Below are 288,358 nucleotides of genomic sequence, written 5' to 3'. Positions count from 1 at the left end.
CTACACAACAAGGCGTTTTGTCCTGTGATGTGTGGAATGTGCTGGTTTCAACCTATGGAGTTGCTGTGTTGCAGGTAAAGAGTCAAGAAAGCTGGATGAGTAAAGCTGCATGTGAAAATTCTGCTGCTGTGGATTGCAGAGATTTAAAGAGCCAAGAGACCAAAAGATGCAGTGCCTTTTTAATAAGAGACTGTCTGAGCTGTGGATAATAGACGGTCGCTGCTGAGTAGTTGTCATGGACAAACTCCTCAGGCAGATGGTGCACATGAATGCTGTGCAATAATAAGCCAATGCCAAGCAGAGAGAATCACTGATTTGGCAAAAAGAGGAAGACGAAAATTTCCTTTCGGAGTTGAAAGCTAACCAGGAGGTAAGTGAAAAGCTCCTGGTGCTGTTGAAAGCTGACTGGAAGGCTTTAAGGGCACAACAGGAGGTGTCCTTGCCAATGATCTGTGTTATTAAAGTACAAGATGCTGTTCCGTCTGGAGGACAAAAGGAACAGAATGCTGTTGCTAACAGAGACAAGTGACAGGAGCCATGTCAGGGCTCTTTGCAAAAAGACTAGTGTTTATATGATTGTCCCGTTGCAAGTTGTTCTCACAGGAGTGAGGGTCCAAAAAGCCAAGGAGGTTGAAATGGACTGTTGCAGTTGCTAAGAGTAGGCAAGGCCGACAGAAGGAGGCTGTCGCAACCAATTGCAGACACTACTGTTGGAGTTGCAAGAGAAGTGATGAATGGGCACTTGAGTGTCCAATGGTCAAGAGACCAAGGAGAATCTCTGAACAGATGGTGGTTGGAGTTTTGTGGTCTAGTAATGTGAAAATTATTAATTATTGCAAAAGTGTGTTCTGGAAATGACAAAAAAAAGAAAAGGTGATAATGTTAGTGCAAAGTCATGTGAAGTTCATAACATGTTTTCTTTGCAGGATGGTGCAGTGGAATATGCAATGTGTGAATTGGCTTCTGAGGAAAGTAAAGCCAGGTTAAATGTGGGGAGTAGCTCAAATGCAACCCCCGAGGTCGTGTTAACTAGCAACAATGGGAGTGTGCCATGTGTTACTGAGAAAAACCCAATGAATGCTGCTGCAATGTGTGCGAGATGAAACAATCTCTGCTGACAAAGTTAACCCTGAAGGTGGCTGAAGTATGTGAGACACTGTTGCTAGCTGAGCTAAACTGCCACATGGAAAAGAGTTTGGATATTGAAGACAGTGTTAAGTTAGGTCACTCTGTCTGCACACTATCTTCAATGAAGGCCAGAACTGTTAGCATGCAAGTAATCTTCTCTTCCATCCTCCCAGGGGATGGTCATGGAATAAGCCAGTTGTTCACATATAGAAGCCTGTTCCATCTCCAATGTCAATGGTGCCATCAGTAAAGATTTGGATTCCTAGACCATGGAGTGAATTACCTATATGATTGACTGCTAGCTAGAGACGGGTTGCACCTTACAAAGACAGGTAAGCATATATTTGTTGGGCGCCTTGCTTCACTCATTAGGAAAGTTTTAAATTAGAACAATATGGGAGGGAAAGTGAGAGGCCAGGCAAAAATATACAGCTAATGAATACAATTGAGAATATTAGCAGTAGAAAAAAAGTACATAGAAAAACAATTCAGAAGGAAAGTAGAGGAACAAGAGACACCGATTACAAACTAAAATGTTTCTACACAATTGCACAGAGCATGGGTAACAAAGAAGGAGAATTGGAGCTCCTAACACAGGAAGAGAAATATGATGTCATAGGCATCACGGAAACTTGGTGGAATGATACACATAATTGGAATGCAAAGCTTGAAGGATGCAACTTATTTATTAGAACCAGACCTAATACAAGGGGAGGAGGTGTTGCATTGTATGTTAGGAAAACATACATCTCCACAGAGATTCAAGCTTTAGAGAATGGTAGTTCTGTAGAAACTGTTCGGGTAAGAATACAAAGAGAGGTAGTGTGGCCTTCCTAGCAGGAAATCTGAGGGGATGTGTGCTCACTAGGTTCCTGATCAAATTAATATTATCCTGCATTATCCTGACCTGCCTTCACACTCTGTGCTTTTTAGGTATACTTACACTGCCCCCCCGGTCCAGATTCTGAAGGCATGAAGCAGCTCCAGTGCAATTTGGGAGCGCAGCCTACACTGTACACCTGTGACAGGATCTAAAGTGTCTGCTCCTGTAGAGGCAGCGTGACGGGGCGGACTTACAAACATGACATATGCCCCAATGGATAGGTCACCAAGGCCTCCATACCTCCTTCTCTACTTGAGCTCTGGTGAATGTAGGTAGAAGAGGCACCTCTGAAGCCCGTGGAGCAGCGTACTGCAGGAAGCAGTATTTCCATCGAAGAGAAGGACTTCTGCATTGAGAGTTCAGTGCTTGGGATGTGATGGAGGCAGAAGTCGCCAGACCCTGCTGCTGTCATTTATGTGGCTGCCCTCTCTGCTCTGCAGAAAACGGGAGAAAGAGAGCGAGAGTCAGGGTGGCCACTTTACAGAGACATAACTGCAGTCTCCCCCTCTTGTTGCACAGCGACTACCTGAACACTGATAATTGTCCTGCCCCACCAGCACAATTAGGCAAGAAGGACCCGGAGTTACGGGCGCTCCTTTAGTATTAATCTGCTGAGGTCTGTCCTTCCCTACTTTGGACAGCTTTGTCAAAGATACACAATAGCCACTGAAAAACGTGTCCTGGACCCCATAACCAGAATGGTGGAGAGTGTGCGCAGTCTTTACTGTCTCACTGCAGTTGGTTCTCACGCTGTGGTTATCATCACACTAGATTTTTTTGCCCTCTCCCTTCTCTACTCTACTGTTGTTTTTAAAATTCCTCACAACAGATGAACTTGGAAGGGGAGACCCCAGGGAATGTCATGAGCCCCCCAAAAGTCATGCCCACAGCAGAAAGGTTAAAAGGCTTTACCTTGAATAAAGGACGGGTGAATCAAGGGAAAATTTCAGTACCCCTTATCTCCAGCCACAAGTCGAGAGGACCATTCTGAATCAGATGGAGACCCTGAATTAACCCCTTTAAAAAAAATTTCAGACCAACGTCTTGCTGCTATAACAACCTGTCATACCTCCCTGATAGAGAAACTAGAGGAGGTCCGCATCAATGTTGGTCTCCTGCATCAGGACTTTCAAAGCTTGCGCTCAAGAGTCTTAGCAGTGGAGGAGTAATTGTCCGCTATTGAGCATTACACTACACTATGAAATTTAGATCAGAAGGCAGATATTTGTAAACAGAAGACCGATGATCTTGAAAACCGCCTCTGGCATAATAATCTGTGCACCATTGGCTTACCAGAAAGACCAGAAGGACAACGGCCTGACAGTTTGATTGAAAAATGGCTAAAAGAACTTTTCTTAGAAGCTCCATTTTTACCTGCCTATGCAATTAAGAGGGCACATCGGATGCATGCTCGAACTCCACCCCCAAAAGCCCCACGAGGCCTCTCCTTTCTAGGCTGCTGAACTACAAGAACATGGATTTGATACCCCAACCAGTCCATAAATCTGGAGAACGCAGAATCGAAAATGCACTGATCTCATTTTAACCTGATTTCTCCCCTGAATTGCAGAAGTAACAGGCTTTCTTCACCATGGTCATGAAACAGCATCGAGAGCTACAGGTCCTCTATGGCTTACCCCGTCCATCTGAGGGTTGGCAATGGTGAGAAAGCAAACGCCTAGCTGAATGCCATTTGGGAGAGACAGTGACTTTGAAAACATCTCTCTATAGTTGTCCTGAGACTTTAACCTTTCCACTTTTTCATCCTTTCCTTGCTGGATGACCATACTCAATTAGAATATTATAAAATGATTGACCAGAAGGTATAAAGTCTTCCCCTCTGCTGTTGCCCACTTTCCTCCTAGTTACTCCTTTACCTACCCTCACTAAATCCCCCCCCCCCCCCATTTATTTTTTTATTCTCTCTTCCCCCACCCCACCTGTTTTTTTTCCCTCTTTGTAATTCTCTGCTGAGATATTTAGGGCCTCGGTTACCCTTTTGATCTGGGCCCATATTGATTGTGTGGCTGATATTGCAGTTTTTCTTTTTCTGCTCTTCAGTTACATGATCTACTCCTAGTTACTTAGAACACTACGATTCGGTACCCTCGCTGTCATCACAGCGTGGTTGCATCTATATGATAACTCATTATAGAGTTTTTTAATGATGTTCGCTTTTGATCTAATTAGTTGTTCAGAATCCATATCTACTATGGAAGCAGTCTTGGCGCTCCACATAATGCTGTCCACTGTGTCAGGAATCATATGCTAGATCTATGACAATGGCTAAGTTAAAATTGCTGATCTGGAACGTGAGGAGTCTAAGATCCTTATGCAAAAGGTCAATGATATTCTACTATATTCGTCAAGACAACCCTCATTTGGTATGTCTCCTTGAGACTCATGCTATGGCCAAATCTGTAAGGGTCTTTCATAAGCCATGGGTCCAGTGGAGTGAACACTCTTCTCATACTTCCTATTCCAGGGGTGTATCAATCCTTGTACATAAATCCATTTGCTGGGAAGTCCTACAGGATCAGTCAGATGCTGAGGGCAGATATGTTTGGGTAGCAGCCAATATTAATAGTGCATGATATGTTATCGTGGGTATATATATTATCCCCCTGCAGCCTCCACAGGGATATTACAAGAAGCCGCAGTCTTTGCAGCCTGTTTCCCTATAGCTAGATTAAATGTCTGGGTGAGGGCTCCCACCTACTTGTGTTTTTTTAACATGATGTCAATGGGACTTTCTAATGTTAAAAATGAATCACAAGTTTGTGCTTCTGCGATTTTTGAAAGTCCCATTGACAATCGCGTAAAAAAACCGCTGCGATATCACAGCGTTAAAAAAATGCAAGTGGGTGGGAGCCCTGACATTAACATGCTGATGGATCCTTCAATGGATAAATTCTTCCCCTAGGCCCTAGATATCCCACATCTGACCCTTTCAAAACTAGTCTCAGAATGAGGTTGGATTGATCTGTGGAGGGTCATGCCCCTGGACACTTGTATGTACTCCTGCTTTACTCCTCACTGTCCTGGGTAGATTATATATTGGGGAATGCTAGGATGCACAGGATAATGGAATCAGTGGACTTGTAGGGCTTTCAGGCACTAGGGTGGAGCCTCAGGTGTAGTAGCCGCAGGTGTGGAGAGTAGTCGAGTGGAAGCCGGAGGTCATCAAAAGGGAGTCACGGTTTGCAGTACCTCTTGACTATATTTTATGTGATTTCTTCCCACTCTCCCTCCAATTATTTACTTCCTTTTCATTGTATTAATACTTTTATCTTATATGTTCTTCTATGTACTACTGTAGCATGTTATGCCCCAGTATTTTCTGAAGAAGAGGTCTACCCTTGAAATGCGTTTTCTGTTGGTTATACTCCCCATTTAATTAAAAAAAAATCATATTGTACTATCATCACCATTTTTTGGAGTCATCGCACCTTGAGCCATTGTCCTTCTTCTTTCATTTTCACCGTGTACTCCTTGACCTGTCTTATACAGGTATACGTCTGGCCGGCAGCACCTCCCACGTACACTTGTACCACTATTCACCAACAAACATTGTACATCCACCCATGGAGTAGCTCCACCACTCTTTTTTCACACTGGTGTGATGGTCTGGGGCGCCATCGCATACGGCAGTCGGTTACCCCCAATAGTGGTACGAGGGACAATGACAGCTCAGCGATATGTACAGGACTTCCTGCAGCCACATGTGTTCCTCTCATGGCAGCTTCCAGCAGGATAATGCTCGGCCGCACACACAAGGGGGTCACAGGAATGTCCCCACAACATTGTCATACTTTTGTGTCCTACCAGATTTATCACTAATAGAACATGTATGGGACCACCGGAGAAGCCAACTTCTGACAGCCTACGAGTTTGCATGATCTAGAGGCTCAGTTGCAGCAAATGTGGGTTTATATGCTGCAACTGAGGTTCTGTATGGCAGTTGGCGCAGCAGATATTTGAAGAACATGGATATTTGGTGGACTTAACTATATTTTATCCTGAGCACAAATAACCTGGATCAATAATAAAGAAAGATCCCCTGTGAGGGAGAAGTAGCCATAGAAATGGTCTCTGCAGTTACGGGAATCAAAGCTCCCTCTCCTGAAACGGTCGAGTACTGCCCCCTGCTGGAGACTCGTGAACGGACGCTTCTGAAACGTCGGAAAAGTTCCCGCAGTAAAGATGGCTTCCGGCCACGTAGATGAAATAAGCACGTGACCTGACGCTAACCAACCAGAGCAGGAGAGGCCGGTCTCCATGCCAACGTATCCGCCCCCGGTCTGAGGCTCTTCCGGCCCCGGGCTCCTCAACATGGTGAGTGCTGTGCGGTGCTGCCGTGTCTCCTTCATGGAGAGACCGGTGGTAGATGGAGGAGACTCCTTGCCATGCTGCTCGAACTGAGCTGTAAACGTACTGGAGGGGCTTTCATTTCTGTAGGGTCTACATAATATATAAGTAGTTCTGGCAGCGGACATTGGGGGGCAGTGGTGTCCTCTGCAGTGCATATGCTCCCTCTTCCAATGTTTGTTTACATCCCTCTTGCAGTGCTGCTTCCACTCCTGGGTCAGGGGCCTGTTTTCCTGCGCCGTTTTGAACGGGTCTGAATCCAGGCAGCAGCAGCGGTGTCCGCACGTACCTGCTTTCTTTTTCTCTGTACTGTGGATGGCCCGCACGGCGAGCGGTCGGACATGCGCAGCACAGGTTTTTTTAAACCCCTGCTCTTGTGGCCTTTTTATTAATGTCTACGGATCGACGGGTACCATTGAGTTCAACGGAAGCCGCCTGTGCAGAGCCCGCACAAAAATAGGGCATGCTGCGTTTTGTCGTCCCCCCCCCCCCCCCCCCCCCTCCGCTGCGAGCAGAAAATTGTAATTGATTTCCTCTTGTGGGAGAAAAGGTGCTTTTCTATCGCATACTATGGCAGGAATGTGGTGTGGCACCCTGAGAAGGACGCCCGCTCCAGATTCCATAATGCAAATGTGGCCGTGTGCTGGCGGCCTAAACGCTCACTCACCCCCCCCCCCCCGCCCTCTTGCAGTGTTTGGTGACGTACCCCCGCCCCCTTGCAGTGTTTGGTGACGTACCCCCGCCCCCTTGCAGTGTTTGGTGACGTACCCCCCCCGCCCCCCTTGCAGTGTCTGTTGACGTACCCCCCGCCCCCCTTGCAGTGTCTGTTGACGTACCCCCCGCCCCCCTTGCAGTGTTTGTTGACGTACCCCCCCCACCCCCCCTTGCAGTGTTTGTTGACGTACTCCCCCCCCCGCCCCCCTTGCAGTGTTTGTTGACGTACTCCCCCCCCCTTGCAGTGTTTGTTGACGTACTCCCCCCCCCCGCCCCTTGCAGTGTTTGTTGACGTACTCCCCCCCGCCCCCTTGCAGTGTTTGTTGACGTACCCCCCCCCCCGCCCCCCTTGCAGTGTTTGTTGACGTACCCCCCCCCCGCCCCCCTTGCAGTGTTTGTTGACGTACCCCCCCCCCCCGCCCCCCTTGCAGTGTTTGTTGACGTACCCCCCCCCCCCCGCCCCCCTTGCAGTGTTTGTTGACGTACTCCCCCCGACCCCTTGCAGTGTTTGTTGACGTACTCCCCCCGACCCCTTGCAGTGTTTGTTGACGTACTCCCCCCGACCCCTTGCAGTGTTTGTTGACGTACTCCCCCCCCCGCCCCCCTTGCAGAGTCTGTTGACGTACCCCCCCCCGCCCCTTGCAGTTCTTGTTGACGTACCCCCCGCCCCTTGCAGTGTTTGTTGACGTACTCCCGCCCCCCCTTGCAGTGTTTGTTGACGTACTCCCGCCCCCTTGCAGTGTTTGTTGACGTACACCCCCCCCCCCCCGCCCCCTTGCAGTGTTTGTTGACGTACCCCTTCGCCCCCTTGCAGTGTTTGTTGAAGTACTCCCCCCCGCCCCCTTGCAGTGTTTGTTGACGTACCCCTTCGCCCCCTTGCAGTGTTTGTTGAAGTACTCCCCCCCCCGCCCCCTTGCAGTGTTTGTTGAGGTACTCCCCCCGCCCTCCTTGCAGTGTTTGTTGAGGTACTCCCCCCGCCCTCCTTGCAGTGTTTGTTGAGGTACCCCCCCCGCCCCCCTTTGCAGTGTTTGTTGAGGTACCCCCCGCCCCCCTTTGCAGTATTTGTTGACGTAGTCCCCCCCGCCCCCCTTTGCAGTGTTTGTTGACGTAGTCCCCCCCGCCCCCCTTTGCAGTGTTTGTTGACGTAGTCCCCCCCCCCCCCCGCCCCCCTTGCAGTGTTTGTTGACGTAGTCCCCCCCCCCCGCCCCCCTTGCAGTGTTTGTTGACGTAGTCCCCCCCCGCCCCCCTTGCAGTGTTTGTTGACGTAGTCCCCCCCGCCCCCCTTGCAGTGTTTGTTGACGTAGTCCCCCCCGCCCCCCTTGCAGTGTTTGTTGACGTAGTCCCCCCCGCCCCCCTTGCAGTGTTTGTTGACGTAGTCCCCCCCGCCCCCCTTGCAGTGTTTGTTGACGTAGCCCCCCCGCCCCCTTGCAGTGTCTGTTGACGTAGCCCCCCGCCCCCTTGCAGTGTCTGTTGACGTCTCCTCCCCGCCCCCCAACCCCCTTTGCAGTGTAGTGTTTATTGGCATACTCCCTTCCCCCCTCTCTTGTGCAGTGTGTGTTTTGATATACTCTCCCTTGCAGTGTTTGTTGAAGTACTTCCTTACCCCCATTCTGTGTTTGTTGACGTACTTTCCCCCACACCTGCAGTGTTTGTTGACATACTTCATCCCGGTGCAATTGTTTGTTGACATACTTCATCCCCTTGCTGTTTTGTTGACATACCCCCCCCCCCCTTTGCAGTGTTTGTTAACATACTCCCCCCCCCCCTCCCCTTTGCAGTGTTTGTTAACATACTCCTTCCCCCCTCCCCTTTGCAGTGTTTGTTAACATACTCCTTCCCCCCTCCCCTTTGCAGTGTTTGTTAACATACTCCTTCCCCCCTCCCCTTTGCAGTGTTTAACATACTCCCCCCTCCCCTTTGCAGTGTTTGTTAACATACTCCCCCCTCCCCTTTGCAGTGTTTGTTAACATACTCCCCCCCTCCCCTTTGAAGTGTTTGTTAACATACTCCCCCTCCCCTTTGCAGTGTTTGTTAACATACTCCCCCCTCCCCTTTGCAGTGTTGTCAACATACCCCCCCTTTGCAGTGTTTGATGTACTTCCCCGTCCCCCGTGCAGTGTTTGTTGAGGTACTCTCCTCCCCCTGCCTTTGCAGTGTTTGTTGACATACTCCCCTCCTTTGCAGTGTGTTTGACATACTCCCCCTTGCAGCTTCTGTTGAAGTACTTCCCCACCCCCCTTCTGTGTTTGTTGACGTACTCCCCCCCCCCCCCCCACACACACCTGCAGAGCTTGTTGACATACTTCATCCCCTTGCAGTGTTTGTTGACATACCACCCACCCTGCAGTGTTTGTTGACACACTACCCCCTGCAGTGTTTGTTGACATACCTCCAGCCCCCCCTTGCAGTGCTTGTTGATGTACTCCCCCCCCCGCCCCCTTGCAGTGTTTGTTGACATACTACCCCCCCTGCCCCCCTTGCAGTTTGTTGACGTACTTCCCCTGCCCCCCTTGCAGTGTTTGTTGACGTACTTCCCCTGCCCCCCTTGCAGTGTTTGTTGACGTACTTCCCCTGCCCCCCTTGCAGTGTTTGTTGACGTACTCCCCCCGCCACCTTTGCAGTGTTTGTTAACATACTCCCCCCTCCCCTTTGCAGTGTTTGTTAACATACTCCCCCTCCCCTTTGCAGTGTTTGTTAACATACTCCCCCCTCCCCTTTGAAGTGTTTGTTAACATACTCCCCCTCCCCTTTGCAGTGTTTGTTAACATACTCCCCCCTCCCCTTTGCAGTGTTGTCAACATACCCCCCCTTTGCAGTGTTTGATGTACTTCCCCGTCCCCCGTGCAGTGTTTGTTGAGGTACTCTCCTCCCCCTGCCTTTGCAGTGTTTGTTGACATACTCCCCTCCTTTGCAGTGTGTTTGACATACTCCCCCTTGCAGCTTCTGTTGAAGTACTTCCCCACCCCCCTTCTGTGTTTGTTGACGTACTCCCCCCCCCCCCCCCACACACCTGCAGAGCTTGTTGACATACTTCATCCCCTTGCAGTGTTTGTTGACATACCACCCACCCTGCAGTGTTTGTTGACACACTACCCCCTGCAGTGTTTGTTGACATACCTCCAGCCCCCCCTTGCAGTGCTTGTTGATGTACTCCCCCCCCCGCCCCCTTGCAGTGTTTGTTGACATACTACCCCCCCTGCCCCCCTTGCAGTTTGTTGACGTACTTCCCCTGCCCCCCTTGCAGTGTTTGTTGACGTACTTCCCCTGCCCCCCTTGCAGTGTTTGTTGACGTACTCCCCCCGCCACCCTTGCAGTGTTTGTTGACTTACTCCCCCCGCCCCCTTGCAGTGTTTGTTGACTTACTCCCCCGCCCCCTTGCAGTGTTTGTTTGACTTACTCCCCCCGCCCCCCTTGCAGTGTTTGTTGACGTACTCCCCCCGCCCCCTTGCAGTGTTTGTTGACGTACTCCCCCCGCCCCCCTTGCAGTGTTTGTTGACGTACTCCCCCCACCCCCCTTGCAGTGTTTGTTGACGTACTCCCCCCGCCCCCTTGCAGTGTTTGTTGAGGTACCCCCCCGCCCCCCTTTGCAGTGTTTGTTGAGGTACCCCCCCGCCCCCCTTTGCAGTGTTTGTTGACGTAGTCCCCCCCGCCCCCCTTTGCAGTGTTTGTTGACGTAGTCCCCCCGCCCCCCTTTGCAGTGTTTGTTGACGTAGTCCCCCCCGCCCCCCTTTGCAGTGTTTGTTGACGTAGTCCCCCCCCGCCCCCCTTGCAGTGTTTGTTGACGTACTCCCCCCCGCCCCCCTTGCAGTGTTTGTTGACGTACTCCCCCCCCGCCCCCCTTGCAGTGTTTGTTGACGTACCCCCCCCCGCCCCCCTTGCAGTGTTTGTTGACGTACCCCTTCGCCCCCTTGCAGTGTTTGTTGAAGTACTCCCCCCCCCCCGCCCCCTTGCAGTGTTTGTTGAGGTACTCCCCCCGCCCTCCTTGCAGTGTTTGTTGAGGTACTCCCCCCGCCCTCCTTGCAGTGTTTGTTGAGGTACCCCCCCCCGCCCCCCTTTGCAGTGTTTGTTGAGGTACCCCCCGCCCCCCTTTGCAGTATTTGTTGACGTAGTCCCCCCCGCCCCCCTTTGCAGTGTTTGTTGACGTAGTCCCCCCCGCCCCCCTTTGCAGTGTTTGTTGACGTAGTCCCCCCCCCCCCCGCCCCCCTTGCAGTGTTTGTTGACGTAGTCCCCCCCCCCCCGCCCCCCTTGCAGTGTTTGTTGACGTAGTCCCCCCCCGCCCCCCTTGCAGTGTTTGTTGACGTAGTCCCCCCCGCCCCCCTTGCAGTGTTTGTTGACGTAGTCCCCCCCGCCCCCCTTGCAGTGTTTGTTGACGTAGTCCCCCCCGCCCCCCTTGCAGTGTTTGTTGACGTAGCCCCCCCGCCCCCCTTGCAGTGTCTGTTGACGTAGCCCCCCGCCCCCTTGCAGTGTCTGTTGACGTCTCCTCCCCGCCCCCCAACCCCCTTTGCAGTGTAGTGTTTATTGGCATACTCCCTTCCCCCCTCTCTTGTGCAGTGTGTGTTTTGATATACTCTCCCTTGCAGTGTTTGTTGAAGTACTTCCTTACCCCCATTCTGTGTTTGTTGACGTACTTTCCCCCACACCTGCAGTGTTTGTTGACATACTTCATCCCGGTGCAATTGTTTGTTGACATACTTCATCCCCTTGCTGTTTTGTTGACATACCCCCCCCCCTTTGCAGTGTTTGTTAACATACTCCCCCCCCCCCTCCCCTTTGCAGTGTTTGTTAACATACTCCTTCCCCCCTCCCCTTTGCAGTGTTTGTTAACATACTCCTTCCCCCCTCCCCTTTGCAGTGTTTGTTAACATACTCCTTCCCCCCTCCCCTTTGCAGTGTTTAACATACTCCCCCCCTCCCCTTTGCAGTGTTTGTTAACATACTCCCCCCTCCCCTTTGCAGTGTTTGTTAACATACTCCCCCCCTCCCCTTTGAAGTGTTTGTTAACATACTCCCCCTCCCCTTTGCAGTGTTTGTTAACATACTCCCCCCTCCCCTTTGCAGTGTTGTCAACATACCCCCCCTTTGCAGTGTTTGATGTACTTCCCCGTCCCCCGTGCAGTGTTTGTTGAGGTACTCTCCTCCCCCTGCCTTTGCAGTGTTTGTTGACATACTCCCCTCCTTTGCAGTGTGTTTGACATACTCCCCCTTGCAGCTTCTGTTGAAGTACTTCCCCACCCCCCTTCTGTGTTTGTTGACGTACTCCCCCCCCCCCCCCCCACACACACACCTGCAGAGCTTGTTGACATACTTCATCCCCTTGCAGTGTTTGTTGACATACCACCCACCCTGCAGTGTTTGTTGACACACTACCCCCTGCAGTGTTTGTTGACATACCTCCAGCCCCCCCCTTGCAGTGCTTGTTGATGTACTCCCCCCCCCGCCCCCTTGCAGTGTTTGTTGACATACTACCCCCCCTGCCCCCCTTGCAGTTTGTTGACGTACTTCCCCTGCCCCCCTTGCAGTGTTTGTTGACGTACTTCCCCTGCCCCCCTTGCAGTGTTTGTTGACGTACTTCCCCTGCCCCCCTTGCAGTGTTTGTTGACGTACTCCCCCCGCCACCTTTGCAGTGTTTGTTAACATACTCCCCCCTCCCCTTTGCAGTGTTTGTTAACATACTCCCCCTCCCCTTTGCAGTGTTTGTTAACATACTCCCCCCCTCCCCTTTGAAGTGTTTGTTAACATACTCCCCCTCCCCTTTGCAGTGTTTGTTAACATACTCCCCCCTCCCCTTTGCAGTGTTGTCAACATACCCCCCCTTTGCAGTGTTTGATGTACTTCCCCGTCCCCCGTGCAGTGTTTGTTGAGGTACTCTCCTCCCCCTGCCTTTGCAGTGTTTGTTGACATACTCCCCTCCTTTGCAGTGTGTTTGACATACTCCCCCTTGCAGCTTCTGTTGAAGTACTTCCCCACCCCCCTTCTGTGTTTGTTGACGTACTCCCCCCCCCCCCCCCCACACACCTGCAGAGCTTGTTGACATACTTCATCCCCTTGCAGTGTTTGTTGACATACCACCCACCCTGCAGTGTTTGTTGACACACTACCCCCTGCAGTGTTTGTTGACATACCTCCAGCCCCCCCTTGCAGTGCTTGTTGATGTACTCCCCCCCCGCCCCCTTGCAGTGTTTGTTGACATACTACCCCCCCTGCCCCCCTTGCAGTTTGTTGACGTACTTCCCCTGCCCCCCTTGCAGTGTTTGTTGACGTACTTCCCCTGCCCCCCTTGCAGTGTTTGTTGACGTACTCCCCCCGCCACCCTTGCAGTGTTTGTTGACTTACTCCCCCCGCCCCCTTGCAGTGTTTGTTGACTTACTCCCCCGCCCCCTTGCAGTGTTTGTTTGACTTACTCCCCCCGCCCCCCTTGCAGTGTTTGTTGACGTACTCCCCCCGCCCCCTTGCAGTGTTTGTTGACGTACTCCCCCCGCCCCCCTTGCAGTGTTTGTTGACGTACTCCCCCCACCCCCCTTGCAGTGTTTGTTGACGTACTCCCCCCGCCCCCTTGCAGTGTTTGTTGAGGTACCCCCCCGCCCCCCTTTGCAGTGTTTGTTGAGGTACCCCCCCGCCCCCCTTTGCAGTGTTTGTTGACGTAGTCCCCCCCGCCCCCCTTTGCAGTGTTTGTTGACGTAGTCCCCCCCGCCCCCCTTTGCAGTGTTTGTTGACGTAGTCCCCCCCGCCCCCCTTTGCAGTGTTTGTTGACGTAGTCCCCCCCCGCCCCCCTTGCAGTGTTTGTTGACGTACTCCCCCCCGCCCCCCTTGCAGTGTTTGTTGACGTACTCCCCCCCGCCCCCCTTGCAGTGTTTGTTGACGTACCCCCCCCCGCCCCCCTTGCAGTGTTTGTTGACGTACTCCCCCCCGCCCCCCTTGCAGTGTTTGTTGACGTACTCCCCCCCGCCCCCCTGCAGTGTTTGTTGACGTACCCCCCCCCCCGCCCCCTTGCAGTGTTTGTTGACGTACCCCCCCCCCCCCCGCCCCCTTGCAGTGTTTGTTGACGTACCCCCCCCGCCCCCTTGCAGTGTTTGTTGACGTACCCCCCCCGCCCCCTTGCAGTGTTTGTTGACGTACCCCCCCGCCCCCTTGCAGTGTTTGTTGACGTACTCCCCCCGACCCCTTGCAGTGTTTGTTGACGTACTCCCCCCCCCCCCCGCCCCCCTTGCAGAGTCTGTTGACGTACTCCCCCCCCCCCTCGCCCCCCTTGCAGTGTTTGTTGACGTACCCCCCCTCGCCCCCTTGCAGTGTTTGTTGACGTACCCCCCCTCGCCCCCTTGCAGTGTTTGTTGACGTACCCCCCTCGCCCCCTTGCAGTGTTTGTTGACGTACCCCCCCGCCCCCTTGCAGTGTTTGTTGACGTACTCCCCCCCCCCCTTGCAGTGTTTGTTGACGTACTCCCCCCCCCCGCCCCCCTTGCAGTGTTTGTTGACGTACTCCCCCCCCCGCCCCCCTTGCAGTGTTTGTTGACGTACCCCCCCCCTCGCCCCCCTTGCAGTGTTTGTTGAGGTACTCCGCCGCCCCCCTTGCAGTGTTTGTTGATGTACTCCCCCCCCCCCCCCGCCCCCCTTGCAGTGTTTGTTGACGTACTGCCCCCCCGCCCCCCTTGCAGTGTTTGTTGACGTACTCCCCCCCGCCCCCCTTGCAGTGTTTGTTGACGTACTCCCCCCCGCCCCCCTTGCAGTGTTTGTTGACGTACTCCCCCCGCCCCCCTTGCAGTGTTTGTTGACGTACTACCCCCCCCCCGCCCCCTTGCAGTGTTTGTTGACGTACTACCCCCCCCCCGCCCCCTTGCAGTGTTTGTTGACGTACTCCCCCCCCCCCCGCCTCCCTTGCAGTGTTTGTTAACGTACCTCCCCCGCCCCCTTGCAGTGTTTGTTAACGTACCCCCCCACCCCCTTGCAGTGTTTGTTGACGTACTCCCCTCCCCCGCCCCCTTGCAGTGTTTGTTGACGTACTCCCCCCCCCGCCCCCCTTGCAGTGTTTGTTGACGTACTCCCCCCCCCTTGCAGTGTTTGTTGACGTACTCCCCCCCTTGCAGTGTTTGTTGACGTACTCCCCCCCTTGCAGTGTTTGTTGACGTACCCCCCCTTGCAGTGTTTGTTGACGTACCCCCCCGCCCCCTTGCAGTGTTTGTTGACGTACCCCCCCCCCCCGCCCCCTTGCAGTGTTTGTTGACGTACTCCCCACCGCCCCCCTTGCACTGTTTGTTGACGTACTCCCCCCCCCCCCGCCCCCTTTGCAGTGTTTGTTGACGTACTCCCCCCCCCCCCCCCCCCTTGCAGTGTTTGTTGACATACTCCCCCCCCCCCCTTGGAGTGTTTGTTGACGTACTCCCCCCCGCCCCCCTTGGAGTGTTTGTTGACGTACTCCCCCCGCCCCCTTGCAGTGTTTGTTGACGTACTCCCCCCGCCCCCTTGCAGTGTTTGTTGACGTACTCCCCCCCCCCGCCCCCCTTGCAGTGTTTGTTGACTACTCCCCCCCCTGCCCCCTTGCAGTGTTTGTTGACGTACTCCCCCCGCCCCCCTTGCAGTGTTTGTTGACGTACTCCCCCCCCCCCCCCCGCCCCCCTTGCAGTGTTTGTTGACGTACTCCCCCCCGCCCCCTTGCAGTTTGTTGACGTACCCCCCCTCGCCCCCCTTGCAGTGTTTGTTGACGTACCCCCCCCCTCGCCCCCCTTGCAGTGTTTGTTGAGGTACTCCCCCCCCCCCCCCGCCCCCTTGCAGTGTTTGTTGACTTACTCCCCCCGCCCCCTTGCAGTGTTTGTTGACTTACTCCCCCCGCCCCCCTTGCAGTGTTTGTTGACGTACCCCCCCACCCCCTTGCAGTGTTTGTTGACGTACTCCCCTCCCCCGCCCCCTTGCAGTGTTTGTTGACGTACTCCCCCCCCGCCCCCCTTGCAGTGTTTATTGACGTACTCCCCCCCCTTGCAGTATTTGTTGACGTACTCCCCCCCTTGCAGTGTTTGTTGACGTACTCCCCCCCCCTTGCAGTGTTTGTTGACGTACTCCCCCCCCCCCTTGCAGTGTTTGTTGACGTACTCCCCCCCTTGCAGTGTTTGTTGACGTACTCCCCCCCTTGCAGTGTTTGTTGACGTACTCCCCCTTGCAGTGTTTGTTGACGTACCCCCCCGCCCCCTTGCAGTGTTTGTTGACGTACTCCCACCCCCCCGCCCCCTTGCAGTGTTTGTTGACGTACTCCCCACCGCCCCCCTTGCACTGTTTGTTGACGTACTCCCCCCCCCCCCTTGCAGTGTTTGTTGACATACTCCCCCCCCCCCCTTGGAGTGTTTGTTGACGTACTCCCCCCCGCCCCCCTTGGAGTGTTTGTTGACGTACTCCCCCCGCCCCCTTGCAGTGTTTGTTGACGTACTCCCCCCGCCCCCTTGCAGTGTTTGTTGACGTACTCCCCCCGCCCCCTTGCAGTGTTTGTTGACGTACTCCCCCCGCCCCCTTGCAGTGTTTGTTGACGTACTCCCCCCCCCCCCGCCCCCCTTGCAGTGTTTGTTGACGTACTCCCCACCCCCTGCCCCCTTGCAGTGTTTGTTGACGTACTCCCCCCGCCCCCCTTGCAGTGTTTGTTGACGTACTCCCCCCCGCCCCCTTGCAGTTTGTTGACGTACCCCCCCTCGCCCCCCTTGCAGTGTTTGTTGACGTACCCCCCCCCCCTCGCCCCCCTTGCAGTGTTTGTTGAGGTACTCCCCCCCCCCCCCGCCCCCTTGCAGTGTTTGTTGACTTACTCCCCCCGCCCCCTTGCAGTGTTTGTTGACTTACTCCCCCCGCCCCTCTTGCAGTGTTTGTTGACATACCCCCCTCCTTTGCAGTGTGTGTTGACGTACTTCCCCACCCCCCTTCTGTGTTTGTTGACGTACTTCCCCCCCCACACCTGCAGAGCTTGTTGACATACTTCATCCCCTTGCAGTGTTTGTTGACATACCACCCCCCCTGCAGTGTTTGTCGACATACCACCCCCCCCCCCTGCAGTGTTTGTTGACATACCCCCCCCCCTTGCAGTGTTTGTTGAACAATGGGCTCTATCCTGCATAATACGCGACTGCATTTATTTTTACGCGCGTACTATACACAATGAAAAAGCACTAGTGTGAGCGGGACAGCAAAAATTAAGGTATTTGATGAGAACGATGTACCGCGCATTATACGTGCGTTGAAAGACGATGAGTGACGACATAACGAAAACTGCACGATGTCAGTACAGTTACACACAACGATTATCTTTTGAGCGATAATCGTTGTCTAAATGGGCCTTTACTGACCTCACTAATAGGCTTTTAATCTGCACATACATCTTTTTAAGGGGGTGGCTTAGCCGACTTCTTACAGCCAGGCTCCTGCTCAAACTGTCCAATGATGTGAAACCTCAGGTCCTGCTGGTTTAACCCGTTACATGCCACAATCCATAGCAGCTGCAACATTTAAGCCGATGACCAGAGGAATGGCATCCATTGGCACCCAATCATAGGATTACAAGATGCCAATGGGTTCCTATGACATCCAGAAACCTGACAAAGCCCTCCATGTCTGCCAGGTAACTCAGCCTATTAGACTCCACCTCTGGCAGAGTCTAACAGGCTGCTGTCACCGGCTTAGTAGGATGCACTACAGAAGTAATGCAGTGTACTATTCTAGTGATCAAACTATCACATTATCAGTTCTCCTTCAGGGACTAAAAAATAGTGTCAAAAATAGTTCAATGAAGTTTAAATTAGGCCAAGCTCACATGAGCGTATGCGTAACACGCTGCGTGTAGAACGCTGTGTGAGCTGGCGGCGAGCAGGCTATCGCTGCGTATGATGACAGTTTTGCATTGTGGCTGACAGCCTATCTCACACACTCTGACATGCGCAATCTTCCGTGTTTCTCTTTTTTCTTTTTTTTTATATTTCTCACTTCTGTCTCTCAGCGCCATTGCGTATAAATGCAGCACATACACAATGTAATTGAGTATGTACAGCATTTATAACATGCCCATAGAGAACAATAGGGCTATATTGTTGGAGTGTAGAGATGAGCGAGTATATTCGCTAAGGCACATTACTCGAGCGAGTAGTGTCTTAGCTGAGTATCTCCCCGCTCGTCTCTAAAGATTCGGGGGTCGCGCCGGTGACAGGTGAGTTGCGGCGGGGAGCAGGGGGGAGAGATCTCCCTGCCCCCCGAATCTTTGGAGACGAGCGGGGAGATACTCGGCTAAGGCACTACTCGCTCGAGTAATGTGCCTTAGCAAGTATACTCGCTCATCTCTATTGGAGTGGGTCAACAGAAATCAATGTAGTTTCATTGACTTCATTCACCTCGTGATACGTGTGTGTACATTGCGTGTGTAATACACGGTGAAATAACGCTTGTGTGAGCCTGCTTTTAACGAAAAGAATATCCAGTTTAAAAAAAAAACAAAACGCATTTTTTTCTCAGAAAACCCCTTTTAATTGGATAAAATACCAAAGAAAAATTTAAAGCCGCACGGAATACCAAATAATATAAGTTACACAACACATTATATGTACCCCACAGTGGGGCTATTAAAAAATACAACTGGTCCCCCCCCCAAAAACCCCAAATGGGCCCTCATACAGCCATGTCAACGAGGTATGGCTCTTGCAGTGCGACCATGACAATCGCTTAATTAGTTAAGCAAAAAATAACCTGGTCACTTAGGGGTTAATATTTCTCTATGTAGTATTATATTTAAAAACTTCAGCAAGTTAGTGCATGAGGATAAATGCTTGCATCTTGGAGAGTTCTTACGGAATAGCTGTGATGTGCTGTAGCCTGGAGAGACGGCTTGTGAATGGCAGGAGTTCATAGGATGTTTCCAAATGTTTGGCCTTTATACCGAATATTGGTATTGAATGCTAATGATAGCCTGAAGAATGAACTCCACCTGGCCTGATATGTCTTTCAACTACGTTACCAGAAAATAGTCTATCCAAGTCACAAAGGGGTGTTTTTGTGTGTCTTAGCCAATTTAATATAAACGTATATGCTTTTCCTTTCTACAGGGGACCATTCATCTTTTCCGGAAGACGCAGCGTTCACTTTTGGGTAAATTTACACAAGAGTTCAGACTAGTGACATCTGATCGGAGGGTAAGTACTTGCCAACACAGAAACCAGGTCAGCTGTATCCATGCAGAATCACAGGAAAATGAAAAATCCCCCCCCCCCCCCTCCCCACTACTACCAAAAAAAAAAAAATTGTTGCATTCTTATAGCCAAAGTAAGCAGAGACGTTAATGAGCTAAAGAAACAAGTTTAAGACATGCTTCTAGAACTGCTTCTATGGGCAAAAGAGGTTATCTGGTCACAAGAAGCCCTGTTCATGTATCTTATCTTCACCTTCAATTGATAGGATGAAATCTGTCGCAGGTCTGCATCAAAATTCGCTCCACGTGGTGTGGATTTTTATGCAAATTTGCTGAGGATTTTTCCAGCTTTGGAAAATCCATTGCAAATCAGCTGCGTGTGGATGTGCCCACAGTGCCAGAGTACCATGAGCTTCACCATTGAAGGCAACAGAGAGACAAACTGTATACTGACCTATTAAAAGTATGCCAAAAGGGCACACACAGCCATCATTTGGGCCTATTACACATTTTGAGCACCCTTCTGTATATGTTGGTGGGAAGAACATAGCCTAACTCGTTTACTTAGTAATAGATTTAGTTTGTTGTCTTTCCATTTTAAAACTGCATATTGCAGTTGTCACATTGTCCATTAGATGGCACAACAGGCTACATTATATACCAGTGTGAAAAGACTGGAAAATAAAAACTATAGTTAAACTGAGTATTAACATTAGTAGTTGAAGGGAATTACAGAAAGAATGACTGGTTTATTGTAATTCTTTAACCCTTTCCAGTGTCGGACTTCGTCTGGCATTGAGATTTCCCTGCGCAGCTCCCATGTCAGAGAGGGCCGACACAAGTTTCTAACACTATGCAGAGGAGAGGCCCAAAACCCGAGTTCTCTTTTGCATATGTATATTGCATTATACAGGAGAGCGGACCGATGTCGAAACTCTCACCTGCATGGTGTAATATATACAAATACACAATAAATGTGTTTGTGTGTGTGTGTAACACACACACACATATATATATAATATAATATAAATTATTATTTTTTTTTTTACATAATATACATAAAAATTGCATAAAATCATCATGTCAGGTGATTGTTATGTTTCCATTGTGGATTCCTTGGAATTACTCAATGCGTTTTCCCGCCAAAAATAAATAAGATCTGGGGACTGTGCGGGTGGTTGGGAAATTGGATTGGAAAGGGTTAATACAGTATTGTTGAATAGATTGAAAACTCCCTATAAAAGTAACAGATGTGGTTTGGAACACTAGGGAATTGTCAGTAAAGGGAAACAATAGTTGTTGTTTTTATATTATTTGAATGATTTTATGCTTTGTTTGTTTCAGTCATGGAAGATCTTGCTGTTTGGTGCCATAAATGTGGTTTGCACTGGATTTTTGCTCACATGGTGCAGCTCTACAAACAGTATGGGTATGTAATAACATGGAAACCATTATGTCATAGTGTGTTCTCCCACTACATGCCATCCTTTACCCAATAACCAAAGAGCCATTACCCCAGATCATATAGTGTGCTACCACTATGTAGATAGTCATGTTTAGGGTATGCTCACATGTAGCAGCAATGCTTAAGATTTTCCATAGCAGAGTTGGTTGAAGAAAATCTACAGCATTTTATAATACAAACAATGTAGATGAGGATTTGTGAAATGTCATCCACTCACTCAGAAAAACATCCGCAGTGTAAATTGACATGCTGGCTTATACGCAGTAATAAAATCGTCAGCATGTCAATTTATACTTCGGATTAAAGAGAGGGTTAAATCTGCACCAAAACCCACTCCGTGTGAACATAGCTGTAAGAAGCATTTGGCACTTTTCACATTCACTTGTTTATTAACATTTTTCAGAATGCAAAAATAAGCAGGCCATGAAAGGCCAAAGAATACATGGGGGGAGGAAGGTATGAGAATTAAAATGGGTTAAAGGGGAGGAAGGAGATACTATAGTTACATAAGTACAATGTAAATGGACCAGAGGAAGATTGATGCCTTCGAACTTTGGTCCGCCAAGATCACAAACAAAACAGTCCAAGACCATTTAAAACCACAGTTTTCATTGGAGGGTAAAATTAGGAAACTGGAGACCACCTAATGCAGGCTAATTCATTAGAAACATTGATAATGCTTGGAGTGGTTAGCAGTAAAAGAAGACCCGGCCGTCAAAGAACATGCCGGCTTGTTACTATCAAACCCGACAGCAACATGCAAATGATCCAACTGAAAGAAGCGGTAGAAAACAGAACCGCATGGAGACGGCTGATCCATAAAATGTCCAAAAGTCACCGGCCCTGACTAAACATATAAAGATAGATCGTAAGAATGTAGCATAGTTGACACAATATTACGGAGAAAAAAAAATGCTGAAAAAGTATAAAAAGAAAAAGTCAGGTACATATTCTTCCATATTTGTGACTGTCATTCCAATTCCGTGGGAGTATAAGCCTGATGAGCAGGCCTGTATTGTGTAATCTCCATGAAGGTAGAGAAACGGGAAGTTAACAACTGGGTGAACCAGCTCAATAAAGACAGAAGACAGATTTATCGTACCCGAAAATCTTACTGATATTCGGTATTCCAAGTGCTCAGGTCATCACAGTAATTACAAGAAGAGAGAGGAGAGTTAAACCAAACTCTCATAAGGACATGAGAAACCCTCTTTCCATGCAACATCGTCTCATATTAAATTAACATTCCATAATCTGGGGTGGAGACAAAACCAGTCCAAGGCCTCTCAAGTAGCCAGGCAGCCAATATGTGTCCGATAAGCGTTATATTACAACGTATTATCATGGGACGATACAATTAAGTTGTGATTTTGTGCTTTTGTAGGGCCACACTGAACTGTTTGTTTTTTTTTCCCAGGAAGTTTTACTGCACATTAAACCAGCAGATTCTGATATACTGTATTTCTTTTTCAGCTTTAACAGCTTACACCTACCTTACAATTTTTGACCTTTTCAGGTGAGCCTTTTATCAACCATTAATTTTACATTTATTAGGTAATTTGACTTATTACTGTAAAATTCTTGTTCAAGTCTTTTCCCTGGTGTATTGGAGTCTCTGTACCAATTGTCACTTCCCATTCTTTATTGTTTATCTAATCTAATCTTATCATGCATTTTTTATAACTACTAGAGTTGAGCGAACATCCTCTGCCGAGCTTGATACTCGTTCGAGTATTAGCGTACTCGATGGTGCTCGTTACTCGAACGAGCATCAAATCGTGCTCGACCCCGCCCCAGCGTCTCCCATTGTAGTCAATGGGGTTCGTTACTCGAGTAGAGCTCTCGAATTTTACGACCAGCTCGGCTCGAATAACGCGGACCCGAGCATTTGGGTGCTCGCTCATCTCTAATAACTACTCCTGTCACTCCCTTTAACATAGTATGTAAGGCCGAAAAAAAGACTTGTGTCCATCCAGTTCAGCCTATTACCCCCCAATGTTGATCCAGAGGAAGGCAAAGAAAAAAACAATGAGGTAGAACCCCCATTTAATGGGGGAAAAAATCCTTTCCGACTCCAATCTGGCAATCGGAATAATCCCCGGATCACTGACCCTTCTGAAGTAATTAGGGACTATAACATGTAATATTACATTGCTCAAGAAAGGTGTCCAGGCTCAGATCTTTTTCAGCTCTCCCTTTATTAGGGCCCTTTTACACGGAACGATTATCGCCCTGCTCCGCCCGATCCAGCGATAAACTGAATGATTATGGTTCAGTGTCAACATTGCCAGCGACTGAACGACAAATACATTTGTTTGCTCATTGTTCAGCTCATGCAGGCATGAACATCAAACTACAATTGGTGTATGAATGGGCAATCGTTCATCTAAAAAGTCCTTCAGACGCACACGTAATGGGGTCCATATTATAGAAAATCATTGAAATTTGAGTAATATTTGGAATATGAAACCTGGGCCACCATGTGTGCAACACAAGCAAGCAAAACAACTCCTTGCAGAACCACTGCTTTGACTCAACTTTACCTTCTCCCATATCTGTCCAAACTATGTACCTTCTCTGTTGGAGACCCGCGGACAGCTGGGTGACCAGCACTAAGGTAACTGTAGTAGTAGAAGAAAACTCAAGGCTTTTATTGAATTGGTCTTTAGGATTTCTAATCATATCTTTATCACAGAGAGCGACCTGCGCTTCTGAATTCTGCTGTGCTCTATACATGATACTGAATGCAGAATATACAATATCATCCTCATGTTCTGTTGCTGTCCTACAATATCATTATTTTTCTGTGTTGTTTGTGTACTGATTACCATTAATGTTACAACAATACATCTTTATTTGCAGTTTAATAACATGTTGGATAAGCTGTTGGGTAATGATGAAGAAACAAAGTCCAACATATTCTTTTGGGTACGTACTCACTGCTTGCTATTTACATATTTGTTCTAATGGACATAGACAGGAAGGCTGCCACAAAAGTACTCCTCGTAAGTAGTTGCATCTTCTGCCTCAGCGTCTTTAAGGAATATTCCCGTGGTATGACTTATCACTAGGATATGCCATCACATTCTGATTAGTGCAGGTCTGACCTCTGGCAACCCGAATGGAGAGATTTGGCAGTGCTCCTTAATTATTGCTCATTCTGAGGATCCTTGAGGGTCCTAGCAGATGAAAATTCACATGCTTGAAAATGATATGCCATTACTTTATACCGTGGGAAAAACTCCTTTAAGGTTCCCATATGGTAGTCACTGTAGACGGTTGCAGTAGCTGAATTAGAACATTCTCCACCGACTGTCATTGTCAGTGGAAGTCTTTGGCAGTACTGAATGATAAGCAGGCCAACTTGGGAGGCATATCTGGGCGCAGAATTTGACAATTTTGTCCAAAGCGACAACTTTTTCAAACCTGCTATGAACAGCAAGTCTAAATTCACTAGTATACGGCCACCATAGGTGCTAGAGCACTCACAAGCTACATCATGGAAGTGATGTCTCATTAGCCAGCTGTTATACATGTTCTCCATCATGTAGTAGAGGAACCTTGAAGAGCCGCCATTCCTGTGGTGTAAAGTTCCCCAACAAGTGGTTCCTACTTAGTGTTGTGTCGTGGCTCCAGAGCTCCTACATGGACTTCAATATATTCTTTGCTCTGGTCTTTCTTTCGGAGCTACTATTGTAAAAAAAAATTCATCAGACTTCCCAAGGTGCAGTTTGAATGCATTTGTCGTCTATATGCAAGTGGGGCATGTTCAGATCAATGCCTCAATGGCTTTCACTGTCCCTAGAGTGCATGGTAATGACAAGTGGTTGGTGGGGAGCAGGAACGTGACCCTGTGTGCTAGTGATGGCAGCAATCTAGTGGCCCTTTTTAGAATGAAAATCTTGCGATTCTCGTTTGCCCGGGTGAACAAAGCTAGTGGCGTCATCACTAGCTCATTCACGCTTGGGCAACTCGTCTAGACTGCACGATTCTCAATAATTCCTACGTGAAACACTAAATGATCAGTGTCTAAACCGCCTGACAAGTGAACTAATTGGCATAAATTTTTTTCTGCTGGCTTAAACTGAACGACGATTGAGAACCTCACGATTCTCTTTCCTCATTCAGTCATTGGCTTCTATTTAAACTGAACGATTATCATTCACTTTCATTCATTCTATCTAAACGTACCAGAACACTTATCGCCTATCCTGCTGAGTTTTTATAATGGCTAGTAAACTAAAATGTTTTCTAATGTTTTTATGGTGTCTCACGTTTATTTTTCCCAGATTTGAAAGGTTTGAAGTATTAGCGGTTTTCGCATCCACAGTTTTGGCCCAATTGGGAGCGCTCTTTATTCTTAAAGAAAGGTACATGCCCTAAATGTTGTGATGAAGATATTTTTGACCTCAGGAGCGTGACGTTTGCCAGCACAAGATGTTAGCTGATCTACCGGGGTGTTTGCGGTTTATGGTACAAAGAAAAATTGCTGTTTCCTATAAAAGTCGGGTCATATTTTTGCATTCATTTTTCTAGAGCGTTTTAACAAAAAGGAACAAAGTCTGGTGTCCCGTGGCTAAGGGCTGTGTCACACAAGCGTGTTGGTATTCCGCGCGGAATATGCTGTACCCAACTCCCATAAGCGGCCATGTTGCTGCACGCAGGAAAAATCGTAACGCTTATTATGCGGACGTACACACCAAGGTAGTGGATGGCAGTTGGCGGCATGCAGCAATTCCGCAATGTCATTGTATACTGACTGCATGCCGCACCCGTATCTCCTGGCCATCTGAGCCCGGTCTTAGTTTTCAGAACTTAAAAAGAGTTCTGGTTTCAAAACACCTTTTTGTACAGTATAATGAAAACATAAACGATTTGCCAATAGATTTCCTGGCAGTCTCATAGACGTTGGTGTAGTTGAATTGGATTTCATGCAATCTGTAGGTGCTGTTGCTTGGAAGTTGCAACACAACTGCGTTGACTTCTGTGAGATTGCAAGCTTTGGTTGTGCAGTTCCTGTCTCAGCCAAACTCTCAGTGTAGCTCTCGCCATATAGGCTCGATAATAACATTATTGTTTGAATGTATAGTTTGAACTATCAAGGTTATTTATATATCACATATCAGTATTGTCTTCAGTGTCAGGTAATTTTAGTGCAAATGTAGAGAGAGAAAAGAGTCAGCTCACCTAGGGTGCACAGGTTTGCGGTTGTACTCCGAAAGTCGTATGAGCGATCCAAAGTAAAGTAGCGATGAATACGGAGCAGCCAGAGTTCCCCTATTGCTGCTTGTATGTTTTCAATCCCTGAGTAAAGATGTAACATTGAAGAAGAATCTGAATGCCAGGCATATTAGCACATGAAACAAAACTCATTCACAGTTAGTTAACACATGTAGTAATTTTTTTTCAGTGTTGAAAGATTTTTGGAGCCACCGGAGATTCACACGTAAGTGATTTTTATTCTAGGCGTACTCGTGTTTGCTATTCCTATATAGAATGGCTTCTGCCATATTATTGTCTGTCTTCTTTCTTTCCCCCAGGGGTCGTCTACTTGTGGGAACCTTTGTGGCCTTGTTTTTCAACTTGTTCACTATGCTTTCAGTTAGAAATAAACCTTTTGCTTATGTTTCGGAAGGTAAGTGTAATTTCTATTGACACTTCTATATACACTCTTCATCAGTGGCTCTGAACATCTGGAGTCAGAGAATGAGACAATGGCTGTAAGGATGAAGCCCTGGTGTTGACTCTAATGAAAGTGCCGTATTTTTCACTTTATAAAAAGTTTTAGATGACAAAAAATATCTTGAACTTGACCAGACAGTGAGGGAGATATTACAGGAGGAATAAAGAGCAGTAGTACCACCTCGGAATGACGTATATACCACTAGGGCAACCTGCCATTCAGGATCTAGGGACAGCCGATTGTAAATCTAATGGTGATCTTATTACCCAGCTTTCTAGGGGCCCGGATGCCATGTTTGACTAGTTATAGCAGTGTATGTGGTATGAATGCTTGCATAGCTCTGCAGTTGGTATTCAGGATCCTGGAAGAGCTGAGTGACAATGTAATGATGATTCCATTAGTTGTCACCCAATTTTTCAGGAACACTTCATAAATCGTCTCATTATGGTGAGGTATGGGGTATACATTTCAGCACAGCTAGGCAAATCTGCTATTAAAGGTTTCAAGATCCTGGGAGAGGTGACTGACAACTTAATGGTGGTCCTATTGGTTATTACCCTGTTTTCCAGCCGATTGGTGAGCGCCAGTGAGAACTGCTGCTGCTCCCCCACCTCCACCAATCAGCTGTACCTATGGGCGGCTCTTCTTCCCTGCTATGAAGCCGGCAGCTGTGTGATAAGGATCCCACGTCCCCTCCATAGCGTCCCCTCCATAGCGAACTGCTGCTGCTCTCCCGCCTCCACCAATCAGCTGTATGTACGGGCGGCTCTCCTTTTATGCTAAGGAGCCAGCAGCTGTGTAATAAGGAGGGGAGGAAAGCCATGCATACTTAAAACTGATTGGTGAGCGCCGCTGGGAACTGCTGCTGCTCCCTCGCCCCACCAATCAGCTGTAGGTATGGTTCAAAAAGTATTTTGTTAGCTGGAACGGATAGTACAATAAAGTATAAAGTATCATTGCAGGGTTTGTTGTTCATCAATCAAAACCTAACCACAGTTTCTACTCCCTGCTAATTCCACCGGCACCCATTGTACCAGCCATTTTTATTTATTAATGAAAGATAAAACTATGATATAACACAACGGAATGGCAACAGTCCCCTGTTGTAAGTTGCTATATGTCTGTGGGACTGGAGGGGTATAGGGGTCTCCAGGGCCCTGTAGCAAGACCGGGAGAACCCTGGAGGGGAAGGGAGCAAAGTGGAGTCTAAAGGGTTAGGGAGTTTGGAGAAATATGAGAGGGGGAGAGTAGAAGAAGAGAGATAAAGAAAAGAGGAGAGAAAGGGAAAAGAGAGAATAGGATGAAGATGAAGATGCCTGTCCGGTCAATAACCACCTATGTATAGATTCGTCAACAATGCAAGGTTCGTCGTTTACGCTTTAGGCTGTTCTGAAGCGTTAGAGAGTGGCAACGCCACCACACAACCACGTGTCCAGTCTAGGTGAGGCCCGAAACTGTAACCATACTGCCCAGGTGTTGTAAAATTTAGCGTACCTCAGTTCGTCTTTGGCACAGAGTTCCTCCATTTGCTTCAGATTATCCATAGCTTCCAGCCACATCAATCGTGATGGGGGGGTTGCTGATTTCCACCTCCTGGGAATGATCTGTCTCATTGCCAGTAGAAAAAAACGCAGCAAGGAACTCTTTGCTCGTGACACTGACCCCGGGATCATGGATAAGAGTGCCATCTCAGGGGTGAGGTTAAGTGGCCCTCTGCAAACAACTGTGTATAGGGCTTCCACCTCACGCCACAGTGGTTGGATCTGTGCGCATGACCACCATAGGTGGACAAAGGTCCCCCGTTCGCTGAGACACCTCCAACAGAGATCCGAGTACTGGGGGTATATTCTGGCCAGTCCCGCCGGGGTCCTGTACCATCGGGTCCAGCTGTAGGTATGAGTGCCTTTCCTCCCCTGCTATAGATGCAGTCCCGGCCGGCAGCTGTGTGATAAGGACGTGCAATGCTTTTCACACAGCTCTGGCCAGGTCTAAATTTTGACACGTTCGTTTTATAGCATACAATGTCTCTCTTTAATGATAAATTCCACGCCGCAGCTCCGTTTCTGCACTGACTTAGTGTGGATTTTTTTCTACAGCATGTGGATGAGATTTTAAAAATCTCATTCACGTTGCTACTATAAGTGCTGTGGTTTTTACCTGTAAAAAAAAAAATTCCCTGTAAGAATTGCTTCTAGGAGAGAATACCTCCGTTATCGGCATCCAATAGGATATGGCAGGTGTTGTTTTTTGTTTTTTTTTTGTTACGCTTATGGATGCTCTGTTATGACCCCAAAAATCTCAGATGAACATAATGCCTAAGGCCTCATGTCCACGGGGAAAATCGGGCCCGCTACGGATTCTCCATGTAGAATCTGCAGCGGGTCCCTCCTGCCCCGCGGACATGAGCGCTGAAAATAAGAATAAATGAGAATAAACTCACCTCCCATCCGCTCCGTTTCTTCTCTGCGTCGCGGCCGGATCTTCTTTCTTCGGCCGGCGGATGAATTCGTCATGCCGGCGGCACGTCGCCGGCATGTCGTCGACGTGCCGCGCGCATGCGCCGGGCACATCCGCCGAGCCGAAGCAAGGGAGATGCGGCCGTGAGGAAGAGAAGACCTTCCCGGCCCGCTGCGGGTGAGTAAATGCTTTTAAAGGGGTTGTCCCGCGCCGAAACGGGTTTTTTTTTTTTTCAACCCCCCCCCCGTTCGGCGCGAGACAACCCCGATGCAGGGAGGTAAAGAAAGCTCACCGGAGCGCTTACCTTAATCCCCGCGCTCCGGTGACTTCTCTACTCACCGCTGAAGATGGCCTCTTCCTCCGTGGACCGCAGCTCTTCTGTGCGGTCCACTGCCGATTCCAGCCTCCTGATTGGCTGGAATCGGCACGTGACGGGGCGGAGCTACACGGAGCTACACGGAGCCCCATAGAAGACTGCAGAAGACCCGGACTGCGCAAGCGCGGCTAATTTGGCCATCGGAGGCCAAAAATTAGTCGGCTCCATGGAGACGAGGACGCTAGCAACGGAGCAGGTAAGTATAAAACTTTTTATAACTTCTGTATGGCTCATAATTAATGCACAATGTACATTACAAAGTGCATTATTATGGCCATACAGAAGTGTATAGACCCACTTGCTTTCATGGGACATCTCCTTTAAATTCCTATTTTAGGTCTCCCGCAGATCCGGACGGCTTCCATAGGCTTCAATAGAAGCCCGCGGGAGCCGTCCCCGCGGGAGACCCGCATGAAAATGGAGCATGGTCCAGATTTTTTCATGCTCCATTTTTAAAAAAATCACTTTTATTGACGATCCGCGGGTATTTATCTACCCGTGGGTGGTCAATGCATCCCTATGGGGTGCAGATCCGCGCGCGGGAGAAGAGTTAAAATCCGCTGCGGATTTTAATTCTCATTTTGCCCGTGGACATGAGCCCTTAGAGAGTGAGAATTTTCGCTCCATTTTGTACATATTTATTATTTGCATACTTCCTGTTAATTGAAATACACATGAATACATTGTATTATAGACAGACTAGGGGCAGTAAAAAGTCATAATTTTCAGAATTTTCTGGAAAAAGAAACACATATGAAGTCTCTTAGGGCCTAATTTTTTTTCTATTTTGGACACAATTTAGGATTCTCTCCAACCTTCTATTCTTTTTACTATTTCAACTTTTTTTTGTATAAAGTTGGGATGTTTCATATCTGGACATGTGTACCTTGTCAGTATTTATGTATAGTACTACACATTTATCTACTTGGTTATTGTTATAAAATAATACTCCTGTAAATGTTCCTATTATACGTTATGCGTATTTTTCTTTCTTATCCTGCAGCTGCTAGTACGAGCTGGCTCCAAGAGCACGTAGCAGACCTGAGCCGAAGGTGCGTAATTCTTAAAATTCTGCAGTTTTGCTATGTTGAGCAGTGGCGCATATTGTCAGTTGGGCACAAATACTCTTGAGGCCCTTAAAGGTGAAAAACTATTGGTGACTTATCCTCAGGATAGCTCACTAATAGCAGATCTGTGGGGGTTGCTGCTGTTTGATTTCTGTAGGTCATGAGAATGGTGCACCCTAAAGATCCCTTAGTAAATGGAGCAGCTATGCCCATGCCGTTAGCTATCTCCATATACAGTCTATGACTTGGTGCTCACACATGTGCACCACTGCCCCATTGACTAAGGGAGACTGTGGGTGCAGTGTTTCATGACCTATGGGGTTCCAGCAGTCGGACCACCTCTTATGGATAGGTGATAAATGATTTTGGTAGGATATCCCCTTTGAGGGTAATAATGCACCCAGCAGAAACGCACAAAGAATAAAAATAAAGTAATGCTTTTTAAAAGGCCTATTTACAATGCCCTTTAGGGAATAGTCATTTTTCAGGCTTTCGTTTTTTCTTCTCCCCCTTTCAAGAACCATATCTTTTTTTTTTTTTAAGTTTTATTTATGACAGACATAATATTATTTATCCTTTGTATATTACCCTTCTATTTTATATATTTTTTTGTGTAAACACTGCTACCATTTAGAATAAAGTCTTAAATCTTCACATTCGTGTGGCTCTTCAGACAATCCATAGACCCCTATAAGTGTAATCATTTTGGCTGCAGGAGAGCTGGAAGAGTCCATATCCAGTCAGTGAGCAGAACCTAGGTGGCTGATCTTCCTGGCAATAAAATGGTCAGTAGTGTCAGTAAAGTTTTTTGGGGGCGTGCAAGACCGTGTCTGGGTGTGAGTCAGGCTCCATCTTGCACTAGTGCAGGAATTGGGAATAAGTCAACCCTGTGATCTGCCCCTGAGCTCCTGGGGTATCAGCGACAAATACGAGGTCTTGTTTTTTGTTTGTCTAGTTGTTTGTTAATGATACTATTTAATGTAATGTTCTCAAAAAGTTGAGGTGAAATAGGTTTTGTGATGTGTACAGTGTGGTAAAATTGTCATGTTCGCTTTATTCTGCAGATCAGTATGGTTACAGCAAAACCAAATTTGTGTAGAGTTTTTTTTTTTAATGTTTTACTACCTAAAAAAAACAAACCTTTTAAAATTCCCGTCCTTCACCCGGTGCAAACACAGTTAATTTTTAAGTGTCCCTTTAAAACATTGTCATTCATTAACCAACTTCGCAAAATAAAGACATCTATTTTTAGTTTTCCAACATGTATATTAAATGGCAGAAATTAACCACTTTAGTTCTCTTTTTCTATAGTTTATGCGGAATTATCCCAGGGCTGAGCAGTGTCTTCTTACCGCGGATGAACCCTTTTATTCTGATTGACATTGCTGGAGCATTAGCACTTTGCATTACTTACATGCTAATTGAAATTAAGTAAGTATGCTACTATTGTCACGTATACATTTTATTGCAAGTGCCAAATGTGGTGGTAGGCTATACTGTTCACTACCCTAACAATGGAGACGTGTCAAGTGCATGCTTATAATACACAAAGATATATTAGACAGGCGGAACATTGTGACAACATGGCCGTGTAGCCAAGCTGCATGGTGGTTGTTGGGTCACTCGTCTGCATGGAGTGATTCTGATCACTATAATTTATTGAAGTAATGCTAATCATGCGATCTCTTAATATAATGTTTAACTCTCTACATTAACCTTTTCTAATCCACTGTCTGATGTCTTTCAACATTCTGATTGAAGCATGTGCAGCTCTAAAGTCGGAAGATATCCGGCAGGGTATTCTTACTGTATATTGCCGGCCGCTCTGTTGTTGGGGGCTTCTACGGCATGTCATATACTGCAGTACTGGTTCTAGCCAGCAGATGGCGCCATTGTATAATGGTAGAAAGAGAGAGCTCCCTAGGAAACCCTGAATCCAAAATTGGATTACTAAGGGTTAATGCTTTATTTTCAATCCTGAGGCTTGTTATGAGATAAAAGAAGCAATTAGGACCTGGGAAATATGGTTATCAACTGTGGTTTTCACATGCAGTTGTTACTAGACTCTCTTAATGCATTGAAATGTTGCATGAGCCTTTTTATTACAGATTTTCCTTTTTCTTTTCTTCTCTTTCATGCTAATTGACATGGTTCATAATCTGACTTTTTGTAATGGATAAGCTGTCTAAGGGTGCTTTCAGACTTGCGCTGGGGATTCCGTTTTCCTGCTCCGTTGGGGGGGCCGTAAAAAGGAAAACCCCGTGACCGAACGGCTGTGAGTGAACCTCACTGACTATAATGGGGTCCGCCTGCTTTCCGACCACCTGCCCGACTTTTGGACAGAAGAAAAAGCGCTGCATGCAGCACTTTTTCTTCCGGTATTTTCAGCCGGATCTACCACAGAACCTACGACCGGAGGTACAGACGCAGATGTGAAACCACCCCAAATTTGGTCATCCTTTTAAATTCTTTCTTCTAACTAAAATAGATGTTCATTATCATAGATGAACTGGATTTCATTACATAGTGTTATTACTCCTCTTTTATTTTCAGTAACTACTTTGCCGTGGACACTGCATCAGCTGTCGCTATTGCCCTCATGACGTTTGGTACCATGTATCCAATGAGTGTTTACAGTGGCAAAGTTCTGCTCCAAGTAAGTTTTATTTTGTTACAAATGTTATAACAACCTGTATATTATTTGCTTCTTTTGTGTCTTTATATTTTTTTGTGTTTAAAAGCTATATCTAGTTTCACATAGGGCCGCCTGCAGGGACCAGCGCGGCACTCACCTTTCCCGTGGCTCCGGCTCTTTGATGTGCTGGCTGCCGGCCAGCCGTCGCATGCGCAGAGCGGAGCCCCGCACAGAAATAGAGCATGTTGCGATTTGTTTGCCACACGTGATTTCACGCGGAAAAATCGCGGCCGTCTGCCTAGGATTGCGTTTTCTAATGCAATCCTATGGCAGCTTCCACGGGCGGAAATTCCGCCTGTGTGCAGGGGGCCTAACTCTCTATAAATTATATTACCCCTAACTTCAGCGATGTGTAGGACTTAAGGCCTTTTCACATTACTTTTTTGTTTTCTGTTTAGCTGTTCCATTGTGGGAACAGAAAAACAGAGAGAAAAGATTTCAGTTTTCCAACCCGTAGAAATATATTGAACTGAAGACCTCCCGTTTCAATTTGCTTCTGTATTTTTCAATCTCCATTCTGTTTTCACACTGGAACAAAAGCATAGACTGCTGCGTTTTTGTTTCCAATTCCAAAAACCATAACCAAAACTGATTGCAATGGATCCGTTTTTTAACATCGCTGTTAATGGAAAATGAAAGCAAACAGAAAGCTATCCGTTTGCTTCCATTTTTCATTTCCGTCTAGCTGCTCCGACAATGGAACAAAAAGGGCTATATGAACAAAGCCTCGTGTTTGGAGCCATTTGGCACCTACCTCCACCATGAGCCAAAGCAGTTCTCTCTCTTGAGAACCCTGCAAAACCGATCGGGGATTTAAATGCCACTGTCAGAACTGACAGTCACTTACAGGGTTAACAGCCACAATCGGCGTTAATGCTAATCGTGGCTTTGAGAAACATCCACATTGTATGGAGCGGTATCGACTCCAGATCCCCCTCCATGCAATCCCCAAATGCCCAAAACATAAATTTACATCCTATGCTATCAAGGGGTTTAAAATGCAATAATCACTGAGTTCAGTTTATTTTCCTTCTGCGGTAAGGTTCCCCAGTGACAGCTGCAGGCATCTAGAATATTGTGAACCTTTAGCTGTGTGAAGGGAAGTTGGGAATCTGAAACTCGGATTCCGTAAAGATATTATGAAATGAATCGGCACAGAACTTTGGAGCTGTTTGGAATACAAATAATAAAGTGACCAATGCACTCTAAGACATTTTTCAGTTTCCTGCAACAAAATTCTTAAAATTGCTGTCTTGTGTGCACAAATCTTTCCCACATTATCTTATCACTGGGGAACCTATTATCAGATGGTATACCTGGGGGAAGCCATGGACAAGCTGGGTCACCCAGAGGGAGAGTCACTGCTATAGCTGGTTTGTGCTCTAGCTAATGAAAAGGGATCCCTAACAGGAGGCTTGCTTCTACTGCCTCCAAAAGAGGGAATGTGAGTAAAGGGTGTTGGGTGTCGCAAAACTTCTTCAATTTGAGATAAATAAAGTTGAACAGCAGCACTCACCACTACCAGTTCGGGGGGGAAAAAAAATCCTAAGCTGTATCCTTCAGCCTTGTCTGCACGCCCAGACCGGGAACGAGTCCAGATTCCCAAAGATATGCATATAGTAAGAAAGACGTCAGGCAGCAGATTTGGTGCGATTGTATTTTATGCATTCATAAGAATACACAGATAGTAATGCCTCCTCAACACACAAGATGGCGACGTTTCGACTCTAAAGAATGAGTCTTTGTCGAGTCGAAACGTCGCCATCTTGTGTGTTGAGGAGGCATTACTATCTGTGTATTCTTATGAATGCATAAAATACAATCGCACCAAATCTGCTGCCTGACGTCTTTCTTACTATATGCAAAACTTCTTCAAAACAGGAAAAAAATGACAACTATGCCCTCAGATTATTATGCAGAATTTTAAAGAATGTGAACATTCCTTGGTTTAAGATATAAATGTATGTATGTGGATAGACTGGTCGGATAGGAAGCACATTCTTGCATTCCACTTTCCTTGGTTTAACTGCATTTTGCAATAGAGAAAGGGGTCACATCCAGGGCCAAACATATTATACCTGCAGGAAAATGGCTAATTTAGTATAGGCCTATAATGCTTTAAGGCTTCCCAATGGTATGCTGTGTTATCAGAGGGGTAGAAATGATGTTATGCTGGTGGAATGAACATGTTCTGTTAAGTTTTTTTCATGTCAAATGCTTATTAGCTGCTACAGTAATTACAACGCTCGAATCTTCTGTTAAGATTGCTGTCTTATGATTAATGGCTTGAGGACATGGCAGCTGCAGCTATTGTCATAGTCACTATATAAAAACCTCGTCAATTTGTGTTGTCAAGAAGAATAAATCTTTTCTTTTTCTGATGTGAGAAATCACTTGATATGCTGCAGCGTTGGGACAAACAAGCTCCCCTAATATCCCCAAAAGGCAAGAATTCAGTATCCTGGGTGGCACTGGCTATGTCAACTGGTGGCACAACTGTGGAACATAAGGCTCATGCCATCTTTAGTGGTTTTCAGGTTGCATCAGTTGGTCACTCAATGCCTGGTAGGACAACATGTATTAAAACCATCTTGTTTAACATTAAATGGAACAAGGGTAACACAGGCCGCCTGGGGACAGTTTTTAGAGCCCATACTCCAATCCCGCATGCGATATCAAGTACTGACACCAATTACTTTTCATTTGTTTAAGAAAATTAATTGAAAAACTTGCATGGCAACATTATAATATTTCCCCCAAGTGATAAAAGCCCTTTTTGACAAGCATTTCAGAGGCAGACTAATGGGATTAAACTGCACGCCGCTACCAAACACAGCAAGGTTTTGGGAACACCTTGCCCTTCAGGCATGTGCTTGAAGACAGTCGGGCACCCCAGAGGCAATCAAACAAACTATTTTGCTTTTCGTTCTAGCTATTACTTGCAGATACAGGGCCGCTCTGCGGGGTCCCCCACGGCTCCAAGTTTAGCTAACATCTTCATACATGGGTTTGAAGGTAAACATGTGGTCAAGTCTCAATTCAAGGTTTCTATAAAAATGTGGGTTCGTCTTGTGGACCGGCTAGATCAGTTTGTGAAGCATCTTCACAACTGTCGTAGACTGAGTTAATTTCCTTTGGAAAAGAACATCCACTTTTGAATATTGGGAGTTCTAGGAATTCGGTAGACCAGGTTTCAACTTCATTATATAAGAAAAAACTGACAAAAATAATTATTCGAGATATGAGAGTCATCAGGCTTCTTTTTTTTTTAATTAAAGTGTTTTTTATTAAACTTTTTTCACCTTTTACATATTATTAAAACATTTCTTACATAACTTTGGTTTCCCCCCCTTCCCTCCCCCCTCCCCCTCTCCCTCCCCCCCTAAGATCTCTCTCTCAGTGTTCAGTTCTTTGGGTAAAACTGTCTCTAATTAAACAATGTGCTTTATCGTAGCCAATAGTAACAGTTCTTGTATTGCTTGTTTGTTTTCTTCTTTGGTCTTTTTGTTGCTTGTCCTCTTGCTGTTTTCTTTTACTGGTTCAGGGTTTTTTGTTTTTTTTGTTACATACACGGGGCGGCGCCATATCCTTTGCCCCTTGTCTGGTCTCTCTCTCTCCCATCCCTCCCTTCCCATCCTATCTCGTTGATCCTTACCGCTTTATTTTATTATGTAGCGAGTCTGTAAGTTATTCTACATTTCCTAATAAACTCTGTATATATCAATTACATGCTTTGTTATGTCCTATTAGATCCTCGGTTTACTGGTGCTTCCCCACACGGCTCACCACTCCACTTATGCATTTGGTCCAGCACTGTTACTCTGGGCGTGTATCCATCTCAGCCATATGTCCTGATATTTTTGACTGGTCTTACGCTTAGTGTAAATACTCCTTTCCCACGGTAAAATTTGGTTGACCTTGTTTTTGAATTCTCCCAGCGTGGGTGGTTCTTCATCCAACCAACGTTGGGCTATTGTTTTTCTGGCTATATACAGTAGTCTAGCTACCGCTAGCTTTTCATGATCATCCAACGCTAGGTCTTGTATGTATCCCAGGATGCACACGTATGGTGTAAAGTCTATACGTATGCCAAATGCTGCGTTTATTGCATTTCTTATCCCCACCCAATATCTATGCAATTTCGGACAACGCCATAGCATGTGGATTAGGTCCGCCGTGTGGGTTTTGCACCTTACACATATCGGGGAGGTTCTCATTCCTATATTGTGTAAGAAGGCCGGGGTGCGGTACACTCTGTGTATTAGGAATATTTGTGAGACTCTGTGTGACTCACTCAGAGATAACTGGGGTGTCATTTGCAGTATTTCCTCCCAGTGCGACTCCTCAATGGGTCCTAAGTCTGCTTCCCATTTTGCTTTTGTTAGTATCGGGTTTCGTGCATTAACCGTGTCCTGTATGTGGGAATATAGTACAGATATTTTCCCTGTTGTGGTGGTGGCTTTTCCTATTATGTCCGCTACTATATTAGTTGTCACTGCTATTTCTGTCGAGTTTTTTTCCGCTTGTATAGCGTGTCTAAGCTGCAAATATTTGTAAAAGTCACTATTGGGGATGCTGTAATTTTGTCTTATCTGCTCGAGGGTTTTTAGTTCCCCCCCCCCCCCTCCAGTATCTGATCCATTCTCCTGACTCCCCTGTCTTTCCACCCTTGGAAGCCTCTTAGCTTGTTGATTTCTGGCAGGTGTGGGTTATTCCATATGGGGGTATGCTGGGTGCAGCTTTTTATATTGAACATATTTCTGGTCTTCCACCATATTTTATGTGTCATTGTTAGTGTGGGGGCGTTTTGACCGTTTTTTTTAAACGCTCCACGTTCCAGGGTTTCGAGCAGGTGTGACCCCCCCCTGAAAAAATTTTTAAGAATTCTAAAACTAGCATCTTGTGTCTCTTCTGTCTCCCATCCCCTGAGATGCTGCAGCTGTGAGGCCACGAAATACGAGAACGGGTTGGGCAAAGCTAGTCCTCCCTTTTCTTTTGAGTTGCATAATAGTTCCAATTTTATCCTAGGTGTCTTCCCTCCCCATATGAGCTCTCTAAATAATCCCTTGACCTTGTGGAAGAATTTGTGTTATCCAGTGTTGGGAATTGTGTATTAGATATAGCAGTTGGGGCATCCATATCATTTTTATTAGATTCACTCTTCCTATGATTGACATGGGTAGTTTCCGCCATATGTGAAGTTTTTGTTTCCATTTTTCCATAAGTGGTTCTAGGTTTATTTTCCCGTATTCGCTGACGTTTTTCGTAATTTTAACTCCCAGGTATTTAATTATTGGGGTGCATTTCAGGGTTAGTTCTCTATTAGCAATTTGCATACCTGGGGTATCTACCGGTAGTATTTCGGATTTCGTTCAATTGATGGTGAGTCCTGAGAAGGCTCCGAATTCTTTTATTGCTAGCATCGCGGTTTCCAAGGATTTTTCCCCATCCCCTAAGAATAATAACATGTCGTCCGCGTATAGAGCGATTTTTTTTCCTCTATATTTCCTCTTCTGAATCCCACTATTTCCTGATGTGCTCGAATTTTGCATGCCAGGGGCTCTATTGCAAGCGCAAACAGCAGTGGCGATAGTGGGCACCCTTGTCTTGTCCCTCTATGTAGTGGGAAGGCTTCTGAGGACCCCCCGTTAATGGTCACATCCGCCTCCGCTCCAGCATATAGAAGTTTTACCCGTTGCACAAATATTGGGCCAAAGCCCATTTTGTCTAATACCTTCCACAAGTATTGCCACTCGACGCTATCGAACGCCTTGGCCGCGTCTAATGAGCATATGGTTCTATCTCCGGTGTTATCTACGGGTATTTGTAGGTTTAGAAATACCCTACGGATATTCGTTGCCGTTGATCTTGCTGGTATAAATCCACTCTGGTCTGGGTGCACCAGGGTGGATGCCACTTGTGTTAGCCGCTTTGCCAGAACTTTTGCTATAATTTTGACGTCCGCGTTTAACAGCGATATTGGTCTATACGAATCCATCGACAGGGGGTCTTTTTCTGGTTTTAGCAGAATTATTATTTTTGCTTTTCGCATTGTTTGTGGCAGTTCCCCTTCCTTCTCCGCCCCCACCCATGTCTCTAGAAGTTGTGGTAGTAAGGTGTCTGCGTGTTGTTTATAAAATTCTATTGGGAAACCATCCTCCCCTGGGGCCTTGTTATTTTGCATGTCTTTTACCGCCTCCTGCATCTCCTCCAAGTCTATTGGTGCATCAAGGAACTCTCTCTGTTCCTCCGTCAATTTACGTGTTCCTATATCCGCTAAGTATTCCTCGATTTGTTCCCCCGTTTTTTCCAGTTTCGAGGAGTACAAAGAGGAGTAGAATTCACGTGCAGTCTCTCTTATGGCTGTTGTATCCCTGACAATCTCGCCTTGTGTGTCTTTTAATTCAATGATATACGTGGGGCTGGTTTGTGCTCGGGCAATAACTGCCAGCATATGTCCCGTTTTTTCTCCCTCCTCGTAATATGTCTGTTTTCGGAACCCGTTTTTAATTGCCGCCGTGTCTAGTACGTAATTATTAAGGGCCTCTTGAGCTTGTTTCCATAGGTTGAGTGCTGTTATTGTTTTCTCTTTTATATAGTTTTCTTCCGATTCTTTTAGTTTGTCACGTATTTTTTGTCCTCTATCTCTATGCCCCTTTTTCGCCTGCGTGATTTGTTGTATGTATACCCCCCTCATATATGCCTTCATGGCCTCCCAGCAGACCGTCATACTTGTGGTACCCTTGTTTAGTGTAAAATATTCCTCTAGTGTCGTTTTCACTATTTCCTTGTTTAATATATTTAGCCAGTGCGAGTTCAGATTCCATCTCTTTTGGGGGTGACTATCGGTGTTGCTATGTTGTATGTCCAGGCGTAGTATGGAATGATCCGATACCATTCTTGGCAGATATTCTATCCGGGTTATATCTCTATATATCTGGATATTCCCTACCGCTAGGTCTATTCTAGATAAACATTGGTGTGTGGATGAGTAGCAGGAATATTGTTTGTGTGTGGGGTGCCGTGTTCTCCATATATCTATTAATGATATTTCTTTTATTAGTTTACCTAATGGTGTTAGGTTCCTTTCTTCGTTTACGCTTCCTGCCCTTAGTCTGTCCTGTGTAGGGTTAATGACCGAATTAAAGTCACCTATGATAAGGACTGGGATGTCCGGTTTGTCTGCTATGAATCCTATAACTTGCCGCATTGTCGTGTTATTATATGGTGGCGGGATATATACTGAAGCTATAATGCATGTATAATTGTATATTCTGCAGTGTAGGCATATGAAGCGGCCTTCCGGATCAATTTTTCGTGATAGGCATTTAAACGGTATATTTCTGTGAACCACTATGCTAACCCCCCTGGAGTACCTCGTGTGTGTGGAGTGGAAGCTCTGTCCCATCCCTCCTATTTTGAGTGTGTCTGTATTTTCTTTTGATAGGTGCGTCTCCTGCATACATATAATAGCCGGGCCTTGTTCCTTAATGACTTTCAGTATTGCTGATCGTTTTGTCTGGTCGCTCATACCTCTCACGTTCCACGATACGACCCTGATCTTACTACTCATTTTTTGGGTTTTTTGTTTTTCGCAGGATTATTTTCTGTGTGTTACCACCCCTTTTTGTTTTTGTGAGTGAGTCGCACTGGGAGGACCCCCGTCTCAATATTTGTGTCTCCCCCATGTCTCCCCGTATATGTGTATGTGTACTACTATTTGTTCTCCGCAATGGGCCTCTCCAGCAACATTTTGGTTTGGCCCCCCACATCCGCCAATACATACATTTATTCACCTTTGCAATGCAGATTTTCGTTATTTGCAGTATACTATTCAACCGTACAATTACATTAACATTTCTTCCCCTTATCCCTCCCTGAACCATTTTTCTATTGTTTAACCTTATCCCTTTTAACTGTATACTATCTAGTATTTCCCAACTATGCGAGAGAGAGACCAAACAACAAACATCCCCAACACATAACTCACTGATCCGTTGTCTCATCGGATCGGGGTACCAGTCCTCCATTCTCCTACGCGATGCATCCTGTCGTCCCAGGAGCTCCTTTCAAAAAATTTTCGGTTCCCTTTGTGTGAACATTTCTTTGGGTGCAGCCTCTTCATGGTGACTTGCGCGGCGATCTTCCCCTCCGGATCTGTTCTTCATTTTGATCTATCCAGTGACCTGCGTCTTTTGGGTTTTCGAAGAATTGTGTCGTACCCAGCGCCGCCACTCTCAGTTTAGCCGGGTACAGCATCCCATAGGGCACTTGTAGGTTTCGCAGCCGTCTTTTTATTTCTATAAATGTTGCTCGCTTCTTTTGTATTTCCGTGGAGAAGTCTGGATAAAAGGAGATTTTCGCGCCGTTGTATTGAACTTCACCCTTTTCGCGGGCCTTTTGAAGTATGGTGTCACGGTCTCTATAGTGCAGCACTTTTATGAGTATCGGTCTGGCGGGAGCCCCCGGGGGGAGGGGTCGTGTCGGCACGCGGTGGGCTCTTTCGACTGCAAACATCGCAGTTAGGGTGTTTCTTCCGAACAATTCGGGCAGCCATGTTTCGAAGAATTCTGCTGCGTTTCTTCCTTCCGTCTTTTCTGGGAGGCCCACAATTCTCACGTTGTTCCTTCTTGACCTATTTTCTAGGTCATCTACCTTGTTCTGTAGGTATTGTATGTCGTGCAGGTTTTTTCCACGTCTCGCTGCATCGGCTGTATTGCGTCTTCTACGTCGCTTATACGTTGTTCAGTTTCTGTCAGACGCTCTGATATTTTCCTCATATCTTGCCGTAGCAGGTTTACATTACTTTGCATCGCCCCCATCTGCATGTTAAGGTTGTTCAGTGACGCATTGCCTTTAGTAATTTCGCTGAAGATTTCTTTCAGCGTAGGTTCTCTGGCGCATCTATCGCCCTCCTGTCTTTGGTCTTTTTTGGCAGCATCTTCTGTACTTTGATAGGTGTCTCGTGTAGGGCTGTCTGACGTGTTTGCATATTTTGCGCTGTGCATGCAGATGTCTGGGCTGCTTGTACTGTTCATGCTGTCTCTTGCATGATGTTTTTCTGTGTTGGCACTGTTTGCATCATTATTATTGTGGTTGGTGTTGTGGGCATGATTTATGGCTTCTTGCCTGTTTCCAGCAGAGTCTTGTACAGCATGTGGACTGCTTTGTTTGACTTTATCTTTTCTGTGTTTAACAGGCTCCGTTAGTGTATTTACTTTGTCTGCCCTCTCCTTGTCTCTCTCACTTTCTGTGTATGCTGTGTCGGTGACTTCCTCCTCCCCTCCTGCCCCCACCATCTCCGTGTTTCTCTGCAAACTCTCCTGCTCCCCTGTGTCTCCCTTTTGTTGCTTGGGGCTTATGGGGACTTCTTTACTGCCTCCCTCTTCCCTGGCATACCTTGCCAGTTTGCGTGCAGTGTCTGCACTATTCACACTGAGCCGCGGTATGAGCGTTCTCGGCTCCCTCCCGCTGGCGCCATCTTGCCTCTGCCGGCCGCAGGCTTCTTCTGCTTTTCCCCGCTCCTTGCCTCGCACCATTATTGCTGCTGTCACTCGTTATTGCTGCTGTCACCTCCGGAGCTTGCTGCTGTGCCTCCGCTGCTGTCTGGCTGCTTTTCGCTGTCTCTGGGTCCCGTTTTCAGGATGGGATTGTCGGGTCTTTCAGGAGCTACACTGAGGTGCGACTTTCTACATCTCCGGCCAGGCTCCGCCCCCACCATCAGGCTTCTTAGATGTTTAGGGCTCATGTCCACAGGCGGGTCGGATTCTGCAAGCGGGAGCCCACAACGGAATCCGACCCTGCGTACCTGTCCGGGTCTTCTTTTTTCTGTACTGCGGATGAGTGCGGAAGTGCCATCTGGCGCACATGCGCAGTACTGTTGTTCTTTTTGAAACTCCTGCTTTCCTGAGGAATCTGTGGCTTGTTCGCAATGTTAACTATGGACCGGCGACGGATCTGACAGCTTCCACTGACTTCAATGGAAGCCATCCACACAGAATACACACTAATATGGAGCATGGTGCGATTTGTTTTCCACATGCGGAATCCAGAAAACAAATCTGTATGTGTAAATTGAAGTTCGGACGCCTGTGCTTCCCTATGGGCGGCATGAACTGCGGATCTTCCGTGCAGGTGCCCCACAAATCAAATACGTGCGTGGATATTGGGGCTAATAGGTATAGATAAAGGATAATTTAAGAGGTTGAGGCTTATTTGTAGTGATAATGATGCATATAGTGCTCCAATGGAGGAAATGGTGCAGAAGTTTGTGACCCATGGATACAAGGAAAATTTGGTTAGAAAGTGGAGCAGAGGTTTGTGATATTCGGAGATCATTTATTATTGGGTAGGAACCCCCCCAAAATGGGGCATTTCCCAGCCTATCCTATCAGAATTGTTCTTGTATTTCAAGGGGTGTAATACTGTACGATACCCAACAAGGGAGTAGAAAATTAATATCCAAGGATATTTTACATGTGATAGCCAGTATATAGCGTACATATGCTTTGTAGCCCATGTGGGACGAATGTCTAGGTCTGAAATATATATAGACTGAATGAACCCAGGTCCGCAATCAGATCGTTTGCACAGAGGGGGCTGAGGCAGGAGGAACTAGGAGAGAAACACAATAAACAGTTTGGTGAGACGAATGTAGCACGTCGTTTCTATGAAATGGGTCACAAAGTGTACAGTTTTTAAATCAGCCATTTTGAACTAAAAAAGAGGCTGCTTTACAGAGAAGCTTTCTCGATTTGTAGATACAATTATCCATAGAAGTGCAAGTGAAGTGTCTAATTTGGAAATTTTGAGAGACGGGATTTGCTGTGTATTAGCTAAAGGGATATTTGTGTTTTGAACAGGCAATCTTTCTTGTATATGAGGAGAATTATATCTACAGTTTGGTTTTTAATTGTTTTTAACAGATGATAATGGTAGAGAGCACACATGTCTGAAGAAGGGGAAAGAGCCCTCGAAACATCACTGTGTTTGGTAGCGGCATGTGGCTTCACCCTGCTATTCTGCCTCTGAAATGTTTTTAGTCTTGCCATAAAGGATGTTTTTGCCCTTGGGTGAAATACTATGATGACGTTATGCAAGTTTTCCAATTTAGACCACCTCGACCCCCTGCTGTACAGGGGGCCAATCATTCCCTTTCCTGTGAGACGGATTGCATGATGGTAAACTGGAAATTTCCCACAAAAAACCCTCTGTGCAGCTTCAGGTACAGAATGAATTATTGGCTCACAGCACTGACGTCCTGGTTTCAGTCTGACACAGTAGCCTTTTGCATGGAGTTTGCTTGGTTGTTTGGGTTTCCTACATGTATTTCGATTTCCCCCCACTCTAACAAGAAAAGTCTGAAAGTCCTCACCGTCCTATGTAGGTGGCAGTAGTGTGTATGTACATGTCTGTGTGAGATATGGAAACTAGTGAGATCCAGTAGGGACGGGAACTGATGTGAGTGACTACTGTCTGTGTATAGCTCTACAGAAAGTGGCTTCACGCCATAATAACTCCCCAATTAACACACCCATTTGACATGTTTCTATATTTAAACAATATTAAAAACGATACATATGGTACCAATGAAAAGTTTGGACATACCTGACTATTGGGTTTCCTTGAAAAAATGTACCTCTCCTGTGGGCACTCTGCTTTCTTGTATGCGCTGCATATGTGCCTTCACATACACAGCAAGCAATGGCAGTTTAACTGTGCATGCTCGCCCTATTGCAGTGATACTTGTAATAGCAGTTATGTGCATGCGCTGCTTCACTGTACAAAGGGACGGGGAGACCTGCTATGCACACCCAGCAAAGACCATCCGTGCATGCTGGTCTTGTAGGAGGATATTGCCACAGACAGGGATAGAAAAACGCAACACGAGGATGTGCATTTTAAAAAATAATTCTTTTTTTTTTAACGTTATCCTAACAAAACTTGAACATTATTCATACACCATTTACAGCATTTGTATAAAATTAATTTCAAGCTTTTAAAAGGTTTGTACCAAGATCACAACCAAAGGCCAAAGCTTTGTGAGGGTAATTTAAACATTTTTTTTTATTTAAAAGGGTTGTCCACTTGTAAACAATTAACCCCTTAGTGACCGGGCTTTTTTGCTTTTTTCCATTTTTGTTTTTTCCTACTCCCTTTTAAAAAATCGTAGCTCCTTTATTTATCCATCGCCGTCGCTGTATGAGGGCTTGTTTTTTGTGGGATGAGTTGTATTTTTTAATGGCACTATTTATTGTACCATATAATGTACTGAAAAACTTTTTAAAAATTCTTAGCGGAGAGAAATGGAAAAAAAAACGACATTCCACCATCTTTCGGTGCGTCCTGTTTCTGCGACGCACAAACTGCAACAAAAACGACCTGATATTTTTATTCTATGGGTCAGTACGATTACTACGATACCAAACTTATATAGTATTGTTTTTGCTGTAGTACTTGTATATTTTTTTTAAGATATTAAATTTTTTTCAATTATTTTCTGCGGTCATTTTGTGCGCGCGATAACGTTTTTATTTTTCCGTCGATGTAGTTGAGCAAGGGCTCAATTTTTGCGGGATGTCCTGTAGTTTCCGATAGTATCAATTTGGAATACATACGACTTTTTGATCGCTTTTTATTGCGTTTTTTCTGGGAGACAGGGTAACTAAAAAAATGCATTTCTGGCGTTCTTTATTTTTTTTTTCGGACGACGTTCACCGTGCAGAAAAAATAATGCACTACTTTGATAGATTGGACTTTTACGGACGCGGCGATATCAAATACATATTTTTATTTTATGATTTAGATTTTTTAATAATAGATATGGCAAAATGGGGGTGATTTAAACTTTTATAACTTGCAGTATGACGTAATGCTATAGCATTACGTCATACTGCTTTTTTACAGGCAGTCTTTCAAGCCACCCTGTGTGGATGGCTTGATAGGCAGCCCTGGGGCCATTCATTAGGCCCCCAGCTGCCATGACACCTACACGGATCCCCCGATCTCACCGCGGGGGGCCGTGCGGGACCCCCAAACAGCGTTCGGGGGATTTAAATGCCGCTGTCAGAATTGACAGCGGCATTTAAAGGGTTAATAGCCGCGAACGGCCGAGCGCGGCTATTGCCCGCGGGTGTCAGCTGTAATAAACAGCTGATGCCCGCGCTGTATGGAGGGAGATAGCGGCGCTACCTCCCTCCATACATGTCCTGCAGCTGCAGGAAGTAAAAACACTATGGCCCGGTCGTTACGGGGTTAATGGCCCAGTTGTTTCCCATTCTTGGGATAGGCAATCAGTAGTAAATTTGCAGGGGTTTGCCACCAGTGACTCTGGCTGGTGCGCTTATGCACTGAGCTGATTTCTGCTGGAAGCCGACAGCTCCATTCTCACTGCAGTGGCCAGGCTTGGTATTGCAGGAAAAGTTTGTATTCACTTCAATGCCTGTAAATATTAAGCCTGGCCATTGCAGTGGGAACAGAGCTGTCTGCAGACATAAGCGAAGCATGCCGAATCAGTGAATAGTTCATTGGCAGGGGTTCTGGGCTGTAGACCACCACTGATCTTCTATTTATTACACATTCTGCAGGTAAGGCTATCAGTAGCTTGCTACTGAGCAATCCCTTTAAATGTGCATATTTCATTTTGAACTTGAAGGCCATTTAGAAAATGAACCCTCATTATTCAGTCATCCTATTTAATTCTGACATAATAAGTGCATGCATAATAGGTGTACTTTACATACATAAGTGTCTGTATAATGAGCCTAATAAGGGAGTCAATTTAAACATTAATTTCCTCTTTCATGGCTAATGTCAGTCAGCAGTGCCAACTACATAGGGTGGGTCTTAAATAGCTCTTTTTTTGTAGCAGCCCAAAATAAGGGTAATCAACTAAACAAAGAAAGAAAGAAGACCAGCCATGATGACTGTAAAAAATACGGGTCAGTAAATATGGAAAATTGCAAGAACTTTCAAAGAATTTTCAAGTGCAATAGCGCTATGTCGCAAAAGGTTCTAATGGGAATTGCTACTTGCAAAGTAGACCAAGAGTTGCAAGTATATTTGAGTCACCAACCTTAGGCCGGCTTCACATGGGCATATTTACGCAATACACAGAGAATAGAACCCACGGATTTCAATGGGTTTAGTCACATTTCGTTCATACGAGAAAAAAAAATACAACATGTTGAATTTTTCTGCGTATGTGTGTACAATACGCAAGGAGATACGTGGAACACTACGTAATTCTGCTAGAAAAAGGACACATCTGGAACTAGCCATTTCAATTGGTACTTTTGTTTGCCGCATGTAAATGAACATATCCTGTGGGCAGAAAAAGTATAGTACAATACCCCAATATGTGCATAAAAAAGCCTCGTTCAATGCACTAATACGTTGCGCTGAGGCAAGCACAAATTGAGCTTACGCTTATGTGAATTCAGCTTCAAAAATCATAAGTTATCAATCGCTCAGATAAGAGTCCAGTTAAATGATTCAATGAGCTCAAGCAGCAGACCACGTTCAGCATCAAATGTTCAGAGGAGACTGTGAGGCAGACTTCGATTGTAAAAATGTGTCAAACCCCCGAGGAAGAGACTTGCTTGGGCCAAGAAACACAGGCAGTGGAAATCTGATAGGTCCAAATTTGATCCCTGACCAACCTCGATTTATATTTCTTTTGTCTGTATTAGACGCGATGAAGGTGAACGGATGATGCTTGGATGTGTGGCTTCCATTGTGAAGGGATAGGGCGTGCTGATATAGGATTGCTTTGCTGGTGACATTGTGGGCAGTTTATACAGAACTGAAGGCACACGTATCCAGCACGGCTACTACAGCATTGTGCAGGGAATATCCTCCTATCTGCTTTGTGCTTAGTCGGGTCATCAATTGTTCACTATAGGAACAGTGACCCAAAAGGCACCTTCCAGGTTGTGTAGGAGCTAGGGTGACGGAGGGCTGTGTCAGCTCATCTGGCCTCTATAGTCTCCTGACCTGAAGTTAATAAATGGAGAATCAAGAAAAAGCAGACAAGAAGTGCTCATATATGTGAACACCTTAAGGACTGCTTGCAAAGCATCCTTGGTGGCTCTCTTGTAGATAGTGGTTATCAAGACAAAGACTGGGTACTTTGAAGAACCTAAAATAGGAACTGTATCACCGTGGAGTTCTGTTTACTTCTAGGTTTTTACTATTATTCTAAAATATGTGAAATAAAGATTTAAAAAACCCCCTTCTGTGGGGCAGGTGTGCCCAAACCTTTCACTGGTACTGAGTGGCTGGTAACCTCACAGGTGAGCTATAATCTCTCAGGAACAAGGTGTGAACTCTTGGAAATCACATCTGTTCCCAACCACCTCTCTGATATCACGTGTACCTGCATCTGTGTGTGTAACTTGTGGGTGGTGTTTCAGTAGCAAGAAGAGAAATGTCTGACAAACACTTATCATGTGAAACAGAGCCAAATGCAACACAAGAACAAACGGCCCTGTATTTTCTATAAACAGATGTACTTCCGATATGTATCACGTTTACACTACTGTAGGTTGTTATGGCCTCTGATTATTGAGGATTATGTAATTACGGCTGTCACTGTCCATCTTTTAATCTTATAGTCAACAGGACATGATGGGGAGATTGTAAATGCATTATAACACATGGCCTGTTTGGTTGTTTTTCTCCTCTTTTAGACTACACCACCGCATGTCATTGGTCAACTGGATAAACTGCTTCGGGAGGTAAGCAAAGCAAAACCAAGGCAGAAAAATTATAGCTTTTATACCTCTTTTGATGCACACCATGATCCTATTTGCTTTGGCTGCAGCTGCCTGACACTATATGTTAAAATATGGATACTGCTGTTCTCTAATAGTGTAGCACTACTGAGGAGTTTTCCTGACATGTTATTTTTGTATTTTTATTACTTAGGTGTCTACATTAGATGGTGTTCTTGAAGTTCGCAATGAGCATTTTTGGACTCTGGGCTTTGGGACTATGGTAAGCGGGAAGGATACATGTTTTATATTCAGCAGTTGTATACATAAAATATTTTAGTTACTTTTTTGTAAGGGGCTTTCCGATTTAGGACAAACTCCTTACTTATGTCCTAAAAGTTTACGTTTACCTTCTATTATCCGAGAGCTATTTGGTTGGGCATAGATGTGGGATAAGTACTGGCCTCTCCACTCAAGTACAACAATCAGGATCAGAGTACACCCAGTGATTGTAGCCTGTAACCAGGAATAAAGAAAATAAGTTGCAAAAGTATACATAGCTACTAAATGGAACCTGGCATCTCCTATAAGCACCGTAAACTAAAAGTTACAGTGCTTATAGGATAGGTCTTGCTGAGCCTGGGGGTGTAATTTTTATATTTACTAGGATGCCCGTGCTGTCGCCTCAGGAGTTCGGCGATTCATCTATCAGTCTGACACTTTTCACTCAGTCCGTGTGCATGCACTGCCATAGAGAACAGTGGAGTGCGTGCGCACAGAATAAATCGAAAGTTATACAGATATACAGAACGCTGACTTTCCAGGGGGACGGCGTGGGAACGGAGAGCCCGCTAAGTATAAAAATCACCCCCTTGGACTCAGTGGGACGTATCCTATATAAGCTCCATAATTGAGGGGGTGATGGGCTCCTTTACGCCTTTGCAGTAGCTCTTCTATCACATTCTTTGCAAGGGCACAGCAAGGAAGACATTGACCATTGCAGGTCTGCAGGTCTGATCAGTTTACTGGATAAGTGGACCTATTGCATTTTTCTGAATTAAATGTCTTTTTCATCAAATTCTACCAGCACTACCATTTAGTTCCTCTATTTTATTGCTTTTACTAACCTATTATATAACATTGTGTAAAATATTAGAAGGAGACATAACAGGAGCAGGGATAAAAACTGAGAGCTACAGGGACAGATTTTGACTTATTTAATATGGACAGAGCTATGAGGGTCTATGAATCGGAGTAGTATTTATCATCACATTTTACAATTATGTTTAGTAGTCTTCCGGCTAAATTGCAGTTTTCGTTTCTTTTTACACTTTTCAGGCTGGATCAGTTCATGTCCGAATTAGAAGGGACGCTAATGAACAGTTGGTGCTGGCGCATGTTACAAACCGACTCAATACATTGGTCTCTACTCTAACGGTTCAGATCTTCAAGGACGAATGGGCCAGGCCGGTCTTGTCTTCTGGTCCCATGCCACCCAACATGCTGAGCATTTCAGACCATCATATAATTCAGATGCCATCTCTGAAAACTCCAACAGATGAATTAAGTCCTTTGACTTCAACTCCCTCAAAGCCCAGCAGCCCACCTCCTGAGTTTGCCTTCAATACCCCAGGCAAAAATGTCAATCCTGTCATTCTTTCAAATGCACAAGCAAGGCCATATGGCCTAGGACTTCATTATGGTTCTGCACCGTATGGGGCTACGTTTAGCCAAGGACTTGGAGTGCCTAGCATTGGCAGCACACAGGGTTTGAGGACTGGCTTTACAAATGTTGCTAACAGATATGGAACATACACTCCAGGACAATTCACACAATTCAAGCAATGACTTTATTTTTGTATGGTGGTTTTGCTGTCATTTTGGAAAGTTTTTGTTTGTTTGAAGGCAAAAACTTTGAGATATCAGAACATTCGGACCTATCACCGTTTTAAACCTCATGCTTTTGAATGTTATGGATATGTTTCACTTTTTTTAAATATTTTTTTTCTTTTTCCTCTCTTAAAAGTCCTGCAAATGTTTGCAGCGTAAAGCAACAAATGTATTTTAATAAATGACCACCACCTTATTTTACCTGCGTTTTCCCACATTCACATTGGGATTTGGAAAACATTGCTATGACCTATGTTAATTGACACATGTGTCTACACTCCCTATTGATCAATGAAGAAATTATACAAGGGTGGAGAAGACTGATCCTATCTTAACGAGGAATTATGTAAACACATTGCAGATCACATTGCACACACCTATACAGGTAGCAGCTTATAAACCTGAAACTTCTAGAAACTCATGTGAATATCATTTACACACATTTGTTTCATGTTGACCGTAGATTCAGCAGTGCTATACAGAAATTCTAGTCTCCTGCCTCTAATGCAGCTTGAACCAATGATTAGACGGGGGATGTCCCAGACTACTTGGGATTAGGAAAATGCAAAAGAAATTAAACATGTACACTCCAAAATAATGTTTGAAAAAACTTTATATAGGATAATACTATTAAAAACACTAAAATCCAAAGGAGAAAGGCAGACACCAGCCAATAGAGGCAAAAGATAATTATGCACAAGGCACCAATTTCATGTTAAAGTATAAACCCCTTAAAGGTGATTATTTATATATATATATATATATATATATATATATATATATATATATATATATATATATATATATATATATATATATATATATATATATATATATATATATATATATAGTGTGTGTATATGTATATATATATGCACTATGCCCACAATGAATAAAGTACAATTCTTTACAAGTTACATACCAGTCAAAAACATGCACTGAAAACAATCCAAAAAGTGTCCAGTGACATTCAGGTAATCCAATTAAAAACGCTGCCTAATAGTAACCTAAACATGGGCACAAGATGCATAAACTAAGGTAAAGCCATTGCCTATCGCTGCTTTGTGTGGAACCCCAAGCATATTGCTGATGGCAGCGGCTTAATCCCCTGATGCTTTTTCTTGCATTTCCCCTTGTTGTCCTGACCCCAGTGATGCATCTCCTATTCCATCCTGAGCGGTGCCCCTTTTTTTTTCTCTTTTCACAGACTACTTCAGATTAGGCACTGCAGCTAAACTAGAGTTGCAGATCACAACTCTGTCCTAATAGAGCTGAGCTAAAAGGCAGCCAGGTAATGATAATAAATAAATAGCAGGTAAGGATCCCTCCGAAAGTGCTGACTTGCATATCAATTTTGGGCTTCTGACTGGAGGGGCACTTTAGGAATTCTTTTGGGCTATGTGTGATATCTGTTAAACTACTGTTTATTTTAAAGTGTATTTGCCTTTTTGTGAAGTATTACCGCTATGTGAACCATGATTAGGTCAGATTCAGTAAACTTTACAATGTAAAACATTTTTTGTTTTTTTTTGTAAAATGTCCGGTACTACGGCTCAATGTTTTTTAACTCCAAATCTCTTCAAAAATAAACTCCTGAAAAATATTCATACAGTAAAGGGCCAATAATTCTGCTTAACTGGGATTGACAAAATGCTGGATTATTAAATGGTCACTAACTTTTCAAGCAACGTGTGCTTATATGACAGCCTATGTGATAACTAGCAAAACTACTGTTTGGCTAAATGGACAGTGTTGTGCTTAAAATCACTTTAAAGTGGTGGTGACTAGGGGCTCTTCTTCCTAGCTTGGTATCCACTGCCTGTTGTCATCTCTGTGACTGGAGACAGCCTAACAGGAAGTGGAAGATGGAAATGAGTCATCCTGCTCATTAAGCTCTGACAGCAGAGAGGAGGGAAAGGAACTCAACTCATAATTGGCTCCTACAACATGTTTGTGTGTATCTGCTGCTGCATCACATCTCCACTGCTCAGTAATGCTGTACACTGTCCTAAGGTACCTTTACACAGGACAACTGTCACTCCTGTGCTTTTACACAGTAATGATAACTATGTAGTGAATGGAGGTGGAGCACACCGGAGATCTCTTCCAACCGCCTAGCTCTGTTCCCTGCAAACGGGCAGACGTTCAAAGATTGAATGACTCATTTTTACATGGGCCAATAGTCTCTTGGTTTTTAGGTGAGCCAAAGACCAAGCAACTCCACCCAGTGAGCGACTTTCTCCTTCAGTACCTTGTCAGTGAATGTGTATACACGGGGCGACTATCAATGAAAATCATTGTTTCAAGAAACTATTCTGGCAATAATTGCCCCATGTAAAGGTACCTCTACATGAGGATTTGTGAATCTATGTGTTACAGACAGTCATAGACGAAGATCAGCAGTTCTATGTGAACAGTCAATAGAACATATAACAGCAGCAGGATCTGCCTATCACTCCTGAGAATTAGAAAATGACATATGCAAGCTGGAGAGGGGGAAAAATTGGGGAAAATACAAGATACAAGTTATATACTGGCCTGAAAAAGCGTTATTCATCATGTATACACAGCAGATTCTGAAAAGTTAGGAACTAGAGATGAGCGAACCTACTCGGCCACACCCCTTTTTCACGCGAGTACCACGATTTTCGAGTACTTCTATACTCGGGCAAGAAAGATTCAGGGGGCGCCGTGGATGAGTGGGGGGGTTGCAGCGGGGAGTGGGGGGGGAGAGAGAGAGGGCTCCCCCCTGTTCCCCGCTGCTACCCCCGCGCTGCCACGCCGCCCCCCGAATCTTTTCACCCGAGTACTGAAGTACTCGAAAGATCGCGGTGCTCGATCGAGTAATTACTCGAAACGAGTACGTTCGCTCATCTCTATTAGGAACCCTTTAAATATGACAAACATTGTATAGCAATATTTATTTTCATACTGTATATACATTTATGGGCACTTAATTTATCTGTTGAGAAGCTGTTGTAAAGAAGTTAAGTCCCTGGTAGAGATGAGCGAGCATACTCGCTAAGGACAAATACTCAAGCGAGTATTGTCCTTTTCGAGTACCTGCCCGCTCCTGAGAAAAGATTTAAGGGCGGCGGGGGTGAGCAATGTGTTGTGCGGGAGTGAGCAGGAGGGAGCAGGGAGGGGGGGGAGGAGAGATCTCCCCCCGTTCACCTCCGCTCTCCCCCGCCGGCACCAGAATCTTTTCTCACGAGCGGGTAGGTACTCGGAAAGGACAATACTCACTCAAGTGTTTGTCCTTAGCGAGTATGCTCGCTCATCTCTAGTCCCTGGTGCTCCAGGGTCAGGTCTAGGCTAAACCCTGATGCATTGACTACTTATAATAAATCATATCGACTGCAACTATAGTGGCTTACACTACCAGAGTACTAACACAGGATGTTAGGCTGAAAAAAGGCATATGTCCCTCTAGTACAGCTTATTACCCCTCACCCACCCACAATGTTGATCCAGAGGAAGGCAAAAACACTCAATGAGGTAGCTAATATTTCCTCATTTAAGGCAAAATGTTGATGTGGTGAACGTAATAGTTGGGTTACAATAAGCGTTCACACTACTGTCATGGCTACCATTTCTAACGCAACTGTATGGTATCCTTATTTGAAAGAACCCTAAAAGATCCTGTTGATGTATAATACTCCGTCAGGTTTTGGTAGTTTTGGAATTTTTCATGGTAAATACGGTTGCGCTATTCTTACTGCTAAAAATATCACAGGTCCTTGAAAAGTAAAAATGCTAATGCAAAGCCTATGACAATTATTGCTTCAACTTTTCTACCATGTCTTGTGTGTATTTTCAGTTTGTTAATAAAATTGTTAGCAAATGTAATACTGGAAAAAGGATTCTATGTATAAAACATGTGAAAGGTAAAATCTCATACAATGAGGGTGCTTTCACACGGGCGAAAAAATTGTGCGATTTTTATTTTTTATTTATTTTTTCCATGTTTCCCTATGGAGCCGCCTCTTTTATTGCATCACAATTGCAACAATGTGATTTTAACATTAGAAAGTTCTATTGACTTTTACAATAAAAAAAAATCATGCTTTTTTTATTGTGCAATTTTATCACGGATGGCAGCAATGCGATGCGAGATTATTGTAAAAAAAAACAAAAAACATTGCTGATGGCCAAAAATCGCGGGAACAAAGACTCAATTTTTGCCACGATTTTCTTACAGCGAAATCACTAACGCCCATGTGAAACTAGCCTAAGGGCGCCTTCACACTGGCGATCACGATATTGCCAAAATTTTGACTTTTTTCCTGCGATTTTTGAGCATCGGAGATGCTTTTTCTCCCCAAAACATTGCTGCCACTTGTGTTTCTCACGCACAAATATGAAACCCATTCTTTTGAATGGGTTCATTCACATTAGCGATCTTTTCCTGCATGGCACCACGATATGATGCTATTCGGGAAACGAATCGCAGCATGTCCTAACTTTCTGCAATATTGCCCATTGCTATCAATGTGGTCAGTGGCACCAGCGCCCGCCCCATTGAAAACAATGGGAGAACTCCGCCATTCTCTACTGCGGTGACGGGGGATTCCTTCATCCCTGCAGTGATATGAGGCTGTTTTCACATGGATGGAGAGGGTAATATCAGGCTCTGAACCCTGCCCCGATATCACCCTCACCAGTGTGAAGGAGCCCTCATTCAGTTATATAATAAAAATTATATATACTTGCACCATAGAAGTAATTTGAGATATTTTATGTTTTATTGTTCTGACAGTCCTGAAAAGATGAGATGTATTAGTTGTTTTTGTTTTGAAAGCCTGTGATCATGATTTCTCCCACCCACATGTCTAAAAAAACTAGGTGAGTTTCTCCTTGTTGAGAAACGCCTAGTAGGTGTGAGGAGTGCCAGCTATGAGAAAGGGCTCTTTCACACGGGCATGAAGATTTTCAGCCGGATGTGTCACGGCCACAGCACGGCCGAAAATTGCGTGAACAAAAGGCAGCCAGTGACCAAGTCATGGCTGCAACTCCTGTTTAAATGCCTATACAGACGGCTGAGGCTGCGGTGCATATACGCTGCATTCTTGGAATACACCCACTCTCCTCCCCTTACTGGCTTACAACAAGGGGAGAGGGTAGGAGCTTAGTAGTGCTAGTCGCTCTCTGCTTCAGCCTATGTGAGCTGCCAGCAAGGGGATGGGGGCGAGACTTCTGCACACTAGCTTCCGCTCCGTCCCATCCCTGACAGCCGGGAAGGGAGAGGGAGTTTAGCTGCTAAACTCCCTCCCACCTCCCTTCTTTGGCAGATGTCGTAGGCTCCCATAGAAGTCTATGACAGCGGCTGTATTCCGTCCGGAAAAGATAGTTCCAGAACTATCTTTTCTGGTCGGCGGTAAAGCGCCCGGACGGAATGCACACCGTATGCGTTATCTTGGCCGGCTGGGTGCTTTTACACAGCAGAAAATCACCCATCTAAACACATGCATTGGAAACCGATGCATCAGATGCGTGGTGTATATCGGCCGTGTGAATGAAGCCTGAGTAGGTTGGAAAGCTTGCTGTAACATCATGTATTTTTGTTAGCCATTAAAAGGTATGATATCTACAAGATGACTTGGTTTCTCTTACTGAGAACAATCACATTTATTGGCTACTGGCTAAGACCATGCCAAACTTTTTTCATCTTGGCTATGAGAAGGTGACATTCCTACAAGTCAATGATCGACCTTCTAACAGGCATTGTAAGTGGCAATATAAGCCAAAGCCAGAGTCATCCAATGTGATCTCTTCCTCCTCGAGAAGACTCTGGCTTTGGCTTATATTGCCTGTCATGTTAAAATGCCTGTTAGCGGTTTGGACATTGACTTGTAGGAATGTTACCTTCTAATAGGTTGCGCTGCAGATGCATTGCACCATCTCCAATTTACATATCCTAAAAAGCATAACTGTTCCATACAGAAAATGAATTAAGGATGCAGTCTATTGGAAACCCAGTACTAAAAGAGAAGGCTTCCTGACCTACACCCCAAGCCATCCTACCAGTAGGCCCAGTCGCAGATCAGATAAACCCATCAGTCATCTAGTGTTTCTTTGAGCCACTGCCTAAGCATCCCATAGAGCCCAAATTCTAGCCTCGCAAGGGGTTGCAACCAGATATCCAGAACAGATTTTATACCTGTAATTGTATGTGACTGGTCTGCATAAGATTCAGAAATTACACAATGGGCTGCTATTCCCTAATTTTTGTGTGGATTAATTAATTTTAATCCAGATTTGGGATTGAATATGTATTTTGTATCTGCTGTGTTATAACTTGAGCATGAAATGCATTGTATAGTGGTTTAGGTAATCGTCCCTTTTGTTACTTCAGTATTCTCATACAGATAATACTTTTTAATTATAGTTGACTGATAAGTAGAAATTTAATCATTTATAAGGTATTTCAACATCTTAAACCAGCTTGTCCGTCCTCTTTTAATACATTCCATTAATATCCATATTGTGAAGTTGAGGTGTATAATGTCATCTATTTTGTAGCTAGAATCTCATATATAATTTCTAGAAATTATGAGGGGAGTATATTTACTTATAGGCATTTATATGGGATTTTTATCCAACTGTATTTGTGATCTGTTCTCTCTCTTTGCATATAATTTGCCAAAAACAAAACATATGAATGAAGACTTGCACTCTGAAATGGATCCCCCGGCTTGTCCTGTGTTCAGAAACATACCTATTGTAGCCCCGATCTGCTTACTGGACACATGGCTAGGCCTGTAATGGAGGGAACGCCTATTGGATTTGTTTCAAGCAAGGAAAACTGGGGAGACACACCCTGAATTTTATAGCACTACTTCTTCTGTGTTCAGCAATAACCCCATTGTAGCCCCAAACTACGTATAGGACACATGGCTAGGCCTGTAATGGAGAGACATCCATTGGATGTGAGGGCACAACTGAATGAATTCCATGCCCCACTGCAAACTTGTGCAGAAAAAATTGACTACCTAAAAAATTTTCACCCCCTCCCCCTTTTGGCACTCCCTAAATCTTAGATAAAAGTAATAATGTAAAATACCTGTGTGATATGTCTCAAGACAGGTAATTAGAGAGGCTGGTTGGGATGGGCATATGGGGCAATAAAATCGGGTATCCCTCCTCCTCCTATGGTTGCTGTAGACACTTTTTTGGGAGGGTATTTCTTTACCTCAGTGGCAGGGATGGGGTGTAAAAAGTTGCACTCTGTGAGTCTTCGTAAACTTGCTGAGGTGCGGCGGTCTCACACAGAAGGCGCTCAACAAGCTGCTCCTGGAAATGCAGGAAGGCGAGCGTTCCTGTGGACGACTTGTAAATTACGCATTACAGGTAGCGATCTGAATAAGGTTGGGCTCTCATGGCTGTATGTGGAATCCACTTGCGGAGGCCCGCAGTGGATCCCAGCTGCGAGCCTGGCTGCGATCCTGCATACGGCCAAGTAATGTAGTGCGCATAGCTGCATACTCACACAGGCGGTCATGCGCAGTACACCTTTTGTTTGTTTATATTTTCCATGATGATGCAGGCACCCGCAGCTAATACGCAATGTATGGGCTATGAGTGTATCTATGACCACAATGGGCTCTATGTTGCGGATATCCACAGTAAAATAGAACATGCTGTGTTCTTTTGTCTTGTGAGTGGATTACGTAATTCCAATCCGGTAATGTGAGTGGAATTGTGTAATCCAATGCATTTTATTAATCTGCGTGTTACCGTGGACCAAATGCTTGCAGAATCCCCAATTCCTATCTGGTCATGTGAGACCAGCCTAAGATAGAGCGCTACCTTTTTATACCATTAGATAAGAGAGATTATATGACCGGGCACCGCTCAACAAGGCCTCCGTTCACTGCTCTAGGCTCTCCATTGGATAACGATGATCATGTGACTAGGGACCACAGCAACCCCCATGAAATCTCCAGGCTCCTCGCTACCTTTGGTCACCAGGAGCAGGGAGATTTTAAATTTCCAGGGATACAATCCGTGAGGGGAGATGAAACTAACTTTTTATACTTTTTTTAAAACCTTTTTTTAACTTTACATGATTACCGTTGTCCAATGGATAATTGCGATCATGTGACCAGTGACCACATATGGTGGCCCCCGTTGACATCTCCTTGTTTTCGGCTACCTATGATAGTCAGGAGCAGGGAGATTTTAAATTTCCTGGGCTCACTGGTCTTCTGTGCATGCGCCCGACATTTAGCTGGTGACGCACATGCGCAAGAGCCAGCAGCAGGTCCGTGCAGGACCAGATCACTGCGGGTCATCGCGGAGGCAAGAGCTAAGTAGTTTCATCTCACTGGTCCGATCTGTGAGAGATGAAACTTTTAACTTTTTAAAATTTTTATGGAATCGTGTGACTTGGGGTTGCACACCGTTGCCCTCCATGGTAGCTTGGGGCAGGGAGCTGTCACACTCGCAGACCTTGGGCTTTAGTCTACAGGGCCAGCATATTTTTACGGCCCTGTAGATTAAAGCCCAGACACCCAGGACGTGAAAACACTAATGGGTTAAAAATCCCTGTGCAGTTGTGCATACAAGTCATATAGATGGATGTCTATAGTTGGCTCTGGCTGAATATGATGTGTGACCCTCTGATGTTAAATTTAAAACTTGCGTAATGTTATATTAACCACACCTTGTTGAATATAAAAATTAATCTATTGTTTACTGATCTCAGCAGAAATACCTCTCCTGCTTGGGGCACCAAAAGTGCAGCAGAGAGATCTCTCCTTGATTTAGCACAAGTTCTAGTAAAGTGTCGTCTCCCATCTGAAGCAGCACAACTCTTAGGCCGACTTCACACTGGTTTATTTTGATTATGCACCAAAAGTTCCCCATAGAAGTCAATGGGAATGCATTAAACGTTGTGTAATTGTACAGCAAAAGGAACACGTCTTGAACTCATTATACTAATTAGCCATTTCAAGGGCTAGGAGCAGCGGTGTATTTTTTTTTTGTGCGCAATTGTGCATGACTTGCACGTGCAAAAGGTACAGTAAAACACACCGATGTGTGCGCAAAAAAAGCAACACTCGTTCTAAAATGCGCTCATGTGAGGCCATCCTAAGTAGAACAACCTGCTCTGACTAAGGCCATTAACGTATTTAGTAGAATAATCCGTTCCGTCTGGACAAGCAATTTCTCCTTGGGTCAGCACAAATTCTAGCAGGGTCTCTCTCCCTGCAGTCTGACCTATACGTCCGGGACACTACTAGTATCTGTGGAATAACCTGTCTTGATTAAAAAAATTATTCACTATTAGTTTCCATCCTGTCTAGGGCACTATTAGTCACAGCAAAATAACCTGCCATGTCCAAGATATTAAGATTCAGCAACATGACCTCTCCTGCTTGCGACACCAAAAGTCAGCACACTAGTCTGTTGTATGGATCGGAAAACCGGGTGCCAGCACAGGTGTATTAAACTTTAATTTGACTGTGATAACCACTTTCGACAATTTCTCTTAAGCCATTGAAAAACTATTGCTATCTTAACACAGCAAAGTTATTGGAGATCAATTGAAAGAGTTAAACTGTGGCACGGAACATTATCTTAACATATTGAGTCCAGATAAACTTTGCTGAATCTGTAGCTGGAGGCTTAGGCATACCGCTAGGGGCCTCCAGGGTTGCTGATGGGGCACAGAGACAAGCGGTCTGGGGTGGCGAATCTAGGGCACGCGCACGACGGCTGTTCACTACGCTATTGATTACCGGATGGAGTGCTGCAGCTCCCGACCAGTAATCACTCAGTGGCGCAGATCCCTAGCACACACTCTGACATCAGTGTGTGCACCCAGGATTCTCCTCCTCTGAGTCCTCTCCTGCTTAGTTGCACAGGAGAGGAGAAGAGAGGAAGCATTCAGGGCGCACACACTGCTGTCAGTGTCGACCCGGGATCAGTGCCAAGAAATTACAGAGCGGATTTATGCACCCGTTCACATAATTTTCAGTCCTGCTGTGGCAGTGACATGGCCCACCAAAAAACGCTACACCTATGTGAATGAGCCCTGAAACCCTCCCCCCCCCCCCCCCCCCAAAGATGGCATAATTGCGGGGAGGTTTCCATTTGACTCCACCTAGAATTTTTTATGCGGCTAGGGCAGGCAACTCTGATGCTTCTTGTTTCCGAGCAAGCAAATTAAAGTGACCATAAAGAACTCAACCTGTCTAATCAACTTTTTTTCAGTTTCAGGGCTCTTTCACACAGGTGTAGGCATTTTTTTATGCATCCACCAGCATTCAGACGGTCGGGCCTGGCGCATATACGCTGAGCCCGAGATACTGTTAGGTGGGGGGAGAGAGTTTAGCTCTGCTAAACTGCCTTCCCCCTTTCCGCCCCCTCGCCGGCTATCGGCCCCTCTCCAAAAATAGGGCGGGCGGGACCGGGCGGGAGCTTAGCAACTAGCTCCTACTCCCTCCTTTTGCGAACAGCTGGCAAGAGGCGGAGAGGAAGAGAAAAGGGAGAGGGAGTTCCGGCAGCTAGCATAGGCTTCCATAGAAGTCTATGCAGCGGCTGCCGTATACCAGCCAGAAAGATAGTTCCAGGACTATCTTTCCTGGCCAGACGAAATGCACTATTTTGGCCGTCTAGGTTCTTTTACGTGGTGGAAAATCGCCTGCCTGATCTGATGCATTGGAATCCAATGCATCAGATGGTAGCGTATATTGGCCAGCCGTGAAAACGGCGACCAATATACGCTCGTGTGGAAGAGCCCTCGACAGTGAAATTGTTTGAACTTATAGAATATTTTCCTTGTACGTAACAGGCTACCTACATAATAGTTACGTTTATCTTCCCATAGGGAAACCTTAGCGAGACGGCCATTTATTTCTTACAGAGTCCTCCACCAATGCGGTGAGTGATGCCATATCACAACAAATGATCAGCAATCTTGTCAACTCATAGTTATCTTACGAGTGAAATGCTTATGCAGCAGAATAAACACTGCTGCGAATAAAATATACAAAACTTTTCCTATTTGTTATATAATATATTGCTTAGTGTTTATGTCTACAATGATGTCAATGTATATTTGTCTTCAATTTTGACATAATAGTTTCTATGAAACTAGAAAGTATGTAGGAACACCCACAGTGAGTGTCAGTAATCTGGTTAGACTTGTCTATAAATATGTTTAGAGAGAACATTTCAACTCCCTTTATCATTGACATGCAGAATGTTTTACATTGCATTTTGAACTGCCCAGTTTCCAAATATCCTACATTCAAAATGCGCACCTCTCCCATGAAGTCAGAGACAAGTTCCTATCCAGGACCTGCTCATTTGTTATATCAGTCAGGATTCCAACTCATTCCTATCAATCTGATATAACTGATCTGTGAAGAACATAGAACTCCCAGTCTCCCCTGTAGCAAAAGTTAGCAGTTTTTAGGCCTATTTAATGACCATAATCGTATTGAAAGAACCATCATTTTCTTTTTTATCAGCATAGCCACATGAGGGCTTGCAGGACAACTAGTAATTTTTAATGGCATCATTTTGAGATACATATAACATTAATTTTTAATTTTTTAGGAAAGGGGCGGGCGGAATTCCAGCATTTGCTTTTTGAATTACAATTTTACAGGGTCTACATGAGCGTATGTGTTTTTGTGCGCACATTACCATAGCATTTTTGCTGAATAAACAATGCGTTTTTTGTGCAAGCATCAGTGTATTTTAGTGCACTTTTTCAGCTTGCGTGTTTATTTGCGTGCGGGGAAAAAATACACTGATTGAAATGGTTAATTAGTCAAATGAGTTCCAGATGTGGTATTTTTCCTGCACAGTTACTCAGTGTTTCATGCATCTCCTAGCGAATTTTGCGTGCATTTGAGCGTTCGCATTGACTTTTATGGGGACTTTTGGTATGCAATTCCACAGAAAAATAGAGCATCATGCGGGTTTTTTGCATGACCAAAATGCGCAGGAAATGAGTATGTGAACAAACCCATTGAAATGAATGGGTTCTATTCTCTGCGTGTTGCGCAATCAAATTTTGTCAGTGTGAATCCAGCCTAAGGGCTTATTCACACGAGCATATATTGGTCGGCGTTTTCACAGCCGGCTGATATACACTACCATATGATGCACAGGCTCGGGGTATATGTTGTCGGGAGGAGCATGCACCCTCCGGCTGTTTGCAATGGGAAGGGGCAGGGGCGGAGCTAAGCTCCTGCACACTCCCTGCCCATTGTCCAGGCCAGAGCTTAGCCCTCTCCCATTGCAAACAGCGGCAAGAGGTGGAGAGAAGAGAAGGAGGGGGGGGGGGGGGGAGTTTAGCAGTCACGTTGCTAAACTCCCTTTCACCTCCCTTCTCTGGCTGTTGTCAGTGGCTCCCATAGGAGTCTATGGCAGCGGTCATAGTCAGGCTAGGAAGATAATTCCAGGACTATACTTACTGCCCGGCATAAAAGCGCCCGGCCAGGTGCTTTTACGCCACGTGAATACACCTGTGTGATCTGATGCATTAGAATCCAATGCATCATATGGTTGCGTATATCGGCCGACCGTGAAAGCACCTGCCGATTTACGCTCGTGTGAATAAGCTCTAAATGTGATAACATTATTCTCTAGCCAAGCACGATTCCGGGGATTCCAAGTTTATACAGTTTTTTTTAGGTTTTCCTATTCTTGTACACGAAAAGCACTTTTTTTTTTAAAGTTTAAAGATTTGTCGCATTTCAAGAGCCATGCCTTTTTTATTTTTGCACCGACGGAGCACTGTGAGAGCTTGCTTTTTGTGGGGTTAGCTCTAGTCTTCATTTATCCTATTTTTAGGAACGGAACATTTTGATCACTTTTTATTCCAATTTTTCAAGAGGCAAGATTAACTAAATCTGCAATTCTGGTATATTTTTCATTATTGATCTTTTTAATGGCGTTCACTATGTGGTATAAATAATATGTTAAATTAATTTGATTACATCAATATCAAACTTAGAGCTTTTACCCACTAGCTTTTTTTTAATGCTGCGATATCGCTGCATTTTTTTTTACTGCAAATATCAATCGGACTTTCTAATGTTAAAATCGCAGAAGCTCAAACTTGCGATTTTTGTGTAATGTGATTTTAACATTAGAAAGTCTCATTGACATTTGCAGTAAAAAAATGCAGCGATATTGCAGTGTTAAAAAAACGCTAGTGGGTAAAAGCCCTTACGGCTAACTTTACACTGTCGAGTGCGATATGCGGCTGTGAATCACGGCCCCATATCGCACTGACCACCATGTGAATTCCCCGTGGATGCGAAGCATTTTTATGTTAAAACAGTTTGGGGAAGAAGCAATCCTGTGCTGCGGCTGTCATTCGCGGCAGAAGATTGCAGAGTTTCTCTCTTTGTTTTCAATGGTCAGTAAAGGTAGCGCTCCAGAGATAGGGTAAGATAAGAGATAGCTAATTAATATGTAGATCAGGATATAGGTGAGAAAACATACATGTGTTAACTCACCTTGACGTAACCGGGTCCCCCTTTTTTTGGGAGGAAACTCTGGTACCTACAAAATCCTGGTAGGCACAAATGTAGGTTTACAGACACTGGTCTTCAGGACATCCAGCAATGGAGAGCATCAATGGGGGTCCGAAAATATATACATATAATCGGAAAGAACAAATAGAAGGAGTTGGTCAAGCCAAAAAATCCCAGTGCTCCAGGTACCATAGTAAACCAAATATTCTAAGTAAAGCACTTACTCCACAGGGGTGACTCCACAGAGTACACCCCGAATCCAGAAAGGCAGTCAAATCCTAAGGAAGCGCTCCCATCCAATAGATATATCGGTTCCAAACCTCAGTGATAGGCTGGATTCACACGAACGTACATACACAGCTATTCACCTGCGTGTATACACTGGGCCATGTGAATAAATGCATTGGCTTCAATGAATTCTATCAGATGGCTGGCATATATACGCAGGTGAATAGCTGCGTATGTACTGTCGTGTGAATCCAGACATTAGATGCAAAAGTTTTATTCATAGGGTAACAGCAACGCGTTTCGGCTCATTAACATTTATGAGCTGAAATGTGTTGCTGTTACCCTATGAATAAAACTTTTGCATGTAATCACTGAGACTTGGAACCAATATATCTATTGGATGGGAGCCCTTCCTTGGGGTGTACTGTAATAGAATATTTGGTTTACTACCAGGAGCGCTGGGATTTTTTGGCTTGACCAACTTCTATTTGTTTTCAGTGGGAGATCTCATGATGCTGCCGCCAGCCCCATTGAAAACAATAGGCGCTGTGATGTGAGAGTTTTTTATTTTGCGGACTAGTTGTCTTTTTTAATGATACCATATGACTTTTTGATTGCTTTCTATTCAGTTTTTGTGAGCAAGATATACAAAATAAGCTATTTTCACCAAAATTTTTATTTTTTTCATGGCTTGGTCCATACAGGTTAAATAATGTAATACGTGTACACTTATACTGTATAATCATTATTTATTTTACAATTTGTAATTTAAAGTCTATTTAATTTTACTAGGGTAAATAATAGCATTCTTTGGATTCTCTCATGCGTACCTCAGAGTTCCCTGATACTTATTTTAACACTTTTATGGCTTGATGAGTAATCAATTGACTATGTACATTCAGTGGTTGTTACACAACTTTATAGCAGTAGATGTAGCACAATGTCAGTGTAAAAAAACACACAGAAAGGGCGGTTTCACATCTGTGTTGCAACCGGCAGTTGGAGGTTCCCGACGCAGATCAGGCTCAAAATACCAGAAAAAAAAGCCAGGTAGTTGAGCGGAAATTGAACACAGCCCATTACAATCAATGGGGTCCGTTCGGCACTGCTCGGTCCCGTCCTGAGATGGAGCTGTTTGGCTGTGAGGATTCCCCTTTTCTGCTTCCCGAACGCAGCAGAAAAGCAGAACCTTGGGTGCAGGTGTGAAACCACCCTAAAGCCGTATTCACACTGTTTAATAAACTCAGATCCTTGCTATATTTTATCAATGTGAATCTCACATTTATTTTGTGTTAAAAGTCAGAGGCTGAGCCTCAATGTTCTGCTGAGAACTTGCAAGCAGATCCTCATGCAGATTTAGCCCCAGCCAATGTAGCAAATGCAAGTGTGGCCACCCAAATTGGTTGGTGACCCCGTGTACCTGTCTTTTCGTACTCTCTTCTGTACTGCGAATAGTCCGCATGGCTTGCCGTCAGACATGCACAGTACAGATTTTTTTTTTAAACTCCTGCCTTTCCTGCGTTATCGCCTAGCAATGACGCGGAATCCACGACCTTTACGTAATGTCAATTGCGAAAGGCCAACAGGTTGGACATCTTCCATTGACTTCAATGGAAGCCGTCTGCCCAAAAACAGACCATGCTGTGATTTTGTTTTGCCGCGAGCGGAAAATTGCAGCTGCTGTCTGCTTTCTGTGAGTGGACATGTAGATGCTCCATTGGTTTGAATTGATGTGGAATGCTGCAGATGGTCCACTCTGGAGACAATATAGATCCTGCGTCAAAATTGACATGTCACTTTTTTTCTACTACGCAGTGCCCTTTAGGGTCCCAGTAACGATACTAGTATACCTCTAACTACTAGTCAGATATCAACTCTACAGAACGATAGTGCTCATACTGCAGTTATCTCAAGTAATCACAGAACCCGTCTGCTCTCATTAGTGTCATCAGTTTTTCTTTCCTATCTGGGCCCAGACACTATCAATATTTCTTCCAGCCATGAATCATCAATGCATCCCCACACCCACATCCTGCTGCTACTCCTAATGACCCTCTGCAACACCCTCACCATACTCATAGTGCTCCTTCTGTGATCCCATAAAGTAATACGGGATCACTAGAAGTATCCACTGGAGGTCTCTCATGCCTCCTAATTTTCTATCCTCTGACAATTGTCAGGTATTGTTATCTCTGTTAATTCAGGTGGTAGGACTGAGAACAGGAAGTATATGCAAGTAACAACAAAATAGGTCCGCGCTCCGGGAATATGGCACTTCAATACTTTAATCTCCACAACGCGTTTCATCCCTCTACAGGGACTTTATCAAGTGTGGCAATATATTACATACACAACATTTATAGTAAAATTTACATACCTCCATTGCATGCGGTCCGCTCCGTCCTCCATCCCCCTCAGCGTCCAGCGGCGCCACGCCTCCTCCGCAAGTGTCAGCTGACTAGATCACGTGGGGCCGTGACGTCACCTCGTCCGGCGCTGCTTCTTGTGTGAAAGCGGGAATGTGGACGGGCTCGCTCGCACTCCTGGATATATTAATCATGAGGATGTTACTGGCCAACACCTCCAATATTTCTTAATAAAACCTATATAATACCAAACATTATATTGTTGTTATTTAAACTATGCAATCAAATAGGTAAACTACAATCAAATATATGTGTTATTTAAATGAACATCAATCTCTATTTCATTGTATATTCTTCTCATTTAACTATATGTCTCAATAACCATAGATATAAATATTTGATATGAATATTAAATACATAAAAATATTAAAAAATGTTAAAAATATCTCCTTATTATTATTCTGTATATAAAAAGTATTGAATTAATAGTTTTATGGGAAAATTCAATGGAATATAATAAATATAATAAATAGATAGATATAATGAAATCAAACAAGGCTATGTGTTTGTGTTATGGGTTTATATGTGTTTTTTATGTTTATAATTTCTCTACCACTTCGTTCAAGCCTCTAGGGACTAGGGTGTTCATACGGAATATCCAATACATTTCTCTAGATCTTAGCTTTTCTACTGATCTCTCCCTAATATTTTCTATAGGGATAACTCTCAACAGGGAAAAATCTTTGGCATGATGGGTATTGAAATGCCGTGATATGCTGTGTTTGTCGAATCCTTTCTTAATATTGCTACGGTGCTTGTTAAGTCTTCCTCTTAGCATATTGATAGTTCTTCCTATATATCTTAGCCCGCACGGGCATTCCAGCATATAAATGACTTTTGTCACGTCACAGGTCATTCTTTGCTTTATAATGTAATCTTCCCCATCAGGAAGTGGTATTTTCCTAGTACCATGTTGAATATTCGTACAACATATACATCTTTTTTTCCTACACTTATAGGCTCCTCCTGTTTCTCCATCGTTATCTCCTCTATACTTCCTTTTTCTTCCATTTTTGGGGCATGACGGAGCAATAAGGTTTTTCAATGTTGCATTCTTCCGAAATATGCACAATGGTTTTGTGGTTAGTTGTTTTTCTAAAAATGGATCTTCTTTTAGGATTGTCCAATTCTTCCTTAATATACCATTTATCACCCCTGCATGGGCATTGTACTTTGTGGTGAAAGCTGCTTCATATCTCTCCTTCTCTTTTCTGGGATTTTTTACTTGTTTCGTTCTTTCTGTTGTCAAATTTCCCAAATTTAACGCTTTTTTATATGCTGCCTTCACTAAAGTTTCCGGATACCCCTTCTCTTTAAATCTTTTTTCTACTATTTTTGCTTGCTCTCTATAATCTTCTATTTTTGTGCAGTTTTTTCTAATTCTCTGAAATTGGCCATAAGGGACATTTTTCTTCCATTTTTTATGGTGGCAGCTGTTAAAATTCAAGTAGCTATTAGCATCCACTCTCTTGAGAACAGGAAGTGTAAGAGGTGTATGAATCAACCTACTCATTGAAGTCTATGAGAGCAGAGGGGAGAAGGTGGAGAAACACATAGATGCATAGAGCTAATGTATTTTGACCATGTTATGCGAGCAGCGTCACTAGAAAAAAATCTATATTGCTTGGACAGATCATTAGCAAGGAAGATCGGGCGGCAAAAGAACACGATGGCTTGATACTGATAAAGCTGATACTGGTATGGATATCAGACAACTGAAAGAAGCAGTGCAAAACCGAAAAACATGTTGGGAGCTTGCCTTTAGGGTCGCCAAGGGTCGTGAACGACTAAACGGCTAATAACAATGTTGAGTTATTATTGTTTTTCACATCTCTACTGTTCGGTACTGCTGTTTTACATGATCAGTTTATGTCTGTCTTTGTGTTACACAGACAGCCAGGAAGCTGAATCTATGCATACTGTATAGAAGGCAGCATGAGTGGTAAGGCTACTTATACCAATTCTGAGAGAACTGAAAATCAGAGATACAGCCTGCAGAGGGAAAAAAACAGTGATAAATGCCAAATACAAGTCATATAATGGTTAGAAATAGTGTTATTCCTTATGTACACACATTTAGCAGGTTATTCTGAAAAGTTACGTATGCTGTAAGGGCTTGATCTATTCCATATACAAGAGCAAGTGCAGTTTGGATGATAATTATAATTAATATTTTGTAGAGTTGAGATATACATTAAAGGTGACCAAGATTTGCCCTGTGCCAAGTCACTTGGTACAAATTATACCCATAAAAAGACAGCATGCTAACCTCTAGAAGAATGTCTTTATAGATCCCAGTTATGACAAATGTAGGTTAATGATGTTTTTACTGCAATAAATGAGCATGAACAAGATGTATAATCTTCTCCTCAAACATCCTCTCCAGACGAATATCTGGTGCTTTCATTCCAGTACTTTGGTCAACCATGGAAATTCCAAATCTTCAAGGTTGCAATTTAAAATTGCGTTTGGGACTATATTTTGAGCATAACATTTCTAGAGCATTGGATGTGTAATAGACTAAAATACTTTTACTGCATGCACCATAAAAAGTGATCCTGAATGGATGTCACAGGCATTACCAGTACACGCTAAACTTCACCCTTCACCATGCCAAACAATCCTATCTCACTACTCCCATCTCCTTACTATCCAATTATCCAAAACAACTCTTTGATACTCTTCACTTCCCCCTTAGCTCTAAAATGCAGCCGCCTATGACAGATCTCAGTGTGTTACCATGCAGGGAGGCGCTGGGTCCCGCGGCCGGCGCGCGCCGCTTCGAGCTCAGCTTCGGCGCCCCGGAGCTGTGCTGTCAGGGATCTCCCGGCGGCGTGGAGCAGCCAGCGTGCAGCAGCGTGGAGCAGCCAGCGTGCTGCGGCGTGGGCGTGTCCGCCCGTAGGGTGCCGCCCGCTCTCATCCACCTCCCTTATGCAACAGGGGGAGAGTCGGCTCCTCCCACTCTCCGCCCCGGGGCGGAGGCTTTTAGTTAAAAGGCTGGCAGTGACCTGAACTCACTGCCAGTTATTGGTTCTGCTAGCCTCTAGTCAGGTCTATTCTAGTCTGTCCTAGTTGCTTGTCAGTTTCCTTTCGTTTGCCTGTGAGCTCCACCTCCAGCCTTGTTTCACCTCGTAGTTTTGTTGGTCTGTTTCACCTGCCTCTTCTGTCGGCACTCTGTCCCCTGTTAGTTGTTCCATCAGGTAGTCGCCAGGTCCCTAGCCAGTGCAGGGACTGCCGCCCAGTTGTCCGCCTGGGGTTAGCCAGGGCCGAGGCAAGTAGGCAGGGACAGTGGGGTGCAGGAGATCAGGGCACCCCAACTGGCGCTCGGGGGGCAGAGTGCCGTAACATAATAACTGGCCCTTTAAAACCGTTTTTGTCATGGAGGCGATCAGTTCCCTCACAAACCAGCTGCAGGCCCTGGTGCCTGTGATCCAGGATTTATCCGCCCGCATGGTGGCCCAGGAGCAGCGGGGGGTGTCGCAGGGGTCGGACGCCTCAACCAGCCCCGAACCCAAGTGCCCTCTTCCCGAGGTGTTTTCTGGGGAGAGGAACAAGTTTTTTGTTTTCCGACAGGCGTGTCGCCTGTTTTTTCGCATGCGTCCCCGTTCTTCCGGGTCGGAGGCTCAGAGGGTCGGGCTGATAATGTCCCTGCTGCGGGGCTCGGCACAGACATGGGCTTTCTCCATCCCCGAGGGTTCCTCCTGCCTGCAGTCCGTGGACTCCTTTTTTCAGGAACTCGGGGGTATCTTCGACGAACCGGACCGAGCGGGGTTGGCGGTTTCACAGTTGTTGGCGCTGCGGCAGGGGTTGTCGTGTGTGGAGGATTATTGCTCCAACTTCAGACGCTATGCGGGGGATACGACATGGAACGATAGCGCGCTGAAGGACATTTTTCTGCAGAGCCTCTCGGACGCAGTTAAAGACCTGTTAATTTCCCATCCCGTTCCTGGGTCCTTAAGGGAGGCTATGGAGCTAGCGGTGAGAGCAGATAGGAGGCTCAGGTCTAGGAAGCAGGACAGGCAGACCCGTAGAGTCAGGGAGGTCAGTGGCCCTGGTCCCTCCTCCTCCTTACCAGTCTCTGCGCCCGAGCCGATGGAGGTGGACCCGCTGGACCCCAAAGAGCGACGCCGGATCCGTTTGTTGCATCGTCTCTGCCTCTACTGCGGGAAAGCTGGACATCGGGTGATAACCTGCCCACTGAGGTCTCAAACGCCCGCAGCCGGAACCGGCGGAAAACTCCGAGTCCTAGGCGATTGCAGGGAGGATCGCCTAGGACTTCAGGTACTTCCTAAACTTTTGGTACCGTGTCATGTTAGATTCGGGGATTTTTCCCGATCAGGGCGGGCGTTTATTGATTCCGGAGCAGCCGCTAACTTGATAAGTCTGGGTTTTGTCCGTTCTCTGATGGCGGAATTTGTGGCGTTGAAGACGCCAATTCATTTTACCAGCATTGATGCTACCCCTCTCTCTACAGGCTTGGTACGATGGAGGACCCCAAGATTACAGTTCACGGTGGGGGTCCTCCACTCGGAAGAACTGTCTTTCTTGGTTATGGAAAAGATGTCGGTTGATGTGGTGCTTGGTATGCCCTGGTTGGCACTGCACAACCCCCAATTTGATTGGTCCACCCGGGAATTGACTCATTGGGGGTCATCGTGTCACAATCACCTGTCTACTATAGCTGTGTGCTCCGCAGATACGGTGCTCATTCCGGAGTATTTGTCAGACTTTCAGGAGGTATTCTCCAAACGACTGTCTAAGGCTCTGCCCCCCCATAGGGAGTGGGACTGTGGTATCGACCTGATTCCCGACGGTCCCATCCCTAAGGGAGCCATATTCAATCTGTCAGGTCGTGAGCATGAAGCCCTCAAGTCCTATGTCTCGGAAGCTCTGGCCAACCGACATATCCGGCCGTCCAGGTCCCCGGCCGGGGCAGGTCTCTTCTTTGTAGAGAAAAAGGACGGGACACTAAGGCCTTGTGTGGATTATCGGGCCTTGAATAAAATCACTGTGAAGAACCAGTGCTCCTTGCCCCTAATTCCTGACTTGTTGAATCAGGTGGTAGGGGCTCACTGGTTCTCCAAACTGGACTTAAGGGGGGCTTACAATTTAATTCGCATCAGAGAGGGAGATGAATGGAAGACAGCGTTCAACACCCCGTTAGGACATTTTGAATGTCTGGTCATGCCTTTTGGACTCTGTAATGCCCCCGCTGTGTTTCAGGGTTTTATGAACGCAGTCTTCCACGACTTCCTGGGGGTATTTCTGGTCATTTATCTGGACGACATCCTGGTGTACTCACCTGACTGGGATTCACATGTGCGGCACCTGAGGTTGGTCCTGACCCGTTTGCGCGAGTATCAACTTTTTGTCAAATTAGAGAAATGTACATTTGGCTCTAAACAAGTATCCTTCCTTGGTTATGTAATTTCCCCCACAGAGATTCAGATGGAGTCTGATAAAGTAGCAGCAATCTCCCAATGGGTCAGACCCGACAACCTCAAGGCTCTCCAGCGGTTCTTAGGTTTTGCAAATTTCTACCGCAAATTCATTAGAAATTACTCAGTTATTGCTCAACCTCTGACCGACCTGACTAAGAAGGGGGCTGACTTGGGTAAGTGGTCGCCTGCAGCCCTTGAGGCCTTTAGCCGTCTAAAAAAGGCATTCACGACTGCCCCGGTGCTAATACAGCCGGACGCACTACTACCCTTTTTTATTGAGGTAGACGCGTCGGAAGTGGGGACAGGAGCAGTATTGTCGCAGGAAGTCAGTGGGAGGTCTGGCTATAGCCCATGTGCGTTCTTTTCGCGAAAGTTCAATTCAGCAGAGCGCAACTACGACGTGGGTAACCGGGAATTGTTGGCTATCAAATGGGCTCTGGAAGAGTGGCGACACCATCTTGAGGGTGCTAGACACCCAATTACCGTATATACTGATCACAAGAATCTGGTATATCTCGCCAATGCGAAAAGACTCACTGCTCGTCAAGCCAGGTGGGCGTTGTTCTTCGCCAGGTTTAACTTTGTCGTGACATATATCCCCGGAGAGAAGAACGTGAAGGCGGATGCTCTGTCACGGAGTTTCGGGGTACCCGACAGTGGGACCATGACTCCCGAGAATATCTTAGCCCCCGGCGTGGTGGTGGCAGTGTTAGAGTCTAACTTCGTCCCTCAACTACAGGATGCCCAGCAGGACGCTCCGTCAGGGGTGCCGGAGGGCAGATGGTTTGTGCCAGAGACCCTACGCCCTAGAGTCATGGATGAGTCCCACTCGTCGGCTCTCGCCGGGCATCCAGGGTTCCAGGGGACCCTGGAGCTTTGCTCCCGATACTTCTGGTGGCCAGGCATGTCTCAGGAGATCCGCAACTTTGTGAGGGGTTGCTCGGTCTGTGCTCGCAATAAGAGTCGGCGGCGTCCTCCGGAGGGTCCTCTGAGACCACTACCGGTTCCTTCCAGTCCCTGGTCTCACTTATCAGTAGATTTCATCACTGACCTACCAGAATCCCAGAAATGCACCACTATCTTAGTGGTGGTCGACCGGTTCTCAAAGATGGCACATTTTGTGGCGTTAAAAAAGCTACCCTCGGCAAAAGAATTTGCCACGATTTTTGTAAAGGAAATAATTCGCCTACATGGGGTTCCCCAAAATATTGTATCGGATCGCGGGGTTCAGTTTGTGTCGCAGTTTTGGCGTGCCTTCTGCAGAAACCTGGGAACGTCGCTTTCCTTCTCGTCAGCGTTCCACCCGCAGACTAATGGTCAGACTGAGCGGAAGAACCAAGACTTAGTGCAATATTTACGGTTGTTTGCCAGCGAAAAGGCTTACCAGTGGGCAGAGTTCCTGCCGTTGGCAGAGTTTGCACTAAACAACCGCCTTTGTTCTTCTACTGGGGTGTCTCCATTTTTTAGTGTATACGGTCAGCATCCTCGCTTCCTTACAGCAATCCCTACTCCGTCGCTCTGTCCGGCAGCGGATGACGCCACAGATACGCTTCGGGGAGTATGGAAAGAGGTGCAGAGAAACTTGGAGGCAGCGGGGGCCCGTATGCAGTTGCGCAGTGGGAAGAGTCTGTCTGTGTCTGAACCTTACAGGGTGGGACAGAAGGTATACCTGTCTTCTAAAAATCTCAAATTGCGGGTCCCGTCCTTGAAGCTGGCGCCACGTTACGTGGGGCCGTTTGCCATCACACGTGTGGTGAACCCACTCGCCTACGAGCTGGGGTTGCCAACCACATGGAGGGTTCACAGGGTATTCCATAAGTCGCTGCTGAAACCTTTTGTCCCTTCGGTGATACCCACCTCCGGTCCCCCTCCGCCCACCCTGGTCCGGGATGAAGTCGAATACGAGGTCCAGGAGATACTGGACTCTCGTCGGTGTCGAGGAATCCTACAATACTTGGTGGCCTGGAAGGGTTTTCCACCAGAAGATCATTCCTGGGTGGCCGCATGTGATGTTCATGCTCCCGTGTTGGTACGGCGGTTCCACCGTCGTTTTCCAGATAAGCCTGGTCGAGTTTCCGGGGGCCCGGAGGTCCCCCGTCAGAGGGGGGGTAATGTTACCATGCAGGGAGGCGCTGGGTCCCGCGGCCGGCGCGCGCCGCTTCGAGCTCAGCTTCGGCGCCCCGGAGCTGTGCTGTCAGGGATCTCCCGGCGGCGTGGAGCAGCCAGCGTGCAGCAGCGTGGAGCAGCCAGCGTGCTGCGGCGTGGGCGTGTCCGCCCGTAGGGTGCCGCCCGCTCTCATCCACCTCCCTTATGCAACAGGGGGAGAGTCGGCTCCTCCCACTCTCCGCCCCGGGGCGGAGGCTTTTAGTTAAAAGGCTGGCAGTGACCTGAACTCACTGCCAGTTATTGGTTCTGCTAGCCTCTAGTCAGGTCTATTCTAGTCTGTCCTAGTTGCTTGTCAGTTTCCTTTCGTTTGCCTGTGAGCTCCACCTCCAGCCTTGTTTCACCTCGTAGTTTTGTTGGTCTGTTTCACCTGCCTCTTCTGTCGGCACTCTGTCCCCTGTTAGTTGTTCCATCAGGTAGTCGCCAGGTCCCTAGCCAGTGCAGGGACTGCCGCCCAGTTGTCCGCCTGGGGTTAGCCAGGGCCGAGGCAAGTAGGCAGGGACAGTGGGGTGCAGGAGATCAGGGCACCCCAACTGGCGCTCGGGGGGCAGAGTGCCGTAACACAGTGCTAAGAACCTGGCCACTTAATTCAAACAGAGAATTGACAATATCCAGCAGGAAAAAATCTCCCAAACCCCAAGTACCTTTGATAATAACGTAGTTTGTAAGGCCGAAAAAAATATATCCATCCAATTCAATTTATTATTCTGCAATGTTGATCCAGATGAAGGCAAAAAAAAAACAATGACGTACCATAGAGGCAAATTTTTCTCATTAAAGCGGAAAAAATTTTCTCCTGACTGACTCAAAATCTGGCAGTCAGAATAAATCCCCAGACTTTTTTTTTCAGTTTTTTAGTTTTATTGGGGGTAAAAAGCTAAAAAATGTAATTGTTTTAAACATTTATACTTTTTTTTTTTTCAAATTAGTACATTTATGCTAAAATAAAGTATGGGAACGGGTTCCTCATTTTGTTTCGGACGTTTTGATATATAATATGTATGGCGATGGTTTTGGTTGGCGTCAGGTTTTATTGTTATTTTCTTTTTTATGTATTTTTATTTTATTCTGTTATTATGTTTTACTTATTTAAGTAATTATTTGTTTTACTATCTATGTCCCCAATGACATCATGCAAGACCTCTGGGGAACATTCACATGTTTTTTTTTTTAATTTTACACTTTCCCACTGTAGCTGAGGCATCCATAGGAGCCCCAGTTACAGGAGAAAACATCCCCTGTAGTGACAATAGTCACTGGCAGAGCTGATCAGTGTTTGCTGGGACCCTGCAGTTCTGCTGTAGCAGGGAATGCCGACGGTCATTGAGCGCTGTGTACTAAAGAAAGGAGGAGGCAAAAAGGGTTAAAAACCACTCTTGCCTTCTTCCCTGGGTTATCAAGGAAAACAGATATAGCTAAAACATATCAGCACTTTTGACTTGGTATAAAATGCAAATAAAAAAAACTCAGTAATGCATACAGGTATTTGCTACAAATACATCCCCACTTAATCTCAACTCGCACATTTAAGGGCTAATGCTCACGGACGGATTTCTGCTGTGTTTTACGAAATCTGCGGCATTCTCCCGCACCTATTAAGTTCTATTGAACCTAATAGGTGAATGTTGACACTGCAGAATTCCGCAGCATGAAAGAAACCACAACATGCTCTATTTGCCGTGGAAAAATGCACGGCCGGCTTCCATTGTAATCAATGTAAGCCGACCCTCACGCTATACTTCCGCTGTGATTACGCGTCTCCGCCCACCGCCGGCCGCATCATCGGCCACTGCCAGCACGTCATGCTCTGTAGTTTGCATGCACGCCAGCCCGGCAGACGGAATTCATGTGGCGGATCCGAGAGGTGAGTACGGGGTCCTTTGCTGGCGCCGTGAAGGACTACTCTGCGATATTCCGCTGGCGAAGTCCGTCACGGCCATAGGCATGAGGCCTAAGACAAAGCATAATTTACATCAAAACGCACATTTGCTTCTTCTGTTAGCTTAGAAGACTCTTAGACCACCTTCTCACATGGCGAAATAACTGCAGGGATTCCACCATAGAATCCCCCTGGCAATTTCGCAAGAATTCCACAGTGTACAAATCTGCACCTAAATAGTGCGGATTTAGCTGTGTTTTTACTGGAAGATTGAACCCTTGCATCTTGAAGCCTCCTTCACACGACCATAGGCGTTTTTACGTTCGTCCGTAAGCACTGTATAATCGCATGAATGAAGATTTGCTACAATCGAGTTGCAATCTTAATTAGTGTTTTTCATGCCATTCACATGGGGAGCTGCTACGTATAGGCAAAAAAATATGCGAAGCGTTGAAAACCAGCGATCGGCAGAGGTCCTTGGAATCACTAGTTCTTAAATAGGGCCAGCTGTCTTCTTTTCAGTGTTGTATACAGGTTGACTCCATCCCTCTCCCTTTTTTCCAGCTTCCATAGAAGTATATGGGAGCTTCCTGTGTATTTTGGCAAAAAATATGGCAAGACGACTTCTCTTTTGGCACTGTGTATAAAATCAGTGACCCAAAACAGTCGCTTATGTGCTACTTTTTTCTTGGCGTGATTTTTTTTACACAGCCAACAATTGGACATCTGAACACATACACTGGTATCCAATGCGTCGCATGGTCGCGTTTTTTTTGGGGGGGGGGGGTTGCGTGGCTAAATACCTGCGTCAATACGGTCGTGTGAATAAGCCCTCAGTGTTGAATTTCACACCATTTTACAAAACTGCTGCAGATTTTTCCCAGAAAAGATCCACGCCATGTGGATTTAACGATTGCATTGCAAAGGATGAAATCTGTGCTCCATTCTTTAGCAAAGAATTAACATTGGATGAGACTTTTTAAATCTCATCCACATGGCTTCTACCATAAACGCTGTGGATTTTCCATGTGTGACCAAATCCTTCGGCCTTATTCACATAGGTGTCAATTTGACACTGCGATTGCCGCGATTTTTCACGGCTATTAGGGTGTTAAATGGGATGAACGAAGAATGGCCGTGAACACGTCGTGGATATTTTTCGCAATTTTATCCGGCTGGCTGCGGCGCCTTGCAGTACACTGACACCGCACCCACAAAATCCCTCGGCCGCCAGAACAATGAAGGGAGTCCTCGTGGGATGGAGGCAGGGATGATTAACAAAACTGCATGAAAATGTACAGTAGGGTTTTTCCAAAAACTTCTGTGAATGAAACCGCAGTTTAGGCTTCCTTCAGCCAATCTTTTTGCAAGTGTTTTTCTGTTTAAAAAAATGGCAAAAGATTTGCATAGGATTTTCTTGACGTCTGCATTTTTACCAGCATTTTTTAGGCTTTTTTGGTCACAATTGTCTTAAAAAATGCCAGAGCATGCTGCGATTTTCAAAAAACCCTATGGACTCACCAAAGGTGAGAAAACATGCCAACAAAGACACATTGTGTATACAGTACTTCATATGCAGCCTCGGGCCACTCTCACATACATCATCTGTAAAACAACGCATTTCAGGCACAGCGTTTTACTACAATTTTTAACACATTCTACAGCATTTGACCTCATTTTTTAACGCACCCCAACATTTGTAATGGGTGACAGTGCGTTAAAAAGCACAAAAATAGAGCAGACAGCTTTTGAAAATCATGGCATTTCTAATGTGTTTGGACGCTAGTCATCGAACCCTCATTAAAATCAATGAATGAGTCTTACAGTGATTACCGCCGCGGTAAACACTGTAAAAAGTGTTGTATGTGAGAGTGGCCTTAATTAGTACCCAGTGTGTTTGTTTTCCCCACAAAATTGTGCAGTTCATTGTCCGGGGACTGAGTGCGCATTTGCACACCTCCATAGACTCTTATGGTGCCTTTGGTGTGCAAATGCGCACTAAAATAGAGCATGTTGTGGCCTTTTTTGTGAGTGCGAAACTGGTGTGAAACTGCAAATAACCCCATTGAGAACAATGGTTCTATTCTCTGCGCTTTGTGCTCGTGTGTAGCTGCCGTAATACTGGGACTCCGCAGGATAGATATTTGTACTGCTAATATTTAACTAACATGGGATTGCCTAGACTGGCAATAATGTAGAAAGCTCTCAGGACATATTTTAGGACTCTGGATGCAAACCTGAAGGTTTCCATTCCCTCACTGCAAGCAGTGTTCTTGATAACTGTGCCGTATTGAAAGACAGAGTATATTAGAAAGTTGAAGAACTTTGTGCACATTTTTCTATCCTGTAACATGGTACACAGATATCTCAGAAGATGGCATTGGTGGGGCCTTAGTTTTTGCCCCCCACAGATTGTTAGAAATCTTTAAGCAGTTTGGTATTCTAGAATAAGAACTATTTTTGTTCTAAGACATGCAAAAAATGTTCCCAAGTGCACAGATTTGCATTTGGTTGTTCTCATCATTCCAACATTATGTATACTATAGAGGAGCTAGAACTCACATTCATGCACTTCAAGCTCCTTATATGGAAGCAATGCATATGAATGAGTGCTCCCCAAATCCAAAAATATTCCGGAAGGCCAATTATTAGCTTGGTAACTAGATTATGAGTCAGCTCCACTGATCCTCTAACAATGCTAAATCTATTAATAGGCTGATCACATCCAGCTGACACATTACACCCATCTCAGAAATGAATAAGGTGTGAATACCTGCAGTATTGTAATAGGGCTGCATATAGACCTGATTTCCTTGTGACTATGGGACCTTTATGTGTTTCTCCCCATGCTTGGGTAATTTTTTATGTGAATTGTTATACGATATGGTTGGTCTACAGTGCCGTAGGTTAGATGGCACCCTGTGCATAAATTTTTGGTCCCCCACCCCCACCCCAAACTGAAGATTTCAGTGAATAAATACAGCACCAGAACCAAGCTTATTGCATAAATACAGGACCAGAATCAAATGCCTGACTTTTACACAGTATGAACCAACCTCAGTACATAAATAAAATACCAGAATGGGGACACCTATAAACTTATAGTCGGGCCTTAGAACACCAGAGAGGAGGAGAAAGAGCCAGCAGAAGGATGATTCACGTAACTGTACAAGACGCTGCCGCACAGAGGAAAGAGATCATTTAGCCAGGTGGACCTAAGGAGGGCAATTCGCCCCTAGTCTACATTCCACTGGTGCTCACTCCTCCACAAGCTGGTAGCCGTGCCCTTTGTACCCACATAGGTAGCACATAGCTAATATACCGGTATGAAGCCCATTGTGTAAAATGGTAACGGAGTTCATTGTAAAATACACCACAGTTGATGTGACTTACAACTTGACTAGACAGTATTGTAGTTTCTAATCGTAACTAAGTGACAGGTAATCAGGTCTGCAGCATTTTGTATACTTTTGTATAATGTTATTGTCATATCAAGGAGCTTGGCCCTTAAGGGGTTAAATTGAACAATTATTGAACGAGCTAGCGAGGATTTTCATTTTTGCATGAAATGATCGATGAATGCTAAGCAAAAGAATCATCGTTCATCCATCGCTGACACTTTACACTGAATGATTATCGGTCAAATTTGACCGATCTAGCGGGTTGTTTTTTTTTGAACATTTGTTCCGTCCATACGCACCTTAACATAATAAACAGTCATGACTTTGCAAACTACAGCCACACTTTACCTTCCTGATTTCTTGAAAAGTTGACTTGTGGAGTATGGGATATTTGGTTTAAAGAGGTCATCCCATCTGTATGTCCTGTTAGCTTCTGATCTCCCTCTAAGGCCTCGTTCACATGAGCGCTGTTTTCGTGCATTAGAGGAGCGTGAAAAGAGCGCTTTTATAAGAACCAATGGTTTCCTATAGAAGCGTTCACATGAAGGAATTTTAGACATGATAAATACTCACACCAATCAAAGATAGCGCATACATGGCTACAATACTCGCATTTAAGGCTTCTTTCACACGAGTGGATATCGGCCGGCCGTGAAAACGGTCAGCCGATATACGCTACGTTAGGGGCGAAAAAACTGGTGAATGGGCGCACAAATCAAGCGTTTGTGCGCCCGTTCATATGGCCTGGTGAGGCCAGGGCAAATGCGCCAACCTCACCAGGCCATTTCCCCTCCCCTTCCCTGTGCAGGCTCACCTCTCTTCCTCCTTGCTCGTTCTATGCAATGGGAGAGGGCAGGCGCTAAGTTCCGCCCACATCCCACCCCTTGTCCATAGCCATCAATGGGAGGAGGCGGGGCGGATCAGAGCTTAGCTCTGCCCCGTCCCACCTCCCATTGCACAGAACAAGCAGGGAGGAAGACAGGCAAGCCTGCACGGGGAAGGGGAGGAGAACAGAGGGAATGAGTTTAGCAGCCACGCTGCTAAACTCCCCCCCACCTACGGCCGCTGCCATAGGCTCCCATAGGAGCCCATGCAGCGGTTGATGTATTCCAGCCCAAAACATAGTTCCAGGACTATGTTTTGGGTCCGACGTAAAAAAGCCCAGCGCTATATTGGCTTGGCCGGGCGTTTTTACGTCTCACAAATATGCTCATGTGATCTGATGCATAGGAATCCAATGCATTAGATCACAGTGCATATCAGCCGGCCGTGAAATGGCCGACTGATATGCGCTCATGTGAAAGAAGCCTTAGGTCAGTGCTGCAGAAAAAGATAGGACCTGTCCTATTTTTGGTGCGCTGCGCAGGAGTCTCCATTGACTCCTATGGCAGCTGGAGTTTATGGAAACTTCTGTGCAGGAAAAGAAGATTTCTACCAATCGAGGGAATACCCTGCTGCTTACAACAGGACATTTAAAACGTACTGCCCAGAAGCACACTTTTAATGTTCCGCTGTAAACTTCTGTTATTCCCTGCGGGGATGAGGGGACTCCCTGAGGGTTACCTTAATCCCTGCAGGGACTAACAGGAATTTACAAAGGAATATTTAAAATGTCCTCCTGGGCAGCACATTTTAAATGTCCTTCTGTAAGCATCGGATTGTTGCTACAGCCCTGCTACTGGGTAAATTCCCGAGCAGTGGGGGGCAGTAGCAGACTCCCTCCACCTCTCTCCCTAAGAAATTTCCCTATAGCAGAAAGAGAGAGGGGGAAGGGTTACAGGGCTTCCCTGAGAATGTGGGAGGAGAGGGTGGGGCTAGAGGTATTTGCCCTCTAGCCCCTGCCCCCTCTATATTTGCTATGGGGAATCCATGTGAGAAGCCTTATAGCCCTGCCTCCTCTCTCTAGCTCTGCCCACTCTTTCTGTGCTATAGGGATATCCCTCGGGGATCCCCAGAGCAGGGGGAGAGATAGCGTGGCTATGGGTTAATTCCCCATAGCAGGGAGAGAGAGCAGAGCTATGGGGGATTAACCCATAGCAGAAAGAGAGAGGGAGCAGGGCTGTGGGGGATTAACCCATAGCAGGGGGAGACAGAGCGGGGCTATAGGTTAATCCCCCATAGCCCTGCTCTCTATCTCCCTGCTATGGGTAAATCCCGAAGCCTTGCGGGGCTTCTTCTCTCTCTCCTGGGGTAGCTGTGCTTTTTTAAGCGCAACTGCTTGTTCATGTGATTTTTAGTGCAGTATAGGCGTATTTTTTTCCGCGTACCCATACTGCAAACAGCACTCATGTGAACAAGGCCTAAAAGTCAGAGAAGATGATCCATTGTAAAAACCAGCTCCAACTCTTTCAGACTCAATGAGACCATGTATGACATGGCTGCCCATTTATTTCTATATGTTAAAGAATTTGTTTAACCTGTACAAGCTATGGAGCAAAAATCAGATTGCAAAATGATGGTAAATCATGGGAAAATACATGGGGTTTTGGCTATGCGACAAAAAGACAGTTTCTTTGGTGAAAGTACCCATAGGACAAGTTCACATGTTGGCTTTAGGCACCGACCCTCACCAAAATCTATACCATTTAATGTGGTTTTTGACGCGGACCTGCAGCAGATTTCACCCTTTCAATTGAAGGGGTAAAGTCTACTACGGTTTTACAACAATTTTCGCACCAATGGTGTGGATTTTAATACAGTTTTTAATGTGGATTATTCACTACATAAAATCTGCACCTTTTCTACTTTTCTCTTCACTATATGAAGTGTTGGTGAGACCCCCTATATCAAGAATGCAAAGTGGACTGCAGTGATATAAACCAACTAGATAAAGAGCCCCATACCACCCTGGTTAAAGGTATGACATTAATCCACTAGCAAATCCAGTCCTAAATTAAGAATTGTTCAAAAGGTAATTTCATAGGCTGATCAGTACAGAATAAGGGAGAGGTGCATCTCATTGGTGACTCCTTTGTAGTTTCGCTGTGTACATCTCTGCATTTGCATGTGTTACTGATGTAATTTACTGGGGACCTGCTTCAGATTTTCCTGGCCCATCCCTTTGTGTCACAAAGTTTTTACCGCCCTGCATATTTCAGCTTGCAGTACCTGTTTGGCTCCTTCAAAGTATAGTACCAATTGTGACAAAGTGACAAGTGCTCATTTCTCTTGTGCCAGGATCACCAGAGACTTCAAGCTTGGATGTACTAAGGTAAGTATCCATAATGTATTTTCGTACTGTGTAGGTTAAAGTATTTCATTTTAATTCATCTTTATTATATGGGAGTTAGCAAAGAAAAGAATTGTATCTGTATTTGGATTTCTAAATTCATATCATGTACAAAAAGTTCTTGACTGTCTACCACCATCCAAACTGCTTGTGACATTTTTAATGCATTTTTGGGGAGCTTAAAAAGAAAAACAAAAAAAATCTATATTTCCCCAAATTTTACATAGCACTGCAAAATACTTAACAGGAACAAGTGTGTTTGCTGCACCTCTGAACCATCCAGTATTAGCAAATGAGGTTAAAGCAATATATGTAGATATATTGTATAAGTGTAGACCAATGAACTAGTAGGGTTGACTGTGCTGTAGTTTACCCATTGACTTAAATGTACCAATTTACCCCAAAAAGAAGTCTGTATCTTTAGAATACCACTTGGTCAATTTAGGAATAAGACAATATGTGCAATAAGACGTACCTGCCCTTGTGAAAGCAATTCAACTAACCAGATTATTCTGGAGGATGTAAGGGAGATGCTCTAGATGATGAGACCTGTCTTCCTCTATTTTCATAGATAAGAATAGGTTGGTGTTCTTCACTTGCTGGAAACATTTATATCATTTTGCTGTCAGAGCATTTCGGTCACGCCAAAAAAGCTGCAGCATGCTCTATTTTCCTGCTTATTTGCGCACCAAATTTCCAAATAGAAGACAATGGGGATGCGGACATGCAAGAATTGTGCAGGAAAAAGAACACAAGAATATCCGAGGGGAGAGTATACAAGGCTAGAAGTATACTCTATGTCACACCTCCCTCTATCACTTGCTACTGTGGCACTATTAGCATTTAATTTTATTCATATGTTGCAGAAGGTCCGAAATTACACAATGGTTTATTTCATAATATAGCTTTATTGTGGCCAATGAGGACGACTTGTTTGATGCAGATGCCCAACAGGTTGTCCCAGCAATAATCGTTCCTGTGCTTTTTACACAGGAACGATCATCGCTCAGTGTATGGATGCAGAGCGGGTCGGGGATCGTTCCGTCCGCCTGCCTCTATTCACAGTAAACAGGCAGTCAGTTATAAGTGAATAACTCCCTGTTTACAAGGCTGATCTGTTGTTCAGTTTTGCTCATCATTCCGTCTGAGAATGCATTTACACTGAATGACGGCATAAGTTGTACAAAGCAGTAATTTTGTGCACATGCAAGTATATAGGTACCATACCTCCGTATGTCTTTCATTACCTTTGGAGGCATACAGAAAAAAATTGGGGCAAACTCCATACGACTCTGTATGTATGAAGGTATTGCTTCTAAAATAAAATATTTCCACATATATAACAGTCTGTGCAGCTGCATTGTAGGGAGCAATACAGGTTGCAGTAAGTGCCCATGCACATGAGAGTAAGCCCTTCTAGTGATTGGGATATGGAGGGACATTCACCTGCCTCTATTTCGCCATACCTAAGCAGATGGGAAAAGCACTTTAAAAGACTCCTCCTAGGTGTAGTCATAATACAACAACTGAAGCAATAGATGTGAAATGCTTAAAAATCTGATTAATCTAGGCTGAGCTAGGGAATAATATGACTCGATTAGTTGGTGACACTGCCAAGTAACCATAGTCCTTTAATAGACTTGTCAGGTGCTATGTCCCTACAACTAGTCTTTCTAACGATACGTAGGTGTTCAACTCAGAATTACCACTAATCTGAGGTCTTATTCACACGACCATGTTTACGCTGGTATTTAGCGGCTTAAAAAAAATTGCCAAAAAAACATGACCATCTAAGCATTGGATTCCAATGTTTTCATTCCGATGAACGCTTTTTGACCGCATAAAAAAAAACTCGCCAGAAAAATAGCCCACAAGCGACTGTTTTGGGTCACCGATTTATACGCCGCATCAAAAGATAGGTCTTGCCCTATCTTTTGGCTGAGATATACAGGAAGGAAGCTCCAATAGACTTCAATGGAAGCTGGAAAAAAGGGGGGGTGAGGGAGTTACCCTGCATACAACACTGGGAAAAGAACACACCTGGCCCGATTTAAGTCATTTCAAGCATTTTTCAGCAATCCATGGTAATTTTTCACCAATATGAAACAGCGGCATGTTTGAAGATACACGGCTAAAGTTTGGGGCTTGCAGTTATTCATTCATGCTATTTTACGCCGCATACGGATGAACGTAAAAATGCATACTGACAAGTAAAAGAGTCCTGAGGGTGTGAAAAGAAAAAAATACCATGGTAAAAGGGCCAAAATGTCAACCTCAGCTCCAATTTGAATTCGATTGAAAAGGTGAAATCAGCTGCAGATCTGCATGAAAATCTGTGACATAATCTGCAGCAAATTAGTGACGTGTGACCGCACCCTAAGGGCTTATTCACTGCTTATTACACACGCAAAATTTGCATGCGCAAATGCAATGAATAGAACCCATTGATTTCAATGAGTTCAGTCACACGTGTGTCTTTTGTGCAGGCATTTCAGCCACGGCAAAATGCAGCATGTCCTATTTTGGTGGTATTATGCAGCAATCTTAAACATAATTGGCCATTGAATGCAAAGGGAGCATGCGTGCGTGTTTTCTTGCACAAATAAAGGGCATGTGTGCGTAAAAAATACAGTAAAATATGCACAGACTCTCACAAAAACGCTACGCCTATCGCGCAAATTAATATATGCTTACGCCCATATGAAGCCGGTCTCAGGCACACTACCTACACTCCTTGTAGAGTTTGTCGACAGAGTCACTATAGGTACCTGACAAACTTCCTGTATGACATAACCGTTGCTACCATGATTCATTGACTTTTCATGCCCCCCCAGTGTATGTATAAATGAGCTTGATTGATCCAGTTTGTCCTCCTTAACCAAGTGTATCTGCAGAATGAGGGCTAGGTTTTAGCAATGTGAAGTATTCCATGTCAGGTGTGACAGATGTAAGTATTCCTGATATGTCCTGGATGACTATGTTCTAGGTGAAATATGTGTCAGGATGTGGTCAGGACTGAGCAAGTAGTGTTGGTTAGACCTAAAGTATGTGATCAATGCAGGGGCAGGGGGGTGAAAAGTGAGAATGCATGGGTGTCACTAGAGAGCCATTGCAGAGATGGATTTATGAAGTGAGATAAAGGTCAGGAATGTAGTCTGGCAAGTCCTTAGCAAAACATCCATGTAGACATAGTGCCTGAGTGCAATAAAGAGTTAAAGGACTGCAGTGTGAACTAATATATTGCAAGTCAATGTTGTGTTTTTTTTTAAGACACCATTCGTATCTACCATGCACCGGATCCACTGACTATGGTAGTAGACTGCATCCATGAATTTTAAAGAGATTCTATCACCTACTTTTATCACTGTAAGCTAAGCCTACGGGCTGAGAGTAGTTGCCCCGCTGAGGCGGAAGATGTAAGAGTTATACTTTTCTCCCCCCGTCATTTCCAAAGTGTCAGTGCTGAAACCCATTGCTCAGTGCATTGAGTAACACTGCTAAGTAGTACGTCCATTATAAAATTAGAATGGGCTAACTAGTTACAGTACCGCTCAATGCATTGAGTGGCGGCTTCTAGAGTTGACACAAGGGGAACAACTGGGGAAATAAGTATAACACTTACAACCCCGGACTCGACGGGTCTCCAGCTTAGCTCATAGGACTAAAGGAAGGTGACAGATTCCCTTTAATGACTACAGACATTACCATAATCCCAAATTGGGCATATATAATATACATAATTGGGCACATGATGAATCTACATTCCTGAAGGTTGCCCATGACCCAATATATTATCCATACATAAATAGCTAATAGCTCTCAGTCCACTGTCCATTGGGTTCTGGGCGACTCATCTACATCACCATATTTTGAATGAAACTGTAAAGCTGAAACATATTTAGCTGCTTGGCAAATAACTGGGATTATGTCAAGTTATGTGTAATTGTGAGTCACTACATGCTTCATATATGCTAGGTGCAGACATTTCTTCGGTCATAGACTAGGTATGTCTGTTATGAGACTTCCTAACATGCAGACAACAGTCCCAATTGTATTAATTTTCACTTTGCCCTGTATATTATGTACCCGTTATTCTGTGTTCTACCAACAAATTATCTTGGTATGTGGAACATTTGACTTCATTTTTAGTTAAAGAGTCAGCCTTGTTTGACTACATTTCAGGTAGGGTGTGTCTATAATTTCATGGACTGATGTCTTTCCCTAGATGTGTATTTCCTATAAATTGTACAAGAAATTTCCAAGTTTGCTTGCATTGACTCACTCGGTGGTCCAAAACAATCTTTGCCACATAGAGCTCTCTTCTGACTATTGCCCACACTGGTGTTTGTTTTTTTGCTCTGCGCTGTAGGCTATATTTTTACTGGAATAGCTTTTATAACAGTGTAATAATAATCTTGGATCAAGGGGGTTATCCGACTTCTGAAAGAAAAAGGTTACAAAATAAAAAAACAGGAATAATTTTTTCAAAATGAGACAAAACTCATGAAGACCAGAAATTTCTAAAATTTTTCTTTTCATTTTTCATCCCCATTTTTCAAGAACCATAACCTTTTTTTCCCCTGTTAACATGGCTGTATGCGGGCTTGTTTTTTCCGTGACATGCTGTGTTTTTTAATAGTACTATATGCTACTTATGACTGCTCACTATATATTTATGGCAGGTGGTCCTTAAGGGGTTTAGTACTGAATAATCAATTTTAATTTTTAAAAATTACACGTCTCCTGTGGCCTGACAAATAGGAAGTAGTGGGGTCACCATTTTTGGCAATACATGTACAGTCAGTAACGCGACGTGGCATTGGTTTAATGAGTCCCCATATACTGTCTTGGCTTAGTGTTGACCATGTGGTATTGACCATAGTCCACATTTCATCTTCATTTCAAGACTTTGGGAGAACATTCATTCGACGTTTAATCATGTCCTTCAAATTCTGGATTGGAGAGAGATCTGGGGTTAATGCTGGCCAAGGAATCACCTGGACACCTTTCAAAGCATGGCTGCTTATGTTTGCTGTGTAAGGCTGCACATTATCCTGATGGAAAATGTGTTTGAGTACTTCCTGAAGATATGGTAGTGAGACACACTGCAGCACCTCTTAAACACAGGTGCGTGTTATTAATGTGCTGATGGGATCTCAAACCATTACTCCACGTGGATGAGCTATGTGGTGCTGCAAAATGGCTGAAGGATTAACTTGACTACCACATTACGTGCAGACCCTCAATTTTATTGAAACAAGACTCTTGATTAGTCAATAAAAACCACACTGAGCTATTCGTCATTTTAGGTAGCTCTGAAGCAACACCACTGCAAGCGTTCATGATGATGGTGCTTTTAGAGTGGCAGCCTTCAAAATGGACAGCTTGACCACAAACCTGCCTCAGCCAAGTTATGCAAAAGTGTTTGATATTGGAGCATTTGAAACTGTCCGTACACTCTGAAGAATGTCATCAGCTGTGAAATATGGAGCCCCTACTATAGGATTCCGGATCAATCTATACATTGTGATGTTTGTCTCAGTGTTCCAGTCCCACTTCAATAATACAAATTTCATTCTATCGCCTACAGTCTCCAAATTCTACCTATGGTTGTTGTATCCCATCGAGTTTCTGCTGCATAATGGTGCAGATAGCAACCAGCTGTATGTAGCTCTGTGGTGAAACCTATTTTATTTTCTGACAGTAAGGGTGATCAATGAGTGGAACAGGTTGCCACAGGAGGTGGTGAGCTCTCCTTCAATGGAAGTGTTCAAACAGAGGCTGGATAGACATCTCTCTGGGAGGATTTAGGGAATCTTGCATTGAGCAGGGGGTTGGACCCGATGACCCTGGAGTCCCTTCCAACTCTACTATTCTATGATTCTATGACCACCACCTAAGCCAGAAACCGACTGCACACTGGTGAGGGGCAAAGATCTGTATTAAAGGTCTGACATTGATTTGAAGGAATACTATCATCCAATAGGTGGCACTGCAGAGATATTGTTCCATCTTTCTTATTTGCATAAATTACCCAGAGGAGCATGCATGGCCGTATAAGTCTCCTCCCTCACTTTTCAGGTGTCTTTTCACACCCCTTCTAGGTGCTCTCCTTGGGGAGAGATGATGCCATTACCCGACCCACTCACCCCCTAGGTGTCTCCATACACTTTTTGGGTGCTCTCCTTAAGGAGAGACGACACCCCTTTTGACCCATGACCTTTAGAAGAAATGGCTCTTGATGGTGACTGTCAGACATCTTCACTTCTTAATGCACATACAAAAAACATCAACACAAAGCAATTTTTCGTGGGCATGATAACATCACCAAAGTAATTTCATGGACTGCTTTTCACTTTTAGCACACTCCTAGATCACGTGATTGTGCCAAAAGTGCATCAATTAGCATAATTTGTCTGAATATACCCTGAAACTCCAACAGTACGTGTTTGGATTTGTAGTTTTACAATAGCTGAAGAACTACTCTGTGACCAAGGTGACTGGGAGTATGGAAACCGCTAAGTGGAATACGTTGCTTCCATCACTCTGACAGAAGTGAATAGGCGTTACGGACACAGTGTTGCACAGCCTGCTTAGGAAATTTGAGAAACAGTGTAGCTTGCTGTGCTAGTCTGTTGCCATACCTCTCATTGACTGCTATGGGAGTTACGAAAAGAGCATGTGACAGCTCATTTGGCTGCTTCTGTAATTCCCAACTACTCCAGACTTTATATATAGCTGGTCCAGCGGTGGTCAGGTGTGGGTCCTAAAAGTAGGACCTGCATTTATCAGATTTTTATGACATATTCTGTGAATCTGCTGTAAATGTCTGAGATGGGTATTTTCCTGTTAAGTGCTACTTTTGAATACGTTAATAAAAATGTTTATGGTTAAAAGTTTTGAAAAATTACATTTTAATATGTCTTCCAAAAAAGCACAATTTTTTTGGGCTCATGTAAATTTGAAACCTACTCCGAGATATATTTATGCAGGCAGATTATTCAAGAGTACATGTGGCGTAATTATTACATAGTGTTCCATTTTTCCAATGTCGTCATTTTTAGATACTGTATACTTAGTGACTGGCTTTAATTAGAAGTATATAGGTTGCAATGTTAAGCATCAGTTAAACTGTAACTCCATGCTTGTTACAAATTGCACATATACAAACATAGCTGAGAGGCCTACAAAGGTAAATTCTTCAATTGGCGCTGAAATCCTATTGTGTTGTCAGTGGATTATCTATATTATATGATTGCAAGTTAATACTATGTAAAACAAACAGCTTGGAAAACCAATTTATCTATACATTATTTATAACTCGATACATCCGATCTGGGAATAGATAGGGCTTCCTGATTCAGGATACTCATGGTGAGCAACTGTCACTTGGAGTTCCTGATCAGTCAATGCATTACACAGACGACCCATTGATGATATCAAAGGGATTTTGCATGTAGAGCCTGCTAGTATACACTAGAGGCAGAGCGGAAGTGCTGCTCCGACCCCTATGTAGTAGCCAGACTCGTAATTGCAGGAGCAGCTTTAATTAAAATCAATGGAAGCTGTGCTTGTATTTGCAGGCTGGGGTTCCATTGCTCTCCAATGAGAGCTGTGCCTGCAATTACTAACACCGGCCACTACACAGGGGTCGGAGCAGTACTTCCGCACTAACCCCAGTATATTCCGACAGGCGCTGCCTTGAAAACCCCTTTAAAGGGAAACTGTCATCACCTACAAGAACTATAAACTAAGTTTATGGGCTTATAGGACAGGGGCCTAGGCGTCCGTGTGCAGACGCACTGACTGCAGAGATCAGTTAGATGCATGGACTCAGCACTGCTTTCCAGGGCTAACAGTAAGGGAACGGGAAGCAACATAAGTATTTAAAAAAAAACATCGCCAAACTTCTCATCCCCTGTCCTGTAAACCCATAAACTTAGTTTATGTTGCTTATAGGTGATAACAGGTTTCTTTCAATATCTTTAGTGGGTTGTCTGTGTAAAGTTTTCCTCTGTGGCAGCGCTGCTAGGGAATTGAACTTTGCTGCTGGGTTCCCCCATAGATTGCAGCTGATTGCTGGGGTATTGTTCTATCAACTAATTGTCTTCTAACAAAAAGGGATTATCCACCCTGACTATAAACTGGTCTGTATACAGCCGCCTACACAGTTGTTTGGTGTTGCGGGTGTAAATGCAGGGAGTCCGTGCCAAAGATTTCTTTATAGCTTGAATATAGAGCATGCTCAGATCACTTGGATTCCACCGAACTTTACAAACACATGCTATGTACAGTTTTCTAAAACTTTGTAAATATCACACTTATCTTAATCTGAATTAGGGCTTGTAAAAAACGGAAAGCAAACAGAAAGCTTTTAGTTTGCTGTCATTCGATTTAGTGTTGTTCTTTGAACAGAACAAATACTGTTGCAGAATGTTGTTGGTTCTATTAAAAAAAACCAAACAGAAGCAAACTGACAGCTTTCCGCTTTTTAAAATCCCATTGAAATTAATGGGGAAAACCGGTGAGTTTAATTCAGTCTGTCTAATCCAAAAACGGAAGAGATGAAACAGATGGAAAACGCCGATGTGAATGAGCCTTTATTATTATCCTTCAGCACCAACCACTTATGTACTTGGCCTTCAGCTGTAGTTTATACATGACATAATGAGCAACAGCTTCCTGCAGTTAGGGATGTATCTTTCAGTACAGATTTAAAGGATTCTCTGTGACTCTAAGGTCAGTTTCACACGGCTAAGAAAATCGCACAAGATTTGTGCATTGCAAGATGTGCGAATATGAACACCGTTCTTTTGAATGGAGTCATATACACGAGCGATGTTCATCTGTTCCGCATCGCGGTGCATGAGAATATCGTGTCATGCTCTGACTTTTCGCGTTCCTTGGAATGCATCACCCATTGATTTTAATGGGACATTTAATGCCTCAAATGACTCTTGCATGCTGTGCAATATGCATGCAAGGTTTCATATTGAAATCAATGGGAAACACTTCTGATCCTCTAGTGTGTGTGAAACCCCCTGGCTAGGGAGCGAGGCTTCTAATCATGTATGACTTCACCTCTGATATTCTGAGCACCCAGCGGCCTCTAGTGAGCGCAGTGCCGCTGACCACTTCTGCATCACTTGACCAGCGCCGCTACACTTGCTATAGGGTGCCCGGTGAAGGAGGTGCTGAGACTACAAAGACTTCAGAGATGATAGGGGCACGGTATGTTCTGAAATCAGGTGATGTAGAGCTAAAATCCACACCGATGATATGTATTTTTTCTCTGCCTTTTTTGTGGAAATGCTGCTGATAAAATTGGCATGCTGCAGAATTAAATTCCGCACTGCATGTCAATTTCTGCATGGGTTTTGTCCATTTTTTTCCCGCTGCTTGTGGACAAGATTTTCAAAATCTCATCCACTTTGCTGCTACTGCAAATGCTGCGGAATTTCCATGCAGAGGGTCCGCACAGAAATTCCAGGAGTTTTCCAGGCAACACCTGCTGGGATACACCGGGGTTGGAGTGGAAGCACTGCTCCGAGCCTGTGTAGTGGCTAGTGCTTGTAATTGCAGGCGCAGATGTGACTTCAATCAGTGGAAGCTGTGCTTGTAATTGCAGGCTGGGTTCCCGACAGGCGGTACACAGGATTCCCAAGTCTTTTTCATTGATTTCAATGAGAGCTGCATCTACAATTACAAGCGGCAGCCACTACACAGGGGTCAGAGCAGAGCTTCTATTCCGACCCTGGTGTATCCAGTCGGCCACTGCCTGAAAAAACCCATTCAGTGTCCGCTGAGTGTCTCATCTTGGGAGTTGCGGCCCCCCGATTGGGAATCACTGGTCCGCACGGTGCAGTTTGGTGGTTGTCCTAGAGGTGAGAACCTCACTGCTCAAACCTTGATGGCCACTAAAGTCATACAGCTTATTAAACCTTAACTTGGTTTATACAATAAAAGAGAATAAGGTTGACTTTTATGTGTGTCTGATCCATTGCTTGCCTGTATGCATTGGAATGTTGTCTTAAGCCTGAATATTCAGTGTGTTGTATTGTTGTAACGCTCATAACAAAGACATAGTGCAATAGTACAAATGCTATAGCATTATGTAAATTAAACAGTACAAACCCTGCAATATAATGTAAATTACATAGTAATAAAACCAAAGGACTGCAATACTTGTAAATGAGGTCCTTGATGACATCTAGCAATAAAGCAAAGTTTCCGTCACAACCTTAAACCAGAATCATGTTGAATTATGAAATCGTTAATGATACCCTGTTCCCGAATATTTACGCGTCATAATAACATTGTCATCCTGATTAGCTACAATGACTCTTGAGTGCAACCTTACACACTCAGACTGTCATAAAATAATTTCAGAATTGCATGTTTTGGCAATACATCTTGCGCATGAAGAGCTCCCAAAAACTCTTCATTAAGGGCTTTTACCTACTAGCGTTTTTTTTAACGCTGCGATATCGCTGCGTTTTTTTCAATGGGACGTTCTAATTTTAAAATTGCATTGCACAAAATTGCAGGTTTGTGCTTCTGCGATTTTTGTGCAATGTGATTTTCACATTAGAAAGTCCCATTGAAATAAAACACAGCGATATCGCAGCGTAAAAAAAAAACCCAGAGTGGGTAAAAGCCCTTATGCTGTAGATTTAGTCCAATACATACATCCCACAAGGTAGTACCTGAAACCTGACTATCCAGTCTGTACATGTGATACTTTACCTGCTTCCTACATTCATGCTTAAGGTTGCATGTCACTGTAAGGGCTCTTTCACGCAAACATCGTTTTAACGTTCAGATAGCCGAGCTAAAACAGAGCAGCTATCTAAGTGTTAAATCGGGTGAACAAATAGCAGCCACGAGCACGTCGCAGCTGCTATTAGCGAGTATGCCAATCCCCCTCCCGCCCCCTCCCTTTGCCGGCCGGCCCCATAGGAGTTTATGGGAGCCACCGATGGTATGCCATAAAAAGATAGGACATAGAAATCTTGGCGTCAAAAAATTGTTCATCTGAAAGAATTCATAGGAAACCAAAGATTCTTTTAGGTGCGATTTATTATTTTTTTTACGCACCTACTCAGCGTCAAAATGACGCTCGTGTGAAAGAGCCCCCAGGTAGGGTCCACATAGGGCTTATTTGCAGCTGAAAGCCTACCTCCAAACCAGCACTATTTGGTGTGGGTTTTGAAGCATGTTATGTCATGTATTTCTGAGGTGAATTCATTAAGAAAACAGAAACGGCGATTAAATTGACATTCTGTGGAATTGAATTCCGCACTGCATGGATTTTGTTGAGATTATTTCCGCAGCTTGTGGACGAGATTTTTAAAACCTCATCCACTCTGCTGCTACTGTAAATGCTGTGAAATTTCCTGTGAAGGGTATTGATACATTGTGTTATGCCAAGTTTCCTTTACAAGTTTGCATTGTGCCATTCCACTGTTATACTTCCTGGAAATATGAATAAATTGACAAATGGGTGTGATGTGTAAGTGGGGCTTTAAAAAAGAAGTGCAGCGATTTAAAAAAATAAAAAATCTTGGACTAGTGCTTTGAGATAAAAGAAAAAAAAAATCGCCCATGTGAATAAATTCATTGCAAATAGTGAGTCCTTAACGTGCCACTTCCAACCATATTACAATTTGACAGAACTCAAGCGTGGAAATTGCCCGTGTGAATACAGCCTTAGGGCTCTTTCACATGGGCGTATTTTCCATCAGTATTTTGTGAGCCAAAACCAGGATCCAAAATACGGAAGAAATGCAAATCTTTCCATTCTACTTTCTCTCTGTAAATTCTGCTCCTGGTTTTGGCTCACAAAATGATGAAAAATATGCCCGTGTGAAAGAGCCCTTACTTATATAATGCAATAACTGCAATACTTCTGCAGTGCAATGTATTGTGCCTGTCAGTGTTATACTATCAACCCCTGCCACTGGTAGGGCCTCATAAGAGTAGACCCTTGACTGCCATGACAACCTAACGGCACCTCACAATAGGGATGTCATTCTCTCTGTCAAACCCATTTTGATGCAGTCTCTACAAAAATAGACAAAAGTTTCTTGAGGATTGCTGGTAATATTCTTTGAATGTTAGGGTCTGCTCACATCATGCCTAGTGGTTATGTTCAAACATACTGGCTGTGGATCTTTCAACATATGTTCATTTTTTGGATCCATTGAGTGTATAATAGCCTATCTAACTTTTCAGCATATGGGCACAAATTGAACATTGTGAGAATACAGCTTTATCTATTAAGGTTTTTTTTCTGTTTTGTTGGATGCACTAAATCACAAATTGTAATGTGGAAAAGAACGCTTCATGGTGCAGGTACACTTTCAGATGGTATAACATGCAAGCCACTCATGAGAAGTCTCTCATCGGATTGTCTAGTGCAAGCGTCGCTCTCCTGAATCGGTCATTAGTAGGCAGATCTGTAAAAAAAACAAAATGGGAAAAACAAATAGGAGATGATCGGCTGTTCATCCAAAGAAGGGACCAGGGCTCCTGGTTGGCAAGGAGTTCATGAGCCGGACCTAGTTTTTCTTTGGGCGAGTTGAAAGAGCCAATCTGGTCTGGTATTGCCTTGCCAATAAAGTGTTAGCCTTATGGAAACTAGGATCTGTGGTCCCTCATTAAAAGAAACATCATTTCCTACTGGTTTATCCCTAAATCAAAAATAGTCCTTTCATCAATGGTGGTATGACTTGTGGGTGACTTACAAATAGTCTCTATCCTTGATATAGTTTTTTAAGAAGACTGCATGAAAAACAATGCAATATTAGTGTAAGCAACTTAGATAATATCCTTATATTTGCTACAGTGAGGTGTGTGCATGTTTTTGTAATCACACGGTGCCATTTTGTGAAGCTTCAGGAATGTGGTAGGGTCACATTTTTTGGCAAGGATTTACTTTTTGGTGCATAAGCTGGGTGAAAATGTCCTCAAGCTGAGGTGTATCTTACAAAGAAATTCATACTGTAAATACTAAAGAATGTATGTGTCAAAATAACAAAATAAAACATAAAGTTGTCATGTACGGCAAACGTACAGTAGAATACAGAGCCGTTATGTAAAACTTTTGGCCCCCATTGTGAAATCTGTAACATTTCTCCAATCCACCATGTGGCATTTACAGTACTGGAGTTTTTTCATGTGACAGACGAGCCTTTGGGTCCCTAAAGCACTAGTTCCCGAGTGAGACTGCTGACTCTACATCCCCCATTGATATAAAAAGTCTACACACACCCCTGTTAAAATGACAGGTTTTTGTCATGGTAAAAAATCTGACAAAGATGAATCATTTCCGCTTTCAATGTGACCCGTAATCTGTACAAATCCATTGGAAAACAAACTCAACTCTTTTAGGGGGAAAAAATAAAAAATGACCAAACTAAAGTAAGTGTGAACACCCTCTTATATTTGGGGATGTGGTTGTTTTCAGAATTTGCCAATCTCATTTAAGCTCTTGATAAATAATAGTCAGTACACAGCTGTCATTATTGAGGGTGATTCTGATTTACCCTATATAAAGTTCAAGGCGATGAGGAGGAGGAAGGGAGAAACCATTATTTCAACTTCTGTGTGTCCCTTTTTCTGTAGGTTTAATGCTTTGTGTATTTAGTATCAGAGTTATGTATTTGGTGGACCATCCCTTATGGGTTTTGATGGTTGAACAGAGCAGAAATTATGCAAAAAATTGCACAAAATACCTTTTTTCTTTAAAATGGGTTAGGTGCGGTCACCCGACAGTGAGGAGGATGGGAGAAAGAGTTATTTGAACTTTTTTGTTCCCTGCTCTGTTTAGTCTGATGTCACTGTGGGTGGGTGCAACAAGCTCGCTATGAGAAGAAGAGGGGCACATGGGACCCTTGTTCTCGGGATCAGTGGGAGTCTCATTGGCGAGATCCTCACCGATCAGACTTTTATTACCTGTTAGGTAAGTCTATCTTGGGATAACCCCTTTAATGCACATGTCTTTAAATTATGGTCTATCTACCCACCGTTGTTGTATTGATTATTTTGGTAGTAAGACATAGGAGTTAGATAGCGATTGCTAACTTATCAGACAAATCAGTGATACAAAAAGTATTATGTAATATAAATGGGAGAACAATATGATGAGTGAGCTAGATAGTATTCCTAGTATTCCCACTGTTGGGTGATTGGACAGTAAGCAACTGTTAACATGTAGCAGAGAAAGGATGAATAACTTCCTATAAAGTGTCTTGGCTTCTTATAAAACAGTCATGTTAGTGCAGGAGATAAGTGTTCCATTTCAAAGATTACCATGGCCCAAAGTTGCCACCAGCAAAATATTGTCCGAAAGTTGTTCTTCCATAAATCGTTTTTATTTTACAAGGATCATATAGCACTAAAGGTATTGAAATAGGTGCGACACTATAGCAGGATGAGAAAGCAAGAGAACATTTCAGACCAAGCCTGGAATGAACATGACCTTGCCGTGTGCCTCTCTCATGCAATGTTGGGCTGGAGTTCCTTGGGTCCAACAAATAAATGATTCCGAGCACTGACCTGCCATCTATACAGAATATGTGCATGCATTAGATTCTTTGTTATCATTGCACACAAATAAGATATAATCAAAAAGGTTTAATAGATTATTGAATCAACTCTTAGGGAATGGACCTGAGGGACAATTGACTGGCTTCCAAGTCAGCTTCCAATGGGCATGCCTTTTACAGGACTGTTGGGGCCTCTTACTGTATTAGAGCCTTCGCCCAATAGAGGGTCCACTGGTATTCTGTAGGGCCAGTCAGACCCTGTTCAATGTTCATTTATACCATTGAAGCAATAGCCAAGTAAATCCTAATCTACCTCAAATCACTGCAGTCTACGGTTTTCACCTACTTCTGCTGCTTGCTACTATTGCAGTTTTAAATGTTGATGGTTTGAATATATCATAGATGCAATCCATGTGTGTTCTATTAAGATGACATTTTAGTCTTGGTCTAAATGTGATCGATCTAATGTATTCTTATTTGTTTTGATAGATATGTGAGAAGGATCCAGCATAGTATGAAAGTTTGACATCATATACAAAATGGTGAGTATGTAAGCATTGTTTCATGGGACAAAGTAACTGATATGTTATGTTAGATGCCTTATTTTGACACATTACTTGCATATCCTTTTCCGTGATAGAATCTGAAAATGTGTTGTTGATTGACATGATAACTACGTAAGACGTGAATGACAGGTTCCAGGTGAGAGAAGATTCGCTAGCCATTGTGTTAGTATCTTCAGCAAGCTTTGCACAGATTACATGTTTTGATCCCATAGCATTAGAGGAACGCTAAATCCAAAATATATCTAAGTTTTCAATGAAGTTATATTGAGTCTTTTTGAGGCTGAGTTACAATACAAGACAAAGGCTATGGCTGATAGTGGCGCTGTTTTCAGCAGATCTAATCTTTTACAACCCATACAACTATATTGTCTTTCAATGAGATGTCTTCCCCCATGATCACTGCTCTATTACACATATCTCTAGTTCCGAGATTATTTAAAATGATTTATGTACATATTTGTGAATGTTATTAGCATCTCTTTACCTTCATACACTTTGTTCTTTAGGTTTGGCCCATTACATATGGATGACTGTGTGATCTAAAGTGATGATACATTCACATTAGTTTGCATCAGTTTCAATCTGTCTTCCTAAGTAAAAAAAACCCATCATAATGACTGTAATCTAGCTTGCTGAAGGCTGATCCAGTTCCTTATCCAATGGATACAGAATTTTATTTGTTGACAGATCAGTTTTTTTAATGCAATACACAGAAGCAAGAACATTTAGTCTTTATTTTATCAGTACTATAAAAGGTTCATGATAAGTTCAGTATGCTTTAGGGCTAATGCCTACGGAGGGATTTCTGCTGTGTTTCCCACGGCAGAAATCCCCAGTGGAATTCCACAGCTATTAGGTTCTATTGAGCCTAATGGCTTTCCTGCTGCCAATGCTCACATGCGGAATTCTGCCGCAGATTTCTGCTGTGGGAAAAGAATCTCGGCATGTTCTATTTCACTGCGGATTTCCGCAGCGGGGTCTCCATAATATAGTATTAATTGAGACCACAGAAATCCGCGATCACTCGCGTTTTTAAACGTAATACTCACGCAGCGGAAATCTGCGGCAGAGTCCTGTGACGCTCGTGGGCATGAGCCCTTAGGCTGGGGATACATGGAGACTTTATGTAGTGTGACTTTCTAGGGGTGCACCTAGTTACATGCAACTCACAGCATTCCCTTAGGCTGGGTTCATACTGGGCGGAATTGCAGCGGAATTTCTGCACAGCAATTCCGCCCGCGGCTCTTAATCCCAGGATTAGCAAGCAAAGTGGACAAGATTTTGAAAAATTCCCGTCCACACTCCATTGTAGCCAAGCCAGGCGGAAACGGACATGCGGCATGGAATTCAAAACCGCAACATGTCAATTCTTTTCTGCGGCGGCCTCTCTCTTGTCTATGGGGAGAGAAAGCTGCAGCGGAATGCTGACAGCAAAGCTGCTCCAAAAGCGAAAGGCCTCAGGTTTTGAAGCTGCTCTTATCCCGCGGAAATCTTGCGTTTTTTCAGTGTGCTCATTCTGCAATATTCCGCGGGATTTCAGTCCCGTGTGACCCCAGCCTTAAAGTGCAGCTGATAGTTTAAATTAGTAGAAAACATTCTCCATATAGCCTCAGTCTTAAGCCACTTTAATACGGCCGAGAAACGCCATGAGATTTGTGTGCTGCAAGACGCACACATATGAACCTATTCTTTAGGATGAAGTCACATACTTGAACAATGCGATGTGGGAAAGAATCATGGCATGCTCAATCTTTTCGCATTCCTAGGAATGCATCGCCCATTTATGCATTGGGACTTCTAATGCATCGAATGGCTCTCATATGCCGTGTGATGTGAAGTTTTCCATTGAAATCACACTTTCGATCCTCTATCACATGTGAAACTCACACAAAAGGATCAGAATTACACAGATGTGATGTGAGGTGTTTATGTCTGAAATCGCCTCATATCCACAGGTAAAACACAGGTTGCTAAACATGATACCTGGCCACGTTTTTCAGCCTGATATCACGTTCAGCCATGTGTAGTTAGCCTATGGCCAGCTTCACATGTGCAATATGCAGAGAATAGCACCCATTGATTTCAATGGGTTTGTTCACACATCCGTATTTTGCACACGCATTTTGGTCACGCAAAAAAAAAAAAAAATAGCATGTGTTCTGTTTTTCCTCATATTTGTGTACCAAAGGTTCCCATGGAAGTCAACGGGGGATGGGGAATGGGATGCGCAAATGTGCCTACAATACGCAAAGAGATGTGTGAAACACTACATAATTCTTCTGGTAAAAGAACACATTTGGTACTAATTAAGACTAATTAGCCATTTAAATCTGTGTGCTGCACAGAAATGAACATGCTGTGTGGGTGCAAAAATGCAGCGCTAAGGTGCACGCAAATACTCATACACCCATGTGAAGCTGAACTTAGGCCAGATTCATACAAAGAAAATAGAACCTATTGATTTCAATGGGTTTGTTCAGAAGCGTGTATTTTGCGTATGCATTAGTACAGAGAAAGAGAACATTTTGAAATCATGGAACTAATTGACCATTTTAATGGCTTAGAGCATCATTGCATATTTTTTTGGCGCACGCAAATGCGCAAGTAGTGCAGTAAAAAACACATCTACGCATGCATTGACAGTGACTTAAAAATACAGCATAAATATGCATGCGCTCGCATGACTGTTTTGTGGGCACATTTATGCATCCATAATACCGACTGCTTTCCTGGCACAACTTCTGTATACTGACTTGAACTCAGAAGCTTCAAAGGTCCCTATGACGTTCTGAGCTCAGGTCAGTAGACCTATTGTTGGGCCAAGAGGCTTGTCCATATTACAGATGTGTCCTTAATACATTTGTGTGAAATTGCCCTAACTGTGAACACAAGGTATAACAAAGTGCACCAGGATTTTAGCTGAACCCTTTGGAAGTACCTGGAGTTTTGCAATGATTACTAATTGAATGCGGCCTGGTTGTTATCTAAAGGCCCTTTTACAGGCAACAACGGCCAAAACAACTGAACAAATTAATGCCTTTTTTGCATAAAATGCTGAGCATTAAAGCGCACAGATACTAGTTTGAAATCCTCTTCATTTCCCTCATTAGCTAAAGTAAACACTAATATATGTTGTTTGAAACGTGTGTTTATGCGAGGAAACTCTGGCCAGCAGGTTTTTTAATTAGTGTGAAGGAAAGCCATTGTCTTCTGCAATTAGTAAACAATGAACCCAGTGTGTTTTAGCAATAGCAAACAATCACCCCTTCCCTCAAGTCTTTCAAAGACTGAACGAATGACCTTCAAACAAAGCAGAAAATGAACTACCTAACAACTATTTTTATGCAGGCTAAAACTCAGTGATAAGCGACAAGTGAACAAATAGTGCACGACAGCTTTGCATTTACATGTAATAATTATCGCTTACTTTCACTCATTTGAACAGATTTCGCGACAGATAATAGTTGCGTGTTAAAGGGTCTTTAATAGAGATGAGCGAGTATACTCGCTAAGGCTAACTACTCGAGCGAGTAGTGCCTTATTCGAGTACCTGCCCGCTCGTCTGTAAAGATTCGGCTGCCGGCGCGGGTGACAGGTGAGTTGCGGCGGTGAGCAGGGGGGAGCGGGGGGGAGAGAGGGAGAGAGAGATCTCCCCTCCGTTCCTCCCCGCTCTCCCCCGCCGCTCCCAGCCCGCCGCCAGCCCCCGAATCTTTAGAGACGAGCGGGGAGATACTCGGCTAAGGCACTACTCGCTCGAGTAGTTAGCCTTAGCGAGTATACTCGCTCATCTCTAGTCTTTAGGCACAATTATAGACAAACATAATTAATTAATACACACAGTTGTTTGTGTGATAGTGAAAGTGCATTTACATGAAACAGTTATTTAAAAAAAATTGCTAGATCGTTGAAAAATTGAGCGATAATCATTCAGTGTAAACACAGGCAATGAACAATAATTTATTTGCGTATCTTTCATTTCATGCTAGCATGAAAATCACCGTTGGCTTGTTTGCTAATCATTAAATTAAAATATTGATTGGTCAGTTGTTCTCATTCACTAATACAGTGAATGTGAACAACTGAATATTTTAGCAAGTAAACATTGTATCTGCCTGTATAAACAGGATGCACAAGCAAACTGATATAATTCACTCATGTGAACGATAAAGGGTTACATGTAGAAGCACCTTTAGTTTTGTTAGATTGTGTTTGTCCATAATTGTGACAAATAACAAAAAAGCACATTTAATTAGTAATCAATGTTGAAATCCAGGTAATAACAAAGTTTACTTAACTTTTTATAAAATACTTTTTTTGCAACTGTAAGTAAAAAACGTAGTCAAGTAAAAAAAAAAACATGACTCCTGTGACCTAATACTGTGTTTCCCCCAAAATAAGACACTGTCTTATATTAAATTCTGCCCCAAAAGAGGCACAGTGTCTTATTTCCCGGTGGGGTGAGGGGCATATACTCAATTCGCAGCCAGCGTCTGTGTCCCCAGCAATGGTCTCCCCGGCGGTGCGGCAGGCTGCTCTGTAATCCTCCCCGCTGTCAGCTCTCTCTGGCTTTGAATTCCCTCTAGCCTCTAGCAAGTCAACGCTGTGATTAGATCGAGCGCCAGCAGATATACTGCAGAATGAAATTCTACACCGCATGTCAATTTTTACACTGGTTTTGTGTGGATTTTTTCCCCAGCTTATGAACGAGATTTCAAAATCTCATCCACTTTGCTGCTACTAAAAATACGGCAAATCCATCCTTTGTGGACCCACTCAAGAAGGGTGTTTCAGGCAGCGTCTATTGGAAATCTATGGGGGCTTTGCCTAAAGTGGCCGGCAATTGCAATTGCACGCACAGCTCTCATTAAAATCAATAGGAGCTGTTCTTGTAGTTCCAGGTTGGGGTCCCAATTATTTCAGTGAGAGCTGCGACTGCAATCCCGAGCACCAGCCACTACATAGGGGTCGGAGTAGTGCTTCCTCTTTGACCCCTGTGCATCCCAGTGGGCACTGCCTGGAAAGCCCATTCAATTTCAGCTGAGTGATTCCCAGCCTGGGAGCCATGACACCCCTTGAAGTACACTGCTTGGGAATCAATGTTCTAAAAGATACAATAAAACCATCTTATACATTAATCATTGTTCTACAGATTTATATATGTTATCCTTTTATCCCTTTAGAGTTACACACAGGAAAACAACAGTAACCTGGTCCACACTGGACATAAAGGAAGCATTTCTGATTTGTTGACCTTGAATGACGATAATGGAAGTGTTGTGGTTGCTGGGATTAAAAGCAATGATCCAGCCGCTAGTAGTCTGGGACTCAGAAAAGGTATGTCAAGTTCACCATTTCTTCCTTGCAAGTATTTTTGGCAGATTGAGAAACCATATACTATGTACAATTCTATATGTATTTAACTGCAGGAGTTAAACAATGTGAGGAACTGAATCATTAAAAAAATACTACAATTGAACATATGAGCATTACAATGTCTTCACAGCAGTGCAAGTTCTACCTGTTAGCTTATATGAAAGACAAAAGCAATTTAAAAGAGTTTTTAAACCCTTGAATCCCTACTGTCCAAATTTTAATTTGCTTCCTACAATATCCATTACCAGTTTTGGATCAAATGGACAGTTGTAGAAGTTAGCAGACTAAGGGTATTGCATGCATACTGCAGAGAAAATCCACATGCAGATTTTGATGTGGATTATGTCCACCGAACTCATTCACTGCATTGAATGAATTCTGCAGTCAGAATCTGCACAATTTCCACAGCAAATAGAGCATGTTTTGGATTTCAAAATCTGCAGCATGAAAATTTTCCACTGTGGTTTGTAAAATGTCTCTAAGGCTGGGCTCACAAAAGCGTAATCCGCTGTGTGCCATGCATCCAGTACGCAATTACATTGCTTGCTTGCTGTGTGACGCCAATCGCCATAAACTATCTTGGCTGGCATGTGCATGTAATAAGAACATGCTGTGATCTTTATTGTGCACGTATATCGTGCAGTGTGTGTGAATGACAACATGGGAGCCTAATACGCTGTCCCCACACGCCTGTCTGAAGGAGCCCTTACATTGTCCTGTACACTGCTGTGGAATTTTGGCATCAAATCCACAGCCAAAATTCCACTGCATACGTGTGATGTGTGGACTTACTCTAAGGAGTAACAAAACAATAGGATGAAGAATGGGGAAAACACACTGAAAGGCAAGTATGAAAGTCTAAATTATTTTCAGGAGCATACATACCAAATAGGTAACCTGTAAATCCGCAATGGAACCCATGGGAAAGGGGGCGAGTTAGAGCGGACATATCTGCCTTTTCAAGTGACTGCACAGGACTACCCATCTCCACAGTAACATGGAAAAAAGGTAAAGAGGAAACTCTCAGAGCACTTTGCTGGACATCTCTACTGCAAGGGTGCTGAGCATTGAAGAGCATCTTCCACATAGTAAAAATGAACAGTATCAGAAGGGTGTACCCGTTCCTGCAATACAAAATTATCCAGTTCATGTATTAATAAAGCTTCATTGTTTTCTTTCAGGAGACGAGCTTCTTGGGGCCACCATATATTTTGATAACCTACACAAAGAAGAAGTGCTTGATATTTTGAAAGCTGCAGAACCTTACAATACTAGTGTCCAGCTGCATACAAAAACTGAAACAATGATGCCTCAAGCCAGTATATACTCTCTAAAAACAGACAATGTGGTGAGTAAGATCCTTGATCAGTTATGCTAAATCAATTCCACAGTAGTGAAACTAACCACTACTTTCATTTTTATAGGCTATGAATTCTTCAGCATATGATGAAATCTTTAATTGCAAGGTTCGCAGATACCTTAGAGATTCAGTCCCTACGCCGGATTTGCCCATATCAGGCACTAGAGAAGAACAATATAAATCATCAATGACAGACAACAACAAGAAAACATTTGGCTCACCCTTCCAGATATCGGACATTCCATACCCCGAGATAAATGCTCCAGATGTACATGGGCAAATCAATGATGTTCAGGTCAAAGCACCAAAAATCAATGCTAGAGGTTCACCAGTTAAAGGAAGCCTTCCAGATTATCAAGTCCCCTCTATTCATGTTTCAGGACCAAAAATGAATGAACCTAATATAGATGTAGATTTAAAAGCACCTTCATTTAATATGTCACAAAGGCAGAATGGTGTTTCAGATGTTGACGTCAATCTGAATGCTCCAAATGTGAAGTTTCCTAATATAGATGGTAGAACAAATTTTCCAGAAATGGATCTCACAACACAAAGAGCTTCAGGTAAAATGAATAGTCCTGATCTAAACATTGGTCCCACAAATGTAAAAGGGCAAAACTTTAAAACACCTTCTTCTAAAAAGTCTAATCAGGATGGGGATTTTAATCTTCCAAAAGTATCAGGATCTGTGAAAGTTCCTGAACTTGATGTTGATGTCCCAAGTGTCCAATGCCCTGACTTGAATGTGACTCTCCCTAAAGCAGATATAAAAGGCCCAAAGTTTAAAATCCCACAGGTAAGTGTTGATCCCCCAAAACTCAAAGGCCCAGAACTGAATGTGAGTATTCCAAAAACTGGGCTAGAAGGTTCAAATATCAAGGCACCGGAACTTAATGTAGATCTTCCTAAAATGGATATGAAGGTAAGGAAGTTGCCCGATGTCAGCATTGATGCTCCTAAAGCAGACCTAAACATTCCAAAGCTGAAAAGGCCAGAAGTACATGCTGACCTTCCTAAAGTTGATTCCAAAATTCCCAATTTAAATGGCCCAGGTATAAATGTTAATGTCCCTGATGTCAGCTTAAATTACCCTGAACTGAAAGGACCTGAAATGAATGTGGATCTACCAAAGGGTAATATTAGGGGTCCCAAATTTCCTGATATAAAGATTGATGTACCAAAACCCAACATAAACTTACCAAATGTGAAAGTCCCAGAATTAGATGCTAATCTTCCCGATTGCCAATTGCCAAACCTCAAGGGCAATTATAAATCTGGCTATACAATCGACCTTCCTAAAGTTGATTTTGAAGCACCAAAAGTAAAAGGTCCAGATGTTGACATTGATTTTCCAAGTGCTTCCATTAAAGCTCCTGGTGCTGATTTGGAAATGCCTAAAATCAAGGGATCAGGCATAAAGGGTAATCTTCCTAAAGCTGATATCAAAGTTCCAGATGTAAACATTCATATTCCAAAAGCAGATTTAAGCATTCCTAAGCTTCAGGGTCCAGATGTGAATGTTGATCTACCTAGTATGGATATAAAACCTATAAAAATGAATATTCCGGATGTAAATCTTGATTGCCCCAAGTTAGACATGAAAGTTCCAAAATTGAAATCCCCAGATATAACAGCTGAAGCTCCCAAAGTAGATTTAAATCTTCCAGAGTTGAAAGGTCCAGATGTTAAAATGAACGTTCCAAGAGCAGACTTAAATGTGAAGACTCCAGATATTAGTGTTGATCTTCCTAAAGGAGAGGTAAGAACTCCTGAATTTAATGGCCCAGAAGTAAATGTTGACGTACCTAAAGGTGCAATAAAAATACCAACACTAAAGACTCCAGATGTTAACCTTGAGGTTCCGAAGCCAGAAACAAAATCAAAATTTAAGATGCCTTCGTTTAACATATTTAGCAGCAAAAAAGGAATGCCTGATGCTGAGGTAAATTTAAAAACTCCACAAGTTAAAACTCCAACTGTAAATGCAGATCTTAAGGGTCCTGACTGTGATATAAATGTCCCTAATGTAAATGTGTCTGTTCCAAAAATAAAGGGAGATTTGACAGCTCCAGATGTAAATATTGATCTTCCAGAAGCCGACATAAAGGACCCAAAATTTAAGGTGCCCTCTTTCAATGTTAAGGGTCCTGAGATTAAATTACCCTCACTTGAAAGGTCTGGACCAAATATTCAAATTCCTGATGTGGGTATTGATGCATCACTGTCTGCTCCAAAAGTTGATTTAAATGCCCCACAAATAAACTTAAAAGGTCCTGACACAGATTTAAGGGCTCCTAAGTTTAAAAAACCAACATTTAATCTTCCTTCTTTACAAATGAAGAGCCCAAACATAAAAAAGCCTGATTTAAAATTGGATGGATCTTTAAAAGGTCCACAGGTAGATGTTGATTCACCTGATTTTGATGTTCAAGTCCCAGATGTAAATATAGACGCCCCTAAATTCAAATTGCCCTCATTTCAAATGTCCGGTCCTAAGGTTGAAGCCCCTGATTTAGAAGTTGATGGGTCTTTTAGAGCGCCACAAGTTGATCTAAATGCACCCAACATCAGTGTTAAAGGTCCTGATGTAGGTGTAAAAGCCCCCAAATTTAAAATGCCGAATGTTAAAATGTCAGGTCCAAATGTACAACCACCTGATGTAGAAATTGGTGGTTCCTTAGACACACCAAAATTAGATTTTGATGGATCTTTAAAGACTCCAAATATGGATATGAGAACACCAAACATTGAAGCAAAAGCCCCAGAAATACAAGTAAAAGCTCCAAGATTTAAAATGCCTTCAAACCAAATGAAAAATCCAGATGTGCAAATACCTGAGTTAGAAGCTGGTGGCTCTTTAAATGTACCAAAAATGGATATAAATGTTCCACAAATTGATGTGAAAGGTCCAGACATGCAAATGAAAGATCAAAAATTCAACATTCCTTCCTTCCAAATGAAAGGCCCAAATTTAAAAACTCCAGGTGCACATGTAGATGGGTCTTTCCAGACTCCCCATGCTGAAATAAATGCTCCTCAAGTGAAAGAGCCAAAAATAAACACACCTAAATTTAAAAAGCCCTCACTAAATATGTCAGGTGGCAGTGTTAATGTTCCTGATTTACAGGCGCCACGCTTTGTAGCAAAAGAATCAAAATTTAAGTTTCCTACTTTGCGTATATTTCACCCTAAAACCAGTTTTCCAGATGTTGATTTAGGTTATGACTCTCCAGAGTTAGATGTCCCTCCGCTTCCAAATATAAGAGGAAGTGTAACTTTACCAAACATGAGTGCTAGTGCACCAAATGTCAGTCTTAAGGCATCTGATAAAAAGATGACAATGCCAAAGTTTAAGATGCCAACATTTGGAAAATCTAGAGCAGGAGACCTTAATTTCAAAATGCAAAGACCTAACGCCTCATTGCCAGATGCTAGTGTTCAACTAAAAAATCCAGAATTTAATGCAACCTTACCAAGTGCCAGCATCAAACCTCCAAAATTTAAAACACCTCATACTGATTTGAAGGTTAGAGTACCAGAACTGGAAAGTGGAGTTACTATGCCAAAAGTTCAAGCACATGCACCAAAAATTATTGTAGAAGGCCCAGAAGGAAATATCACATTGCCTTCGGCTAAAATATCAGGTCCTGAATTTGACATACCTGATAGCCAAGTAAAAGTACCAGGTATTGAGATATCTCAAGCACAAATGAAGGGACCTAAGATCACCACAGGTTCACCATCTGGCAACATCAAAACGCCAAAAATAAAAGCCCCAGTGATGTCAGATATGAGTATATCTGCTCCAAGATTGGAAAGTGATGGACTAGATGATGTGGATATAGATGGCAATCTTCCATCTGCACATATGAGTAACCCAAAGTGGAAACAACCATTCTCAGGTCATACAGAAGGACGGGGTTATGATATTGATGTTCCACAAGTGAAAGGTAACGTTAATACCTCACCAGCTAAGCTGCAAATGTACCAAGATGATTCCTCTTTGGATGTAAATTTGCCTTCTGTACAAATGAGTGCTCCAAAGTGGAAAAAGCCTTTTCCTGGTCGAACAGAGGAACCAGGAGATGACGTAAATGTTCGAGTGCCTCCAGCTGACATAGACATAGACCTTAACTCACCAAGAACAAGGGACATGTATCATTCAAAGTTCACTTCCTTCTTCTCTGAAACTAGGTATTCATTAAATGATGTTGGCTTTGATATGACACCGCAACGTCTAAGCACATCATAATATTGCTCATGAATTTACATTTGTATGGCTGGTTTAAAAAAAGCTTTGCAAAGCTGTAAAGTACAAAAACGAGCAGATGAATCTGTCTGTGATAGGTTAGGCATGCTAATAGAGGTACAAATCCAATTGTGTATATACTTCAATAACGAAATAAACAATTAATGCTGTTTTAATTTACAAAAATATATTGCAATTTGACTGCCATTCTAAAAGTGATATCTTGGGATATTTGGGATTTGTATTTAATGTAGAATTGTAATTAATATCACTTCTACAATCTAATTTATCATGTTGGTCAATTCTGTATAAATAATCGTGCAGTCCTTGCATTTACCATTGTTTTGTAACAATAGGTGTACAAACAGTAATATGGATCATTGTACGTCACCTAATGCCCTATTATTTAGTGAACTTGTATGATATTATAAAAATTGACATTTTCTGCCAGAAGCAGTGCCTATCTTGTCCATGGGTGATGTCTACTATTGCAGCACAGTAACTTTCTAGGAACGGGGCTGCACTACAATTCCAGACACATTCCATGGACAAGAGTGGTGGTGTTTCAGCAGAAAAAAATTAAACTTTATTCTGATATTGTATAGCTCCTTTTAATATCCTGGAAGACATTGTAGACTCCTTGAAAGAAAATGCAATGGTGATGCTCTAGTAACCAGCCAGAATACAGCTTCCATTTGATTGGATTCCTTGGGCTCTAACCCTACATCCTCCTGACTCACCTCTCTTATATGTATGGCGAGGGTAATTGGACAACTGTATTGCGAGAGGGCACATAGGGATTATATGTATTTCTTATATGTCTTTGATTTCTAGAAGTTGAACAAACCGCACTTACATCAGGACATGAATGTGTTTGTGAAAGTACTTAATGTATAAATCGCACTGTAATAAGTATGCTGAAACATAAGTCCTCAACCGGGGGTTACATTTAGCATCATACATGCTGTTAGTTGGAGAATTCCGTTTTACAGTATATTTGTGTACTTTGTATCTTAATTTATTATAAGTGTTTAAAGGGTAACTACAAAAAAATGTAATGGATCCCAACAGATTGCTTACCATTTACATTTTTTAAACTTCCTTTATACTTAAGGTTTTTTTCTCTAGTAGATTTGATATTTTGCCCTTTTGACTTTCCAGAACTTTTTCAATATATAGTAGTACTGTGAAACTTCACATAAATATAGCATATCTGATTTGCTCAAAACCTTACTTAGTCCATTGCAGTGGCTATTGTCCGCAAAACGAACATAACTAGGAATGAATTCATAAACCGGTAAAGATGGGTAAATCTAAACTGTACTCAATAAGAGATATTAATAAACCTGCTATCTACTATAATACCACTGAACAATATTAATATGTAATATGATCCAGCATAACTTAAATATCCAATATGTACTATATTTTATTATTGTACTGTGCTATGTGACATACATATTTTCTTAGCTACATTTTGCATGTTGCCAACATCATGTGTAAGCATATCAATAATAAGCTATGATATATTCTTCACACTGTGTCAGAAATGTAATGGGGTTGAACAAGCAAATAAACAATAAAAGGATGTGATTCAGAGTCCAATATTGGTTGCAATAGTACTACATTAAGTCAGATGTCCAGTTATAAGCTGATAGGTAACTTGTCATGAGATCCATGATGCCTGCAAATTGCATTAAAAAAAATTGTCAAACATGCTATGTGATAAATTTACCATGTGCTTTAGACACTTCTTTTTGCTGTGGCCGACAAAGACTGTTCCTTCGTATAAAGGGGGCAAGGCCTAAACTTTGCCAAAAATTGTGCCAAAATTTGAACTTCATTTAAAGCCAACTTAAAGGTGGTCTAAACTTAGACTAGGCTGTCTTAAAATTCAAAAGGTTTATCATTCAGCAGAGCTACTGTGGCAAATCGAGAGTATTTTAAGGCTGTCTAAAGGCCCTTTTACACGCAAAGATTATCACTCAAAATTTGCTCAAAAGCCATTTTTTGAGCGAGAATCGTTGTGTGTAAATGTGTCCCAATCGTTCACTTACTGTGCACTTTTCGTCCATAGCTGACCTTAGGTCTGCTTAAAATCCTCATTCCTCAGGATAAGATAAGACGGACCGCACCCTGTGTTCTCCAGGCAGCCTTGATAACATTCTTTAACAGCTGTTAATAGCCACTGTCCTGCTGGAGAAAAATAGGGATTTGGTTAGAGAACAGACCACCCGCTGTTCTCTATCTACATGCAATGAAGTACTGAAGGGCTGATTTAGCCCTGTAGTACCTATGCAAAATGATCGCTCAGAACTGTCAGTTTCTGACGAATTTTGAGTGATCATCTGTGTGTGTAAATGCACCTTTACTTTTATACAGCATTAGTTGACAAGTCCCACAGTTCCAGGAAAAGATGCTTCAGAATTATTTAATGAGGAATATAAGTATATACTAAGGGCCCTTTTACATGGGACGATCATGCCTGTGCTTTTAAATAGGAGCAATGACCGCTCAGTGAATGAAGGGGTTGCGGGCTGGAGATCATTCTGGCTGCCTGCATTCACAGTGAACAGGCAGTCGTTCTTAGATGATTGTTGTTCAGTTTTTATGAGCGCAGAAAATGAACAATAAAAGAAGAAATTACTTTTTTGTTGTTTAGTCGCAACATGCATTTTCACTGAATGATTATCGTTCAGATTCCCGTGATTCAGTGAAAATTTGAATAATGATCGGCCCACGTAAAAGGACCCTTAGACATGTCATCAGAGAAGACAGGTCCTTCTTAAAAAGTCAGTACTGACAGGTGAGGCTTAACAAGCATTTTAACGGATTTTCCCCAGCACCACCTGAGATTGCCTCCTCCTGTTGGGACAGGAAAAACACAGAGAGGTTTGAAGCTTCCACCTTCCTTAGTGTTTTTCCTGTCCTGTCAGTAGGCAAGTAACTAGAGAGGTACTGGGAGCTCCTGACCACAAAGAATACCGGTTTCTTCCATTAAGATCAGAGGCAGCAGGTGCAGTTCTTTCTGACCTGGGGCGGATTATAGACGAGATACATTGGAGCTATGCTCTGGCTGCTCTCCTAAGTGTCTGACTGAGCATTGGACCCCTGCTATAAACGTGGGCACAGCACCCTGACATGGCATTATGCACAACTGAAATCTCGGCGTGGGGCTTACTAGTCCATGTGAGCAGAGTGACTGTGCTCCTGATACTGAGCGTCATATAGGGACATGATTAAATCAGCAAAAGTGGGAAGGTGACACGGTAGTGGCGCTCCAACATGGAATACTGGAGACCAGCATAAATAGAGGAGGTAGATGTGAATAAACCTCCATGTCTGAATTCCTTTTTCTTCGACCAAATAGTTTGCCTACAATGCTACCAAGATATGAGCACTCAAGCATCTGACAACTCAGAACCGGCAACAAACCTTGGTATATTAACTACCCTGTTTCCCTGAAAATAAGACATACTCTGAAAATAAGACATAGCATAATTTTCCAGGATTTTTGCAGATGAAAAATGATTTTTAAGAAGTTTTGAGAATGCTTGAAATATAAGTCCTACTCCAAAATTAAGTGCTGCTTACAGTTAATTTAAAAAAGTCAATTTAAATAGTGTCCAGGCAGCTATATATGTAAAAAAGTTAAATCTTTTTGAGCAAAAATTATTTTCAGGGAAACACGGTAGGTAGTTCCTGGGTGCATTATACAAACTATTCAATCTTTCCTCTGCTACTTTTTATCTTAAGAGGGCAAGAATTCGCCTGGATCTGCTAAAATTAGGTTGAAAAAATGTCATGCATAAAAACAATTATCTCAAGCATAAACCAAACTGCTATGCAAAATGTGTATAAAAAAGTTTATATGAATGATATTAAAACGTTGATTAGAGATAAGGTTCACATAGTTTTCGTAATTACTCCGATTCTGAAAAAAGCGTAAGATTCTCTGAGGTTGAGGAAGATGAAAATCTTTATGATTCTCAAGACTATATTGAGGACTACAAAACATTTCTCTTCAGTCCAGATGATTGATATAGATTAAGGCAATGAGCCAAAGAAAGCCTAGAACCATCCAAGATTAAATCTTTGGAAGACGAAAGCCCTCACTGACTGACTGACAGACTCGCCACTAATTCTCCAACTTCCCGATATCGTAGAAACATGAAATTTGGTAAGAGCATAGATTATGTCCAACATAGGAAAAGTAAAGGGGTCCCAACTCGATTATTTAATTCTAGAGCAAAAGAATTAGCGTCGAAATTTTACATACATAATCTAAATCTCTTACTTCCCAATGTCATAGAAACTTAAAATTTGGAACGGGCATTGATTATGTCATAAATAGGAAAAGTTAATAGGTCCCAACTCGATTGTTCAATTCTAAGCGCAAAAGAACTAGCATCCAAATTTTACGTACGGAATGTAATTCACTTCCCAGTGTCATAGAAACTCGAAATCTGGCACGAACATTGATTATGTCATAAATAGGAAAAGCTAATGGGTCCCAACTCAATAATTCAATTCTATGCGCAAATGAATTAGCGTCCAAATTTTACGTACGGAGTCTAATTCTCTCACTTGAAATTTGGCACGAGCATTGATTATTATGTCATACATAGGAAAACCTAATGGGTCCCAACTCGATAATTCAATTCTAAGCGCAAAAGAATTAGCGTCTAAATTTTATGTACGGAATCTAATTCTCCAACTTCCCAATGTCTTAGAAATTTGAAATTTTGCATGAGCATTGATTATGTCATAAATAGGAAAAGTTAATGGGTCCGAACTCGATTGTTCAATTCTAAGCGCAACAGAATTAGCGTCCAAATTTTACGTACGGAATCTAATTCTCTCACTTCCCGGTGTCATAGAAACTCGAAATTTAGCACGACCATTAATTATGTCATATATAGGAAAAGTTAAGAGGTCCCAACTCGATTATTCAATTCTAATGCAAAAGAACTAGCGTCCAAATTTTACGTATGGAATCTAGTTCTCTCACTTGTTGGTGTAATGGAAAGTTGAAATTTGGCACGGGCATTGATTATGTCATAAATCGGAAAAGCTAATGGGTCCTAACTTGATTATTCACTTCTATGCGCAAAAGAATTAGCGTCCAAATTTTACGTACGTAATCTAATTCTCTCACTTGAAATTTGGCACGAGCATTGATTATTATGTCATACATAGGAAAAGTTAATGGGTCCCAACTCGATTGTTCTATTCTAAGCGCAAAAGAATTAGCGTCCACATTTTACATATGAAATCTAATTCTCTTACTTCTCGGTGTAATAGAAATTTGAGATTTGGCACGGGCATTGATTGTGTCATAAATATGAAAAGCTAATGGGTCCCAACTCGATTATTCAATTCTAAGCGCAAAAGAATTAGCGTCCAAATTTTACGTACGGAATCTAATTCTCTCACTTCCCGGTGTCATAGAAACATGAAATTTGGCACGGGCATTGATTATGTCATAAATAGGAAAAGCTAATGGGTCCCAACTCGATTATTCAATTCAAGTGCAAAACAACTAGCATCCAAATTTTATGTTCGGAATCTAATTCTCTTACCTCCCGGTGTCATAGAAACATGAAATTTTGCACGGCATTGATTATATCATAAATAGGAAGAGTTAATGGGTCCCAACTTGATTATTCAATTCTAAGCGCAAAAGAATTAGCGTCCAAATTTTACGTACGGAATTAATTCTCTCACTTCCCGGTGTCATAGAAACATGAAATTTGGCACGGGCATTGATTATGTCATAAATAGGAAAAGTTGATGGGTCCCAACTCGATTATTGAATTCAAGCGCAAAAGAACTAGCGTCCAAATTTTACATACATAATGTAATTCTCTCACTTCCCGATGTCATTTTATATAAAGGAAACGTCGCATGGTTACCTCCACATGGTGTTTCCGGGGTAACGCAAGGAACCATGCAAAATGGTGAACATATTTTTTTCCCGGTATCTCTAAATTAACCACGACTTCATAAGATTTTCCGTGTGAACACCAGATAAACACCAGTACCAAATTAACTTGGGTGAAGCCGGGTATATCAGCTAGTATATATATGTATGCGAAAGCCCTCACTGACTGACTGACTAATTGGCCACTAATTCTCTAACTTCCTGGTGTCGTACAAATGTAAAATTTGGCACGATCATTCTTTATGTCCTAAATAGGAAAAGTAAAGGGGTCACTACTTGATTATTCGATGCTAATTGCAAAAATAAGTTTACCCCTATGTTATGTAACTTCCCGCTGTTGTACAAACTTTAATTTGATATGACAATACTTTACATCCTAATAGGAAAAGTAAAGGGGTTGCAACTTCGATATTTAATTCTAAGCGTGAAAAACTGTCAAAATCTGCAATATATGACAAATCTGCAATACATTCTTTTCTCAGAAACGATAAAACCTAGGGAAATGATTTTGTATACTGAGGAGAATCTAATGCTCCTATATATGTATATACTAAGGAGAATCTAACTGACCTCTGTGTGCATATACTGAGAAGAATCTACCTCACCTCTGTGTATATACTAAGGAGAATCTACCTCACCTCTATGTGTATATACTGAGGAGAATCTACCTCACCTCTATGTGTATATACTGAGGAGAATCTACCTCACCTCTATGTGTATATACTGAGGAGAATCTACCTCACCTCTATGTGTATATACTGAGGAGAATCTACCTCACCTCTATGTGTATATACTGAGGAGAATCTACCTCACCTCTATGTGTATATACTGAGGAGAATCTACCTCACCTCTATGTGTATATACTGAGGAGAATCTACCTCACCTCTATGTGTATATACTGAGGAGAATCTACCTCATCTCTATGTGTATATACTAAGGAGAATCTACCTCACCTCTACAGTTAGGGCCAGAAATATTTGGACAGTGACACAAGTTTTTTTATTTTAGCTGTTTACAAAAACATGTTCAGAAATACAATTATATATATAATATGGGCTGAAAGTGCACACTCCCAGCTGCAATATGAGAGTTTCCACATCCAAATCGGAGAAAGGGTTTAGGAATCATAGCTCTGTAATGCATAGCCTCCTCTTTTTCAAGGGACCAAAAGTAATTGGACAATGGACTCTAAGGGCTGCAAATAACTCAGAAGGCGTCTCCCTCGTTAACCTGTAATCAATTAAGTAGTTAAAAGGTCTGGGGTTGATTCCAGGTGTGTGGTTTTGGATTTGGAAGCTGTTGCTGTGACCAGACAACATGCGGTCAAAGGAACTCTCAATTGAGGTGAAGCAGAACATCCTGAGGCTGAAAAAAAAAGAAAAAATCCATCAGAGAGATAGCAGACATGCTTGGAGTAGCAAAATCAACAGTCGGGTGCATTCTGAGAAAAAAGGAATTCACTGGTGAGCTTGGGAACTCAAAAAGGCCTGGGCGTCCACGGAAGACAACGGTGGTGGATGATCGCCGCATACTTTCTTTGGTGAAGAAGAACCCGTTTACAACATCAAATGAAGTCCAGAACACTCTCAGGGAAGTAGGTGTATCTGTCTCTAAGTCAACAGTAAAGAGAAGACTCCATGAAAGTAAATACAAAGGGTTCACATCTAGATGCAAACCATTCATCAATTCCAAAAATAGACAGGCCAGAGTTAAATTTGCTGAAAAACACCTCAAGAAGCCAGCCCAGTTCTGGAAAAGTATTCTATGGACAGATGAGACAAAGATCAACCTGTACCAGAATGATGGGAAGAAAAAAGTTTGGAGAAGAAAGGGAACGGCACATGATCCAAGGCACACCACATCCTCTGTAAAACATGGTGGAGGCAACGTGATGGCATGGGCATGCATGGCTTTCAATGGCACTGGGTCACTTGTGTTTATTGATGACATAACAGCAGACAAGAGTAGCCGGATGAATTCTGAAGTGTACCGGGATATACTTTCAGCCCAGATTCAGCCAAATGCTGCAAAGTTGATCGGACAGCGCTTCACAGTACAGATGGACAATGACCCCAAGCATACAGCCAAAGCTACCCAGGAGTTCATGAGTGCAAAAAAGTGGAACATTCTGCAATGGCGAAGTCAATCACCAGATCTTAACCCAATTGAGCATGCATTTCACTTGCTCAAATCCAGACTTCAGACGGAAAGACCCACAAACAAGCAAGACCTGAAGGCTGCGGCTGTAAAGGCCTGGCAAAGCATTAAGAAGGAGGAAACCCAGCGTTTGGTGATGTCCATGGGTTCCAGACTTAAGGCAGTGATTGCCTCCAAAGGATTCGCAACAAAATATTGAAAAAAAAATATTTTGTTTGGGTTATGTTTATTTGTCCAATTACTTTTGAGCTCCTAAAATGTGGAGTGTTTGTAAAGAAATGTGTACAATTCCTACATTTTCTATCAGATATTTTTGTTCAACCCTTTAAATTAAACGTTACAATCTGCACTTGAATTCTGTTGTAGAGGCTTCATTTCAAATCCAATGCGGTGGCATGCAGAGCCCAACTCGCGAAAATTGTGTTACTGTCCAAATATTTCTGGCCCTAACTGTATATGTATATACTAAGGAGGATCTACCTCACCTCTATATGTATATATTAAAAAGGATCTACCTCACCTCTATGTGTATATACTAAGGAGAATCTAATGCTCCTATACATGTTTATACTAAGGAGAACCTAACTGACCTCTGTGTGCATATACTGAGAAGAATCTACCTCACATCTGTGTATATACTAAGGAGAATCTACTTCACTTCTATGTGTATATACTAAGGAGAATATGCTAAAAGTATACAAGGGGGCCATTATGGCAACTATAGCTTTAAGAGATGCTTATCTCCATGTCTCAATCCATCCTAAATCTCAGCAATTCCTCAGGGAAGAGAAATATCACATTTGCAGTTCAAATGTCTACCTTTCGGGATATCTTCTGCTCCCCATATCTTTATGAAGATAATAGCACAACTAGCTGTCATCCCAAGAAAAAAATCAATTATAATAATTCCATGTTTTCACAACATCCTGATTATAACCGAGACCAAGGAGCTTCTAAATTCCCATCTACTAATAGCCATCCAGCTTCTTCAATTTCTAGGTTGAATTACTAATTGGGAAAAATTGGAAACAACTCCCAGTTATAGACATTTCTCAGGATAATCCTGGACTCAGGGAAACAACGTTCTTTTCTCCCTGCAAACAAAATACAAAACCTTCAGCTTCAGCTCAAAACTTTTCTGAAACTGAGGATTTGTTCTATCCAATCAGCTATGTTCCGTTTAGGGAAAATAACCACTGGCATTCATCAGTAGCATGGGTGCAGTCTCGTGCAAGAACTCCCCAGAATGCATTTCTTTCTGTCTGGGATAAGCAACAGACTTTTCTAGTCAAAAATATGATAATAGATAATATGGTAAAAATTTCTTTACGCTGGTGGCTATTGAACAACAATCTGATGAAGGAGTCTGTGGGTTTCAAAATTGCATGATTCAGATCATGATAGAGGCCAGCTCTTTCAGTCAGCGGGCTCAGATAGATGACCTTTTTTATCAAGGAATTTGGTCTCTCAGCATCAAGCATCAGTCCTCAAATTTCATAGAACATTGTGCAATATGGAAAGCCCTTCAGCAGTCAGCAGACATAACCAGGAATTAGCACTAGAGATGAGCGAACGTACTCGTCCGAGCTTGATACTCGTTCGAGTATTAGCGTGTTCGAGATGCTCGTTACTCGAGGCGAGCACCACGCGATGTTCGAGTTACTTTCACTGTCATCTCTGAGACGTTAGCGCGCTTTTTTGGCCAATAGAAAGACAGGGAAGGCATTACAACTTCCCCCTGCGACGTTCAAGCCCTATACCACCCCCCTGCAGTGAGTGGCTGGCGAGATCAGGTGTCACCCGAGTATATAAATCGGCCCCTCCCGCGGCTCGCCTCAGATGCATTCTGACATAGTTCAGGGAAAGTGCTGCTGGTGCCGGAGCTGCTATAGGGAGAGCGTTAGGAGTTATTTTAGGCTTCAAGAACCCCAACGGTCCTTCTTAGGGCCACATCTAACCGTGTGCAGTAGTGTGGAGGCTGCTTTTTGCAGTGTTGCACTTTTTTTTTTTTGGTATATCGGCCGTGCAGAGCATTGCGTCCTGCAGTAATTTTACATTGTCCAGGGCCAGTAGTGGTGAGGCAGGGACAGAAGACATATTTAGTGTATATAGACAGTGGGCCTTTCCAAAAACATTTGGGAAAAAAAATCTATTTGGGCTGCCTGTGACCGTCCTCTGTGTACTGGGTCTCTGCTGGGGGTAGTTGTCCTAATTCATACGCAGCCAGCTAAGTGTTACAGCAGGCTTGCGCAAAATTCTTTCCTGCCTCTGTGTTGCCTCTTACATCACCGCTGTATTCCTGTCCACAGTGAAACAGTCTGCAGTAATTTTACATTGTCCAGGGCCAGTAGTGGTGAGGCAGGGACAGAAGACAAATTTAGTGTATATAGACAGTGGGCCTTTCCAAAAACATTTGGGAAAAAAATCTATTTGGGCTGCCTGTGACCGTCCTCTGTGTACTGGGTCTCTGCTGGGGGTAGTTGTCCTAATTCATACACAGCCAGCTAAGTGTTACAGCAGGCTTGCGCAAAATTCTTTCCTGCTCTGCTGTGCGTTCCGTAAGCGAAGTCAGCCTCCAACCACAGGCCAATAAGCGGCACATTTAATTACAGCGTTCTGTTTCTGCACTACTGGTAATACACCATGCTGAGGGGTAGGGGTAGGCCTAGAGGACGTGGACGCGGCCGAGGACGCGGAGGCCCAAGTCAGGGTGGGGGCACAGGCCGTGCTCCTGATCCAGGTGTATCACAGCCGACTGCTGCGGGATTAGGAGAGAGGCACGTTTCTGGCGTCCCCACATTCATCTCACAATTAATGGGTCCACGCGGTAGACCTTTATTAGAAAATGAGCAGTGTGAGCAGGTCCTGTTGTGGATGGCAGAAAGTGCATCCAGCAATCTATCGACCACCCAGAGTTCTGCGCTGTCCACTGCTGCAACTCTGAATCCACTGGCTGCTGCTCCTCCTTCCTCCCAGCCTCCTCACTCCATTACAATGACACATTCTGAGGAGCAGGCAGACTTCCAGGAACTGTTCCCGGGCCCCTGCCCAGAATGGCCAGCAATGGTTCCTCTCCCACCGGAGGAGTTTGTCGTGACCGATGCCCAACCTTTGGAAAGTTCCTGGGGTCCGGGGGATGAGGCTGGGGACTTCCGGCAACCGTCTCAAGAGCTTTCAGTGGGTGAGGAGGACGATGACGATGAGACACAGTTGTCTATCACTCAGGTAGTAGTAATTGGAGTAAGTCCGAGGGAGGAGCGCACAGAAGATTCGGAGGAAGAGCAGCAGGACGATGAGCTGACTGACCCCACCTGGTTTGCTACGCCTACTGAGGACAGGTCTTCAGAGGGGGAGGCAAGTGCAGCAGCAGGGCAGGTTGGAAGAGGCAGTGCGGTGGCCAGGGGTAGAGGCAGGGCCAGACCGAATAATCCACCAACTGTTTCCCAAAGCGCCCCCTCGCGCCATGCCGCCCTGCAGAGGCCGAGGTGCTCAAAGGTCTGGCAGTTTTTCACTGAGAGTGCAGACGACCGACGAACAGTGCAACCTTTGTCGCGCCAAGATCAGCCGGGGAGCCACCACCACCAGCCTCACCACCACCAGCATGCGCAGACATATGATGGCCAAGCACCCCACAAGGTGGGACGAAGGCCGTTCACTGCCTCCGGTTTGCACCGCTGCCTCTCCCCCTGTGCCCCAACCTGCCACTGAGATCCAACCCCCCTCTCAGGACACAGGCACTTCCGTCTCCTGGTCTGCACCCACACCCTCACCTCCGCTGTGCTCGGCCCCATCCACCAATGTCTCTCAGCGCACTGTCCAGCCGTCGCTAGCGCAAGTGTTGGAGCGCAAGCGCAAGTACGCCGCCACGCACCCGCACGCTCAAGCGTTAAACGTCCACATAGCCAAATTTATCAGCCTGGAGATGCTGCCGTATAGGGTTGTGGAAACGGAGGCTTTCAAAGGTATGATGGCGGTGGCGGCCCCGCGCTACTCAGTTCCCAGTCGCCACTACTTTCCCCGATGTGCCGTCCCAGCCCTGCACGACCACGTCTCCCGCAACATTGTACGCGCCCTCACCAACGCGGTTACTGCCAAGGTCCACTTAACAACGGACACGTGGACAAGCACAGGCGGGCAGGGCCACTATATCTCCCTGACGGCACATTGGGTGAATTTAGTGGAGGCTGGGACAGAGTCAGAGCCTGGGACTGCTCACGTCCTACCCACCCCCAGAATTGCGGGCCCCAGCTCGGTGGTGGTATCTGCGGCGGTGTATGCTTCCTCCACTAAACCACCCTCCTCCTCTTCCTCCTACGCAACCTCTGTCTCGCAATCAAGATGTGTCAGCAGCAGCACGTCGCCAGCAGTCGGTGTCGCGCGGCGTGGCAGCACAGCGGTGGGCAAGCGTCAGCAGGCCATGCTGAAACTACTCAGCTTAGGAGAGAAGAGGCACACGGCCCACGAACTGCTGCAGGGTCTGACAGAGCAGACCGACCGCTGGCTTGCGCCGCTGAGCCTCCAACCGGGCATGGTCGTGTGTGACAACGGTCGTAACCTGGTGGCGGCTCTGCAGCTCGGCAGCCTCACGCACGTGCCATGCCTGGCCCACGTCTAATTTGGTGGTTCAGCGCTTTCTGAAAAGCTACCCACGCTTGTCAGACCTGCTCAGAAAGGTGCGCCGGCTCTGCGCACATTTCCGCAAGTCCCACACGGACGCTGCCACCCTGCGCACCCTGCAACATCGGTTTATTCTGCCAGTGCACCGACTGCTGTGCGACGTGCCCACACAGTGGAACTCTACGCTCCACATGTTGGCCAGGCTCTATGAGCAGCGTAGAGCTATTGCGGAATACCAACTCCAAAATGGGCGGCGTAGTGGGAGTCAGCCTCCTCAATTATTTACAGAAGAGTGGGCCTGGTTGGCAGACATCTGCCAGGTCCTTGGAAACTTTAAGGAGTCTACCCAGATGCTGAGCGGGGATGCTGCAATCATTAGCGTCACCATTCCTCTGCTATGCCTCTTGAGAAGTTCCCTGCAAAGCATAAAGGCAGACGCTTTGCACTCGGAAACAGAGGCGGGGGAAGACAGTATGTCGCTGGATAGTCAGAGCACCCTCATGTCTATATCTCAGCATGTTGAGGAGGAGGAGGAGGAGGAGGGGGAGGAGCATGAGGAGGAGGGGGAAGAGACAGCTTGGCCCACTGCTGAGGGTACACATGCTGCTTGCCTGTCATCCTTTCAGTGTATATGGCCAGAGGAGGAGGAGGAGGAGGAGGGGGAGGAGCATGAGGAGGAGGGGGAAGAGACAGCTTGGCCCACTGCTGAGGGTACACATGCTGCTTGCCTGTCATCCTTTCAGCGTGTATGGCCAGAGGAGGAGGAGGAGGAGGAGGATCCTGAAAGTGATCTTCCTAGTGAGGACAGCCATGTGTTGCGTACAGGTACCCTGGCACACATGGCTGACTTCATGTTAGGATGCCTTTCTCGTGACCCTCGCGTTACACGCATTCTGGCCACTACGGATTACTGGGTGTACACACTGCTCGATCCACGGTATAAGGAGAACCTTTCCACTCTCATTCCCGAAGAGGAAAGGGGTTCGAGAATGATGCTATACCACAGGGCGCTGGTGGACAAACTGATGGTTAACTTCCCATCCAACAGCGCTAGTGGCCGAAGGCGCAGTTCCGAGGGCCAGGTAGCAGGGGAGGCGCAGAGATCAGGCAGCATGTACAGCGCAGGCAGGGGACCATTATCCAAGGCCTTTGCCAGCTTTCTGGCTCCCCAGCAAGACTGTGTCACCGGTCCCCAGTCAAGGCTGAGTTGGCGGGAGCACTGTAAAAGGATGGTGAGGGAGTACGTAGCTGATCGCACGACCGTCCTCGGTGACGCCTCTGCCCCCTACAACTACTGGGTGTCGAAGCTGGACACGTGGCCTGAACTCGCGCTGTATGCCCTGGAGGTGCTTGCTTGTCCTGCGGCTAGCGTCTTGTCAGAGAGTGTGTTTAGTGCGGCTGGGGGAATCATCACGGATAAGCATACCCACCTGTCAACCGACAGTGCCGACAGGCTTACACTCATCAAGATGAACAAAGCCTGGATTTCCCCAGACTTCTCTTCTTCACCAGCGGACAGCAGCGATACCTAAGCAATACGTAGGCTGCACCCGCGGATGGAAGCATCGTTCTCTATCACCATCAAAAACGGGGACATTTTTGCTTCATCAATCTGTGTATAATATTCCTCCTCCTCCTCCTGCTCCTCCTCCTGAAACCTCACATAATCACGCCGAACGGGCAATTTTTCTTAGGCCCACAAGGCTGTCATATAATTTTTGTAAACAATTTTTATACGTTTCAATGCTCATTAAAGCGTTGAAACTTTCACCTCAACCAATTTTTATTTTAACTGGGCTGCCTCCAGGCCTAGCTACCAATTAACCAAAGCGATTAATGGGTTTCACCTGCCCTCTTGGTTGGGCATGGGCAATTTTTCTGAGGTACATTAATACTGTTGGTACACCAATTTTTGGGGGCCCTCGCCTACAGTGTAATCAAATTAATTTTTAGCCCACCTGCATTGCAGCTGACGTTACATCAGCTGTGTTGGGCAATGCAATGGGATATATTTATGTACCGCCGGTGGCTTCCTGGCACCCACCCATGCTGTTAGTCCACACGGAGTTGTAACTGCATGTGTCCACTTCTAAAGAACCCCAGTCTGACTGGGGCATGCAGTGTGGGCCGAAGCCTACCTGCATTAAGCACGACATTACCTCAGCTGTGATGGGCAATGCAATGGGATATATTTATGTACCGCCGGTGGCTTCCTGGCACCCACCCATGCTGTCGGTCCACACGGAGTTGTAACTGCATGTGTCCACTTCTAAAGAACCCCAGTCTGACTGGGGCATGCAGTGTGGGCCGAAGCCCACCTGCATTAAGCACGACATTACCTCAGCTGTGATGGGCAATGCAATGGGATATATTTATGTACCGCCGGTGGGTTCCAGGGAGCCACCCATGCTGTGGGTGCACACGGAATTCCCATTGCGGAGTTGTACCTGGCTGTGACTATTTATAAAAAACCGCGGTCTGACTGGGGCATGCAGACACCTTGACAGAATGAATAGTGTGTGGCACATAGGTTCCCCATTGCTATGCCCACGTGTGCAGCTTCTGATGGAGGTGGCACAGGATTGGATTTCTCATTGCTTCTGTACAGCATTGTGGGCTATCGCCCCGCCCCTTTTAAAGAGGGTCGCTGCCTAGCCGTGCCAACCCTCTGCAGTGTGTGCCTGCGGTTCCTCCTCATGGCAGACGCACTTATAAATAGACATGAGTGTGGCGTGGCATGAGGGCAGCTGAAGGCTGCGCAGGGACAGTTTGGTGTGCGCTGTGGACACTGGGTCGTGCGGGGGGGGGGGGGGGTTGGTCAGCATGTAACCCAGGAGAAGTGGCAGCGGAGTGTCATGCAGGCAGTGATTGTGCTTTGTTGGAGGTAGTGTGGTGCTTAGCTAAGGTATGCATTGCTAATGAGGGCTTTTCAGAAGTAAAAATTGTTGGGAGGGGGGGGGGCCCACTCTTGCCGCTATTGTGGCTTAATAGTGGGACCTGGGAACTTGAGATGCAGCCCAACATGTAGCCCCTCGCCTGCCCTATCCGTTGCTGTGTCGTTCCCATCACTTTCTTGAATTGCCCCGATTTTCACAAATGAAAACCTTAGCGAGCATCGGCGATATACAAAAATGCTCGGGTCGCCCATTGACTTCAATGGGGTTCGTTACTCGAAACGAACCCTCGAGCATCGCGATAATTTCGTCCCGAGTACCCGAGCATTTTGATGCTCGCTCATCTCTAATGCCTACATAACACTTGGTCTGTTAACCTGATAAGGAGGCACCCTTTTTTTTCATTCTTAGTTTCCTACGCACTTTTAAAAAATCCTAACTATTATTTATCTATAGACGTAGATGCCTCAGGGCTTGTTTTTTGCAGGGCGAGTTGTATTTTTCACTGGTACTATTTAATGTACAATATAATGTATTGAAAAAGTTTTTAAAAATTCTAACATAGGAAGAAGTTCAGAGCCATCTTAAAAAGATTAAAATAGACAAAAAAAAACTAGCTTTAAAAAAAAACCAAACAACTCAATACCGCCATCTTGGGCAGGAAAGGGGGGGCGGTTACCTGAATAAGTGTGATGCCACCTTTCCTTTCACACCGGCAAATCCTCGGGTGTAGAAATAATTAGAGTATACATACTGAAAAACTTGCAAACCTCAATCACTGGAAATGAGAAGGGACTGGAAACTTCCCTATGTACTTGAAGAAATGCAGCTTACTCACACGTGCAGGAAGGACAGTGTTTCAGCAGATGGTCAGGGAGGAGAACACATGATGAAACCGGGCCCACAGTCTAAGTTATCTGTAGTGCTCCGCTTCTGGACACACATACTCCGGGACTCTGAATACCTCAGGAGGGGGACGCAACACTCCACTGACAGTCACTCAGAACTTATTTGTAGTATACTGCACAATGGACTCCTTCACTACTTAGAGATGGTTCCTAGAATGGTGGTAATCTGGATACCTCTCCTCTTCTCTTCTTTCATAAGTTCATCACATGAGGGTTGAAGATACCCCCATGCGGCCAGCACTCTCCCTCCTTTCACTACCATTGAAGTAAATAGAAGACCACACCTTTCTCTCAATCACTCATACTTATAGAGGGTTGACATCACATGACTAGACAGAATTGTTACTTTCCCAGACATATCCCAGCCACTTTCAGACATTAACCTCTTGCAAGCTGCAGCTATGCAATATACATAACAGCAGACAAGACACTTTGCACAGTACGTTCACATAAGAGACATGACATGTATGACAATTATGGAGGGGCCAACTATATAAACTTCGGGCCACTATACTACGTTAACACACAATATTTTCTGTCACCATCTTCTGACAGCCATAATTTTATTTTTCTGTCGACATAGTTGTGCAAGAGAAGATTTTTGAGGGACATCCTGTAGTTTCTATTGGTAGCATTTCATTTCAAACAGAGATCTCCCTCACGCCGGCCCCCCGCATGCTGCTCACGCGAGTACACAGTTACTCAATAAGACTGCTACTCGATCGAGCAGCAGCCTTAAACGAGCACGCTCGCTTATCTCTAGTAGGCAGCTAGCTGGGTGACAGAAGCAGGGGTAAAGGGAAGAGATCCAGGGATGCTAGTCATGAACTGGCAAACCCCAACAAGTTGCAAAGTTGACAGATGAGGGGGATGCCATTATAGAGTAAGCACTGCTGCAGCATAACATGCTCTCTGACCACCAGGGAGATGACTGCTCCAGTAAAAAGAGGAGCCCAAGGCAGGATAGACAGGTCCCAGTGGTGGGTGACTTAATTATTAACCCCTTCATGACATGGCCTATTTTGGGCTTAAGGATGCAACAATTTTTGGCGGATTTTCTTCTCCATTTATCAAAAGTCATAACTTTTTTATTTTTCCATCGACGCGGCCGTATGAGGGCTTGTTTTTTGCGTGGCGAACTGTAGTTTTTATCAGTGCCACTTTTGGGTACATAGACTATATTGTAAAACTTAAATTTTTTTTTATGAAAGCAGGGAGAGAAAACGCATCAATTTTGCCATAGATTTTTTTTATTTTTTTTTTACAGCGTTAATCATGCAGCATAAATGAGACATTCCATTTTTTCTGCGAACCGGTACGGTTACAACGATACCAAAATTCTTACATTTTTTAAGGTTTTCCCACTTTTCTGCAATAAAAACCCTTTTTTTGGAAATCTTTTTTCTATTCTAAATCGCTGCATTCAAAGTCCTGTAACTTTTTAAATTTTCAATGTATGGCGCTCTATGAGGGCTTATTTTTTGCGAGACGAGCTGTAGTTTTTACTGGTTCCATTTTGGGGTACATACGGCTTTTTTGATCACTTTTATTGCGTTTTTAGTTAGGCAAAATGCTAAAAATTAGAATTTTGCCTGTTTTTTTAGCGTTTTTTAAAGCGTTTTTTTCCGTGCACAGTCAAAAGCATGTGCAACTTATTGTACGCATCGTTACAGACGCGACAATACCAAATATGTGAGGTTTTATTTTATTTTTTTACCTTTTTTTATGCTAATCTGAGAAAAAGCATAAAAATTGGGTTTTTTTACTCTTTTTTTACATTTTTTTTATTCATTTTTTAAATCTTTGTTTTTTTTACACTGTTTGTGTCCCTCTGAGGGACTTTACCACTGCCCTGATGATCGCTGTCATAAGGCATGGCAGAGCTACTGCTCTGCCATGCCTTATCGCTTATACAGCGATCATAGGCATAGGCAATACAGGACGCCAGTGTCTGGCATCCTGTTGCCATGGTGACAGGCCGGGCTCTTGCGATGACATCACGAGTTCCGGCCGGAGACACAGAGGGAGTCCGCTCTCTCTGTGAACTCTTTCCCTGCCGCGATCTACTTAGAATTCAATGCGCTGGACAGCTCCGGCCCGTTTCTAATGAAACGCGGCTAGGAGCAGATTTTTCGGGCGATTTTTTTGGCCCCGGTCACGTGATTTGCGGATGCGCATCCGTCATGCGATCCGCAAATCGCGCAAAAAAACGCCCGTGTGACTAAGGCCTTACAGTCTGCTCAAATGGGATTGCAAAAAATGGAAAGTGGGAGGGGTTTGTCTTTATGTAAAATACAGTTTAAAGTCCACATTATGGTAAGATATATGAGAGTGAGATTATTGGAGTGAACAGAGAAAGAAGCTGCGTCACGTTTATATGACTATACGAAACGCGGTCTGTAAACTGGGAGAGGGGATATTTCTGCTGATGTCAACGTATATAGAAGCAAACCAGACTGACTAACTACGCTTTGGTGTAGGGAATATTGAAGTTCTCAGTTTGTGATACAAGCTATACTTTGTGGCCTTCTGTTCTCACATATCATGCCACCCAGGAATTGAGGCTTATTTAGTTGGTTGAGTTTTTTTTGATAATATGAAACAAAAAGAAAACCAAACAGGGACACAGCGAATACACACAGTGTGTGTCAGAACTGTTTTAACTAGAGATGAGCGAACGTACTCGGAAAAGCACTACTCGCTCGAGTAATTTGCTTTATCCGAGTATCGCTGTGCTCGTCCCTGAAGATTCGGGTGCCGGCACGGAGCGGGGAGCTGCAGGGGAGATCTTTCTCTCCCTCTCTCCCGCCCGCTCTCCCCTGCTCCCCGCTGCGACTCACCTGTCAGCCGCAGCGGCACCCGAATCTTCAGGGACAAGCACAGCGATACTCGGATAAAGCAAATTACTCGAGCGAGTAGTGCTTTTCCGAGTACGCTCGCTCATCTCTAGTTTTAACTTATTTGAGATAGCGTCTGAAAATGTCTACCCTAATCCACACTGTGCATTGGTAGTGTGTTAGACTATTGATGCACTACACCTGTTCTATGAATGCCCAGGGCTACTCACATGACCAGTGCAAAGTGCTGGTGACTACTGATGCACAGTGTGAATGAGATAGTTGAAAGATTGCAGCTGCAATCATGAGTGAGGAAAAGAGGCTTTGAAATCGGTGGATCCAAGGGACAATGACACAGAGCACCAGCAACAGATGATATAAACCCCCTCTGTTTCCTGGACAGTATTTTGTCCCAGAACTTAAGAATCACTTAAAAATTATTCCAATTGAAAAATTGTTCTGTTTCTGTTACTACCGTGGGACAACTCACTCTATGATGGAAAGAAATACAACCGTGGGAGGGCATTCTTATTATCTGTTGGCATTTACGTTGTGGACTGGGAGTCTTTGCCGCCAATACAATCAGATCTGCAACAAAGACTGGCGCCGCATGTTGGAATCCATCATATGGTGAGTGTGGCACAATACAATCACTTCAATTACCAGTGATGGAGGTGTGACCAGAGCATAAGGGTATATGCACACATAGAGGTTGAGGGACAGTTAAAACTGCATCTGAAAAAAATGTTATATTGATGGGGTTCTAACTGTTGGGACCCTCATTGATCAGTATGGCTATATGTTACTACAGGGGAACAGTACGACTTTAGCTTTCATAGGGGGACAATATGGCTATATGTAACTACAGGTGTACAATATGGCTATATATTTTTTAGGGGGACAGTATGACTATTAAATTACTAACAGACACTTGTCTGTGAGTATGTATGTGATTCTTATGCTCCACCCCTGGTGACATAATTGAAGGTCCTACAACATATATAAAACACAGAGTCTGACTGACAGAATAACAACAGTTAGGGCTCTTGAAAAGGGGAGGAAAAAAATACCAAAATGAGAATACAACTAAACCGCTATTATGTCAGACACAACTCAGACGTCCTGACAGAAAACAGTGACCTATCACCACCACAGAGATCCAGTGGTCTAAAGGACTTGTGGTGATGTCACCGCTGTGGGAGGAGCCAAGCTGTGTTTGTCTTGTGTAGTAATCAAGCTACTGTGTGTGTATGATGTGCCACCAGAAACACTGGGACTATAATTTCCTAATAATTACTAGTATGTTACTACAGGGGGACAGTATGATTATAACCTTTACAGGGGGACCGTATGGCTATATGTTATTACAGGGGTACAGTTTGGCTTTATGTTACTACAAGGGAACAGTATGGCTATATACTGTTTTTAATAAACACAGGGGCAAATTTATGAAAACTGTCTAAAACAGAAAGGGGCTTTGTTGCCCATAGTGAATAATCACAGCTTTAATTTTGTGTACTGCTGAGGTAAAATGAAAGCTGTACTGTGATTGCTTGCTATGGACACCACACTAATCTAAGCCGATAACCAATCACAGTATAGTTTTTATTTTACCTCAGCAGCATAAGAAATGAAAGCTGTGCTGTAATTGGTTGCTGTGGGCAACACAGATCTTTCAGACAGCTTCATAAATGTCCCCACTGGATCTAATCTGACTGATGTTATTGGTCTTTAGGCTGAGGTTTTCTTCCTGACTTACAGCCCCCCCCCCCTTCCCCCACACACCCACCCACCCACCTGCCACCTCTGTCCTCCACAGGTTCTTCACCCCCAATATTTATCAGTGCTACAACACCTGATGAGACTCCACAATGTCCTACAATGTCTTTTGGGTATTACGCCTATCTGAAGCAAAATGGTTTTATGGCTTTCTCCCTCTAGTTGCCTATGAGGTTGTAGCTGGTAGTATCAATCCTTTGTACCTCTATCCAGTCATCCGCCTGCCCCCCAACATGGCAAACAAGCCTTCCCTGCCTCGGTGTGTCCCTGTCATTAAGAAGGCTGCTCCTGCTTGTGACCCCTGAAATCTCTACAGGGCAATGAAATGTCATACTGGTGGCTTGGTTAACCCTTTATCAGCCCAACTACCTATAGCCAAGTCCGGCTGCTTTCACATCCACGTTAGCGCTCAGTTCAGGGTTTTCGTGTCTGTTTCGGAGGAAGAGAAACTATAAATATGGAAAAAATGAATGTTTTTGTTATCCTCATTGCTTTCTGTACTTTTTAAAAACCAATTGAAATCAAACAAAGGCTTCCATTCTGTTAGGTTTTCTTTTTTGGACGGAGAAAATAAGGCTGCCTTCACACCTGTGTTGTAATTTCTGTCGCAGGTCTGACACAAAATACCATGCAGTGCTTTTTCTTTTGGTAAAATGCAGGGCCGCTGAGTGGAAACGAAACAGACTCCATTCTAGTCAATAGGGTCAGTTTGGTGCTGTTTGGTTCTGTCATAAGATTGATCCATTCGGCCAGGAGATTCCCCTTTCCTACTTCCTGAATGGAGGAGAAAAACTCAATCCCCTTCCCCCCATAACCCTGAAAGCAGCCTAAGGGTGAATACCCACTGGCGGTACAATGTCCGTGCGATACGAGAGTTAAGTGAAAATGCATGGTAATGAAACCAATGATTTTCAATGGTTTCATTCTCATTAGCAATGTTTTCACTGTAACCTCTCATCGCAAAGAAGAATCTGCGATATCGGCCATTGTGTCCAATGGGGCCAGCGGCAGCAGCCCCATTGAAAATATAGGGAGTACATTGCGCTCCCCTGACAAGGCTGTGACAGTTATGGCAGAGAATTCCTTCATCCTCACGGGGATCGCGGGGACCGCAGGGATGAGGAATGACCTGTCACAGCTGTTGCAGAGAATGAAGGCTAGCACAACGGCAATGATTTTTGGGGAAGGGCTTGAAATATAACGCCCTTTCCTGAAAATCATGGCTAGCTGTAAAAAAAAAAAAAAAAGTTAACTCACTTAGAAGAGCCATCTGGCTCTTCTCTCCGGCCCCGGCAGTCGTCTTCTGTGGTCTGGCGGCTAAGGATTGAAAAATCATGGCCTCCAGAAAGAGCAGCCTCTGATTGTTGGAGAGCTGTGGCCAATCAGAGGGACTGACCAGACGTCTTTGAATGACAGCTGAGTGTTGCCTCTGATTGGCTAAACGCCCAGGCAATCAGAGGCACCGCTTTCTGGAGCTCGAGATTTTTTAAGCTGAAGTAGGTCTTTGCTATAAACCCTGGAAGTTTCTGGCATAGATTATAGTAAATGTGATGCAGCACGCAGCTCTGTCCTCAAAAGTCAGGGCTCACCCAGTTTTTGAAAACAGGGTGGGCCACTGCATAAATGCCCCAACAGTTACAGTTTGGGCATGCATGCCAAGATTATGACTTTTAGATGTCAGAATTCTGGCGTCCAGGGTTTAATAAATAGGCCCCATTGTGTGCAATTTATCAGTTGTGTAAAATGCGCAAGTTTATTGGTCAGCAAAATTGCACATGCAGCATATAAAGTTTGGAGTGCATCACATTTAGAAGTCAGTGGTGCATTTGTAGTGGCCCAGTAAATCATCCTGGTCCCCTCCATAAATGTGTTGCTTGTCTTATGTAGATGCATTGTGCAAAGTGGTCCTGTCATTTCCAGTGTGTATTGCACAGCTGCAGCACTTGAGAGGTTAACTTCAATAAAATCATTGCCTTTGTGTAAACGTATCAGTCTGTCATGTGGCATGAGTGAAGGTACAAATAGGAGTAATTGACAGCGGGAAAGCAGTGAATTTCCATCTTCAGAGAGTCTAATACAGAGCCACATGAAAGCCCCTTCAGTTTCCTTCTGGTGAGGATGGAAGAGAAGAGATATTCTGTAGTGACTGAAATCTGGATGTGAATGGAGTGAGCCCCCACGCCTAAGAGAGAGCCCTCATGAGTAATTCTGCAAGACAGGACCCAGGGCAGAGATACTAATTCAAAGGCACAAGTTTTCCTATGTGGCCGTCTAAAGTTAGGATCACCGTGTAGACGTACTCTCCTAAGTCACACCCATGCGTCTGCAGTGCGGATGCAAATCCTAAAAAGTAATAAGTTACCAGAGTGTCTGTGGAGGGAGCCCTGCCCCTTTCCTCCTCCAGAGTGCTCCCTGTCCAGGAGCAGCACCTGACAGATAAGGTGGACTGCAGGGCCGGTTTCATCCTGTGTATCCTCCCTGACCTCTGATCCCTTTTCTTACCGGCATTGTGAAGATTGTACCCAAGTTGCTGTATGATAATTTTTTGCCAAAGCTACTTCAAGTAAAGTTCATACCGAGCCCTAACCGTTCCTAGGAACCCAAGGTACTAGAAAAAGTGTGTGTTTAGTCTCTGCCATGTAACATATTGGTGTGTAGGACCAGTGGCATCACCCGTGACAACTACTACCCCCATCATCCTTTTTATTGGCATTCCCTATCCTAGGGGTGTCAAAGGTGGCCTGCAGTCCTGCTCTGGCCTGGCTATGTCTCATCCCTCTGGGAAAGGAGCCTGGTAAGTGTCGCTGTGACAAGCTAACACCTAACCCTCCCAGCTCCCCACATGTGTCAAGTGTCCGGGGTACCCCTCTGGGGTGCTGCACATTTAATTTGTCACCGTGAAATTGTGCACTTAAATTTGAGGGATTCGGCAGACAAGCTACTGAGCTAGGAGTCTAAATGTCTTATGACTAAGTGGCATACGTTGGTGCGCTATATGTTGACGACAAGTGTACGCACCATAGGGGCAGACTTTGCAGCTGCTAGAGGGCCCATGGAGAGAGGGGGCCCAGTGAAGTTTGACTCCACATCCTTTATTTACTGGAATCAGTACAGGACTCCCCTCTCCAGAGAAACTGAATTACTTGAAAACTAGGAGGTTGGGAAATGTTATGGAAAGGAGTAGAGGGAAGAGCAAACACCAGAACCTTCTGCCCTAGTCCCAAAATTCAACACCATAATAAGGGTCCCATGATCATCTTTGCTGTGGAGCCCTCTTTCTTCTATGTTTGCCACTCGGTTTAGATTTATTTCTTACCTGGTACATTTTGCTTAACAAATATTTCATTGTGGCTTAAAAATGTACATGCTGGGTATTTTGTGATCTCACCAACAGCTAATGGCACACCTGAAGGGAAGCGTTTTATAGCTATATTATGTATGTGCACATTTACACTTCATAGTCGGTTCCAATTGGGCTAATTTCAGTAAAATTCATCTTGTGAAATGGTAAAATAGTAACAGGATCTGTAAAAAAAGTAACAGGCTGAAAAATTATATACTGATGTAGCAGTCCAATGCATCCCGCGTTAGAGCACTACTAAATTATAAAAGCACGGCAACGCTAATTGGGTAGTGCGCACGGCCATTTAAAGTAAATGACAGCAGTCACACTATGTAAATAGTGCAGCTGTATGACAAACCAATAAACGCAGCGTGCCTAACGTCCACGTTGGCGCTGCTACATGAGTAAATACACCCAGTTCAGCCTAATATCCTGCAATGTTTATCAGGAGAAAGAATAGAAAACACGAGGGAAAAGACAGTGATATAGCATGTAATATTGTATCTGGAAGGAAAAGCATCCAGGCCCCTCTTGTACTCTTTTACAGAGTTTTCCATCGCCACGTCCTGAGGCAGAGGGTTCCATACTCTAACTGTTCTCACAGTAAAAATCCCCTTTCTATGTCTGTGTAGAAACCTTCTTTCGTCTAGACAGAGGGCGCCCCCTTGTTGCAGTTGGGTGTAAATAGATGAATGGAGAGATCTCTGTATTGTCCTTTGACATATTTATACATAGTCATTAGGTCGCCCCTCAAACGTTTTTTTCTTCTATAGATTATATATCTCAGTCTCTTTAACCCCCTTAATGACATGGTCTATTTTGCCGTTGAGGACCAAACGATTTTTGGTGTTTTTTCATCTCCATTTTTCAACAGCCATAACTTTTTTATTTCTTCGTTGTCACGGCCGTATAAGGGCTTGTACATAGACTACATTGTAAAACTTTTATTATTTTTTTTATGATCGTAGGGAGAGAAAACGCATCAATTCTGCCATAGATTTTTGGAGTTTTTTTTAGAGCGTTAATTTTGCAGCATAAATGACACACTACATTTTTTTTCTGCGGGTCGGTATGGATACAATAATACCAAAATTGTTATATTTTTTTTAGGTTTTTCCACAATAAAAGCCCTTTTTTTGGAAATTATTATTTTTTTTCTAAAAACTCACTGGATTCAAAGTCCTGTAACTTTTTTATTTTTTCATGGACAGAGCTCTCTGAGGGCTTATTTTTTGCAAGACAAGCTGTAGTTTTTATTGGTACCATTTTGGGGTACATACATTTTTTTAAAATCACTTTTATTGCGGTTTTTGGGATGCAAAATGCTAAAAATTAGCATTTTGCCTAAGTTTTTTAGCGTTTTTGTTAACGCTTTTTGCCATGCAGGATAAAAAGCGTGTTCAATATATTTTATGCGTCGTTACGGAAACATCAATACCAAATATGTGGGGTTTTTTTAATGCCAATATAAGAAAAAACATAAAAAAAAGGGTTTTTTAAACTTTTTTTTTTGCATCTTTATATTTTGATCTTAATTTTTCCCTTTTTTTTTTTACAACATCTGTGTCCCACTGAGGGACTTTCACCACAGCACTGCAGATCGCTGCGATAAGGCATGGCAGGACTTCTCTCCTGCCATACCTTATCGCTTATTACAGCAATCTTAGGCTATGGCAATACAGGACGCTGGTATCTGGCATCCTGTTGCCATAGCAACCAGCCGGGCTCCCACGATTTTATCGCGAGAGCCGGATGTTTGTCACAGAGGGAGTGCGCTCCCTTTGTGAACCCTTTCCCTGCCGCGATCTACTTAGATCGTGGCAGGGAAGGGGTTAACGGCGGGTGGGCACAACTCTGATGCCTTCTGCCGTCGCAGTGGGACGCCGGCTATCACTGACAGGCAGCTCCCGCTGCGGGATAGCATGAGATCTGCTATGATCTCGCGCTATCCCTATGACGTAAGGGTACGTCATTTTGCGGGAAGTACCCCGCTCCGATGACGTACCCTTACGTCAGGGGGTGGGAAGGGGTTAAATAAATGCACATCTCTACCTAATGTCTTCTGCTGTACTGCTTTTGTCAACTGTTCTCCGCTTTGGGCTGTGAGCCGTGGATCCAACTGAGAAAGTCTAACTGTCCATTATGTAGTTCAGGGTATCATCAAGTGGAAGGATTAACTCACCAGCCATGACATCTGAAAAAAAAAAGATAGAACATCAGAAAATGAACAAAACCAAATAAACCAAGAATTATAAATACTAAACGTGAAAAAGGAGTCGGGAGAATGAATATCTTCCCACTGGTGGGAGGAAAGTGTCCTTCAAGGAATTTCTAATTGCCTGGACAGTCTGCAGCCAACGTGCACACCTCTCTTGCGGTCCCACAGCCTGTGGTATTTATCCAATGTTCCGTCATGGCCCCACTTTGCAGGCATTTAAATGACCATCATAACAGAAGGTTTATCAACCAGTGCACTAGAACGGTGCCCCAAACAGTTCTCTTTGTACCAGCCTGTAATTTACATTGCTGTATTTTCTTCGCTCTTTGGAAAGGTTCTGGCCTTGGCATCCCCCTTCACAGAAATCCAGTCATGTGCTTGGCTTGATCTCTAAAAGCAAGCAGCAGCACATGTGCAAAGTCTTGGGTATACTAATAGATCAGACTGAACATGAGTCAGTGTGATGCAGCATCATAAAAGTCAAACAATTCTTGTATGTATGAAGAAGCAGTCTAGATCATGTGAGGTAATTATTCCCCTCTGCTCTTCCCAAGTCACACCTCATGTGGAATACTGTGTTGAGTTCTTGGCACCTCAATTTAAAAAAACAAAAACAAAACACTGACAAACTGGAGCGAGCCATCGGGATGGTAAGCAGTCTGCAAAACATGTCCTATGAGGAACAGTTAATGGATCTGGGAAAGTTTAGCTTGCAAAAAAGATGGCTGACCAGAGACCTAATAGCTGTCTACAAATAGTGTAGGTCTGTCACAATGCAAAGGAATGAGCCCTAATCTCATTTGCACAAGGAAAGATTGGAAACAATGGGATAAAACTGAAAAGAACTTGTCCCACAAAGAACAAGGCCTCATACAGCTACGTCGATGGATACATAGGGGAGTTACGATTTTTTAAATGGGGGAGGAAAAAACAAAAATTGAGAAAAAAAGACTGTACTGTATCAGAAAACTACCATTTTGACTTAATTTTAAATATTTTTTCTTTAAAACCTCTTAAAAATGCATTCATTTAAAGCCATCCAGTGGCCCACTCCCCTCCAACTTCATGTGGTTTACTGCAGCCTACAGAGTGGATCTCTGACTAAAGGACTGGAGACATAGCTAGTCTCTAGGCATGGAAGTAAACTGCAAGAATTTTGAATATTTGCAGCAGCTAGTTCACTATAGACCACTGTTTCAGCCATGACACTACATCAACAAAAAAATTTTCTTTTATTAACCCTTTCCAACCCACCATCTGACGGGTAAAGACATTATGATTTAAGGCTGTTGTTGCAGCCGTTCTGAAGTTCCCACCTTGCTTTCAGGCCAGTCCAGGGTTTAGCAGCATTCCTATCTCTGCAGGTGGAGCTGAGAGGTGGGGTGGTTGCAAGATTAATTTCAGTCAGCACCTGGTGTTAAGTAGCTCTGCTGCTATTTAAGCAGGGCTAACTGTTACTCCTGTGCTGGTCAATGATTCACTGCAGTTCTATGTTGGACAGCGACGGAGCAACACAGTGTGGTGGAAGCTCTGCTGGATAAGCTAAGTTCTTTGCTGTTTCGTTTGGTTTTGTTCTCCTTTTGTTTTGCGCTAGGGCTCCCAGTTAGGGACTGGTCAGTGGCCCAGGTTCGAGTGCAGGCTCGCACTTATCAGCGCGGTCGGTCTGCCGAGTAGGCAGGGTCCCCTCCCGGGTTAGGGGACGATAGGGAGAGCATTCCCCTTTAGTTTTTGTTTCCTTTTGCACAGTGGTGCCTTTGATTTATGTTACTGTGGTTCCACGTTCTTAGAACGCAACAGCTGTACAGCTCCAATGTTGGAAGACGCCCGTCGGGATTCTCTTACTGTATATTGCCAGCCTCTCTCCTGTCAGGACCTATCCAACATGTCACCTCATGCACTACCGGCTTTAGCCAACATATAGCGCTTTTGTATAACGGCAGAAAAAGAGTAAGCCTCGTAGGAAAACGAGGTTACAAATTGGTTTGGAAAGGATTAAACAAACCTCTCACTAGAGCAATAATGGGTATGGTTTTGAATGCCACCGTGCGCTAAACCAGGTTTAAAAAAAAAAATTATGTAAAATTACAAATACAGGTAATACAAAAAGAGGTCATACCTGAATTTCAGGACATGATTTACAATTCTTACATTCTGTGAAAGAACAACTTTTCCTGGAGCACAACTCTTTTCCTGGAACACCACACCTTTTTCCTGGAACACCACACCTTTTTCTGGAACACTTCTGGAACACAACTTTTTCTGCAACGCATCGACATTTTCTGGAGCACAACCTCTTCTGCAACATATCGACTTTTTCTGGAGCACAAAAACTTTTTCCTGGAACACTTCTGGAGCAAATCAACTTTTTCTAGAACATATCAACTGTTTCCTGAAGCATATCTTTTTCTTTTTTTTTTTTTCCTGGAGCACTTTTTTTTCTGGGAACACCAAGACCACCTTTTTTTTCTTTTTCTGGAGTGCAATTTTTTTTCTGGAGCACATTTTTTCTCTCCCTCCCTCCCCCCGCCCCGGAACATTTCCAGAGCACATCTTTTATCTGGAACACTTCTGGAGCACAACCACTTATGACGCATAACCTTTTCTGGAGCGCAACATTTCCCAGGAGCACAACACCTTTTTCTGGAACGCATCAACTTTTTCTAGAACACAACAACCTTTTTTTTCCCTGGGGCCCATTTTTTTTTCTGGAACAAAACTTTTTTTTCCCCCTGGAGCACAACTTTTTCCTAAAACACTTCTGGAGCACAACACCTTTTTCTGGAACGCTGCAACTTTTTCTAGAACACAACAACCCTCCCCCCAGGGGCACAATTTTTTTTCTGGAACACAACTTTTTTCCCTGGAGCATAACTTTTACTGAAACACTTCTGGAGCACAACACTTTTTCCCTAGAGCGCGTCAACTTTCCCTAGAGCGCGTCAACTTTCCCTAGAGCGCGTCAACTTTCCCTAGAGCGCGTCAACTTTCCCTAGAGCGCGTCAACTTTCCCTAGAACACATCGACCATTTCTAGAACACGTCGGCCTCTTCTGGGGCAAACCTTTGTCTGGAACACTTGTTCTAGAGAACAACACCTTTTCCTGGAACACATCTTTTCCCTGGAACACGTCAACTTTTTCTGGCGCTCAATTATTTCTGAAACACTTCTGGAGCGTGTCAACTCTCTCTAGAGCATGTCAGCTTTCTCTAGAACATGTCAACGTTTTCTAAAACATGTCAACCTTTTTTGGAGGTCCTCGGGAGCACAATTTTTCTGGAACAAAACTACTTTTTCTGGAGCACTTGTTCTGGAACACACCACACCCTTTTCCTGGAACACACCACACCCTTTTCCTGGAACACACCACACCCTTTTCCTGGAACACGGCAAGCTTTCTCTAGAGCACGGCAATTTTCTCTAGAGCACGGCAACATCTCTCTGGAGCACAACTTTCTCTGGAGCACAATTTTTTTCTGGAGCCCTTCTGGGAGCACAATTTTTCTGGAGTGCAACACCTTTTTCTGGAACACTTGGTCTGGAGCACAACACCTTTTTCCAGGAACACGTCAACATTTTCCTGGAACACGTCAACATTTTTCGAGAACGCAACTCCCTTTTTAGAGCAGAACTCCCTTTCCCAGAACACAACACTTTTCATTTCTAGAGCACTTCTCTTTTCCTAGAGCACTTCTCCTTTTTTCTAGAGCGCAACTCTTTTTTCCCTAGAGCACAACTCCCCATTTCTAGAGCACAACACTTGTTCCCTAGAGCGTAACACCCTTTTTTCTAGAGCAACAACCCCAGAGCAACTTTTTTCTAGAGCAGCAACCCTTTTTTCTAGAGCAAAACTACCTATTTCTAGAGCACAAAACCCTATTTCTAGAGTAAATTTTTTTCTAGCGCGCAACTCTGTTTCTAGAATACAACTCCCTTTTTCTGGAGCGCACTCCCTTTTTTCCAGAACAACTCTTTTTATTTCTAGAGCACAGTTTTTTTTTCTAGAAAACAACGCCCTTTTTTCTGAAGCACAACTCTTTTTTTCTGAAGCACAACCCCCTATTTCTAGAGAATTACCCCTATTTCTAGAGCGCAAATTTTTTCTAGAACACAAATTTTCCTAGAACACAACTCCCTTTTTCAAGACTGCAACTCCCTTTTTCCAGAACGCAACACTTTTTACTTCTAGAGAACAACTCTTTTTTCTAGAGCCCCTCTTTTTTTTAGAGCAAAACTTTTTTTAGAGAACTTCCTATTTCTAGAGCACAACACTTTTCCCCTAGAGCGCAACTCCCTTTTTCTAGAGCACAACCCCTATATATAGCGCATCTCTTTTTCTAGAGCACCACCTTTTTTTCTAGAGCGCAACTTTTTTCCTTGAGAATGATCCTTTTTTTTTGTCTAGAGCACAACTCTTTTCCTTTAGAGCGCAACTCCCCTTTTCTGGAGCGCAACTCCCCTTTTCTAGAGCGCAGATCTTTTTCTTTTCTAGAACCAAACTTTCCCTTTTCTAGAACGCAACCCTTTTTTCCTAGAGCACAACCCTTTTTTCCTAGAGCGCAACCCTTTTTCCTAGAGCGCAACTCTTTTTTTCCTAGAGCGCAACTCTTTTTTTCCTAGAGCGCAACTCTTTTTTTCCTAGAGCGCAACTCTTTTTTTCCTAGAGCGCAACTCTTTTTTTCCTAGAGCGCAACTCTTTTTTTCCTAGAGCGCAACTCTTTTTTTCCTAGAGCACAACCCTTTTTTCTAGAGCCCAAGCCTTTTCCTAGAGCCCAAGCCTTTTCCTAGAGCCCAACCCTTTTTTCCTAGAGCACAACCCTTTTTTCCTAGAGCACAACTCTTTTTCCTAGAGCACAATTCCCCTTTTTCTAGAGCACAAATTCTTTATTTCCAACTCCCTTACTCTAGAGCACAACTCCCCTTTTCTGAAGCACAAGTCTTTTTTCTAGAACACAAGGCTTTCTTTTCTAGAGCGCAACTCTTTTTCTAGAGAACTTTTTTCTAGAGAACAGCTCTTTTTTCTAGAGCCCAACCCTTTTTTCCTAGAGCCCAACCCTTTTTTCCTAGAGCCCAACCCTTTTTTCCTAGAGCCCAACCCTTTTTTCCTAGAGCACAACTCTTTTTCCTAGAGCACAATTCCCCTTTTTCAGAGCACAGTGACATTTTTCTAGAGCACAAATTCTTTATTTCCAACTCCCTTACTCTAGAGCACAACTCCCCTTTTCTGAAGCACAAGTCTTTTTTCTAGAGCACAAGGCTTTCTTTTCTAGAGCGGAACTCTTTTTCTAGAGAACGTTTTCTAGAGAATAGCTCTTTTTTTCTAGAGCATACCTCTTTTTCTAGAGCGTCCTCCCCTTTTTCTAGAGTACAAATTTTTTTCTAGAGCACAACGCCTTTTTTTCTAGACCACAACTCCCTTTTTTTCTAGAGAGCTCGTTTTTCTGGAGCACAACTATTTTTTTTTTTGATAGAGCGCAACTCTTTTTCTCTAGAGCACAACCCCTTTTTCTAGAGCGCATCTCCCTTTTCTAGAGCACAAATTCTTTCTAACTCCCTTATTCTAGAGCACAACTCCCTTATTCTAGAGCGCAACTCCCTTTTCTGGAGCACAAGTCTTTTTTCTAGAGCACAACTCTTTTTTTCCTAGAGAACACCTCTTTTTTCTAGAGGGCACTCTTTTTTTCTAGAGCGCCACTCTTTTTTTCTAGAGCGCCACTCTTTTTCTCTAGAGCACATTTCCCTTTTTCTAGAGCACAAATTCTTTATTTTCTAGAGAACACAACTCTTTTTTTTCTATAGAACACCTCTTTTTCTAGAGCGCCACTCTTTTTTTCTAGAACACAACTCTTTTTTCTAGAACACAACTCTTTTTTTTCTAGAGCACATTTACCTTTTTTCTAGAGCACAAATTCTTTATTTCTAACTCCCTTATTCTAGGGCACAACTCCCTTATTCTATAGCGCAACTCCCTTTTTCTGGAGCACAAGTCTTTTTTTTCTAGAGCACAACTCTTTTTTCCAGAGAACACCTCTTTTTTTCTAGAGCATATATCTTTTTTTTCTAGAGCGCTCCTCCCTTTTTTTTCAAGAGCACAACTTTTTCCTTGGGCGCAGGTTTTTTTTCTAGAGCACAACTCCCTTTTTTCTAGACCACAACTACTTTTTCTATAGAACTCTTTTCTGGAGCGCAACTCTTTTTTTCTAGAGCGCAACTCTTATTTTCTAGAGCGCAACTCTTTTCTTTTAGAATGCAACTCTTTTTCTAGAGCGCAACCATTTTTCTAGAGCGCAACTTTTTTTCTAGAGAACATCTTTTTTCTAGAGCACATCTCTTTTTTTTATAGGGCGCATCTCCCTTTTTCTAGAGCATATCTCCCTTTTTCTAGAGCGCAATTTTTTCTAGGGTATAACTCTTTTTTCTAGAGCACAACTCCCTTTTTCTAGAGAACTTTTTCTAGAGCACTACTCTTTTCTCTAGAGAACTTTTTTCTAGAGAAAATCTCTTTTTTTTGTGCTCTAGAAAAGGGGATTTGTGCTCTAGAAAAAAGAGTAGTGCTCTAGAAAAAAGTTCTCTAGAAAAAGGGAGTTGTGCTCTAGAAAAAAGAGTTATACCCTAGAAAAAAATTGCGCTCTAGAAAAAGGGAGATACGTTCTAGAAAAAGGGAGATGCGCCCTATAAAAAGCACAAATCCCTCTTTCTAGAGCACAAATCCCTCTTTCTAGAGCACAATTCCTTTTTTCTAGAGCATATCTCTTTTTTCTAGTGCGCTCCTCCCTTTTTTCTACAGCGTTTCTTCTTTTTCTAGAGCATAACTTTTTTTAGGGCACAACTCTTTTTTCTAGAACACAATTCCCTCCTTTCTAGAGCGCAAATTCCTTTTTTTCCCAACTCCCTTATTCTAGAGTATAACTCCCTTTCTCTGGAGCACAAGGCGGGTTTTTTTCTAGAGCACAACACTTTTCTAGAGAACTTTTTTCTAGAGAACATCTCTTTTCCTAGAGCACAATTCTTTTTCTAGAGCACAACTCCCTTTTTTCTAGAGCACAACTCCTTTTTTTTCCCCTCTAGAGCACTCTTTTTTCTAGAGCACAGCTCTTTCTCTAGAGCTCAACTCTTTTTTTTTCTAGAGCGCAACTCCTTTTTCTAGAGCTCAACTCTTCCGTCAAGAACTCAACTCCCTTTTCTAGAGCAAGACTCCTTTTCCCCAGAGCGCGACTCTTTTTCTAGAGAGCAACCCTTTTTTTCTAGAGCACAACTCCCCTTTTCCCAGAACGCTACTCTTTTTTTTCTAGAACACACCTCTTCTTTTCTAGAGCGCAACTCCCTATTTCTAGAGCACAACTCTTTCCCAGGGCACAATGCGTTTTTTCCTAGAGCACAACTCCCTTTTTTTCCTAGAGCACAATTCTTTTTTTTTTTTTCAAGAACGCAACTCCCTTTTTCTAGAGCACAACTCCCTTTTCCTAGAACGCAGCTCCTCTTTTTTCTAGAGCACAACACTTTTTTTCCCCCCAGAGCTAGAGATGAGCGAGTATACTTGGTAAAGGCAATTGCTCAAGCGAGCATTGCCTTTATCGAGTACCTGCCCACTCGAGATGAAAGGTTCGGGTGCTGGCGCTGGTGAGTAGCGGCTGTCAGCAGGAGGGAGCAGGGGGGAGAGAGGGAGAGAGAGATCTCCCCTCCGTTCCGCTCTCCCCCGCAGCTCCCTGCCCACCGCCGGCACCCGAACCTTTCATCTCGAGCGGGCAGGTACTCGCTAAAGGCAATGCTCCCTCGAGCAATTGCCTTCAGCGAGTATACTCGCTCATCTCTACCCAGAGCACATCCTTTTTTTTTCTAGAGCGCACCTCCCTATTTCTAGAGCGCACCTCCCTATTTCTAGAGCGCACCTCCCTATTTCTAGAGCGCACCTCCCTATTTCTAGAGCGCACCTCCCTATTTCTAGAGCGCACCTCCCTATTTCTAGAGCGCACCTCCCTATTTCTAGAGCGCACCTCCCTATTTCTAGAGCGCACCTCCCTATTTCTAGAGCGCACCTCCCTATTTCTAGAGCGCACCTCCCTATTTCTAGAGCGCACCTCCCTATTTCTAGAGCACAACGCTTTTTTCCTAGAGCACAACGCTTTTTTCCTAGAGCACAACTCCCTTTTTTTCAGTCAAACGGCACTAGTCCAGTAAAATCATCCAAGGAAAGGGAAACCTGCAGGTGTAAGAATGCCGATATGTAATATGCAATTAACAAATGCAGCAAAAGGATCGTCAATATATAAATTAGTGATATTGACAGGCCTAAAGGCTTTCAATATAGAACAGACAAATCACCTCAATAACAAGTATAGTTTTTATTAAAAAAAACAAAACACCATAGACGGGCCCAGTACTGCATCAATTGATTAAACCTTTATTAATCCAAATATTATAATCCAGAGTACTTTAATTTTGAAAACACTGTAAACACAGCCGCAGAAAAGGTGCCGTGTGACTGATTATGTGATGTCACATGATCACCCTATTGTGCTGATGGGTCACATGGACTATTGGTCACATGACCATTCTCGGCCTGATGATGCGCAACTGCCCGCGACACTATGGTAATTACAGACACCTATATGGCGCGATGACGTGTTGGAGTGGGCGGCACTGTCAGGGTTTACCTGATGACATTCCTTTAAACACCTAGCTATTTCTCCTTTCGGGTGATCTATCTTTACATTTGATCTTAGGTGATGCCCTTTCCGGCTGTGGATTTATAAGTTTGAAGCTATTAGTGACCGCTATAGTTGTATGATATAACTTCTTCCCTCATTTACATAGAGATGACGGCAATCATGATGATACTTTGCAACGCCCACTTTTGCGCTGATTGGTTGATTTTCCCCTCTGGTGGACATTGTGGGATGATGCATTACCGTGGTTGATCAATAGTAAGTGCTATACGATGGGTTAATTAACCCCCTCATGGATCCTGATGTGTTACCACTATCAACCTGCAGGAGCAGCATACGATTCTCTGTTAAGTGAGTACCTTATGTGTTAAAGGTGTAATTAGTTTGAATGCACACATGTTAAGCATTCTGGTGTTATTTGTCTTGTGTGTATATATGTGTTAGGGTGCGGGCAGACGAGCGTAGGCGTATTTACGTTCGCACGAGCGCAACGTATAATCGCCCGAGCGATCGTTTTTCACCGATCACGACCAGAGCTAGAAAGCGTATTTTCGTTTGTTCCTACTTTGCAAACGGTCTTTTCGGCGATCGAATATGCGTTGGCGCGTATTTCGGTCGCATATGTTCCCTTTTTTTTTCGAATTGCCGTTTTTACGCGCCGTAAAATCGCCCATGTGAACGAATACATTCGAAACCATTGCCTCAGATGGTCACGTATATACGTTTGGTCGCAAAAACGCGCCGTTTATGCGCTCGTCTGCCCGCACCCTCACTGTGCTTTTGTGACTGGGCTTGAGAAAGGCTTCAGGCGAAGCCGAAACGTTGCCAGTCTTTTTGCTATGGAGGAATAAAAAGTCTTTTTTGTTGAAATACATCAGATGCTGCCTGGCTTTACTTCATATACTGGCTTATCTATTGGGTCTTGATCCGGACCTCACTGGGCTGTTGCACCATAGACCTCTATTGAGTGCTGCGTTGTTATACGTTTGTTCTCTACTAATAGATCATAGACTGAACATGAGTCAGCAATGTGATACAGCAGCCAAAAGGCAAACACAGTTCTGGGATGTATTAAAAGATGCATAGAGTCTAGATCACATTAGGTAATTATCCCCCTCTACTCTTCCTTAGTCAGACCACATCTGGAATACTGTGTCACGTCCGAGCTACACATGAGCACAACACTAGCACGGACAAAGGGTGACGTTCACATTTACTGCAGTCATTTACAGTATGCACTGTAGAACAGTGTGCACCACACAAGAAATGTGAACGCCAGTGTGTAAAGCCCATGCAGCACAAGAGCATCACGCTCCGCACGGGCACGGGATTATGTACACTCGGCTGTATATAGTATAACACCACTTTATGCTGATCAGTAGCACCACTCCAGGGGGGAGGAAGCCTGTCCCTAACTTAGCAGGGAGATGAAAGGTCCCTGCCTAAAATGCGTCATTGCCTCGATAAAGGCGGTATCAACTGTCTTCGTCCTGGGCCCTGATTGTCCCTATAGGAGCCCCGGGAGAGACGAACCGACACAGCAAAGCAATACACAAATAAAAACAGAAATACCACTGAAAAGGAAACCGCAGCACCTATCTGGATAAGTAGCAATACACCCAGCACAGAGGAACACCGCTCTCCAACAACTCCTCTATGGAACTGAATAAACAGCAAAGGGAGGGGTAAGAATATAAAGCTCTCCACACCTGAGGATTGGCAGAGCAACTAGAGAACTACACTCCAACCTTCTCCCAGCAATGACTAATCATCACCATGCATCCATGCAGCATAGAGAGACCGAAACCAGCAGGCTCTGCACATGGTGCATTAACCCTTGTCCTGCATAACAGGGCAACAGGTCTTGGCTGCATCGAGGTCAACAACGCTGTCGCAACCGACAAGCTGCTGTGTCCAGTTCTTGGCACCCCACTTTAAAAAAAGACAGACAAACTAGAGCAAGTTCAGAGAAGAGTTACCAAGATGGTGAGCGGTCTGTAAATCATGTCCTATGAGGAACGGTTAAAGGATCTGGGAATGTTTAGCTTGCAAAAAAAAGGCTGAGAGGAGACTTAATAGCGGTCTACAAATATCTGAAGGGCTGTCACAGTGCAGAGGGATCAGCTCTATTCTCATTTGCGCAAGGAAAGACTAGAAGCAATGGGATGAAACTGAAAGGGAGGAGACACAAATTAGATATTAGAAAAAGCTTTGACAGTGAAGGTGAGCAATGAGTGGAACAGGTTACCATGGGAGGTGGTGAGTTGTCTTTCAATGGAAGTGTTCAAACAAAGGCTGGACAAATATCTGTTTAGGATGATTTAGTGAATCCTGTACTAGGCAGGGGGTTAGACCAAATGACCCTGGAGGTCCCTTCCAACTCTACCATTCTATGAGGTGAGGCTTCTTTTCGCCATTCTGTCATAAAGCCCAGATTGGTTGAGGGCTGCAGTGATGGTTGACCTTATGGAAGTTTCTCCAATCTGCACACAGGATCTTTGTAGCTCAGCCAGAGTGACCATTGGGTTCTTAGTTGCCTCTCTTACAAAGGCCGTTCTCCCCTGATTGCTTAGTTTGGGGGGATGGCCAGCTACAGCAACAGTTTTGGTTCTAAACCAGGGGTCCCCAACCACCGGTCCGCAGACCGGGGCCGGGTCGTTTGGTGTTTGCTGCCGGTCCGCGGCACCGCCGAGAACTTTTGTTCTAAAACATGTAGCAAACACGAGACCCGCAGCGTGCCGATGCTGCTCACCACTGAAGCGATTACCAGCTGTTAATCGCACTGTTGCCACTGATCCCGGCGCACACTGATGTCAGTGTGCAGCCAGGATCCTCCTCCCCGGTTCCCATGCTCATTAGTTCCGCAGGAGAGGACTCGGGGAGCAAGCGTGCCAGGCTGCACACTGACGTCAGTGTGACCCGGGCTCAGGGCAAGCAGAAAGGGAGCGACGCTGACAGCTAGGAGCAGCTAAGTATATGGGGGGGGGGGGGGCTGCCTATTACTGGGGGGTGGCTGCTTATTTCAGGGGGGCTGCTTATTACTGGGGGGGGCTATTACTGGGGGGAGGGCTGCCTATTACTGGGGGAGGCTGCTTATTTTGGGGGGCTGCTTATTACTGGGGGGGCTATTACGGGGGGGTGAGGGCTGCCTATTACTGGGGGGGGCTATTACTGGGGGGGCTATTACTTGGGGGGGGCTGCCCATTACAGGGTGGGGGGCTGCCCATTACAGGGAGGGAGGCTGCCTATTACTGGGGGGGTTGCCTATTACTGGGGGGAGGCACTGGTTATTACATGGGGGGGTTATTACTGGGGGGGAGGCTGTTTATTTCGGGGGGGCTGCCTATTACTGAGGGGTGGGGGCTGCTTATTTCGGGGGGGAGGGGCTGCTTATTACTGAGGGGTGGGGGCTGCCTATTACCGGGGGTGAGGGCTGCTTATTACCGGGGGGGAGGCTGCTTATTACCGGGGGGGGGGGGGGGGGGGCTGCTTATTATTATTACTGAGTGGGGCTTATTACTGAGGGGGGGGGGGCTTATAATTATAACGCTGCTATGGGGTTAATATTACTAATTGGGCCACTGTGGGGTCGTTATTTTTACTGGGGCCACTATCAGGGTCACTATTAGGGCTCATTCACAAGGCCCCTTCTTGAAGCGCTGAGGACTGTGGCGCCAAACAACAGAGCGTCCCGTGAGTAGGAGGAAGAGTCGCCTCTGTGCAAGCAACAGCAACCGCCGCACTTGTACACTTGTTAGGACCTAGGTCAGTTTTCAAGGTAATCGTGCGGGGAGGAGGGGGGAGATAAATTATATGCTGCCCTATGTGTGTGCTGGGGGGAGATAGATTATATGCTGCCCTATGTGTGTTCTGGGGGGAGATAGATTATATACTGCCCTATGTGTGTGCTGCTAGGCGGGGGGGGATATATTATACTGCCCTATGTGTGTACTGCCTGGACATTCTAAATGTCATAATTAAATAAGTATGCACTAAACTCCAACCCTCTTTAACCTCGCCCCATATAACCAAAGGCCCACCCATGTCCCGCCCCACCCTGCCGGGCCTTGTAAAAATGGTTTTGCTTGAAGCCGGTCCCTGGTGCCAAAAAGGTTGGGGACCACTGTTCTAAACGTCTTCCAATAAACAATTATGGAGGCCACTATGCTCTTTGGAACTTTCAGTGCAGCAGAAGATTTTTTTAATTGCCTTCACCAGATCTGTTCTGCCACATAAGTGTCATACAGAAGGGTCGGAATACTAATGTCCGTGCAAAATATTAGCTTATCATCATTTTGAAATATATTTGCAAAGATTTCTAGCATTCTATTTGCACTTTATTATGGGGTATTGAGTGCAGAATGATTGGGAAAACCTTTTAAATTTGCATAAGGCCACAACAAAATGAAGAATTCTGGACCAACTGTAGATTTCTCTTTTGTTCATTCACTTTGCATTTTGTTTATTATTGATAAACTATTTGAAAACATTCTTTGCAGCATTTTCCCCACAACTTCCTAAAACTTTTGCACAGTACTGTACATGGTGTAACAGGGTAAGAGGAATGGTCTGGAGTGGAAGGTATGTGTCACAGAGGTTATTAGCCTCTGTGAGGTAGTCCGGTCCTCTTTCACTCCAGGCCAGATCTTACCACCTGTCCAGCCTGCCATTTAAGGAGACAGGTGGAAGGTAGAAGGAGGAGTGTGTGTGCCTGGGAGATACAGGCTACAGTTACTTTGTGACTTCCACTGTGTACAGAGAGAGACACTGTGGACGAGGCGCTACCTGGTTGCAGAAGGACCACTGGAGGGGACACGCCTGCCCTTCAACTAGAGCCTGAGAGATTAAAGGCAGAAGGACCAGCTGCGCTCTGGACATCCACAGGTCTGTGCACCTCCATGGACTTGTATGGTCTCCTCAGCTAAGGACGTACCTGTGTCACCTCCGGACTGAGGACGGTTAAACTTAAACAGAGACTTTTTGTTGTTGCTATCATTTACCATTTATCTGCAGACCCAGCTATTTATGTTTCTGTTAAGGACTGTATAAATAAACCTAACAAGAAGAAAAGTGACGGTTTGGAGTGCTCTTTAACCCCTGCTGTGCTACAATGGGCATAAGCAACAACTGCACAAATGGAAATATTTTGTGTTTTATATTGGCTTTATTTTTTATTAATTTCACAAATAAAACTCAAATTTTACATCAACTTTCTAATCACGTTAGGCTGGGACGAGGAGTGGGCAGGCATATGTTACCGATTAGGGCCCCACCTCACCACAGGTGGGGGAAAGAAAGGGGCGGGGGGTCTTCACAAAATTGTATCGGTTAAAGATGTTTTTTCTTCCAACATTTAACATTCTATACAATGTGATGGCTTAATCAGTGATGGAAGCGCTCAATGCTACATGAGTCCCATGAAGCCTTGAGCACGGTTTGTATTGCTCACCACTCTTTGTTCTGAGCTGGTTCTGATCTGCTCCTAGTGCCGAAACTGCACTGAGCATATTGATAACCTTGCTTACAGGATTCAAAATATGAACAAGGGTTTTCCCACACTGGGAATCCCCTTTATGTGGATATGTAGTGTTTTACTTATCAGTTTTAATTTAAATATAGGCTGTGTTATGCGTGTGAGTTTTTACCAAGGCTGCTTTTTGACTAACATTTTCAAATATTTCCTACATAAGCAACTAATACATTGATAAAACAAAAATTTTATTAAAACAAACAAACCAAGCAATACAAGTAGAGAACACTCATTTAACCATATTAAAGCCTCTTTTATATAGCAGCATTTTGCCCAGTATTTTGCATTAGTAATTCCAAACCAGGAGAGCATCCAAAGAAGGTGGTGCAAATCTTTCCATTATACTTTTTAACTAAGTTCCACTTTTAGTTTTTTTTGCAAAATACTAACTAAAATACTGCCATATGAGAGGCTTTACATGAAAATACTAAATGTATGTAAGAAAGAAAGTTAGAACATACTGTACACGGATACCCATAATCTACCAGAGCAGACCAAGACTTATCGAAACACACAAATGGCAGAAGCAAATTCACATGTAAGCACAATTTTGCAGTTACTATTACATGCAATTTATATAAAACATGGGTTTATACTATGCATTTTTCTTGCACAGATGCTGTATTGCAATGTATACTCCTGCAGATCACTTATTAATTCTCTAAAACTGTAAAATGTACAAAGATGAATATGCTTTAAGCTTACACCAATGTTACCCCATTCTTTTTTCATGTATACACCTTTAAGGAGGTTTATACCTTGCTGCCTATATTACTTTAGAAATTCCTAGAATTTCCTCATGGCTTATCCCCTCAGATTTAGAACCAATAGAATCAAGCTGGTCCAACACCTATAGGGCCAATAACAGTTTGGTAGGTGATAATGAATACTTCTGGTCAGTCGCCATTGCTCAGTAGTGATTTGCAACTCTATATAGTGATCTAAATGATTCTTCAGCACTCTATAGCACAACAAGAGGTTCAAGTATAGGGATAGGATCCCACTAAACAGGGTTGCCAATCATCCATAAATTCACGGACAATTGACAACCGGCCATAAATTTACGGACAGTGTAAATAATTACTGCTGCCATATATACACAAGCACTGGAGCAGCAGAGAATAGGCATAATTCAGTTTTTTCACATGCTGTTGCCAGATTTTTTTTTAAACTGTCTTTAATTTGATGGCCTTTGTGATTCAAGGACATTATGTTGAGCACATGAAATTGGGCGTGGTCTCTAAAAATGAGCCAGGACTGTATGTTAGCCTGTAAAAACTTGGGTCTGTTCATGATTTTTGCCCCATTTGCAGAAAAATATTTTTAAAAGAAGTTGGTAACCCAGCCACTGCAAGATGTCACACCTTCCTGCACATCACTTTCACGCTTGAGTGCACTCACCTCCATGTTTGTCTGGACCTACTGGCTTCAGCAAATTGTAAGAAATGTTTTATTCCTGGACAGTTAACTGTGCCCTCATCCCACAGCAAACATTATCTCTAAAATTTTTTACATTGTTAGTTATCCACATTTGTGCAAACACAAGGAGTTTCTAGGGTATGGTTAGCTTATGGGTGTCCTTCCTAGAGGAATGCGTGTGTGTTGTCAGGCTCCTCATCCTTCCATGACCCAATTCCTTTTCCTGGGGAAGTCAAACTTGGACTTTAAGCTATGGGGATGCTTTGGAAGCAGAGTAGATAGAAGCCAGAACATAGGTAAGACTCCATAAGCTATGAGAAGGGAAGGTCACCTGCCCCCAAGCTCTGCAGGGCCTTCTGGCTTAGAGGGTTGGAGAGAAGTTTGGTTTTTTTTTGCTTTGTTTTTGTTTTATAGTTGTTTTTTTCCGTAACTGCTTGGGATAAAAAGCATGCTTGAGCTTTCAGAGAAAAGAAACTCATACATACATTTAAGGGGTTGGAATATGACAGGCATACATATGTTTTCAGTTTAACAACTATGCAGCTATAAGCCTATTATGGAGTCTAAGAAAAATTCTCACCTCAACCCATAAGAAAAATAGAGAGAGACAGATAAAATTGTTCTCTCTCTGTTGTATTTTTCTCACTTAAATCTGATTTATCAACTTCTATAGAATTTCCATAGCTTTCCCTGGCCAGCAGAAACTACAATCAAGTCATGAATCAGACATTCTGCAATGCTAAATGGATTTCCGCAGTCCATGGTATTCCTCCTCATCCTCACACACTGCTCCTGTACTTTTTATGGACCCTCATTGGCCAATCCACAATGACCCAATTTAACAAGACTTTCTGAACATCAACCCTTTTATAGAGTTTACACAAGTCGATCAGCTGCTCCACAGTCCTCTCACTATTCCGAAGCAAGAAACCAATGGTTGGACTTTGCTGCTTTTGCTCCAGGAAGCATAATTCATCATAACTCATTCCCCACTTGCTGGCAAAATTTCTCCAGTTTTTCACTGTAGGGTGGCATGGATCCAGTTTTATCTTCAAGGTATACAGTAGATCCTCATCATCCAGCAAGTCACTAATTGTTGGTGGAGAGTTGGTTTCGCTGTTTTCTTTGTAAGAATTAGTTAAATCTGTGAAAAACAAGAATGAATGCATGTAACTAGAAATAGCCAAAAAAATAATGCTTTGGTGCATTTAGCTATGCAGAATCACAGTCATCTTCTGAAATAAAAATCTTTAAAAAGTTTGGCCCCCAACTTTTTTTCCTAGATGTCCAAATGATTTCATTCACTTATGCAGGGAGGAAACAGAAAAATTACAATACAGAGAGACTTTAAAGCCTGGGGAGGCAAGTAACCATTGTACCTCAAGCATCAGCATTAAAAAATCCATTACCCTCCACCAAGGATTCTTACATTAATCTCTTCACTGTCCAAGACTGTAGTGTACAGAAGTTAGGGTACAGAACTTTCTAGACATTTCTAAATAGTCTATGTATGTCTTCTGCCTATGTATTGTTAGTATCTACTATGTGAGTGAATATGATGTGTATTGCATAGCTGCAGTACTGAATAGGTTGCTGTCTGGTTTATGTTCGGAAATGTATCTTCTTGTATGTCATGTGACAACCTTGTTTAATATATGCGTTTGCAAGGTGCATGAGTGAGTTCTTTCCTGTGGGTCTTCTACTTGGAGTGTTCCAGAGATGAGCCTGTCTGCACATAGGCACCTTTAGTCTGTGTGTAGGGAGGATGGAAGAGGCAGAGAATTACATGCGTGAGCCCTGGGCCCCATCTACCAAGGCTTCTATGTTATATACCAGGAGAAACCGCAAGTCTGCGAGAGCCCACTGTGCAGCGATGGGTGCCTATCCTAGAGCATGAGTGTGTACCAACAGAGTTTGAAAGAGAGAAAGAGTGGCCGGGACCAGAAAACTACAGGTAACTTGGCCCGTGGAACTCCTCTGTCATCCCGTGATTCCTCTCTCTCACACCACAAACCCTCCTGCACTAGCATCCTGAGGGTGGATGTAAATTATTGTTGGACTGTTTTACAAGTTTGTTCTTAAAGTAAACGGGCTTTACCGACCGTTCCCGGTTTAGCTTCAAAAAGTCAACTCTGTGTGTGAACTCTATTACACCTGCTAGAATTCACTGCAGAGGATGGAATGTTGGTGTCACTCGTGACAAAAGGACAGAAGGTAAACCACTTGGGTTACCCCCCATTTAATAGCCAGCTCTCGGTTCCTTGCTACCCTCAGGGTGGGAGATGGTAGAACCCCGTGACAAGGCCCAAATCTCTACCCCGCAGTCTCCTAGGCTGAAGGTCCACTCTTCAGTGTAGTAAATGGCTTCACTCCCATTGATATCAATGGGAGAGATGCCTCCTATTACATATCTAACTGACCACAATGAGGAGCAGAACATGTATTAGGCATCGCTCTTGTTCATCCCCAAGAGGGCCTCATGCAATCTGAGGCACTGAATGGACTGTACACTTGCTAATGTGTAAGTGTACAGACAGGTTGTGGCACTTTCTATGAGCAGTGGCCTAGCAATAGGGGTCACAATTGCAGGGCCCCCTCACCACGAACTTACAAATGACAGACAACATCTTCTTTCTGTTACTGTGGATGGCCCTTTAGCCATTAGTTGAAAATTCCTCAGTGGGTTCACTGCGTTATGTGCCCCCTCGCAGCCTTATTATATGTGCTATCCCTTCTACAGGGCTCAGTGGGCAAGTAGTCTTCACTACTGTGTGATGGGCACATATCAGCTTTCCTGCAGTGAAAAGGTTACAATCTGTTTCCAACTAGTATCAGTTCACTCTAATTCCATATATCTTTTCATGAAAATAAAATAATTTCCCATCTGTTGGGGGGCATTAAACATGGCGATGTAATGATCGTCTTATATGACGTCAAGGGGGACATGGATATTTTAAAAAGTTACAAATAGAAGTTTAAAAAAAAGAAGACACAATATATTATATCTGCGTTATATATAAATCTCCAAAAAGAAAAATGACCCATAGCCGATATTAACAAAAAAATAGTTACCATATGCACCCTGTAATATGAGACTATACAAATTATATATCAAAAATATCCAAAATAAAAATGGAGGAACCCATTTCTGTACTTTTATTTAGAATATACTAATTTTTTAAAAACTATAACAATAACAAAAAAGGAAAATATATTTAATGAAAAAATATTTAAAAAATAACTGTCACAGGAAAAAAAAAACCGCAGCAAAATTAAAAATTGTAGCTGAAGAAAAAAACAGGGCAGTAAAACCACCGCATAAGTAAAATACCTAAAAAGTGTTCAGGCATTTTTAGTTCATGGCTCCCAGCATGCCTCGCAACTTCAGCGTAGTTAATAATTGGCATGCTTATCCATCACTTACTGCTTACTTTCTTAAAGCAGTAAATAGTGTAGTTTTATTTAGAAGAATAGATCTTGTATTTTGAGACTTTGTGGAACTGCGAGGCATGCCCATAGCACTGTACCAAGAGTGCTTGACTGCCTTTCTGGAAAAAGTGGGTGAAGATACAGGCTGGTGCGTAGTCTTTTCTAATAGATCTTAGTTTAAGATTTTTTTTGGAGGGAAGGGGTTGGGGGGGGCAGTGATTTTGAAAAGTATGTCTTCTCTGTACTCATATATACATTCCAATACATTTCCAGGTAAATGTCTAGTTGGTTGCAGTTCCCTCAAAATCAGCTGTTTGCTAGAGGTGCCTGGTGCCACCACAGTGCGGAAGTAATAGTCCACCACAGTGCGGAGGCTATATTTGGTCCTGGTGTTTAATAACTAGAAATGTACATGAATAATTTTTATTTACATTTTTTTCCACTCAAGCAACATCCCTGCAAGTACTCGAGTTCAGCACTGCAGCACGCTGCACGCCACCTCTTGAATATCTTGAATGTGACTGCCGTGTTAATGTGGTACTTTGGACCCCATTTTTAATTTTGCCCATCGCCACGCTTTCTCTGAAACGAGCCCTGCACTTCCCAGCTTTGACCACTGATGACATCTGGCCTGCTGCACTGATAGAGGTCTAAACAATCAGCTGATCGGCAGAGATCATGAGCAGTGGCCCTCATAGATAGACTATTAATGACATATCCCGAGGATCGCTTAAATTAATAAAATGCTGGTTGCTTGTAGCCACCACTAGTTCTGCGCACAACTCATGATAAAGCTTCAATGGAACTGAAAAAATATTCTGTCAGCTTACTGCATATATGTTTATTTAGCTACCCTTGATATTCCTATAATAAACATGCGCGTGCAACATTCCACTGCTTTCCCTAGTAGTAGCTGCAGGATTTGGAGTTATGTTGCCTTTAAACCTTAGTAGGATAGGCCATGAATTGTAAATCACACGTGGTTTCGACTGCCCAAAAACACAGCCAATGAAATGCTTGACGGGGCTGTGGCCCTTTGGTAAGTGCTGCTGCACCCTCTTCAATCTCTACATTGGGACACTGTTGACCTTCAGAACTCTGTACTTTTAATAGAGGCTGTTCTGGGTATTGCAGCTTTGTCCTATTCAATTCATAGGTGGATAAGTGGCATATAATGTTGGTGGGCCAACGATTGTAACCGTGGTTCTGTAATTTTTCGTACTTTTGCCTTTCTGTATTCCCCCTGTCTATGTAAGCGCTGCAGAATATGTTGGCGCTATACAAATAAAGATTATTATTATTATTATTATTAAAAGGAATATTCCAGTAACTGCCTGATAGTTCAACTACAGAAACAGACATGTTACTCTGGTTATTCATTGATACCTGCAAAGCTAAGCAAAAATAGAGAATCTTTTATCTTACCTGACAGAGCATTTATGGTTGTCACAGGACAGTCATTTTCTTCTGGCTGGAAATTAAAAAAAAAAAAAGTAAACGTAGTATTTATATACAAGCTGCAATCAAAATGATTCAACCCCCATTTCAAATTAGGATCATTTGCCAAATTTACAAACTTTCAGCTGTCTGCAAAAAAAACAAAACTATTTAAATAGCTGAACTACTAATATTACAAATGGTTTCTCCAAATTCAATGCAAAATGGCAAAACGCCACTTTTAATGACTGCTGCAGTCCCAGAAATATTCAACCACCCGAAGGGTGCATTTACACGAGCGTAGGCGTATTTACGTTCGCACGTGTGCAGCGTATAATCGCCGGAAAGAACGTTTTTCGGCGATCATGACCAGAGCTAGAAAGTGTATTATCGTTTGTTCCTACTTTGCAAACTATCTTTTCGGCCATTGAATATGCGTTGGCGCGTATTTCGGTCGCGTATGTTCCATTTTTTTCGGGTTGCCGTTTTTACGCGCCGTAAAATCGCCCGTGCGAACGAATACATTCGAAACCAACGCCTCAGATGGTCACGTATATACGATTGGGCGCAAAAACGCGCCGTTTATGCGCTCGTGTGAACGCACCCTGAATAGAATCTCTCATAAAAGTACACATCTGCAAATTAGGTGTTGTCTCAAGCACAGCTGATGCAACTTATCAAGTGTTTCATTTGTTGCACCAGGTGTGCTTGATATAAAATATTAAATGCCTGTACTGGCTAGGGCATGGACTCACGTTTTGACTGCAGGGTGGCAATGTAAAATGATCCAAGAAATACGAGTGGTCCAAAAAGTTCAAAAAGATTGTCTTAAACAAGGTTACATAAAATAGCAAAGGCATAGGATATATATCTAAGGATACTGCTGAAAGCATAGTTCAAGTTAAAAAGGAATATTATCTAAACCTCCTGGACATGGGTATCACAAGCTGCCACCAGATTCCTGAGGAGACAGGTAGTCAAAACTCTCAAGTGACTAGAAAAATCTGCGGAAACACTTGGTGGCAGCAGACACTGACCTTTCCATTTGCAAAGTAAGCCACATACAAAATGCTGAGATTTTTACACGTCTGTTGACCTAAAAACACAAGAATTGTTGGCTCCAATATGCACCAAACCATATAAAAAAGGCAGACATCTTGGGATTCTGTTATGTGGAGCAATGACACAAAATTGGAACTTTTCTGGGATTATAGAGAAGCTGTGTATCTGGAGGAAGAAAAATGATGCATGTGATGGAAAGAACACCCTGCCTACAATCAAGCATGGTGGTGGCTCAGTGATGCTTTCTAGTGCTCTGGCACTGGAAACATGCAGCATTCATTCAGGAAATCCTAGGGAAAACATAATGCCTCCTGTGAGGAAGCTGACACTAGGACCTCATTGAACCTTCGAATTGCCCATGAGGAATGGGCTAAGATTCCCCAAGAACGCTATCAGAAGCTAGTGTCTTGCTATGCAATACGTGTACTGCAGCTCAAACAGCAGAAAGGTTCTCTACTAAGTACCAAACACGCTTGTCACAGCGGGGTTGAATAATTCAGAGAATGCAGTAGCCATTAAAAGTGATATTTTGTGTTGAATTTGGAGAAACCACATGTTATATTAATTGTGTTGAGCTATTTTAATTGTTGTTTCATTGTTTTTTTTGTAAATAGTTAAAACGTTTGTAAGGCAGTTTTCACATCTGTGTTGGAACCTCCGGTCAGAGGTTGTCACGGATCCAGCTCAAGATACCAGAAGAAGGGGTGCTTGGGAAAAAGGAGGCCCTGTACAACCTGAAAAGTTGGAAAACCAAAATCTACTTTGGCCAGTTCAAAGGGTCCAGATAAATTGTGTTTTTAAAACTGGAATGTTTTGTGAAACTATTTTAATGAACAAGTTTGACAACATTTACCCAAAAGCATTAATTCAATCGGCCTATGAGAAGGCAGGGCCTCTAAACCAGGGGAGTGTCTTTCCAAAAGTGCTATAGCGACAAGCAATAATATGAATAATATCTCCATCACAAGATACTAATGTTACTTTGATGCGTATTGTATTACTCTAGAAGCACTGGAATATTTTGGAAAGTGATAATATTCTGCAAAACAGCAAGAACGATCTAGACCTGGTTTAAACTCTTATCATCCTGGACCCCTGGAACTGGATGGAATGAACACCAGTGAAATTATCCGAATGGGAGTAGAGAAGGGTGTTTTTAACTGCAAGAATGTGAAATGTAAGTGCTGTAAGCATATTTGCCATGGGAGCAAGATGATTAATATTGAGGGAGAAGAGTTTGGCATTGATAAACAGCATTACATGAACCGCGGCTCACACTCTTATTTCTCTCTTGGAGTGCTCATTTCACCTTAGATATGTGGGCCACACCATAAACTCCCTACAAGAAAGGGTGAATAAACAGTGCGTCCAGATACTTCTCAATATGTGGTAGCAAGAACCCAGCTCACTTACACATCATACCAACAGAACAAATTCCAGTGTGAGAATACCAGAAACTGAGAAGGAAAGATATACTATATATCTTTAGTTGTTTATCTACCCTACCTGTTATCCTGGACATCTGGATTGGAAAGGACGTCTGCAACCGGCGCTATATACAGTGGATGTCCACATTGGACAAGGTTTCATATGAAAGGCCATTCAGGCTGTCAGGAGTTATGGTGCACCCCGCACATGCAGGGGTGACCCCACTACACCAGTTGAGTCTGTTTGTACACATTTTTAAAAAAATATCTATGGATGCTGTTTTTCTTTTATTCATTTCATTTATGCATTAAATGGTTTAGAACATCTTGAGAATACATATGGCAGGATCCTTACCTGCTTTATTCTATCAGAGTCTGGTATTGTTGCAGGTATGGGATGGGTCGGATTCTCCATTATGATTTCTGTCAAACTGTCCTCTGTAGGAGAATTGGTTGTAACAGTCACTGTAATAAAGATAGCAAACGCTTAACAAGAATTCTTATAGCATATTTCCAGACTTATTCAAAAAGTCTCTAAAATGTGCTCAGAGTGGGTTATTGATTCAATATTAGTGCTGCTCATCTTGATAGACCTGGCAATAAAAAAAAACATCCCATTTAAGAAAACTGGGTCCTACAGAACAGTCACATACACACTTGCCCTGTCTCACCTTTCTATGTGCCGTCCATGGGCATAGAAGTTGCTGTCTGTAGGAAAGACCCTGTTTCTCCCCTTCTCTCCTTAGCCTGATGTCAGCTGCAGCCCTATTGGCTGAAAGTCAGGTTTGGTTTCACTGGTGCAGAGTTCCAAGAGCGGGAAACAAACACACTAGTCCCTATGCAAGAGTAGGAAGAGACCAGAAAGTGCAGGAACTGAACAGAGGGGATAAAAGGAGGAGAAGTGAGTGAGCAGTTAGGCAGACTCAGCCAGATGTCAGAGAGGAGAAGCTGCAGTCAGCCATGTTGGAAGGGAGGTGTACATGCGCAGAAGCAAATCTACATGGTTTCCTGTCAGGTTGAACGAGGTGCAAACCCGTTCCCTGTTTATTCCACTGGAGAAGGAATGGATCTTTCCAAGGTTACCCTGCTACAAACAGTGAGTCATAGCAATCCGGTGAAATCTAAGCCAGGATTAGCCACACAGTCACTTACTACGTTACGTCAACTACACTTCTCAAAATCCAAATCAGTTCTTGAGTCAGCACAGCTACAGTAGAAATTGTCTCTGGAATTCAGTCCAGAGTAAAGTAAGGAGAGAGCATTGAAGTCAGCCCTGAACAAATCTAACACTGTTGTACTTTCATCTGTTCAATTGTCTGCCTGGTACACTGCACCGTGAACGATTTACAAAGTCTTGCATCTGTATACTTGTTCATCAGAAAACTAAGTAAATCTGCACACTCCCAAATTTTTAAGTCTTGCAGGACTCGGCTCAGTTATTTCACCACAGTGATATTCATTAGGGTCCAGTTGGAGTGTTGGCGTCACGTGACAAGGAGAGGTCTTCCTGCCACCCAGAATATGGTACGTTCCACGGACCGTTGCACTTATATAAACACATGATCTGTTAATAAGGGACATATTCTACAAAGGATATATTCCTGCTAGGTGTGAAAGCTTGTGCCGTATAAGGGAGTTTCTATTGGAGGAAACAAAAAAAGAAGCCGCATCACATTAATATGCCTATACGAAACGTGGTCTCTACATTGGAAGGGGGTATATTTCTGAAACAGTCAATGTATATAGCAGCAGAGCAAACTGTAATATTGCAGTTCTCGGTTCGTGGTCTCAGACGTTGTTCAAAGTCTCCAGACTGCTAGCTACAAATTTGCAGGACTTGCACAGCTAGCAGTGGGGTTTGGGGAATTCAATGTTGTGCCAAACCGGACAATGCACAAATATACAATCTGTACTGTGTGGCCTTCTGTTCTCCCATATCCTGCTGTTCAGGGATTGCAGCTTAGTTGTTGGTGGTGTTGTGTTAATATAAAAGCATATGATAACTAAACAGGGAAACCACAAATACACAAAGTGTGTGTTAGTGGCCTCAGATATCAGTCACAAGTCCGATCATTATAAATTATTTGCAGACCTTATGCTGCAGTTAGCAGTAGGGTGAGGAGAATACAATTACGCTGTGCAAAACAAGGACAGCTCACAAAATATACAAACTACGCTCTGTGGCCTTCTGTTCTCACATATTGTGCCTTCCAGGGACTGCAGCTTATTTAGTTTTTTCTCTTGATATAAAACAAAAAGACAACTAAACAGGTAAACAGCAAATAGACACAGTGCATGTCAGTGGCCTCAGATGTCACTCAAAGTTACCAGTTCGGCACTTCAAACTTGCAGTCCTTTCACAGCTGGCAGTGGTTTTCTGCAAACTACAAAGCCAACTGATAAGTTGCATAAAACATGAAAGCAGCAAGGGGTAAGGGATGCGTCGGTGGTGGTGGACATACCAAGTTAGCACTTCAAGCAGCTCCCACTGAAGCAACAGCTCCGTGTTCTCCTGGAGGCAAGGCAAGCATGCTGTCATTCCTTAGAAGTGCTTCTGCACATGCATTACATCCGCAGCATGCACAACAGGTCATAGAGTGGATGGCACAGCATTCCTCAAGTACCACCACTTCCTCTTCCTCCCAGTTGCAGGCACACAGCAGTCAGTCTGCACTAATTGGTCATGAGCATCCCCCTCTACTTCACCCCATGCTCACTTAAGAGGATGACACCCAGAGGAGACATAAGAGGAGAGCCCACCTGGGCCAGAGGGTAAAGAGTCAGCCTTATCCTGCTCCCTCTTCCACTGCTGCAGCTGCTTCTTCCTCCATCTCCATCCTTGGTCATGCAGTAGCCTCTAAGCACAGATAGGCAGTTTCTGGCCTCTCCTCCACAACTGACGATTGGACTGCAAGCCTCAGAGCCAGGATTGGGAAATGGAGAGCAGAAGTTGAGCTACCACCTTAATCACTGGCATCTACACCCTTTAGAATACACTGGGTCAATAAGACTTCATTATTTTAAAATGTAAAAGTCCCCCCCCCCCTTCCCTTTCCCAGTTGTTACATAAAAAAACTGAAAAAAGGTAAAATTATTGCTTCCTTATTAAAATATCAGATTAATCATCACGCAGAGTGAACGTCGTCAGAAAAAAAACATGCAATACCAGAATTACACTTTTTTTGGTCACTCTGCCTCCAAGACTAAAAGTAAGCTATCAAAAATTCCCCAAAATGGTACCAATAACTAAAGGTGGCCCTGCAAAAAAGGAAGCCTCACACAGCTCACAAAAAGTTATGGAGATTTAAAAAAGGTGACAAAGCAATAAAAAAAAGAGGGAGGAGGGGTTTAAATATGTGCTACATAAAAAAAATAAAAAAAACATGACTCCTAACACCGCTGGTGCCGGGAGTTCAGAGGTCCACGCGTGGCAGACCCGTGATCCCACGGCCCCCCGTCAGCACTCCTTTGCAGGCGGAGGTATCCCCTGGGCGCTAAAGAGACCCCCTGACCCTAGGAGAAGAAAACTTTACAGCGGAGGCACGGCAGCTGGATCCGCAGAGAGCCGGGAACAGGTCTGCATCATCATCTAGGGCGAGTCCCCTGCTGCTCTGCTACATCCCGCACAGCAGAGCCGGCAGCACATACACCAGGAGGCCACCCAATACCACAGGTACACCATCTACAAATAGGATAGACTGCTCCCTGCATATTGCCTCTAACAACAGAGCCTACACTGCCATAATATCTACAAACCACTAAATCAGGACCCCAACTAGAAGACCCGAGAGTGCAGTGGCCGCCATTTTGTCACTCCCTTGCAACGCGGAGAAGTTGAGACACTTCCCTGGCGACATACAGCGGGCCCCTGTGTACACCAGGTTGTCTCTGAAGCTCTGAGAGTCTACATTAAACCCTCAAACTACCTAAATTTGGAAACACTGCAACATTCTGTATCCTACAGCACGCTGCCTGACAAATACAACAGCTCCCTGCGCTCATTTATTCACACACCCCTAACATCAAAAGGCCTTCTGACTTTTGTACTACCGTATTAGGAGCCCACTGCTCATTCTTTCCTACGTATTTGGGCAGACCTAAATCACCTCCTTGAGGTTTACATAACCCAGAACGGCCATTTTGTTAATTATGCAACAAGGTTTGTGTCCCAGGAGTCATACTCTCAGTGCCCTAATTCTGCTAGACTCTGCTGCCACCTAGTGGCTAAGTTTGTAATTTAACACACCATTGTTGCTATCCAGCAGTAAAGCTTTAAAAGGGTTCTGACATGAATAATTTTTTTATGCTTTAGCAGCCATTGTTCCCTGGTCTGCCTAATGGACACAGGGAACCCATGATTTAATGGCTGTTAAAACATAAAAACTAATACTTACCTTGTCTCCTGTTGTTCTTCTGCTTCTTCCTCCACGAGCCGCGCCGTCCCGGGATCGTGCGCACGCGTAGTGGAGAGGTGCCCTCTGACAGGAGTCAGGACGGGCCACGTCTCCACTGAGCACGCGCAGAATCTCGGAGTTCAGCCGGGATGGACGGCCGCCCACAGCAAGCACTGCTTGTGACGTGCTTGCTGTGGGCGGCCCGTCCGTTCACCTCGGAAGTGGCTGACAGACGGAGCAGAGCAGGAAGCGGTCATTTTGACCGCTCCTGCTCTGCTTCTACAAGCCACAGAAGAAGATGCCGGCTGGAAGGGACATGCCTGGCGATCGGTACTGGCCAGGCAAGGTGAGTAACATTTTTTTTTTTAGTGTCAGAACCCCTTTAACTACTTCTCACAGCTCAATTAAGTGCCCTACTGGACTCAACAACTCACTTAACAACTTGCTCTGCCTGAAATACTGCTATAGATAAGAAGCCCGCTATATGTTATATCACCAGCCTTTTTTGTTCTACCATAATACATTATCAATTTACTGAAAAGTGCAAATTTGAACCTGCTGTCATTAGGTGGATAAATGTTTAATATACCATGTCGACTCACTTTAACTGACCTTCCTCTATAGGACACTGGCCATAAAATTGTTTTTGCCACGCACACTCGTGGCCCAAGTCCTGCTACCTACGAAAACTGCTGCAGACGTCATCTGGCTGCTTGAGTGACCACATGGCCGCATTGTGGTCTCACGCCATCCTATCCATGGAGGGCGCCCGGCGCTGCTTTGAGGAGCTGCAATTCCCACAACCTGCCCAGGAGTTAAACTCCCCAACTACTTCGTATCTCACTAGATCGCCCAGGAGAATTAACGACAATGACAAAGAGTCATGAATTATCCATGAAATTACCCTTTACTCAGGACGCATTATCCGTAACAACCACCGGGCCCAGATGGATTACACCCAAGGATACTAAGGGAACTAAGTGACGAGATAGCTAGGCCGCTATACCTAATATTTCTAGACACTATCAAGACCGGTGTTGTACCATTGGATTGGCGCATTGCCAACGTGGTTCCAATTTACAAAAAAGGGAGCAAAAGTGAGCCTGGTAACTACAGGCCAGTAAGTCTCGCTTCAGTAACGGGAAAAATTTTCGAGGGGATTCTGAGAGACGCCATCAATGAGTACCTCAAGGAGAATAAGGGAATAACTCCTCACCAGCATGGATTCATAAAGGGTCGCTCATGTCAGACAAATCTGATCAGTTTCTACGATAAAGTAAGCTCTAAGCTGGACCAGGGAGAATCTATTGATCTTGTATATCTGGACTTCTCTAAAGCCTTTGACACCGTGCCACATAATAGGCTAATATGCATAATGAGGCAGCTCGGACTAGGCGAAAACGTGTGTAAGTGGGTAAAAAATTGGCTCAATGATAGAAAGCAGAGGGTGGTAATAAATGGTTCGTACTCTGATTGGACCACAGTCGCTAGTGGGGTGCCACAGGGTTCAGTATTAGGCCCCACTCTGTTCAACATATTTATCAATGACCTGATAGAGCGGCTGCACAGCAAAATATCAATATTTGCAGATGACACAAAATTATACAATATAATTAATGCAACGGAGGACAACGTGGGGCTACAAACGGACCTGGATAAGCTGGGGGCTTGGGCAGGAAAATGGCAAATGAAGTTCAATGTTGAAAAATGCAAGACTATGCACATGGGCAGGAGAAACGGATGTCACCAATATTCACTTAAAGGGGTTGTCCCGCGCCGAAACGTTTTTTTGTTTTTTTTTAACCCCCCCCCCCCCCCCCGTTCGGCGCGAGACAACCCCGATGCAGGGGTTAAAAAAACAAACCGGGTAGTACTTACCCGAATCCCGGCGGTCCGGCGTCTTCATACTCACCTGCTGAAGATGGCCGCCGGGATCCTCTCTCTCTGTGGACCGCAGGGCTTCTGTGCGGTCCATTGCCGATTCCAGCCTCCTGATTGGCTGGAATCGGCACGTGACGGGGCGGAGCTACACGGAGCCGGCATTCTGCACGAGCGGCCCCATTGAAGACAGCAGAAGACCCGGACTGCGCAAGCGCGGCTAATTTGGCCCAAGATCTGTTTACACCCAGGACCATGACGGTAACAAGAGGACATTCGCTACGATTAGAGGAAAGTAGGTTTCATCACCAACATAGAAGGGGATTCTTTACTGTAAGAGCAGTTAGACTGTGGAACTCTCTACCGGAGGAAGTGGTGATGGCAAAATCCATAGAGGAGTTTAAAAGGGGACTAGATGTCTTTCTGGAGAGGAAGGATATTACAGGATATAAATCTTAGGTTAAGTGTCAATCCGGGTATATAGGAAGGTAGGAACTATTAGGGGTTGATCCAGGGATTAGTCTGATTGCCATTAGGGAGTCGGGAAGGAATTTTTTCCCCAAAAGGGCTAATTGGCTTCTGGCCTTGGGGTTTTTTTGCCTTCCTCTGGATCAACTCAGTAGGATAGACAGGCTGGACTAGATGGACATTGTCTTCATTCAGCCTTACATACTATGTTACTATGTTACCTCCCTGAAATTCTTTGAACGCCTGAAACGTCTAACTCTCCCTAGTCTACACAGGATTTTGACAGGGCAAGGATACCAATCACATACGAAGTCCTTCTCTTAGTCCTGATTTACACCACACCTGATGTGGTCAATACCACTTTTTCTTCAAAAACTGGAAAGTTGCTACTTTTCGGGACATATAGACTCCCATGAAAGCAATCCAGAGTCTCACGAGACTTTCTACTACAGTTCTTAACCGTTATTCTTCGGAACTGTTCTACCTAAGTTCGTGAAACTTGAAATTCAAAGGTTCTTCAGCCTCAGTGGCAGCTTTATAACTCGGTTAAAATAGAGATTTGTATGTTGTCATCAACCTTCCGATGATTGTCACATGATAATTAATGTTGTAGGCAGCAAATTTTCCCCATTATAGATTTCTCTCTCTCTCTCTCTCTCTCTCTCTCTCTCTCTCTCCCTCTCCCTCTCTTAGTCCTCATGTCCACTAGCTAAACGAAATTGCGGATTCCGCAGCGGATTTTGCCCATAGGGAATCATTGGCCATCCGTGGTCCATTAAATTGATTTTTGCACCTGCGGATGGCATTTTAAAAGAATTGCGTTTTTCACACGCGGGAGAAAAAACGCGGCATGCTCCATTCTGCCGCCGATTCCACGCAGATCGGCAACATTGCTATCACATTGATAGCAATGTGTGCAGATATCTGCATGCAAAAAAATACCATTTAAAGCAAATCCGCATGGAATTGGCTGCGGAAATCCGCTGCAGATTCTGCGCGGATTGTATTTTTCTAGTGGCCATGAGGCCTTAGTCTCTCCATTCTTTCCCTTTATCCTAATCCCCCCCCCCCCCCCCCCATCCCCTGGAGAGGGAGTCTCCTCACTCCAAATTCTCTTTCTTCACCATAATTTTCAGTTCCTCTCTGGCACCTCCACAGTGTGCCGTTTCTGTTAGCAGTTACTGCTATGACTACCACAGCAGCTCTTATTAGATGAGCTATTTATCTTACTTATGTTATTTCACGATGTTGCCCACTCTATCCATTTCCCTCCTATCCTTTTCTTCTCTTCTCTCCCTCCCTCCTCTCCCTCCTTATCTTTTGGGGCTGGGGTATCAGGATAATTTCCATTTTTCATAATTTCTTATATACCCTCTCATGGATTTAAAAATTGTTTTGCATAATGTACAGGGATTAAAATCTTTAATCTTTGTAACAAGCACTGAATAAAGGCATAAGGATTTCTTCATATGTCTGGGCTCCCAAAGTTCATTTCTTGCATTTATAAACCACTGAGGATCAAGTGGATCCGGACTAGAAGATTTCCTAGGCAACTGGAACTGTTGCAAACAAAGCCGGCACTGCCAACATATAGGGTGAGAGCTTTTCTCTTGTTCATCTGCTAGAGAGAGTACAGAGCTGCATTGGGGTACCCTCAACCTTCATGCAGTGAAAATGCAAGGAGGAGAGATTTACCGAGTGCCTGCTTCTATGAAGAGAGAGTAAAGACCCAAAGAGAGAGTGAGTGAGCAGCAAGTGAGTGCATCTTTCCAAGGCCTAGTGCAGAGGTGCTTATTCACAATTGTTTCACACCCGAGCGTCCTGTAGTCTGGGACTGAGGGGGGGAAATACTCTACTTTAATAATTCATACTCAAGCGTCCTGAAGTCTGGGTCCTGCGGAGTGGAGGTACGCATCTTAATTTGTCACAGACAGGCGTCCTGAAGTCTCTGTCTGCCGAGTGGAGATACTCTAGCTTATCTAATTTCTGCACTTTCAAGTCTGTAATTTATGCCTTGTACATTGCTAAAATTGTTAAGTAAAGTTGTTCCTGGCCCTGACCGTCCCCGGGGACCTGAGGTACTCTATCATTGTCTGTGGCTCAATTATTTCCCCACCGATGTTCATGCCAGTGGGTACTGGAATGGTGGCGTCACCCGTGACAAATTCCGCTCCTGTTGTATAATCTATTGGGCATTCCTATCCTAGGGGTATCCGGAAGAGGCCCAGCGCTGCCCTGGCCTTGGCTACGTGCATCCCTCCGGGAGGGAGCGTTGTGCCGCCGTGACAAGCCAGTATCTTGCCCTTCCAGCTCCTTAGCATATGCCATGTGTCCGGGTCACCCTACGGGGTGCTGCCATACATCACAGGTGTCAGCTGTTTCTCACAGCTGACACCCACGGGCAACAGCCCGACAAGCCGCGCAGCCGATCGGGGCTGTTAACATGTTTAAATGCCGCTATCAGATTGGCATTTACATCCCCGGACCAATGTTTTGGGGTCCCATATGGCACCCCTGCGATGAAATCGGGAGAGCCGCGGGGGTGTCTTGGCAGCCGTGGTCCTTCTGAAAGGCCCCAGGGCTGTCATTGCAGAATGCCTATCAAGCCATCTCCGTCAGGTGGCTTCATAGACTGCCTGTCAGATAGCAGTATGATGTAATGCTATTGCATCACATCATAGTGCAGGAGCGATCAAAGCATTGCTAGTTGTGGTCACCCTGTTGCCAAGAAAAAAATCTAATAAAAAGCGACCAAAAAGTCATATGCATTCAATATTCCTGAAAAAAGGTCCTCCATTCTCTGTTTCCTCTGGAAGAGAATAGCGCAAGTGGCCTTCATTCAGGAGACCCATTTTTGTACAGACGCTCATCCTAGGTTTTCTGATGCCAGGTTTCCACACGCCTACCACAGCACGAACACCAAATCCAAAGGGGTCTTAATACTCATCGCCAACTCCGTTCAATGGGAAAACGGGGAGACTTGCAGTGATCCGGAGGGGAGATTCCTTTTTCTGAGAGGTAAGCTCGGCAGCACACCAGTTACACTCGCAGTAGTCTGCCTTCCCAACTGCAACCAGGTGTCTTTCTTAAAAAGGACTTGGAGGAATTCAAAGAGGGCACCCTAGTACTAGGTGGAGATGTCAACATCCCATTAGATCCACACATAAACACCTCCAAGGTAAGCGATAGCTTGTCACTGTCCGCACATTGCAGGATCAAGAACACACTTCACAACCATCAGCTGGTAGATGTCTGGAATGTCCTGAACCCGACAGTTAGGGATTATAAATTCTTTTTCCCTCCGCACAACACATACTCAAGAATTGACTATTTCTTACTTTAGCATTCATCTCTCTCGAACCTAGTATCAGCAAAAAGATAATATCACATTTGCCGACCATGTCATGATTACATTGGCGTTAACGCTACCCTCTATTCACAACAGGGAGTGGCATTGGCATCTCAATGAATCCCTCATTTATAACCTGATCACTTCAGAAGGAATACAGAAGACACTAAAGGAATATTTTGAGCACAACACCACCCCAGATGTAGACCCAATGAGGATATAAACATAAACACAAACACGTCATTAGAGGCATCTGTATTAGTGTCGGATCCCGCATTAAGAAAGAGCGTCGTGCACACCTCGAGAGACTTTTAGGAAAAATCTGGGCATTGGAACTAGCTCATAAGAATACTCAGGACAGCATAAGGGGGGGCGGAGTTGATTCAACTCAGAGAAAAGGTCCGCTCATTCTGCATGGTCCAGGCGAAGGTGGGCCAGGCGAAGGTGAACCTAGCAAAGTGCAGACGCCATTTCTTTGAATTTGGCAATAAGCCTAGCCACACACTAACTCGGCCACTTCGAACTGCTAGAGCCAGAACATATGTCCCACACATAAATGCTCCCAATGGCCATACTCTGCATATTCCCCGACAGATATCGGAATCATTCTGGGAGTATTATCACCCCCTCAATTGGAACAGGACAGGGAACGCCGAAAGGCTACAATCCAGAACTAGCTCCAACGTTCAAATCTAAGTAGATTCTCACAAGAGACTATCGATGCAATAGAGGCCCCAATCACACAGACTGAGTTGGCAGAGGCTCTTTCGGAGTCCCAAATGGGGAAAGCACCTGGTCCAGATGGGCTCACATTAACATATTATAAATATATGCAGAGAAACTCTTTCCACATTTTATCCAGGCTTTCAATTCCCTGGCGTCCGGAAGCAAATTACCCAGAGATGTGCTAAAGGCCCATATCACGGTCATTCCAAAAGGAGGGGAAGGATCCAGCACAGTGTCAAAGTTACCGCTCTATTTCCCTGTTGAATGTGGACCTGAAATGGTTTGCCAAAATACTGGCAATCAGGATCTCCAGCTTCCTACAATATATGCTGCACAAGGATCAAGTAGGTTTTATCCCACTTAGAGAGGTTAGGAATAATACATCAAAAGCAATAAATCTGATACATTTTGCACAAAAACAATCCTTGCCCGTCTGCTTACTGTCTACAGATGCAGACAAGGCATTCGACAGGGTGGATTGGGACTTTCTGTTTGCCACTGTGACTCACATGGGGGTGGCTCCTAATATGCTTCAATGACTCGCGGGGTTGTATTCCTGCCCCACGGCGTCAGTTAGGTTAAATGGTCAGCTCTCAGCACCCTTTACTATCACAAATGGCACGAGACAAGGCTGTCCCCCTTTCGCCTCTGATTGTGCCTGGAGCCCTTGCTAGGCCATATTCGCGCCAATCCGGACGTACGAGGTATTACACTAACAGACACGGAACATAAGATCGCAGCCTATGCGGATGACCTTTTGTTTTGTTTTTCATCTCCAAACCGCGAATCACTTTACCTAATCTACTAGCGGAAATAAATCAATACTCTACCATGTCTAATTTTAAGATCAACTATCATAAATCAGCAGCGCTTAATATTTTCCTCCCTCAATGTACAGTAAATGAACTAAAAGACGCCTTCTCATTTTCGTGGACAAGAGACCATATTCCGTACCTAGGTATTAATCTTACACCAGGAGTTGAGGATTTATATTCCACAAATATTCCCTACACTCCTAAATAAGGTTAGGCAGGACTTAAATGCTTGGACCAAAGGCACTTTTTCATGGTTCGGCAGAGGAGCCATTATTAAAATGAATATCCTTCCCAGAGTGTTATACCTGTTTCAAACCCTTCCCATTCACATTCCGAGGCAATTTTTTCAACACTTACTCTCTCTGATGTCTAAATTTGTATGGATAGACAAACTGTCGCGTATAGCACAGAATACTTTGTCTAGACCAAACAGGGAGGGGGTTATGGGCCACCCAAACTTCCAGCAATATTAGCAGGCAGCTCATTAGTACACATAATAAACCAGCACAGGGACTCAGCCCTCAAGCTATGGATCGCCATAGAACAAACATTTGCACCCATGCCACTTGTAGCACTCCCTTGGACACATGGACAGGTATCAGTGGAGGTGGCAAGACATCCCACAATAGGCCCGATGATGCTAATTGCTACTAAAGATTTTGCTAAGGGTGCATTCACACAAACGTATATCGGCTTGGTTTTCACGCCGAGCCGATATACATTGTCCTCATCTGCAGGTGGGGGGAGAATGGAAGAGCCAGGAGCAGGAACTGAGCTCCCGCCCCCTCTCTGCCCCTCTGCACTATTTGCAATGAAAGGAGGCGGGACGGGGGCAGAGCTAAGTTCCAAGAATTAGCCCCACCCCTGTCCCGCCTCTCCCCATTGCAACTAGTGCAGAGGGACGGAGAGGAGATGGAGAGGAGGCAGAGAGGGGGCAGAGAGGGGGCGAGAGCTCAGTTCCTGCTCCTAGATCTTCCATCCTCCCCCCCCCCCTGCAGATGAGGACGACGTACATCGGCTCGGCGTGAAAACCGAGCCGATACACGTTTGTGTGAATGCACCCTAAGGTAGACATTTCTCCTAAGCTGTCTCCAATGTTCCTGGTCCTGGGCAACCCAGCGTTTCTGCCGGATAATAAGAACAGAGTTTTCCGCAACTGGACATAGATTTTGAGCGGAACATTTCCTACAAGATGGCCAGTGGCTACCAGTGGATATGTTAATGGGAGAGACTGACCATAATTAGCTTACATTACAGCAGGCGATCCAGCTGAAACACTTCCTCAAATCCCTCCCTCGACCTAGTACATTTGTACGTCCAAAAACACAGTATGAGTATATCTGTTGTGAAGAGGGTCCCTCCAGGCACACTTTATCGAGAGGATATAATATACTTAACACACAGCCAGAGACTTCACCGCCAAGGTATATACAGGGATGGGAAGAGGACCTAGGGATCTCACTCACCCCCGAGGAAAGGAAAGAATCTTTACAATCACACATTCCTCTTCTATATCTAGTAGGATTCAGGACTCTGGATACAAGGTTCTATTGAGATGGTACAGAGTGCCCTCCCACCTGCATAAAATATTCCCATCGGTCTCCGCCCTGTGCTGGAGATGCGGGATGGAACAGGGAACTCTGCTACATATTTTCTGTGAGTGTCCTGTGCTGGCAGGCTTCTGGGCAGAGGTATGGCGGATTATATCTAAGTTCACGCATTACCCTCTACCAAAATCTCTGGCTTACTTCCTCCTACATCATGGCGACATCCCCTTATTAACGTACAAAAAAAATTGGTGTTGTGTTTTTTGGTGAGCGCAGCGAGATCTTGTATTCCCAGATTCTGGAGACAGTCGGTTCCACCTACAGTGGCACTGTGGCTTAATACAGTTAAGTGGATCATGGAGATGGAGGACCTTACAGCTTCATTGAGAGGTACACAAGAGAAATTTCGGAAGACTTGTTATCACTGGTTGGTGTTTCAGGACTTCGAGGAGTTCCAGTTGTTAATTAACCCCTAAGGCATTATGCTCTCCCCCCCCCCTTTTTTTTTGTTGTATAAGTTTGTTTTTATTTCTGTTGATCCTCCTAATTTGTTCTGTCTGTTATACAGGATGTCATATACTGCAATGGGTGGATGTTGGGGCTTATTCAGATAACCGTATCTCGGCCGGGTTTTCACGCTGATATACGGCGTCCCTCTCTGCAGGGGGAGGAGGCTGTAAGAGCCGGGAGGAGTGTACTGAGCTCCGGACCCCCTCCCCACCCCTCAGCACTATGTGCAATGAGAAGGGGCGGGGCAGAGCTTAGTCCTGGAACTTAGCTCCGCCCCGCCCATTGCAAATAGTGCCGACGGGCAGAGAGGGGGCAGGGGCTCAGTGCACTTCTCCTGGCTCTTCCAGCCTCCTCCCCCTGCAGAGGGGGACACCGTATATCGACCAGGCGTGAATACCCGGCTGATATACGGTCGTCTGCATAAACTCTTAGGCTCACAGTTATTTATCCCAACGCTTTATAAATGATAGTATAGATTAAATATAGGTTACAGGAGAGGTGCGGGTAATTTCATTTGATACATGATGTGCTTCAAGGTTTAGCACTTTGTTCTAATTCAGTGGGGGAATTTTGTACTGCTGCTTGGGTTGCAGACTGCCAATTTCTTTGTATTACTGAACAGTGATTTAATTTGTAGTTTTGGAAAAATGAAAACATAAATAAAGAATAAAAAAAAAAGGTCATATGTATTTAAAAATAGTACCAACGGCAACTCACACAACTATGTCGACGTAAAAATTAAAAATGTTATTGAGCGCAGAAAATGGAGACAGAAAATTTTTAAAAATTAAATATCTTTAAATATATAAGTAGTGCAGCAAAGAACAAAAACCTATGCAAGTTTGGTATCGTAGTAAGCGTACTGACCCATAGAATAAAGTTATCAGGTCATTTTTGTTGCAGTTTGTGCGCCGTAGAAACAAAATGCACCGAAATATGGCAGGAAGTCATTTTTTTTCCATTTCTCTTACTTAGAATTTTTAAAAAGTTTTTTAATACATTATATGGTACATTTAATAGCACCATTGAAAAATACAACTTGTCACTCAAAAAACAAGCCCTCATATAGCTACGTCGATGGATAAATAAAGGAGTTACGTTTTTTTAAATTGGGGGGAGGAATTGAAAAAAAAAGCAAAAAAACTTGGTCTCTAAGGGGTTAAAGATAAGTTTGCATGCATGTAAAATTCGAATATACTTGAAATGGAAAAATCAAGTCTGCAACTAAATTCCAGGATGTTTTTATTGAAGAATTAAAATGACATTGGCACTTCTGTCCAAGACTGCAGACCAGACTTCGTTGAGCAGGACACCTGGAGCAGTCTGGATAGCGTGTATGCAGGGAACTGAGGGTTGTTAGATGCAGGACCAGAAAGGTAATGGGTGCGAACAGACAGAATAGAGGACAGGGCAGAACCCCCTGAACCTTCCCAACTGGACTCCCCAGAAGCGGAGCACCCGTCCTGACAAGAATCACCCTCATGTCTTGCATGTGGCCAAGGGCAACGAAAAAGCTTCGTGCATAGATTTCCGAACTACAGGCATGAATGCAGAGAGTCCTGCCAGGACCAAAATATTAGCAGCATAACCAACAGCTAATCTATATAACGCAAAATCTGTTTCTTTCGTATGCAAATCCACAGCTCTGGTCTGATTTGAGTGAAATTTTGCATGAGCATTCTTCAGCACCAGGCGACAAATACTGGTATAATTAAAAATCGAAAACTCACCGATTTCCCCTGTAATTTTTGTTGCCAATAGCAACCAATTACAGCTCAGCTTTTATTACCTATACTGCTGCAGTAAAATGAAAGCTTCACTGTGATTGTTGCCATTTCTTATACTGCTGAGGTAAAATGAAAGCTGCACTGTGATTGTTGCCATTACTTATACTGCTGAGGTCACATGAAAGCTGTCCTGTGATTGGTTGCTATGGACAGCACAGATTTTCCTTGGACAGCTTTCATAAGAGTGAGGTTGCCGGGCTCATTTCTGTGGCCCGCTTTCTATATTCCAGGGTCGCTATTCATAAAATGTTTTATAAAAAAAACACCTTGATCAATTGAGCACCCTCTTTTTGGGTTTGCATGTTTGTAACATCATCATGAAAACATTCACATATCGTATATTAGGTGAGGCAAAGCCGGCTGCTGTCTACAATATACCACCAAAACCTTTCAGATGTCAGCGACTTTGCCAAGAGTAACCGCTGGTGACACTTATGTAGCAACTAATGACGTTAATGAATATTTCAGCTAAAAGAACATACTGTATATACTCAAGTATAGCCCTAGTTTTTCAGCACATTTTTTTGTGCTGAAAAAGCCCCCCTCGGCTTATACTCGAGTCAGGGAGGGCTTAAAAAAAACTCTGCATACTCACCTCCCAGCCGACGGCGGTGCGGCAGGCTGGTGTGTCTCCGGCGGCGGCGGTACAGTAGGCTGCTTGAATTCTCTCCGCTGTCATCCCCTGCTGTCCTCTTTGCTTGGCTCTGTCATTCCCCGCCATCAGCGCTGTGTAAGTAAGAGCTGTGATTGGATCGAGCGTCAGACAATCACAGCCGTTTCTCGATCATTCACAGCCAATCAAGCTGCTTTAGAATTCTCCCCGTTGTCATCTCCCTGCTCGGCTTTTGAATCCCCTGCCGTCAGTGCTGTGTAAGTAAGCACTGTGAATGGATCGAGCACCAGCACTTACTTACACAGCACTGACCGAGCCAAGCAGAGAGGACAGCAGGGGATGACAGCAGGGAGAATTCAAGCAGCCTGTCGCACAGACACAGACGTCGGCTGGAGTTTTTTTTTTTTACCTAGTATATACTTGAGTATAGCTAGGCTTATACTCGAGTCAATAAGTTTTCCCAGTTCTTTGTGGCAAAACTTATTGTCTCGGCTTATACTCGGGTAGGCTAAAACTCGAGTATATACGGTATTACTGAAGATAATTGCGTGCAAGGTTGATGTGCTAACTGCGCATAATCAAATTTATAAAATAATAAATAACCAATCCCTGTGCTTATGGCAACGCATGGGTATATCACCTAGTATATCATAAGAAAGTAGCTAATTGGCCGACTGGGCTGTCAATCTACACAGCTAGCTCAGCTACTAGCAGCAATAATAAAGTTACCGATTAGCTGGCTGAGCTGTCAATTCAGTCAGTACTTCAGCTAAGCAGCAGCAGGGAGCTGTTTAACCCTTGATTACCAGGACTGACTAAAGCATGTGTGCTCCTGGAGACGCACCACCTGATCTGTATCTGACAGACATGACTTCAGACCAGATTCCTTAGACACGGAAGAAATGAGCACTAGCGACAGTGACATTTTCCTACTACAGTGCATGCCACGGTTATGTGCTTCAACCCAATTAGGCGCTCTTAGGCCAGCTTCCACGGACGTATGCGAACAAGGCTTTTGTACGTGTGTATCAGCGTATTTTACTGTACTTTCCTACCCACAGGGCATGTGAATTTGCCCGCCACAAACGCACCAATTGAAATGGCTAGTCTAATGAATTCCAGATTTGTTATCCAGTAGAATTAGTGCTTCACACATCTCCGTGTGCATTTGCACACCCCCTATTGACTACCATGGGGACCTTCAGTGCGCAATTACGCAGGGAAATGGAGCATGTTATTTTTGTTTTTTGCATGCAAAATGAGTGTGCGAAAGTACTCAATTGGGTTCCATTCATTGCTAATTGCGCACATAAATATCAGTGTGAAACCAGCCTTAAAGGGGTTGTCCCGAGAAAGCAAGTGGGGGTAAGCACTTCTGTATGGCCATATTAATGCACTTTGTAATATACATCGTGCATTAAATATGAGCCATACAGAAGTTATTCACTTACCTGCTCCATTGCTGGCGTCCCCGTCTCCATGGTGCCGTCTAATTTCAGCGTCTAATCTCCCGATTAGACGCGTTTGCGCAGAAGGGTCTTCTCCCTTCTCTTGGGTCTCGGCACGAGTGGCGTTCTGGCTCCGCCCCCTTCTACGTGTCATCGCGTAGCTCCGCCCCATCACGTGTGCCGATTCCAGCCAATAAGGAGGCTGGAATCGGCAATGGACCGCACAGAGCCCACGGTGCATCATGGGAGAAGACCCGCGGTGCATCGTGGGTGAAGATCCCGGCGGCCATCTTGGTAAGGTAAGTAAGAAGTCGCCGCAGAGCGGGGATTCGGGTAAGTACTAAACTTTTCTTTTTTTTAACCCATCCCTTGTGTTTGTCTCGCGCCGAACGGGGGGCCTATTGAAAAAAAAAAAGCCGTTTTGGCGCGGGACAACCCCTTTAATCATAAAGACCAAAAAAGTTGTGCTTTTAAATGGTAACATTTTGGAGTACATATAATATATTGCATAACTTTAATCACTTGTTTGTGTAGTACAGGTTGAAAAAGCACAGCAATTCTGTTATTTCAGCAGGTTTACCATGTGGTAGTATCATGACAACTTTACTCTGTGGCTCCTTACAACTATGACCACATGGCAATAGACTAAAGTATTTATGGATCACAGAGCCATAACGGTATAGAAACTGAGGTCACCAAGCTGACTCCTATCAGGCTAGACTATGGAGAGATTGAACACCGGCCACAATCCCTCACTTGTATATGCAGAGCAGCAGTAAAGTCCTGAGCTAAAATGTAACCAATAGCACCCACTAACAACTAGACATCATCAGATGAAATAACAGAGCTATAATGAAAAGAGAACTGCAATGAGAGCTCTTAAATGGCAAGTAGCCGGGACAAACAATCCAACCTCCAATGGGATCGCACACAACGTTCCATCCAATAAGGAGACATTATCTGCGCTTGCCATTCAAAATAGATGGCACAATCCACCAATTGCAATCAGCATTGCCAACGGAGCATGCTCAGTGAGCATTGGGTGTCAGGGATAAGTTTAGGATAGCAGACATGCACAGCAGAGCAAAAGCTACATTTACAAAAAGTTAGATAACCGAGACTTCTCTATATAAAGAGATAGATAAAGTCTCTAGCAGCCAGTCAGACACAATAAATAGGCATTAACCCACTGCAATTTTGAATTCAGGGTTTCCTAGGGGGGCTCTCTCTTTCTGCCATTATACAGTGGCGCCATCTGCTGGCTAGAGCCAGTACTGCAGTATGGGACATACTAGAGAGGCCCCACGACAACAGAGCGGCCAGTAATATACAGTAAGAATACCCTGATGAATGTCTTCCAACATCGAAGCTGTACAGCCTTCAATCAGAATGTCTTCAGACATCAGACAGTGGATTGGAAAGGGTTAAAGTCCGTTTTAGCAGAGGTATAAGTACAGCAGGCCAAACCCTGGAGAAAAACCTTTATTCAGTCCAATGGGGCTCCTGCTGTTTAGGCTGACTGCACACGGACGTAATGCGCACACAATATGCAGAAAACAGAGCACATTAATTTCAATCAGTTTGTTCACTTTTCCGTATTTTGCGTGCGTATTTCGGCTGCACAGAAAAATATATAAAACATGTTCTATTTTTCAGTGTATTTGCCCACCTAAGGTCCCCATAGAATACAATGGGGGGGGGGGGGGGGGCGCAAATGTGTGCAACACTGCATAATTCCACTGGAAAAAAAACATCTGGAATTAATTAAACAAATAGCCATTTCAACTGGTGCGTCTTTGTGTCCTTTGCGCAAATGAACGTGCCCAGCAGGCAGAAAAAATGTGCAGTAAAACACGCGTATATGCATACAAAAAAAGCCTTGTTCATAGTGCAAAAATATTGCCCTAAGGTGTGCGCAATTGTGCATACGTCTGTGTGAAGCCGGCCTTTGTCTGAATATCTATTTAGCCTCTTTCATCAGTTTGGTATCGAAGTTTCCACCTCATGGCGCAAGTTTTACAAGACATAGTCTCCCAAATTTTTTTACTATTAGGGTAAATACCCACTTGCGTTTTTCTTACACGTTTTTTTCACATTATATTGCTGACTTTTGTTCATGCGATTGTCAATGAGACTTTCTAATGTTAAAAACGCATTGCACAAAAATTGCAAAGCGCCAACTTGCGATGCGTTTTTAACATTAGAACGTCTCATTGAGAATCGTGTGAAAAAAACGCAGCAATATAGTGTGAAAAAAATGCACAAGAAAAACACAAGTGTGCAGGAGCCCTTAGGCTGTATCCGCACGGGCGATTTTGTAGAGCAATTTTGTAGCGATGTGACAGTGCTGCAAATCGCATGTATGTAGAACCCATACTTTCCTATGGGTTTATCCACACGAGCGATGTTTTGTAGGCTGCTACATTGCGAGACAACAATATCGCGGCATGCTGTAAACAGCTGCGATTTGTTATGTTTTGTAGCCCATGTTTCTCTATGGAGCCTCCTTGTTTATCACATCGCATAGCACAAACTTGTGACGTTCATGCTACGCGATGCGATTTTAACATTAGAAAGTCCTATTAACTTTCTCGCTACAAAATTATGCGATTTTGTCATGTGAGAAAATCGCATGTAGCAGCAACGCGATGCTACATTTTTAACAAGAAAAAAGCATCACTGATGCTACAAAATTCTGTGTACATAGCAGCAATATCGCAGCTATTTTGTAGTAGCAATATTGCTGTCGCCAATGCAGATACAGCCTTAGGCCTCCTTCACATAGGCAACACGGCATCGCTGCAAGAAAATCGCAGTGGTATCGCATCGCTGGTCCGCGATTTTATAGCAACACATGCAAGGATTTTCGGGGGGTGGGGCTTAAAATGTAAGCCCTACCCTGAAAATAAACTGTAATTAAAGGGAAAAAAAAAAAGTACACATCACCTCTCCCGCGCTGTCCGGGGCGCCGCTGGCAGCTTCTTCCCAGGTCCCGGCACTGATCTTCTTCTTCATCTTCTGGCCGGGGATTGAAAAATCCCCAGCTGCTGGAAGCGCTGGCTGTGTTTGGCTGCCACTTAGCCAATCACAGCCAGTGCTCGAAGAATGGCTGTGATTGGTTCAATCACTGCCATTCATTGAGCACTTGCTGCGATTGGCTAAGCGTCAGCCAATGACAGCCAGCGCTTCCAGCAGCCGGGGATTTTTTAATCCCTGGCCAGAAGAGAAGAAGAAGATCAGTTGCCGAACCCGGGGAGAAGCTGCGGACGGGCTGACAGCGTGTCTAAGGTGATGTATGTGTATTTTTTATTTTTAGGGCTTAGATTATAGCTTTGACAGTAGCATTTGTTACTGTCAAAGTTGCATCGCATCGCATGCAAACCGTGTTTTCGTGTGATGCGATGCAACAGAGAGGACGGCTCCATAGGGAAACAGGGCCTATAAAACCTCGCGAGTCGTCGGCATGTCGCCAGACCCATGAGGTTTTTGTGTCGTTTTGTAGCATGCTACAAAGCATCGCATGTGTGAAGGAACCCATAGGAAAGCATGGGCTTCTCATACATGCGATTTGTAGCATTGTAGCAATGCTACAAAATCGCGCGACTTTGTCACCCGTGTGAAGGAGGCCTTATGGTAAGATCTATGCCTCATGAATACTTTAGTCTGTAGAAGCTACAAAAGTCTGGTCATTTTAATATTTTCAAGGTGTTTTACTGCAATAGGGGTCATAACCAACAAGCTTTTGGTCGCCTTGTGGCAACTTTCTCTATTTTGGGGTATATATGACTCTTTAACTGATCGCTTTTTTTCCTCCATTTTTAAGTGAACAAAAAAACTGCATTAGCTTTGAGGGTTTTTTTATGGTGTTCACCATGTGGGATCAGCAGCATGTTCATTTTCCATTTTTGGTTTAAAAAAATAAAGGACTAAGGGCTCCTTTACACGGATGTATTTGCACACGCAAAACGCAGAGAACATGATTATCTTTTCTATAAAGGAACTATAAGCTATTGGGAGTCCCATTTGTCAGGTTAGAACCACGGTGCACTTTTCAACATCTTATCTCCCTGCTTCTAACCTCCAGACAAGTGTCTTATAAAGGTTTACCATATCTTTTATACTGCAATAAATCTATCATTTATCTTGTAATTGACTTAGATTGAGGCTTTGATCTATTCATCAGGATCATTAGGTCCCAGCTCATTGTTACACTTAATGTCAGACTCTAAGTGAGACACTAATGGTGGATGGAAAAGACTTGTGAGACACATTATGATTGTAGAGTTTACTAGTAACTATTAGGAAACTGTAGTACCAGTGTTTCTGGTGGTGCCACCCAGCTCTGCTACATGCACGTCACACACACAGCTGTGTTACATGCATGTCACACACACACAGCTCTGCTATGTTGCTTTCGCATATGAGCTGCATGTTATTTACGAACTCCAGAAGCTCACTGACGAGACATGTTCGCTGGTAGCTTTCACATATCTGCTGCACGAGATTTACAAACTTCAGCTGATGACTGAGGTGACATTGTGGCTTGTCGCTGTGTCATGTAAGCTGCATTAGCTTCACGGCGGTGTTGAACCCTCTGTGGGACATGTGTGCATGACAGCGATGGTTTGTTTCAACACTGGACAACAGTTGACAATTAGATGAAGGTGGACTGGTGTTGGCGGCATTAGCACTTGAGATGACAAGATATCACATTCAGGAGATGTGAAGATAGTGGTGAAAGACTATGCTTCAATGTTGTTGGTCAATATGCACCGCCAGCTATGTATGTGTACATTTCTGAGGTGTCATTAATTGGAGTCTCCACTCAGGTGTCCAGCTGTGTCGCAGCAAGGTTCCAGACTGAGTACTGCTGTATCCATAGCAACTGAGGCTGAAGGGGTTTGTGGGGGGTGTAGTTTGCTCATAATCCTTCATTCAGTGCACAAGGAGGATAAAGGACTTGTGATGATGTCACAGGGGGCAGAGCTAAGAGCCAGCAACTGACATCACAGGTGCTGTCAGGCTCTGCATGTAACTCACACGTCACTCACGGAATGACATACAAGTGTTCGTTAGTTCTCTGACAGTTAGAAGATCCCCAAGGTGCTGCTGTGATTTATCTTGGTTGCCTATCATGTGTGCCCACAAGTGTCATGCTACAAGCCTTCAAGACAAGGCCCCCTGCATACGGGCGGAAATGCTGCGAGGGATTTCCCGCAGAATTTCCGCTCGTGCCTGCTGCCATAGGATTGCATTAGATAATGCAATCCTATGAAGATATCCGCAATTAAACCACATGAAAACACATGCGGAAAACAAATCGCGGCATGTCCTATTTCTGTGGGCCTTTCAGAGGCCCGCACAGAAACGTCACTGGTGACGCGCTGGCCCTGCTCTGCACATGTGCTAAGTAGCAGCAACATGTACCTTTTTATATGCCGTTCTGGGCCTTCTTCTTCATTCTGTCCCAATCTGCCACTGTGTTTACACAATAAAAACAGCAACAGACTGTTATCTACAACTTCCAGCATGCATAGTGTTTGTTTACTGGCCAACACTGTATCCACACCTCACAGATCCTACAACTTATCAGCACCAATCTCCCTCTCATTGACAGTGCCAGAGAGCCTGCTGAAGCAGACAGACTGGAATGGCTGGCACTTAAAACTGCAAATGGGCAATGCAGTGCAGTGCTTCCTCTCCTGTCCTTTCATCATGCACTGCTCACAGGATGTAGGAGGCTATGGACAGGGGAGGAAGTGGAAAAATTTTTCAAGAGGAGGGTCATGTCGCATAGAAAATAAAGAAAGTAGCTAGAGCGGGTACAGTGAACTTATTAAATGACTTATTGTGATGATGTACATTAGATTTTAAAATGTTTTCCCTCTACATCTCTGACTTCTTTTTCAGTGTATCAATTGCTGGATTAACAACTTCTCTTGCTCTTGCCATTAGGGTTCCTCTAGATTTGGTCCTCTTTTTTAAATACACCACCCCTATTGGACCGGCTATCAGCAGATTTGGCTTTCAGTCTCATCTCTACACTGAGACACCCAAATATGTTTAATCCGTTTTTATTTAACTTTTCACATAAAATATTCATTAGCAAGCGGGTCTCGCAGGACTATATTAAAGAACAGCAATAAAGAATATAACGTGTAACATATACATTCGTACATGTCTGTGAGACGTAACCTGCAGATAGCTTCCTTCCACTAACATGAAGTAGAGTAACCGTGAGGAGGTCAGCTAATAATCCACGGGCGACGATTCACCAGCTAATGAAAAGGGTGCGCAGCAATCACATTGATACAATTTGAATGGGAGACTAAAATTTCTGTTTATGGTAGTAAAGAGAAAGAAAGAATAAAATCTATAAAAGAGCAAAATTAAGGGAGAAGGGAAAAAAAATACAATAAAAAATTGATAAGTAAATAATTAACAAAAATAAAAATTTATATTATAACGGAAAATTAATGTCTGACTAAACTAGGAACACCAGGCACCCTGGGGGAGTCTAAACACAAGCCCCTAAGGAAATTTGTCAGCTTCCCTTGAGCACTCTTCACACAGTTTCTTTATGTGGCATAGGTGGGACATTTCTTGCTGCCATTCAGACATGGAAGGAACCTGTGTAGACCGCCAATGGCATGGAATAACTACCCGAGCGTCTGCAGTGCAAAACCAGAGCAAGCCCTTTTTCTTTGCACCAATTGAGCCAGAAAGTATGGAAAGAAGAGCAACTTGTGGAGTATTGTTTATTGTTTTCCGACTCATCAAGCTGTATACATGTAGTGGCCCAGTACATCTATTCCTGGCCCCCTCCATAAATGTCATGTCTTGTGTTGGTGCGCTGTGCAAAGGTGTCTTGTCATTCTGTTATGTGTTTTGCACAGCTGCAGCAAGTGAAGAGTTAAGTCTCTGCAAAAGTGTGGGTGATGCTTGCAATGTATCAATTTGTCTTGTCACGTGGTATGAGTGAGGATATAAATAGGAGAGTCTGAGAGTGGGAAAGGGAGATTCTTCTGGGTTCCTTTAAACCTCATGTGGTGAAGAATGGGGAAAGAAGAGAGGTTCCCAGAGAGTGTATGTTACAGTGATGAGAAAGGAGTGAGCCCCAATTGAAGAGAGAGCGTGAGCAAGAAGCAGGTGCCACTTCCAAGGCCTAGTGCTGAGGTACTCTTTATTCATTTTTCCTACGTGGCCGTCCGGATCCCATGGATCACCATGTACAGGTACACCCATTTGTTTTTCACACCCAGCCGTCCTGAAGTCTGGGGTTAACGGGTGGAGGTACTCTCAAGTCTGTCTAATACCTGCACTGCAAATCATTGTCATTAGTACCTTGTATGCAAGAAGTTGTACCAGTAAACTTTTTGCCGTCACGGAGGATGGGAGTGCTCTAGAGTGGGGAACCCTATGGCTGGTGGGCTATGGTCGAGTGTGCATAGAGACTGATCATGCCTCCATTTTCTTCTGTGGGTTGAACCCAACAGCACGGCAGAGTAACCGTACTGTTCGCCCTCCCCGTTAGAGGACAGAGAGAGACCTGTCTGATGACACTCTAGAAAAACCTAAATTAAGATGTCTGCCTCCTGCAGACACTAAGCTAAAAACTGTTTAACATGGTGCCTGCAGAAGGGGTATAGCTAGTAGGAGGAGTTAACACTTTCTGCTTAGTGTCGCCTCCCAGTGGCTGTAGCTATACCCACGGTCTTCACTGTGCCCCCCAATGATATGGATGAGAAAACGTTTTAAGTAAAATATATTTGACATAATGTTGACTTACATAAGTATTCATTTTATAAAACTTGAAATGCGTGTCACAACAATTCAGGAGGTGAAATATTACTAGAATCACCATTACATATTGTAAAAGAGAACAGTGTAAAAAATAATAAATAAAATGGTATATTGTAATGCGTAATTTTTACCCTGTCTGAGAAAATAAACTTAGATTGCTATACAGCTTTAGTGGCACCCTTCCTTTTTTCCTTAGGCCCAATGTCTACGGGCGAGTGTCCCACACGCATGATCTGTGCACATAGGGAATCATTGGACACCCGCAGGTAATTAAATAAAATACCTGCGGATGTCATTTTTTGTGCGGGTTTCCCACAAGGACAGCTCCCGCGGCTTTCATTGAAGCCTAAGGAAGCCGTCTGGTCCTGCGGCACAGATACAGCAGTTGTCACTGCATCCGTGCTGCGAGAAAGTAGGAGTTCAAAAAAATTAAAAATGTGCGCGGCTTGCTGCCGGCCGTCCGAGCACTTCCACCGGGCCGAAGAAAGAGGATCCAGCCGCAACGGAGGGGGAGATCTGCAGTGTCCGGACAGGTGAGCATAATCTGATTTCTTGGCCTCCTGTCTGCAGGGCAGGAGGGACCCGCTGCGGGATTCTGCACGGGAAATCCGTGCAGGCCCGAATTTCCCTGTGGACATGAGGCCTGAGTTTTCTGAGCACAGAGATTTTTTCTAGTAACTTTTTGCACGTATTCTCTTTATGTAAATGTGCCCATGACAATTATGTGGGCATATTCATCTCTTTTGGATACGGAATCAGGAATTATCACAGCAATACTTAGCAAACCGGGACTCCTAGCTACCAGGGGGTTGTTTCCCATCCAGGAATCCCGCTGGGCATCTGGTAAGTCTGATTCTTTTCTACTATTCTCTCATGCACATTAATTGTATGCATTAATATACAAGGCACTGTCCAACTTTGCTACATTACATATTCTTGTGAAAAAAAAATCACATTGACCAGTGTTTTAGGCCTGTTTTTCAAAATTATATGTATTATTTATTACACTTTTAGGGCTTATTCAGACGACCGTATATCGGCCGGGTATTCACGTCGGCTGATATGCGGCGTCCCTCTCTGCAGGGGGAGCAGTGCACTGAGCTTCCGCCCCTCAGCACTATTTGCAATGAGAGGAGGTGGGGTGGGGGCAGAGCTAAGTTCCGGGGGTGGGGTGGGGGAGCTCCTCCCCTGCCCCACCCCTCCCATTGCAAATAGTGCCGAGGAGCTGAGAGGGGGCGGAAGCTCAGTGCACTGCTCCTGGCTCTTCCAGCCTCCTCTCCCTGTACAGAGGGATGCCGTATATCGGCCGGTGTGAATACCCGGCCGATATACGGTAGTCTGAATAAGCCCTTATATGCACTCTTTCTTACGGATTTGTATAAGAGGTGTTGGAATTTTTGTATATACATTTTTAGTCTACGAATAGATTCCACAATATATTTTCTCTATGAACTAGGAGCTTCAGCTGTGAATATATATTTTATTTTAAGTTTTCTTCTGACTGGCTGCCGTGGGTTTTCCCCTTGATCATATGGGCATTACAAGGGCCCTATTTACATCATTGTTTTTTAGATGTTTTCTGTCTCTTGTGTTCTAATATTAAATAAAATTCATATATATTTTTTATTTCGGGTGTGCGCGTAGTATTTTGTGTTGCTCTGTTCCCCTTTCTGTTTCATTGGCAAAATAGCAGCATCACCCACAATAATAATTTTTTTGGACTCAGTTTCAAACATAGAGTTTTCCAATTTCACGCAGATGTTGACCGTGGGCTGCATTCCCACGAACGTATATCGGCTCGGTTTTCACGCTGAGCCGATATACGTCGTCCTCATCTGCAGGGGGGGGGATGGAAGAGCCAGGAGCAGGAACTGAGCTCCCGCCCCCTCTCTGCCTCCTCTCCGCCCCTCTGCGCTATTTGCAATGGGGAGAGGTGAGAATGGGGCGGGGCTAATTCGCGGGACTTAGTCCCACCCCATCTCGCCTCCTTTCATTACAAATAGTGCAGAGGGGCGGAAAGGGGGCAGAGAGGGGGTGGGAGCTCAGTTCCTGCTCCTGGCTCTTCCATCCCCCCCCCCCCCCCCGGCAGACTAGGACAACGTATATCGGCTCGGCGTGAAAACCGAGCCGATATACGTTCGTGGGAATGCACCCTTAGTCAAGTTTTTAACCTAAGACTCTAGGACTGCAAAGCAATGGTAATAACCACTGTGCTACATCCATTGAAGGCCCATCACCACATTTCGGAGCCTATTGACAGTATTCAATACTGGTTGTTATGAAAATTCTGTTCAAACTAATATAGACCGGACCAAACTTTCAAGCAAAATTTGGCAAAAGTGAACTTTTCAAAAGTTTGCTCATTCCTAGTTACAGCATTTCTTTTCCGTAGGTGTTCACTAAAACAGTCTTTATAGTAATTTGCATAAAACTGGAAAACCCCTTTAACTATATCCACATAGACTACTGTGATCACAGATACTATTTACAGAAATGCTAGCGGAGATTCTGCACTTATTTGCCCTTAGTGTATCAGAAAGTGTCTTCCCTGGAATAGAGAAATGTGAATCTAGATCTATAGATTTATGTAAGAACATTTTAACGTTAGTATGTATAAGTTCATGTAAGTCTAAGTAACAGATGAAAGAACCTGGCTGCGTCTATACATGTCTCTAGCAGCTCCTCCCATTCATCCCCTGGGCATAAAGCACAAAAGCATGGCTCACATCCAAACAGATGAAGGGGTTACAAGTGATTATCAAGCACTATTACTAATTAAATTATTTTATACCAACTTGCTAAGAAATGTCTCATTAGCATAGATGTGCAGGTAAAAATCCTTTAATCTTCCATGATATTAAACTAATTGTACAAAAAAAGCTTCAGAAGATGAATTGAAATCAATTCTGCCATTGTTAATGAGGGAAACTATTATAACTGAATTTACTGCCAACATTGATAATTTATAACTAATTTAGTAATTTTTCAAAATGATTTAGAAATTTTTCATGGTAACGTTTCCTAATTCTGATGATACGATAATTGCACATCTGCTCATGTTTCCTAGAACTCCCTTCTCAGCAGATGCTGTCTGTAGTGAAAAGCATGGTTATAATATAATTGTATATAAAAAAAAACAAAACACATGGTTAGGCCCCCTTCACACGGGCATATTTGCACATGCACTATATAGAGAATCAAACCCATTGATTTCATTGGGTTGATTTACATATGCAAATTTTCCTGCACATTTTGGTCACGCAAAATAAAAGCAGCATGTTCTATTTTTCTGTGCATTTGCACACCCGAGATCCCCATAGAAGTCAATGGGCATGCACAAATGCACACTCAAAATGCAAAGAGATGCGTAAAACACTGTGTAATTGCACAGGAAAAAGAACACATCTGAAACATTAGACGAAATAGCCATTTCAATAGGTGCGTATTCTTTTACCGCATGTACATGCACATTGCGTGTGCAAAAAAACCCAGTAAAATACGCTGATGTGCACGCAAAAAAGCATTGACCATATGAATGTGGCTTAAGGGTCTGTTCACGCGCAAGCGTATTTTGGCTCCGTAAATACGCTGCATATTTACAAACTGGAAATCTTTTGCGCCTGGCTATTTTGCCAGCTCCAGCATGTTTCTGTGTGTACTACATATTTGTGCACGCAAAGAAGAACGCACTAAATTGCACTGATTTGTGAGTTTATACATAGCGAACATACAGGTTTCCTGAGTATTTCACGCATATTCATTGAATATAATGCATAATATGCAGCAAAATAGAACATACAGTGTAAAATATAAAAATATGCTCATGTAAATTAACCCATTAGGTTCCATTCATTGTTTATAACGTGCGCGAACATTGCATGCATAATGCGTGTCGCAAATACACTCATGTGAATGAGCCCTAGGCTTGAGAAGTCAGCAAAAAAAATGTTGTGAAAAAAATCTGCAATAGTTAGAGCACGCTCTATATGTGACACATATCTAGAACATGAAATCTCACGTTTTTTATCTGCTGCATATGCCAATGCTTTTATGATTTTGTGAGATAAAATGTATTGTATTCTAGTTCTGGTTTTCAGTACAAATCAGTGCAATTATGGGACTGATCCACTGGTAATCTGCTGCATGGGAATATAGCCTTACCCAAATTTCACAGAAAAAGTAATACAGGTGCATTTCTGCTCTCATATTATAACCACAAATGCCGACCATGGCCTGGCCACCTGAACTAACGGCACTATAAGGACCTTTTATGCTACTAGTTTTGGAAATTGGGCACATGGTTAGCCTGGGATTTGTTGACCTAACACTGCAGATATGGGCCTGTATTGCGTTCCTGTGAAATTGGCTTCAGAGTATGTAAATGCCTATCCATAAGAAAAAAAGAAACACGTTGTTTGTAGATTAGAAATATTTGGACACAATATCATTAAATAATGTCTTATTTTTCAACATAATTGAAATATTTTTATGTCTCCTAAGCTGGAAAAAGGCTTAAGTGGTCACTAATAGAGATGAGCGAGCACGCTCGGTAAAGGCAGATACTCGAGCGAGATCTCTCTCTCTCTTTCCCCCCTGCTCACCCCCGCAGTCCCCCTGCATTTGCTGGGACGAGTATGCAGTTACTCAAGAAGAGCGATGCTCGCTCGAGTATCTGCCTTTACTGAGCATGCTCGCTCATTTCTAGTCACTAACAAGCAACTTAAAACAACTACTACTTTTATGATAGCTAGTGTGACAACTAGCAAAAGTGCGTTTCACTTTATTTACCTAAAATGATTTTTTTTGTGTGTGCTGAAAAAGCAATCTAAAGTGCTGGTCACTAAGAGTCTCCCTTTACCCCAACTTGCTGCCCACTTTTTGTGATGTTATCTCTGTTATTAAAGATGGCATGACAGCAGAGCTGGTAGTGGAGAAGGGGGATGAGTCATCTTGCTCATTGAAGTCTATGAAAGCAGGGGGAAGAAGAAGAGGAAGGACAGAAGCAGAGACACACACATGGCCTACATAGCGATGTTATGTTTTTCTCTAACAGTTAGGGCTCCTTTCCTGGCGAGGTAATCGCATGTTTTCAGTGCGATGCGAAAGTGCGAGCTCTCACAGGAAAGTCCCACACATGTTGTTCTATGACAACTAGAGATGAGCGAACACCAAAATGTTCGGGTGTTCGTTATTCGGAACGAACTTCCCGCGATGCTCGAGGGTTCGTTTTGAACAACGAACCCCATTGAAGTCAATGGGCGACCAGAGCATTTTTGTATTTCGCCGATGCTCGCTAAGGTTTTCATGTGTGAAAATCTGGGCAATTCAACAAAGTGATGGGAACGACACAGCAACGGATAGGGCAGGCGAGGGGCTACATGTTGGGCTGCATCTCAAGTTCACAGGTCCCACTATTAAGCCACAATACCGGCAAGAGTGGGCCCCCCCCCTCCCAACAACTTTTACTTCTGAAAAGCCCTCATTAGCATGGCATACCTTTGCTAAGCACCACACTAGCTACAACAAAGCACAATCACTGCCTGGATGACACTCCACTGCCACTTCTCCTGGGTTACATGCTGCCCAACCGCCCCCCCTCCCCCCCCACAGCGCACACCAAAGTGTCCCTGGGCAGCCTTCAGCTGCCCTCATGCCACACCACGCTCATGTCTATTTAGAATTGCGTCTGCCATGACGAGGGACCGCAGGCACACACTGCAGAGGTTGGCACGGCTAGGCAGCGACCCTCTTTAAAAGTGGCGGAGCGATAGCCCACAATGCTGTACAGAAGCAATGAGAAATAGAATCCTGTGCCACCGCCATCAGGAGCTGCACACGTGGGCATAGCAATGGGGAACCTATGTGCCACACACTATTCATTCTGTCAAGGTGTCTGCATGCCCCAGTCAGACCGGGCTTTTTAATTCATAGACACAGGCAGGTACAACTCCCTATTGTGAAGTCCCTGTCGACCCACAGCATGGGTGGCTCCCTGGAACCCACCGGCGGTACACAGAAATATCCCATTGCATTGCCCAACACAGCTGAGGTAGTAATGTCGTGCTTAATGCAGGTGGGCTTCGGCCCACACTGCATGCCCCAGTCTGACTGGGGTTCTTTATAAGTGTACAGATGTAGTAAAAACTCTGTGTGCACCTACAGCATGGGTGGGTGCCAGGAAGCCACCGGCGGTACATAGAAATATCCCATTGCATTGCCCAACACAGCTGAGGTAGTAATGTTGTGCTTAAAGGAGATGTCCCGCGCCGAAACGGGTTTTTTTTTTTTTTAAACCCCCCCCCCCGTTCGGCGCGAGACAACCCCGATGCAGGGGTTAAAAAAACCACCCGCACAGCGCTTACCTGAATCCCGGCGGTCCGGCGTCTTCATACTCACCTGCTGAAGATGGCCGCCGGGATCCTCTGTCTTCATGGACCGCAGGGCTTCTGTGCGGTCCATTGCCGATTCCAGCCTCCTGATTGGCTGGAATCGGCACGTGACGGGGCGGAGCTACACGGAGCTACACGGAGCCCCATAGAGAAGAGGAGAAGACCCGGACTGCGCAAGCGCGGCTAATTTGGCCATCGGAGGGCGAAAATTAGTCGGCACCATGGAGACGAGGACGCCAGCAACGGAGCAGGTAAGTATAAAACTTTTTATAACTTCTGTATGGCTCATAATTAATGCACAATGTACATTACAAAGTGCATTATTATGGCCATACAGAAGTGTATAGACCCACTTGCTGCCGCGGGACATCTCCTTTAACCCTTTCCAATCCAATTTGTATATGGTTTTCCTAGGGGGCTTACTCTTTTTCTGCTGTTATACAACGGCGCTATATGCTGGCTAAAGCCAGTACTGCATGAGCTGACACGTAGGATAGGCTCCGACAGCAGAGAGGCTGGCAATATACAGTAAGAGAACCCCGACGGACGTCTACCAACAACGGAGCTGTACAGCCTTAAACCCTAATGTCTTCACAGGTCACACAGTGGACTGGAAAGGGTTAATGCAGGTGGGTTTCGGCCCACACTGCATGCCCCAGTCAGACTGGGGTTCTTTACAAGTGGACACATGTAGGTTAAACTCCCTGTGGACCCACTGCCTGGGTGGGTGCCAGGAAGCCACCGGCGGTACATAGAAATATCCCATTGCATTGCCCAACACAGCTGAGGTAGTAATGTCGTGCGTAATACAGGTGGGCTTCGGCCCACACTGCATGGCCCAGTCAGACGGGTTCTTTAGAAGTGTACAGATGTCTTAAAAACTCAGTGTGCACCTACAGCATGGGTGGCTCCCTGGAACCCACCGGCGGTACATAAAAATATCCCATTGCATTGCCCAACACAGCTGAGGTAGTAATGTCGTGCTTAATGCAGGTGGGCTTCGGCCCACACTGCATGGCCCAGTCAGACGGGTTCTTTAGAAGTGTACAGATGTATTAAAAACTCAGTGTGCACCTACAGCATGGGTGGCTCCCTGGAACCCACCGGCGGTACATAAAAATATCCCATTGCATTGCCCAACACAGCTGAGGTAACGTCAGCTGTAATGCAGGTGGGCTAAAAATTAATTTGATTACACTGTAGGCGAGGGCCCACAAAAATTGCTGTATCAACTGTACTAATGTACATCCCAAAAATTGGCCATGGCCAGCCAAGAGGGCAGGTGAAACCCATTAATCGCTTTGGTTAATGTGGCTTAAGTGGTAACTAGGCCTGGAGGCAGCCCAGTGTAACGAAAAATTGGTTCAAGTTAAAGTTCCAATGCTTTTAAGCGCATTGAAACTTATAAAAATTGTTCTGAAAAATTATTTGAGTGAGCCTTGTGGCCCTAAGAAAAATTGCCCGTTCAGCGTGATTACGTGAGGTTTCAGGAGGAGGAGCAGGAGGAGGAGGAGGAATATTAGACACAGATTGATGAAGCAGAAATGTCCCCGTTTTGGATGGTGAGAGAGAACGTAGCTTCCATCCGCGGGTGCAGCCTACGTATTGCTTACGTATCGCTGCTGTCCGCTGGTGGAGAACAGAAGTCTGGGGAAATCCAGCCTTTGTTCATCTTGATGAGTGTTAGCCTGTCGGCACTGTCGGTTGACAAGCGGCTACGCTTATCTGTGATGATTCCCCCAGCCGCACTAAACACCCTCTCCGACAAGACGCTAGCCGCAGGACAAGCAAGCACCTCCAGGGCATACAGCGCTAGTTCAGGCCACATGTCCAGCTTCGACACCCAGTAGTTGTAGGGGGCAGAGGCGTCACCAAGGATGGTCGTGCGATCCGCTACGTACTCCCTCACCATCCTTTTACAGTGCTCCCGCCGACTCAGCCGTGACTGGGGAGCGGTGACACAGTCTTGGTGGGGAGCCATAAAGCTGGCCAGGCCCTTAAAGACTGTTGCACTGCCTGGGATGTACATGCTGCTCGATCTACGCACATCCCCTGCTACCTTGCCCTCGGTACTGCGCCTTCTGCCACTAGCGCTGTCGGCTGGGAATTTTACCATCAGCTTGTCCGCAAGGGTCCTGTGGTATAGCAACACTCTCGAACCCCTTTCCTCTTCGGGAATCAGAGTGGGCAGGTTCTCCTTATACCGTGGATCGAGCAGTGTGTACACCCAGTAATCCGTAGTGGCCAGAATGCGTGCAACGCGAGGGTCACGAGAAAGGCATCCTAACATGAAGTCAGCCATGTGTGCCAGGGTACCTGTACGCAACACATGGCTGTCTTCACTAGGAAGATCACTTTCAGGATCCTCCTCCTCCTCCTCCTCCTCCTCCTCAGGCCATACACGCTGAAAGGATGACAGGCAATCAGCCGGTGTACCGTCAGCAGCGGGCCAAGCTGTCTCTTCCCCCTCCTCCTCATCCTCCTCATGCTCCTCCTCCTCCTCCTGTACGCGCTGAGAAATAGACAGGAGGGTGCCCTGACTATCCAGCGGCATACTGTCTTCCCCCGCCCCCGTTTCCGAGCGCAAAGCAGCTGCCTTTATGGTTTGCAGGGAATTTCTCAAGATGCATAGCAGAGGAATGGTGACGCTAATGATTGTAGCATCGCCGCTCACCACCTGGGTAGACTCCTCAAAATTACCAAGGACATGGCAGATGTCTGCCAACCAGGCCCACTCTTCTGAAAGGAATTGAGGAGGCTGACTCCCACTGCGCCGCCCATGTTGGAGTTGGTATTCGACTATAGCTCTACGTTGTTCATAGAGCCTGGCCAACATGTGGAGCGTAGAGTTCCACCGTGTGGGCACGTCGCACAGCAGTCGGTGCACTGGCAGCTTAAAGTGATGTTGCAGGGTGCGCAGGGTGGCAGCGTCCGTGTGGGACTTGCGGAAATGTGCGCAGAGCCGGCGCGCCTTTACGAGCAGGTCTGACAAGCGTGGGTAGCTTTTCAGAAAGCGCTGAACCACCAAATTAAAGACGTGGGCCAGGCATGGCACGTGCGTGAGGCTGCCGAGCTGCAGAGCCGCCACCAGGTTACGGCCGTTGTCACACACGACCATGCCCGGTTGGAGGCTCAGCGGCGCAAGCCAGCGGTCGGTCTGCTGTGTCAGACCCTGCAGCAGTTCGTGGGCCGTGTGCCTCTTATCGCCTAAGCTGAGTAGTTTCAGCACGGCCTGCTGACGCTTGCCCACCGCTGTGCTGCCACACCGCGCGACACCGACTGCTGGCGACATGCTGCTGCTAACACATCTTGATTGCGAGACAGAGGAGGAGGAGGAGGAGGAGTGTGCTTTAGTGGAGGAAGCATACACCTCCGCAGATACCAGCATACCTAGCTGGGGCCCGCAATTCTGGGGGTGGGTAGGACGTGAGCGGTCCCAGGCTCTGACTCTGTCCCAGCCTCCACTAAATTCACCCAATGTGCCGTCAGGGAGATGTAGTGGCCCTGCCCGCCTGTGCTTGTCCACGTGTCCGTAGTTAAGTGGACCGTGGCAGTAACCGCGTTGGTGAGGGCGCGCACAATGTTGCGGGAGACGTGGTCGTGCAGGGCTGGGACGGCACATCGGGAAAAGTAGTGGCGACTGGGAACTGAGTAGCGCGGGGCCGCCGCCTCCATGATACTTTTGAAGGACTCAGTTTCCACAACCCTATACGGCAACATCTCAAGGCTGATGAATTTTGCTATGCGGACGGTTAACGTTTGAGCGTGCGGGTGAGTGGCGGCGTACTTGCGCTTGCGCTCGAACACTTGCGCAAGCGACGGCTGAACGGTGCGCTGAACTACACTGCTGGATGGGGCCGAGGACAGCGGAGATGAGGGTGTGGGTGCAGGCCATGAGGCGGTAGTGTCTGTGTCCTGAGAGGGGGGTTGCATCTCAGTGGCAGGTTGGGGCACAAGGGGAGAGGCAGGGGTGCAAACCGGAGGCGGTGAACGGCCTTCGTCCCACCTTGTGGGGTGCTTGGCCATCATATGTCATGCGCATGGTGGTGGTGGTGAGGCTGTTGGTGTTGGCTCCCCGGCTGAGCTTTGCGCAACAAAGGTTGCACACCACTGTTCGTCGGTCGTCAGGCGTCTCTGTGAAAAACTGCCAGACCTTAGAGCACCTCGGCCTCTGCAGGGTGGCATGGCGCGAGGGGGCGCTTTGGGAAACACTTGGTGGATTATTCGGTCTGGCCCTGCCTCTACCCCTGGCCACCGCACTGCCTCTTGCAACCTGCCCTGCTGATGCCCTTGACTCCCCCTCTGAAGACCTGTCCTCCTGAGTAAGCGTTGCACACCAGGTGGGGTCAGTCACCTCATCGTCCTGCTGCTCTTCCTCCGAATCCTCTGTGCGCTGCTCCCTCGGACTTACTGCCCTTACTACTACCTCACTGCAAGACAACTGTGTCTGATCGTCATCGTCCTCCTCACCCACAGAAAGTTGTTGAGACAGTTGGCGGAAGTCCCCAGCCTCTTCCCTTCCCCCGGACCCCGGGAACTTTCGAATGGTTGGGCATCAGTGACGATAAACTCCTCTGGTGGGAGAGGAACCGCTGCTGCCCAATCTAAGCAGGGGCCCGAGAACAGTTCCTGGGAGTGTTCCCGCTCCTGAGCAGGTGTTATTGTAGTGGAGTGAGGAGGCTGGGAGGAAGGAGGAGCAGCAGACAGAGGATTCGGATTGGCAGCAGTGGACGGCGCAGAACTGCGGGTAGACGATAGGTTGCTCGAAGCACTTTCTGCCATCCAGGACAGGACCTGCTCACACTGCTCATTTTCTAATAACCGTCTCCCGCGTGGACCCATTAATTGGGCGATGAATGTGGGGACGCCAGAAACGTGCCTCTCTCCTAATCGCGCAGCAGTCGGCTGCGACACACCTGGATCAGGAGCTTGGCCTGTGCCCACACCCTGACTTGGCCCTCCGCGTCCTCGGCCGCGTCCACGTCCTCTAGGCCTACCCCTACCCCTCAGCATGCTGTATTACCAGTGATTTGATTTCACAGGCAGGAAATAAATTGGCGCAAGACTGCAGGCCAAATATAATTTTTGCCCTTTTTGGAAAACGAAAGGCCCCACTGCCTCTAGTGAATGAATTATCTAAGTTTAATAACTGTGCTGTGTCCCTGCTAATGTGTCACAGAACGTGAGGGTAGCAGAGTTATTATAACTCTTGGAGAGCAGGTATTTTTTTCCCAATTAAGGAAAGCAAATGGCGAAGCCAGCAGTAAAGCGTAGCTGGGTGCGTCTGATTTAGCAATGTTGTTCACGCAGCTCACACGTCTCCACCGCCCTTAGGACGGACATAGGCTGGACAAATAGATTTGTTTTCAGTTTTTTTCCACCAAAAGGCCCCACTGCGTATATTCAATGAACATGAGAAGTTTAATAATTGTGCTGTGTCCCTGCTTATGTGTCACAGAACGTGAGGGTAGCAGAGTTATTATAACTCTTGGAGAGCAGGTATTTTTTTCCCAATTAAGGAAAGCAAATGGCGAAGCCAGCAGTAAAGCGTAGCTGGGTGCGTCTGATTTAGCAATGTTGTTCACGCAGCTCACACGTCTCCACCGCCCTTAGGACGGACAGAGGGTGGACAAATAGATTTGTTTTCAGTTTTTTTCCACCAAAAGGCAGCACTGCGTATATTCAATGAACATGAGAAGTTTAATAACTGTGCTGTGTCCCTGCTTATGTGTCACAGAACGTGAGGGTAGCAGAGTTATTATAACTCTTGGAGAGCAGGTATTTTTTTCCCAATTAAGGAAAGCAAATGGCGAAGCCAGCAGTAAAGCGTAGCTGGGTGCGTCTGATTTAGCAATGTTGTTCACGCAGCTCACACGTCTCCACCGCCCTTAGGACGGACAGAGGCTGGACAAATAGATTTGTTTTCAGTTTTTTTCCACCAAAAGGCAGCACTGCGTATATTCAATGAATAACAACTGTGTTGTCGCCCTGCCTATACAATTCTTTCCCTGCAGTATCAATGGAGGGTGCAATGGTCTGCAGAGGCGATTTTGAGAAGCAAAAAAAAATGCAGCACAGCTAACAGCAGCCTGGACAGTACTGCACACGGATAAATATGGCCCTAGAAAGGACCGTTGAGGTTCTTGAAGGCTACACTCACTCCTAACACTCTCCCTGCCTATGCAGCACTTCTGTCCCTAATGCCAGGTGCAACGGTCTGCAGCGGCGATTTTGAGAAAAAAAAATTTGCCACTGCTAACAGCAGCCAACACACAGCTATCAGTGGCCCTAATAAGGACCTTTGGGGGGTCTTGAAGCCTACACTAACTACCAATTCTTTCCCTACAGCAGCTCCGGTACAAACAGCACTGTCCCTCATCTAACTCACACCGCATCTGAGGCGAACCGCGGGAGGGGCCGACTTTTATGTTCGGGTGACACCTGATCTTCCCAGCCACTCACAGCAGGGGGGTGGTATAGGGCTTGAACGTCACAGGGGGAAGTTGTAATGCCTTCCCTGTCTTTCAATTGGCCAGAAAAGCGCGCTAACGTGTCAGGGAAGGAAGTGAAAATAACCAGAACACCACATGGTGTTCGTTACGAATAACGAACATCCCGAACACCCTAATATTCGCACGAATATCAAGCTCGGAAGAACACGTTCGCTCATCTCTAATGACAACCTTTCCACTAGCAATGTTTAAGGGCAAGCTGCAATGCGAGGATTAAAAATCACAGCAGGGGGATTGTTTTAGCGTTTTGCATTTTTCTCTTGCCCATACAGTGCAATGGCAAAACAGATTCTCGCATTGCAATGCAAAAGCTTGCGATTTTGCTGCGTTGCGATGCGATTTTAACATTGCAATTTTCTCGCAGCGATATTGCTGTCGCCAGTGGAAAGGTGCCTTTAGAGAGCAGAATCTACAGTTCTCTGTGCACAGTCTATAGAAGACAGCATAATAGATAAGGCTCCTCACATCTGTTCTGAGAGCACTGATTATCAGATATACAGGCTGCAGAAGGAGAAAAATGCAGGACACAAACCATATAATGGCCAGAAATAGTTTAACTTCTCATGTACACACATGGCAGCTTATTGTGAAACATTATCTGAAATGTTTGATATGCCTTAAGCTTCTACAGAACAATTTATCATAAGATATATTATTTTGCAATTGAATATACATTACTAAAATTGCTATTTACATTTAATAATTACTTCAAAATATATGAACTGTTTTGGTCATTAAAGAGTTACTTCATTCAGAAACATTAATCACTTATACTAGGATACTAAGAATGGAGGACCCTGGTCTCATCTCCACCAACGAAGCAAAGTAAAACTCCATAATCAAACTTTTGTAGATTGCCCAAGTAACTTTGTTATGTACACAGTAGCCTGATATGGTGTTCATGACAGATTTTAGAAATAGATATTTTGGCTGGAAGATGATGGCAACACTGCAACACCCCTGGCTGTATAGGATATATCAGGGAAAATCCTAATTATGTTGTATTGCTATGATACAATGAAAGCATGTCACCTTGGGATCAGATAGTTTTGAGAATTTCACATTCATTATATTTATATTCCATCATGAAAATTAAAGGGAAACTATCACCAGGTTCATACTGCCTAAACCATGGGTAGAATAAACCCAGGACGAGTATATACAGTGTGTCCATGTATGCAAACACTGCAGCATTTCAGAATAAGCATACTTTGAAGTCTGACTTCGAGTCATAGGGCGGACCACTCTAGCCTCTCCCCACCCAGATCATCTGGAATGACAGCCCTTCTCCCTATACATAAGCAGGGAGAGGAGCTGTCACCCTAAATGATGTGGACAGGAAGAGGCTAAGGAAGCCCACCTCCATGACTCGGAGCACCCTTCAAATACAGATTTCAAAGTATGCTTATCTTATGCAAAATTTGCAACAGGGCTCACCCATCTACCAAGTGCCAAAGGGGTCATTATCATTAAACCATCTCAGACACAGACACATCTCAGGTGAGGCTGCTACCTCAGCACTTCGTATAGCTACAGGTTTTCTTACCTTTTGGAAGTGCAGTATCTTGCACTGGATATTTGTCTGTCTGTTAAAAGAGATAGCACAAACTTATTATAGCATCTACAAATTCAGTTTCATAGTCTATGGCCATATCACTTTGTAGCCTATGTCATGTTTTAGAAGAAAAATAATGTACTGCAACAAAATGGATACAACAGTAGAGACAACTCTTATTTGTTTTTTTGACAGAGCTGTTAAATCTATATATATAAAATTGAATGTATGCGTGTCTGTGTGTCTGTCTGTCTGTGTGCGTGTCTGTTTGTCCTTTATGCGCTACTACACCATTCATCCGATCACCATGAAACTTTGGGAAGTTGTTGAGTGCACTCCTGGGAAGATTATAGGCATAGCAAAACTATCCTACGATAAATGGCGCACGTGCGAGCGTCGTCGACAGTTACGCCCCCCCCCCCCCACGTAGATCGTTTGATTTCCATCACTGCCACTAATTCTCTCACTTCGCGATGTCGTAGAAACATGAAATTTGGCACATGCATTGATTATGTCATAAATAGGAAAAGCTAATGAGTCCCAACTCGATTATTCACTTCTAAGCGCAAAAGAATTAGCGTCCAAATTTTACGTACGGAATCCAATTTTCTCACTTCCCAATGTCATAGAAACTTGAAATTTCGCACGAGCCATGATTATGTTATAAATAGGAAAAGGCAATAAGTCCCAACCCGATTATTCAATTCTAAGCGCCAAAGAATTAGCGGCCAAATTTTACGTACGGAATCTAATTTTCTTACTTCCCAATGTCATAGACACTTGAAATTTGGAACGAGCATTGATTATGTCATAATTAGGAAAAGTTAATGGGTCCCAACTCGATTATTTGATTCTAAGCGCAAAATAATTAGCGTCCAAAATTTACGTACGAAATCTAATTTTCTCACTTCCCAATGTCATAGAAACTTGAAATTTGGCACGACCATTGAATAGGTCATAAATAGGAAAAGGTAATGAGTCCCAACCCGATTATTCAATTCTAAGCGCCAAAGAATTAGCGTCCAAATTTTACGTACAGAATCTAATTTTCTCACCTCCCCATGTCATAGAAACTTGAAATTTGGCACGACCATTGATTATGTCATAAATAGGAAAAGATCAAGGGTCCCAACTCGATTATTCAATTCTAAGCGCCAAAGAATTAGCGTCCAAATTTTACGTACGGAATCTAATTTTCTCACTTCCTAATGTCATAGAAACTTGAAATTTGGCATGGAGCATTGATTATGTCATAAATAGGAAAAGCTAATAGGTCCCAACTCGATTATTCAATTCTAAGCGCAAAAGAATTAGCGTCCAAATTTTACGTACGGAATCTAATTTTCTCACTTCCTAATGTCATAGAAACTTGAAATTTGGCATGGAGCATTGATTATGTCATAAATAGGAAAAGCTAATAGGTCCCAACTCGATTATTCAATTCTAAGCGCAAAAGAATTAGCGTCCAAATTTTACGTACGGAATCTAATTTTCTCACTTCCTAATGTCATAGAAACTTGAAATTTGGCATGGAGCATGGATTATGTCATAAATAGGAAAAGTTAATGGGTCTCAACTCGATTATGCAATTCTAAGTGCCAAAGAATTAGCGTCCAAATTTTACGTACGGAATCTAATTCTCTCACTTCCTGATGTCATCTATATATATATATATATATATATATATATATATATATATATATATATAAATGAATGTATGTCTGTCTGTCTGTCCTTTTGGAATTATTACACTAGATATATAAAAACGAATGTATGTATGTATGTCTGTCTTCGCAGCAACGCGCGACGGGTAAGCTAGTCTACATATAAAAAGTATACAGTATTCATAAAGTTGCTATCTGCTTCATGGGGACAGTGAAGTGTTTTTTGCCTTTTGCCTATGTGTACTGCATATATAAGGATCTGTATGCTATTGTCTTCCATAAGAAAAAGTTACATACTGTATACACAGAGGTGTAACTTGAAAATTCAAGGCCCCAATGCAAAATCTGTAACAGGGCCCCCCAACTATAATGCTTTATTCATACTACTAGGCTCTCTATATGGAGAAGAGAGGCCTTATGGGCTCCCTAAGGGTCCTGGGCCCGGGTGCAACCGCATCCCCTGCATCCCCTATAGTTACGCCCCTGTGTATACATTTTTGTACTTCTATGCACTAAAAAGCATTTGGGATTTATGCACTACAAATCTACAATGTGCTTAACATGTCACAGATTTTCAAATCTTTAGCATGCCTAAGGGCTACGTCACATGAGCATTTTTTTGCGTGCAATATGCAGAGAAAAGAACCCATTACTATCAATGGGTTCATACGAATTTCCCGTTTCTGTGCAGGCAAAAAAAATGGGACCTCCTTTTGGAGGTGCACAAATGTGCAATACACAATTCAGTGAAAAAAAGAACAGATCTGGAACTAACTAGACTAATAAGCCATTTAAATCAGGGCGTGGGTGTGTTGCATGCCCATATGAACATGCCCTGCGTGCGCAAAAAAGTTGTGCTGAAGTGTGTGCATTTGTGCATACGTTCATGTGAAGGAGCCCTAAAGAGTAAGTGCAGTTTTTAAAACTTTTGATATGTCAGAGCGACTTATCAAAAGTTTTGATCAGTGGGAGTCCATGTATTCAGAACCCCACTAATCTAACAAATGAAGTAGCTGTAGTATTTACCCACATGCTGTATCTTTTCAGCTATCTTTGCTGCTTGATGGCTCCTCAGCAGCTAAGGACAGTTGCATAGTTGTCTATGGTGCTCGAGTTTGACACATCGCGAATTGGGTTGACAGATTACTGGGAGGGGCTGGTGGGGATCCAACGGTCACATGGTGCACATTGACACCAATGACCAAGTTAGAGATCAATGGAGGACCCTCAAAAACTATTTCAACAACCTAGAATGTAAGTATGAGCAAGGACCTCCAAGGTAGTTTTCTTGGAAATACTACATGTACCATGAGCCACACCAGAAAGGCAGCAGGAGATTAGGGAGGTAAACAAGTGGCTCCAGAGTTGGTGTAGGAAGGAAGGGTTTGGGTTCCTGGAGAACTGGGCTGACTGTGCTGTCAGCTACAGGCTCTACCACTGTGACGGGCTGCATCTCAATGGGGAGGGCGCAGCTGTACTGAGGGAGAAAATGGCTAGAAGGTTGGAGGAGTGTTTAGACTAGGGGTGGTGGTGGTGGGGGTTAGAAGAGCAATAGGGGGGAAGACAGTGTAGACAGCGACCTGGGACTAAGTAAATGGGAAAGGGGGTCGAGCGGGGGGTGGAGTTAGTACAGTTAGAACAGCTTATAGGACCATAAGTAGCATAATGAATATAAAGAATAACAACAACTGTATGAATTGTATAGCAACGGATGCAAGAAGTCTAATCAGTAAAGTGGGTGAGCTCGAAGCGAGAATGTCGGATGAAAATTACAGTATAGTAGGAATAATGGAAACATGGCATGATGACAAGTGCGATTGGACAGTGAATTACCAAGGTTACAATCTCTTCAGAAGAGACTGTGGGAACCAGAAAGGGGGAGAGTTATGTCTGTACGTTAAATCCTACTTAATGCCGAGGCTACAAGAAGATATAGGTGTAGGAGATGAACACATGGAATCTCTGTGGGTAGAAATACGGGGAGGGAGAAATAAAAAATCTTGATAGGGTTTTTCTATAGGCCACCAAATATAACAGAAGAAACTGAAAACTTATTATTAAGACAAAAAGAAAAGTTGTCAAACCGCAATGAAGTAATTATTATGGGAAATTTTAATTATCCGGATATAATATGGGAAGATGAAACCTGCAAATCTCATAAGGGTGATAAGTTCTTGAGAACAATTAAATATAACTACCTTACCTAACTTATGCGGGAGCCAACTAGAGGGAGGGCCAGTCTGGACTTATTATTAACTAACAAACTTGACAGAATCAAGGGGGTGCAGGTTGAGGGACACTTAGGAAATTGTGACCAAAAGTCCAGAGGCGTAACTTGAAACTTCTGAGCCTCCATGCAAAATCTGTAACAGGGCCCCCGACTATAATGTTTTAGTCATAGTACTGGGCTCCCTATATGGAAAAGAGAAGCCTTATGGGTCCCTTAATGCTTGTGGGGCCCGGGTGCAACCGCATCCTCTGCATCTCCTATAGTTATGCCCCTGACCACAATATAATTAATTTCCAGCTGTCATTCAATAGGAAGCCCTATCAGGGAGTGACAAAAAACTAAGCTTTAGTAAAGCAAAATTTGATTAGCTCAGAATTACTCTTGGCAACATTAATTGGGACAACGTCCTCAAAAATAACAGTATTGGTGGCATATGGGAGAAGTTTAAAAACATCCTAATTGCCTCATGTGAGCAGTTCATACCCTTTAAAAATCAAACAACTACAAGTAGAAGGAAACCAATGTAGCTTGACAAGACTGTAAGGGGGGCAATAAGCAAAAAAAAGTGTTTAAATTATTAAAACAAGAAGGCAGTGAAGAAGTGCTAAAACAAGGGAAAAAAATTAATTAAGTAAGGAAAAGATCAAAACTGCCAAGGAGGAGGCAAAAAGACTGATTGCCAAAGAGAGCAAAAATAACCCTAAACAATTTTTCAATTATATAAGCAGTAAAAGGATTTGCACTAAGAGTACTGGCCCTTTAACATAATGCAGGAGAAACCATAAAAAATAATGGGGGGAAGGAGAATCTATTAAATAGTTTTTCCTCAAGTGTATTCACGAATTAAAAAGGAATGTCACACGAGATGCAGGAGGATAAAACGAACCTCCCCACTAAATATCATCTGCCTAACACAGGAGGAAGTGCAGAGCAGGTTAAAAAAACATTAAAATCAACAAAAAACAGGGCCCAGATGGAATAAACCCAAGGGTTCTAAGAAAACTAAGTGACGTGATAGACAGGCCACTATTTCTTATATTTAGGGACTCTACTGAGACCAGGGTTGCACCACTGGATTGGCGCATTGCCAATGTGGTTTCAATATACAAAAGAAGGTCAAGAAGAGAGCCTGGTAACTACAGGACGGAAAGTCTCACTTCAATAATTGGAAAAATATTCGAGGGGTTTCTGAGAGATGCCATCCTAGAATACCTCAAGGAAAACAGCGGCATAACTCCTCCTCACTATGGGTTCATGAGGGGTCGATCATGTCATACCAGTTTTATCAGCTTCTACAGTGAAGTAAGTTCTAGGTTGGACCGGGGGAGAGTCTATTGATCTCGTATATCTGGATTTTTCTAAAGCATTGGACACTGTGCCGCATAATAGGTTGATATATAAAATCAGACAGATCAGTCTAGGCGAAAACATATGTAGCTGGGTAAAGAACTTGCTTGGAGATAGAAAGCAGAGGGTGGTAATAAATGGATCGTAGTCTGATTGGGGCACTGTTGCTAGTGGGGTGCCACAGGGTTCGTTATTAGGCCTCATTCTGTTTAATATATTTATCAACGACCTGATAGAGGGACTGCACAGTAAAATATCAATATTTGCAGACAATACGAAATTATACAAAATGATTAATACAAGGTAGGATAATATACGGCTGCAAATGGACCTAGATAAGCTGGGGGCTTGGGTAGCAAAATGGCAAATGAAGTTTAATATATGCACATGGGCAGGAGAAATGGATGTCACCAATATACACTAAATGGGGTACTGCTATGAAAAACGGATAAGGAAAAAGACCTGAGGGTACTAGTGGACCTAGTGGACTGTAGACTTAAATGGAGCAATCAATGCTAGTTAGCTGCTGCAAAAGCAAATAAAGTCTTGGGGCGCATTAAAAGAGGTATAGGGGCGATGGACGAGAACATTATTCTTCCACTATATAAGGCACTTGTTAAAGGGGTGGTCTCGCGGCAGCAAGTGGGGTTCAGCACTTCTGTATGGCCATATTAATGCACTTTGTAATATACATCGTGCATTAAATATGAGCCATACAGAAGTTATTCACTTACCTGCTCCGTTGCTAGCGTCCCCGTCGCCATGGTTCCGTCTAATTTCGGTGTCTTCTTGCCTTTTTAGATGCGCTTGCGCAGATCCGTCTTCTCCCTTCTTCTCCCTTCGGCTCCGCTCGGCAGCATCGGCATTTTGGCTCCGCCCCCTTGTTCGCATCATCGCGTAGCTCCGCCCCCGTCACGTGCCGATTCCAGCCAATCAGGAGGCTGGAACCGGCACACATCATGGGGCGGAGCTACGCGATGATGCGAACAAGGGGGCGGAGCCAAAATGCCGATGCTGCCGAGCGGAGCCGAAGGGAGAAGAAGGGAGAAGACGGATCTGCGCAAGCGCGTCTAAAAAGGCAAGAAGACACCGAAATTAGACGGAACCATGGCGACGGGGACGCTAGCAACGGAGCAGGTAAGTGAATAACTTCTGTATGGCTCATATTTAATGCACGATGTATATTACAAAGTGCATTAATATGGCCATACAGAAGTGTATAACCCCACTTGATTTCGCGAGACCACCCCTTTAAGCCTCATATGAAATACTGTGTACAGTTCTGGAGACTGGTGCTCAGGAAAGATGTTACAGTGCTTGAGGGGGTTTAAAGAAGGGCAACTAAATTAATAAACAGAATGAGAGGACTAAAATACCCAAAGAAGCTGACAGGCAGCAAAGACAACCAAAAGGGCACAGCGCTTGCATGAGTACTACAGCCCCTTCATTTGAGTGATCAGCAAGGGTCCCAGCACCCGGACTCTCACTGATCAAAACCTTTGACATATTGCTTTGATGTGAAAAGTTTTTAAAAAGTGCAGTTACTCCTTGAAATCTACAGTGGAAAAATCCACTTGTTGTGAAACTCATTTACATATATTGCCCTGTACTATGTTGTGGATTTACAGCCACATCTGTATGAGCACTATGTAACGGATTTTCGATATAGAATTTCACCCTTTGTAGTGCAACATGTAGATTTTCACTGAGGATTCGCCAGATTTTTGTGGCCTGTTTATGGTGGAGTCAGCTACATGCGCTATCTTGTATGACCAGTTTTATTCTGGACGCACTTTTAAGATATTAGGAAGACTAAAAAAAGATGTTTCCAAGTATAATATTCTTATTGAAGCGTTCAAGCAATTCTCTCAATGTGGTGTATATTATATCTTTATCTGTAATGCACTGACAGATTATAAACTACTGTAATTGGCAAAAGTATGAAGTCTGACATCACCAGCGATCCTGCAAGTTAGTAAAACTCCTGTTAAGGGAGTGTTTCTAATTGTATATTAGTGAATACTAATAAAACTTTTTAAAGATAATCTAAATATCAATCACTAGATATTCTACTAATCTAATTCATTAGCACGGGAAAACATTAGATTAGAACCAATAACATACATATAAGCGACCTAATAAAATACAGTAGACTCATAAAATAAAGGGGTATAATATGTCCCATCAAATAAGCAATTTTTTATCAGACAGTTGGACAAATGTTAGTGACATTTTTGGATGTTCTTTGTCTGGGTATAGAAGGATGTAATGGAAAATGATGGCTTCTGATATGAAACAATCCAATGAATGTTCTACTTACTGTTTCAAACAGTAGTGTGCTAGGCTCAGTGTCCTCCACTGGTTGTTTGGCCTCATGATCTGCTGAGAAAACAGAGATGAAAAGTTGGTATTTAGAAAGAAAATAGTGTAGATATGTTGGAATCATTACCACACACTTCAATAATTCACTATGTCATTTCCTAAAATAAGATCAGTCCTATTAGCAGTACTATTTTCAGCACATACATGACAGTAAACAATTTGCTGACTCGGCACCAGTCAACTGCTGAATAATACTCAACTCTTGGACCAAGCAACGCCTTCAACTCTTGTGTATAAAATAAATGGTATCACAGCACTTGGATAGAAGAATCTAGATAATCTAGGAAATCCATGGATCTCTCATTTCTCTTTCAACTTGTTGAAGTTTCTGTTGCAGCATTGATTGAAGACTCGCTGATATAATTGCTCTCATCCATGATGTTTAGTAAGGTAAAAAAGATTCATGCATAAGGAAGTAAAGTAATACTCACATTAATATTATGAGTCTATGTTTAATAGATCTGCCCAAAAAGCAGAACAGATTCTTTGCTTTGTTGAGACGCGTTTCATCTACATGGGGCAAGTTACATGCTGCTAAAATGCTTATTACTGTAGGTGTCTAGAGGAAGCCATATGTGTTTGATTGCAGTAATATGCTGGTGCTAAGCAGGTTAGGTCAATAAGGCAGCGTTCACACAGCCTCAGCCTATTTGATGGAAGGAATAACACCTAACGACCGCTATTCATCCGCTCAAAATGATGGAAATTATGACACCATTGAAAACCACATCTCTGTATGTTTCTGCAGCGACAGCAGGCAGAAAGAACTGTGGATTTAGGTCTCTTTCACATGGTTCACATTTGCGTGTGTAAATTTACACACGCAATACGCAAAGAATAGAACCTTTTGATTTAAATGGGTTCATTCACATTTACATATTTTTTAGTTGCACAAAAAACCCAGCGGCATGCTCTACATTCCTGCACATTTGCGCAGCAAATGTCCCTATAAAAGACGACAGGTGGTGCACAAATGCACGTGCAATATGCAAGGAGATGTGCAAATATGTTGCGTAATTCCGCTGAAAAAAAGAACGCATATGGAATGAAGAATTATCTATTTCAAGCAATTGCACGCACAAATGTACATGTGCTGCTGGCGCTTAAAGTGCACTAAAAAAAATGCTGATACATACCCAAAAAGCCTCTTCAGTTTGTAAAAAAGTTGTGCTGAGGTGCACACAAATGTGCATATGCTCATGTGAAGGAGTCCTTAAAGGGGTTGTCCCGCGCCGAAACGGTTTTTTTTTTTCTTAAACCCCCCCCTCCCGTTCGGCGCGAGACAACCCCGATGCAGGGACCTAAAGAAAAATCCGCACAGCGCTTACCTGAATCCCCGCGCTCCGGTGACTTCTTACTTACCGGCTGAAGATGGCCGCCGGCATCTTCTCCCTCGGTGGACCGCAGGGCTTCTGTGCGGTCCATTGCCGATTCCAGCCTCCTGATTGGCTGGAATCGGCACGTGACGGGGCGGAGCTACACGGAGCTACACGGAGCCCCATTGAGATAAGAAGAAGACCCGGACTGCGCAAGCGCGGCTAATTTGGCCATTAGACGGCGAAAATTAGTCGGCTCCATGGAAACGAGGACGCTAGCAACGGAGCAGGTAAGTGAAAAACTTCTTATAACTTCTGTATGGCTCATAATTAATGCACAATGTACATTACAAAGTGCATTAATATGGCCATACAGAAGTGTATAGACCCACTTGCTGCCGCGGGACAACCCCTTTTAAGCTTTATATTCAGGCTGAGCAGCAGATAAAGGGGCCTGCAGAACAATTCAATCTACTGTGTGTACTAAACAGAATGATGAGGGCTAAAACAGGCTGGAAACAGTATAGCGTTCAGGGTTCACAGTCCCTGCTTGCAAGATACACAGCAGCAAAGAAAGTCACAAAACTTGGCAACACTAAGGCCAGATTTACACAAGTGTATGCGTATTGGCACCACATTTTTGCGCACCAGGCATTGTGTATTTGCTTGCGCAACAATATTTTTTACTGTACTTTGAAGGCACACAAAAAACACACACCAAATGCTCTCAGCCATTGAAATCGCCAATTAGTTTAATCGTCACTAATTAGTTTAATGAGTTCAAGATGTGTTCTTTCCTTGAGCAAATGCATAAGAAAATAGAGTGTGTTGCTTTGTTTTTGCGATAAAATTGCACACACAAAATATGCGCATATGCACAAATTTTCCATGTGCAAATACATCTGTGTGAATCCTGCCTTAGGCTATGTTCTCATCTGCCTTCGGGGATTCCATTTTATTACTCCATTATGGAAGCAGGAAAGGGGAATTCCCTGGCCGAGAGATTCTTCTTATGATGGAACTGAACAGCACCAAACGGACTTCATTGACTATAATGGTGTCCTTTGATCTCTATTCAGCTGACCGGTGTTACGCGTGCTGCTGGGATTGGTTGTTCTATGTACTCCTGGCAGCACAGTCAGGTGGTTGAGGGTTAATTGAGCTGGCTGGGTGTGGTACTTCCTGCTAGCCAATCTCCTGGATCTGTGCTCACATATAAACCCAGCTCCTGGTCAGTCTGGCTGGGTTCTCTAGGGTGAGCACTCATGTTAGTTCTGTGTCGTGTAACTTGTTATCAGTCATGTTCTGTCCTGTTCCTGATGCAGCTGGCTGTGTGTCCAGTGCTCTGTTCTGTCCTGTTGCAAGCTTTGCTGAGTGATTTCTGTCTTGTTGGTTCATGTCCGTTTGTATGTTTAAATTCTGTCAGTTTCTTGTCAGTTTGCTGTGTGACCTGCTATCTGTGTCCTGTCCTGTTGCAGCTTTCTGTGTGAACTCTGTTCGGTTCTGTTGGACTCCTGGTTAGTGTAGGGACTAGCGGTATAACCAGGAGCCGTGATGTGGCCTGCTAGCTTCCAACATCTTGTACAACATGTCAACTAATACCTGGTATTTATATTCAGCTTATCTGTTCTAGTAGTTGCATTTTGGCTGCTGTATGCTCTGTGTTCTGGCGCTGTGTCTCCTGTGGTTCTGTCTCTGTCCTGTAACATGTGTATGTCTCCTGTTCTGTGGCGTGGTTCCTAGGATCAGCTAGGGCCCAGATCCGAAGACCGCTGGGCTGCCCTTATTGGGGCAATGTTCCCCGCTTAGGTAGGGCCATGCCATCCTCCCGCGTAGTACAGGGTCAGTTTGCCTGAAACCTGTGTGAATCCCGTGTGACCCTGGTGCTACCTTTGTGCGTCCTTCCCATCCTTTTTCCCATTTTTGGGTGCGATCGTGTGGGCTCCCATGCTTAGGTTGCCCACACGATCGTAACAACCGGCATTTAACTGGACGAAAAAGTACTTTATACAGGTATTTTACTTCCGGCATTTTGTGCCAGATCCGCAATGGAACCTCCTTGGAGGTTCCTAACACAGGTGTGAATATGGCCTAAACTCTATATTTTCCAATTTGTAAAAAAAGCACAACATGTATAGACAATGCAAGGAAGGCAATGTACATATCTGCATCAGAGACTCCATTGCAGATTTCATCAAATTTGATGGGAAGTAGTTAAGAAAAGTGCTGCATGTCAAAATGACAAGAAACTCGGCAACAGAACCCAGCTAAACACATTTAAAGTAATTTGTGTCTCTCAGGTCGCAATGGTATCAGTCATGTAACGGATCTGGCACTGCACTGCAGTTTCCGTTTTAATGATAATCAAGGCAGAGATGTGAGCGGAGCCTAAGGAATCGAAAAAGAGTAATGCCTCCGGCACACTAGCATGTTTAAGTCCATTTACTGTTAGTGTTAATTCACAGACAGAAAACAGACCCATTATAGCTTACTAGTAATTATTAGGAAATTATAGTACTAGTGTTTCTGGTGGCGCAATGTGTCGCACAGCTTTGCTACATGCATGTCACACACACAGCTGTGGTACATGGGCGTGTGACAGACACACACAGCTGTGCAACATGCCATGTGTCTGACAGACATAGCTCTGCTACATGACATACGCATCACAGACACAGCTTTGCTACATGACATGCGCATGGTACAAACACAACTCTGCTACATTATATGAGCGTAACAGACACAGCTGTGCCGCAGTACATTCGCATGTTACAATTCAGCTCTACTACATGACATGGGCGTCACAGACGCAGCTTTGGTACATGACATGCGCCGGGTACAAACACAGCTCTGCTACATTATATGCATGTGACAGACACAGCTATGCCACAGTACATGCGCATGTTGCAAACTCAGCTCTGCTACATGACATGGGAGTCACAAACACAGCTGTGCTACATAACATCCATCCATGCTGATTATACACATTACACGCACAGCACATTGGAAAAACAGCCACTCGCAGGTCTACTACAGGCGAGTTTGAATTCCGGGATCCGTGTGGGGCACCTGTGCAGATGAACCAGAGTTCAAGCTGCCCATAGACAATCATGGGCGCCCACAGCTTAATTAAAGCATGCTCCATTTTGCTGTGGATCCTGCAGGGACAGCTTCCATTGAAGTCAATGAAAGCCATCCGATCTGCGGCACACCCGGAACTGTCACTGCAGGTGTGCTGCGGGTCCCGTAGAAAAGCAGGAGATTTAAAAAAAAAAGAAAAGTAAGTAATGTCCTTATGCCGCAGCAGGGTGGGATCCCACAGCAGGGCTCCCGCTCATGGAACTCGACCAGCCCGTGGACATGAGGCCTTATGCTGACTGCACACATGACACATACAGCTCCTGGAATACAGTGATGAGCCCCTGGTCATGTGATCCCTGACTCAACCCACACAAGTGATCACATGATGGTGACATCACAGGTCCTGGTACTTTCTGTCTGCTTATCCAATATATAGTACTACCAAACTTCAGAATGGCTCCTCCTACAGCAGTGATGTCACCACAGGTTCATCAGCCCGCTGGACCTCTGTGGTGACAGTAGGTCAGAGTCTCCTGTTAGGACCACTGAGTTGTGTCTGACATAATAACGGCTTAGTTGTTTTCTCAGTGTGTTAGGACCTGCCATAACAGCGCCAACGGGTGGGGCTACAACGGTGTCAGGGTTAGGGCTATGATGTCACCAGGGGCGGGGCTACAACGTTGCCAGGGAGTAGGAGCATGAGAATCACTCACATACTTACAGCCATGTGGTTGTTGTTAGTTTGATGGGGCTATGTGCATTGCTGATTTTTGACAGGCACTTGCATCTTCTAATTCTCGTCCATGAGATGAGCAAAAATAGGACATGTGATGGTTTTTTTCACATGGATTGACCGCCCACTTGAAAAAACTTATCACATGTCCTATTTTTGTTCACATCATGGACAGAAATTAGGAAATGCAAATGTGTGTCAATGTGCAGGCCATCCGTAGATTAGACAACCAACAGACAGGTGTCCATGTGGTGTCCAATACAAGTTGTGTCTGAGTCTCTCAGGTGCACCTCGGACACACAACAAGGGTGTGGGTGGCCTAAAGAGAAGTCATTTAAGGTGTTTCATTTTCCTGGAAACAGTGATGTCACAATACTATTTCTACTGACACATAGTATATCTTACATTTCTGATGACTCTTCAGAAGAAGTGATCATGTGTGTACGTGAAAAATAGCAGTATTTCTGCCCATTATATGTCTTTTATATGGAAGGTTTCTGCAGTTTTCGCCTCTGTAGGTTGCATCTATGATTGTCAGTTTTTCTTGAGCAGGAGCATGGAGACTAACTGATGTGATGCCTCCCATTCACAAGACATATACAGAAAAGAAGATTCTGCTCCTCAATAACTATCACAAGGAAAGTCAACCATAATTTAAGCTACAGACAATTGTGAAGCTTTGATTATAAATAATACATTTCAGTGTTGTTAGTATCTATTTTGTCTACACTGTAGAAAACGAATGCCACATATAACCCAGCTAAATATGACACCACATATTTCCACCACACCTTCCTATATAATGATAGTTGTATTTTGTTTTTTCAGTTTATGCGGCATCAAACTAAATTTTATAGGTTTAATTTTGACTTTTATTGCCACCTTAAGTGAAACACAGAGTCATAGACATGTCATAAAAAAGATAGCAATTTGCTCTTATATAAAACATACACTGTATTTAGCAGTAAAATGAATCATCCAAATCAATTATTTACATTGTAGTTAGGAAAACATTCTGCCTTTGAGAGCTCTTGATTTTTGCGTAGTGATTACATATACTATAAATTTCCCAGCCAAAACTATATAACTGAACATCTCATCCACACATGACCGGATGTGGATCCACAGTGGTTTGACTTTGGGGTTACCCAGTTTTCACACTTGACCCCTCCAAGCAGGATTCGATTTTACTGTGGAGTCCCCAATTCATTACTCATTCAGATAATCTTCTTAGTGTGGCTGCTGACACTGCATTGGGCTGAGGCCTGATGGTGTCAACAGTGTCTAATCCATGAGGCTAGCAGTGGTCAGGGCTGGCAGCTCGAAGTCCAGAAACGTAGCCGATGCCAGGGATTACAGGCAAAGGTCAGAACTAAAATACACAAACTAACAAGTGGGATGGAAACCAACTGTTTAGATATCCTTAATTAAGGATGCCTAATAGTCAGATGGAGACACAATTAGGGAACGTGTGGTGGCCCTTTAGGAAAAAAGGCAGGAGTATATGGAAGCCTATAGGCAGACACCAGTGAGTGAGCGGTGGAGTGCATGGAGGGCAACGGCGCCTGAGCACAGGTGAACTATGTGAGATTGTAGAACATCGAAGTTCATAAGTATTGTATATTTCTGTCCCTCACTTGCATTTCTAAAAACTTTGATTAGATTTTGCAGTGTCATTGTGTCAATTTGTAACCATTTGGCCACCAAACACAGAAAAGTTACTTGAATTTCTAGGTGGTGGGGGGTATTTTTAGGAGGAAAAAATGGGTTTCCTTGTGAAAGAAGGACCAGGGACCACTTCTCTAGAATGTCATTGTATAAACCATTCAAGCCAACACTAATAATCCTCTTCCACAAAACTCTACAGTTGTACAGTTGTAACTACTGTACGTATTGAGGTATGATGCGCTTTAATGGCATCTGCAAAATCTTAATTGTATTTCAGGCTACCAGATGATGAAGAAACAATCATCATTCCAGACTACCCATTTAAAGGGATTTCATCTTTCTAGAATACACATTTAAAGGGGTTGTGAGCTTTTTCTAACTGTGTGCTGGTAGTTTTGTCCATTCTTCTGCTGCAATCTTCTTCTTTTAAGCTCTTGAATGTTTGCAGATTTCTGCTCTCTCCAAAAATGTTTAATCGCACTAAGATCAAGACTCATTGCTGGCCAGTTTAACCCTTTCCAATCCACTGTCTGACGTCTAAAGACCTTCTGATTGAAGGCTGTACAGCTTCGATGTCGGAAGACATCTGGCAAGGTATTCTTACTGTATATTACTGGCCGCTCTCGGGGGCCTCTCCAGCATGTCCCATACTGCAGTACTGGCTCTAGCCAGCAGACGGCGTCATTGTATAATGGCAGAAAGAGAAAGCCCTCTAGGAAACCCTAAATCCAAAATTGGATTGCAAATGGTTAAAACTCCTTCATAATTCTTGTGAACTTTTGGATTTTCTTTGGTTCATTATCCTGCTGTAGTACTTATGCTGTTTGACTGAAACTTAGGTTTTTTAGGGTACATGCAAATGGGCCCATGGGTTTTTTGTTACTTGGACAGAAAGTGCAAGTAAAAAAAATCGCAGCATGTCCTATTCTTGTCTGATTCTCGGGCAAATATAGCACATGTCTGTGTGAGGTCCAGCGAGAGATGGTACAACTGTAAATTTGTGCGTGTACCCTTATGAGAGGTCCAGAGTGGGTGGATGTGCCGTAGAATTTCTGTGAGGACCCTCCACACGGAAATTCCCCAGCATTTACAGTAGCAGCAGAGTGAATGAAATTTCAAAAATCTTGTACACAAGCTGCAGAAATAACCCACATAAAACCTGTGTGGAAATTGACATGCAATGCAGAATTTAATTCAGAAGCAAGTCAATTTTATGGCCTTTTACCTGCAGAATTCACTTCTCAATGAACGCTGTAACAGTAGCGGCAGGGTGTTCAGTGATGAGGGGACTCCCCACGGGGATGAAGGAATCTCTTGCCAGTGCTGTCACAGCAGCGGCAGGAGATCACGATGTTCTCCCTATGTTTTCAATGGGGCCGGTGCTGCTGCCGCCGGCCCCACTGAGAACACGTTTAAACCCCTGGATGTGACAGCCTCACATCCCTGTGGGGCTGAAAGAATCCCCTGCCACTGCTGTCACAACTGCAGCAGGGGATAGTGATCTTCTCCCATTGCTTCCAATGGAGCCAGCGCTGCTGCTGCCCCATTGAAAGCAATGGGATGAAGAGAACCCCGGCAGTGATGCGAAGGTGTTTGCACATGAAAATTCCTTGCATCCAGGGGTTTTAGCAGGTTTTTGAGAGCGATATCGGGTCGTGATTCACGGCTGATATCGCTCTCGCCAGTGTGCAGGAGACCTTAGGCTACTCTCACGCAGCCTGCTTTTTACAGTCTTTAGTGCGGCGTTTGAAATAACGCGCTTAACGCTATAAAATGCTCTCCCTGATTGCAATGGGGCAACACAGACTAGAGTTTGAGTGCAGCGTTTCTAACGATGCGATTTTTGAGCGCTCTCTACTTAATTTTCATGCATTTTAGTGTTTTTAATGCACCTCATCACCCATCACAATGATGGGGTGCGTAAAAAAAAACACTGTTGAACACTGTGCAATGTGTTAAAAAATGCTGCCGTGATTTCAAACATGGCGTTTTGCTGCCACCTATGTGAGATAGGCCTTAGGCCTCGGTCACACGAGCGTTTTTTCCCGCGATTTGCGGATCGCATGATGGATGCGCATCCACAAATAGCGTGACCGGGGCCGAAAAATCGCCAAAAAAATCTGCTCCTAGCCGCGTTTCATTAGAAATGGGCCAGAGCAGTGCAGCACTGTCCAGCGCATTGAATTCAATGGAGCCTGCAATACAGCCGGCTCCATTTAAAAAGCAATGGGCTGCGGACGATCTCATGATGAATTTTTGGGAAGGGCTTAAAAATATAAGCCCTTCCCTGAAATTCATCCAGAAATGTGTAAAAAGTTTAAAAAAAAATACTCACCTTGTCCCGGCAGACGGAGTTCAGCCACGGCCGGCCGGCAGTTCTCCTGAACTGCTGTGAGTAGTATTCAGCAGCCGGGGATTTAAAATCCCCGCCTGCTGAATGAGCTGCCTCTGATTGGTCACAGCCCTTACCAATCAGAGGCAGCTCTCACTCACCCATTCATGAATTCATGAATGGGTGAGTGAGTGCTGCCTCTGATTGGCTCAGCGCAGGGACCAATCAGGGGCAGTTCTCAGCTGTCATTCAGCTAATTCCACTAAATAATTTTCCTCATCATGAATATTTATATATAATGTTTGCGGTCGCCGTCCTTGAACGGATTTTCTACTAGCGAGTTTATATATATCCATGCAGTTTGACTAAACACTTTATTTCAGGAGATCCAACTAAAACTATATCAGTGGTACCAGCTATAATATGACTTATGCTGCTTCTGCACAATTGCTGCCATTGGATCAGTGGTACCTACCAAAAACCATCAGATGTACACTATGCTCTGCACACTAGGGGTACCAATAATACTGTGTCACAACTGTATACTTACAGGAGACTAAAGAGCTCTACCAGGGCAGATTTGTGACGGAATGACAAAACCAAGATTAGATACAAATAAAATAAGTATTTATCTTAGTTTCCTACTGCTTAGGATCCATATTGTGGTAAACAAATAGCTGTGTCAGCAGCACTCATGAAAGACCCAACAAATGGTGGAGTGGTAGATGCATGCCGGACAAGGATCGAATACTGATCATTAAAAACAGACGCTCAATAGGAAGAAATGTCTGACAGCATCTGAGGTGCAATTAATCCTAATAAGGAATTCTTTATTCTTCCACACACCAACGATAGCTGCGACGTTTCGACTCCTAAAGGTCGCAGCTGTCGTTGGTCTGTGGAAGAATAAATAATTCCCTATTATGATGCATACTGTGATTGCTAGATGAGTGTGTGAGATGTATCTCCAAAAAGGCAAGTCTTCTGGGGTGTCCCAGTATGCGGTAGATAGTACTTTACCTATAACAGGTGGACCAAGGAAAGACAAAAAACGTGAACCAGAAGTAATAGTAATAGAAAGGTGTCAGAATACACAGTGCATTGCACTCACTAGCCAAGTCAGAATCCTACTGTACACTGATGAGGGGCAAAACCCTGAAACAGCTGTCTGTGTATGGATTCTGGCTTGATTTTCAATTCCAAATCATTGCTCTACACACTTGTATAAAGGGTCAAGCATTGATTTGAAGGAATGCTGCCATCCAATAGGTGGCGCTACAGAGGTATTATTCCATCTCCCTTATTTGCATGTGAAGCCTATATAGTAGTTATTTCCAAAATGTTTAATTCCATGTTTAATCCTACACCTACACCTTCAAAAGCAAAGTATAGAGAGAAAGGGCGGAAAAATGAAAGGTTCAGGCAGTGATGGATAGGGTCAAGTGCAAGTGTGTGTAATGTAGGTGGGCTATTTTAATTAGCAGGAAAAAGCTTTTAAAAGCAGACAATACCTGTCAATCAAGTACTTCCTTAAGGAGGAATTAAATGAAACCTGAACAATGCTAACAGAGTAGATACCGAGCTAGGTCAAAAGGTTGAGTAGTAGGTGCAACTTGGGAACATAGGAAAGTACACAACAGTGTATTCGCTTAACTTCTCCATTTATTGTATAAAAAGCATATATACACATTTCAAGGCGGCCAAGCCTCTTCCTCGGTATCTGCTAGTGACATACGTCAGTTGTCATGCTTTTAGAGAAGGTTAACCATGCTCCCATTCATTGAAATGGGCAAAGGGTAATTAGTTCAATCTGTGCTCTTTAGCTGCACAAATGCGCAAACAAACCGCGGCATGTCCTATTTTTGTGCGGGGAACGCACTCACCCGGCCGCCGGCTCCGATCTGCACATGCGCCGGCTGCGCGGCAGCCGGCACATGAAAGAGCCGGGGCCGCCAGGCGCGAGTGAGTACGCGCTCGTCTCTGCAGGCTCTTGGGTCGGGTTCCGCGGCGAGAATTCTCGCTGCCGGATCCGACCCGCTCGTGTGCAGGCGGCCTTAGGTATTCTACCCACTAGCTTTTTCTTTAACGCTGTGATATCGCTGCGCTATTTTAATGCAAATGTGCGATGCGATTTTAACATTAGAAAGTCCCACTGACATTTGCATTAAAAAATTGCATATTGCCGCGTTAAAAAAAATGCTAGTGGGTAGAAGCCCTTAGGGTGTAAAGAAAAATTCTTCTTACATTCAATCTCTTCCAATTCAAGGTTGTTACATTTATTTATTTGACATGTAACAGCTTTAGGACTCATGCCCATGGACGGAGCGGGATACATTTTTACTATATGAATGGAGACCTCCCGCCGCAGAAAAACAGGGAACATGCTGCGATTTTTTTTTTTACCGCGGCGTAAATTCGCGGCAGAATCCCGCATGTGAGGACTGAGCTATTAGGTTCAATAGAATCTAATAGCTGCGTTATTCTGCCGCGGATTTACACCATGGGGGACGCGGCATAAATCCGTCCGTGGGCTTTAGCCCTTAATGGAAGAAGCAGAAAAGCAGAACTGATGGATAAAAACAGTGCAGCTTCAAATTACTCCAAACACATGGGTCCTGCCCTGTTCTGAGCATTATAAGCTCAATCACAAAAGTAATGGTAGAAATCCATTTAAACACTATTTTAGATTGTGGAAAAGAATACTTGACTATGGCTATTTTCACTGTAATCTTCCAGCATTCAGGACTCTACAGAATAAAGTGACTCCTCTTCAGAGTACAAAGACATTTCACCTGTATGGCAAAAAAAATATTTGGTCATAAAACTAAATATAAAACACATGAACAATTTAACAACAAAAAACCTTTGGCTGGAGACTTGGACCCTTTGATAAATACAGTATTTTAATTCTGCAGAGATATATTCTACAGGTAAGCATGAGCTTTGTACTGTAAAGAAAATCCCTAAACAGGCTAATAGACTTTCCTCGCGCAAGCGGGAAGGTAATCCAGAAGGTAGACCTGCCCGCCACCACTTGTAGTCCCAGTAGACAGAGGATGTACCTACAGATTCTTATGTCTCGTGGGACATCCCTTAGAGATGGAGAGCAGCAGATGAACCCAAATATTAGAACAAACATTTGATATAAACAAAAAAATGCTAAAAAAAAGGAGGAAAATACTGCGCTCATAAGAGTTGGTCCAGATAAAGGAAAATATGCTTGTGGCTTGCATGGATAGAGGAAGGGGTATAATGAACCCAAAAGGAACACCTCCACCTCCTCCTTCTCCGGGTAAGGCACAACTTGTCCAAGAAAAATCCACAGGGTAATGGCATGGAACTTTTAATTCAAGAAGGTAGTGATATTGATGCAACACATTTCGGCACTGACAAGCGCCTTTTTCAAACATAATATACATAAAAGACAAACAGATTTATATACAAACTCCAACAATGAGAATTCATCAAGGGAGGCTTGACCAAAGGGGCATCACCGATTACTATCCAATGCCACTGTGTGATGTCAACCGGCAATCTGTGGACTCCGCTCTGTGACGTTAGAATGTGAAGACCGGAGTGCAACGTTCTGCACTGACTGAATTAAAGGTTCAAGGGTTTCTTCAGCCCCACTGTTCTTCAGATTCTTGTCATGCAGCCAGTTTACTTACATTATACCTTATCTGCATCCCTTTGCTCCATGAACACATGCCCTTGCTAAGCAGTAGATTATTAAGTGTGACAGCACCAATAATGTAGAACATCTGCTTCACCACCTGTTGGACGAGTCCTGGATCCGTACCATGTTGACACATTACGGAATAGAATGTGTTCAGTTGCCTCACTACGGAGTTCAAAGTATAAGTTCGTTCATCAGCTATGCTGGATGTCCTCTTTCGCAAACCTGCTGGATGTCTTATTTCGCAAACCTGCAGGCTTCACCCCAGAGACACCCTGAATGGTCTTGTGCTCCAACACTCCAGAAACAATCATTGATTGTAGAATATTCTCAAGCACTCTAACAATTGCTGATATATCTGAATAGCCAGATGACTCAACACTCGTCTGTATTCAGAAAGATCAAAGTTAATGGTTGACGTGAGCAAAGGATCAACTTTCTGGTCATCATTGAGGTAATCAGCATGCCGTACACACATAAACAGAATATAGATTGGCAGTCTTGGAATAAGGTTCACGGCAAAGGACATCAACCATTAAGCTGGAGAGTAACTCCAAGATCCCTTTCCAAGTTCAACAGACGGATCTTTTTTTTTTCTCCCATGTCTCTGAAGAGAGCATTGTAAAATCTCCTAGTTGGGGACTACTGTGTATTCAAATTCTCATAGAGAAAACATATCACATTAACTGGGAAAGAGTAATCTCCATGTAAGAAATGTGCAAAAAGGAATGAATTTGATAATATGAATGCTGTTCATTGTTAATTAAAATATATCTCTCTTTGAGCTTATGAAATGGTATTATTTCCTTGCCATCAGAGAGATAAGACCAATACCTAGCCCACTCCACTTTCTGATATTTAAATTGGGCATGAAGTACATAAGGGTCTTCAAGGGTAGATTGATATGTTTCTTGACCAAGGTCAATTTAAGTTTGTATATCCATAGATTCCAAGCCTGGAGTGTCGCCAGCATAGGGAAGACTGGTTCTGAATTTCAAGGGAGGTGAAGAGTGACGGTTCTAATATGTCTAACATTGAGGCTTTCAGGCGGGAGCTTAAAAATCTATCTCTATTGAGTCGCCTTTCCATGTTAACCCAAGTGGAAGACTGGGACTCGACCAACCAAGTTGTAGATTGGTTCATGATTGTATGACCAAAGGTTAGGGACTCCCAGACCTCCCTGCCTTTTATGTAGGTACATAATAGAAGCTGCAAATCTAGGTCTTTTATTGTTCCAAATGAAATTTAATAGCTGCCTCTGGAATTTTGCTACGGTAGATTGAGGTATTGGGTGACTCAATGTACAGAATAGATACAGAATTTTTGGCAAAATCTCCCAAACCAGGAATGTTTTGTTTTCCCCAACAAATCCAATTCTCCCAGTATTAATGAAAGTGAAGGATTTAAGTTGGTGAAGATAATATTAGCCAATGGGTAACATGATTTTATGCAAAGATATGGAATTAAAGATTTACAAGTAAAGGAAAACTCCCTTTTTATATAATCTCTTATCTTAGCATCAACATTTATGCCCAGAATCTGATATTTATTTGTATTCAAGTTGTAGTAAGAAACTATTGAGACCTTACGAAAAAATAAATGATTTTACTCACTTCTCTCAGGAAACCCAGAGGATCAGTCAGAGATAGGAGCACATCATTGGTGAAAGGTCTGATTTTGTGTTGTCCAAATCCCATTGAAAAACATTAGACATATCGGGATATTCTAATCAGTTTTACCATGATCATTATAAATAACAATGGGGAGAGGGGGCAACCTGGGCATGTCCCATTGGTTATGTAGAAGGGTGAGGATAAAGCTCCATCAACTAGGACTCTGAAGGCTGGAGTAGAGTAAAGGGCCTGGATTACTTGCAAGAACTCTCCTCCTATTCCAGGTTTTTGGAGGGTGGCAAAGGCAAACCACCAATGGAGTCTATTGAATGTCTTCTCTGCATCCAGGGCAAGGAGGAGAGAAGGCGTCTGCCTTGACTCCATAGCTGCCAGTAGACTGAGAGCTCTCCTTGTACCATCCGAGGCCTGCCTACCCCTAGTGAATTCCACCTGGTTCTTATGTATTATGTTAGAAAGGAACTTAGGAAATCTCATGGCCAGGATTTTAGAATATAATTTTGTATCCAAGTTGAGGAGAGATATTGTTTACAGTTGGCTATCGAATCTGAGGGTTTGCCTGGTTTGAGGATAGTGACTATAATGGCCTGTAACATCTCTTCAGGAAGGGCGCCTTTGGACATTGCTACATTACAAATCTTAGCGAAATGAGGGGATAAGATATGGAAAAATATTTTATAATATTCATTTGAAAATCCATCAGGGTCTGGAGCTTTAAAATTTATTGAGAGGGTGATGGTTTTGACTACTTTCGCAAATGATATAGGTTTATCTAGCTCTTGTTTTTTGTTATCTATATTGGGAAGGCCCTTTTTTTCAAAAGTTATCTATGACGGTTGAGTTGGGTTGGGGTACACATGTGTCATATTTCAAATTATATATTTTGACATAAAAGGATTTAAATGCCTCCGCAATGGCTTGAGGATGAGATATCTTTATTGTGTGGTCATTAGCCTTGACAATATATGGGATTTTAGGTTTAATCTGTCATTTCTTTATTATATTGGCCATTAATTTAGAATCTTTATCCAAGAAGGAGTAGAAATTTGCATGCATATAATCCCAATTTTTGTAGTATTCTTCTGGCAAAGTTCCCCTTAGTTTATGCCTTAGAAACATTAGGTCTGACTGGTACCCTTTTAATTAGGAGTTTTGTAAAGTTCTTTCTTGTATTTGGATTTTGGCTAGCAAGTCGTCAATCGGGCTTGTTTGTTTTGGGTTTTTTTGTTGGGCGCTCAATTTTATTAGTAAACCCCTGATAACTGCCTTGTGGGCGTTCCATAGAGAGAAATTACTTTATCTGGATTTGTATTTAGGCTTCACTAATCAGGATTTGGTTTTTAGGGGATTTAAGTAGATTTACATTATTACGACAGATTCTTGTATATCCTTGGGGGGCACCTAAAGCAATTTTTATATATATATAGATGAGTGATCAGACCATATAGTGATACCAATTTCTGAGGATGAGATTATGGGAAGAGTCCATCTGTCAGTTAGAAACAAATCTATGCTAGAAAAAGTTTTAATACGTGGGGAGTAATATGTATATTCTTTTGCCGAGGAATTGAGGCATCTGAAGGAGTCATATAAGGCTTCTTTATGGAGATAAGGACATAATGTGGGAGAAGTTCTATGTTTAGCTGTGGAATCTCGAATGACATTAGAGTCTCCACAGACAATCAAATATCCCTTTTGAATTTTTTTGATTTTTTTATTCAGAAAGGAAATATTCGCTAGGGTGATGGGATTTCCAGTTAAGGAGGCCGTAAGGATAAGGAACCTGCCTTTAGGGTCTATTACTTGCTCAGATAATACAATGCTTAGGTTTTCTCTAAATGCGATTAGAACTGCAGCATGTTTTTTTGGGCACAAGACATAAATATCAGTTTTTTTGAGAGCTTCGGGTAAGCTTTTGCCAAGAAGGTGGTCTATTGCAGACATACAACATCTGCTTTAGACGTAGCAGCATCTTTCAATATTAGTGCTCTTTTGAAAAGGGAATTCAGCCCTTTGGTGTTTAGAGACAATAACTTAACCAACATGACGTGTGGAGTTAGAACTAGTTATTGTAGGAATCACGTTTCTGGTTGCTGTGAACAACGTATACAACATTTTAACAGTAACATGAATACAGAATTAAGAAGCGGGGGTATCCAGTGATCAAAACTGAGGCTCAGAAAGTGTTATGACTAGAGATGAGCGAACGTACTCGTCCGAGCTTGATACTCGTTCGAGTATTAGCGTGTTCGAGATGCTCGTTACTAGAGGCGAGCACCACGCGATGTTCGAGTTACTTTCACTTTCATCTCTGAGACGTTAGCGTGCTTTTCTGGCCAATAGAAAGACAGGGAAGGCATTACAACTTCCCCCTGCGACGTTCCAGCCCTATACCACCCCCCTGCAGTGAGTGGCTGGCGAGATCAGGTGTCACCCGAGTATATAAATCGGCCCCTCCCGCGGTTCACCACAGATGCATTCTGACAGAGATCAGGGAAAGTGCTGCTGATGCCGGAGCTGCTATAGGGAAAGCGTTAGGAGTGATTTTAGGCTTCAAGAACCCCAACAGTCCTTCTTAGGGCCACATCTGACCGTGTGCAGTACTGTTGAGGCTGCTTTTTGCAGTGTTGCACTTTTTTTTTTTTTTTTTTTTGTATATCGGCCGTGCAGAGCATTGCGTCCAGAGCATTGCGTCCTTCAGTAATTTTACATAGTCCACGGCCAGTAGTGGTGGTGAGGCAGGGACAGTGAAAGACATATCCAGTCTATATACGCAGTGGACTTTTCCAAAAAAATTTGGGAAAAAAAATCTATTTGGGCTGCCTGTGACCGTCCTGACTGTACTGCGTCTCTGCTGGGGGTAGTTGTCCTAATTCATACGCAGCCAGCTAAGTGTTACAGCAGGCTTGCGCAAAATTCTTTCCTGCCTCTGCGTTGGCTCTTACATCACCGCTGTCATCCTGTCCAGAGTAAAACAGTCTGCAGTAATTTTACATAGTCCACGGCCAGTAGTGCTGGTGAGGCAGGGACAGTGAAAGACATATCCAGTCTATATACGCAGTGGGCTTTTCCAAAAAAATTTGGGAAAAAAAATCTATTTGGGCTGCCTGTGACCGTCCTGACTGTACTGCGTCTCTGCTGGGGGTAGTTGTCCTAATTCATACGCAGCCAGCTAAGTGTTACAGCAGGCTTGCGCAAAATTCTTTCCTGCCTCTGTAAGCGAAGTCAGCCTCCAACCACAGGCCAATAAGCGGCACATTTAATTACAGCGTTCTGTTTCTGCACTACTGGTAATACAGCATGCTGAGGGGTAGGGGTAGGCCTAGAGGACGTGGACGCGGGCGAGGACGCGGAGGCCCAAGTCAGGGTGTGGGCACAGGCCGAGCTCCTGATCCAGGTGTATCGCAGCTGACTGCTGCGGGATTAGGAGAGAGGCATGTTTCTGGCATCCCCACATTCATCTCACAATTAATGGGTCCACGCGGTAGACCTTTATTAGAAAATGAGCAGTGTGAGCAGGTCCTGTCGTGGATGGCAGAAAGTGCATCCAGCAATCTATCGACCACCCAGAATTCTGCGCCATCCACTGCTGCAACTCTGAATCCTCTGGCTGCTGCTCCTCCTTCCTCCCAGCCTCCTCACTCCATTACAATGACACATTCTGAGGAGCAGGCAGACTCCCAGGAACTGTTCTCGGGCCCCTGCCCAGAATGGGCAGCAATGGTTCCGAATCCTCTCTCACTGGAGGAGTTTGTCGTGACCGATGCCCAACCTTTGGAAAGTTCCCGGGGTCCGGGGGATGAGGCTGGGGACTTCCAGCAACTGTCTCAAGAGCTTTCAGTGGGTGAGGAGGACGATGACGATGAGACACAGTTGTCTATCACTCAGGTAGTAGTAATTGGAGTAAGTCCGAGGGAGGAGCGCACAGAGGATTCGGAGGAAGAGCAACAGGACGATGAGGTGACTGACCCCACCTGGTTTGCTATGCCTACTCAGGACAGGTCTTCAGAGGGGGAGGCAAGTGCAGCAGCAGGGCAGGTTGGAAGAGGCAGTGCGGTGGCCAGGGGTAGAGGCAGGGCCAGACCGAATAATCCACCAACTGTTTCCCAAAGCGCCCACTCACGCCATGCCACCCTGCAGAGGCCGAGGTGCTCAAAGGTCTGGCAGTTTTTCACTGAGAGTGCAGACGACCGACGAACAGTGGTGTGCAACCACCACCAGCCTCACCAGCATGCGCAGACATATGATGGCCAAGCACCCCACAAGGTGGGACGAAGGCCGTTCACCGCCCCCGGTTTGCACCGCTGCCTCTCCGCCTGTGCCCCAACCTGCCACTGAGATCCAACCCCCCTATCAGGACACAGGCACTACCGTCTCCTGGCCTGCACCCACACCCTCAACTCCGCTGACCTCGGCCCCATCCACCAATGTCTCTCAGCGCACCGTCCAGCCGTCGCTAGCGCAAGTGTTGGAGCGCAAGCGCAAGTACGCCGCCACGCACCCGCACACTCAAGCGTTAAACGTGCACATAGCCAAATTTATCAGCCTGGAGATGCTGCCGTATAGGGTTGTGGAAACGGAGGCTTTCAAAGGTATGATGGCGGCGGCCCCGCACTACTCAGTTCCCAGTCGCCACTACTTTTCCCGATGTGCCGTCCCAGCCCTGCACGACCACGTCTCCCGCAACATTGTACGCGCCCTCACCAACGCGGTTACTGCCAAGGTCCACTTAACAACGGACACGTGGACAAGCACAGGCGGGCAGGGCCACTATATCTTCCTGACGGCACATTGGGTGAATTTAGTGGAGGCTGGGACAGAGTCAGAGCCTGGGACCGCTCACGTCCTACCCACCCCCAGAATTGCGGGCCCCAGCTCGGTGGTGGTATCTGCGGCGGTGTATGCTTCCTCCACTAAACCACCCTCCTCCTCCTCCTCCTACGCAACCTCTGTCTCGCAATCAAGATGTGTCAGCAGCAGCACGTCGCCAGCAGTCGGTGTCGCGCGGCGTGGCAGCACAGCGGTGGGCAAGCGTCACCAGGCCGTGCTGAAACTACTCAGCTTAGGAGAGAAGAGGCACACAGCCCACGAATTGCTGCAGGGTCTGACAGAGCAGACCGACCGCTGGCTTGCGCCGCTGAGCCTCCAACTGGGCATGGTCGTGTGTGACAACGGCCGTAACCTGGTGGCGGCTCTGCAGCTCGGCAGCCTCACGCACGTGCCATGCCTGGCCCACGTCTTTAATTTAGTGGTTCAGCGCTTTCTGAAAAGCTACCCACGCTTGTCAGACCTGCTCGGAAAGGTGCACCGGCTCTACGCTCATTTCCACAAGTCCCACACGGACGCTGCCACCCTGCGCACCCTGCAACACCGGTTTACCCAGATGGTGAGCGGCGATGCTGCAATCATTAGCGTCACCATTCCTCTGCTATACCTCTTGAGAAGTTCCCTGCAAAGCATAAAGGCAGACGCTTTGCGCTCGGAAACAGAGCATTGTTCTCTATCACCATAAAAAACGTGGACCTTTTAGCTTCATCAATCTGTGTATAATATTCATCCTCCTCCTCCTGCTCCTCCTCCTGAAACCTGACGTAATCACGCCGAACGGGCAATTTTTCTTAGGCCCACAAGGCTCAGTCATATAATTTTTGTAAACAATTTTTATACGTTTCAATGCTCATTAAAGCGTTGAAACTTGCACCTGAACCAATTTTTATTTTAACTGGGCTGCCTCCAGGCCTAGTTACAAATTAAGCCACATTAACCAAAGCGATTAATGGGTTTCACCTGCCCTCTTGGTTGGGCATGGGCAATTTTTCTGACGTACATTAATACTGTTGGTACACCAATTTTTTGGGGCCCTCGCCTACAGTGTAATCCAATTAATTTTTTGCCCACCTGCATTAAAGCTGACATTACATCAGCTGTGCTGGGCACTGCAATGGGATATGTTTATGTACCGCCGGTGGGTTCCAGGGAGCCACCCATGCTGTCTGTCCACACGGAGTTGTAACTGCATGTGTCCACTTCTAAAGAACCCCAGTCTGACTGGGGCATACAGTGTGGGCCGAAGCCCACCTGCATTAAGCATGACATTACCTCAGCTGTGATGGGCAATGCAATGGGATATATTTATGTACCGCCGGTGGCTTCCTGGCACCCACCCATGCTGTCGGTCCACACGGAGTTGTAACTGCATGTGTCCACTTCTAAAGAACCCCAGTCTGACTGGGGCATACAGTGTGGGCCGAAGCCCACCTGCATTAAGCATGACATTACCTCAGCTGTGATGGGCAATGCAATGGGATATATTTATGTACCGCCGGTGGCTTCCTGGCACCCACCCATGCTGTCGGTCCACACGGAGTTGTAACTGCATGTGTCCACTTCTAAAGAACCCCAGTCTGACTGGGGCATACAGTGTGGGCCGAAGCCCACCTGCATTAAGCATGACATTACCTCAGCTGTGATGGGCAATGCAATGGGATATATTTATGTACCGCCGGTGGCTTCCTGGCACCCACCCATGCTGTCGGTCCACACGGAGTTGTAACTGCATGTGTCCACTTCTAAAGAACCCCAGTCTGACTGGGGCATACAGTGTGGGCCGAAGCCCACCTGCATTAAGCATGACATTACCTCAGCTGTGATGGGCAATGCAATGGGATATATTTATGTACCGCCGGTGGCTTCCTGGCACCCACCCATGCTGTGGGTCCACACGGAGTTGTAACTGCATGTGTCCACTTCTAAAGAACCCCAGTCTGACTGGGGCATGCAGTGTGGGCCGAAGCCCACCTGCATTAAACATGACATTACCTCAGCTGTGCTGGGCACTGCAATGGGATATATTTATGTACCGTCGGTGGGTTCCAGGGAGCCACCCATGCTGTTGGTCCACACGGAGTTGTAACTGCATGTGTCCACTTCTAAAGAACCCCAGTCTGACTGGGGCATGCAGTGTGGGCTGAAGCCCACCTGCATTAAACATGACATTACCTCAGCTGTGATGGGCACTGCAATGGGATATATTTATGTACCGCCGGTGGGTTCCAGGGAGCCACCCATACTGTGGGTCCACAGGGACTTCACAATAGGGAGTTGTACCTGCCTGTGTCTATGAATTAAAAACCCTGGTCAGGTTGGGGCATGCAGTGTGGGCCGAAGCCCACCTGCATTTAATCTGACGTTAGCTCTGCTGTCCAGGGCACTGCAATGGGATACATTTATGTACCGCCGGTGGGTTCCAGGGAGCCACCCATGCTGTGGGTGCACACGGAATTCCCATTGCGGAGTTGTACCTGCCTGTGACTATTTATAAAAAAACGCGGTCTGACTGGGGCATGCAGACACCTTGACAGAATGAATAGTATGTGGCACATAGGTTCCCCATTGCTATGCCCACGTGTGCAGCTCCTGATGGCGGTGGCACAGGATTATATTTCTCATTGCTTCTGTACAGCATTGTGGGCTATCGCCCCGCCCCTTTTAAAGAGGGTCGTTGCCTAGCTGTGCCAACCCTCTGCAGTGTGTGCCTGCGGTTCCTCCTCATGGCAGACGCACTTATAAATAGACATGAGGGTGGTGTGGCATGAGGGCAGCTGAAGGCTGCGCAGGGACACTTTGGTGTGCGCTGTGGACACTGGGTCGTGCGGTGGGGGTGGGTTGGGCAGCATGTAACCCAGGAGAAGTGGCAGCGGAGTGTCATGCAGGCAGTGATTGTGCTTTGTTGGAGGTAGTGTGGTGCTTAGCTAAGGTATGCATTGCTAATGAGGGCTTTTCAGAAGTAAAAATTGTTGGGGGGGGGGCACTCTTGCCGCTATTGTGGCTTAATAGTGGGACCTGGGAACTTGAGATGCAGCCCAACATGTAGCCCCTCGCCTGCCCTATCCGTTGCTGTGTCAATCCCATCACTTTCTTGAATTGCCCAGATTTTCACAAATGGAAACCTTAGCAAGGATCGGCGATATACAAAAATGCTCGGGTGGCCCATTGACTTCAATGGGGTTCGTTACTCGAAACGAACCCTCGAGCATCACGAAAATTTCGTCCCGAGTAACGAGCACCCGAGCATTTTGGTGCTCGCTCATCTCTAGTTATGACTGTATGAGGGGACCTGAAAAGTAAGACATGTTGTCCAAGCAAATAGAAATACAGGTTTTAATACCTGCCAAATAATTGGGGGAGAGCAGTAAAGAGTTCGCCTGGTAGTTGTCCGCCTTTATAACTGGTTGCAATAGGATTGAACCAGCAGATAAATTGAAGCCTTTATGGAATTGAATATTGGATTGACGTTGGCTTTTATGAGGAAGAGACCAGCAACCAGTCTTTGGGGATTTTCTTGGCACACGGCATATTGGTGATTTGTTGACTTTTTAGAGTTTGAATGTTCCATGCTTTTGAGAGCTTTTCTCCTTCCTTGAGATACGTAATCATGTGGAGGGTGTTGTCCTTCCTAAAAGTAATTTTGCGGTTAAAACCCCATTTGTATGGGATTTTAGAGGAGCGCATGGCTAGTGTGATGGGTGAAAAGGCTTTCCTGGCTTGAATGGTGGCTGAGGATAGGTCAGCGTAAAGATGAATAGTGGAGTACGGATTTGGTATGGATGGAAGTTTGTGTTCCACAAACATTGGAGTTTCCTTTAGGTGGAAGAAATGAATTTTTCGCTATTATGTCGCAAGGTGTTGTTTCTGTGAGAAATCTTGGTTTGGGCAACCTGTGGGCTTTATCGATTGTAAATTCTTGTTTAGAGCTATTTGGTAGTAGAACAGAAAATAATTTTGTTATGAAGTCCTTTAATCCAGATTGGGAAACCCCTAAACTTAATGTTGTTCCTCCTGCTCCTATCCTTAAGGTCAGCCATCTTACTCCTCATGGATGCCTCCTCCTCCAAGGCATAATTCCCATCAATTAGATTATTATGCAAGGTAGTGAGTTCATCCATTTTGGTTTCTTCATGTTCAGTTTGCTCTCTCAACTCTTGTAGGGAAGAGTTAAACACTGATGAAATGTGATTGATGTAGTTTTGAATGGATCCTTTCAGTGCCATTGTCATATTTTTAATAAAATCCTCTAAAGCCAATTGGCTAGATACAGGGGCGTTTGCTATGGGGTCTTCTTCAAAAGAGATGTTCCTCTGTGGGGATGCATGTGGGGAGAACCTGTGTCTTTGTTTTTCTTGGCTTGCAGAGGGGGTAGAGGGAGGGGGGGAGGCATGGTGTGTGTTCTGGCACCTTTTTTGCTATGCATGCTATGATTGCACAATGCTTCTCCGTTAGTCTAACTCACCCTCCCTTGAGATAGGACTTCTGGTGAGGGATTCCATAGCAGGGAGGACTTCTGGTGGGGAAGGGATGCCCACTGGAGCTGAGACCGAGTGCCGCAAAGAAATCAGAGACTTTCTGCGGTGGGCCTTTAGATAACTTTCCTTTTGTCATTGTCGGTATGCAGGTTGGTCCCGGTCTTCTTTACTAGATGGTTGCTGCTTGAACTCCTGCTTTGGGTAGCTTTTAAAGGCTGATTTCGAGCGGAGCTCACTTAGAGATGTCAGTCTTGATCTGCAGTCAGACCATGCCCACCCAAGGTTGCTATATTTTTCAGAAGGGAAGTCCAGCTATCAAGCTCAGCTGGTTCTAACTGATAATCTTCAAAAGATGATGAAATAAAAGTTTGGAATACGAGATAAAAGTTTATGAATATACTGAAAAACACACATAAAGACAACCTGTCACCAGGTTCATGCTGTCTGAATCAAGGACAGACATGTACAGTGCAGATCTGTATGTTTGATTCAGAAAAACAGCCATGCTACAGAAAAGAAGTCGGGAACAGGGCTTGAGTGTCTTCCCACCCAGATCATCTAGACCAGTGATGGCGAACCTTTTAGAGCCCAAGTGCCCAAACTGCAAGCCAAAACCCACTTCTTTATCGCAAAGTGCCAACACGTCAGGGGGCGGGGCTTATCACAACGTATGATTTTACCCCCATTATTCTAAAAAGGACAGGACCGCTTCAAAATAGACAGCGTGCAGATTTTGACTGCTTTTTGGATGCGGAAATACTGCAAAATGTCCTCAGCAGGAATTTCTGTGGAAAATTCTGCAGCATTTCCGCGTCCAAAAAGCAGTCAAAATCTGCACCCAGTCTATTTTGAAACAGCCCTGCCCATTTCCGCCACATGTAAACATACCCCAGTGGTAATAGTGACACCCCCCCCCCAGCGGCCCCAGCGATAATAGTGACCCCCACCCAGCGGGAATAGTGACCCACTCCCCCCCAGTGGCACCAGCGGTAATAGTGACCCCCACCCCCAAGAGATAATAGTGACCCCCACCCCACAGCGGCCCTAGCGGTAATAGTGACCCCCACAGCGATAATAGTGACCCCCACCCCACAGTGGCCCCAGCGGTAATAGTGACCCCCACCCCACAGCGGCCCCAGCGATAATAGTGACCCCCACCCCACAGCTGCAATAGTGACCCCCCCCAGCGGCCCTAGCAATAATAGTGACACACCCACAGTATAATAGTAACACCCCCACCCAGTATAACAGTGACACCCCACAGCGGCCCCCAGTGCAATAGTGACACCCCAAAGCGGCCCCCAGTGCATTAGGGACACCCCACAGTGACCCCCAGTGCAGTAGTGACACCCCACAGTGCCCCTCTTGAGACCCACATACTTACCCCCTCCTCCTCCTGGAAGCTCAGCTCCTCTTCTGGTCGGCGATGGTCCCAGCATGCATATTAACTTTTTCTTCCCCACTTCTGCTGCAATAGGTAGTTTCCAGCAACCTGATTGGTTGTTTGGTGAATCAGCCAACCCAAACAACCAATCAGGTTACTGGGAATTGCTGATTGTGGCAGAATTGGGGAAGAAAAAATTAATATGCTGCTGACACACACTGTGACATCAGTGTGCTGCTGGACGCCTCTTCCCTGGGACGCTCTCGCAGAACCAAGTAGTAGAAGATGTTGAGCAGGATCCCGGCTGCACCCTGAAGTCATAGTGCGTGCTGGGATCAGCTCGGCTAGCAGCGCTGTTTGTGAATGACGGCAGGGGAGTCGCGGCCCCTGCTGGTATTCACAAGTGGGGAGCGGCCGATGGCGGCGCATGCCAGTAGGGAAGGCTCTGCGTGCCGCCTGTAGCATGCGTGCCATAGGTTCGCCACCACTGATCTAGACTGATAGGTCTCTTCCTGTTTGTGTATAAGGGAATATCTGTCAGTCTAGACAATCTAAGCAGGAAGAGACCAGTGAAACTTGACCCCCGTGACTCCAAGTCCCATTCTTGGCAAAATTTTAAAGTATGATCTTTCTGAAACATTGCAACATTTTTTAATGAAAAATTACAGATCTGCACAGTATATTTTTGTCAGGGTTCTTGTTGTCCCTGCTTCAGACAGAATGAACCTGGTGGCAGGTTCTCTTTAAAGCCCTAGATTTCCCAGCAAGAAATAAGTATATAATTTTTCATACCCACAATACTCATGACCACATTTTAATTGCAACTGATTTTTGCTCAACCAGACTAAGGAGTGTTTAAGAGGTATAATTGAAAAGCCCTGAGGGAGAAAGAATCAAGTTTACTTTAAAGAAGCAAATGCAACTCAAGAAGAAACAATGACTGTGTTAAAATCTGGTATATAAAGGAATATATCACATGTCAAATAAGATATGAAACCTAAGAGATACATAGGTACACTAAGCTCCCATACACTTCTATGGGTGACCATATAGGCATCCAAGGCAATCTTTAGGAAAATTATGCCAAAGTAAGGTCCTATTAACATCACATTTCCTCCCACACCCAGGTATCCCATCATGATTTATGACCTAAATCTGGAAAATGAGATGAAGACAGAATCCATAGATGTAACTTATCTCTGTCACTGTGCAACTCTGGTAAAGTGGAGAACAAGAGGTCTCTGTTTTAGCAGGTTTCCATTCATTTGTGACCACATGGTGGACCATGTTATTCTTCCCGACACAGAATCCTGGAAACAAATTGAAACCTGGCAAAAATGAGACCTGTTGGTCTTCAAATCAGCCGAGTTTTACAATGGCGAAGATAGCTTACGCCCAGGGGTTCCTTCTTGATCTTGTTTTTGGGATTTTGGATATAAACCAGGATGGGCTCCTGCAAAGAGGAAACAAAATGGGAACAGGCCTTAAGATTAATTCAAACTCAGTGCACCTATTTGGTTAATAACTCTTGCACACTTTCCAGCTCATTAACATTATATCATGCCAAACCTAGGAAATAAATCATTTTAACCATGCTGCATAAGCTCCTACTATGGATGAAATTTAACATTTAAATATTTTAAAAATGTTTGGCCCAAGGCCACGTCCACACAGAGTGGAACATTTAACTGTGGAAATGGATGAAAATCCACATGAAAATACAAATGTGCTACATGCAGATGGATGACCATGGATTCTATCCTCCATGTTACAGTGCAATTTGGGAAGGCATTTTCTGTATTTAAAAATTTGCTGCATGCCCCCAAATCTGCATGTATTCCTCCTTCAGCATCTCTGTGGGTAAGAGGGAGCTAAATTCTCCATAGTTGACAACTTGCTGACAGCATTCTGCATCTATCAGCCAAGTTTTTATTTAACAACTCTAAAAACATGTAATGCTAGGAAGTGTAGATTACATTGACATTAATGAAGGATGAAGCTGCTAACTACTATTATTTGTGCTAAAGGCCCCCTTCACATGAGCGTAGCTTGTTTGCGGAACAAACAACTATTTTTTGCATACACATTGGCGTATTTCATTGTACTTTTTGCACCTGCAAGACACCTAATGAGTTGCAGATATGTTCCTATTCCAGCGAAATTATGTGGTGTTTTACACATCTCCTAGTGTATTGTGTGTGCATTTTGCACCTCCCATTGACTTCTATGGAGACCTTTGCACGATCGAAATGCACAGGAAAATATGCGCATATGAACAAACCCATTGAAATCAATGGGTTCTATTCTCTGCGTGTTGCACGGAGAAAACATAAAATCAACATAGGGAAATATATTGCTTTGAGACTTTCTTCACACCGTATGTTTCTTGCAGTTTTTTGGGGCTTTCAAAAATACCATGAAGTTTATGCATTTTTTTGTGTTGTCTTTTAGTTATAAGAAGGTTTTTTGGCTTTTTTTCCTATAGAGAAGTCTATGAGAAAACACTTTAAAAAAATTCCATAATCGGACCATGCTGCAATTTTCAAGAAACACGATGGGTGGAAAAAATGCATCAAAAGTTAGAAGAAATGTGTATTTTTTTACGGACGGAATACAGATACCATACAACACTATTGATTTGCATTGGTGTATTCAGAAGTGTATTTTTTACACACAAAAAAAAAAAAAAAGCAGCATAAGCCTTTCATCTGTGAAGGTATGAAATCCCGAAAAAATATTACGTCTCAGGAATACCCTTTTTAACTTTGCATTAGGCTTCCTACAGACAGGCTAGCTCAATATTGGGCCATGAAACTTGGCCCAATATCACACTTGTGAATGTGCGATGTGCTCGCAGGTCCGAAGTGTTTTTGTCAGGCAAAAACGCCTTGCATTGGTGAAATTCCAATCCCCTCCTTCAAGTTTCCTGCGCAATTAATGTTTGGAAGTGTTTCCCATTGTTTTATGAATTTACAAGGTTTTCAGTGATGCTACATGGTGTGTATGCTACAATGCATTTATTCATAACATCGATTTTAGGACGTAGGGTGCATTCACACGGGCAAAAAAATCGTGTGCGTTTTGTGTATTGCAAAATGCTCAAAACCTGCACAAAAATGCACGTTATATTCTCATGTGGAAAACAGAACTTTCCAATACTGTGAGAGGAAAATCTCCAATGTAAAAAACAGTATGAATGGACCCTCAGGCTGCTTTCACACGGCCGACAAAATTATGGGAATGTGAAACCTATTCTGTTGAATGGAGTCTTATATATAAGTGTTTTTGTTTTGCTTTATATTCTAACTATTGGCATGCCTTGGGACGCATCGCCCACTCCCATGCACATCACATGGCTTGCGAGGCACCAAAGCTCTCACTGAAATCAATGGGTAATGCATTCCGAGGAATCTGAAAAGTTAGAATAAGACTAAGACTCTATTCAACAGAGTGGGATTCACATTTGTGCAATTTTGTAAAACCAGCCTAAGTGCCCATTCACACCCTCATTTACATTGGTGATTTTTCTGTCACGGTACCAGAAAGATCGCATCGTATTCTATTTTCTACATGAGAACAAAACATGCATTTTTGTGCGTTTCGCAATGCACAAAGCGCAAATGACTTTTTCACCCGTGTGAATGCACCCTAAGTCCTAAAAGCTATGTTTTGAATACATGCATTGTAACACACACCATGTAGCATCACGGAAGACCAAAAGCTCTTCTTTTGTAAATTCATAAATGGCGTATGCTATGTAATGTTCGTCAGCAAAAGCAACGGTCAATTAACTATTTCATGTTCTATTCAGCCCTACAAATCCTATATACCAAACATTTAAAAAAGAGAACTGGAAGTGTCTGCTGACACGAGACTTCCACATCAAATAAATACTGCGTGTAGAGACATGAGCTGCAATGCAGACACATATGTTAATCCTGTATTTGTTGAAACATGAATTGAATTATGGTTTGTACTTGCTCTTCACATTTGGCAAGAAATGCAAAGTATAATGGACCTGGGTGTTGCAAACTATAACTGGTAGTAGAAGCTAGTCTTAAACTCACTTGTAGTCATCTAATCAGGACTGATGCAGCAGAACACGTACAGCACTGATAACCAACATGTTATCCTATGCACACTGCTGACAATGTTAAATATAATGCCAACATTCAACAGACCTCTATTTCAAAGTTTACTTTACAACACTCAATTTTTTAACATTCCTTTTCATGATAGCGACCCTCCGTGCCCGGAGAAACAAACATGGCCGCACATTTTTCTCTGACTACTTGATGTATACTATGCATTAGTATATATCATTAGTCTAAGATACTACACCTGCATTGATTAACAAGTAATGTCCGCATGAGTGGAGTTGGCCAGTCAGATCAGCATGTAGCGTCTTGGACTACCGGTGCATATTAATGCACAGTGTGCATCAAGTAGTCAGAGAAGCAGTGCAGCCAGGCCCCGAGGTTCACTTTAAATGCTTTAAAACAAACTTTCACATACAACATATTATCAGCTAAAAAGATCAAGCACATAAGTGTGTAGTAAGCTCCATTAGAGACAACAATAAAGTCCAATATGAGCATAAAATTAACTGCTTAAACAATTGCAGAGCAGTGGATAGTTTAGGGAGTATGTCAATGAATAGCATCAGTAACCAATTTGAGCCCAACACTTCGCTCCTCCATTCTCAGTTGCTTGTTCCATCAAAGCTTCCATTAGCAGCAGTGTTGTCACTGAACGGGTTCGTCTATTGACGGAACTAAAAAGCGCAGAACAGACCCCATTGACTATAATGGGGTCCGTTTAGTTTCTGCTCATGCTACATGCTATTTTGTGTCGGATCTGTGATAAAACCACCGAACTGAGGTTCCAGCGCAGATGTGAACCTGGCCTAAGATCAACCAATTAGAGCAGAAAATTAAGATTAAAGAACAAGTCTGAATGCAAAAAAAAAACAAAAACAACAACAAAAAGTCTAAACTGAAATCTGAAACATTTCAAAAATATTCAAAACATTTCAGCCAGCTGAGCTCCTTGGCCCCTCAATTAAATGTGCAGACTGAGTAGGTATTTTCTTTTTGCTTACTAGTTATTCATTCCTTCAGCTCCTGTCTTCCCTCTTCTTTACCCATTTTACCTTTTTCTTTCTATCGCCTTCTGTTTTTTTTCTTTTTTTCCACCCTTTTTTTGTTTGATTCCTTGCTGCAGATCCCCATGAATTTCAGAAGCCCAATCTGTTGTATATAATCTCTGGCAGCTTCAACAATTGTATTAAAGAGGTTATCTGGACAAAAAAATTGAAAACCGCCAAGAGTGTTGCACAAACATAAAATAAGTTATACTCACTTAACCTAAGCCCTGCCGCTTCCATTCTGCCAGTGCCCAGTCCCTCGCTGCAATCTACTTTGTGCTGTAGTGAAACAGCGATCACATCACTGACCCCAGGGTCAGCCAATGATTAGCTATCTTGTCGAGACATCATCACTACAGCTAGAAGTGAAGAAGAATGGGGGACCGGGCATCGGTGAACTGGTAGTAGTGGGGGATCGGATGAGGTTAGGATTGCTTTTTTATGTGCAGTATATTTGTTTGCACAGTACTCTGAGCTATTTTAAAAAAACAGCCTTAATAATGCTTTTATAAAAATGTACTAAGAAATATACATTTGCTATTCTCAAATTATGTTTGAAAATGTTTTACATAAAAAAAACTTCCTGCTAAGTTAGCTAAGCGATTCTTGTGACTACTGCTGTTCTGATAAAGTACACTGAAGCATATCTAGTCACGGAAACAAGTCAGCTCACTGTCAAAAAGCAAACAACACTTTTTACTGTACAAGTATTTTGTTTAAGGGACTTTTACACAGTTTCCAAAAGCTTTTCTAGCTATTAGTTTATCATTTTGTCATATATATTTTGATAAAAATCATGCTTAAAGGGGATGTTTCATCATGGTCTAGTGACCCTGCCCCTTTTATTGGTCAAAACAGAACTCTGCTTTGATTATTAACCCTAAGCCATTTATTTACTGTGCAAGAGAAATCTAGGCTCATGTGTTGCGTCTCCCAGCTACACCAGCTGATTGATGGGGATAGAAAAGCTGGACAAACAGCCAGCTTCTAGTTAAAAAGCAGTTGTCTCCATCCTCTTCAATGTATGTAACCTATCAAGGCAGACACATCTGAAGGAGTCTGAAAATTTGCAAACACTAACAGACATAATACAAAAACCAAGAGTTATCTTCAACACCATATTTGGTACAGCATATTAGGTACACACTACTGCTTAAAAGTTTTAGAACACCTCAATTTTTCCCGTTTTTATTGATATTTACACAGTTTAAGGTATCAAATGTACTTTGAAATGAAAGCATAAAACAAGCCAGTTAAGATGAATAAAATAATGGATTAATTTTGTTTCACCAAATTATAGCTAGATTTTTGACTCTTCACAGTAACCTCCTTCAGCTGATACAACAGCTTTACACAATAAAGGCATTCTTTCTACAATTGCATTCAGATATTGTTCAAAAATTTCTTCCCAACATTGTTGTAGAAGTTCTCACAAATATGCTGTACTTGTAGGTTGCTTTGCTTTCACCCTACTGCCCAGCTCATCTCAAACAAGCTCAATGGGGTTTAAGTGTGGGAACTATGCAGGCCATTCCATTCTTTGAAGCCTACCAGCTTCATCTTGTTTTCTTAAGTAGTTCTGACATAATTTAAAAGTATGTTTTGGATCATTGTCTTGCTGTAATATGAATCAACTAGGCATACACCAGAGGGCACTGCATGGTGTATCAAAATGCTGTGGTAGCCCTTTTTTGTCTAGTGTGCCAGTCACCCTGTACAAATTGCGAACTCTGCATCCAGCAAAATAGCCCCAGACCATCATGCTTCCATGTTTGAAAGTTGTGGTCACACACTCAGGAACCACCCTTTCACCTATCAGCCCGTGTTCAAAAACCCTGTGTGATGTCAAATTTTGATTCTTCAGTCCATAAGAACTTCTTCCACTCTTCAGTGGTCCACTGGAGATGCTGCTTGGTCCATGCAAGTCTTTTTTTATTTTGCAATCTTAATAGTGGTTTTCTTACTTACCCTCTACCTGTGGAGCCTACAGATATAAGTCTCTTCACAGTTGAAGTATAAACCTGTTCATTTTTCACTGCATTAAGCTGTGCTTGAAGATTTTGTGCTATGAGGTGCTGTTTATGCAAACTATTGACTCTCAAAAACTTGCCATCTGATTTTGTAGTGGCCTTTGGTTTGCCAAACCTCTTTCTGTCTGAGATTCCTCCAGTATCCAAGTGTCTTTTGATGGTGTAGGAAACTGTACTGATTGACACCGTGGCTTTCTTGACAATTTCTCTGTAGGACAGACCTACAATTCTAAGGGTTATCATTTTTTGGTTAATTGACTTTTTTCTTGCCATTATTATAGCAATGTGCTCAGTCTTGAAGAGCAAAAGTGTCCAAATCCTTCCCCAAAGGTGTTGTACTGCAGTCTGTTTCAACAGGGTTTGAAAGTAATCTACACAAATTGAAACAACCGTAGGAATAGTTTGTATCCAATTTCAAACCACAATTTGCACTCTGTGCTGCAGAGCAGCTGTTCTTGATATATTCCCTGAAAAAAGTCTTTTTGTTATAATAATAAATTCAGACTTTTGTTGTGTTTCAGATTAAAATTTCATAATACATTTAATGTTTTTAACTTACTTTTGAACCTTTGAACATTATTTCCTGCACTTGAACTGTGCTGATGTCAAAAATAACTGGAAAAATTGAGGTGTTCTAAAACTTTTGACCAGTAGTGTACATACCCTTTTTAAAGAGATAGCCTCAACAAAAAAAAAAAAAACTTTAGAGCAATCTTAAGAGAGTGCTTGCATAAATCTGTCTAGCTCTAGGTTGGAAGGTCAATAAAAGTCCCTAACATGAAATTAAAGAGGAATACTACAGGTGTTTCAAGATCAAAAATGTAACATAGTAACATAGTTTGTAAGGCCGAATGACGACAATGTCCATCTAGTTCAGCCTGTTTATCCTCCTGTTTTGTTGATCCAGAGGAAGGCAAAAAACCCCAAGAGTAGAAGCCAAATAGCCCTTTTGGGGAAAAAATTCCTTCCCGACTCCCTAATGGCAATCAGACTAATCCCTGGATTAACCCCTAATAGTTCCTACCTGCTTGTATACCCGGATTACCAATTAACCTAAGATTTATATCCTGTAATATCCTTCTGCTCCAGAAAGACATCAAGTCCCCTTTTAAACTCCTCTATGGATTTTTGCCATCACTACATCCTCAGGCAGAGAGTTCCACAGTCTAACTGCTCTTACAGTAAAGAACCTCTTTCTATGTTGGTGATGAAACCTGCTTTCTTCTAAACATAACGGGTGCCCTCTTGTTACCGTCACAGTCCTGGGTATAAACAGATCCTGGGAGAGATCCTTGTATCGTCCCCTCATGTATTTATACATAGTTATTTGATCACCCCTTAGCCGTCTTTTTTCTAGAGTAAATAATCCCAATTTGGATAGCCTCTCTGGGTATTCCAGTCCCTTCATTCCATGTATTAGTTTAGTTGCTCGTCTTTGAACCCCCTCCATGTAATTAAAACAACAAGGCAATTTACAGTATTGTATATGAAAAATTTAACATCTGTAACACAACAGTACGTGTGGACCCACAATGCCACTGACTTTTTTGACCTTGGGCTACTTCTGAGGGGAAAATTTAGGGTTTCCACGATTTTCTCCCTTTAACCACTCCAATCGGGATTTGGTTTTAGCAGCAGGGGCCCTTAGGTAATTACCTCAAGAATAGAGTTGGCTCAATGGCAACTGACACAGACATGTTAGAAGCACAGTAAGGCGGTAAGGAGATTTAGGCCACCTGCAGATGGCTGGGTCGGATCTGTGCCCCTGAAAAGCCCTGCGGCTCACCCGCTCCCGGCGTCTCCTCTGCCCTGTGATCTGCCATCTGCCGCCAAACCGGTGCATGCGCAGAGCGGGGCCAGTGCGTCCCCACTGACAATTCTGTGTGGGCCTCTGCGAGACCCGCACAGAAATGGAACATGCCGCAATTTGTTTTGCACGCGTGTTTTCACGCGGACAAATTGCGGCTGTGTGCATAGTATTGCATTATCTAATGCAATCCTATGCAAGCGGGCATGGGCGGAAATTCTGCGGGAAATCCCACCCGTGTGCAGGGGGCCGTAGGCAGATAAATAGTCAATATACTGAGTGGAAGACAGGATAGGTGGAGTTCTTGTGTAACAATGAGACAAGCAGAGGGTCAGAAAAGGCAGCAAATATATATCATGGCCCAAGTACAGACCAAGGTCAGAACAGGAAAAGATGGGAAAGCTGAGTTAATCAGACATGGGTCAAATCAGGAGTCAGAATACAACAGCACCTTGCAGAACCGAATGGAGCTTATTACTCAGACAGCCCTAAATAACCAGGGAGCAGTACAGATTGGCAGGAATTGGAAAGCTTGACATGTGCTGACGCGTGTGGTTATATTACACAGTATGGGTTGTACCCAAATATATTATATTACAATATGTAAATATTTATGTGAAAATTGCACTTTATTATCAGTTCTAGTTTACCAAGAGACCAATACATGACAAGACAGGCAGCCTGCAGCCTCTTATCACGAATGGCACATGTTCCATGTTAAAAGGGGAAATCCTTTGATAACTAAACACGCAGCAGTAACTTAACCCTTACAGTATTATTTCACTTGACATCATAGAAAGGTGTATACAGAAAGCTGAAAATAACATATTAAGGGTGCCTGCACACGAACGGAATTTCCAGCGCGTTATTTTAGGCACATTATCTGTCCCAGACCGCAGCCAATATACTCCTATGAGGATCCGCAGTTGTCCCCAGATGGACGGATTTGTATCGCGTTTTTTCACGCGCATGAAAAAATCTGCGACCTGTTCTAATTTGGGTCGGATTCTGCGCGTGAAGCCTCCAATACAAGTGAATGGCCGCCTGCACACGAGCGGAAATCCCACCGCGGGATTTCCCGCGGGATTTCCGCCGCTAAAAGTTTGCATAGGAGTGCATTAAAATACGCACTCCTATGCAGACGGCCGCGGTTTGGCCGCGCGAAATCTCGCGCGGCAAACAAACCGCGGCATGTCCTAATTTTCTGCGGGGCACGCACTCACCCGGCCGCCGGCTCCGGTCTGCGCAAGCGCCGGCTGCGCGGCAGCCGGCACATGAAAGAGCCGGGGCCGCCAGGCGCGGGTGAGTACGCGCTCGTCCCTGCAGGTGCTCGGGTCGGATCGCGCGGCGAGAATTCTCGCTGCCGGATCCGACCCGCTCGTCTGCAGGCGGCCAATGGGTGCGTTTTTTCACGCAGTACATCCGCAGTGCAGCTGCAGATGGAGTCACTGGTTGCTATGACTACAGGAAGTAGGCATGGTAGGAGGCGTCCCAACACACAGCACAGAGCTTCACAGGCAAATGTGTAGAGGGAGATAGGTAGTATTTCTTGCCAATGCAGGATGTAAGAATGCAAAATCTGTAGTAATGAATTCCTCTTGTGAATTTTTTTGCAGTGACTGAAATAAAGTCACGCTGGAGAAGCGCCTGAAAAAAGTTACATGGATCAACCATGCCCACAAAGACATCTGCTCACCGGGTGAAAGCATGTTGCCAGAATAATTTAACGGTGCTCGCACAAGCAAGAGGGACAAAACTGAGTCTGGGTGTTGGTTTTTAAGCTGTTTTCCAAGGAATGGGCAGTTCTCTAGGGGTTGGGTTTACAATAAGGGGCGTCTGCTGGTTTTTCTGCGCGTTTTTTTCCGCGACACATCCGCGTATATCCGTGCGTGATTTTTCACGCGTCCGCACCTATCCGCAAGCACATTTAGGTACCATACGCGCGTGAAAATCCGCTAGCGGAATCCGGAACGCTCGTGTGCAGGCGGCCTAATGCAAAATTTGGTGCTATAATTTAAAAAAAAATCTCTGAATTTTCCTAGTCCCTTGTCTCAAAGTTCTGTTTTTGGTCTTGTGAAATTTGATATCATATTCAGTTTTGTGTTTGATCTTGAGACATGGACTGGAGTATCCGCTGCCACATTAAAGCAAATGCTGCTTATTTATAAACTGTGCGTTTAAAAGAGTGATGAGAGTCAATAAAAGGGTTAACGGCCATTAGGATTAAACAGTAAAAGTAGTTACCGTAGTTGATTCTTCCCAAACCTGAAATGAATTTGTATCAACTAATGGTCCTTTTTCGAAAAGCCGATTCTCATTTGAACGAGCAAACTAGTGAGAATCTCGCTAGTTTTTGTCCCTCACAGTAAGGCCCAATTTTGTCCCTCACAGTAAGGCTTCTTTCACATGAGCACATATAGGCCGGCCATTTCACGGCTGGCCAATATGCACTGTGATCTAATGCATTGGATTCCAGTGCATCAGATCACATAGGCGTATTTGCTAAATGTAAAAACACCTGGCCCGCCAATATAGCACTGGGCGTTTTTACGTCGAGCCGAAAACATAGTTCTGGAACTATCTTTTGTGCCGGAATACATTGGCTGCTGCCATTAGCTCCTATGGGAGCCCATGGCAGCGGCCGTAGGTGAGAGGGAGTTTAGCAGCATGGCTGCTAAACTACCTCCCTCTGTTCTCCTCCCCTTCCCCGTGCAGGCTTACCTCCCCTCCCTGCTCGGTCTCTGCAATGGGAGGGGTGGGTGGGGTGGAGCTAAGCAGCGATCCGCCCCACCTCCTCCCATTGATGGCGATGGACAAGGGGCGGGATGTGGGCAGAGCTAAACGCCCGTCTTGTCCCCGCCCCTTGTTCATAGCCATCAATGGGAAGGGGCAGGGCTGACCTGTGCTTGATTTGTGCGCCCGTTCACCAGTTTTTTTGCCCCCAATGTAGCGATATGCGCTCGTGTGAAAGAAGCCTGATGCTGCGAGGATAAAAATAACAGCATATTCTATCTTTTGCTGTTCCCTCAGAATGCCTCGCCGATTATTATCAATGGGACCTTAAAAGACCATGCATGACTCTCGCTGTGCGTTGTGATGTTTTCCATTGAAATCAGTGGGAAACATTTGCGATCCTCTGAGGCACGTGAAACACATGCCTGAAGATTGCAATTTCACAGAAGTTATGCAAGGCATTTTTGAATGAAAGAACACATTGCATTGGCGTGAAAATGACACATTGACAAGCGCGATAAACAAGAGTTTCTCAGCCCAATATTGTACTCGCCTGTGTGAATCCGGCCTAACATAGTATGTTAGGCCGAAAAATGACATATGTCCATCCAGTTGAACCTATATCCCCCACGCCCCCAATGTTGATTTGGAGGGGGGCAAAAAAGGTAGAAGCCAATTTCCCTTATTTTAGGGGGGAAAAGTCCTTACCAACTCCAATCTAGCAATCTGAATAATCCCCGGATCACCGACCCTTCTGAAGTAATCAGTGACTATAACATATAATATTGCATCATTCAAGAAAGGCGTCTAGGCCCCTCTTATACTCTTTAATGAATTTGCCATCACCACGCCCTCAGGGCTTATTCACACAAGCATATATCAGCCAGCATTTTCACGGCCGATATACGCTACAATCTGATGCATTGGATTCCACTCCTGGAACTATCTTTGTGCCCGGAATACGTCGGCCGCTGCATAGGCTCCTATGGGAGCCAATGACAGCGGCCGGAGAAGGGAGGTGGGAGGGAGTTTAGCAGCGGGACTGCTGAACACCCTACTCCTCTCTGGCTGTTTGCAATGGAAGGGGGTGAGGAAGGGTGGAGGAGGAGGTTCATCGCGGAAAATCGCAGTGACTTTAGCGTTCTCCAGCGGCGGAAATCCACTGTGGGAAAACTCTACACCCGTGGACAGCCAGCCTTAAACTAACTTCACGGTGCTCTTTAGAAATGAAAGCTGCACTGTAATTGGTTGATACGGGTAACAAAGACAGTATTTCCTTTAGACAGTTTTCATAAACTTGCTCCTCTAAATTCTGCACATCCTGCAATTCTTGACTTTTCCTTCAATGGGAATAACTTATTTCTCAAAGTCAGGGGAAAGCTTGGGTTGCACACAGAAAGCACCCAAGATAAGCTTCTACAAGGGGAGGAAACTATTGTAGTAGACATGATGATTAGTTAGCGTAAAATGTATATTGATTTGTAATAAACGAGATGTATTACGCAGCTGTAGTGGTTTAACTATGTAGAGGCTAATGGCTGCATAATTTCATTATGGCAATTGCTGGCATGGTGAAAGATATGTGTTCCATAAAGTTAGCCTAATATAAAGCTCCTCTCCAGCCTCTAAGAGTTAAAGTCCCATTCCTATACTGTATTACTTGTATCCACGTTGGGCGTCTTCCCAGCCCTCCCCCACTCTCAACTTCTGAGACAAAGAAACTACTTTTGCCTGATTGCATGTTGAGGGGACAAAGGTTGGCTCATACACTGGACTTGAGAGAGAGGTGGGAAAGGGGGCGGGGAATTCTATATGGCCCAACGAATGAGAATTATATATGTTACTGATGTAATCTGTTATACGCCCATAAAGGGCAGGTATTATGTGTTTCAATAAATTGAGGATCTCGAGCAATGTACCGCCCAGATCCAGTTCAGACTTGAGACTTATAGCTTGTGTCTGACTTGGTTGAGGGTGTGTGCATACTACACAATTAGGAAGGTACAGAATACCCTGAAACCTGCTGGAGAAAATACTATCCAGTACACTACTAATACTAATTCTAGCTGGGAGGGTCAGGAAGCGACAAGGGCCCTTTTCAGAGAATGCTTACAATAGGGGGCCCCGTCGTATTAAGCCTCCTTCACGTATAAGTGTATCTGCGTGTGCCTGAGTGCTGTGTATTTGCGAAATGAACAATGTTTTTTGTGTGCGGATCGGCATATTTTACTGTACTTTTTGAGCCCACAAGGTATGTTCATATGTGTGCAGCAAACAAAGACGCACCAATTTAAATGGCTAATTAGTCTAATGAGTTCCAGATGCTTTCTTTTTCCTGTGCAATTACGCAGTGTTTTACGAATCTCCTAGCATATTGCGTGCGCATTTGCGCATCCCCATTAACTTCTATGAGGTAATGATAACCAACTAGATTAAATACATTAGTTAAAGCAACTTCGATCATCATTTCAGTAAACTTGTTACCCCTTAGTAGATCAGTGCAGACACATTTAACTGTAGACATATTAGAGAACTTCCAACTATAATAAGCTGTTATATCAATAATAGACTTTCCACGCTACAAGCTATAACTATGGGTATAATATAAAGTACATGTTTAAATTCAACATACATTATTTAGTTTACAACTACAATACAAAAACACATAAAATTTCAATGTAATTGTAGGTGTCAGAGATGAAAAATGACAAAATCATTGCTGACAAGCTTGAAAACCCTACATTTAAATGTGCAGGATAAATATGCAGCTTCGGGGTGTTACAAAATGAAGAAATGTATAAAAAAAAAACACACTTCCTTGAACTGTAGTAAAAGAAAATTAGTGCTGCCATCATAATCCTGCAGGAAATATGTGGATTGCTACAAGGCAAGGAGCTGTGTAATATAAGGAATCATTGCCTGGTCGGTAATTTCCTAGTTTGCTTATAAACATGGAGGACTTGCAATTTAGCTGTCAAAATAAGCTGTCAATTTAACTGTCGGTGACATTCTTGGAGTCAGGAGGTAACCTTTTTATATATAAACCTGCTGCATGATTTGAATATATTATTATGTACTATTAAGATTTGTTAAAGCGCTGTAATGCAAAACAGCCCATTCACAGGAAAGTGCGCTAAAATTTCACCTTAAGGCCTCCTGCACATAGGCGGTTTAGAACCCACATACAGGATTTGCCCAGCGGAGTTCGACCCGGTGCCCGACGGTGACCCCTGCATAACTGTCTGGCAGCCTCTCTCTGCGCTGCGGATGTGCTGGCCAGCACTCCATCGTGCATGTGTAGCAGGCACCGGTGCTCGGCAATGACATGGATCCCGTGTTACTTCTGCAGTGCTCACTGCGGAAGTGCTACGGAAGTGCTGCGGGATGGACGGCTTCCATTGACTTAAATGGAAGCCATCTGTGCGTAGCACACTGCGATTTTTTTCCCCTGCGAGTGGAAAATCGCAATAAGTTTCTGCTCATGGTCAGGAAATTGCGTTTTCTCATAGCATGCCATGGGCTGGATTTGCTGCAGAATCCAGAGATGGAATCCTGCTCCGGTTTTCGCAATGCAAATCCACCCATGTGCAGGAGGCTTTATTGATATCAATTTAAAACTAAGGGCTACAGACTAACAAGTAAAACAGATAAAACATAACATATAAGTATCAAGGTTGAAGAACACTTCCTCCACAATCTTACCTATGGAGGGAGTATATGGCTTTAAGGAATGGGAGAAAAACCCCAAGCAAAAAAAACTCCCTGGCTGGATTGTCTCTAACCCCCACGCCAAAGAGGAGTCCTGCTTGAATGTGGCTGTATGCTATGTATCAGGGTCAATTCTGAAAGCAAAGGTGCCAGTATCCAGAGTTTATGTAGAAATAAATCAGGTGTTTTCAATTTCCCATTAATGCCTGTTTAATGGAGTGACTCAGCTTGAATAACGAGTCACCCCAATCCAAGCAAAGATAGTTACTATGTTGAAAGATAGCTAACACAATTGATACACTATACAGAGATAGATTGAAGTTCAGGAATTAATCCCTGACTCAAAATAGTTGAGCCAAAGACAAAATTAAGAAGGGAGTTCAAGTGGGTTCGATGCATTTCTGTTGGAACTACAACTCATCAGGAACCTAATTGTCTTGATAAAAATAGATTCGAATGCTACAAATCTTATAGTTTATATCAAAAGACTGCCCTTCGGACTGGTGATTAAGGTTCAGAATCACCCACCCCAAATAGCACAATCTCTTCCTCCTAAAAAATGCTAAGTCCAGTTAAGGAGACAGACTAATGGATAATGTCCTAAAAAGGACACAAAAAGACCCTACGCTACCTTAAGTTCCCTAATAGGATCCCCAGAGGACCCAATAATCCTTGAGCTCTGTTATAATCTACTACCAAGGGAACAATCCCCTAACTAAACAAATAGCAAAAGGAGAAAAGGAAAAGAAAAATGGTAGTGAGACAGCCAGCCCTGATGGTGGAGTGGCAGTCAAGGAATTAGTATTGCAAAACAGAGCGCAAGCTGCTTTGCTATTGGGCTGCCCTAGTTTTGCAATATATTTTAAAGGGGGTGTTCCACGTTAAAGAACATTAACTCAATATATAATTTTTGTAACGTATCCTCCTGCACGATCTTGCTTCCATAGGTAGACCTAACACCTGGTCGCATGATGCTGCACCAGACAGTTTTTAGATATTTTGCTGACGTTACGTACATGCATCCAATAGTACTTCCGGCCAGGGCAACGTACGCTACATTACTAGCGTTCATTACATAGCCAGATACGCATAAGATATGGGCACATCATCATCAATATGCATGTACTGTGTAAAAAGAAAAAGGTTTGGTACTGTGTTAAGGCCCATTTAGACACAACGATGATCGCTCAAAATTCGCTCAAACGTCAGTTTGAGTGACAGTTTTGAGCGATCATTTTGCATAAACTCTTAAGTAGCTACTTAAGGGTTTATTAGCATGCAAATGAAGCCTTTCGCTGAATGTAGATAACAGCTGGAGGTCTGTTATCTACATTCAGCTCCATTGTTCTCCAGCGGGATAGAAGCTGAAAAAATACTATCAGCGCTATCCCACTGAGAACTCAGCGTGCAGTCCTGATAAGATACATCGCTGAGTTTAAGCAGGCTTGAAGTCAGCGATGAACGAATAGTGCATGATGGGCAGGCGTTTAGATGCAGTGATTATGGCTCAAAAGATGGCTTTTGAGCAAATGTTGAGCAATAATCGTTGTGTCTAAATGGGCCTTCAGTCAGTAGAGCAAAATGTAATTGTTCTCAGCAAGCGAAAATAAATAATCTGTAGATATGATAATTTTTAATGGCTAAGCCTGAGGAAGAACCCTAAGTAGGTTTGAAAGCTCGCTATAACATCATGTCTTTTTGGTAGCCATTATTAGATATACTATCTACAATATTACTTGGTTTCTCTTTGAGTCTCCACAGAGGGTAAGGGAAGGTCCATAGATATATGGTGGTACTTTGCGAGGTAGGTCATGCTATGTCATTACTCAGTCTGACTAGCTGCTGGATTACCCACCCTACATATCCACCAAGAATCTAGAAAAATCTAGTAGAGTGGCCTTTAGGAGATACAATATCTGATATCTCTATGGTCATAGTAGATTTTCTTTTACCTTTTCACCTTAATTGATTTTCATTTGCGATGGTACCCCTGAGGTGACCATTTCTGGTGACTGCCTTTCACTGAAGGGGCCTCTCTTAAGTGTATCATCATTTTTGGTCTTAAGAATCTCTGTTATAAGGAGCAATCGGAGGAACAGGTCCATATCTGGGCTCCCGTCTCATCAATCTTATAAATGTATCTGGCACATATAAAACATAAATTTCTTCAGATGGAATTACAATTAAACAAAGATAAAATTAAATCAAAATAACATTTTCTTTGCTTAATTGTAATTCTAGCTGAATAAATTTGATGTTTTCGTCCAAAAAGATTTTATTGTGACAAAGGAGTCAGTGCATAGATGACAATAACACACATCTGAACAAAGAGGGAATTGTAACACAGAAAAAGTGTACACATCATACGTCTTTTACCATAAAACCTTGTTGGTACCACAAGAAAGATCCCTCTGCCGAACATTTCCTATTACATCAACAAATAATAATACATAAAATAAAACTATAGACCTTAGGATGGGGGAAGGAAAACGGGGAAGGTAGAACAGGGAGACGGTTTGGGCCACATGTATTATTGGAAAAATAAAGACCTCTCTGATGAGTAAGAATATAAGGGAAAAGTGAGAATAGGACAGGATCACATAGGGAAGGGAAGAGGCTTTTTACAATAGGAGGGGGCGGGATGGGGTGGAGCTAAGCTCCCACCCCCTCTTTGCCCCCTGTCTGTAGCCAGACCCGTCCAGCCCCCTCCCATTGCAAACAGCCAGAGGGGAGGAGAGAGGAGGTGCACCCATCTGAGGGGGAGGGAAGGGGAAGACAACTCAGATGGTAGCATATATCGGCCGGCTATGAAAACGGTGGACGATATATGCGCATGTGAATAACCCCTAAGGGGCACAACAGGCTAAACTATGTTTTGTATGTATGCTGTTTTTTTAAGAAAAATGGAGTCGAGCTTTACACCATGTGTCATGCCTGTCAGATCGCAGTATAATGTAATACTATGTTAGATCATACTGCAGGAGCGATCAAACCATCGCAAGTACTATTCCCCAGTGCGGACTAAAAAAAAAATGTAAGAATTATTTTTAAAAAGCTTTATTAATTATTTAAAAAATAAATAAAAGATCATAAAAGTTAAGAAAAAACCTTTTGCCATATTTATAATAAAAGAATCTATAAAAAACCTAAAACATATTTGGTATAGCTGCATCCATAAAAATCCGATCTATCAATGTAACGCATTTACCCCGCATGGTGAATGTCATTAAAAAAACCTGATAGAATTGCGCTCTTTTGGTCACCCCACCTCCACAAAAAGTTTAATAAAGAGCAATCAAAAAGTTATGTACTCCAAAATGATACCAATGGAAAGTACAGAATGTCCCGTAAAAATGAGTCCTTGCACAGCTATGTCGATGGAAAAATAAAAAGGATATGGCAGTAAGAAGATGGCGGCAAAAAATAATTAATTTTTTTCCAAAGATATTTTAGATTTTAAAAATGATACAGCAAAATAAAAACTTTATAAATTTAGTTTTGTAATAATCGCATACACCGTAAAAACAATACTCCCTCAAAGGTGGCGGAATTTCATTTTTTTTCTACCTTAATCCACTTATAATTTTTTACAAGTTTTTCAGTACATTATATGGTACATTAAATAGCACCATTGAAAAATACGACTCGTCCTTCAAAAAAACAAGCTCTTTGACAGCTACGTTAATAGATAAATAAAAGAGATGATTTTTTTTAAAGTGGGGAGGAAAAAACCAAAATGGAAAAAAAGGCCCTTTCTTAAGGCCGCCTGCACACGGGCGGAAATCCCGCGGGATTTCCGCCACTGAAAGCCTGCATAGGATTGCGTTAACAAACGCAATACTATGCAGACAACCGCGGTTTGGCGAACAAACCGCGGTATGTCCCATTTCTGTGTGGGGCTCGCCCGCACAGAAACGTCACTCCCCTGGCCGCCGGCACATGAAAGAGTCGGGGCCGCGGGGCGCGGGTGAGTACGCGCTCGTCCCTGTAGGCGCTCGGGTCGGGTCCCGCGGCGAGATTCCTCGCCGCCGGATCTGACCCGCTCGTCTGCAGGCGGTCTAAGAGGTTAAGAAAAGGATTGTGCCTACATTTAACTTTTTTTTACCCCTCTATTCACTTCATTACAGATTAGTAAATAGTGCAACCATAAGATAAGTACATCTTCCTTGTACAAAACTGAACGGTTTACCAATTTAGTAGTGAAGATATATTACACGTTATCTCATATGTTCTTGTGGTCTCCATGGGAAATTCCATCTTTTTTAGCCTCTGCCAAAACAGAGCTCTAGCCAGAAAATACACAGTAAGTTTTACATCTAGTCCCTAATGATTGGCAGCAATGACAAAGATACTGCTTAGGAAGCTGCTGGTTGCAAGATACCGTCACTATCCAAAACCAATAGGAATGCGTATGAATGTGTGTGTTAATGAATATATGAGTCTTGCCATAAACTGCAAGAGTGAATGTCCTGTACTGTATAAGTCAACAGATACTGTATATGAATTAAAACTACTACTATGATATATCACCAGATTAAAGGGGGGGTTTCATGAAAATAGTCCCTGTCCATATTTCCTGTTTTGGCGTATGGATATCATAACTGAAAGCCCCCTGTTTGGGATCCCCATCTATGAGCCAAGGTAGAAAGCTAGTCTGGGAAATATAGCCTGTCCATGAGTTGCATGTCAGGCCAGATAATTCTATACAATGGCAGCACTCAGTGGCAGATTATACTAGGGACGATTTTGGCATCATCTGGGACCTGGTGCTCCCGGGGATCCCATGGCCACTCAAACAACATCCTTAAAGAGTTTTATAAGGAACATATTTTTTAAAAATCAGCTGGCCATGACCAAAAGTAATAAAAAGTTATACTTACCTATCCAGAGTCAGTGCAGCTCTAGTACCACACCTTCGTTCTACCCTGCAGCGTTGTTTAACGCTGCAATTAGCCTGTTGACAGGATGTCAAAGGTTGCTGCAGGCAATCACAGACCTAAGCATTCGACCTGCACTGTACTCTACTGTAGGGCGGAGTAGAGCTCAAATGGCCTGCTATGTAATAAGCAGGAGCAGCAATATCTAGAATACAATTGGTTCTGTATGTGCTAGCAACGAGTGCTGTGGAGGGGAGAGACACAGGGGAGATCTATTACTTTATGGATAAAGAAACTGGAGGAAACCACAGCGCTGCTGAAGGATGCTTAAAGACCCAGGGGTAGAAGTTCATTATGCTTATTATAAACTACACGTCTCGGTATTACAATGACACCTTTCTCAGGTCACTTTTAATATCTCCAGTTTCCTTATCCATTATCTTTTACGAAGGTGTTTGCACTATCTGGGCAAAGGAGGCTGCAGCTGTAAAGCAATCTAGTGTGTTGGGCCATTTTCACAGCCGCTTTAGGTGAGAGTCCTATAGCCCTCTACCTTTCCACTTCTCTTGGGTATACTGCACATGAAGATATCTTTTTCTCTTTTTATATCACTTTACGGGAAGAGGATCTATTATTTTGTAGGGGCACAGAGTAGCAACTATAACTTTGTAGGGGCACAGAAGTGGAACTATAACTTTGTAATGAAATAGAGGGTGCTCTATTACTTTAGGGGGGTAATGAGGGGGTTTTATTACTTTATGGGGCACAAAGGGGATTCTATTAATTTATAGGGACATAGAGGAGATCTATTATTACGTGGGGTCATAGAGTGAGATCTGTTATTTTATGGGTCACAGAGGGGGTCTACTATTCTAGAGGAGCACAGAGTGGACATTATAACTTTGTAGGGACACAGAGGTGCTCTATAACTTTTGAGGTACACATATAGAATATTATTACTTCTCCAGGGCATTATTACCTTGTGGAGGCATAGAGGGGACTCTGTGATTTTGTGGAGGTACAAAAGAAGCTCTATAACTTTGTGAGGCCCCATAGGGGGTTATATAAATGTTCTGGGGCACAGAGAAGGCCGTACAACTTTGTACGAGCACAGAGGGTGCTCTATTGGACACAAAAAGGGGGCTTTAGTACTGTTTGGGGCAATATTACTGTGCAGAGGTACTGAAAGGGCATTGGAGTTTAGCAGCAGGATTGAGTTGTGACTGAATGGCCATCTGGGCCCAAATAAAGAAGAAAAGGAAAAGTGAATTACCTCAATCAGAGGAGACTTCACCTGTGATCACTAGAGGTAAGTGCAATATAATTACCATCACCATGTAGAACTGAAATCTGACTATTAATTGGTGACTGCATTTACTTAAAGGGGTTGTCCCGCGCCGAAACGGGTTTTTTTTTTTTCAACCCCCCCCCCCCGGTCGGCGCGAGACAACCCCGATGCAGGGAGGTAAAGAAAGCTTACCGGAGCGCTTACCTTAATCCCCGCGCTCCGGTGACTTCAATACTTACCGCTGAAGATGGCCGCCGGGATCCTCTGTCTCCGTGGACCGCAGCTCTTCTGTGCGGTCCATTGCCGATTCCAGCCTCCTGATTGGCTGGAATCGGCACGTGACGGGGCGGAGCTACACGGAGCCGGCATCCTGCACGAAAGGCTCCATAGAAGAAAGCAGAAGACCCGGACTGCGCAAGCGCGGCTAATTTGGCCATCGGAGGGCGAAAATTAGTCGGCTCCATGGGAACGAGGACGCTAGCAACGGAGCAGGTAAGTAAAAAACTTTTTATAACTTCTGTATGGCTCATAATTAATGCACAATGTATATTACAAAGTGCATTATTATGGCCATACAGAAGTGTATAGACCCACTTGCTGCCACGGGACAACCCCTTTAATCCATCACTGGCAACATCTTTAGATATATAGCAATCATGAGAGTTGGCACAGGTTCCTGTAGGCAGATAAGACATGAGTCACAATCATATCCAAGCTTATAAAGAAATGGAGGAACAGCACACAATTTGATGTTGCAAACAATGGCATGAAGTAGAATCACCAAAGTATAATACAGAGATGTTCTGCAAGTTGATAGTGATGATGGAAATCAGGACCTCTAATGGCTAGACACGGCTTGAACCAGGCTTAAAGGGGTTGTCCCACAAAAGCAAGTGAAGTTAAACACTTCTGTATGGCCATATAAATGCACTTTGTAATATACATCGTGCATTAAATATTGGCCATACAGAAGTTATATACTTACCCCCCCCCCCCCCCCCGGTGTTGGCGTCCCCGTCTCCATGGCGCCGTCCGAAACCTTCTTCTGCCTCGATTAGACGCGCTTGCGCAGTCTGCTCTTCTGTCCCGTTGAATGGGGCCGCACGCCGGAGCGGCCCCATTTAACGGGACAGAAGAGCAGACTGCGCAAGCGCGTCTAATCGAGGCAGAAGAAGGCTTCGGTCGGCGCCATGGAGACGGGGACGCCAACACCGGGGGGTAAGTATATAACATCTGTATGGCCAATATTTAATGCACGATGTATATTACAAAGTGCATTTATATGGCCATACAGAAGTGTTTAACTTCACTTGCTTTTGTGGGACAACCCCTTTAAAAGCGGATTGCCAGGTGTTATAGAAATCAGAACTACAACGACCAGCCTACCACCAAGCTAGTTTCTGTTTAAAATAGAATCATCAGTGTGAAATAACTCCTTTATTACACTGATAAGTATACACTTATTGACAACAAAATAATATACCAAGAAGTTTTGGGGATCAAATGAAACTATATACTGTATGCAGTAATGTATAGAGAAGAGATAGGGCTCCATAGAGAAAACCTAAATGGGTTCCTAATTATGATGTCCAGTTTTGCCAGTCAGGACAGAAGTGCCTGGTGTTTGCTTTCCATTCTATGCCCTTTGAAATGACCCTTGGGACACGTCTCCATGTCATTTGAGAATTACTAGAATGTGTGACCCAAGTCCTCAATACTTCCTCAATGCATGACCAAAAAGGAAAGGGAATTTGAATGGAGAAGCGGTCAAGCATGCACAATACTGCTCCATTTAATGTCTATGGAGCTAACGAAAAAGCCAACCAATGTACTTGTCTGTCTCTGTCAGTCCCAGAGACTTTGACTGCAGCAGCAGTGTGGTTATGCATTGATCAGTGGGATCTTAGGTGATCAGACATTTCATCAGCTATCTAAAGAGTCTTCCAAAAACAAGGTTAGGATAAAAACCAGCAAAAACGCTTCCCAGAGGCATAAACTGATTCACCAAGGCTTCAACGCAAAATCTTTACCAGAGACTCGTGGCATGGTTAGTACTGTTATCCTGTATTGCCATTTCAACCCCCAACATGTACCTATAGGGATTGCGACTTGTCCACCTCCTATTATTACATCCCTGAAAATGATAAAATATATGTCCGTAACACACCAAATTTTTTTTGAAAAAAATTTAGTTTTTTTTTATAGTCTTCATTAGGACAATATATGAGGACAAGAACTAAGGATGCACTGTGTAGTCATGTCCGGGTCCATTATATACTAGGAGATTAAAGTTGCTTGACCCATTTGGTACTCCAAAAATATATATGTTAGAGGAATTGTATATGCATGTCGCTCTATCCATAGTTTATAGGATTTATGAAATGCCAGGCCGTGGAGAGAACCACATGCATTGCATCTTCCTTTCTGGAGTGCTGATTGGAAGGGAAGGGCCTATTTACACGCAACGATATCGCTCACAATTCGTTAAAACGATGTAAATGCTACCATTGTGCACTTTTCGTCTGAATGATGATTTTTAGGTGAGTTTAAAATCCATTGTTCAGACTGCATGCTGTGTTCTCCATGGGAGCAGGAGATAACATTGTATTCTCTCTTCAGACAGTGAGAAAAAACAAACCACCGACTGTTATTTCCACGAGAGCTAGCGATTAGAGATGAGCGAACGTACTCGGTAAGGGCGATTTCGCAATCGAGCACCGCAATTTTCGAGTACTTCACTACTCGGGTGAAAAGTACTCGGGTGCGCTGTGGGGCGGGGGGTTGCAGAGGGGAGTGGGGGGTAGCAGCGGGGAACAAGGGGGAGCCCTCTCTCTCTCCCTCTCCCCCCACTCCCCGCTGCAACCCCCCGCTCACCCACAGCGCACCCGAGTACTTTTCACCCGAGTAGTGAAGTACTCGAAAATCGCGGTGCTCGATTGCAAAATCACCCTTACCAAGTACGTTCACTCATCTCTACTAGCGATTACATTGTATTCTCTTAGCAGCCAGTTGTTGAACAATGGAGCTAATTGCAGAGCTCAGACCACCTGCTGAGTTCTGCGAGAAGCTGAAGACTCATTTGCATGTAAATGAAACTGCTAAAGTACTAATGGGCATTAGTGTCCATTAGTACTTTATGTAAAATAATTGCTAATCTTTCAATCATTTGAAAGATTATCTTTGCATAAAATGGGCCTTAACCCTCACTTTCTGAATAGGTGGGGGTCCTGGAAGTGGAACTTTGATTTATTATGATTTATTTTGATTTATTATGGCATATACTTAGGATATGTCATAAGATGTCATAAAATGTCTCAGATGGGAATACCCTTGTAAGCGATTTAATATGGCAATGTGGCCCTTAGAGCAGAAAAAGTTGTTCGCCCATGGTCTAAACAATAAACAGAAGCCCCAAAAGTTGGATGCTTAGTATGTCTGTGGTTGTAAATGTGGAGTACAGCCTTTGACTTCTCTTTTATCTAGAAAAAAAGACTCATACAGCTCCAAGTGAATCCAAACAAAGAAGGTTTGTGAACCTGAGGTGAGCAGATGGAATGTAGAACAAATGATCGAGGAAAGCAACTGCATTCCTGTTCCACACATTTCTCCTCGAGTCACAATCCGCTCATCATTTCCATAATAAATAACAGCAAACCAAAGACAATGTGGACCATGGCTTCCAACATTCCTTCAGCTGTGTTATTACACACTTGTGTATGCTGACTATAGATGGAAATCGTCAGTGACTGCACGCTGCTTTGCTTTTTACTGGCACTTGCAGAGGGAGGAGTTAATGCTACCGAAATAGTATTTGGATATCTAAAGCTGCAGCTTGACTTTGTCTGCTGAGGTGATAAAGGTTTGAGAACCTTTCACATAACATGAAGAATATATTTATAGTTTAGACTATGTATTTTTTACATAAGTGGATATATTAATATTTGATCTTTGTTCAAACACTCCATAAAGATGGTGGAATTTAACAAAAAACAAATAACAGATTGACTACAATAATTTATTAAGGCCTCCTGCACACTAGGGTATTTGCATAGCGGAGTCCGCAGCAGGCGTCCACAGCAAATACAGACCATAGTATTCAAGGGCAAAACGCCATTTCATCTCCACGAGCTGAAATCGCGCATGTGTGACAGAGTCCCGGACGACACATCCACAGCATGTGCAGAAGCCGCCAGACAGGTAAGCTGAGTGCATTGGGACAAACTCCACTGCGGGAAACACTTTCACTCTTTAGTACATAGTGCTCATTGAGCGCTGTGTACTAGGGAAAGGAGAAGGTAGAATGGGTTAAAAAACACTACTCTCTCCTCCTCCAGGTTATCAGCTGTGTTTAACAGCCGACAACCTGTCCTGCTTCTAACTGATTGCAGAAGCAGGGGCTTTAATCCAGCGCTATATTTTTACTATCAGCTGGGATTAAAGCCCAGGACCAAGCACCATAAATTTACGGTGCTTGGTCCTTAATGGGTTAATAAAGGTCCCATTTTTATCTTTGGTATGGGGCGCCCTCTCTTCCATGTGCACCACTGACTGTGGTTCTGTCATGAAAGCCTTAAATGTGAATACCCCATTTATATCTCAGTTATACTATTTGCTTATGTAGAAGCTCTTTGGTAAAAAAAAACCAACCACCAAGACATGTTTCTTATAGCGGTCTACCATTATCTAACATCGACTGTGAGACATTTTTTCCCATTCCACCATGGTCCATCATGGAGAACTTTTTCAGTTGTGCCTTGTTTGAAACCGTAACATATCTTCTTACAACATCTCAATGAGGTTTAGACAGTATTGTATTGAGAAAGCATGTTGCCATGGGCACTTTTGGTGTTCACGCCCTATTGCACAATGAGGCTGAGTTTACATATAGCTAGGCTCCTCTCATCCCCGTCCCTTATCAAATACCTGGGCTTGTCTCCTCATTATCAAATCAAATCCAAACCTCTTTGCTGGGCAAGTCTCCTCTATTCCTCACCACCATAAGGCCTCTTTCTCACTAGCGTCATTTTGACACATAGTGGGTGCATAAAAAAATTGCATCTATGGGTTCTTTTAGACAAAAAACTATTTTTTGCAATGCCTAAATGCCTAAAAAATCGTGCTTTAAAAGATTTTTTGATGCCGAGATTTCTCTCCATCAAAAGATAGGTCTTGTGCTTTCTTTTAGCAGTACATAGCTGGCAACTACAGAGTCTCCTATGGGAGTCTATGGGAGCTGGCCTGCAAAGGAAGGTGGCGGTAGTTTAAACACTGTGGGGATGAAGGGTGTCCCTGCGGGGATGCCTTTCATTGTTCTGGCAACTGAGGGATTTCTGGGCTGCAGCATCAGTGCACTGCAATTCTTCTTTCATGTGATTTAGCACTCCGATAGCCTCACTAAAAAATCATGGCTATCAGTGCTCTAAAATGACGTTCTTGTGGACGAGGCCTAAAACAAACTGAAAGCTGCAGAGATTCCCAGATTTCCCAGTTCTCTCTTGATATCACATGTTGACATTAGTAGGTGTCAGGAGATAGTGGGAGGAGTTAGAAAGTGTGAGAGGAGAAGGAGAGGTAGGAATGAATGGAGATAGAGGAGGGAAGGGCTGCTCCTGCTGGGGTTGAGCCAGGACGATGTCTCCTCGTGGGAAGTTCATCCCCTCCGAGGAAACAAATACAAGAAACGCAGAGAAGGAGTTGGTGTGAGAATGCAATGCCACCCGCTCCCCAGCTGAACTGCAGCTTAAAAAAACCAGTGAGAAAGCTGATTGTCTTTAGCAAAGGAACGTGTATGAAAGAATTGTCGTGTGTAATACAGTTTACTTGAAGAGTAGCGTCCATCAGATAACAAAGACTGAGGATTTGTGTGCCTTGGGAAAAGAACTGTACTTTAATTTGAATGAGTCAAGGAATGTAAATTCTAGAAGGTTTATTTTGAAGCACTGAATGCCATACTTTGCTCAAGTGAACTGTTATTTGTAATTGCAAATAACAAATTTGAGTAAAAGGAAACTGTGTGCCTCCGGTTTTGAAAAACATTTTGTTGTGGGTGATTCATCATCCAGGGGCACTGGCATCACGATGACAAACAATTTAGTACCCTTATTCTCCCACAGTGCGTGGCTGGGCTATCTTGGAAAGAGGGAGATGGTAAAGCCACCATGAACTGCCAATCTATACCCTGCCGTCCCCTCATGCTGAAGGCCTGGTTGTCAGTTGCTGCATAGGTAAAGGTAAAGTCCCCTGGTGCAAGCACCGAGTCATGACTGATGACTAGAGATGAGCGAGCGTACTCGGAAAAGCACTACTTGCTCGACTAATTTGCTTTATCCGAGTATCGCTGTGCTCGTCCCTGAAGATTCGGGTTCCAGCACGGAGCGGGGAGCTGCAGGGGAGAGCGGGGAGGAACGGAGGGGAGATCTTTCTCTCCCTCTCTCCCGCCCGCTCTGCCCCGCTCCCCGCTGCGACTCGCCTGTCAGCCGCAGCGGCACCCGAATCTTCAGGGACGAGCACAGCGATACCCGGATAAAGCAAATTACTCGAGCGAGTAGTGCTTTTCCGAGTACGCTCACTCATCCCAACTGATGACTCCTCGGGTGACATCACATTGTGACGTTTTCTTGTCAGACTGTTTTTGTGGGGTAGTTTGTCATTGCCTTCCCCAGTCATTTTACCGACCTCAGAAGGATGGAAGGCTGAGTCGACCTTGAGCCAGCTACCAGACCCAAGCGGAAATTGAAAGTGCAACCTTCAGGTCGTGGGAGAGAGCTTAGGGCTGCATTTTTGCTGCCTTAACACTCTGCACCACACAAGGCTCTTATATACATTGTGCACATTATCTATTTGTATAGTAAGGCAGGCTTCACACAAGCGTATGCTTATTTGCCTGCGCATAAGTGTCGCGTTTTTGTGGAATGAACAATGCTTTTTTGTGTGTATTTTACTGTACTTCTTACACTTAAAAGGCATGTTCATTTATGCGTAGCAAACAAAGACATTCAAATGGCTAGTCTTAATGAGTTCCAGAGCAATTACACAGTGTTTCACGCATCTCCTGGCGTATTACATACGCATTTGCGCACCCCCCATTGACTTCCATGGAGACCTTTGGTGTGCAAATACACAGAAAAATAGAAAACTGGCGTGCAATATACAAACCCATTGAAATCAATGAGTTCTATTCTCCGCGTATTGTGCACGCAAATTTTACACACATACTTGCGTAAATATGCCCATGTAAAGCTGGCCAAAGGGTTTATCAGACTTTTATAAAGGGTCTGTTTAGATCCGACCATTTCTCATTTGAACGAGCAAACTATGTCTGAGTTCGCTCATTCGCTCAGGCAGCCTGTTTATACAGGCAGATATTTTGTTGGCTCATTCAATAAGAAATTGTTTAGTCCTTCACATTCGCAGTGTAAGTGACTGAGAACAACTGAACGATCGCTATTTAAACCGAAGGATAAGTGAACGAGACAACGATGATTATTGTTCATTTTCGCTTGTTAGAATAATTATTTAAATGATCCTCCCATGTAAAAGGGCTTTAACAACAGCTAGTGGCGCTCTATTGCACACATGGTGCTCCACTATAGCTCCTACAAAATAAAGATAGTGATGCTAAACCCGCACACTCCATCTACGAGCAACAACAACTATACTCACAACCACAAGGCAAAGCAAATGCATCACCGGTCTGCAGCGCTCAAACCTTCCCCAGGAAAAAAGATCTTAGATCCAATGGAAAGTCTAGCAGGTTTCTCCTGCACCAGCTGCTGCCCCGGGCGCTGTACCTTCAGTACCTGCTCTTAAATATGGTCCTTTATGTGGATCCCTGCTTTGACTTGTCGTTCACATTTTTATTCTTTTTTTTAACCATTTATTGGATTATTTACTGCTTACCTCTCAACCATTCACTTTCATGTGTGACTGTCAGGCAAAATAGATTCAAAAAGTGGCAAGGGCTTCTGTAATATACGCAAGAGATTGGGATTTTTTGGCAGGTTCTGTGGGTGTTCCCATGCAGATCAGCATGAAGACAAAAACTTGGCCCACGAATGGGGGTAAAACCTTTGGGAGTTCACTTGTCTGGATTCTATTTTATTCATCCTGTGATGCAGTAAGGCTGGCTTCACGCGACCAGATTCCTATTGCGGAATCCGCAGCAAATTGCACACATTGAAAGGTATGTACTTTTGCTTTTTCCTTCAAACTCGGAGATATGAATTGCGTATTCCACAAGTGGAGGAAAAATCGCAGCATGCTCTATTTTGCTGCAAACTCCGTGCAGATGGCTTCTATTGAAGTCAATTCAGGGCGTCCAACCCACAGCCCATACGCAATTAACATAGGGGATGGGCACGGGTACCTGCGTCATCGCGTAGTGACAGCGTGGAAACTACAAATATTGAGAAAAAATAATCTGTACAGCGCATGACCACCTGTGAAACTCTGCGGTCATCTGCATTACAGGTAATTCAGGTACATGGGGTAGCTGGCCGCGGTCACATCTGGATTCCGCTGCGGAATCCGGATCATTCATGTGCACCAACATCTTCTTTGAGGCTAAGGGACCTTTTAAGGGACTGGAATAATTCTGCCAGGATGCAGCAGAATTTGCCGCTGTGGAACTCCACACCAAATTCCGCAGGACTAATACGAATTTTATTGTGGAATTGCAGGCTGATTCAAGCTATTTTCTTTCCACATCAAAATCTGCAGCACTTTGGTGTGGAATTTACCGTGACTTACGGCACGGAATATGGAAAATTTTGGTCGTGTCTCGTGTAAAAGGGCCCTAAGGGTGCCGTTCTACATTGCGGCCTCAGTGTGGTAGTGTGCTGCGAATTAGGGCTCATGTCCATGACCGTGTTTTCATGGTGTGTAACGCGTGTGTTGCACGGATGCGAGAGACATAGTGAATGGAGCCATTGATTTCACTTAGTTTGTTCACATGCACATATTTTCCCATGCATTTCAGATTTGCAAAAAAAACTGCATGCTCTATTTTCCTGCGCATTTGCTCTTCTAAAGGTCTCCATGGAAGTTAAAAGGGGTTGCGCAAATGCGCACGCAATACGCTAAGAAATGTGTGATAAACGGCATAATTCTGCTGGAAAAAAGTACCCATCTGGAACTTATTAGACTAATTAGCCATTTAAATTGGTGTATGATTGTTTGCCATGCACTATTGAACATGCCTTGCAGGCGGAAAAAGTACACGCACTAAAAAACTTGTTCAGTGCGCAAAAAAGTTGCGCGGAGGCACGCACAAATGCGCATACCCTCTTGTGAAAGGGGCCTAAGGAGTCTTGGCTGTGCGGCACACTGCACACTGGGTCTACAACGTGTAGTACGGCCCTTTTGGTGCTATTACACTTAGTTTTTGGTGCGGTAGTGTACGCATGGCTGAGAACCATGTGGCAAAGTTATCTAGCAGTTTTACAGTGAATTGGCATAATTTTGTGGTGAGGTTTTTAGCTATCCGTTTTTGCAGGTTAAACACTTTTTTTTACATGTTTCACCTTTAAAAACTGAGTAGCTGAAAGCTGCGTTGCAAATGAACTTCACAATTTTGCGGAGAAATCGATAACACCGGGACTAATTAGGCTGCACACCCTTTTTAATCATGACACAGGTATGCACCAAAGTGTCCCAGCAGCATGAAAGTACAGTAAAATATGCTAAAACGCGCATGATAGCGCAACTTTTTACGCTGTGAAGGTTGGGCTTTCGCGAGCGTTTTTGCGCTTCCGCTTGTCTTAAGCTACCATAAGACCAGGCTCACACGTCTGTAATTAGCTGCAGGCCGCACAAGAGACGTACACTTTCTTGACTTTTATACATGTTTAATACATGCCAAAATAGAACATGCTGCGATTTTTTTTTTTTCTTTTTAGCGTGGCTCATGTGAGCGCAATATGGGAGTTGTATAGGAGATTTGTACTGCGCATTACGCAATCAAAAGCTGAAGACAGATGTCAAGGTGGGGAAAAGACGCCAGGAACAGTTTATATCCATCTCGCTAGAGCAACTTCACATGCGCATATTAGCAAACATAAAATTTTGCGCGCACAGTACACAGAGAAAAGAACCTATTGATGTCAATGTGTTTGTACCCATTCCCCAATTTCGCACGTGCATTTCACATATGCAAAAAAAGGAACCTGCTTTACTTTCTGTGTGTTTGCACACCAAAGGTACCTAATAGGAATGCAAATAGGAATGTGCAATATGTTGCGCAATTCTGTGAAATAAGGAACAGATCTGGACCTCATTATGCTAAATAGCCATTTAATATGCAGGCAACACCCTCCACCTCCAATCAAGGTGGAGGGTGTTGCGTGCATATAAACACGCTCTGCGTGTGCAAAAAAGGACAGTACAATGTGCAGACATGCGCAAATCAACCTTACTCATTGCACAAATGCGTTGTGCTGAAGCATGCACATTTGCGTGTACGCTAGCCTGAACCTGTCTGAGCACACACGTCTATCGGGTAGTCGGAACAGATACTTGTCAACCATCTAATGTGGCCAGGTTAAAGGAACCCATGTATCTTCACACTGGTGAAAAGGAGCTGTCTGTCCACCTGTCAACTAGTAATATGTTCTATTCCTAAAGATAGCAATTTAGTAGCATCTTTTCTTAGAACACTATATTTCCTATAAATCCTCCTGCAGATGTTAAGAAAAGATGCAACAGAATTGCTATTTCATGGGGAATACAAGTTTTTACAACAATAGATGTGTCAGGAGGGTTGACGGGTCCTCTTTAGGGCCGTACGACAAGTTCGGTGGACTTCAGCCTTGCAGGTTTTCTTGCGATCTTCAGGTTGTGGTTGCAGCAACTTGCCAGCTGCAATGTGACGCGCATTGACTTCTATTATCCTAGGAGATTGCAGTGCTACACTGCGATTTATGCCGCCGCGCGACACTGCGAAAGTTGCAGTGTATTCCTAGCTAAATCAAACAAGGCAGTAGACTCTCTTGATTATGCTAATTTGACTACAGTCTATAGTTACATTTACCCATAGCAATGCTTTGAACCACTGATGAATGATCAGTACTTAAAACAACATCTAAACGTTATTTCCATCACTACAATCATTGTTAATAAAATGCCAAACAAGCAGCATTTAAATTAACTCACCTTTATGTATCAATTATCATTTCACTCCCCCCCACCCCCGCTCTAGTAAAAACAATTCCAATAATTAAAGAATTAAAGGGAATTGTTGCAATATGTTGCCAAGTGGAACTCGATGCATTAAAAATAACAACTACCAACCAACAAGTCACAGATATGTACAAAGAAATGCTAAAAATTGCAAAAGATATAGGACTGCGCAGCTGCCTAGATCACCCAAACACCCCAAAGCGGTATTTTCAACGGAAAACAATAACAATGTTCTCGTCCAAAACCTTTTCAACTATCTCCATGGCTTTAAAATATAGAAATGATCTGCAGGCAATAAAGAAAATGAAGCAGTCTTAAAGAAACAGATCAGCTTTGATAAAAGCCATAAAAGCAGTAATAACATCCTACACAAGGAGATAAAGCTTTACCTTCAGAGAGAGGCTCCTCAGAAGCCATGTGTCCGTATTGTCCCAGGATTCCTGTCTGTATCACACGACAAGTAGGGTTACACTCTCAACTAAGCTCCTTACTTCCTGCTTCGACAATAAGCATCTTCTCTCAATTTTTTTTTCTCAAGAAAAAGTGACGTTTCAGAAGCATATTCACACCACCTACTGGATACGGTGATTATCTGAATGTAGTCTTCCCCCTCCTCGCTGCCTCCCCACCCTATTCATAAAGAGGCCCATTCAGACATACCAGTATTGTATGACTGCAGATCTCCAGGTGAGAATACACGCCTCGGGCATCATCCACAATCATCACCTTCTATATGATTTGCTACATTTTTCAGGACTCTTCCAATGCTTTCTGCAGTTTCCACAAACAACTGTGTTATTATCTGGCCTGGGGCGGTACAAGGACATGTGAAGAACATAGATATCCTTTACCAGTTCACACTAATTCCAAATGAACAAAGTTCCCTTTTAACTGAATGATTAATTGTAATTTTGAAAAAAGTTTTGTGCAAACTTCTACTGAAAATCCAAGACGTGTAACACTTACAACTGAAGGGTCACACTGTTTTCTTTTTTTTTTATGAAGAAGCTTAGGGTTTAGAGATGAGCGAGCATACTCACTAAGGGCAATTACTTGAGCGAGTATTGTCCTTAGTGAGTAGCTGCCCGCTCGGAAGAAAAGATTCGGGTGCCGGCGGGGGAGAGCGGGGGAGAGCGGGAAGGAACGGAGGGGAGATCTCTCTCTCCCTTCCCCCCGCTCCCCCCTGCTCACTCCTGCAAGTCACCGCTCACCTGCGCCGGCACCCAAATCTTTTCTTCCGAGCGGGCAGATACTCGCTAAGGACAATACTCGCTCGAGTAATTGCCCTTAGCGAGTATGCTCGCTCATCTTTATTAGGGTTCCTTTACACGGGCGTATTTGCACACGCAAAATTTGTACATGCAATACGCAGAAAATAGAGCCCATTGATGCCTTCATACAAATTTCTCAATTTTTTACACGGGTTTCTTGTGCATGCAAAAAAATAGGACATGCTCTATTCTCCTGCGCATTTGCACAGAAAAGGTCCCCCATAGAAGTCAATGGGGATGTGCATATGTGCATGCAGTATGCAAGGACATGCGTGTAATAACTGAAAAGCAATTTTTAATAGCATTGCTTACTGAGCAATCTAGTTTTTTTTTCTGCCATATAATGACAGGTGTCAAGATCAGCTGGCGTACCGCCCGGGACCAGAACCGCTGTGAAGTTGGCTCTCAACCCATGAGTGGTGCTAGGGGGTTTACTAAAAAGCTGTATCGGTATAGTAACCTACTGCATTTTCTCTGAAAGGTGGTAGAAAGTGTTTTAAAATATTTCTTTCTGGGTCATTTTTAAAGTCTGCTTCATTGCTAAATCACTGTGTGCCATAGTTTGCCTTAGAAAAAGGCGACATTTGCCCAATGCTTATATTGTCTCACTAGCAAAATGTCTCATTGCTATGGCTTGCCTTTTGCTATTGAAAAATAATGAACATTGTGTGAAGCGAGTGACAGTAGGCTGGGATATCGTGGACCTTCATTGCATAGATTAGTTGTGCTTTACATCTTGCAGGTTTGCTCCATGAAAAGCAGACCGATACTTACTGTGTTTAAGGCAGTGGGAGTCTTCCTTTTATGCCACTGGTCTCAGTGTCCCCACTAGGCCACACATCTGCTGCTGTGAGCCGTGTGCAGCAGCTTTGATTGCGGCCCCTCAGTAACTGTCCCTGAAGCAGTGCTCCCAGCATTTCTTCCTACCCAGCAGCCTGCGATCAGCACTCCCTGGTCCACTGGCACAATGCCCTGCACCCTGCCATGTCCACTCACGGCATCCTGTGATGTCAGCGCTGACAGCGAACTGCTCACTGTCCCCGGTGGCCGCCGCGCTGTGTATCTGGTTGCAGTGTCAGCGTGCTCCCCGTGCAGCATCTAATGGATAGATGCTTTTATGGATCACTGCCTCAGCATGACAGTCCCTGATGGCCTCTCATGGCTGGTAGTTCTAGCAGCCTGCAATGTGCTCCCAGCTCCCCTGTCAGTCAGTTCCCTATTGCACTGCAATGCAGCCATTCGGCAACGAGGGGCCTGGCCGGGGCATTACCTGCAGCCAAACCCCTCGCTTCCGGTGGAGACAAGATGCACCAGTACCAAGGTGTGTATACTACCGTTCGACTGTAAATAGTTTCTTCAAGTAAATGAGAACTGACGACCATTCCAGGCTTTGCTTTGAAACGTTTCCCTGTATGTGTGGACTACTTATTTCACCCTTCTGGAATTCACCGCAGAGTAAGGAACGGTGATGTCACAAGTGACAGGACTTCAAGGTAAACCACGTATTGGGTTACCCCATGAAATTCCCTAGCGGTAACTTGGACGAGTCCCGTGTTACCCCTAGGGGAGGACATGGTATAGTCCCGTGACAAGATCTCAATCTACCCCGCTATCTCCTCAGCTGTGGGCCTGCTCCTCGGACACTGCACAAAAAACACTCCAAAAACCCATTTGATTACGGTCTGTATTTTCTTCTGTTAGGTCTTCGGATAACTTCCCACAGGATGACATAGTGAAAGATGAGGGGACTGACCCAACTGGCCTCTGCTTTCTGAGAGCTTTAACTTTGGAGAGCCAGGAAACCCCGAGGATCTGGCTCAGCCCGCGACGTCAGCTGCAATGCCAACCCTGAAGCAGCAAGGCAGCGAGGTCAAGCTGCAACTCTAACTCCTCCTGGATTGACAGTGGACCTAAATGTCCAGACCTACTTTCAATCCTGGAAAAAGGAAGACTGGGCTAACCTCTACTGCCGCAGTTTGGTGCATCACTTTTTTTAATGGCCACAAGGTGCATATTTTGCAGGCAGTAATTGCCCCTTTATTTGAGGCCGCACTTCCCCCACATGAAACAGACAAGTGCTTTGATGTGTCGGGCGCATGGAGGGCCAATAGGAAAAGGTGGGCCCAAGCTGCAGGCGACTATCTACCTGCACCTTCATCCCCAAGTACCAATGCTACATGCCGTATAAAAGTGGCCGTGGGTCTCAGCCTTCATTGGATAGAACCCCTGGTCAATTTCATAGATTTGAGCCCTATTATGCCCCCCCCCCCCCCTTCCTTTAGTGAACCTCCTCCAACTAGCTTAGCAGTAGCAATATGGTCAGAATACAAAGATCTAAGCCAATGGACCCACAGGAACAGAGCAGCAAAGCAGAATCCCTACCGCAGATGTGAAACCACCCTTAACAGTAGAGTACAAAGTAAAATGACTTGCGGTACAGAACAAATGAGCATTATGAGAGCAAAGCACTGATATACCCATGACAACATATGACAAAACATACCGTATTAGAAGACAGAATGCCCAGGGGCACAAATAACCATCGGTAAAGAGCGCAAACTGTAGAATATCCATACTTTCAATATTATAAACGAAAGTAACAAAAAGGCTTTGCAGGTAAGATACTATAAAGCAGGGGTGGACTGGGAAATCAAAGTAGCCTGGAAAAAAATTGTCCCAACTGGGAAAAAATTGGCTCATGTTGTAGGTGAGCCCAAACCAGCAGCAAATGGGGACGAATAGAAGTAGGCAGAGGTCAGCAAATTATCTGCTGTAGCAACAACAGTGGTAAGAGGGGAGAAGCCTTTGCAAAGTGCATAGCTCACCGCAGCAAATTTACTATGAAACCTCCATAAAGGCTCTATGCAGCAATAACACTCCTGTAGGCACCCACTCATTAATAATGCTCTATACAGGCCCTCACTTAGTAATAATGCCCTATGTAGGCACCACATTCATTAATAATGCCCCATACAGGCCCCCATTCAGTAATAATGCCCCTCACAGGCCCCTATTTAGTAATAATACCCCATATAGGCTCCACTCAGTTATAATGCCCCTCATAGGCCCCTACTCAGTAATAATGCTTCATATTGGCTCACACTCAGTAATAATGCCCCCATAGGCCCCAGCCCCTCCACTCAGTTGCAGTGCCCTTTAGGTATAGTAAAAAAAAAAGATAAACCTATACTTAGATGTGCTGACATGCCATTCCTCCTGCTTCAGGCCTCTGCAGACCAACTTTTTTATTTTTCCGTCGACGCGGCCGTATGAGGGCTTGTTTTTTGCGTGGCGAACTGTAGTTTTTATCGGTGCCACTTTTGGGTACATAGACTGTATTGTAAAACTTTTATTATTTTTTTATGATAGCAGGGAGAGAAAACGCATCAATTCTGCCATAGATTTTTTTTATTTCTTTTTTACAGCGTTAATCATGCAGCATAAATGAGACATTCCATTTTTTCTGCGGACCGGTACGGTTACAACGACACCAAAATTCTTATATTTTTTTTAGGTTTTCCCACTTTTCTGCAATAAAAACCCTTTTTTTTGGAAATCTTTTTTCTATTCTAAATTGCTGCATTCAAAGTCCTGTAACTTTTTTATTATTCGATGTACGGAGCTCTATGAGGGCTTATTTTTTGCAAGACGAGCTGTAGTTTTTACTGGTACCATTTTGGGGTACATATGGCTTTTTTGATCACTTTTATTGCGTTTTTAGTGAGGCAAAATGCTAAAAATGTTTTTTAGCGTGTTTTTCCGTGCATAGTCAAAAGCATGTGCAACTTATTGTATACATCGTTACGGACACGACAATACCAAATATGTGGGGTTTTATTTTTTTTTTACCTTTTTTTATGCTAATCTGAGAAAAAGCATAAAAAATGTTTTTTTTACTCTTTTTTTTACATTTTTTTAATTCATTTTTTTAATCTTAGTTTTTTTTACACTGTTTGTGTCCCTCTGAGGGACTTTAACCACTGCCCTGATGATCGCTGTGATAAGGCATGGCAGAGCTACTGCTCTGCCATGCCTTATTGCTTATACAGCAATCTCAGGCATAGGCAATACAGGACGCCAGTGTCTGGAGACCTAGAGGGAGTCCGCTCCCTCTGTGAACTCTTTCCCTGCCGCGATCTACTTAGATCGTGGCAGGGAAGGGGTTAACAGCGGGGGGCGCATCTCCGATGCCCCCCGCCGCTGTTGCAGCGGGACGCCGGCTGTGACTGACAGCCGGCTCCCGCTGTGGGATAGCGCGGGATCATATGTGATCCCGCGCTATCTCCAGGACGTAAGTTTACGTCCTGTTGCGGGAAATACCAGGCTCCCAGGACGTAAACTTACGCCCTGCAGCGGGAAGGGGTTAAGGATAAACCTTACTTCAATTATTGAAAACTTCTAGTCAAATTCATTTTCCCAGGCTCAAATGTAAGTAGGAGTACAAGGTGAAATAGAGTCAAGCATGTCTCTGTAATCATAAAACGAAGGTTAATCACAGCTATCATCTTCCCAATTGCAACATATAGCTGTGATATGTCAACATTGAGGATAGCAGAAAGAAGAAAAATGTATGCTTTTGAGCTAGGGTGTTGGAGAAAACTTCTACAAATCCCCTGGACATCTAGGGTCACCAACAAAGCTGTCCTGGACCGAATCAACCTAGAGGTTTCCCTAGAAGGCAAGACAGAGACTGACGTACTTTGAACACGTGATGAGGGAGAATTAGCTGGAAAAAGAGATGCTACTTGGAATAGTCAGTGGTCAAAGGAAACAAGAAAGACAAAAGACATGTTGGCTGGACACCATCAAGAAGGACATGGGAATGGACATCAGGCAACTGAAAGCAGCCATAGAGAATAGAGAAGCATGGAGAGGACGGGCCTAAAGAGCATCCAAAAGTTGGACACGACTGAATTGATAGAATTGAAATAGCCCATAGATACTAGAAAGTAATTTTGGTGGTAGTTTGGGAAGAAGGAAGCTCTCAAGCCAATTGGCATCTCTCAAAGAAGAATTAAAGTGACCCTCCGTACTTGGAGTAACAATGATAGCCGAACCGCTCTTTTTGATTACCTAATGCACACTGTGCTTAGTATATATCCGTAGTCTAATACACTACATGCTAATCAAGGCAGATGTAGTGTCTTAGAATAATGATGCATAATAGTACACAGTGTGCATCAGACAGAGAAACTGCTGTGGCCATGTTTGTTTCTGCAGGTCCAGAGGGTCGCTATAAGATTCCTACTTAAATTGTCATCTAAAGGTCAACTTATGGAGGAAGGTAAATTTTCCTATTTTCTCTGCTGATATTCATTTTTTTTATATTAACTGGTTGCTTATGATCAAAGATCGAACTGTGAAGCCTCTCAGTGAGAACCAAGGCAATGGAGCTTCTATTTGGCACTCACAGAGAAAGGAAGGAGCTAGGATAAGTGGCATTAGAGGGGAAGGTGATGACCAAGTGACCTGGCCGGGCTGAACAAACTACCATACATGCAGAGTACATCTTGTTATTTCACTAGTGACCTGAAGCTCTATAGATCATTGGTGACCAGAGAAAAAAAAGGTTGTCTCATCTCAGAAGGAATTTCAATGTCTAAATGTCAAGCAGACGGTGATGCCAAAGAAAGCCAGCGGGAAAGATGGATAGCTTTGTAAAAGATTTGCTTATCAAAGGCAAATCCTCCATTTTGCTTCTTTTGGATCAATTGCAAATATGCTAATCTAGGATTATAGAATAGATTCATAGATGTTTTTAAAAAGGAGTGAGGAAGGTAGACTTGGACCATCTGCATCACATACAGAATCTTTGAAAGGGTATAAGTTTTCAAAATATTTTTTCTACCAATCCATGTGGTGAACAGCAAGAGCACCTTCTGTAATTGTTGTAGGGTAATATGGAAGGGGTATATAATTTTTAGCGTAGAACTGAGGGATCAGCAGTTACCTGAATACCTAGATGTATTCCAGGTTTTCCAGGCAGTGCCGGCTGTCAGTGCCAGGCTACACTGACATCAGAGCGGAAGCCGCTGCTCCGATCCGTGTAGTGGCTGGTACTCATAATTGCAGGTGCAGATCTCCTTGAAGTCAATGGTACCTCAGTCTGCAAATGCAAGTGCAGCTTCCATTGATTTCAATGAGAGTTGCACCTGCAATTACGAGCACCAGACACTATACAGGGGTCTGAGCAGCAACCCCAGTGTAGCCTGGCACTGACAGACGATGCAGCCTGAAAAACCCCTTTAATTGAAAAATCAGGCTAAGAGAATGGTGACGACCTCTTAAGTATGTCAATATTTTTTGGTGAGGTAAATATTTTAAGAGTTTCTGACTTATCTTAAAGGTCACCAGCGAGGTTAGGCTGCTTTCACATCTATGGCAGGGATTCTCTTTTCTTGTTCCGTTTAGGGAGCAGGAAAGGGGAATCCCCTGGCCGAACAGCTCCGTCTTAGGACAGAACTGAACAGTGCCGAACGGACCTTGTTGACATCATTAAATGGCCGTGGTTGGTTAACGCAGCGCCGACTTTCATTGGCTGATGCTTCACTGAGTTAGCCAATAAGAGCATTAGCTTTCTGGAGGCGGGGAATTCGAGCCCTTTATCCAGAAAGCGATGCTCTGTCGGCATGGAGGAGGGAGAGACAGCCTACAGCAGTGCCACAGATCATCGCAGAACGCCACGGGAGGTGAGTATTGATTGTTTTTTTCTACAGGTAGTTAGTCCAGCGTATAAGACGACAGGTAGTTAGTTTTCCCATTGAAATGCATTGGAATGCATTAATAGCGTTTCAATGCATTTCAATGGGGAAAAGTGCTTTGGCATACAAGTTTTTTGCCTTACGAGCTCCGTCTCGGAACAGATTAAACTCATATGTCAAGGCACCACTGTACATCCCAAACTCTATATTTTAACTGGAAAAGTTGGGGGTCGTCTTATACGCCGGAAAATACGGTAAGGCTTTTTAACATGTGATGCTGCTTAGCTCAATTTCTCCTATTCTGTTTGTGCTGTATTAATTTTTCCTGCCCAGATGTAGGACTTTGCATTTCTCCTTGTTAAATACCATTCTGTTAGTTGCCGCCCACTGTTCAAGCTTGTCTAGAACTTTTTGAATCCTTTCTCTCTCTTCTCTAGTGTTAGCTATCCCTCCTAGCTTTGTATCGTCAGCAAACTTGATCAGTTTCCCCTCAATTCCCTCCTCCAGATCATTTATTAAAATGTTGAATAATGCTGGGACCAGGACAGAGCCTTGTGGTACCATTTATGACCACTCAGCCAGTTGTGAATCCATCTCAACAGTTGTCTTGTCAACCCCATATTTGGTCATTTTTTGAACAAGTATGGTATGAGACACTTTGTCAAATGCTTTACTAAAGTCAAGATATACTATATCTACCGGATTTCCCTGATCAACCCAGTTGGTGACTCTGTCATAGAGGGAAATTAGATTAGTCTGGCATAGACCCATACTGGCTCTGGTTATTTACTCAATTCTGATCCAAGTAGTTGCATACATGCTGTTCAAAAAATTGTTCAAAGATCTTTCCCAGTATAGACGTCAGGCTCACAGGCCTGTAGTTTCCTGTGTCCACCTTCTTCTCTTTTTTTGAAGATAGGGACAACATTTGTCCTTTTCCAATCTTCTGGGACTTCTCCAGGAATTTTCAAAGATTATGACGAGTGGTTTAGCAATTACCTCTGATGCTTCCTTTCGATCATTGCTATCCAATGATGTGATTCTTCTGGACCTGGATAATGGAATTAATTGTAAAAGTAAAAAATAGTGTAGAGAAAAAAAATGGCGGATGCATGCGCAAAAGCCGTGGATTGCCAGGGTAATTTAAAATCTCCCCGCTCCTGCCTACCAAATGTAGCCGAGAGCCTGGAGATTTCAAGGGGGGCCGTGGTATGCAGTTTTTGGTCAAGTGATCGCCGTTATCCAAAAAAGTTAAAAAGTTTCACCTTCTGTCACCATTTTGATCCGTGAGGTGAAATTACTTACCTAAGGCCTCCAGCGATGTCCCCCAATGGGATCCTTATCCACGGACCTTTCCCTAGCTTCGGCAAATGCGCCCGTCACCAAAATGGTGAACGCACACGCAGAAGCTGGGGAGGTCCCGGGAAATTTAAAATATACTTGCTCCTGGCTACTAAAGGTAGCCGAGAGCCTGAAGCAGTGACCGAGGGCTGCAGTGAGCAAACCCTGGTCATGTGATCGCTGATATCCAATGGATAATGGCGATCGCGTAGAACTTAAAAAACACTTGAGGTTTAATGCTCCTTTCGTTTTGGGCCCCATTGTGGTTATGGACATAAAATTAGGGCCACAATGGGTATGTTTCTGAGCAAGAGAAAAACAGAAAGATTCATTTTGGAGTGAAAGTCTTCACCCATATGTATGCTGTAAAAAAATCTTGTTTTTAAAATGACACAAATGCCAAAATAATGAAAATTGTAATTTTTTCCTTCTGCTAAGCTTAGATTCATTCACAAACTGTGTCGTAAAAATACGCAGTACACCCCTAGATGAATGCGTTAAGGGGTCTAGTTTTCAAAATGGGGTCATTTGTGGGGGTTCTTTGTCGTTTTGGCCGCTCAAGAGCTCCACAAGTGTGCAATGGGGCCTAAAACACCTTCAAGCAAAATGTCTGTTCTGAAAGCCACTGGCTGCTCCTTTCGGTTTGGGCCCCGTTGTGCATACAGACATAACATCAGGGCCACAATGTGTATGTTTCTAAACAAAGTGGAATCCATTTTGAAGCGCAAATCCTCATTTTCATGTGCACTGTAGAAGAGAAAACTGTCTTTAAAATGACAAATTTGCAAAAACATGAAATTTTATTTATTCTCCTATAAATTGCATAAACTCCTGAAAAGAAACTGTGGGATTAAAATACTTTTTGACACCCCTCCGTGAATACATTAAGAGGTGTATTTTTTAATGGGGTCAGCGCAGGGACCAATCAGAGGCAGCTCTTAGCTGTCATTTAATAGCTGAGAGCTGCCTCTGATTGGCTGAGCCTTGTGACCAATCAGAGGCACCCCCGCCTGCTGAATACTCCTCAGAGCAATGCAGGAGAAGAGCCGGCTGGACGCGGTTGAGTCCTGGCAGCTGAAGAAAGGTGAACATTTTTTTTTTGTTATTATCACAATTTTATCACAATTTTTTCATATTTTTCAGGGAAGGTCTTATATTTAAAGCCCTTCCCTGAAAAACAATTACAGGATGCCAGCAGCTGGATCCCCTACCACAGCTGTCATCTGTGACAGCTGTGGTAGGGAATTCTTTATTCCCCGCAGTAGTGGGTTTTTTTTTACACTACTTTTACTTTTCCATTTTTATGTCATTGTAGGGGACTTGAACCAGAAAAGCTGTGAACACTATGATAATTCATTGATCATCGATTCCCACTGTTGCAGCGAAAGGCCAGCTATCGGTCACAGCCATCTTCCACTACGAGATGATGTGGGCTCTCTTCTGAGCCGGCAAAATAAGATTACATCCTGTTGCATTAAAAGGGGTTGTCCCGCGCCGAAACGTTTTTTTTTTTTTTTCAATAGCCCCCCACGTTCGGCGCGAGACAAACCCGATGCAGGGGTTAAAAAAGAAAAACGGATAGTGCTTACCTGAATCCCCGCGCTCCGGTGACTTCTTACTTACTTGGTGAAGATGGCCGCCGGGATCTTCACCCTCGGTGGACCGCAGGTCTTCTGTGCGGTCCATTGCCGATTCCAGCCTCCTGATTGACTGGAATCGGCACGTGACGGGGCGGAGCTACGAGGAGCCGCTCTCCGGCACGAGCGGCCCCATTCAGAAAAGAAGAAGACCGGACTGCGCAAGCGCGTCTAATCCGGCGATTAGACGCTGAAAATTAGACGGCACCATGGAGACGAGGACGCTAGCAACGGAACAGGTAAGTGAATAACTTCTGTATGGCTCATAATTAATGCACAATGTACATTACAAAGTGCATTAATATGGCCATACAGAAGTGTATACCCCCACTTTGTTTCGCGGGACAACCCCTTTAAGTACCATGCTCCCATCATTACAAGGGGCATAACTAAAGGCTCAGGGGCCTAGGTGTAAAAGTTCATACCAAGCCCCTCCCCCGTACTCATACCTAAATCATGCTGCATACAGCTACAAAACGAATTTCCATATATGATCTAGCTCCTTGGCGTAATCTTTCCAAACATGTCGCATTTCCAGCACTATCTGAGAATTAGTTTGTAGCAGGCCGCTCTCACACACTGACACGCTGTGTTCTGCATCCTCCGCTCAGAGCGCTCGACTGTATAACAGCCGGGCGGTCCGAGCAGAGAACAACTGGATGCAGAAGACTAGCGGCCCGGAGCATTCAGCTGCATAACAGTCGGGCGCTCCGAGCAGAGAACAGCTGGATGCAGAAGACAAGCGCCCCCGCTTGTCTTCTGCATCCCCCACTCGGAGCGCACAGTGATCACTCAAAGTTTGAGCGATCACTTTGCGCTTAACCCCTTAGTAACCAAGCCTGTTTGCGCCTTAATGACCAGGCCAAATTTTGCAAATCTGACATGTGTCACTTTAACATTGGATAAACACCAGAAAGGTTTTGCATATCCAAGCGATTCTGACATTGTTTTTTCGTCACATGTTGTACTTCATTTAGGCGGAAAAAAAAGACCGATAGAATTTGTGTTTATTTATTAAAAGCGCCAAAATTTGGAACATTTTGAAAAAATCATCATTTTTTCACATTTCCAACTGCAATATCTCAAATATGTGCAAACATAATATAGAAATTTTTGCTAAGATAAATATTTCCATCCGTTTACTTTATTTTGGGCGCACATTGGAAAAACTTTCGTTTTTTTTTAACCATTTAGGAGACGTACAATTTTAACATTACTTTTCAGCATTTTGAGGAACACTTTGTTTTCCTACATCAAGCCAAGATTCCAAAGGCTCATGGGAGTCAAAATGATAGATACCCCCACAAGTGACCCCATTTTAAAAACTACACCCCTTAACGTATTCACTGAGGGGTGTCATGAGTATTTTAACACCACAGTTTTTTTTCAGGAGTCAATGCAATTTAGAAGAGAAAAACTAAAATTTCATATTTTTGCAAATATGTCATTTTAAAGACAGGACTTTTTTCTATACTACACATGAAAATGAGGATTTGCACCCCTGAATGGATACCCCTGTTTGTCCCGTGCTCAGAAACATACCCATTGTGGCCCTAGTATTACGTCTGTATGCACAATGGGGCCCAAAATGAAAGGAGCAACCGGTGGCTTTCGGAATAGAAATTTTACTTGAAGGAGATTTAGTCCCCATTGCCCACTTGTAGAGCCATTGAGTGACCAAAACGATGGAGAACCCTCACAAATGACCCCATTTTGAAAAGTAGACCCCTTAACGAATTTATCTACGGGTACGATTACTTTTTTGACTTCACAGTTTTTGAATGAATCTAAGCCAAAACGAAGGAAAAAAATTATGATTTTCATTTTTTTGGTAGTTCTGTCATTTTAAAAGCAGTTTTTTGTACAGCACATATATGAATGAAGACTTGACCCCAAATTGGATACCCCTGTTTGTCCCGTGCTCAGAAACATACCCATTGTGGCCCTAGTATTACGTCTGTATGCACAATGGGGCCCAAAATGAAAGGAGCAACCGGTGGCTTTGGGAACAGAAATTTTGCTTGAAGGAGATTTAGGCCCTATTGCACACTTGTAGAGCCATTGAGTGACCAAAATGATGGAGAACCCCCACAAGTGACCCCATTTTGAAAAGTAGACCCCTTAACGAATTTATCTAGGGGTACGATGAGTTTTCTGACATCCCAGTTTTTGAATGAATCTAAGCCAAGCAGAAGGAAAAAATTATGATTTTAATTTTTTGGGCAATTGTGTCAATTTAAAAACTGTTTTTTTGTACAATGTACATAGAAATGAAGATGTTCACCCCAAAATGGGTACCCCCGTTTGTCCCATGTTCAGAAATATACCCATTGTGGCCCTAGTATTAAGTCTGTATGTGAGAAAGTACAGGCTCATAAAATGGAAGAATCTGTCTCAAAATGGTCGCTAGATACAAAATGGAGCATTATAAGATGTAAATAAGCTTGTGTGTAGTGAAACAATTATTCAAGCAGAAATAACTTTACAGCAGGAGATTCGGTGCAATGCGTAATGATGTGTCTCTCTCTGTTCTTTTTCATGAGAACCAAGTCTGGACAACAGTTCTTATCAGGAAAAAGTCCTCCCACACTTTCAGAAAAACTTGGACAAGGGAACTGACTGTACTACAGCGAGCTGAATAACAAAGGGAGGACCAGGGAGGACGAGATAACGCTGAAGCTTGAGAACATAAATATATTCTCACTAAACAGTGCATGATTCCAATGTTTTTTCTAACCCAATGAGATTAACCCCCGTGACTAATGACGTATTCATTTTCTGTATTAGAACTATAGTCAGTCAATAAACTTTTCAGTGTGTACGCGCCTTAAGCAGAGTGGGCTGTATATACTTGCCGCGGCTCATCTCGACATATCTGTGAGAGCTAATTACTATACATCATAGTTTTTGGCCTCTCTGATGCATCCAGGTATGAACTAATTTGGAACCCAAGGCTTGAAAGGTTAATGTGACCGGTCATGTGTAACGGTCCTTAACAGTTGGCGTAGTCGGCAGGATTTACTGATTGATTGACTCTTGTGTCACTCATCGGACGACGACATCGGACTGGGAGAACATATATCCGCTGTGCCAAACCAGAGGACTGATCAACCTCACACACAGCCCGGTAAGTGTCATATTTATCATATGATGCCTGCCGTTGGTCTGTTTTGGCTCAGTTGATTGACAGACTCCTAGGTCAGTCGGATGTTTGATGTTTGACATCATAGTTGTCATCGGTAAAGAAGTTTACCTCAGGTCTTGGGTGGTCTATGACACCAGGGGACAGAATCTTTTAGGACGTTATAAATTGTATTATCGTGCATACTTCTCAGGGACTGCAGATCCCGGTTGAGAGACGGACTTCTCAGGGACTGCAGATCCCGGTTGAGAGACGGCTTCGAGGTTTAGTTTATTGAGCATACTTCTCAGGGAGTGATTGAGCAGACGGCATCGGACGTGACAAGTACGATCACGTGATTGAGCAGACGGCTTCGGACTCCCGGTTGAGAGACGAACTTCTCAGGGACTGCAGATCCCGGTTGAGAGACGAACTTCTCAGGGACTGCAGATCCCGGTTGAGAGACGGCTCAGAGTTTAGTTTCGGAACATGTTTAAATTAAGGTACCTGACAGTGGTCTGTTTGATTCTGTCCACTTGGTGTCATGTAGAGCAGGCAAAAAAAGTTAAGAAGTTATGTGAAAAGTGTGTCAGCTGATAATGAAGGAATTGTAGTTAATAGACGTTTGCTCAAGTTTGCAGAGAAAGATGTTTCAGTAAGTGACGTACAGTTGAAGTAAGAAAGTTGCAGATTCAAGATGGCGATTATTCATATGCTTTGAGTTGAAGACAAAGAAAGGCAGCCTTTCTTCACCATCTGAGGGCACCGCCCCGGCCGTGTCATGGACGATGTTTTTCTCCCTTTTGTCCTGCCCCTAGATGGCCGTGTTGTTATTGGGGCCAATACCAGTCGATATATCTTGATACGTGTCTAGTATGTAGTATTCCTGGACCCTCCCGTCACCATCGCCCAGTTAGGCCACGCCTTCGGTGGCCATTTCAGTGCCAGCCACAGCCCAGCGGCCATTTTAGCATCTGTTGTAACAATACCTTCAGCTGCCGCTCAGACGTCATCTTAGCTCCGCAGCAGAAATGAGCTGGCCTCTGACCTCCCATCTATGTATGTTTTTACCTGGCATACCAATTCTGCGCACTGCAATGACGAGTGCCTTTTCTGAATTTTGCATAGAAACATTCAAGTCCCCTCATCCCACCTGCAAACAGCCTTCTCCCGATTATCTGTTCTGCAGTCTGTGTTTAGCACCCCCATCCCAAGTAGGTCTGTGCTTAAAATTTCCCATGAATGTAGTTGTTGCTGGAAAAATCTTTTCCACTTTGCAAGGGGGAAAAATGGAGGAGAAAGGGAATCCTCTAGTCTGTGTCCCCCTATGACATGAAGCAAGTTCATGCAGAGTCTGCAGACAATTATGTGCAATTAACCACCGTGCTGTCTGTCCTGTATGTTTTAATGTCATAACATTGTGTCATTGCTGTACGTGTTGTCCATTCCTCATAAGTCAGATACTGCTGAGAAGAAAGGCCACTATAGGTGCTAGGATCGCAGACGGCAGTAGGAAAGCTTACAGAACGAAGGAGAGGGTCAATATGTGATAATATATATAGATATATAAATATATAGGAGTACATAGAGGGTTAATGCTTGATCTATTAGAAGCCGCAGCTAGGCCGGAGCAGGTCTCCAATCTCCCCCCTTCCCTTTGTTTTTCTCTTCGATCTAGTCTTAGGCCTTGAGAGTTAGAGCGGAGAACACTGGACAATTAATTAAGTTTGCTTGACTAGAATAGAACCCAAAATGAATCCAGTGAATATTAGTTTTGCTGTTCTTTGTGTAAATGTCAGTTCTGTAACTGGTCGGACGAGTGCGTAATTGCTAAATGTGTGTTCCTTTTATGGGAAATATTAGTGCTGTGGAATCTGGTATACTTCTCTGGTATTACAGACAGGAGAGGTGGTAGTGATTGAATGCATTTGTTTGCAAGATGAGGACAGTTGCATCATACGCGTTACGTCCTGTGTGAACTCTTACTAACATTTGAATGAGAGAGACAGACTTGACCGCATGGATGGATGAGAGTTAATGACCCGTGTTCAGACTATGATAAATGTAAGATGTGTGATGCAGATATTGACTGGGGATACAAGTTTTTCTCCCCCCTTTCTGCATATGCAGACTGTAAAATTTTCAATGTGGATAGATGTTTGTAGAATATTCATGTCTTTATTATTGGCACTGATATCTTACGGTGCCGGTTCAGAAGAGTTTTGTAAACTAACTGCTCCAACAAACACCCCTCTTTTTCCAGTCCAGAAAAGACGCTGAAGGGTCAGTCAGCCACCTACCGCATGAAGGTGCTGTGTGCTGATAATCTGGAAGCCTGCCAACAGGCCACAATTTCACTGTTAATTTTTCTTGCAGAAAATGTCTGTAAAGCCTCTAAAGACAAACTCTCCTGGGTCACTGTTTAGGCCAAGGAACTGGACATCTGACATAGGAACAAAAGGCTGCTGTCCCGGCCATACCTGTACCTATATGCGTTGCCAAACCCCGCACCTTTCTGGGCCTTGTTTCATACTGCCGACCATGAATGCACTCGGTTTCCCTACTTATGCAACCACTCGATGACTGTCTTTCAATTATTCTTTTCTCTCTCACCTCTGAAGCAGCTCCCTCGTGTGTTTGTGCGGTGGCAGCAGTACAGGCAATGGTTAACAAATCTTCGGAGTTGGTATTGAACTAACCCCCTCCCCATGATATCCGGAGTGTATACACGCAAGTGCAACCCAAGCACTTATTTCTGGCCCGTCAAATCCAGCTACTACCTTGAACTCGGTTACTCTCCCAGTTAAGTACCCTAGTTCAAAGGGGGGGGGGAGAAGATATAGGTGATCTAGGTGTTGCAGGTCAGCTATTTTTAAATTTTTAATTTTTTTTTCTTTTTCCTTTTTACAATAAGGTTCTAATCTATTCGAAATAGAATACCAGCCTGATTGTCTAGCGGTAATCGGTGCAAGGGGTTCAGAAGTGCCAATTCAGCTGGCGGAAACTGAACCGCTTGAGGTAATGTTTAAAGGGTCACGATACCTCACGCGCTTCCTTATGCTGGAAGGTCCTGAAAGCATATTGAGAATTGCGTGATGGGACCCTTGGGAGGTTGTATCAAACTTCACCTGTCTGGTGAGGCTCGTATACACCCCGGGTCTGAAAAGTCACCCGACCCTATGTCGGATGGCAGCAGACCAAGCGACACCTCTACCCGTCCTCACTCTTACGTACGCAGAGGAACAAGCTCTTAGCCCCTTTGGTCCGTCAGTACCCCCTGGCACATGTCCAGGAAGATGCAATTGCAGACACTGTCTCTTCTTTATGTTAACTGAAAGTTTTTGTTAATAATGCATATTTTGAGTTGTTTTTTATAGATGGTACCCAGGGTGATTGACGACTCCACACTGGATATACAGTGGTTACACAACAAGATGTCCTAAAAAGCAGAATGTCTCCGCATGTCGCAGTACAAGAAGCGGAATTAAAAGCACTCACGGAGGCGTGTGGAGTGGCCACAGGTAAGACGGCAAACATTTACACTGACTCCCGGTATGCATTTGGCATAGCTCATGACTACGGCCTAACATGGAAGGCCAGACAGCTTGTTACCTCAGCAGGACAGCCAATTAAGAATGGTGCAGCGGTGACAAAGTGGAAAGCTCACACCAATTCCTACAGCAGAGAAACAAGTGGCAACGCCATCACAGATCACACAGCAAAGGCAGCGGCCCTTAAGCCGTGGAAGAAAAGAAGAAAAGAAGAATTTAACAATAATTTTGGACTTTGATATAAACCTTGGACTTTGATTACTTTGATATGAACTTGGACTTTGAATTACTTTGATATGCTAAAGACTTTACAGTTACAAGCCAGCAATGAAGAAAAAGACAAATGGACTAAATAGGGGAGCAGCAGAAATGGGACGGTGAATGGCGAACAGTCAACAGAACTTGCCCACCACGGTCCCTGTGCCCCATGATGGCCCAGCGAATGCACGGAAAGACACACCTACCGGGGGTCCAGAAGTCCGCCTTGAGGTCGTGTCCTCTGGCCTGCTCCGTCGCCTCCGGTGCCGTCCGGCATGACGTGCCCACAAGGGTCTTTCTGACTTTATTCCTGATAATGTTGCCTCCTGTGGCTAGAAACGCACTGACGCCGAAATCTGCGATCTGCACGGAGCCGTCTTCACCCAGGGGGATGTTTCCAGCCTTAACATCCCTGTAGATCTGGCCGTTCTTATGCAGGTACTCCAGACCTTCTAGCACCTCCTTCAGCATGGTGGCGATGCTTGCCTCATCCAGCACCCCGTTCAAAGCAGCAATGATGTCGACGCTTGAACAAGGACGGGTGGCTCCTGGGTTTCCTGTAGTTGCTGCATCATCACTTGTCCAATTTTGCATGATCTTTGCCGTCAGCAACAGGGCAGAAGTAAATTTGCCACATAACACTTGCCTAGACCACTCTACCCATTTCAGAGATTGCAAATTGGCTACATTCAGCCCCCACTTGTTGGGAAGCATGAATATGTGCTTGTTGTTGATTTCTTTTCAGGTTGGAGACCTACCCTGTTACCAAAGTAAATAAGCAGGTAACCGCACAGAAGCTCATGAATGAGGTAATCCGCAGATACGGGGTACCGGAAGTGATTGAGTCAAACAAAGGTACAAATGTCACAGGTGAAATAATGCAATACATCATGTCTGCTTTGGGTATATTCCAGGCTTTTCACACACCCTACCGTCCACGGAGTAGTGGGAAAGTAGATCCATGGGCAATGAAGGAAACGGGTAAATTTTGAATTGAGTGTCTTTCATTAGTTTTTCTTTTTTCCAGGAGGATACATGCCACAGTAGCCAAGTTTGGGAAATTATTCTCTTGTTAATGTTGTCATAGGTCTCTCCAAGGAATTGTCAATAACGCATTCTGTGGTCTCTGTTTCTCTCTCAGGTCCTACAGACGAGCGTCACAATCTGAAACCAGGTGGCAGGTTTGATCCACATGTGTATATATATATAGATGCAATCAGATTGCCAAGGGGGGGTGCCAGATGAGTTTAAAGCCAGGGATCAAGTTAAAGCCGGATTTGAGTCCCTGTTTGGAATAGTAACCATCAATAAGAATGTTTGTATATATATTACAACTAACAAAGGTTTGTGAGCTATACAAGAGATGCACTTTAGGGGCCTGCTGATCAGTTGGGCCCCACGGCCACCATGGCTTTCCGGAACCGAGTGGCTCTGGATATGATGCTAGCCGAGAACGGTGGTGTTTGTAAAATGATTGGTGAAAACTTGCTGTACAAATATTCCAGATAACACAGGGCCCCACAGGTAAAGTGACTATCGCAATAAAGAAATTGGCCACATTGTCAGAAGAGCTGAAGCGTAATTCTGGGGTAACTAACCCCTGGGATGAGTGGTTTGTATGGACCGGACAATGGAAACAATTCTTGGTGTAGATAGGAATAGGGATTCTGGTTACTCTTATCCTACTCCTGCTACTTTCTGTCTGTATTGTGCCCTGCATGAGACGCTCTTGTGCTAAGCTTACAGATCAGATGGTACCTATCGCCCCCGTATACGTAGATATAGAGACCCCAGGCGATGGCTATATGCCTATAATACAACAGAGCGATTTGTCCTCTTATGGATCTGTCTCAGCAGAAACAGGGGTGACCACTCTAGTCTCCCAGCCATTAGAATAGAATAGCATGTATGTTGTAGATCCCTTCTGTGTCCATCAGGTCTTCGCGTTTAGTTAGCTAGGATTAGTTGTCGGGGAAGGGATTAGCCCTTGGACAGCTGACCAACAATGATAGGTAGGGCATAGATCATAGAACTAGAGATAGGGAAAGCAAACCTTACCCCGCCCAGTAGAAGTTATAAAGTACCGTTTATTTTGAGACAGTTTCTAGGGGGAATTGAGAAAGTACAGGCTCATAAAATGGAAGAATCTGTCTCAAAATGGTCGCTAGATACAAAATGGAGCATTATAAGATGTAAATAAGCTTGTGTGTAGTGAAACAATTATTCAAGCAGAAATAACTTTACAGCAGGAGATTCGGTGCAATGCGTAATGATGTGTCTCTCTCTGTTCTTTTTCATGAGAACCAAGTCTGGACAACAGTTCTTATCAGGAAAAAGTCCTCCCACACTTTCAGAAAAACTTGGACAAGGGAACTGACTGTACTACAGCGAGCTGAATAACAAAGGGAGGACCAGGGAGGACGAGATAACGCTGAAGCTTGAGAACATAAATATATTCTCACTAAACAGTGCATGATTCCAATGTTTTTTCTAACCCAATGAGATTAACCCCCGTGACTAATGACGTATTCATTTTCTGTATTAGAACTATAGTCAGTCAATAAACTTTTCAGTGTGTACGCGCCTTAAGCAGAGTGGGCTGTATATACTTGCCGCGGCTCATCTCGACATATCTGTGAGAGCTAATTACTATACATCATAGTTTTTGGCCTCTCTGATGCATCCAGGTATGAACTAATTTGGAACCCAAGGCTTGAAAGGTTAATGTGACCGGTCATGTGTAACGGTCCTTAACATATGCATAATGGGGCCCAAAATGAAAGGAGCAACCGGTGGCTTTCGGAACAGAAATTTTGCTTGAAGGAGATTTAGTCCCCATTGCCGACTTGTAGAGCCCTTGAGTGACCAAAACGATTTAGAACCCCCACAAGTGACCCCATGTTGAAAAGTAGACCCCTTAAAGAATTTATCTAGGGGTACGATGACTTTTTCTACTTCACAGTTTTTGAATGAATCTAAGCCAAGCAGAAGGAAAAAATAACGATTTTCATTTTTTTGGCAATTTTGTCAATTTAAAAACTGTTTTTTTTGTACAGTGTACATAGGAATAAAGACATTCACCCCAAAATATTTACATCTGTTTGTCCTGTGTTCAGAAACATACCCATTGTGGCCCTAATCTACTTAAAGGAAACATGGCTAGGCCTATAATGGAAGGAGCACCCGTTGGATTTCAGGGTAAAACTGAATAAATTCCAGGCCCAATTGCCCACTTGTAGAGACATTGAGCGGCCAAAACGATAAAGAACCCCCACAAATGACCCCATTTTGAAAACTAGACCCCTTAACAAATTCATCTAGAGGTGTACTGCGCATTTTGACCCCACAGTATTTGACTGAATCTAAGCAAAGCAGAAGGAAAAAATTACGATTTTCATTTTTTTGGCAATTTTGTCAATTTAAAAACTGTTTTTTTATACAGCACACATAGGAATGAAGACTTTCACACCAAAATGGATACCCCTGTTTGTCCCGTGTTCAGAAACATACCCAATGTGGCACTAAACTACTTACAGGACACATGGCTAGGCCCATAATGGAGGGAATGCCCGCTGGATATCAGGGTACAACTGAATAAATTCCAGGCCCCATTGCCCACTTTTATAGGGAAAAAAAATTGACTTCCTAAAAATAACGCCCCCGCCATCCCCATTTTTTGGCATTCCATAAATATTAGATAAAAGTAATAATATAAACCGCATTTTAAGTCCGAAGACAGGGGTAATTACGGAGGCTGGTTGGGATGGGTACATGGGGCAAGAAAACCGGGTATCCCCCCTCCTCTCTCGCTTGGGGGTATTTCGTGACCTCAGCGGCAGGGATGGGGTGTAAAAAGTGGCCCTCTGTGAGGCTTTGTAAACTTGCTGCAGTGCAGCGGTCTCACACAGAAGGTGCTCAATAAGCTGCTCCTGGAATTGCATGAAGGCGAGCGTTCCGGGGCTTCTTGTAAATTCCGAATTACAGGTAGCGGTCTGAATAATGCCGGGCTCACACAGCCATAGGTGGAATCTGCTTGCGGAGGCCCGCAGCGGATCCCAGCTGTGAGCCCGGCTGTGACTCTGCGTACGGACGCGTAATGTACTGTGCATAACTGCCTACTCACACAGACGGTCATGCGCAGTACTTTTTTTTTGTTTGTATTTCCCGCACCTTCGCTTAGCGATGATGCGGGTACCCGCAGCCCGTATACAATGTAGTTGCGTATGGGCTGCGGGTATATCCACGACCATGGAGCACAATGGGCTCTATACTGCGGATATCCGCAGTAAAATAGAACCTGCTGTGTTCTCTTTTCTGCGAGTGGATGAAGAAATTCCAACCCACTAATGTGAGCAGAATTGTGTAATCCAATGCGATTGATCTGCGTATTACGGCTAATCAAACGCATGCGGAATCCGTAATTCGTATCCGGTCATGTGAGACCGACCTAAGGTAGATCGCTACCTTTTTATCACGTGACCGGGGACCGCTCAACGAGGCCATCTGTCACTGCTCCAGGCTCTCGGCGACCGTTAGTCGCTGGGAGCAAGGAGATTTTAAGTTTCCTGGGCTCCCCGACTCATGCCCATGTGTCCAGTGTTTTGCCGGCGGTCGCATGTGCAGAATACAGGAAAGTTCACGGAGGAAGATCACGCCGGGGTGCAAATACGGAGGCCTCCGGTAAAAAGTTTCAACTCCTCTCACCGATCGCATCGGTGAGGGGAGATGAAACTAACTTTTTTTTTTTTACTTTTACGTGATCGCCATTATCCATTGGATAATGGCGAACATGTGATCAGGAACCGCTCACCGCGGCCCCCGCAAAATCTCCAGGATCTCGGCTAAGTTTTGTAGCCAACAGCAGGGAGATTTTAAGTTATCCTGGCAATCCACGGCTTTTGCGCATGCGTCTGCCGCTTTGGCGACGGCCGCGTGTGCAGAAGCTGTGGTAAGGTCCGTGGATAAATCCGGGGGCCTTAGGTACGTAATTTCATCCTCCCTCACAGATATGATCCGTGAGGGGAGATGAAATGTAAGCGTTTTAAACTTTTTTTTTTACTTTCTAAATTTTTTAAAAAACTTTTTAAACTTTTTTTTTAAACTTTTTAAACTTTTTTTTAATTACTTTTTTACACTTTTTTTACTTTAAATGATCACTGCTATCGATTGGATAACAGTGATCATGTCTGCGGGGACATCCCTCTGCTCCGGGCTACACATGGCAGCCAGGAGCAGAGGGATTTTAAATTTCCCGGGTCCTGAGCCCCTCTGTGCATGCGCCCGATGTCAATCATCGGGCGCGCATGCGCAGAAGGGGACTCAGGTCCCGGAAGACCGGGACCCCGCTGAGGACCGGGGGTGACTATTTTCACCTCCCCTCATGGATCCGATCCATGAGGGGAGGTGAAATTAAGCTGATTTTTACTTTTTTAAAAACTTTTTCGCGATCGCCGCTATCCACTGGATAGTGGTGATCGCGGGCCCGGGGACTGCTCGCCGCGGTCCCCGGGGACATCTCCTGGTTCCCGGCTACCTTCAGGAGCCGGTAACCAGGAGATTTTAAACTCCCCGGGGTTCCCATTCTTCTGCGCACGCGCGTGACGTCATTCGTCTGGCGCGCATGCGCAGAAGAGCCGCGCGGGGTCCTGGAGGACCCTTTCTCCGCGGCAGACATCGGGGAACCTGGGTGAGTATTTTCAGCTGCCCTGATGGATCCGATCCATCAGGGCAGCTGAATCTTTAACTTTTAAGGCACTTTTTTTTACACTTTATTGCGATCGGCGCTATCCATTGGATAGCGCCGATCGCAATGCCGGGGGGGACTGCCCGCAGCCCGAGATGACAGCTCCATGCTGTCGGCTACCTGTGGGCACCGACAGCATGGAGCTTTCACCTCCATAGCCCACGGGGCTTTATTCTCTGCAGGACGCATGTTTTTACGTCCTCAGAGAATAAAGCCCACTTGGGCAGGGCGTAAAAAAAACAATAGGGGCTGGTCATTAAGGGGTTAAGGCATACAATGATTATCGCTTAAAAGATTTTTTGAGCGATAATCATTGTTCCTAAACCAGGCTTTAGATGTGACTTTGGCCAAGACACAAGTCCTACGGGCTAAGATAGTCACAAGTCCTAAGGGCTAAGACAGTGTCACCCTGACTGCATTGCTTGTAATGTAAGTGAATGTAGTCATGTTTAGATTTATAAGTTGCCGCAACCACGACCCGGCAGCGATCTTCCAGAATGTGTTTTACTTTCATCCTATATAGACTTTTATTTTTTATGTATATAACTTATAGGTGACATGCACTGGCATATCACATCAAAAAGGGAATGGGGTGGTAGTTTGTGGGTCTAGGCAGGGGTGTAACTACTGGGGGTGCAGAGATTGCAGTTGCTACCGAGCCCTAAAGCCTTAAAAGGCTAATGTCATACAAGAAAATACCAGTTTTATAAATGGCACATGGATGGTTGAGGGGCCATGTTACAAATCTGGTATTGGGGCCCCCATCTGCTAGTGTTGTATCAGCGGGAAAGTTGTGGAAGGGCCCTCATGCTGAACTTTTTCAT

The 288,358-nt window shown here is 44.2% G+C and overlaps 3 protein-coding genes across 5 annotated transcripts; 2 read left to right on the top strand and 1 right to left on the bottom strand.

The window, feature by feature from the left end:
- Positions 1 to 6,298: 6,298 nt before the first annotated feature.
- SLC30A6 (solute carrier family 30 member 6) lies at positions 6,299 to 51,335 on the top strand. Its single transcript, XM_066595850.1, has 14 exons — positions 6,299 to 6,346; positions 19,149 to 19,235; positions 20,576 to 20,660; positions 22,170 to 22,212; positions 23,559 to 23,624; positions 24,986 to 25,066; positions 26,107 to 26,142; positions 26,237 to 26,331; positions 30,216 to 30,264; positions 31,591 to 31,710; positions 32,833 to 32,935; positions 48,664 to 48,711; positions 48,902 to 48,970; positions 50,026 to 51,335. Exons 1-14 carry the CDS (start codon positions 6,344 to 6,346, stop codon positions 50,533 to 50,535), a joined length of 1,395 nt encoding a protein of 464 aa, XP_066451947.1. The 5' UTR covers positions 6,299 to 6,343; the 3' UTR covers positions 50,536 to 51,335.
- A 31,347-nt stretch (positions 51,336 to 82,682) lies between these two features.
- Positions 82,683 to 110,548, top strand: LOC136620836 (neuroblast differentiation-associated protein AHNAK-like). The gene is made up of 5 exons (XM_066595849.1): positions 82,683 to 82,828; positions 97,885 to 97,937; positions 103,142 to 103,295; positions 104,516 to 104,682; positions 104,759 to 110,548. The coding sequence occupies exons 2-5, from the start codon at positions 97,935 to 97,937 to the stop codon at positions 108,944 to 108,946; spliced, it is 4,512 nt and encodes a 1,503-aa protein (XP_066451946.1). The 5' UTR covers positions 82,683 to 82,828; positions 97,885 to 97,934; the 3' UTR covers positions 108,947 to 110,548.
- Positions 110,549 to 150,004: 39,456 nt separating this feature from the next.
- Positions 150,005 to 264,510, bottom strand: EDARADD (EDAR associated via death domain). Of its 3 annotated transcripts, none has more exons than XM_066595846.1 (6): positions 264,301 to 264,510; positions 205,963 to 206,021; positions 198,393 to 198,432; positions 158,963 to 159,072; positions 156,107 to 156,152; positions 150,005 to 152,396 (listed from the first exon to the last, which is right to left on the bottom strand). In XM_066595846.1, the coding sequence occupies exons 1-6, from the start codon at positions 264,326 to 264,328 to the stop codon at positions 152,032 to 152,034; spliced, it is 648 nt and encodes a 215-aa protein (XP_066451943.1). In that variant the 5' UTR covers positions 264,329 to 264,510; the 3' UTR covers positions 150,005 to 152,031. The 3 variants fall into 3 exon arrangements, with proteins under 3 accessions (XP_066451943.1, XP_066451942.1, XP_066451945.1); XM_066595845.1 differs by having other exon boundaries at positions 205,963 to 206,024; positions 264,301 to 264,509; XM_066595848.1 differs by lacking the exon at positions 264,301 to 264,510 and adding an exon at positions 236,509 to 236,549.
- Between the last annotated feature and the right edge of the window lie 23,848 nt (positions 264,511 to 288,358).

This window comes from Eleutherodactylus coqui, chromosome 3, assembly GCF_035609145.1.
Source record: "Eleutherodactylus coqui strain aEleCoq1 chromosome 3, aEleCoq1.hap1, whole genome shotgun sequence".
Classification (NCBI taxonomy): Eukaryota; Metazoa; Chordata; class Amphibia; order Anura; family Eleutherodactylidae; genus Eleutherodactylus; species Eleutherodactylus coqui.
This window is presented reverse-complemented; position numbering and strand designations above follow the sequence as displayed.

Excerpts from the sequence above, each read along its gene's own strand:
- EDARADD (XM_066595845.1), bottom strand. The coding sequence starts at position 264,328 with ATGGCTTCTGAGGAGCCTCTCTCTGAAG. Across the intron at positions 206,025-264,300 it reads TGAGGAGCCTCTCTCTGAAG|CAGATCATGAGGCCAAACAA; the intron begins GTAAAGCTTTAT and ends CTGTTTTCTCAG. Across the intron at positions 156,153-158,962 it reads ACTCTGATAGAATAAAGCAG|CCAGAAGAAAATGACTGTCC; the intron begins GTAAGGATCCTG and ends TTTAATTTCCAG.
- LOC136620836 (XM_066595849.1), top strand. Across the intron at positions 103,296-104,515 it reads TAGTCTGGGACTCAGAAAAG|GAGACGAGCTTCTTGGGGCC; the intron begins GTATGTCAAGTT and ends GTTTTCTTTCAG. Across the intron at positions 104,683-104,758 it reads CTCTAAAAACAGACAATGTG|GCTATGAATTCTTCAGCATA; the intron begins GTGAGTAAGATC and ends TCATTTTTATAG.
- SLC30A6 (XM_066595850.1), top strand. Across the intron at positions 26,332-30,215 it reads TTTTGCTTATGTTTCGGAAG|CTGCTAGTACGAGCTGGCTC; the intron begins GTAAGTGTAATT and ends CTTATCCTGCAG. Across the intron at positions 48,712-48,901 it reads TGGATAAACTGCTTCGGGAG|GTGTCTACATTAGATGGTGT; the intron begins GTAAGCAAAGCA and ends TTTATTACTTAG.